This window comes from Rhinolophus sinicus, linkage group LG05 (assembly GCF_036562045.2).
Source record: "Rhinolophus sinicus isolate RSC01 linkage group LG05, ASM3656204v1, whole genome shotgun sequence".
Classification (NCBI taxonomy): domain Eukaryota; kingdom Metazoa; phylum Chordata; class Mammalia; order Chiroptera; family Rhinolophidae; genus Rhinolophus; species Rhinolophus sinicus.
In genome coordinates, this window is record NC_133755.1 from 31,021,400 (window position 1) to 31,265,192 (window position 243,793).

Genomic DNA, 243,793 nt, shown 5'->3' on the forward strand with positions numbered 1-243,793 from the left:
ACAAAGATGGCTCAGAGTATACTCTTTTTTTTGTTTTGTTTTCTTATCATCTACTGTTTTCCTTTCCTGTTTGGTAAACTGAGCATTTGTTTGAAATTGGGATTTTGTCTTGTGAGGCAGGAAATAAGATGATCCGGAGTCCAGGCCCCTACAGGAAGCACCAGGACGGGCGTAGAAACTACTGAAGTGCAGTTTTCTCTCAACATCAAGGTTCCTGCTCTGCCCTGTGGCCAGGACTAGACACGGCGCTGCCCTCCATTCTGCACTGTGGACAGCTGTGTCTGTTGCGTGGTGGCAGCAGCAGCAGCCTGCTAGGCACAGGGACCAAGGTCTACAGGACAGCACTTGATGCCATCCAGTCTCGCGGGACAGGAATACCGGCCCCAGTCCACCAAGCAGCTCATGTGCCTGCTACCATGGAAACCTTAGAAACCCATCAATTGATCCCCCTTCCTTCAGTTTCCGTTTGGGTCCCAGTCCTGGAGATTGTCACACCTCCCTCCCTCATTGTTGTGTCTTCCACCCTGAAAATCTAACGAAAGCAGGGATCACTGGTGTTGCTGCTTGGCTGCCCCAATCACCCAGGTGGACGCTTCGGTGCCCTGGGGCACACACTGCGGTGGCCCCATGAACTAGTGGTCCCAGGGGGCACTCTGAAAACTGTCCGTCTCCTTCTGCCAGGCGGGAAGGCAAACATGGCAAAGTTGTGAGAATTAAGAGCTAGAATGTGACTGGAGGCACTTTTTAAATGGTAGTCTGGAAGCTTCTGGAAGCCAAAGTAAGGGGATATTTTGCTATTAATAATACTAGCGAACCTTTTAATGACTGTTCGTAACAGTGGTATGGAGGCAGCTACCTTGGCTGTTTGCTTTGCTCTGGAGAAGCTGCGACCTTAAGGCCACAGGGACACGGGGCTTAGCTCACATCAGCGAGCTTCCAGCGACTGGATGCAGCCCCAGGCGGGCAGAGTGTCTTCCCACCTCTGTTTCTCTTTTCCAGTCTGCAGCCCCTTCCAGGACCATAGGACATTGAACCCCTTCTTACTCCAACTTGAAGGAAATCACAATTTCTTTTCCTTATGGATTGTAATCCTCAGTAGAGCAAAGCAGAGGCAGGTCAAGTCCTCCCCTCCAGGCCCTGAATTGGCTTTAAGGACCACCGTAGCGTGTAGCCACTACTCCCCAAATGTACCTACCCTTCCTCGCAGGCTGGTCCATCACCTCCAGAGTAGGGCTCAATCTCCCACTCGTTCACCTTCTTCCCTCGCCTGTAATACTTCCCTTCTGTCCTCCGCTGGCCCAAACCTGCCCTTCTTGAAAGCCCCACCCTCGCCTCATGGCTTCCAAGTTCATCTCCTTCCATTCTCACCAACCACACCAGCCCTGGCTCATCTCCTCCTGGGGGCATTTGCAGCTGGTAGGTGGCATTGGACAATGCTGACCCCTGTGGGCCTGTTCCTTCACATTTGTTGAGAATCTTCCATGTTCTGAGCACTGTGTCAGAGCAGGGCCGCAGCAGAATATACATTCTGGGCCATTCCTCAAATTCTGCCTGCGGGTTTCAACTGCTTGGCTTGATTTGAAGCTGCTGGAGGGCAGGAGCCATATCTTCTTTTGTATTTTGCAAATATTCATAGTTATCTGTCAATAAATATAAGGTGAGTGAGTGAGTGAGTGAATGAGTCAGGGACAACCAACCATTGGACAGATTCAAAGGGTGAGACGGAGCCATAGAGGAAACAAGTTCTTGAAATTCAAAATGTTGGTGCCTCGGTTAGCAGGGCAGTGTCTCTTGCCTCCTAGATGGCCTGCCCCGTATTCCCAAAATGCGTAGCATGACACATAAAATTAAAAAGTCACAACATAATCATATCCTGTCTCTAAAACAAGGTAATCACCTCTGGTTTAGATGCACCATGGAAAGACAGCACTACACGTGGGGTTGAAGCCATCGGCTTGTTGGTTCTAGGTGCAGTGGCAGGCGCGCTGCTTGAGAAGGAGGTTGAGACGGCAATCTTGGACTTGCCTAGGGGAGGTGGAGGCCATCAGAACCTGGACCAGGACTAGATCCATGAGATCCCTAAGGTCACTGCAGGATAGACGCCTTAGCTACCTACGTATAAGACTTGGTTCTGGATTGAGAGGCCCAGAACAGCAGGTGGGCCAGACCCACGAAACTGCCAGACCAGGAGAGGTGTGCTCAGGGGTAGCTCTTCCTCCCCTGCCACATTTATCAGTGTCGCGTGCCCCGCAGCTCAGCCCTTGGACCTCTTCTCTTCTGCATCTCCACTCACTCCCTGAGTAACTCCGAGCAGTCCCAAGGCCCTAATATTTTCAGTGCGCCGAGGATGCCTGTATGTCCACCTGCAGATGTGACCTCTTCCTGAGCTCCAGTTACTTGGATATCTGATAAGTGTCCTAAAGCTCCTATGTCCGAAATACACCTCTTGATTCCTACCCAAATCAGCTCTGCCTCCATCTCTAAAATAAGACCCCAAGCCCCTACCATGGTCTACAGCACCCTACCTGCAGTGGCCCCGTTTCCTATCACACCCTCCTTGGGCTCTAGCCACATGGGGCTGCTTGATCTTCCTGGAATCCATCACGCTGTTTCCATTTCACCTCCTTGGTGTTCTTCTCCTGGATCTTTGTATAGTCCCTGTCTTGCTTCACTCTAGCCTCCACCTAAATGTCACCTTCCAAAGAACATCTCTCCTGTCCACAACCCGTTGCCCTCACACCTTTCTCTGTCACTCTTTATCCCCTTCCCTGCTTCACGAGTCTTCACATGAACAGCCTGAAATGATACATTTTGTTGTTGTTGACACCATGGATCTAAGATCCCCATGGGGAGGGACTGTTCTGTCATGCACGGTTATGTCCCCAGTTCCTGAATTGTGTTGGGCACATTAAAGGCACTCAATGACTATTTATCAAGTAACTTAGTGAATGGATACATAAACTATAAACCAATGCAATTAGTATCATCCTCACTATCATGTACACAGTAACTCTCATGGAATAAGTTTTTAAAAACTGAGTTTCTTTGTGGGGAAAAATATGGTCCCCAAAAGAAACACACTGGGGTTTATGACAGGACAGCAGAGATCATAAGAGAGCCTCCAGCTCCCTTAACAAAGCAAAACCCAGATTGTGAAAGGTTGGAAAAGGATGTCATGGGGAGGGTGGTGGACCCTCCTCCCCTCTTCAGGGCCCTGAACCATTACTACTTTCATCCCAGCTCAAATTTCTCGAAGCAGAGCTGAGACCAGACTGGATCATTTAAACAAGATTGCACCAAAGGTCTGGGGAAACTGAAGGAAATGCTTGGTATATAGTGAGAGGGCCACAGAAAAGAAGGAAGAAAGCACTCCAGATACGACATGTGACCGCGGGCCAGTCTCGCTTATGTGACAGGATGGGCCACTTTGGAAAGACAATGTAACATTTGAGGTCAGAGAAAGGGAGATGGGAACATGCGTGTACTTTTACTCCCTCATTTCAGTGTCCCTCATCACTCACGCAAGAGAGAAAGCACACTTCCCATTTTTTACAAGCAACACTGCACTCAGAGGCAGGAGTGGAAACCAAGTCTGCACAACCGGAAAGCTGGTGCTTTTGAAACACCTTGACCTCCTTCCACCAGTACCCGCCGAACCAAGGTGCCCTTCTCCAGCTGGGCCTAAGAACAGCCCGTGTGTGCGTAGGCTTGCTTTAAAACCAATGGTATCACCTTGATTCCCCGAGGATGCTCACACTAAAATGGGGGTGGGGACACACAGTGGAAGGAAAGCTCTGAAGCGAAGCTATTCCCTAACAATAAGGCCCAAACCTTGCTGGGAACATGACTGATGATGTGATAAGAGGGTGCCCACACAATACTGAATGCAAAACAGGAATTCCAAGGTAACTGACTGCATAGAAAGGACTAGGGAACTGCCTGCATATTAAGAACAGTTTCCATTTCCTCACTTGGAACAGAACAATCTGTAGCATAAAAGGAGAGTCCAATTTGGCAGGGCTCATGAGCCGGTGAGGAGGCCTGAGTGGAGAGAATTCCTAAAAGAGATCCTAACTTAATCAATCACTGGATGTAGGAGGTAAAAAGCCTCCTTCAGAAATAGATCAAAAGAGTGGTATCAGCCCAGGCGTGCACACACCGTATCAATCTCTGGCCCATGCATACGATGCTCCGGCATCACCTCAGAAGTGTGCCCAGAGCAGCCTGGTTTTATTTGTAAATGCACAGGAATGGCCTGAAACACAATCCCCAAGCAAGGCTGCTGGGGCAGGGGCCATGTGGAGTAGGAGTCAGGACCAAATGGAAATTCCCTTAGATTTATTTTCCTACGGATTCCATTCCTGTGGAACATACACTAAATCCATCCTCAAACTGACAGACTAGAGGGGCCCCCTCTAAAGAGATGGAAAAGGGCCTGAGACAAGAAAGAAGGCCAGAGCTGGCTTGCGCTAAGGACAGGGGACCGGCCCCTTTGACCTCCATCTGCACCAGCTGGACACCCAGGAACTGAGGCCATTCCTGGTGTCCATCTTAGCACTCCACGCTGGGCCCGAGCCCGGCCTTTGCTCACTTAACTCTCTGCACATATAAGCAACCAGAGCGCTATTGTTTATATTTACACAAAAGGGATTCACTACACACTTTGTTGTCCATCTTGCTTTTCTCACCTCATATCTTTTTCCACTTAAGCCTACATCTTGCAGATATTTCCATGTGAATTTTGTTCCCATGAAAGAATTAAGCCCTGATGCCCTAAAGCCACAATGTGTGTCATGAATTAACGTCTCTCCTATGCATCCAGGATGGGACTAGTTGTGTGCAATCCTTAGGAGAATTGAGGAAACAGTCACTTAAATCACTTGCTGTTTTCTGAGCTTCGGATGGGGACTGTGGTTAGGAAAGGCTGACAGAGTGTTACACAGTACGGTGAACTATCATTTAACCAGTCCTGTATCGAGGGACATTTAGGTCCCCTCATACCCCCCCCCTTCTTTTCCTCTATTACAAGCAATGCTGCAATGAATGTCATAACTTGTGACATAACTTGGTGAACCTTTGTGAGTAGATCTGTAGGGTAAATTCCTAGCACTGGACATGCTCTGTAACTAGATTTTAAGCTTCTTCAGAATAGGAAAATGGGTTGATCACCTTTCTTGCTCCTTAGTCTAGCTTACTCACAAATATAGTACGAAGTCAATAAATATTTGTTGACATGAATTAATGAAAAAGATACAATCCACACCCTGAAATTAGAGCCATAAGCATGAAAGAAAACACAAGATGGTTTATAATAAAGAGGTAAATGAAACAGTACAGACCTAATAAAACTGCTGCAGGAATTCCAAATGGAAGGTATAGAATCTTTGATTTTTTTTACCCCTTTTCATACACTTGCATTATATATATCATCGCTAATAAACATCTTGTTCTAAGAAGCCAGCTGTGGATAGATTGGCTCCACCTTCTTACTCCTAGAGATAACAAAGAGGAGGAGGAAAGAAATAATGCTCAGAACTTGTTCTTTTCACTGTGATTTCTGGGAGATATCTAGAACATCATTTCCTAGATGGGCCTGATTTTGGAACACAATTTTCTAGTACTCTGAATGGCTCAGTATGTTTGTCAAAGATGGAAAAAAAAAATTGTCGTAATTTGGAATTTTGTATTTTCCTCTCTAAAATAATTTAGATCCAAACTACTAAGGACATATGCCATCAATAACCAGAGGTTTCCAAATTCATACTGCACCACAGATATGAGGATCTTAGGGTCTCTGCGGGATTTGGGACAACTACTGGCATCGCTGCATAGCTTCCCAAGGAGAGCACTTTGAAGGTGACCATAGTGATATTCAGCAATGAGGGATGTGGCACTTTTTCTAGGATGAATTTGCAAACTTAATTGTACGGCCTTGCATGTTCAACAAAAAGACAAGTACAAGTATGTCCATAGCAAAATTATTCATAATAGCCTCCTACTAAAACCTGTCCAAATGACCATCAGCAGTAGAGTGGATAAATTGTGATATGCTTGTGTAACTGAATAGTTTATGTGTATAATAATGAACTATTGTTACATGCAACAGCATGAATGAATCTCAAAAACATAATATTGAACAAAGAAACCATACACATTATATGAATCCAATTACATAGCATATACTAACAGACCAAATTAATCTATTCAGTTAGAAATTATAGTAGAGGCAGGAGGAAGTTTCTGAGTGCTGGTAACGTTCTATTTCTTGGTTTGGTTCCTTTTAATATGGGTTTATTAATATGTTTACTTTGTAAAATGCAACAGTATGTTTGCTTACAATTTTTGTGTTTTTCTACGTGTATGTTTTACTTCCATTAAAAAGTTTACTTTAAAAATATCATTAGAGAACAAATATTTATACCTCTATTATTAAATGATATCTTTTGGTCTCCTAGCTTTTAAAGATTTTGTTATACTTACACTGATATCCGTATCTTTATCCCTTTTCCTCCTAACTTTTTTTACTTATTTTTTTTCGCAATATCTTGGTTTAGAATACTTACAGTCTCTTCTGCAATCCAAAGATCCCACAAAAACCATGGTTGTTTTAGTTTTAGTTCTATTGTTAAATAGATTCAATGATTGCCATCAGATTATTTCACTGTAGTTTTTCCTGTCTTCTCATAGGTAACTAAAGTGCATGTTCTTATTTACCAAAAAGGACAATGAATCAATACCTCCTCCACCATGTTCTTGCATGTTTAAAATAGTTTGTTGGTTGCTGGAATATAGCATTAGGAAGATAGTTTGGCTGGGAAAAAATTCTTGAGTCATACTTCCTTTTCCTAAGAAAAGAAAAGTATGTTCTATTGTCTTTTAGTCATTCTGAGACTTGTTTGATTTCACTCCCATTAGATAATTCATTTTTTTTCTTATTTTAGCTGCTTTCCCAATAAATTCTTCGAGGTTCAGTACTTTTACAACAAGATATCTCTAGGTTGATCATTTTGGATCAATTTTACCTCGCTGTGCCATTTCCATATAAAGAGTCATACTTTTCTTCTAGTTCAGGAAACTTTTTAAAATATTTGTTCTGTCCATTATTTCTGTTACCTTCTTTGAAGACCCTACATTGAACTCCTTGGCTTGTCTACCATAACTATTATTTCCCCTCTAAGTCGCTACTCAATCATTTGTTTTCATTTCATTTTGCTATCTTTTCTCATTTCTAGTCTCTGTGTTAGTCTTAAATAACAATGCATACTCCTAGGCAAAGACTTTCTAAGGGATATTCAAGCATATATAGTTTTAAGACCATCAATCTCCATGTATACTCTTTCTAAAAATTGATCTGCCAGAAAGTGCACCTAAGGTTGAGGTGTTTTATTCCCCATCATCCCTTTTACAATCACTCAACATCACTGATGTAAGTGAAACCTCCTTTAATCAAGGCACTGTAACCCCTCAATAGGACTTCATGTCTTGTCTTCTCTTAAATACATTTATGTTAAGCTTGAAGTAAGGCATTAGAAATGAGTATTTTGCCTGTGTTGGCATGTTCTGAATTCATTGTAGAGTGAGGCAGCAAAAGAGATGACAAATTTTGTTTATTAATTTTATCCCTTCCCATCCATAACTATTGTCAAGAATGCATTGCCCCTAAGGGGGAGTCTTGTGGGAGCATGCAAATGACAAATACATGACAAGCTCTGACTCTTATCTATCTGATCTACATATCCATTAATCTATGAATTCTGGTATTGATACCTGTTTCAAAATGATGTATCAATCTGCCACAAATTCCTCTTTCTGAATTCCCACTATTCTTAGTGACGGAGTTTAGAGAATACTCTCATCGAAGGCATGGGCCATGCCTTGGCCCATCTCAGATGCATATTTACATGATTTTGAGGAGAAGAAAGTGCAAAGTTCCACATTAATTTCCAATAGTTCCAGCAGTTTAGTGTCGCATCTATAAATAGAACATACATCTAAGTCAGGGTTTTATATTTTCTTGAACACTTATTTAGGCTGGTAGGGGAAAGATTTTCATTGTTTTGCCAAAAGACTATGGGATGCTATAAGCTAATATTTATTTTTTATTTGTGTAAATGTCTCCTTCTCACTGTCACTAGTCAACTACTTACTGATCAATTATTTTTTTTCACCATGTAGTTATTAGATTTGCATTATATTTATTTTTATTTATATGTTTATATTCCTGTCATGTTTAAATATGTCATAGAGTCTACTGTAAATAATTCAGAAGAAACAACCATTAATGAACTTCTTTTTTGGTAAATCCCCCACTTACTGATGGGCTAATACTTTCCTTTTTTTTATTTTTATTGTGACTCTAGACCATTTATTTGTAGTTAAATCTCTTTAGCTATTGTGTTGTTTTTTTTTAAATTAGTTTCAGGTGCACAAGACAAAGTAATACTTAGATGTTTATCATTTATGTCCCTCACACTGTGTGAACCCCTCTCCCCCCTTCCACTATCCCTCTGACATCACATACAGCCATTACATTTCCACTGTCTCTATTCCTAATGCTGTACTCTGCTTCTTGTAAGTATATACATACATATACATACATACATACATACATACATACATACATACATACATACATACATATATATATATATATATATATATATATATATATATATATATATATAAAATTGTAGTTGGCATTCATTATTGTTCAGCTTCAGGTGTACAGTGCAGTGATCAGGCATCTACATCATCCCTGAGGTGGTCTCCCAAATGGGACAAGTGTCCATCGGATACCCTACAAAATCTTTACAACATTATTGATTACATTCCCCAAATTAATTTTCAAAACCCCGTGGCCATCTTGTGGTTACCGCCTGTTTTCTAATCCCCCCACCTTCCTCCTTATCCCCAGCCCCCTCCCATCTAGCAACCCTCAGTTTTTCCTCTTTGTCTCCAAAACTGTTTCTGATTAGTTCATTCACTTATTCTTTTCTTTAGATTCCACATATAAGTGAGATCATATGGTATTTGTCTTTCTCTGTCTGACTTATTTCACTTAACATAATGTTCTCTAGGTCCATCCATGTTGTTGCAAATGGTAAGATTTCTTTCTTCTTTATGGCTGCGTAATACTCCATTGTATAAATGTACCACAGTTTCTTAATCCAGTCATCTACCAATGGGCATTTCGGTTGTTTCCATGTCTTGGCTATTGTGTATAGTGCTGCAATAAACATAGGAGTGCATAAAGATTTTTGAATTAGAGTTTTGGATTTCTCCGGATAGATACCTAGGAGTGGAATTGCTGGATCATAAGGTAGTTCCATTTTCAGATTTTTGAGATACCTCCATACTGTTTTCCATAGTGGCTGCACCAATCTGCAATCCCACCAACAGTGCACAAGCGTTCCCTTTTCTCCACATCCACGCCAGCACTTGTTGTTTGTTGATTTATTGATGATAGCCATTTTGACTGGGGTGAGGTGGTATCTCATTGTGGTTTTTATTTGCATTTCTCTGATGGTTAGTGAGGTTGAGCATTTCTTCATATGTCTGTTTGCCATCTGTATGTCCTTTTTAGAAAAATGTCTCTTCATGTCCTCTGCCCATTTTTTAATTGGGTTGTTTGTTTTTGTGGAGTTGAGTGAGTTTTTTATAAATTTGTGACATTAACCCCTTATCAGATATATCATTGGCAAATATCTTTTCCCATTCAGTAAGATCCCTTTTTGTTTTACTGATGGTTTCCTTTGCTGTGAAAAAACTTTTTAGTTTGATGTAATCCCACATGTTTATTTTTTCTCTTACTTCCCTTGCGCAAGAGGATATATCAGTAAAAATCTTACTCCGGGTAATGTCTGTGAAGTTTCTTCCTATATTTTCTTCTAGGAATTTTATGGTTTCAGATCTTACATTTAAGTCTTTAAACCATTTTGAATTTATTTTTGTATATGGTGTAAGGAGGTGGTCCAGCTTCATTTTTTTGCATGTGTCTGTCCAGGTTTCCCAGCACCATTTATTGAATAGACTGTCTTTACCCCACCATAAATTCTGGCTTCCACTGTTGTAGATTAAATGGCCATATAGGCATGCATTTATTTCTGGACTCTCTATTCTGTTCCATTGATATGTGTCGGTTTTTATGCCAGTACCATGTTGTTTTGATTACTGTAGCCTTGTAGTATAATTTGATGTCAGGTATTGTTATACCTCCCACTTTGTTCTTATTTCTCAAGATTGCTGAGGCTATCCGGGGTCTTTTATGGTCACATATAAATTTTAGGATTATATGTTCTATTTTTGTGAAAAATGTCATTGGTAGTTTGATAGGAATTGCATTGAATATGTATATTGCCTTAGGCAGTATGGAAATTTTAACTACATTATTTCTTCCTCTCCATGAACATGGTATGTATTTCCATCTATTTGTACCTTCTTTCATTTCTTTCTTCAGTTTCTTATAATTTTCTGAGTACAGATCTTTTACTTCTTTGGTTAAATTTATTCCCAGGTATTTTATAGTCTTTGGAGCAATTATAAATGGGATTTTTAAAAAATTTCTCCTTCTGATGTTTTATTATGGTATATACAAATGCAACTGATTTCTGAATATTCATTTTGTACCCTGCTACTTTACTAAATTCATCTATCAGCTCTAATAGTTTCTTGGTGGAGTCTTTAGGGTTCTCTATATATAGCATCATGTCATCTGCATATAATGACAATTTTACTTCCTTCTTACCTATTTGGATGCCTTTTATTTCTTTTTCTTGTCTGATTGCTGTGGCTAGAACTTCCAGCACTATGTTGAATAGAAGTGGAGAAAGTGGACAACCTTGCCTTGTTCCTGATCTTAAGGGTAATGGTTTTAGCTTTACCCATTGAGTATGATGTTAGCTGTGGGTTTGTCATATATGGCCTTTAGTATGTTGTTATATGATGTGTCTATTCCAACTTTCTTAAGGGTTTTTATCAAAAATGGCTGCTGGATTTTATCAAATGCTTTTTCTGCATCTGTTGATATGATCATGTGATTTTTATTTTTCATTTTGTTGATGTGGTGTATCACCTTAATTGATTTGCAGATGTTGAACCACTTTGCATACCAGGGATGAATCCCACTTGATCATGGAGTATGATCTTTTTAATGTATTGCTGAATTCTGTTTGCTAATATTTTGTTGAGGATTTTTGCATCTATGTTCATTAGAGATAACGGCCAGTAATTTTCTTTTTTTGTGGTGTCTTTGTCTGATTTTGGGATCAGGGTGATAGTGGCTTCATAAAAAGTGTTTGGGAGTCTTCCCTAATTCAGGATTTTTTGGAAGAGCTTGAGGAGAATAGGTGATAATTCTTTTTTTTGAACGTTTTGTAAAATTCACTTGTAAAGCCATCTGGTCCATGGCTTTTGTTTGTTGGGAGATTGTTGATTACTGATTCAATTTCCCTGGTGGTAATCAGTCTATTCAGGTTTTCTGTTTCTTCTTGGGTTAGCCTTCGAAGGTTGTACGCCTCTAGAAAATTGTCCATTTCTTCCATATTGTCAAATTTGTTGGCATATAGTTGCTCATAGTAATTTCTTAAAATTTTTTGTATTTCTGAGGTGTCTGTTGTCACTTCTCCTCTTTCATTTCTGATTTTATTAATTTGGGTCTCCTCTCTCTTTTTTTTAATGAGTCTGGCTAAAGGTTTGTGAATTTTGTTTATCTTCTCTAAGAACCAACTCTTGGATTCATTGATCTTTTGTATTGTTTTTTGGTGTCTATTTCATTTATTTCCGTTCTGATCTTTATTATCTCCTTCCTTGTACTCCCTTTGGGCTTATTTTGCTGTTCTTTTTCCAGATCCCTTAAGTGTGAAGATAAACTGTTGATTAGTGATGTTTCTTGTTTCTTTAGGTAGGCCTACAATGCTATGAATTTTCCTCTTAGGACTGCTTTCGCGGCATCCCATAGATTTTGGGTCGTCGTGTTTTCATTTTCGTTTGTCTCGAGATATCTTTTGATTTCTTCCTTGATCTCCTAGTTGACCCATTCATTATTTAGTAACATGTTATTCAGCCTCCATGAATTGGTATGTCTTCCAGTTTTTTTCCTGTAGTTCATTTCTAATTTCATAGCACTGTGGTCAGAGAAGACAATTGGTATGATTTCAATTTTCTTAAATTTATCAAGACTTGTTTTGTGGCCTAACATATGGTCTATCTTGGAAAATGTTCCATGTGCGCTTGAGAAGAACATATATTCTGCAGCTTTGGGGTGAAATGCTCTGAAAATATCGATTAAATCCAAGTGGTCCAATGCGTCATTGAAGGCTGTTGTTTCCATATTGATTTTCTGTCTGGAAGACCTGTCCCTTGTTGTCAGAGGTGTGTTGAAGTCCCGTACTATGATAGTGTTACTGTTGATCTCTGTCTTTATGTCAGTCAATATCTGTATTATATATTTAGGTGCTCCTATGCTGGGTGCATAGATGTTTACTAGGGTTATGTCCTCTTGTCGGATCGATCCCTTTATTATTATATAGTGCCCATCTTTGTCTTTTAATATGTTCTTCATTTTAAAGTCTATTTTGTCAGATATAAGTATTGCAACTCCAGCTTTTTCTCATTTCCATTTGCATGAAATATCTTACTCCAACCCTTCACTTTCAGCCTGTGTGTGTCTTTTGATCTGAGGTGAGTCTCTTGTATACAGCATATACAAGGGTCTTGCTTTCTTATCCACTCAGCCACCCTATGTCTCTTGATTGGAGCATTTAATCCATTTACATTTAAAGTGATTATTGATAGGTACATAGTTATTGCCATTTCTAAATTTGTAGTTAGATTGTTTTCATCTTTCTTCTATTTACAGAAGTCCTTTTAGTATTTCTTGCAATGCTGGCTTGGTGGTAATAAATTCCTTTAGCTTATTCTTTTCTGGGAAGCTCTTTATCTCTCCATCAACTTTAAATGATAGCCTTCCTGGATAAAGCAATCTAGGTTGTAGGCCTTTGTTTTCCATCACTTTGAGTATCTCCTGCCACTCCCTCCTGGCCTTCAATGTTTCTGTAGAAAAGTCATTTGATAGTCTTATGGGAGTTCCCTTGTATGTAACCCTCTGTCTTTCTCTTGCTGCTTTTAGGATTCTCTCTTTGTCTTTAACCTTTGCCATTTTAACTATAATGTGTCTTGGTGTGGACCTGTTTGGGTTTATCCTGGTTGGAACTCTCTGCACTTCCTGGGCTTGTATGTTGGTTTCCTTCATCAGGTTAGGGAAGTTTTGGACATTATTACTTCAAATATGTTCTCAATCCCTTGCTTCCTCTCTTCACCTTCTGGTATTCCTATGATGCGCATGTTGTTGCACTTGATGTTATCCCAGAGGTCTCTTAAACCATCTTCATTGTTTTTGATTCTTTTTTCTTTCTGTTGTTCTGTTTGGGTGATCTCTGCTAACTTGTCTTCTAAGTCGCTGATTCGATCCTCTGCTTCATCTAACCTGCTGTTAATTCCTTCAAGTGAGTTCTTTATTTCAGTAATTGTGTTCTTTAGTTCTAACTCGTCATTTGTTATGATTTCTACATCCTTCTTTATGTCGTCTCTAAGCTCCTTAAACATTCTTATCATCAGTGTTCTGAACTCTGTCTCTGATAGGTTGGTTACCTCTGTTTCATTTGGTTCCATTTCTGGAAGTTTTTCTGTTCTTTTATTTGGGACATGTTTCTTTGTTTCCCCATTCTGGCTGACTCTCTGTGTTTGCTTCAATGTATTAGGTAGATCCCCTAGAGTTCTTAGATCTTGCTAGGTTATCTTATGTAGTATGTGTCCTTTATATTTCACTTGCACTACTTTGTTCTTCTCTGCGTGTACTCCAAAGGTGACTCTTGTGTTGTGTATATTGTCCTGTTAAAGAAGATCTTTAATTGCTTTTTACTTGTCAGTAGGTGGGGTTAACTCCTTGGCTGACTAGTTGTGAGACTTGGCTCTGCCCACTGCAGGGTGTTCTGCTGCCTGAGGGTTGACCACTTAAATGTGGTTTGACTTCTATGGGCTCTTGTCCCTGTAGAGAATTCCCTCTGGGTGTGTCACTTGTAGGTCAAACCTGGTAGTACTCTGGTTTGGTCTGGAGTTGGCCTCTGGGTATGTTGAATCTTGTGCCTCTTAACCTGGGCCCTTGTAGGGCAATTTCAGAACAAAGCAAATCACCAAGCACAACAACAACAACAAAGAAAAAATCAAATACATTCACATGTAAAAACAACCAACAACCCCCACTCAACACAGGCAAAGATATCAAAGATATAAAGACAAAACAAAATAAAAAGCAGCGCCAGTCTTGGCTTAAGCCCACCAAGTAATCTCCAGGTTGTCCTCTGCTGTACCAAAGAGTCCCCTGCCTATTTTGCAGGCAGAGCCGGTCACCTGGTGCCCAGAGTGACGTTGGGACTGCAGATTTAGATGCATGGGGCTGAGGGGTCTGGATGGTAGTTTCTACAAAATCAGTGCAGTTTCTGCTCTTGCCTGCACATACGCGCACTGAGAGTAGCACCACCAGCCTTGTGTCCAGTGCTTCTGAGTCTTAGGGCACTTCTTCCGTGTATGTGTGTGTGTGTGTGTGTGTGTGTGTGTGTGTGTGTGGCAGGTGGGAGATTTCTGAGCTGCTGAAAGCCCAGAGCTGTGTCTGTCGCTTCCTGCTGATCCCTGGGAGTGCCTCTGCAGTTGTAATCGCCCTGCCCTAGGCAGGCCAGAAAGGGTGGTGGCTGAGGGTGGAGGAGTCTCTTCTGTCCTAGCCCAGCAAAAGTCACATTCTTCCCAGCCTCTTCCCTGGGTCAGAGCTGCATGCCGGTCTTCCCAGAGCCTGAGCACTAAGGCTCCTCTGTAATCTGACACTACTCCTCAGTTCAGGGGCCAGTTTAAGTCTCTGGAAGGGCGGGGGTAGAATTGGAAGAGCGGGGGTGAGGGGCCCAGGTATGGAGTTTGTGTCCTTTGTCCGGCCTAGGGCCCAACTGGAGGTCTCACTGAGGTTATTGCCTCAAATGCTGGATATGCTGACCCCTCAGCAGGAGAGATCAGCTGTGGGATGCAGGGAAAGAGCCTACCTCCTGGCTTTTGTGTTCTCTGTTCCGTCCTGGGATCCCCTGCGTCTCTGCAGCTGTGGATGCCGGCCGCGTTTCCACCGCCGCAGATGCGGGCCGCGGCTCCACTCCGCTCCCTTCCCTCTTCCCCTGCTCGCCCAATTTGCCCACCTTCAAGTAATCCTTGCACGAGTCTCTTAGCTGTTCTGCATGATGAGCAGAGAGTCCTTTGATGGGTTATAGATGTCCCATTAGTGATAAGATCCGGAGAACTCAAAAAGTGCGCCCGGCTGCCGCCATTCCTATGACGTCACTCTAATACTTTCCTTTTGCTATTACTTTCCACAAACTAGTTTAAATTGCATTCTTAAAAATAGAACACCTCTCAAGAGAATGAAAAGACAAGTCACAGACAGGGAGAAAATACTTGCAAAAGACATATTTGATAAAAACTATTATCCAAAATAAACCAAGAACACTTAAAACTCAACAATAAGAAAGCAAACAACCCAATTAAAAAATGGGCTGAAGACCTTAACAGACACTTCATCAAAGAAGATATACACATGGCAAATAAGCATATGAAAAGATGCCCCACATTATATACCATCAGGAAATGCAAATTAAAACAAGGTACCACTACACGCCTATTAGAATGGCCAAAATCCAGAACACTGAGAACATAAAATGCTGGCCAGAATGTGGAACAAGAGGAACTCTCATTCATTGCTGGTGGGAATGCAAAATGGTACAGAACTTTGCAAGGCAGTTTGGCAGTTTCTTACAAAACTAAACATACTCTTACCATGGGATATAGCAATCCTGCTCCTTAGTATTTACCCAAAGAAATTGAAAACTTATGTCCACACAAAAACCTGCACATGGATATTTATAGCAGATTTATCCATAATTGCCAAAACTTGGAAGCAAGTAAGATGTCTTTCAGTAAGTGAATGATAAACGGATACATCCAGACAATGGAATATCATTCGGCACTAAAAAGAAATGAACTGTCAAGCTGTGAAAATACATGGGGCAAACTTAAATGCATATTACTAAGTGAAAGAAGCCAATCTGAAAAGTTTGCATACTGTATGATCCCGACTGTAACATGCTAGAAAAGGTAAAACTATGGAGACAGTAAAAAGATCAGTGGTTGCCAGGAATTAGAGGGAAGGGAGGGATGAACTGCCATAACACAGAGGATTTTTAGGGCAGTGAAGCTACTCTGTATAATATGGTAATGGTGGATACATGTCATTGTGCATTTGTCCAAACTCAAAGAAGTACAATACCAAGAGTGAGCCCTGATTTTGGATTTTGGGTGAGTATGGTGTGTCAATGTATGTTCCTCAATTGAGACAAATGTACCACTGTGGTGGGGGGTGTTAATGGAAGAGGCTATGCAAGTGTGGGGGCAGAAGGGATATGGGGAATCTCTGTACCTTCTGCTCAGTTGTGCTGGGAACTTAAAACTGCTCTAACAAATAGCCCATTAAAAAAATAAAACATTTACCTCTGTACAGGTGTAGGATAAAATGTTCCCAAAACATACACTGGAACATAATATCCTGAACTTTACAAAACCAACTTTATTTAATTAGGGAAAATTCCTCCCTCTCAGATTTTGATATGCTTTTCTAACAATATCAAACATATAATTATAAACATGCTCCTTTTCAATCATTAAATAAATTACTAACTTATCTCTGTACGAGTATAACAGCTGCCAAGTATCCAACTCTGTCCACCTGTCTTGCTTTTTAGACATTTCAGAATGTCCTAGAAAATTGAAATTCAACATGATCAAATTTTGTTCTCAAAAGATGAAAAATTTACGATTTTATGTTGTTCTTTTTTTCAAATCTCAGTTTAACGAGCTACAAAATGAGATTTCTCTAAAAGTAACAAGAATAATTAATAGTAATTTGTAAGTCTTGGAAAAGCTTTTTGGGCAAAATTGTCAGAAATTTAAAAAGTGAATGGCTTTAAAGATAAGGAAGCAAAAGTTTTTGCAACTTGGACGATTTCTGATTCCTGGGTTTCAACAAAATTAAGGGAAAATCTAATCAAGTTATCAGTGATAGATCATTAAAATAATTTTTGATGATTGCTACATGATTTTGGCATGTAGCTTGCAAGGCTTTCTACATGTTGAGTGACATTTAAAAAAATAAAACTCCTTTAACCTCCACCTGGTCATTTATATGAAGAAGGGTGTCAGCTCTTACATCTATAAAAACTAAAAGGAGGAATTAAATTCATGCTAAGCCTGTCTCATTCTGAAAATAAATCACAAATATTTACCTGTGGTTACACAAACTAATTGAAAACTGCCTCATCCAATATCATTAAGTATTTTCTAATAAATTTTTATTTTTAAATTTAATCACTATTTGTCACAATTTATAACATTTATTTTGTTTAATTCTATACTTCTAATAATTGCAATAACTCCAGCAAAGGAAAAATTAATATTCATAAGACTTATGGACATAGGAAATAAAAACTAATTAAATTTTAATTTTTATGTGATTTTTTTTTTGCAGAGAAATATGATAGGACAATCAATAAAAATATTTAAGCATAATGATATTGCACTGGAAAATGGAAGAAGAAGAAAGGAAATCAAAGTTCAAGGAAAAAAGAAATGATGTACAATATTTGACTATTAAAAAGATCTTATTCATGTCTTTTGGTGCACACCAAAGCATTGTGATATTTAGATCTGAATGGATCATTCAAAAGCCTATGTGAACTAAGTTAACGTGGCTCTTGGGTTGCAGTTTGCTGAACCCTGATCTAGATCTAAAAAACTGATGGAGAAAATGTTACTAATGCAGATGAATCTTAAAAATCTGTCATGTCTGTAGCCATTGCATTGTGAAAAACTAAAAAAAAAGAAAAATTCTTCCAGTATTCAAAACTTATCCAATTCGGCAAAGAAGTCACATATGCCATTGACAATTGGTGAATGAGTGATGTTCCAACACGTCTTCATTGTTTCAGTTTCATCTGACTTGTTAATGTAAACAAAAATGATGTCAATCAGTATTCATGATGGAAATGCACTCGGAGAACCAGCTATTAAACATGTATCAGCAGCACACACTACTGGATTTAAATCTGTTATTCCTTGTTTAGTCCACCTCCTTATTCCTCAAATCCAAATTCGATCTTGGGGAAACTTCCGTCACCAGCCTATGCATTTTCCTCTTGTTACTGTATACAGAGGATTGTGTCTTACACTTCAGAACGAGTCCCCAAATTCAGAAACATACTTGGCAGGCTAGCCTGAAATCTGCCGGCAGCAAATCCTTCCTGTTGCTTTCAGCATGCTTTCCTGCTTGAGCTGCATGGCTTTTGTTTTTCTTTGTGTCATCCAGATGGAATACTCTGCTTTTAATCAAAGTACTCATATTTAGAGTAATTATTGATGTATTAGGGTTTACATCTACCAACCCACTATTTGTTTCCTACTTGTCCCATCTGTTCTATGCTTCTTTCACTCTTCTTTCTTGCATTTTAGAAGAAAATTAATCAAATACTTTGATTCCCTTTCCCTTTTGATTAGTTTGTTAATTACACATTATTCTATTATTCTTTTCATGGTTACCCTAGAGATTACAATGTGCATCTTGCTTTGCATCAATGTGCATCTATCATAAACTTGTATTTTCACCAATGCAAAGACTATAACACACTTTAATTTCCTTTATTGTCATGAATTTTATTTCTAAATATTTTAAACACCTCAAGATAATGGGTTTTATATTGTCAATATTTACTACATTTATCCACATATTTTTATGGTTTCAGTGTCCGGGTAATGCTGGGCTCATAGAATGAGTTGTGAAGTGTTCCCTCTTCAGTATTCTGGAAATGTTTATGTAGAATTGGTATTCTTTCTTTATTAAATGTTTGCTTAAATTTCCCAGTGATGCCATCTAGGCCTCAAATTTTCTTTGTAGGAAGGTTCTAAACTATAAATTCAATCTCTTCAATAGATTCGCATAACACAAGTTATCTATTCCTTCTTGAGAACCATTGGTGGTCTGTGCTTTTCAAGGAATTTGTCTATTTAATCTAAGTTGTTGAATTTATTGGCATAAAGTTGTCCATTTGTTCTTTATAATATGAATAGACTCTGTAGTTAAGTTACCTCTCTCATTGTTGATTATGGTAATATGTATGTGTGCGTTTCCTGATCATTTTGCGTAAAGGTTTACCTTTTTTTTCCCCCCTCAAAGAATCAGTTTTTGGTTTCACTAACATTCTCTATTGTTTTTCTGTTTTCCATTTCATTGATTTTTTTTTTCTCTTGTGTGTTCTCTTCTTTCTTCTGCTTACTTTGGGTTTCATTTACTCTTCTTTTTTTAGTTTCTTAAGGTGGAAGCTGCTATCGTTGACAGGATTGAGGGGCAAGAATCCCAAAGAGAAGGATTGAGAGGCAAAAATCTTCAAACTTTTCTCTTCAATAAATTTGCTGATCCTAAGTGACCCCAGTACAAGAGGTGAAGCACCACAGCAAAGAGCAGCAGCTAAGGACCTGGGAAGCCAATCAGATCTTTTGGCAATCTCTCAGGCAGGGTGACAGAAATCAGAGATTAGTCGGTGCCAATTAGGAGGAGCCCTGGTATGTATCTCTGACTTCCAGTTAAGACTCTGGGTAGTTGGAAATAGAACAGTATGCAAAAAAGACTGAAACCAAACTTCAAATGAGTTCATCCAAGATTGTATTAAAGTCATCTCTCTCTATTCTAACTGCCTCCAAATGGCAGGTACATCTCTGGAAGAAGAAAACATTAGTCAGAGCATCAACTTATATCTACATTTTTCATATATAATGCCTAGCATTCAATCAAAGAATTACCGGATATGGCAAGAGATAGGATCAACTGACCAAACCCAAGGAATAAAACAGACTTTAGAGCAGACTCACAGATAATATAGATATTGGTGTTATTAGGCATGACTTGAAAATAACTGTGATTAATATATTCAAGACAATATAGGGCGAGATGGAGACACACTAGAGAACTAGGATCAATAATAATGAAAAGAGAAGATGAAATCTAAATTCTCAAACTAAAAAACAAATTACTGAAATTAAAAATTCAATAGAAAAACTGAGTAGACACAGAAGAGAAAAGGATTACTTAACTAAATGATGGGTCAGTAGAAGATATTCAGAGTGAAGCAGAGAGGAAAATGGATGGTCTTATGGGTATATACAAATGTTAAAACTCATCAAATTGTCCACAAATACATATAATTTATTTCATGTCAATTATTCCTCAATAAAAGTATATCACCTACAATGGAACAAGAATCAAACTGGCATCCGATTCTTTTTAAGTAAAATCATTTTTCTAGAATACAATAGAGCAATACTTTCAAAGTTCTCAGAAAAAAATTACTTTTATTCTGGAATTCTACATTCAGCTAAACTAGCAACCAAGTAACAGGATAGATTAATGACATTTTCAGACATGGATGTCTCAAAGTATTTATAGCCCATGAACATTTTCTAAAAAATAAAAATAATAATCTTAAGAATGTATTCTAGCTAAACAAAAAGAAGAAGTGTAAGAAAGAAGACTGAAGCTTCAAGAAAGAGACACCTACCTATGAGTGTTTTAAAAAGAAATCCCAGGATGACAGACAAGCAGTAGGCTAAGCAAACAACTAGTCTTACATGGATCCAGAAAGTCTACCTCCAAGAAGACAGCAGGTTTTACCCAAAGGGAGTATGGTGAAGAAGACGGACTTTTTAATGTTATGGTAAAGGTAATATTGTACATCACATAAATAATGTATATAATACATAGATTAAAAAAGAAAGGTAATTGAAAGCCTGAACAGGGCACTACAGAAGAACTGTAAAACAACTAAAATACAGTATACTTCTCCTAGAGTGTAAGAAAGATAATTCATTTGACATGATACTTGGAACATTCTCCTTTAAAAGCTAATGACATAGGATTATGTTTCCTTCTCTGAGGTTTCAATAATACTATTTTACTCCACAGTTAACAATACTTACGTAACCAATGGTTCCCTCCCTGCCCCCCCAGTTTTTAGAGGCAGCTTACAGACAAGAAAAGCACAGACACTTAATTATAGTTACAGAGAACATAATGCCTTAAATCTGAACGTTGTAAAAATAATGGAATACTAGATGTTGCAGAGCAAAAATAAAAGGAAAAAAATGGAGAAAAACTGTCGATATGTTTCTTTTCTTACTGCTCAAAGTGGTGAATCAAACCATATATAGTCCAAAATTGATGGCAAACAAAAGAAGTTATAGTAAATATATTAAAGTTTGAAAAATAACCAACAGAACTAAGTTCATAATAAAATTACCAGTCTTTCATTTTAAGATGGAGGAATAAAGAAATCTCCGACCCTGTTATAGACTGAATATTTGTGTCCCCCCAAAATTCATATGTTGAAACTCTACCCCACAATACGATGGTATTAGCAAGTGGGGACTTTGGGCGTGATTAGGGTTAGCGGAGGTCATGAGGGTGGTGACCTCATGAATGCAATTAGTGCCCTTGTAAGAGTCACGAGAGAGCCTGTTTCCCCTCTCTGCTCTCTGCCGTGTGAGGATACAATGAGAAGCCGGCCGTCTGCAACCCAGAAGAAGGCTCTCGCCAGAACCCAACCGTACTGGCACCCTGATCTCAGACTTCCTGTCTCCAGAACTGTGAGAATAAATTTCTGTTGTTTCTAAGCCAACTAGTCTATGGTATTGTGGTGTAGCAGCTGGAGCCAAGGAAGACCCCATCTGCTCCCGAACATAAACCAGAAACACGAAGAATGAAAGTGGAATAAAAACTGCAGCTAGGAGGAAATCAGGCCACACTTAAGACCCGGACATTAATATTTATAAAGAAGGGCTGCCAAGTGCCAAGTGAAAATTAGACCGGAGGAAGGAAGCCAAAAGAAGATGCCCATGGCTGCAGATCTCAAGTGGAGTCAACAAGGCACAGTTTTCCAAGTTAGTAGTATACCCTGAGGAGAAAAAGCAACAGTTCCTTGTTTGAAAAGGCTGACGTTTGCAAACTGCCTCAAGAATTCTTCACGACTCCCATCTGAAACCACACAGACATGATATCCCTGTAAGAAAAAGTTTTGCGAGAAACTTAATGCTGGCGTTGAAGCAACACCAGTCAACTGAAAATTTGTAAAGTCTGAATCCACACTTACAATATACTCCACTAGACCTTCTATATGTAGGATTTTATTGTGAGTTAGAAGGACTTACTGGCCCAGAGGTTGTTCAAAGCCTCTGACATCTCTCTCACATTTTCTGTCTCAATGTAATTGGTCCAGAAAGGACTTTGTATTCAAAATTGAGAATAACCAAAATAGGAACCAGGAATGGTTTCAAAACCCTATGAATATACTAAAAATGCTGAATTGTATCCTTTAAGTGGGTAAATTACATGTGAATTATAGTTCAATAAAGCTTTAAAAAAATACAAGGAGACAAAACCATTGCATGACAAAAGACACAAGGGATAAGAAAACAAATTCAGCATATGTAAGAAAAAATTTATTATGGAATTGTTGAACATTGTGACCAAATGACTTCTTAGGTATTTAAAAAACTTAGTGAAAAAGTGGCCTCCATGAATCAAGAGTTCAAATCACAGATAAAAGGATTGAAGGCAGAAATGATAACGTAAGATAAAATTGATCTCAGCAAACCCAGGAAAGATGAAAAAGAAAAAAGCAATGACATACAGAAATGGAAATCACAGAAAGCATAGATATTGTTGAAAACAAGCCGAAGAAATGGAAGATGAGCTTAAGAAAATTGAGCAAAATAATATAAAAAGAAACTCAAATAGAAAAGAATTTTAAAGAATCACAGAAAAAAATATATATGGAAGACAGATAAGGAAGAGTTAATGTTTATTTATGCATTCAGAAGACACAGAACAATCAAGCCCGCAAAAACTATCTAAAATATAATTCAGAAAATTCTTCTGAAATAAAATACTTGAATCTACAGATTTGAAAAGGTACACCATCTTCAAGCAGGAAGAACTCACAAAGCTCAATCAGCACTAGAACATACCATAATAAAGTTACTGGACTTCCAAGATATGATCATTCAGAAGGAAAATCAAATCACCTCAAGGGGAAGCGATAGAGATCAGGCTGCTTCCTACTTCTTTAAAGCAACATTGAACATTGTCCATATTCAATGGTTTCAAAATTTTCTGGGATACTATAACCCAAGAATTTTACTTCCAGCCAAAGTATAGTTCAAGCATAAAAGCAATACACAGATGATTTCAAACATACAAATACTCAAAAAACAAAGTTCCTCGGAATCTTTCTTGAAAAAAAAAAAAAAAAACTACTGAAACTAGCTTCTATCAATAGAAAGACAAATGGAGGATGAAAATAATTTATGTGCCCAATTCAGTAAGTTAGAAAAAGAAAATAAATCTTAAGAACAAAAGAAAGGAGATACTAAAGATAAAAGCAACAATTAAAGAATTAGAAAAGAGAAGAATTATAGAACAAATAAGCATATCCTAGAGAATCATCCTAAGGGGGGAAAAAGGCAAAATTTACCAAAGCTAGTCAGGCAATATAAATTAAAAAGGTAGAAGATCACATATATACATGTATTAAAAATTAGTATGGAGAAACAAGTTTAGATACTGAGGAAATTAGACAAATTATAAGAGAAAGCACTGCTCAGTTTTATGCAATAGATAATTAGCTAGGGAAATGTAAATGATCAAAACTTACTCAGAAAAGGAAGAAAATACAAATAAATCAATTTTCAAAAAATTATACAAGTGAATTCTATCAAATCTGTAAGGAACATATAATGCTAAAATTATTTAAATAGTTCCAGAGTATTAAGAGGAAAGTTTCCAAAATCTCTTTATCAATTCAGAATAACATAGACATAGTCCAATTCCTAAACATGGTAAATAAAATATTAGCCAATAAGCTGTAGTAGCACGTTAATCAAATATATATCACGATCAAGAAAGACTCATCCTAAGAATGCAAAGATGGCTCAATATTAAGAAATCTATTATTATAGTATATTATTATAGTATAATGTGTAACTTGAACATATATCAAAAGAGAAATACTACATGAACATTCCTGTAGGTTCTAAAAAGTCACCTAATAACACTTGATATCCCTTTTGATTAAAAAAAATCCCTATAAGATAGCAATAGATGAATAGTTTCTTAACAGGAGAAGTATACATATGTATATAATTTCAAAGTTCAGACACTATACAGTGAAACATTGAGTCCTATTAAAATCAGAAACAAGAATGCACATTATAACCAATATTACTTAACTTTGTTTAGCCAATACTAGCCAATGTCATTAGAGAAGAAAAAGGAAAAACATGTAAGATCAGAAAGGAAAGGGAAGAAAACATTACTATTTTCAGAGGAGATATTATGGTAGAAAATCCAGAAACTTTTAAAATCCTTATTACCAAGAAGAAGATAATTTAGTCAAGTGGCTGGGAACAAAACTAAAACACAACCAATAGTTCTGATATACGAACAATCATGTAGAAAATACAACAGAAAATATCTAATTTACAAAAACAAGAAATCTGATAGAATACTTAGGAATATGTTTCAGAATGTGTACGAGTCACAGGAAGGAGACTTGGAAACACTATGAAAGATCATTAAAAAGAGTTGAGTAAATAGTAAGACATATTCTTAGATAAAGAGATGATGAAATATGAAGAAAATCTTCTCTAATATATAAGTCTAACTTCCTCAAGAAAAATACCAACACCATTAATTTGGGAATAAAGCAAGAAAAGAGTCAGGAGGGGGGACTGAAGAGTGTTGTGAACATTACAGTAATTAAAACTGTTTAGTATCAGCACATGAACAGCAAGATCTATGGAATAGAATAGATACCCCCAAAACAGCCACAAATATGTATTGGGATTAGTTTCTGATAAAGTTGGCATTTCAAATCAGGGTGGTAAACTGATATATTTAATAAACAGTATTAGGATAAAAGGTTAGCCATCTGGAAAAGATGAAATTGGATTCTCTCTTTCACTTACACTAAATTAAATTCTACACAGATTACATATTTAAAAGAAAAAATAAACATAAAGGTAACAGGAATGATGTATTTGACTTGACAAAAAAATTTCATTTTCTTTATGGCAAAAAATTCCAATTATATTTTCTATTTTCAAACACTCAGTTTCTTTTATCAGACTTACTTGATTATTTAAAAAATATTTGTTCCCCTTATTTAAAATGATTCATGTGCCGAATCCCTTCTTTCTTTTAAATATATTAACTATACTTATTTTATAAACTGTGCCTAGTAATTCTAATATGGAAAGGCTTTTTGGGTCTCATTCAGCTCTGTTTTTCGCCTACTGTCTCTTATTCATAGTGGCTTGTTCTTGTTTTGGTTTCGTTTTGCTTGTTTGACTATGATATCATATTCCTTGAACTTTTCTGAGAGAATTCTCCTTCAGAGACGACTTGCATTTCCTTGCAGCTGCCAAGGGGGCACAGTGATTTTAAACAAAATAGTCTTGGCTTGAGGATTTGGGGATCACGCAGGTAGTATGAAATTAGCAGTGCTAAGCAGAATTTTTGTTATTTTTGATAGGTGGTATTTTTCTTTTCTTAGTTCTACGTATTTTCTAAGTTTCACTGATTTCTTCTTTGAGTGATGGATTATTTAGAAGTATTTTTAAACGTCTATACATTTGTTATAACTGTTTTTTGCTACCCCTGATTACATTGACGAGCATTCTGCAAGTGAACCTTTATGACTACTATGTTTCCCCAAAATTAAGACCGGGTCTTATAGTAATTTTTGTTCCAAAAGATGCATTAGGGCTTACGTTCAGGGGATGTCATCCTGAAAAATCATGCTAGGGCTTATTTTCTGGTTAGGTCTTATTTTCAGGAAAGCACAGTATCTTAGTCAGGTCAGTCATGTAATGGAATAACCACTACACATTATCAATAGCACCAGTGTGGTTTCTACACACAGGGGGGCATGCTCTTTGTCCTTTGTTTCTTTTCCTTTTTTTTTTAAACTGTATGTAGAGGCATGTCTAATCCACATCTTACAAAATTATTCCAGAGGAAAATTCACAGACAAAACCTCTTAGCAATGAACTGAATCACCTGGCTTCACCTGAAACAACAGAGCCCATTGAATCAGGGCAGTCAGACATAACTTCCTCTGAGGACACAGAACTGATTTGTTTAATTTCTGAAAGGTCATCTGCCCTGGGAAAGGGAAGAGGAATTCTGCATTCTCTTCCATGGTGTGTAACCTCATCCCTGACAGCTGCAGGGACACGTGCGTAGGGAAGAATCTCTCCTTCTCCTCCTTCCCCCTCCCCCCTTGCATTCACATGTAACAGCACGATTGCCTGGGACAGGCCTTACTTGCCAGGCGTTATGCTCTCCATGGGGCCTTGCCATGGGAAAGTCCTCCCTCCATGCCCCCCAAATCATCAAACCTGGCATTTTCCCCATTTCGGCTTCATTCCTGGATTGACCGCAGTACATCAACAAGTCCTGACAAGTGTACCTATCCATGGCTGACCCTGAGTCAGTGCCTATTCACACTGACTTAGACATTCCCAGCTCCAGAAGGCAAAATACAAGGCAACGGTGCCAAAATCAAGCCAAATCCAGACTCCCACGAACTTGTACCTTGACTGCTGTAACTGTCTCTTATCTCCTTGATTTCTATCTCTCACACAACCCCAATGCATTTCGACGTTTGCTAGAGTAATTATCCTCAAAGACCCCTGTACAGATTTAAATGCCTGATATCCCCTGTCTCCCACTGAAAATCTTCAGTGAATCTTCTCTGCTTAGAACGTAAGGTACAAATGAAGACAACCAGGAACGACAGACAAAAAGGTTAACATAACTAACTCTATAAATACATGCTTGCTTTCCTTCCTTTTATCAGCTTCTTTAGTAGACATAAAATTAAATAAAGTAATAAGTATACCGATGCATTGTTTGGTTTGTAACATATACAGATGTAACAATAATATAATGTAATATAACATGATATATGATATAATTAATATGATATGATATATGATATAACATAACAGTAAGTACAAAAAGGGAAAGGAAATAGAATTATATGGGAACAATGTTTCTATATCTTACCAGGAATAAATTACTATAAATCTTAAATGAGTTCTGATTAGTTAAGATGTATCTGGTAAGCCTAGAGAAACAGTAATAACTCCAAAGTCATCACAAGTAAAGAAAACTACAGACCAACATCTGTTATGAATACAGATGTAAAAACCCTCAACAAAATACTAACACACCAAATCCAATAATATGTAAAAAGAATACACTGTATAAGTTTGCTAGGGGTACTATAACAAAGTATCAGAAACTAGGGGGATTAACAAAAATTTATTGTTTCACAGCTCTGGGTAGAAGTTTGAGATCAATGTGTTGGAAAGGTTGGTTCCTTGTGAGGGTGCTAGGAAAGAATCTGTCCCAGGCCTCTCTCCTACCTTCTCATAGTTCCTTGATTTACGGCACCATAATTCCAATCTTCAGATAACATTCTCTTTGGGTAAACGTATGTCTAAATTTTTCCTTTTTATAAGGACATCACACAAATTGGACTAGGACCCACCTTAATTCAGTATGACCTCATTTTAATTACTTATATCTGCAATGACCCTATTTGCAAATGAGGTCACATTCTAAGGTACTGAGGGGTTAGAACTTCAACATGTTAATTTTTCAGGTACACAGTTCAACCTATAACATACACCATGACCAAGTAGAATGTATCCCAGGAATGCAAGGTTAGTTTAATATCTGAAAATTAATTAATGTAATATACCATATTAATAAAGGGCAAAACCCATATGATCATCTCAATAGATGCAGAAAAATAATTTGACAAAATTCCATACCCATTCATAATAAAAAAAACAAAAACAACAAAAAAACCGAACACAGAAAAACCCAAAACACTAAGAAAACCCCTAGAATAGAAGGGAACTTTCTCAACCTGATACAGGGCATGTACGAAAAAGCCACAGCTGAAACATACTTAACGATGAAACAATGAATACTTTCCCCTTAAGACCACGAACAAGACAAGCATGTCCACTCTCATTACTTCTATTTCACATTGTGCTGGAGGTTCTAGTCACCAGTTAGACAAGAAAATTAGATAAAAAGATTTCAGATTGGAAAGAGAAAGTAAAACTATCTCCATTCACCAATGGCATGATCTTCTATATAGAAAATCCCAAGAAATCCACTAAAAAACTAATAAATGAGTTCAGTAAGGTTGCAGGATACAAGATCAATATAAAAAAAATCAACTGTATTTCTATACAATTGTGGATATTCAGAAAATGAATATAAGAAAACCATTCCGTTTACAATTGTATCCAAAAGAATAAACCATTTAGGAATAAATAAACTTAAACTCTGAAAGAAATATTGTGGGAAAAAACTAAAGAAGACCTAAATAAGTGGAACGAAATCTCATGTTTATGGATTGGAATGCTTCATATTGCTAAGATGGCAATACTCCCCCAACTGATCTACAGATTCAACACAATCCCCATCAAAATCTCAGCTGACTTCTTTGCAGAAATTGACAATCTGATCCTAAAATCCATATGTAAATACAAGGGATCCAGAATAGCCAAAAAAATCTTGAAAAAGAATCCAGTTGGAAGACTCTCACAATTTCAAAACTTACTACAAAGCTGCAGTATTTAAAACTGTATGTTATTGACATAAGACTAGACATAAAGATCAATGGAATAGAATTAATCTATGTCTATAGAATATATTCTATGGTCAACTGATTATTGACAAGGGTGCCAAGATAACTAAATGGGGAAAGAATTGTCTCTTCAACAAATAGTGCTAGGATAACTAGATATCCACATTCGAAAGAATCATTTGGAGTTCTTCCTCACTCCATATACAGATTAAGTCCAAATGGATCAAAGACCTAAATGTAAGAGTTACAATTATTAAACTCTTAGACAAAAACATAGGCATAGATCTTGACCTTGGACTAGGCAATGGTTTCTTAAATATGACACCAAAAGCATAATAAAAGAAAAAGTGGACAAACTGAACAATGAAAAGTTTTGTGTTTCAAAGAATACTGTCAAGAAAGTGAAAAGAAAACGCACAAAATGGGAGAAAGTTTTATAAGTCATATATAAATAACTACTACAATGTAGGAAAATAACCTAATTAAAAAGTGGTCAGAGTCTGAACAGACATTTCTTCAAAGATATGCAAATGGCTAATAAGTACATTAAAAGATGTTCATTATCCGCCATGAAGGCAATGCGAATGAAAACAGTGTGAAAGCACTTTCCAGCCACTAGGTTGGCTATAATAAAAAAATGCAGATAACAAGTTTTGATGAGGATGTGGAAAAATTGTATCCCTCATACACTGCTGGTGAGAACATGAAGTGGTGCAGCCACTTTGGAAAACAGTCTGGCAGTTGATCAAAAGTTTAAACATTGAGTTACCATTTGGCCCAGCAATTCTACTCTTGGAATATACCTAAGAGAAATGAAAACATGCCCATACAAAAACGTGTACATGAATGTTCATGGAAGAATAATTCATAGTAGCCAAAAAAGTAGAAAACAATCCAAATATCCATTAGCTGATAAATGGATAAAGAAAGTATGGTATAGTTTTATAGAATATGATACAGCAATAAGAAGAAATGAAGTACTGATACGTGCTACAAATGGATGAACTTTGAAAACATTATGCTAAGGGAAAGAAGCCAGTCACAAAACACGTGTTATTCCATTTATATGAAAAGTCAGGAAGGGGCAAATCTATGCAGACAGAAAGTAGATCAGTGTTTAGCTAGGGCTGTGTGTGTGGAACAACTGCTAATGGGTACAGTTTCTTGTTGGGGTAATAAAAATGTTCTAAAATTTATTGTGATGGTTGCACAACTCTGTGAATATACTCAAAATCATTGATTGGCTCCCTTTGTTTTCTTCTACTTTTTTTTTTGCCTATTTTAAATTCTTATTTTTGTCTTTTGATTTGTTCCCTTTAAATGGGAATGATATCTCAATAAAGCTATTACCAAAACCCAAATGAGGAACGTAAAAGTCTGGAGGCAAAATTTTTGACTGCAGACTACTTTCTTTGGTCCTGTCTCTGTCCACGGGGGCCAGCAGACTGTATTAGTGAAGAGTTGGCCAGAGCCCAAAGGAGCTTCCTTCATCTGTGCTCTGCCTTGAGCAATTTATTTTTAAATAACCCTTTGTCAAATTAGACATACACTGTCTGGTTTTGCATATCCTCTCCTAGGGTTTTTGATGTTTTTATCTTGGGGATGGGTTGGAGCATGAGGGTATGTTTTCCTCTTTGAAAGATGTGATGGGTTAAGGGCCAATTAATTGTCAGTTTTAGTTTTCTTGGCCCCTGACTCATGTCCATCGTCAACTCCAACAGCTTCCAGTATCAATCACACAGGAGCCAAACTCTCCATGGGGCAGAGAGATCTCCCCACTGCTCTGAATTTCCGATTTTCTTTCTTTAATGGACGTGCAGCCTCGGTTCAGTGTTTTTAGAGGTCTAGGTGGGAGGGAAGTGATCTGAGGGAATCTTGTAAACAATGAAGAAATAGAGGGTTTTAGCACCTGGATTACCTGTGCTGTTATAAATTGTGAGTCCTGGGTGCGTAGGTTCTGGGTCTGGCTTGCCCGAGAGCTGGGTGGGTGGCCCGGTGAGAGTTTAGCGTCACAAGTACAGAACAGGAGTAAGGCACAGCTGGGGGAAAAGGAGGGATGGTGGGCGTTCATCATCATCTAACTTAACTAAGTTGTTAGTTTGGAAGAGCCTCGATACTAATGCTCCAGATGCGGTACTGGGCCTGTCTGTGAGGCTCCCGGATTCACCCTGTGTCACTGTCACCCCCATCCCCACCCTCTGCCAGAAGCTCCACAGGCAGCCTGGCTGCTACTGCAGTCACTGCTGCTTGCTGGGCCAGTGGGGTCAGGTCCAGTACTCAGCGTGGCCTCTCTCACACCTGCTGCAGTGGGTCCAAAGCAGCTCAGGGGTCTGCCCCAACTCCCCCACGTCTGCAGCAGCTGTCCACAGAAGCCACGTAAGAGTAATGAAAGCTGGAAGTATAGGAAATCAGTGCCTGGTTGGCTGAGCTCTGACCAGGAGACAGCGGGTCCTCTTCTCTTCCCTCCCTTCCTCCCATCCTTCCATTTACTGTCTGCGTCACCATCGCTCTGTGGTTTCTTCAAGGACAACGTGGTGACTAAGAAACTGGCGGTGTTTTCTTATGAGGCTGTTCATAGCACTTTGTGTCGCTTTCTCATTTCCTGGATTTCTTTCCCTTTCTCTCTCGCTCTTCCTACCCTGGGATTATAAACCCCAAGAAAGCCTGACTAAATAAATTTTCTCATGGTCTGTTTTCTAGGGAACCTGCGCGAAGGCGACCAAGGCTGCATACTGGGGGGTTGTGGAGAAATCAAGGTAAAATGATGCAAGAGTCGGATCTGGGGAAGAAAAGGGTCAAAATCAGAAGGTGAGGAATTAAGAAAAAGGGGACGATGTTCCAAATTATTACAGATAGCGGTGGATATTCCAGGTTGCCCTCCTCGTGGAATTTCCGATCTGCAGATGAAGACAGTCATGAAATGTCATCATATACAGACATGGATAGTCATCAATTATGTGCTGGAAGCGAAGGAAAAGGTAGATGGTACAAGGAGGGCATATCACCGTGAACTTGATTTAGTCTGGGAGTTCAGTAAGACTTTTCTGAGAAAACGCCATCTGGGGTGAGAGCCAATCACTGGGACCCGAGAAAGGGTGGAGATAAGAGCGAGGGTGGCTGGTCCAGGCAGAAGGAATGACGTGACACCTGCTCAGGCTCTGTCGTGAGAGGGAACAGGCTGGGTTTGGGGAACAGAAAGGATTCCTCCCACAGAGAAAAGTGCCGCCTAGCCTAGGCTTTCACACTTTACAAATCTCAACCCACAATGAACAATATATTATATATCTTAACCCAGTATCAACACACACACAGAAACACACAAATGAAACAAAAATTCCATGACACTATGTGTCCTTACTATACAGGTTTCTTTGGAATAGCTATTAACATTTAAAGGTGTATATGCTTTGACAGAGCAATACCACCAGAACATACCTGGTGTTCACTGCAGCCCTGTTTGCAGTGGTTTACACATGTACAATGAAACGTATTAACGTAGGTGCTGATATGTAAAGAGACACATGCTATACTGTAAAGAGAAAAAGTAGAGCAGTATATATAACCTGATTCCAATGTCAAAAATCTTTATATATGAAGGAGTATATGTATAGAAAAAGGGTTGGGGAGATACATGAACTATAAAAGGTGACTACTTCTCAAATTACAGGGGACTTTTGTTTTCCAACTCTTGTGCTTCATTATTTGTACTTTTTATCATGCAGTAGTATAGCCTCAGATGTTTCTTGTGGGTGCTAGCTAGCTACCACAAGGTAAAATGACAGTATATCTTATCAGAAGTTCAGACGTTTTGGTTACTAAAGTAGCCAATGACACCAAATTTGACTAAAGTGGCATTTTGGAATCATTTTAACCCTGTGAAGCAAAGAATTTGGACAAACATTAGGATTGACTTTTACTGTGCCACCCTGTCCTTCACTGCCAAAGGCTTCAACCTGGGAAGCAGGTGGGCAAACGTCACATGATCAAAGAAGCAATTGTTGGAAACAGAGGTCATTCCAGTTTGCTCCCTTGGGGGAAATTACCCAAGTGACTGCTGGCCCGCCCATGAGGAGGGGGAAAGTTTGTCAGAACTGGGAAGGTTTCAGTAGCAGGACTTTATCCATTTGTTACTTTTGCAAAATACTGCAATGAATTGGGAGACTTGTAGTTGGCTTGGATAAAACAAGATTCTCAAAACGCGGTGCTCCAACAATGCAGGGTCCTTCCATTGCTCGCTCCCTTTCTCTCTCTCACCCCATTTCTCCCTTCACCATTGTGTCTTTAACTTTAGATTTTTCTGCTAGGATTGAGCTACATAACACTTAACTTGTCACATTACATGAGGTATATACCAGGGGTGCCAAAAAATGCATACACATTTTAAGAAAGGAAAAAACTCATAATTAAAATTATGCTGATGGTAACCCCTTTGAGCACCTCTTGTAATTGCAGAACTCAAGCGTGACTTGTATTCATCGTTTGCTATCAGTATACATCGAGTATTACAATTTAACAGTTTTTTTCCTTTCTTAAAATGTGTATACATTTTTTTTTTGGCACCCTCTGTAGTTGTGACAAATTCTCTGGCATCTGAGAGGTTTCCCTGTAGTGTTTAGATTAATAATTTATTTCCTTTTTTCAGGGTTAGAATTTTCTTAAAAATATTTTTTTAGAAGGGGGTGGATATTACAATCCTTAGTTAGATTCTTGATATGAGGTAAGAGAATAGCAAATCTTTTCTGGGAGTGGTTTCAAAATTAATTTCTAAAAAGGTAATTTTTAGTGCTGACAGGACCAGTCTGCTTATCCCACTCTCCCCACAAATAATAAAGCCAGCCTTCATGCACAGAATCATCCTCACCATATAAAATGAGTGAGTGGGAAGAAATCTATATCTTTCTTCCTGTGGAACAGTTTTGGCAATGAGCCCAGTCATTGAGTTCTCCACGATCTGTTATTTAAACACAACTCATTATGACTGATTTTAGGCGGGAAGCCAAAATGAAAAGATTGACTAAATATATTTTTGGTGTTTCCATCCTGTCCCTTCTTTCCGTCTCCAATTTTAACACAAGTGCTAACTCTGAGGCCAGGGTCAGAGGTACAGACACCTCAACGTGAGCTCTCCATTACTCCAAAACCAAGCATTCCAAAGGGTCCTGTGGCATCAAATGCGATGGGATGACACCATATTCCGAAGTAGATAGCAGGCAGGTTTAACTCCAAAATGTCCATGATTTTCAACTTCAAATATACTTTGCTGCAGCTTCAATTCCAATTCCTCTAGGCTACAGACATCCTCAAAAGATGTCACATTCATCTTTTATCCCCAGTGGCTGGCATAGGGTCTCATAGTACGTGTGCAATAAAGGTCTATAGGCCCATGTGTCCTCCATTTTTTCTTGCATTCCACACCATGCCTATTTGATTGCTTCTCAAAGCCTATGTTTGCTTGTAGTTCTTTTAAAATTGTATTTACCACAAGATTGCCACAGGGATATGAAAGACAGTTTGGGGAATAGAATCAATAAAGATTTTGTAGGGTGTCTGATGGGCACTTATCTTATTAGGGAGACCACTTCATGGACGGTGTAAATGCCTGACCACTGCACTGCACACCTGAAGCTGAAGCTGAATAATGAATGTCAACTATAATTACATATATATATTCACAGGAAGTGGAGCATAGCATAAGGAATAGAGACAATGGAAATGTAATGGCTATGTGCGATGTCAAGAGGGGTAGTAGCTGGGGGAGGGGTGTTGCCACTTTATGAGGGGTACAAACGTCTAAATATTACATTGTTTTGTACACCTGGAACTAATAATTACAAAAACACAACAAACAAATAAATACAATTCTGGGGTGGGGGTGGGGGAGTTGTATTTATGTGTAATCCATCTGGAATTTATGTTGTATGTAGTGTGGCATATGATTTTGCCCTAATCTAAAATGTCACTTTTAACATACATTGAATTCTCACTGATTTTCAATTGTTTATTCTACTCTTTTATTTGTCTATTCCTACTAACCATACTGTTTAAATGATAGCAGATTTTGAGTATAATCTAATATCTGGTAGGACAAATTACCCTACACCATCCAACTAAATGATTCTTTTAAGGTACTGATTTGACTTTTTTCATTCTCTTTTAAATAAAGTTTATTTTTAAGTTTAAACAAACAAATGTAAAGCCAATTGGAATGATTAGAATTTTGGCAAAAGTAGATATATATAATAATTTTTAGAGGACTGATCTTTCTACTATAACGTTTTGCAATCCAGGAACATGGTAAACATTAATTTATTCTGCTCTTATTTTACATTCATTAGTAAAGTTTTATAACTTTTTTTCTTATTGATCTTGTACATTGCTTGTTAAACTATTTCTAAATATTTTACGGTATGTTATTATAATAAATAGGAGCCTTTATTCCATCATGTTGTCTAATATGATTATGAAAAATTGCATTTTTTGAACATTTATCTAATATTCAACCATTCCATTGAACTCTTTTATTAGATATTCACCTAATCAATAAACATTTATTGAGTGCTTATCAAATGCTAGGCATTATTCTATGTACAGGGGAAACAGTAGGGTACTACACAAATATATATCAGGAAAGAAACTTTGCTGTAAACACCCCTTTGCTCCCCAATAGCTTTTAAGTGAACGAAGCTTTTGCTCCCCCCCTTTTTAAAATTAGTTTCAGGTGCACAAAACAGTATTAATAGTTAGACTTTTCACTCCTCACAAAGTGATAACCTCCCCCCCAATCTACTACCCCTCTGACATCGTATATAGCTGTTACATTTCCATTGACACTATTCCCTATGCTGTACTCCATATTCCATGACTATATATGTATGAAATTATAGTTGACATTCAACATTATTCAGCTTCAGCGCCTGGTGTATACTGCAGACGTCAGGAATCTACACTGTCCATCAAGTGGTCTCCCTAATAAGACAAGTGCCCCCCTGACAACCTACAAAGTCTTTACAACATTATTGATTATATTCCCCAAACTGTATTGATTATATTCCCCATTGGCAATGTTGCGAATACCAATTTGTGCTTTCTAATCCCCTTACCTCTCCCTTCTTCCCACCCCTCTCCCATCTAGTAACCATGTTTTTCTTCTATGTTTCTGAGACTATTTCTGTTTACTTTGCTCATTTATTCAGATCTTTAGATTCCACATGTAAATGAGATCATATGGTATTTGTCTTTCTCCGTCTGACTTATTTTATTTAGCATAATGTTCTCTAGGTCCATCCATATCATTGCAAATGGAAAGATTTCATTCTTCTTTATGGCCAAGTAATATTCCATTGTATAAATGTACCACAGTTTCTTAATCCAGTCGTCTACCGATGGGCATTTCGGTTGTTTCCATGTTTTGGCTATTATGAATAGCACTGCAATAAACATAGGGGTACATATATTTTTTTTCGAATTAACATTTTGGATTTCTCTGGATAGATACCTAAGAGTGGAATTGCTGGATCATAAGGTAGTTCCATTTCCAGTTTTTTGAGATACCTCCATACTGATTTCCATAGTGGCTGCACCAATCTGCAATCCCACCAACAGTGAACGAGGGTTCCCTTTTCTCCACAACCTCGCCAGCACTTGTCGTTTGTTATTTATTGATGATAGCCATTAGTAATCAAAACAGCCTGGTACTGGCATAAAAACAGACACATAGTTCAATGGAACAGAATAGAAAGCCCAGAAATAAATCCATTCGTATATGGTCATTTAATCTATGACAATGGAAGCAAGAATTTACACTGGGGTAAAGACAGTCTTTTCAATAAATGGTGCTGGGAAAACTGGACTGACACATGCGAAAAAATGAAGCTGGACCACCTCCTTATGCCATATACAAGAACAAATTCAAAATGGATTAAAGATTTAAATGTAATACCTGAAACCATAAAACTCCTACAAGAAAATATAGGAAGTAAATTTGTAGACACTACGCTGAGTAATATTTTTACTGACATATCCCCTCCGGCAAGGGAAGTAAAAGAAAAAAATAAACATATGGGACGATTACACTAAACTAAAAAGTTTTTTCACAGGAAATCATCAACAAGACAGAAAGACATCCTACTGGATGGGAGAAGGTATTTTTCAATGATACAGCTGATAAGCGGTTAATATCCAAAATTTATAAAATATTCAGCTCAACACCAAAAAACCCCAAAAAAACAAAAAACAACCGAACAACCCAATTAAAAAACGGACAGAGGACATGAAAAGACATTTCTCTAAAGAGGATGTACAGATGGCCAACAGACATGAAAAAATGCTCAACCTCACTAATCATTAGAGAAATGCAAATGAAAACCACAAGAGATACCACCTCACTCTGGTCAGAATGGCTATCATCAATGAAACTTTTGCTTTTTACACATAATGTGAAGTCCAGAGTAGGCAGTTCAGGGCTGTTTTAGCAACTCCACAGTGCCAAGATGGATTCAGGAATTCTCCATTTTTCTGTTCAGCAGGCACTACTGAGGGCTTGCCACTGTCTGACCTCCAGCCCTCCCAGTGCTCCATCTGCATTCCAAGCAGGAAGGAGGGCAAGCGCAAAGGACAAAAGAAGCACAAGAGCTGAGCCTGACCTCCCCACCCTCTCCTGCTTTCCTAGAATCCCACCCCATGACTTTTGCTTCTACTTACTGGCCAGAACTGTATCACACGGCCACATCCATGTCCACTCGCCACGTTATTGCTCCCCTCAAATCAGAATTCTCTTCGTAAGGAAGGACAGAACTCTGAGTAGGCATCTAGCAGGCCCTGCCATGACACGACAAAATGTCTGCCTTTATGGAGATGTTCAAAGAATTTATAGCTGAGTGTCTTGGATTTTCAACAACTCAGGCCTTGAGTACCTTCTCTACTTTATTCCCTACTTATTCCATTGATGATCTTATCCAGCCTCATGGCTGCAAGTAGTTTTATGCTGGTGACTACCAAATTTACATTTCCAGCCTAGCCTGACCCCTGAACTTCAGACTGAAATAGCTAACTGCCTACTTGGCATGTCCACTTATATATCTAACGTATCTCAAATTTAACCTGTCCACCACAGTGACTGGAAGGGGAGAATGGAGCCCAGAGACTGTGTGTGTGACAGAAGAAATAATGTCCACAAACGGAAATGATCCAGTAATGCAGGAAAATTTGATACAGGAGAGGAGAATTACTGAAATGATACCCTTGAGTGGATGAGATCACATGGAATCTGGTGCACCAGTGACTGGTCTCAGGAATACAGAGCGTTCATCCATATTAACGAGAGAGAAGATTGACTATATGGGCACAGATGTAAGGAGGACGACGTGGTGATGGGAGCTCATAGAAGGTCTCTTTGGATTGCTTCTGTTTTTTTCATTGAAATACAAAGGAAGGTCATCAAATGAGATGGAGGATGGGGGGAAAGGAAGGTGGAGGTTTGAGAAGAAAGGAAAAGGTAAGAAAAGGACAAGAAAGTGCAAAGCCTAGGGAAATAGAGTATGATTTCCAGACAGTGTTAAATGTTCCACTTTAGGTTAGTCATCAGCTGAATGTAGGGTCCGTCAGCTTGGTTATTACTTGTCCTTCATCTACAGCCACTGTGTGGACACAGGTCCAGATTAGATGAAGAGGTGGATCTAATCACGTCTGGGAGTTAGCCAAGTGAGTACAGTAGCGAAGGACAAGAAAGTTGTGGGCACATGGACAAAGAAAGTATTGACCATGGAAATTAAGCTAAGTAAGAAGAGTAACAGTATTAGAGGAATGTGAGGGGCAGTGAAAAAGCATAAGATCAATGGCTTGTCGGTCCTCGTGGAGTTGGCAGAATGTTGGAGTGGGAATCATAGAGGACATAAGGGGTGGGGAAGAGCAGGTGTCAAAAGTAGGATGCTTACCTGTGAACTTACAATTTGGGGTTGGAGTTTTGGTTCATTCCAAAGGGTGAGGAATGGTCACGGGATGATTAGCAGGGGTCAGGGACAAGGGTGAGAGCATTAGAGACGAGGACGTGAAGGAACTGAGTGTCAGGAAGGAGTCTCTGTGTGGATCATGATTTTAGGGGGCTGTCACGGAAATACAGGCACAAACAATGATGGCTTGGACCAGAATCTTAGTGGTAGAAGTGGTGAGAAGTGGGATTCTGGATATGGTTGGAAGGTGAAGGTAGAGCCAATAGGATTTCCTGGTGTCCTGGATATAAGATGTGACACAGGAGTCTCGGATGGTTTTGGCCTAAGGAACCAGGAGGTTAAAGTTGTTATCTACTGAGATGGGGAAGACTGTAGGAGAACAGTTTTGGTGAAAGAGTTCATTGTTGTGCTGTTTCTCTTCTTCCTTTACAGCCAAAACCCCTGAAAAAATTGCCTGTATTCACCATCTCCTATCTAACTCCTCCTATTCGCTCTTAAACCCACTCGGATAAGCCTGTCATCTCCACCATTTATCGGAAACAACTCTTGTTAAGGTCAACAAAACATTTATCCTAGTTAACTTCTGCTCATCTTTCATATCTCAGTCAAAACCCACTGACTAGGTCAATCCATCTATTAAATTCTGTCACCATTATATCATTTATCATGGTTGTAATTTTATACTTTTATGTGATTCTTTGATTAATGATACCTTTTTCCTCACTAGACTCTAAGCTCCAATGGAGCGGGAACAATGTCTATTTTTCTAAACTGGGAAAAGGAGGCCCAGAGAAGAAACCAGCTCAAAGGCACATCGTGGAATACTGGTAGAACAGGATTAAGAATTGTTGAATATACTGATTGACCAAGCACCACGTACATGCTGGGGTTACATGATGAATGAGACATGCCCTTTTCTCCTAGACTAGGCCTTACGGAGCCTTCACCATGTCAGGGCTGGACAGGACAAACCAGACAACCTAGGGTAGTATTAGTCCTCCCTGAGTCTATAGGGACTTAGCCACCAGATCAAGAGAGCTGCTGCATACTGTCAACTACTATGATTCCTATATTTAAATACCTATGATAAGGCCTTTTTCCCAAAAGAATTTTTTTGACTGTGTATGGTGACGGATATTAACTAGACTTATTGTGATGCTCATTTTGCAATATATCAAATCATTTTACAAGTATCAAATCATTATGCTGAACACCTGACATTAATAAGATGTTATATGTTTTATTATAGCTCAATAAGAAAAAGCATTTATTTCAAATTACATTTTCATTGCAGGCTTCAGAATAAGACTTCGGATGTGTATCACTCATCCATCACTGACCTGTGAACCAGGAATGACACTGGGAGGAGTGAGTGGGAAGATCAGTTTAGAGTTTACAACATTAAAATCCATTGTCAACTGATGAGCAGTATTAAGGAGATAAAAAGCATTTTAGAAGTGAAATCGTCAGGCAAAGAGGACTTGACGTATACAACTTTTAAGGAACCGAATGCATTAAAAAGATCTATGTATACCAGTTGGAAGGCTGCATAATTTCCAGAATAGTAAACCATCAGGCAGAACTGTCAGTAAACACACTGATTTACCACTTTGTAAGGGACTTGCTGTTAAGGTGATCATATGATTGAGTATCCAGAATAGGGCACTTCAGAAATAAGACGAGGCACTACTAAAAATGATGCCAGGAGTGGCCGGGTGGCTCAGTTGGTTAGAGCGTGAACTCTTAACAACAGGGTTGCCGGTTCGATTCCCACACAGACCAGTGAGCTGCGCCCTCCACAACTAGATTGAAGACAATGAGCTGCTGCTGAGCTTCCGGAGGGGCGGCCGGATGGCTCAATTGGTTACAGTGCGAGCTTTCAACAAGGTTGCCGGTTCAATTCCCACATGGGATGGTGGGCTGCGCCCCCTGCAACTAAGATTGAAAACGGCGACTGGATTTGGAGCTGAGCTGCGCCCCCCACAACTAGATTGAAGGACAACGACTTGGAGCTGATGGACCCTGGAGAAGCACTGTTCTCCAATATTCCCCAATAAAAAATTAAAAAAAAAAAAATTATGCCAGGACAATGAGCGTTTACCAGGACTGTCCCAGGCCAACCGATCACCCTCTTCAGTACCATCCTGCACTCATTACACGTGGAGAAAACCAGCCGCTCACTGTCATGCAAATGCTCCACTGGGCAAAACAACCAGCCCAGCGTGAATGGACAGGACACCATCCAGCACGAGATATATTTGCATCATTTTTACGATGAATGGTCATGCTAATACTTATCTCTACTGAATAAAAACAGTTAAGAGTCACTTGCTGTATCTACTTGTTTTTCTTGCCTTTTCACACCTGATGTCCATTCAGTCTTTAGATATTTCTATCCCAATTTGAAGTTTAATTCTGATGCTTAAGAAAGAATACACCCTTCTATGCTAAATCAAACAGAAAGTCATTCTTCAAATTTCCAGAGGCTCCCCTCTTTCCCAAAGGCACTGGTTTATATGAAATTTGCATGAATGTGTGCCACATCTTCTTTAATCAAAATGACTCCCAGGTCATTCGCTGAATCAACATAACAAAAACAACGTTATTAGCCACAAAACTTTATTGAAGGGACTGATACATATATCCTTCCGTGAAATGTTTTAAGCCATTCACTTGATGGTTACGAACACATCAGAATCTGGTTTATTGGTATTTTTTGGTTTGCTTGGCAAGGGAAAAATCACGAACCTAATCCAAAAGGCCTGACTTTAAAAGTCTGTAAAAAAGGGGAGCATTAAACACTGCCAGCCCTACTGTGTCAAGAAACATTGTACACTTAAAATCAAGATGATTCCAAACAAGTCCGGCAAGGCAAGCTGGCAAGTGGAGTGAAGTGATCTGTTATACAAAATGCAAAAGGAGTCACAGAAGAATTACCAAAAAAATAAAATTTTGGTCACAAAATAATTACTACATAAAGCCACAGAAGGGTGCCTATTGGTTGTTTTCTTTAGGGGAAAAAAAAAATAAAACCATTAGTTTTCTATTTGTTCAGAAGGAAAATTAGGAAAGTGTTTGGAAAATACTTCTGATAGTAAGTGAATTGTTTCTCCTCAGCTATCTAGAATTCAGAAACATTGGACTTACTCGTGTCAAGCTGCAGACGCGGGGCCACACAATACGTGCGTGGCTTTCGGAGGGACACTTACAACACCCGAATGAGGTCCAGTGTGATCCTGGACCGGGGAACATCAATGTTAAGTACTTGCACTTCCACTTTCTCCCCAGGGCCCAGCTGCAGGCTCCTTCTCTTCTTGGTTTTAGAGAGTTTGGCTTGGGTTACGTTTCGTATGGGAATCAGCCCTGCTTTGCCCACGCCTATATCCACAAAAATTCCAAACAAAGTGGCATTCTCGACTCTGCCTGTGAGAACTGTTCCAACCTGCAGGTCCTCCAAGCAGACTATGCTTCTCTTGAAATCAGGTTTATCAAAATCTACAAGGGGAAAAAAGACAGTTAGTGTAAAGAATAAGGTACTGTACTTCCTAGACACGACCTAAAGGAGGATTTACTACATCTCAATGATGTGCCCAGGCCAGGATTAAGCATTGAGGGGGGGACACAAAAGGAGTCGGCGACACAGGCCTGCCGTCGGAGAACGTGAATCCTAGTTGGAGAAACAGCATTTGCACAGTAGAAACAAGTCAAGACAATTGACTCCTACCTTTGTTCTCCTCAAACTCTGTCTTGCTAACATGTGAACATCAGCACTCTACGTAAGGACTGACCAGAGTAGTCTTAGTTTCTTTTTTATGAGAAGGTAGAAGCTATCTTTGCTCAACGAATACACAAAGCTAACTCACAAGCACTGAAAGAAAGACCCTTGGAGACAGAAGACTGGGAGATTTCCCCCACTGCCTGAATTCTCACACTGTTTCAAGGTGGTAGAAAGTACATTAACGTTTGGTCAAACGTGGACGAAATTCAAGTATTCTCCTCTCTCACTTTCCCCCACACATCTGGAGCTCAGAAATCAATTCCTATCCATTTTGAATACATTGATCCAATCAAAATTTATGCATTCTTGATGATCTGTGACTCAGAAATCCAGATCAGCTAGTACTAAATCTTCCTTCTTCCCTGTTATTCAATTCATCAAACATTTATTAACTCCTATTATCTCCTGGCCAGGTACTGTGCTGGGTGCTGGAGATGCAAAGGTGAAGACGTGTAGATCTCTGTTCTCAAGTTCCCTACAGCCCTCTTTTCTTGCTCACCCTAGTGTACATGTCTCTGTTCATCAACACTGTTCCCCAAAAGGTGGGCATAAAGCATGCCAGGGAATCATTATGGCTCTAGTCAAAACAAAGCAAAGATTTTATGAGGGAGAAGGTCAGAACTAACAGTTTAAATGGGACTTTTGGATTATCTCTGGATTCCATTTATCCACGCTCTTCTTGGCCCCCTTGCCTAGGATTACCGAATGTTGATTCTAGTAACAAAGAACACATTCTACGCTCGCTCGGATGTCCTTTTACTAAGACCTCATTTTCCCCTCCACTCATTCCAGTTCCTTTTCCTCCACAGCTGTTAGCTTTACCCTGATTACTTGTTGAAGCTATGCTTTACATTTGTACCAACAACTGGTCACTTCTTTGTTCCCCGTCCTCAGTCTAACCACACTGAAATCAACATTTTTTTTTAAAAACTCACTTTTTCCCTGTGAGACAAAAAAAAGGTCTTCTTTAAACCTCAAATCTCATTTTCTTCATAAAAAAGGAATAGGCTCATACTGGAACTGACTGTAGAATTTCACCTGATGCCAAAGCAGTGAATTCCAAAAGCAAGATACCTACTGTGATGTACTATTACACTGAGCAATGACTGTGACAAAGCAAAGTGAAAGTTAAGTTGTTGATCAGGGTCAGAGGTAGGCTGGTCTCTGAAGCCCCATAGGCATTGTTTTTATGCTTGAAAACTATTTTTCCCTTTTCTTGCAGAGGCCCAGCTGGTACAGATTCCCCAAGGGTTCCTGATCAGCTGTTTAGTTTAATTTTGCATGGAAAATCAGAGTTAGGATATACTTAATGTGTTCCTGAAGACAGGACGGGCCCCTGAGAAATCAGAAACTCCTCCATGGACCAGGCAAACTTTAACACTTCGATGGCCAAGGCTACATATTCAGTCCCCTGTCACCAGGCCGCTTCTGATGAACCCAATTATGGAAACTAGCTAGCAGAGTGTTAATAAAATAGAACTGATTATGTCACTCAGAAAATGAGACAGGACGAGTATAAGAATGAAGCATCAAGAAAAGATACTTTTGAGAAAATGAATAAAAGAGATGTAACATAAATACCGTGATGCAAAAACATCCAGAACACTGCCTGCCCCTTCAAAAGCTCGACCGTCTGCTTTCTCCCTGGGGATGTTTTAAGTATTAAAACGGAAAGTTCTCAAGTATCTTGAAAATTGTGACTTACACTGGGGCAAAGAGTGTTTAAAGAGACTGATTTGACTTTTCACGATGGTAAACACTGCATGAGTGGTGAGCTCAGTCCAGAACCAGGCGCACCTGTGTTTCTGCTCAACTAGAAACATCACCAGGTGAGGACCTCTACTTAAGAGGTTGGTTGTTTAACTGAACCATAGATTTGAATGTTGATCTTTGCCCTGAGTCTACGGTGGAACTGTAATATGGAACAATCAATGTCAGGACAGAAAAGCAAAGATGGACATAAAAATCCAGTCCAGGTATCAATACCTGCAGCTTGAGTATGTGCCAACCTTCTAACCACCCTCAAATGCCACCCTGATTGAGAACCAAGTCTACTCAGTATTCCTGCTAAACAGCACCCCTGGATTTCACTTACAAGAAGACCAGGCCTTCAAACGGAGATGGATTTGTCCACTGAAACATCCACTTTGGATGGACCCCCCCAAAGGCTTCTACGCCTACATTTTTGGCACAGGTCTTACTGTCTGTTTAATTTTACTTTTCTCCAACTTAAAACATCATTTTGAACTCACAGAAAAGTAGAGGGCAAAGTACAGTGTGCTTGCTGGGTGTATTTTTCAATTCCCTTAAACCTTTACAAAGAAGAACGTCGAATTACCTCAACACAGCCTAAACCAAAATGAAAAAGAGCCAAGCCCTCAAGCTGGTGTTATAAAACTGGTTATGAGCACAATGCGGATTCATGTAACTCAGGCTTCCTAGTCAACTGTTCTTGGCAAGCAGGTCATTTGATACCTTAATTCTTTCTCACCGGGTCACTGCTCTCAACAACTCTGGCTGTTACACTTCCCTCGCCATCTACCTGGGCTGAAAGAAAGCTGAGAGCACTTTTAATTAGAAAGCAAATCAATAGAGAGATAGTATCTTATTTGTTTAATGTGTTCACTGACACAGAATCCAGGAACTTGGAAGGCTGCAAGTTAGGAAGAAGATTCACTTTTTAGTTTGTCAACTGAATGCTTTATCTTGGACTTCTGGCTCCTACGAGATAAAAACAGCTTACAAAAGAAGTAAGAAAAATGTGTGCCTCCATGTACACAGCACATGCATGATACATTTTGTCTACTGGAACAGAGAGCAAGCATGGGACGAGGAGCCTGGAAACGTGGCTTCTAGCTTTGGCTCTGGATACGAACTAACTGCAATGACTATGAAGGAAGGTCACCATGCTTTATAGTTTTCTCACATCTACAATGGGAGAATAATACGTGCTGTGCCTATGGCATAGGATTGCTGTGAGAGCCATAGGCTATAATGGGAGCTACGCAATTGAAAGGTGCTGTTACTCACGTTCAACTGTTTACCTGTTCGAAAGTCAAAGCTTTCGGGCTGGCTGAGACCATCTATGATGATCTGTAAGGTGGGTACTGCTGTTTGCAATCTTTCTGCAATTTTCTTTATTCCTTCCTTCTGAAGGAATAAATTTATTTTTTGTTGCATTTCAGGCTTTCCAATCTCACACAGTGTTTCTCCAATGAATGATAAAAACCTGCAGGGGGAAAAAAAAGCCCAACACTTAATAGTATTAGTTACTTTTCAATTTCCTTACACAGGTCACCCTAAAACTACTTCATGTCAGATCCATATGTCAATCAATCTATCAGCCTTTACTGAAAATCTACTATGTGTCCCATGCTGTAATAGATGATACGTCTTGGGAAAAAAAGGGAGGCGATGGATTTAGGTTCTTGCACTATTTTCCAATGAAGCTCCTACTCAAAATCAGTACCAGAAACCTTTTACAGTATAACATTTATTAGAGTTCAGTGTCATATGTATTTTCTAAATAAGCATACCTATATGTACCAAATGTCTCCTAAAATTTCAGTTAGGAAAACATGTTTGAATTTAAATGAGCTAACAGGCAAAATATCCAACAAGCATCTCCAGCTTTTGAGACATGAATTACTCTATTCATGTGCCATATCATTGCTTTTTACTTTTGTGTACCTGTGATGACAGTGTTTTCTATGTAAGCATACTATCACCCTAATGATTCTCAAATTCCATTAACAGTCAAGCCTCACATGGACTTTGTATCAAGTACATTAAGTATATTCAGCATCAACAAAGAAAATATGGGAGGGAACATCAAAAACTTTCTTTCAAAATGGATGTGATGGAAGCAAGTAAGACTGCAATTACATAATCTTAAAATGTATACTACCTTAATATATTTTATATATTATATAGCTGTAATATTTACAAAATAAAAAATATATGCCTGTCTCCATCTCCCTTTGCTATGTTTATCATTTCCCTGGCTTGCACAGCTGACTCTCAATGACTTAGCTTTGCAGTTCAATAATAAGTTAATTTGGAAAAAACACAAAGGGTTAAGATGCATTTCCCTTCAAATTCATCTGAATATTGATTGGGCTGGAGCTCACTTTCTTGATATTTCTTGGCTGGGTATTTTTCTACATCATTAAGCTTCATTTCCTATGATTAATGGCACTTTAAAAATGTCAACACAGTAAACAGACAGTGATACTAATGTCCTTAAATCCTTTCCTCTAAGGATGTCTCCAGAATACAAGGAGGGACGAAGGAAACTGTCTGTGATCAGAATTGGGATGTATCCCATTTGGCAGGTTGCTGCATCATCACAAAAGGAATGTGTGTGATTTTCGGTCTTTTCTGCAATGTTGTGTTCAACCCGAAAAGGCCTCTTCAATGATAAGCTGATATCTGGTGGAGAAAGCTCTCTCATCTCTCATTGAATGGGGGCATCTATGTGGGTTCAAATGTGCAATCCTCCTACATTTCCATAGCCATATTTTTGGTCAAAAACAGATTTTCCAAAATCCAAATAATTCTCTTGAGAATATATTTTGGTTAACGGTCTAATCAAAGACCACCGAGTTGGTGCTTGGTCTCCCTTCCACCCAAACTGGTGGCCAGTGAGACACACATTGTAAGTCTGTACGGCCATGGCTTTCCCAGCACTCCAGAGAGGCAGCCAGTATCTCTTCGTGCTGATGGATGGGCAGTAGCACGTACTGGTGCCCTGGTGACAGGCAACAGCTGCTGAAGCTCTGACTGACAGGGCAGATGACACATGACAACCTCTGCCCACAGCCAACTTCCTTGCACAACTTTCTAAATAATATACACCATGCTGAGCAGGCTCCCCTAGTATTTAGCCTGTTGGCTTGATTGGTCTGCAACTGGCTGTTTAGCAGCACATCTTTCAAATCCCCAAGGCTTTGGCTTACAATCAGCTGTTATCATGCCAAAAAAGTGTATTCATGAGCTGTAAATAGCATTTATAATTAATAAAAGCAACTAAATGGCAGAAATTTCCCAAAGCACTGTATAAGTCTTGGCCTCAATAACAAAAACACTGGCTCAGGAGGCCACTTGGAGTCTTAAGGTTGTGTGTGTGTGTGTGTGTGTGTGTGTGTGTGTGTAACTGCTACCAAAGTCATTTCCATATAAAGAATTCTGTTTATAGTGGTTGCAGATGTAAAAAGGAGACTGGTCTGTCTAACCTGGATGCATATTTCGTATATCATTTTCATTCTCACACACTTAAGCCTGAGGGCACTGGTAACTGAAATCAATAAAAAAAAAAAAAAGGCACCAAATTCTGCTCCTGGCTAATACTTCATATTGATCAAGCCTATTTTTAAATGACTATGGAACAAAGTCAAATGTGTTTTAATTGTGCAAATTGTTTAAAAGTTACAACAGGGTTGTAGAAAAAAAAGAAAATAGCAAACAAAAGGGGAGAAGGAGTATAAAATGAACTTGGAATGGCATTCAGATTGACCTTTCCCTTACTGGAACTCAAAGATACTCAACTGTCAATGATAGGAAACAATGTTTTACGCTCAGTAGCCACTCAAACGTGTGCTCTTTAAATATCCTAAAAAAAAAAAAAAAAATTATTCAACATATTCTGAATTTTCATCCTAGAAATGAATGTGATAAGCAATATCCAAAACAACGTTTCATTTTAGTCAATGCAAAGTACTTTCTGGCTTAAAAGCACCGCAGGAAATGGATTGTGCTTTCTGGAGCTTGGAACACAGATGGGAAGTGAACACGTGTTGGTAAGTCTATGCCAGACGTGACGCTAGTGCTTGATACATGTTCTTATTTAATCCTGATAATAATCCCAAAAGGTAGATATCATTTCATACAGAAAAGGAAGACAGGTTCAGAGAGGTTGAATAATTTGCCAAGGCCACACAGCTATTTTCACTGAGTGGAGTTTCATGCCACACACATCAGTGTGTGTCTGTTTATAACCGCAGATCAAAAATTAAAGTGCTATATAAAACAACAGTTTTGGTAACATTGAACCAACATGATTTGATGGCAGATTAGTTTTAAACATTAGACAGTTAACACTGATAAATCCCACAAAGAAATTATTGTGTAAATGCAGTTAAGTAGACAATTCTCTTAAAAGTCAGTGAGTTATTAAAGTCAGTCTCATTTTCTCCACTGTCTATGAATGGCCTTTTCAGGTTGCTGACTGCTGTCTGGGCTGCTGTTTTTATTAAATATGTGATTTCACCCATCTTGCTTAAATGAAGAAAGTAGCATGAATGAAACAAACAAGCACATCATGGGCTGGTAGCGCACAACTGCACAAGTTAAAATACAGAACTCGCAGAGATAATGCTTGTTTTTCAAACAAAATTGCTGATGTTTTCAACAGAAACTTGCTATACAAATGCACCATTTTTCCCTTTAAGAATAAGAAAAGTCTGTAAGATATTTTTCCTGCAGAATAAAATATTCTCAAAATTCATTAAGACTTCAGATATAGCCATTCAGTTTTATGTAATTATTTCCAGCATGGAGAAAAAAACACAAAACCTTAGGAGCGCAGGACTCAGTTCATAACATTAAAGCAACATAATACCCCACAGAGCACAGAAGAACCACGGTGATGCAACAGTATCACTTTAAAACCGACTTAGTATTAGCCTGGATGCCCATTTGCGTGGGCCAAACACACAGGATTTATAACTCCAAAAAGAACCATGCTACAAGGGCAAAGAACTACTCGTTGTCTATCCACTCTCAATCCTTTTAAGAGAGACTTCTGTACTTGTTTATTTTTATCTATTAGTTTTACTCTGCTTTAAAGTAATTACATCAATAAACGAAACATTAAATTACAAGAGCACAGTCATTTTAGAAATAAGAAGATACAGATAAAGCAGGTCATCATTTGTAATATAGGTAGACATTCAATGATTTTAAAAGAGAGCTTGTACTCTTAAGAAACCTGCCCTTAACTGTGATTGTAGATTAAGCAGTGGGACACAAGTGAAATTTCAGTAATAGTTTGTTACACTAAAAGCCACACATATTACAGATATTTTTAAATCTGCTGCACTTAATATTAAAGACTGATTATAAATCCCAACGTGGCAAAGGAGAAAATCCTGCTACTTCTTTTACACTACCTACGGGGAGCTGAATTTATACAGGTGAGCTGGTAGTTAAAGAAAGAACACTGGCTTTACACATCTGCTGTTTCAGCAGTCAAATCAAAGGGACAGCAATGTGAATTGCACTTTAATCACCATCAAAGAATCTTTTCAAACTTACAATCTCTTGGTTAAATTGAAGACACTGAACTGGGCCAGATCATTAAAAACCTTTGTTGGTACAAAATCCACGAGTAATGGTAAATTCAAGTAGAGTGCATTCATGGAGAGGTTCACAGAACCACCTACTGGACTGGAGAAGCTAGTAGGTAAGTGAAGATATTATTTAAATGGCTTTTCTTAGCATATAATCAACCACGGAAAGTTACAGCAAGTAATTTTTCATGAGAACTTATAGCTGACTGGCTATTGAAAACTTACAGACCACAGATAAACTTTTCAAACAGGTAACCCTTTCAGAAAGGGCAGCAGGGTTGTTTTGAAAGCCCTTACAGATTTTGATCTGAGAGTATAGTTTTAAATGGTATGCAGCTATCTGGGCGGCAGCGCTAGTATTTTTATTATCATTGGCTTGGGACCATTTGGAGTCTTGGGAGGCATCTCCTGGTTTAAGCACACTCCCGCATCTATGAGTAGCAGAAAATAACAAGAACTGAAAAGGGTAAGCTGCCACAGAATAAGGGATGCAGTTTGTCTTCCAAAAGACTTAGCATATACATATCAGACTGTCACCTGTTTCTAACTTCTGAAGAACTTACTGTTTCCTTCTTTTTGAAAGGTCTGTTACATGTGCATAGAAACTGGATATGTGATGCATGTCATATTAATTGTATGTAGGAGAACACATCCTTAGAAAGCTGTTTTACTTTGGCAATTTAGTACAGGGAATTAACTTTATAAAAAACGGCCAGTTAAAATGTGCTTACACAGACACCTTCTAAAAGATTTAGGATGACTTTCTCTTTAGAAAATAGTTGAAGACATTGGTTATATAGTTACATCAAACAAAATATCTAAGACCGATGAAATAATAAGCAATGTCACAAAGAAGAAATAGCATTGGTTTTTATGTACCTTATCCTATTTCAGAACCACTTGCTAGGTATGATATACTGAGTGATTATAATTACAAAAACACAAATGTATGTGTGTGTGTATATATATATCCAAATGAGTATGAGTATATAAAAATGGGAAGGCATTATGTACCGAAACACTGTGATTGCTCTAAAGATTTCTAAAACTCTGTTTTAGGAACTGCTCAGAAATAAATGTATGAGCAGCAAAAGAAAATCAGTTGTCTTACATTTTAAAAATCAAACCCCATAAAAAGAACCTCCCTCCCCAATAACCCAATATTACTCAGCTTGATCGTCCTCTTCCCATTGAGTCTGACTGTTTAAACTCTCTCTCACACACACACACACACACACACACACACTCTCTCTCTCTCTCACACCCTCAAATGATAAAGATTTGCTAAAATCAAGGTTCTTCAAAGTAATGAGACAAAATGTGAAGCCAACTGAAAGGTCTGATAACAGCTTGTGCCCTGAATGAGCTTACAGTCTAATTTTAAGTAATGACAGTATATTGGAATAAATAATCTGCCACTTAACATTTGGTTTTTAGAGGTAGGATTTTACATGCAGGTAAATAGTTACCTTAAAAGTGCTCAATAAAGATGATTTCATTTCATTCTCTCAAAAATTTATTGTGGCTATAGATTTGCAGATAAGGGAATCAAAACTTAGATTAAGTGACCTGCCCAAAATTACACAGCAGAGACCACAAGGTTGTAGCTAAGGTAAGAACTGTCACGTATCACATCTTCATTAGCACTCTTTACCCCTTTACTTTGGGGGATTTTCAATGCAGACAAAAGATTTAGATCCCAGATAAAATTTGGCACTCGGGACCACTGCCTGGGAGCAATTTATTATTTTTAAAACCAAATTCAAAAGGAAAAAGTTTGGCTCTGTTTGAGTTACTGAATAAGAGTTGCACAAAATTAAGTTAGTGGTTTCAAAGGCTGCAGACTCTACAGCTCAAAAACACTGTTTAGAATTTATATAATTTAATTTACTGGTTGTAAAGCCATAACGTGGGTTAGTGCCTGTGAATGTTTGAAAGAGAAGGACAAGTAAAAAAAGCAGTATTCAAAAACATACAGGCTAGTGACAGCGGAGCTGAAGTGAAACTGCTCCAGCACTACTGGGGATAAAACCCCTGGATTAGGGTAAAGGACTTTCTTCCTTGGGAAACAGCCTTTTCACTATGGGTTCCATCCTGTCAAGAAATCCTCCTTTCTGGAAATTGCAAAATACTTAACATCTGCATTTCTATAAATCCCCTGGTTGTTCTCTGAACGGGCAGAGCCATTTTTATTACGTTTAAAGAGTGGGCAGCTGGGGTCACAGTAATTTGCTTATAGTCACACAGATAGTCAGAAGACAGGCTAAGATTAAAATCCATAGCTAGACTGGGGACAGGAAGGAGGGAGGGAGGCAGGAGGGAGATAACAGGAGACTAAATCGATACCCTATGGAGTTTCCGGCTCCAGACTGTGTGATCTAAGCCTGAAGCAGAGAAGGGCAAACACCTGGGAGATGGAAAAGACGGGAGCCAGCACAACTCTGCGCTGGCTTACCATCCCCGCTCACTCCTCCTCCATACGCTGCTCCAGATAAATAGAAAAGAAACCGTTTGCTCCAGGCCCAAGATGTTAATGTTAATTAACAATGTTAAATGGCCCAAATTATATCCAGATCTCATGGTAAAAATACTTCTTCCTGGGAGACTAACAGTTGTAAGCCACCCATCCCCCTTTATGTACGGTTCAGCTTGACAGCCCCATTCTCAATCAATTGATCACAACAAAAATAACAGCAATAATAATTATAGCAATAACAACAGCTTATTGTCCCAGGTGCTCAGAATTCTCTCTATATATTAATTCATGTAATCCCATGAGACATGTGCTATCGCTATCATATCACCATCATCATCCAGACAAGGAAACTGAGGTACAGGGAGGTTATTTAACTTTCCCAGGATCAAACAGGCATTATGTAAATGAACCCAGGCAAGTTTCCCACAAAGGGCACTAAACTCCCCCCAGAGTGAGTTAGGGGAAAGTTAGGTACTGCCTCAGATTCTTCAAGTTCCTAGTTTCTTCCACCAGCCTTGCCTGAAACTTCAGGTGGGGTGTGTGTTGGAATGGTGTGTGAGACATTCAATACGACAATCAATTCCTAAGAACCCCACAGACTCTCAAGTGGGTAGATTCTCTTTCATCATTTTTCTCTTTTGTGAAGGCACTTTTGAAAATATGATGAATGTTACTTCCCGGGAATTACAGTAAGATGTTTGGGTTTTAACTACTAACAAGAAAAAAAATCCCTTTTAGTAATCTCCCCATTTATCATCTTTATACATTTCAGGTTTGGCGTCCTTTATGATGCTATGTCTCTTCATGAAAAGGCAATTTAATATTGTCTAATCGTAGCTTCCATAGCAGTTAACGTGGGTAACAACTGATACACATCCTATGACATCACTTATCAAAAGCCAGCAACGATTCTACCTTAATTTTCATGTCCAAATGCTGCCAACTCTTGCAAGGCAAGTCCAGAAAAACTTAAGATCTTTCGAATTTGCAAATAATTTCTTAGGTCTGTTTACCTAATCTTCACTTACTTTACAGCATTTGTAGATGGATTTCTTTTCAGGCAAGTTTCCCACAAAGAAGCCTGTTTTTATCATTGAAGAGTTAGTTGGCATGCAAATGCGGAATAAAGCTGCAGTGAATTTTAGATGCGGAGAGGTGTGCTCAGCATACTCAGTCGGCTAAGTGCCATAGCTCTCCGAGAAATTACAGATCACCACACGCCATGGGCCTTCTGGGTTGCTCTCAGTCGAAACTGTGATTATTATATCTGCCATTGTTCTACTACTGCTGTTTTGTTTCGAAACAAAAACAACTTAAACTCCGTGCAATACAGCTGCTTTTTAGGTACAAGATTTCTTTCCTTGCTGGGCAGAAAGCTAACGCTGGGAACAATGTGATAAAACCTCTGAAAGCAATTCTAAAAGAAGAGTTCAGAGATGCTAAATCCTGGAAGAGGAATGGGAAAATCAGACAGAGATGTGCTCGCTCATTAAAGGTCTTCAGTAGGGTCACCAGTCAGTGTCTGGCTTGACTTATTTCAGCTCCGTGGCAGAGAACAGGAAGATCTCTAAAGAGCCTCCCCAATCCACACAGCCCACCCCCCCCCCCCCAACTGCTTTTGGCCCAGGAGCACTGGCTGGGATCCATTTATGTCATCACAGAATCCTTGTGTATCTGTTGGGTTAATTCTGGTTTTTGTGGGGTTTCCCTCCAGCCTTATTGAGCTATAATTGACATATGTAATTTTAAGCTGTACAAATATGTTGATTTGATACACTTATATAATTGCAAAACGATTATCACCACAGCATTAGCTAACACTTCCACCAGGTCACATACTACTATTTCTTTTTCTGTGGTGAGGACATTTAAGATCCACTCACTTATTAACTTTCAAGTATGTAACAGAGTATTATTAGCTATAATCACCGCACTGGACATTATATCCTCAGAATTTATTCATCTTACAACTGGAAGTTGTACCCTTTGACCAACTTTTGGTCTTAAAAACCTTACACAAGTTTTTTGTGAATTAAGAAGAAACGTTGTTTGGCTTTTGTACAGGAGATTCCCCCCTCCCCAAGTAAGTCTTTTGTCAGGTTATGTGATTACTACTGTCCCAGACCTGTATTTTATGTTGATCGTTGTTTACTCTCTGAAAATATACTCAAGATTGTTTGTAAGGGTCAGAAATAGGTACATCATCAGTAATAAATACTAATATTATAGTGCAGATATTGATACAAATCATTCCTTGATACACGTTTACCAAAGTCCCTTAGAATAGAGCTGCAACTCATATTCCTGCTACCAAGGCTGCTAACCACTTCTGGAAACTAGTCTTTTAAAATTTCTCCCTAATGGCCAACATGGAAATAACAATTAAATACTAGCTAATGCTTTATCAAAATGAGTGCTGAGTGACAGTCTTGACATTAAATTTCCTGGCATTTTTCAAGTTGAATCAAGAACATAACCACTTTCAAGCTTAACTATCTGGAGTGAATCAAATTCTTAATGCAGCAGATTCTTTGGGAGAGCGCCAGGTCTCACTGTGACATGTACAAATCGCCATAATCTGCAGCACAAAGCACTACCTCCTGAACCTTATTCAAGGAAAAGGGGAAATCGGATACTTGCCTTTGGCTCTCTGGATCAACCAAAACGGTAGGACAAAAACAGGAGGCACGGGGGAGTGGTAAGCTCTAAATAGGCTGTTTCTGGGCTTCATTCTACTCATAACATAGCAGCAATTTTACTCGTGGCTCATAATACCCAGCACGATTAAATCACTCAAACATAGGAAGATCATTTCTATTAATAGATGATGACAGCAAATGGTTAAATAATCCTCTTTCATAATCTGTCTGATTCCTGGTCTATAAAACCGAGGAAGGCCTGGGCTCCGGACACAGCGCTCTGTGGAGGCAGGGGATTCAACGTGGGGAGGTGCCGAAATCCCTCCAACTGTAAAGGATTCTGAAAGAAGTCCTCACTCAGTATGTGGGACAGACAATGGCAGAAAGGACGACCTAGAAGGTCTAGCAATCGTTTTGCTTACACAACTGCAATGACCTCTGCCAGTTCAGACGACAGAAAAATGTCTGGGTTCAAGGAAAGCTGGATATTTTATTTTACTCAATGACAATTAAAATTGTCAATTCCTGAGCAGTTCCTTTTCCTCAGTGTTCTTCTATGTAGTCATCTTTTCATTTTCTATTTCTATCACGTATTCTTTTGTTAAACAAATATTGCCGTATCAGTCTGTGTTCGGTGCTGGGGATAGAGTTTACCACCAGATTTGTAAGACCCCTGCCCTCCTGGAGCTGATGGCCTACAATGATAAGTAACCTTAAATTTAGTTGACACTAACCTAATAAATCTGGTATAAAATCTTCAGATGCATTATTTATTTTGCAGGGACAAGGATAATTGGAGAGGCTCACAGCTTTACCTTAACCCTAGTATTCTACTGTGTCATACTTTTTTTGACCATCCAAGTCTATTATGAATAAGTAGAGGTAAAGTGGAGTACTGAGGCCCACAGCAAAACAAGCTTTTTAATTAAAAAATTTTAAAACCTATGATTCTTCTCTTGCTTTTGTGTAAGATTGGTTGTCTCTTAAAATCACGATCTCTAAGATCAATTCAATGATCCCCATGTTTTTTTCCATATTGTTTATGGTTTCATTTTTTACTTAACGTATTTTGTTGATAACTTTATTCATCACTTAGAATGTGAAAAACACTGTGGTAGGGCCTAAAGAATCTAAAAATGAATGGAAGTGATTTATGTCCTGAAGGAGCCTTGTAAATAGGGAGGATAAGACTTGTAAATAACCATAACAGAGGTTAGTGCCCTTTGTGAAGCACAGAGGTTCTTTATAGGAGAAAGAGGTCATTTCCAGACAAGGGGTATCTTATCAGGTCAAGGATGACCTCAAGGCTGAGAAACGGCAAGAATGAATTGCATCATCTGAGATGAGGAAAGCCATAGCTGGAGAAAGATTTGGGGGAAAGCCCTGGAGGGCAGTTTAAGGCATGTTAAGTTTGAGGTGTCATATAGGCAGTTGATGCATGAGTCTGGAGTTTGGATTGGGATGAGGGTATAAATTTAGAGTCCTGTGATTATGCAAGTTCTTAAAGCCATGAGAGCTACAAGAGATCACCAGGGGAGTGATCAAAGTCTAATTCTTTAACTTTTCTCTTCACCATGCTCCTCCATTACAATGAGTTTCCACTTTATCCTCCAGTGTCTCTGGTATTTGTACTATTTTTTGCCATTCATATCCAGTTAGTCTTTCATACCTTTCATCCAATCTGTCAGCAAATCCCATTGGCTCTACTTTTACAATGCACCCAGAATCTGACCACTTCTCCCTAATTCTTCTGCTATCATCTGAGTCTGTTATCGTCACCTTTCAGCCGATTACTAACTGGTACCCCTGCTTCTACTATTGCTGCTTAGCATCTATTCTTAACACATCAGACAACAGAATCCTTTTAACATGTAAATCGGAGCATGTCACTCTTCAGCATAAAATCCTGCTCCGGCTCCCGATTTCACTCAGCATTAAGGCCACGTCCCTATAGTAGCCTCCCAGTGCCCTTTTGACCTAATCTCCTATTTTTCTCTCCCTTGCTCACTCTGCTCTTGCCACACTGGCATGCTTCCCTTGCTATTCCTTGAGTACCAGGCCTGCTCTCACGTTAGGGCCTTTATACTGTCTGAACCTCTTCCTGGGATACTCTTGCCCCAGACATCTGCACAGCCAACTCCTTTACCTCCATCAAAACTGATTAAATGTCACCTTGTCAATGAGGCCTATCTTGACCTTGCAAGCCCTTACTCATAACCCTGGAAAATCCTGATCCCCATTACTCTGCTCTTTCCTGTCCCACAGCACTTGTCTTTATTATACTATGCAATTGATTTGTTATGCTGGTTGTATATTCTGTCTCTCCTTGAGAGCAGGAATCTTTGCACGTATTCCACGACTGCAGACAATACCTGGGATACAGCAGACACTCAGAAGGTATATGTTTAATGAATAAATGAATGATTCTGTTAATTCTAGCCCTAGTTAATGAAAAGACAGTAGTGCCATTGACCATCCATTATGGGACAAGAGAAGAAGACCAAGTCTTTTTTGTTTATTTGTCTGTCTTGTGTTTGCGTGGGGCTGGCAGAAGGGCTGATGGGAGGAGAAGAGGGAGTTATAAAGGAAGAGAGGAAAGGAGAATTCAAGTTTCAGTTTTAGATATACTGAGTTTGACTTGCTAAGATACTCATGAGAAAATCTCTCACAGGCAAGTTGAAAGAGAGAGCTAGAACGTAGAAGAAAGGCCTGGACTAGAGATGTTGAAATGTACGGTTGGAATTATCGGTGGAAAGGTGAGAAATAAAGACAGTCCTGTGATTGGAAATAATCATCCAAAGGAGTATATAGAACAAGAGGAGAAGGACATTAAGGTAAAAAAAAACACCTTGAAGAACATCTACATTTAGAGGGTCAGGGAAGAAGAGAAGGTAGAGAAGATAGAATATAAAAACAAAAGTCAGTAAACTGATGGTGTCAAATGTGGCTGAATGGGTAAGTAGTTTAAGGATGAAAAGAGGCCACTGGTTTTGACAATCAGGAGGTCATTAGTTGAAAGAGTAATTTCAGAAGAGGGTTAAGGACAGAAGCCCATCTGTAAGGGACTGGGAGAAAGCAAGTAGTAAGAATTAGAAGTAGGCAATTTGGAAAAGTTTGGCAATGAAAAGAAGGAGCAATGAGATAGAAGTTCTAGGGGGAAGATAAAAAAAAGGTGGTTGCTGCTTTTAGCTTTGAGGGAGTGGAAGAAAGGGAGACCACCACCATAATCTGTGAACAAAATGGAAGGAAAAGTGCTGGAGTCATTAAAGGTACAAAGACAGTCATAAGATCTTACTCATTTAGTTCCCTCCCCCGCCTCCCCGAGGACAGGCAATTATGTGACACAGAGAGACCAAGGGAATGCCAAAGCCAAGAGTCCTAGCAGCAACCTGAGAAGTGAGGGTGGGGAGAGAAACAGAAGTCTGAGATGGGAGGGGAGCTGACCTATGGGACACAATGAGAAAGATATGGAGACAATCTAAGGAAGGAGGATTGTAAGGTAGCTTTGAATTTTTTTCAGTGAAGTCGGAAGTAATCAGGTAAATGTGAGAAGACCTGAAACAAGTAAGAGATTTAGAACAGAACGGTTTCAAAGGACTATTGAAGGAAAATCTATCATTAGCAATAGATTTCTTAATTCTATGTTCCCCATATCTCTTCTATACTATGGGTTCTCTTATGTTTTTAAAATTTACATTTCCTAAAGGAACGTACACTGTTCCTTTCTCTCTCTTAGTTAAGAACATCTTCTAGCAGAGTGTGTTCAGAGTATATTCATCTTCTAGGATGAATATACTATTCCTGGTCTGCACCCTACTTCTCTCCTAAAATGAGAAGATATCAAATATGGTCGCTATCAGGCTGCTTATGTTGAAATGCACACACCTCATTCTAAAAAAAACATAAAGGAATTAAATTCTTCTTAGTGCAAAATTCAGGAAACATCACATCTGTAGCAAAGCAGCATAAAATTCTACACACTCTAAGTGAAGGATCCATTTCCTACAGATCCCTTAATAAAATAAATAGGCAAAGTTTCCTTTATTGGAGGAGGTAATGTTTTCTCCAGAGGAAAGGCAGAGTCTAATTTCAGCCATGTGATGACAGAGAATCACACTCAAAGCTAGCATATTCCAGATACTCATTTCTTTCTTTCCCTCTCTCTTTTTTTTTTTAAAGAAGCAACAGAACGTAAGTCACAATCCCGTCACTTTTTGTGAACACACTGTCTTTAAGGGTATGATACCCTCAGTCTGAAAGGCCATTATGATTACATTCAAATCTGCTCCAAAATAGCTGTTTAATTTTTACTTAGTTAAGAGCTCAGGCTTTCGAGTATCATAGATGTTGAAATCTTGGTTCCGTCAGCTGAGTTATCTTAGACAATTTACTTTACCCATCTGAGATTCTGTACCTAAAGAAGTAGAAATAATTATAGTACGAACCTCAGAAGCCTGCTGTGAGGTTACAAGATGATGATTCTAAAGCACCTGGTAAAGACGAAGTACTCAATGAATGTTTATTGTTTTCATTTGACTATTAACTACTTCCCAAACCTGACCAGATTACCTCTTCCTCTCTAACCCTCTCAGCATCTCTTTCCCAATTTCTACTGGCTAAAATCCTTAAAGACCTACCCCAAATGTCACCTCCTACATGAAACCTTATGAGATACCCCTGTCTGGAAATGACCTCTTTCTCCTGTGAACAACCCCTGTTTCACAAAGGGCACTTACTAATTATTGACCGCTATGATGGTGATTTGCAAGTTTTATCCTTCCTATTTTGGTAGGTTCCTTTAGGACATAAATCACCTCTACTCATTTTTACAATATTCAGGCCTTACCACAGTGCTTTGTACATTCTAAGTGATGAACAAAATCATAAACAATAAAATTCATTAAATAAAAAATGAAACCATAAACAATATGAAAAAATATGGGGAACGCTGAATTTATTTTAGAGGTCATGGATCTTAAGAGAAGACCAATTTGCATAAAAGCAAGAAAAAGAATAACAGGTTTACTTCATAAAAATGAAAACATTTGTATTTCAAAATCATGATAGCATTATAAACAGATATAAAAAGTAAATAAACTATAAAAAATTTTAGCCCACACACCAAACCACTTTAATATTTAAGAGAGAATCCCTACATGTAAATAAGACTTTCAAAAGTAATATAAATAACAAAAATAGTAAAAAAAAAAAAAAAAAAAAGAAAGGCTTTTTTTAAACCACTAAACAACCAACGTAGGTTACAAAATATCATGATCTCAATTTTCTAAAATACGAATATGAGAGAAAACACCATAAATACAAAAGTGAAAAGACGTGATGGCTTCAGGTTTTGGTGTATTTCTGGGAGTGATATGGGTAGAACTGCATTCAAGCCATTATGTTCCTACTGGTTTTCTGATATAATTCAAAATGAAATTGACTGAACTGGAACTTACTTTTACAGAACTGAAGTCAACCCAGGGATGACCTAATCATATCCTTAATGGCCTTGTCTTCCCTGGGAACTTATGCAACACTATATGGAAGTACGACCTACAGTGCTGAGTGATGCCCACACGCAGTGTACCTGAAAGCCAGAAATGACTATCAGAGCTCCAAAGTGGGAAATGGGGATGGTAAGATCAATCAGAGGAATTACTAGTTGTGTCTCCAGATTTTAAAGGTCAGGAGTTGAACTTCATGTAGAAGAAATTTCTCATGAAACAGTACAGTCCACAAATACCCTTCTCCTGAGAGACACGGCTACTCCCAAAAGAAGCGTAGAGAGGGGTGAAGTCATTGGTAGGGATCCTCCACATGCAGAAACTGACTCATTTGAAAATTGGCAGGAAAGTCCTGTCTGATGGGAGGAATTCATGATTTTTCAGGCTTGAACATTGCTGGTGGGATTATAAATCAGTATGTTACTTGACAGTGTATACCAAGAGTCACATAAACTTTCACATCCTTTGGCAGAGTAATTTCACTTCTAGGAATCCATCATAAGGATCTCTATTAGTACTGCTCTTACTAAATTACAGTTCAACCACGTGATGGAATACTATTTAGCCTTTTAAAAAGACGGATATGCAGATACAAAAAACTGTGCCATATTAGAAAGCAAATTGAAAGACAAACTGTATTCAAGTTACATTATAGAAACAAAAATGTACATTAAAAAAAGATACTGGTTTGCATATAACAAAATGCTAATTTAGCACCCAGGGAGCCATCAGTAGTTGCAAGGATTGTATAAATCCATGTGCATATAAGCATCTTCTCAAACAACAAATAGTAAAAATACAATTACAATAACCTGAGACTACATTTTTTATATATACATTGATTATATATATAATTTTAAATATATATTTATATATATTTTATACAAATTTTTAATGTATGTATTAAAAAAATGAGAACCATGTACTAAAAGACTGAGAACATGACAAGGTTGCCCGCTCTCACCACTCCTGTTCAGCACAGCACTGAAGGTCCCAGCCATTGCAAAAGGCATGGAAAAGAAATAAGAAGTATTTAAATTTTTTAAAAAAGGGAGTAAAGCTTTTTATCTCATCGTTAATAATTGTTTATATAGGAAAACTTAAAGAATCTCTACACACTCTAGGGCTAACTACCGTGTTTCCCCGAAAATAAGACCTAGCCGGACCATTAGCTCTAATGCATCTTTTGAAGCAAAAATTAATATAAGACCTGGTCTTATTTTAATGTAATATAAGACCGGGTCTAATATATGATATAATAAATACAATAAATATAATAAATATAATATAATATAATACTGGGTCTTATATTAATTTTTTTCTCCAAAAGACGCATTAGAGCTGATGGTCCGGCTAGGTCTTATTTTTGAGGAAACACAGCAGTAAGTCAATTTAGCAAGAATACAAAGTTACTATAATGATCAATTATATTTTTACAACAGATTTTAAAAATTCCATTTACATTACTGTTTAAAAACACAAACTACATTTAACAAAATACACGCAAGACCTGCACACTGGAAACTAAAAATCATTGTGGAGAGAAAAGAAGACCTATATAAATGTTAAGACATAATAAACTCATGATCGAGACTCAATAAATTTAGCTATGAGGACATCAACTGTCCTAAATTCACTGACAGACTCAATGTAATGCCACCAGGTTTTTCTTTCTCTTTTTTTTAATGGAAATTGACAAGCTCATTCTAAAACATATAGGAAAATGCAAATCATCTATAATATTCAGAGCAATATTTAAAAAGAACAAAGCTGGAGGACTTACACTGCCTGACCTCATAAAGCCACAGTAATTAGGACAGTGTGGTACTGACAAACAGATCAATGAAACAGAATACATAAATTTATAAGATGGACTGATAGATTGATCGGCAAGTGGATAAACAGGCATGAGACAATATTAATAATAAAATCTAGGTGTGGAGATATAGAAATTCACTGTAAGCATTTTTAACTTTTCTGTATGTTTAAAATTAGTAATAAAATGTTAGAAGAAAAACAGGTGTCACTTTCTTAATGTTGACAGAATATATTTTACTTCTTTCTTTTTATTTTCTAAGTTCTCTATAATGTGAGTCTATAGTCTATAATTTTAAGCATTTTTAGAAGGAAACCAATTACATTTATCAAAATAATGAAATATCAATGATCTCAAAACATATTTAAAATCTCATTGTAGAGTAAATGAAAGTTAAAATATTCACTATTTTTAAATCCAGTAACTCACTAAACGCCTTAAGCTATTTAATTATGTAGCAAGTCACTGTTTTTAAACTAATTAAAAATTCTGAACTAATCAAATATGGTATTAAAAAAGTTTTTTCTTTTAATGCCTTACATTAAACCTTTCCTTGTACTAAAAAGCCTCCTCCCATATCATTCTATGTTAATGTATGCTCAGTAAAAGTACATCAATTCTTAGATTGTAATAATCAAGCAAAATACTTCCTAAGAAATCTGACAGTTGGCTGTTTACTTTCAAAAGGGCTTTATCTTTAGATAAGCAGGAGCTTTAAGCCAGGTGCTAGTCATTTGTGTCTTGTTCATTTCCAAAACAAACAGAGGCGAGTGCCCTGCAATTTCCATTACACACACTTCACCATTAGTACCAGGGTTTATTGGCTTGAGACTGCTCTAGGAATAATGGTTTCATTCCTCAGTGAAATCAAATAATGTGCCACATAACTCAGCAATGCGGAACTTCTGAAAAATGTTGTCATGTTAAACATGGTCATATTTTTAAAGTCTCCATTATGCCAAAACAAAGGCATTTGCTCTGAGCATGGAGATTTCTTACCTGGGCCTCAGACTTACCTCTTCGCTATGTCATATGATTCCGGATGAATACATGTTTGGTCCAAAGGATTTGGCTTCAGTACAGCAGTCACTGCGGTTTTGCTCTTCTTCTTGCCTTGCTTCTCATTTGTTACCTCAACACCTGCTGGAGCTGTCACAGCAACTCCGTGAATGGGGCCTGCAGATTCATTGTGCTGACTACAGTAACCATTTAAAATAAGGTGAAGTGATGTGGAGTGGAGGGGGATGGGAAGTTGGGTAGGAAAGAAAAGAATCTTTAATTAAAAATGTGCTTATTTGTCTGCCATATGCAAATAGCAACCCAGTAACCCATTTCTGGCCATTCACTTCAAAGAAATTACGACTTATTTGTTTAAACATTGTTAATATGTTTTTTTTGTCACTTAAAGCCTAAAACATTCTTAACTGATTCAGCCTGTATAACTGGCATTCTAGAAGATGATAGAGAAAAATAGAGGGAAATAATTAAACAAGGAGAAAGAAGGAGAAGGGGGAGATGATTTCCCAGAGCTGAAGAAAACCAAGAGTTCTCAAAATAACCTACTGAGTGCAAAATAGGATGAATGGAAAAAGACTCATATCTGAAATATTGTGGGGAAACTTTAGAATATGATTTTACAATTAAGACAGAAAAATAAAACAGATTTATTCAGAAGGAACAAGAATCAGACTGGCATCATATTTCTCTTTGAGAAACAGATGTCAAAACACAGTGGAACAATATCTTAAAAGTTCTGAGACAAAATGATTTTGGACCTAGGATCTATACCTAGCATCCAGGATCTATACCTAGGACCCAGGATCTATACCTAACCAAACTAGCATTCAAATAGGAGGACAAATTAATACCATGTTCAGACATGTAAGGAATAAAGTATAACCCATATAGTATCCCCTCTCTGAAAAGAATTTCTTAAGTATATACTCCAGTAAAAACAATGAATTCAAGACAAATGATAACGTGGGCTACAAGAAACAGTGATAAGTACAGAAACCATAAAAACTTAAGTTAAATAATTTTGCATGAATAATGGAAAAATATATATATAAAAAGGACAGTCTAAAATTAAAGTCCCAGGTCATCTCATCATGGGACATAGAGTTGAAGGGAGCAAGTTAGGAAGAGACCTGCAGTTCTAGTCTTCTCCAGGAGGAGGACAGAGACACCAGAGGTCAGTCTAAATCAATTTTAAAGATAATCATCAGAAGAATAAAAGTAAGATATACAGCATGAAATCACTAAGGGGAGATGAGGATGAGGTGGGAAAACAAGAAGAAAATTTGTTAACTGATAACAACAAACTGAATGAAAGGAAAAGAATTAGCATGATGAAGAGAAAATATATGATAAGATGAAAGATTAATTCCAAACACATCAATAAATACAACACATGTAAATGTACTAATGTAAGATTGAGCAAAACCATGAAACCTGTTTGTTTACAAGTCATATAAAAATTTAAATGCCATTGAAAGTTTGAAAATAAAAAAATGCCAAGCATATTATGAAAAGGCACATATAAAAACATTGCTAGCAAACAAAATAGATTTCAAAGCAAACAACATTCAGTGAGATAGTAATAGTCCATTCTGAATAAAGGTATGATCTATCAAAAAGATGTAACAGTCATGAATCTTCAAGTACTTCATTATCAGTTGAACAAATATAAGGCTTTAAAACAGGGGCGTCCAAACTGCGGCCCATGAGCCATTGTTAATTGGCCCTCAGCAAATTCCAAAAATATGTTTAGTTTACTTAAATAAACCAGGTGAGGCAATACGTACTTCACCTCGAGTGAGTGGCCCGGCTGTTTGTGTATTTTACTGCATATGGCCCTTGGTGAAAAACACTGAAAAAAGTTTGGACACCCCTGCTTTAAAACAACCCAAAGTTCATCAATAGGCACTTATTAAATTATGATCCATCCATAAATTAAAAACTATGCAGACATTATAAAGAATGATGTAAATCTACATGTAATATTTGGAAAAAGATCCAAGATATATTACTGAAACAAATAAAGCAAATTTCAAATAGTTGTATAGCATGAGCCTTTCGGTATGCATTTAAAAATAATAAACACATACATACAGGCTGATATAAATTTATTTTTAGGAAGCAATATATAAGCAACTATTTTGAAGTGAGAAGTTGAGGTGCCCTTTACTTTTCATTTTATTCTTTTTTTATACTGTTTGAATTTTCTGACCAACTGTTCAAAAAACATAAACCAAAAAACATGGGATTATTTTGTCCTCAATTTTTTTTTTTTCATTCTGGCTTCTGGGTTTTGTGGTCTATTTAGGAAGAACTTCCATCACTTCAATGTTCTGCAAACTTTATCCATGTTTTCTTCCGGTACTTTTACAGTTTCACTTTTCCCATTTAAGTCTATGATCCACGTGGAATTTATTTGGGTATAGGGTATGAGGTAGAACTATAGCTTCCTCCACACACACTAAATTCCTTTCTGCTGTCATAATACCACTTAATAGATGATTAATCAATTTCCCCCACTATATGAAACATCACCTTTATCACAAACTAAGTTCCTTCTATGCGTTGGTGGATTTCAGACTCTATTCTATTTCATTTCTACATCAAAAGCAAACTGTTTAATTATTATAGCTTTATAATATAGTCTACTATCCAGTGGGGTGGTTTCCTTTTAATTAGTCTTTTCCAGAATCAAGATTATTTGTCCATGATACCTTTATTATAATTGTATCAAAACAAAAAAATACATATGAAAGACCCAAGTAGTTCTGAAGTAGTAAATACTTAAAAGCTATTCTTTCATGATTATCAAATGCTAAGAAGTTTACCTAATTTCTTTATTTTTGTGCTACCAGGATTACAAAGCAAAAATTTAGCTCTTAATCTATGCAACTCATAATAATGCTTTGGTCAGTTTTCAGTGAGGAGGGAGTGGGGAAGCCCAACTACGCACAGGAAAATCTGTCACTATGAAGTGGTCCTCTTTGTCACCTCACTGTGTACCCGTCCTTCCCACTTGTGATGCTCCAATCACACTCGCCTCAGTTTCGTTTATTGAATACACCAAAGTTGGTCCTACCTTAGGACCTTGAGCACGTACTGTTTGCCTGGAATGCTTTCCTTCCAATCCTTGTGTGGCTGGCTCCTTAACTTCATTCAAAATTCAGCTCGAATAACTTTTCAATGAGTAACTCATGTAAAGCAGTTATACTGCTCCCCTAGACAGTGTCACATCTCTGTTTTAATTTTTGTAACACTTATTACATCCGAAACTATTTATTTTACAAATTTATTGTCTGTCTCACACATTAACATTTAACTCCATGAGAACAGGAAATTTGTTGATTTATTCACTGCTGTATTCTCAGTGCTGAGCAAAGATTAGGCAGTCAACACATATTGAATGAAGGAATGAATAAATAGACACCTAGGATTTATGCCAGTGAGAAGGATGGGTAACAGTAAGAGAAGAGGTTGATAACAGAACCAAAAATGTACTTTAATAGTCACCTGCAAAATGTTCGAATATAGTCCTGATTGATTCTGATGAAGCCAGCACACTGCTGGAAAGACTTTGGACCCAGTCCTTTTACTTTTTTCAGCTGTTCTCGGTTGATGAAGGGCCCATTCTCCTCTCTCCATTCAATAATATTTTTGGCTCGGTTGGCATTGAGTCCGGCAATGTGCCTAAAAAAATAAACAAAATGAGAAATGTGGCAGATATAATAGTTCTGAGTACCGAAAGATCTCATCGGAAAAGACAATGATATAAAACATTTGCATTATAAAAAATTACAATTACATATTGTCATATGTCTCTAAGTTAACTTAAAAAGGGGAATTAAATTAAAAAGACAAAGGGAAAAGAGTTGTCCAAGAGGAGAGAAAGACAACGGAATACAAAATAAGACAAAACCAGTAAAACCATAAAGATCATGGTAAATTGGTTAACATTGGTGCAAGAAAAAGAACTATTCCCCGCAGTATTTCTACACTATTCATATTTCTTATTTCTGAGTCAAGTAATAATTCTGCCTATTCCTGTTTAGCTCACAAGGTGAGTTAGCAGCAGAAGGTACAATAGCTACACTTGAATTGTACTACCCTGTTGTTTTTTTATCGGCCTATTTTCATTCACGTAAAGACTTGAACTATAGAAAAGTACTTATCCATGAATGTCATGGTTAGTATAAAAATAGGAAAATATGTTATCACCAGGTAGTTTGCTTGGTGTTAATTAAAAGATTACTATTTAATAGAACCTTAATTCTATTATAAAATTCCACATAAGGAATTATGAAATGTTTGTAGTTAAGGTAGAAAAACATCACCTTAAAATGTAAGGGACATTTTTTGCTATACCAGTTTCAAAGGAAAAAGGTCCAGATCTTTTCCAAAAGTCCAGAATTTCATGCTGCATTAACAAACTTGTGAAATAAATGCAAGACTATGAACAAAACAGCAGCTCTTCCATAACCCCAGGAAAAAAAGACAGAGTACATAAGATGTGATTACAGTACGATGGAGATTTTGATCTGTGACTTGCAGAATCAAGGTAAAAGTATGGTAACCATACCTGGAACCCTCAGATTTTATCTTTTGGTTACTGCCAACTTTGACAGATATATGCAAGAAACTAAACTGGTGAAAAATATCTACTCTCATGTGGTGGGAAACAGCTCTTTTCCACGTTAACCTTATTTAAATTCTATTAGCGACACTAATGCACTCAATGGTAACCATATGCTCTTCACTTTAGATTTGCAGTGTTAAACGTGATCATGTGAATTGCTACAATTCTTTTCTTAAATGATGTCTTCCCTTCTGACTGATTACCTTTAAGCAATGTATGAACTCATAGATTTTCTCTACTTGACATCTTTATACACGTGTCCCCTTGTTCTAACTGAATTTGCACAGGATGGACAGTCAAACTCCAGATTCTGAGCTTCTCAAGCGCAGACTTCTTGTCTCACCTTAGCAAAACTTCTGAACAGATGTTAATATCCACTCCCACGAAGCTGACACATTCTTCTACAACACTGTCCAGTGTTGCCTTGAGTAAAGTCTGGGACACATCGTGCTGAAAAGACAAAGATCAAATATCACTCAGAAGTGAAGGACGTGAAGTTCTGGACTATTCCATTACTGTGCCTGTATTACTGGCTGAGACACCGCAGAGTAAATTTCATTTCTCTTAAACACACTGTTAGCAGACGTAATTAAGCTGAACTTAAGGAATCTGTGTTTTCTTACTCTCTAAATTACTCATGCCCTTCCCTTATATATAACAGCACCAGTGTTTTTCCTTTTTCCAAAATTCTGCTTAGAGCAGTGGTTCTCAAACTTTAGCTTGCCAGCAAAATCTCCTGCAGAGCTTGTTAAAACACAGGTTGCTGGGCCCCACATCCAGAGTTTTTGATTCAGTAGGTCTGGGGTGTGGCCTGAGAATGTGCATTCTGACAAGTTCCCCGGTAATGCTGCTGCTGCTGGTTCTGGGAGCACACCTGGAGACACACTGGTCTCCATCATTCACTCACTGCCTTGTAGTGTTACCTTCACGTGCATATGTGTTCCCTTAGTTCTTAAGAGAAGAAAGTTTTAATAGGAAGCAGTACACTCAAGTGTGACAGTAAACCAAACTCATGTTTCATCAAATTGAAGACAGTATTGCCTATAAGAAGCACCAGCCCTGTGTGACCACTAAAAAGTACATTGCTAATTCACAATGATACAATGCTTTCTTACTAGATTTTTATTTTTTAAATATAAAAAGAGCTCTTTTAGTCTTATTTAGAAAGCTTCAAAACCATGTATTATGCATACATAAAAAAAGAAAGCATAAGCAATATAAGCTCGTTAAGATATTCCTAAAATTTCCTCAGTATTCAACTCTTGTGACTCACTTCTGTACTCAGTCATTGATGTCCAAGTTTCTCCATGCAATGTTGTCTTTTATATTATTAAGAGCTTTGGTAATGTAGCATTTCTGAAAAGGGAAACATTCTATAGTCTCTGGGATTTTCTTTTAAGCTTTAGATGCTCATTCTGTAAGCTCTGACCACAGTCCTATCTTAAAAGAAAGTATCTACAGAAGAGATTTTGGACAGCAATAAAACTCCTATTCTTACCTCAAAGTTCCTTAAATGTTTTAACGTTCAGTGGTTTATTGACTAAAACAGTGAAGGGTTTGCAGATCAGTCATGTCTCCAGGATTAACAATCAAGTTTACACAGAAAACTACACCATGATTTGCCATCGGGCCAACCGCAACTGTAGGACGCCATTAATTGTGAGACACATCCTGATTCCAGAGATGTTAAAATGCAAGAAAATGTGCACCTTAGAAATGATGAAAGGCAGCATTCGAAAGTAAACCTTTGTTGCTTAATTGAAGCCAGATTACCAAAATGAGTAGTTTATAACATACTTGATACTATTCACAATCCTGAAATTAAAGATTCTCTAGTTGTTTTTCCCAGATATGAAACTGTGGGTCAGCATCCTCCTCTTTTCCAGAAATCCAAGGGAACAAGGATAAGGTTTGATAACTTCAAACCCGTAGGAAGACAATATAGTAAACAGGGTCCCCAGATATTGTGATTACGTTCTTATCACTTAGTAACAGCAGTTTTTGTTCTGAAGACTGAAGGGCACAGGAGTACCTGTGTATTTCAGAGATAACTTAGTTGGTAACTAGCTAGGCAACAGCTTAAATATATAGATGTGACTTTAGAAATCTAATAAGCAAACATAATCATGGAAAAGATTATAAAGAAAAACCTAAAACCTTGCTGAGAATCTGATAACCCTTGAGTCACAGCTTTTAAGAAGGTGGAGTCTTTCCTTTGTCTAAATAGATGAGAAGCAGCAAAATGAAAAGGGGTTTTAAAAAAAAAAGGTGAGGGGAGGAGATGGATGACAATGTAGAGGGAAGGACAATTACAGCAACAAGAAAAACCATCTGAGGAAAGAGATAAAACTTTAATAAAAAGGAAAAACTAAGAGCAATGGTTGAGAGCCATTAGGATCAAGATGAACAACGCCACACACCTCAAAGCACGCGAGACGCCTGGGATCTGAATGAGTAGCAAGCAGTCCCTGTAGCAGACAAGCTTGGTTGCCTATCCTACCTCTAGCCTCCCACCCCCACTTTCCCCTTCCAAACAGAAGCCCAACTGTGTCTGATGCATCCATACATCTCTGTGAGGCCGTGTGCTTTGGGAAAGCTGGCCCCGTATCCAGAAAATGATAATGACTGGTTAAAACCAGTGGTTTGCAAATTGAGGGTTGTGACCAATTAGTGGGTCATAAAGTTAATTTGGTGGCTTGCCACCAGCATAAAAAAATGAAGAAAGAAATAGAATATAGACCACATCAAGCATGGTGTATATATCCTTAACATGGAATGAACAGTGCAATAAATAATGCAGGCAAATGAGACTACCATCTGAAAGGAATACATAAATCAGTCAGAACATGTCTTTTATTCACTGATAACTTCATTTGATTTTCTGATAAATGATGGCCATTCTAACCAATGATTGGTGGAGAGCTTAAAGAGTAACTTTACAGAGCTATGAAGCAAAATATCAAAAAACGTATAAATTTATCATCTATAGGCAAAGTGCTGATTCTTTCAACCAAGTTTAGTTACAAACTTTCAGTATTTTTCAGAATGTTATTGAGTATAACAGTTTTCAAATTATCAGCAACTGAAATATCTTAACTGAGTTAGTATAAGTTGTCCTTGAAGTGAATCAATTTAAACTCTGAAGAAAAAAAATAACGAAGCAAGTCCAACTACTGGATTTGGACCTGTAGACATCGTGTCACGTGATTGGGACTAGCTTGAGGACAAAGCTGACTCCCTGAGCATGGCAGGTGCATACACAGGAAAACTCTAGTTCTTCAGGATACTCTTGAGATCCTGTATTAATCAGTTAGGGACTCAGCCCCCTGCGACCTTCTTGTAATATTTCCTTACTGTTTAATAAAGAATAATAAATCTCCTTATTGTTCAAGCCACTTGGAGTTGGAATCTCTGATGTTTTTCTAACTGAAGCAATCACTTTATACCGGGGCTCAAAGTCTAGCAAAAAGATGACAATAAAAACAACTAACAATAACTACACTACCAAACCCCTTGAGATTTTCCTATTTGTCATAAGGCTTTATGATATTATCTAGTTTAATCTTTACAACAATTGCTCGAAATGTGTATATGATTTCATGTACCATCTTCACATATAAGAGTTTATTCTAAGGAAATATTAAGACATGTGCAAAGGGGTGTGTGTGTACAGTCTAAAAATTTACCGGGGACTGTTACAAATAAATTATGAAACAGCCACAATATGAACTATTATGAAGTCATTAAAAAAAAGCATAAGGTAAAGCAGAACAGATATTTTACCAAAACACTCTGCAAGAAAAAAGGTTGAAGATAACATACTGAGTTGAAAAAGTCTTTAATTCCTTTAGCAGCAGCTCAACTCATGTGAGAAAATTTCTGCAAGGACTGCTGTCATCTATAATCGTGGATTCTGCCTACAATTCTTCCCCAACTTTTTGCTTAGGAAAGTACTAAAGAGTTAACACTGAAGAGTTAACACATTTTTCACGTATGTTTAGGGGAGGGAATACTGAACAAAGTTCTATATTGTCTCCATAATAACGTGTTTGACATTAAAGTAGAGGCATTGATTTTGTCATTCTAAAAACATTTTCTAAGCAACTATTATGTACCAGACACTGTGCTAGTTGTGCTAGGTGTTGAAAGTACAGGAAAAAGCATATGCACTACCTGTCTTCAAGCAGCTCAGTTTACATCTGCTGAAAGCTGAGACGTGATACCTCACCCTACTGACAGTCATAGTGTAAGAGGCATGAGGACCCCAAGACCGACTGTGCTAATTGGCAAGGACTTGAGGCCAGGACAAATGAATTGCGCCATGTTTTAAAAGCTACCTAACTCTGAGTTTTTGGGCAAGTCATTTGGATTGTATAAACAGTCTGTTTTGAATTCAAGGGAATATTGTTTGGGTCATTATATTTTTACGTAAAATTTATGAGATTTTAAAAAAGGAATATAAACAGTCATTTATGCTAGTCAGCTTTTTTGAGGTCAATCCACATTTTTATTGTTACTCTACCACAAACTTCTGAAGAATTGCTGATCCAAACTGCTCTTTTTTTATTTTGTCCCAAAGCACTAAAATTATCTTACAATTATTTTTAAAAAGTCCTTCCAGATGAAACATTGTCTGTGGACTGCAGCAACAAAATTTCACGTTGCATATTCCATTTTAAACTTAAGTTCATTCCCAAGTGGTTTTCTGATGTAATATTCGTGAGTATTTTCTTGAGCAATTATCACTTACTGGTGTCCCTCCCTGTCTCTTACTATCGCCAAGATACAACATGCGGTTAGAAACTCAAGATGCAAAAAAGCTTTACAGGGAAAGCCAATTTCAAATAAAGCAAGTTTATGTCCTCATCTTGCATCTACTTTTCCTTGACTGACATGGGACAGTTTAAGAGTCATCCAGGAGAGTGTGTGTGCAATGACTCATGACAGACAGAATGACAGAAGAACGGAAACCATTTGGGAAAACAGAACATGTGTGCTTACGGGTAGCTCTTCCTCCAATTCTCCAAATCCAGTGTACGAGAAGTCTTTATCTGTTCCCTTTAAAGACTAAGACAACGTTCAACACCATAGAAGCATCATACTTCACTTTTTAAAAACTTTTGTGTTCTAGCTCTACTGGATCATAGATATTTACATGTAATGGGACAAATACTCTTGAAAAAAATTCTAAATATTTCTTCATAAGCACATTCTTTTAAAAACAAATATTTTTAACACTAGCAGATTATTTTTATTTTTTAAATGAATAAACTACACAATGAACAACTCATTGTACCTGTGGGGCTCTGGGATTAACATGGCAAAAGGCATTAGACCTTCAGCATTGGAGGGATTTTTCCAGATCTGGAGACATAAAGTATGGCCAGTGGTTATAAGAGGGAAAAAAACAACACACGAAGAGATTCCCCTGTAAATTCTCCTCCTCGAATAAAGCATATGGAAGGGATGCTGAAGACTTCTTTATTGCTAATTCAGTATTTAAGCACGTAGTTTGCATTAACTTATGCTATTTAACTGAAATCATATTTATTTAAGCCAACACGATGGAAAGATCCCCGGGACAATGACTGTCCTTGATTCTGCACCAGCCAAATGCAAACTAATTTTATTTGAATTCAAGGAAATATTGAACCTTTCACCCTGATTCCAGGGTTAGAGCAGCCCTACTCCTCAGGCATGGATGTTCGGGGCGGGGGGGTGTCTTCTGAATGCCTACAGCTGTTCACTGAGGTCTCCCCTCTGGGTGGCCAGAACTCTTCTGCTCACGGGACACTGTATAACCTCTGGGATCTCCATCAGATCACCAGCTCCAGCAGCTTTTCTGTGCTAGGCTTCATGAAGTCTTGGCCTGCATATGTGCACCTTAACATGTGATCAAAGACAGTTTTGAAAGAAATAAATAAGAATTCTCCTTTTAGCTATGATGGAGTAATTGGCACCAGAGTACTTTTCTCACCACAAACAACTATAAAACTAGGCAAAATATCTTTGGCAACTAATTTTAGATGTTAGACAACAGGCAGTGCAGGGCTATGACTCCAGAGAGGGGAACTACATAAGGTGAACCCCGTAATTGCCCACAATCTCTGTCTGAGGACACTTTATAGACTGAGGCACAGGGAGGTGGCACAAGCAGAGCACGGCAGTCTTACTGAGCTGGGGAAGTCGAAGCTGGAGTTCAGGACTGCTGAAATGACTGGAATTTTAAGAGTAGGATACCAGAGAGAAGGGAGCTTTGAAGAGAACTCTAGAAATTTGTATGAAACCGTTTAAGGATTTAGCTAAATACTAAGCTGCATATATTCATGGCACTAGAACAAGACTCCACATGACCAGGCAGACAACAGCTGCCTGGAAGTTTTGGACTACACAGAGACTCCTGAAATTGCACCGAGCTGGAAGACATGGGGTGGTCTACCACAGTGGGGAGACCTCAATGAACACCCAGATACCCCGTCAGTACTCCAGAAAGGCCAGACCTTAGAAGTGGGGCTATTCTAGTCCTAGAATAAGGGCTACTTTATACCCATCCTAACACAGTTTATAAAACAATCCTTATTCAGATGGATTCACTGGTGTAGTCTATCAAACACTTAAGTAAGAAATTATGCCAATTCTATACAATCTCTTCCAGAAGACAGAAGCAGCTTCATTCGTAATAGACAAAATTTAGAAGCAACCAAGATATTATTCAGTAGGTGAGTGGTACATCCATGAAAGAAATTATTATTCTGGCTAAAAAGAAATGTGCTATCAAGCCATGAAAAGATATGGAGAAACCTTAAATGTATATTATAACACCACGTGAAAGTAGTCAACCTAAATAGGCTGCATACTGTAGGATTCCAACTCTATCATGTTCTGGAAAAGGCAAAACTATGTAGACAATAAAAAGATCAGTGTTTGCCAGGGGTTAGAGAAGAAGGAAAGAGAAATCACAGTACAGGGAGTTTTTAGGTAGTAAAACTGTTCTGCTGATACTCTAATGGTAGACACATGCCATCATGCATTTGTCAAAACCCACAGCATGCACAACACCGAGGGTGAACCTTAATATAAACTATGGACTTTGGATAATGATGTGTCAGTGTAGGTTCACTGACTGGAATAAATGACCACTCTGAGGTGGGAGCTAACAGTAAGGAAGATTGTACATACGTGGGGGGAGAGGGATACGGAGCTCTCTTTCTACTCGATATTATTATGAACCTAAAACTGTTCTAGAAACAAAGTTAAAAAAAAGTTTAAAGTGTATTTAAAAAACAATAACAATCATAACAAGATTCAGTCTGACAGTAAATTAAATGATAGTCAGAACAGAATCCAACACTCTTTAAAAGAAGACAACAGGGGTGGCTGGTTAGCTCAGTTGGTTAGAGCGTGGTGCTAATAATACCAAGGTTGCTGGTTCGATCCCCATGGGCCACTGTGAGCTGTGCCCTTCTTGAGAAAAAAAAGTATATATATAAATAAATAAAATAAAAGAAGACAACAAAAGTTGCGCTCTCAATAACCTAACACCCACAGTGTACACCACACAATAAAAAATAACCAGAAACATAAAAAAGCATGCAAATCTGACCCAAAACAGAGTGGTGGCTGAGAATAGTCAATAGAAACCAACTATAGATAACCCAGACATTGAAAATAGCTGATAAGAAATTTAAAGCAGCTCCAACACTGAAAGGAAAATATGGTCATAAATAAATAGATGGGAAATAGCAGAGAAATGGAAAATACAATGTTTTTTTAAAGGGGAATTCCATACCTCAGAATTTAGTATCTAACATGAAAATTTTACTGGACAGGTTTAATAGCAGATGGGAAATGAGCAGAAGAAAGGGTGGGTGAACATGAAGAGAGATCGACAGGAATTATCCTATCTAACAAATAGAGATAAAACAGAGGGGAAAAAAATCAGAGCCTTAGTGACCTGCGGGATAATACTGAAATATCTAAATATGTGTAACTGGAGAAGGGAGAACAAGGTAGATAAATATTCAAAGAAGTAATGAACAAAATTTTCCAAATATTTAAAAAAATATAATGTGCAGGCACAAGAAGCTCAATGAAGTCCAAGGACAAATACAAAGAAAACCACACTTAGGAATATTATTACAGTCAAACTGTTGTAATAAAAAGACAAAGAGAAAATTGTGAAAGTAGCAGAAAGGACACATTACGTATGGGAGAACAATGCTATGGAAAAATGGCTAATTCTTATCAGAAACAACACAGACAAGGAGGCAATGAAATGACATCTTTAAAGTGCTGCATTGGGCCGGCCAGGTGGCTCAGGCGGTTAGAGCTCCGTGCTCCTAACTCCGAAGGCTGCCTGTTCGATTCCCACATGGGCCAGTGGGCTCTCAACCACAAGGTTGCCAGTTCAATTCCTCGACTCCCACAAGGGATGGTGGGCAGTGCCCCCTGCAACTGAGATTGAACACGGCACCTTGAGCTGAGCTGCCTCCCGGATGGCTCAGTTGGTTGGAGCGCGGGCTCTCAACCACAAGGTTGCCGGTTCGACTCCCGCAAGGGATAGCGGGCTGCAACTAGCAACAGCAACTGGACCTGGAGTTGAGCTGCGCCCTCCACAACTAAGACTGAAAGGACAACAACTTGAAGCTGAACGGCACCCTCCACAACTAAGATTGAAAGGACAACAACTTGACTTGGAAAAAAAGTCCTGGAAGTACACACTGTTCCCCCAATAAAGTCCTGTTCCCCTTCCCCCAATAAAATCTTAAAAAAAAAAAAAAGAAACAGTGCTGCATTAAAAAGCAAAAATAAAATAGAAACTTAAAAATATCTGTCAATCTAAAATTTTGTATCTTTCAAAGGTGAAGAAAAATAAAGGTATTTTCAGGTAAATGAGAACTCACCACCAGCAGACCTATACTACAAAAAAATTTAGGTAAAGGGAATTCTTCAGGCTAAAGAAAATTGACACCAGATGGTAAGTATGTAGATAAATATAAAATCGTGTAAGTGTATGTGTATATGTGTGTGTTCTAATTTTACTTAAAAGACACAACCATTTAAAGCAAAAATTATAGCACTGTACTTTGGGATTTATATCTACAAAAACAATCACACAAAGAATGGAAGGTTGTGAGATGGTATAATATTAATTCTAAGTAGACTGAAAGATAAAATATAAATTGCAATTTCTAGAGTGATCACTTAAAAAAATGCAAAGAAGTACAGGTAAAAAATCAATAGAAAAAATAAAATGGAAAGAGCAAAACTGTGGACCTTAATTCAACCATATTAATACACTAAATGTTAATGAAATAAATGCTTTCATTAAAAGGCAAAGATTGGGGTGTGGCCAGTCAGCTTGGCTGGTTAGAGCATGGTGCGAATAACACCAAGGTTGCCTGTTCAATCCCTGCAAGGGCCACTGTGAGCTACGCTCTCCAAAAAAAAAGAAAAAAAAAGGAAAAAGGCAAAGATTATCAATCTAGATATTACTATATGCTATCCACAAGAGACACATAGTAAATATAAAAAAAACAAACAGATTGGAAGTAACAGGATGGAAAAAGATATACCATGCAAACATTAAGACTAAAAGACTAGAGGGGCTATATTAATATCACACAAGACTTCAACACAAGGAGTAATACCAAAGAAAATGTGTGATACCTAATTACAGAGCTTCAAACACTTGTGTAATTCAACTACTAAGTGTTTACCTATGGGAAAAGTTTATAATATGCCCTCCCAAACTGTGTGTAAGCATATTTATAGCAGTTTTATTCATTAAAAGTAAAAAACTAGAAACACACCAGGTATATCAACAGGAGAATGGATTAAAAAAAAAAGTGCTTTGTTCATATAATGGAATGCTCCTCTGCAACAAAAAAGGACTGATATATGCAAAAACATGCATGAAGCTCACAGACATTCAGCTGAAGAACATGGGCGCAATATACACTGGGGGGAAGAATATACATTGTATTGTTTCATTATGTACATTTCCAGAACAGACAAAACTCATGTGTGACGAAAAAATTGGAATGGTGCTCTCTGTGTGGGAAGGGGCAGGAGTGAACCTCCTGAGATGATTGAACTGTTCCACATCTTCACAGATGTGGGTTATGCATTTGTCAAAACTCACTGCACTGCATCACTACCGTTTTCTGTCTGCAGATTACACCTAAAAACCTGTAAATAAACAAAAGTCCAATGTAAGTTACTGAACTGTTAAGCCAGATAATCGTTTTAGGAGGGAAGAGTGATGCTCCGAACTACAGATCTCTCTTTGCAGTCACAGCTCACAAGCAGGTGGCGGGGGTACAGGATATAGACCACTCCTGGTGTTTGTTCTTTGGAACCTGACTGGAGATGTCCTCCTCACATTTCTCACCTCCCGAACCTAAAAGGTCATTCTTTTCTAAATGCAGTGATTTTTCAAGGCCAGAATCGTTTTCAGCATAGCTTCAGTAGGTCACGCGGGAACTTAGTAAATGAAAGAGAGTATGCAGTTAAGACGGCACAAACTTGCTAGTTGGCTGCTTATTTGGTTCTCATTCCATAATTATTAATATAAGATACTGATCCTCCCTTTAAAAAGTTTCCCATGATCATTAAAACTTAAACAAAACGTATAACTTCTTTATGAATCATGAGGCTAAAAAATGAGTCTTTTCATATGCTATCACAAGAGCCCAGTGTTTAAATTTTAATCTAGTCTGGCCTCATTCTGTCTTCTAGTAGGTGCTCTTATGTCCCCTAGTGGATACAGGTCGATATGGTGGAAGAAAGATAGGGGCAATGCTGGTTTAGTAAAAGGTCCATAAAATCGTAAATGCCTGCCTTGCTCATATACTTTTCTAAACTAATGTTTCACACCATCTAATTTACCACAAATAGAGACAAACATTAAGGCATCTGAACTGGACCACACCTCTCTGCCCCATGTGTGGTCACATATAGGGCCTAGGCTAAAACATAATCCCGACTAACGACATACATGAATAAATGCATACCAATTAGCTAGATATTTTGACCTGACATAATACAAAAGAGTCAACATTTCCACTGTAAATCTCTATTTTTAGAGATTTATAGCTTAGTCATAAAAGTGGACTTTAGAAAAATTTAGTGTGTAAAGATTTAGCCACAAGACAGACATTTCACTTCTAATAAATTAAAACTGTGTAGAAAATCTGATCTGAAACTATTCTGTGTATGTACGTGTGTGTGTGTGTGTGTGTGTGTGTGTGTGTGAGAGAGAGAGAGAGAGAGAGAGAGAGAGAGAGAGAGAGAGAGAGTTCCCTGTGTACAGAAATTCTGACAGTCTAGTGTTTAAATTGTTTGAGGGGCAGGGGCAGGGACAAAAGGGGGTGCTAATGCACAGTAATAAATTTTTTTCTCCCCAGACTGTAGAAAATAGGTTCCTTGTTAATATTTCCAGTAGCAAGTTATAAAGATCCATCTTTTCTCCTCAAACTCACATACATATACTCATATGTGGTCACACATGCAGCCACATATGCATTGGCTTCTAGTCCATTAATATTATACAGTAAATTTTCCCCAATTAGAACTGAGGCACAGGATCCACATTACTGTGTTTCTGCAGATCTGGAGCTTTAATATGGAAAGCAAGGTTCCCTTTTGTTTGCATGTTGCATGTCTCCACATGACTATGGCAACAGAGAGTCCAGGAGCTCCACAGGATATGAAATAATCACTCCACACCTAGCCTCCTACACCGGTGGGAGTGAAGACGGGGCTCGGAAACTCTCACCCCCACACTCTCATCCCCATTTCCTATTTTGTTTTTATCCATAGTACTTGCTATCATCTGCTGCACACAGGTATGTGTGTATGTAAGAAGAAGGTCAGGCTGGCAAGAATGAATAAAGAAGTAAAACATCCAAAATGGACTTTGGAGTTCAGGGAAGAGATCGCCGTGAAGCATTCTAAGTATGAACCATCCAGTGTGCAAATAGGAGAAACAAAATAAACATTTAAAACCTTCAGAGAGCATCCAGCAGCGTCAAGGTACAGAAGTGGAAATGTGTATCTTATAAGCAGCTACATAAATGAAAAACTGAACATAATTCTTTTGCAGATGTTATATGCAAATAATTCTGAAATTGGTCTAAAACAGGGAGATGATAACTGCCTACTTGTTTTATAAGGAGTGTTGCCTTCAGAATCCTTTTAATGTACGTCTAGTAATATTCACTGAATGAGGTGCTTAATCTTTATTGACAGGTACTCCATAAGTAAATGTCTGTGACAGGGCTGAATTTTCAAGTGATAATTTATAATTTAGTGCAGTTGTTATTACCACAAAGGGGAAAAATACAGTGTCACAGAGTAGCTATACTCAGCTGTCAAATTTCTCAAAATCCCAGTACAAGAAAATCCACTTTACAGTAATAGCAACAGAAAATAATTATATTGGGTGCCAATAGGTGTCTGGAATTTTATAATGCTAACTTAATTCATCCTCACAACCCTGTGGTTGCTGTTATTGTTATATTATCTCCATTTACAGAAGAGGAAACTGAGGCACACAGAGGTTAAGGAGGTTGTCCAAGGTCATACTGCCAGGGTATAGCTGAATGCAGAAGTTCTATCTCTGAAGCCCAAGCTTTTAAACACTATGCCCCCCTGTTTCTCATAAGTAAAGTAGTATCACTTGATCTAGCAATGCAAATTCCAGCTCTCTTGCTTGGACTGCAAAGAAAAACCATTGACTTTACCTATTTTTTTTTTTTAAGGGAAAGTTTTATAAAATCAGGAACACATTTTTTGTTTAAAAGATAATATTTCTATTCATTCATAAGGCTTACCATGACTAAAAATGTTCTGACAAAATAGATATGATTTTTAAATTTTGTATCATATTGTTCTTATTACAAATATTATATAAATGGTAACAGTGACTCTGCAATAACCAAAAGCAAACAAACAAAAAACCAAAACAAATGAACAAGGTAAGAGATTTCTGAAAAAACTACACAGCAACTTGCTTTGACAAGGCACTAGTCTTTTCTATTATGAAACTATAATTTACTTTCTCCTGTTCCTTTCCTCTCTAATTTTTATATCCTTCTGTCACTAAGAAAGATCAATTGCAGCATTTTATTCGACACACTGAAAATAATTATGATTTACCACCTAATCAGCTCAGCTACAAATGACAGATGCATTTCTTTCTTAAAGGAAACATGACTGCTTTGGAACTCTTCCATTTCTGGTGGTTTCTTCCCAGTGGTAGAACAAGTATGGAGGATGGGACATAGTACCCACATGTCAGAATCAGAGGAAAGGGACTACGTCCTTCCATTGGCAGTTCTCCCGCTTCCTCCTTCTGGGTAACAATATCAGTGCTGATGAATATCTAATTTTGATTTTAAATAACTGCATTTTTAAACATGTAAAAAGAAAAGATTTTATGATTACCTCTTCCCTTTTGTTGGTAAACAGTACAGGAGAAAAAAATGATGTCCAAAGGTCTTCTATTGAAATATCAAAATTTTAGGACCGAAAAGGCCTTCAAGAGACCATATATATACATATATATATACATATATATATGTATATGTATATACATACATATATATATATGTATATATACGTATGTATATATTATAACCCTTCAATTCACAGATGAGAAAATCTAAATACAGAGAAACTGGATAGAGTGATTAAAGTTAGGATAGTCTTTGTGTTGTTGTATCTTCCACCATGAATAAAAAATACAACTTAAGTTTCCACAGTTTGGTCTTTCTATAGCCACATTTCAAAAGAAAACAAATTTCCCTTATCCAGCAAATACCTGAGGACACAAAAGAAGGTCAAGTTGAAATTTACTAACTGAAATACATCATGATGAATTACAAGGGTTTCCAAACATCAGTTCATGGCAAAGTTTTCAGCGGTCAAGACCAAAATGAGAAAAAGCACAATGTGAAAGTTTTTCAATAAGATAAATATAATCAATTTAATCAAATGTCCTTTACTATATAATTATGACATTCTTACTATTTTGACGCTAAAATAGTTCTTTCCCTTTTCCTTGTGTGAGAAGGAAAAAATTCGGAACTATGTCAGTTCTCCATAACCCTACTACACCAGTTATCTACTGTAGTGAAACAAATTACTCCCAAACCTAGCAGCATCAAACATTTACTATCTCACAGGACTACTGAGGGTCAGGAATCCAGGAGCAGCTTAGCTGGGTGACTCTGGTTGTCAGGAGTGGCTCTCATGAGTTTGCAGTCAAGATGTTGGCGGGGGCTGAAATCACCCGAAGACCTGAGTGGATTGAAGGATCCGTTTCCAGGATGGTTCTCATGTCATTGTTGGCAGAAGGCCTGAGTTCCTCATATGCTGTTGGCCAGAGGCCTCAGCTCTCTCCATATGGGTCTTTCCTAGGGCTGCTCATGCCATGAAAGTTGGCTTACACCATAGGGAGTGACCCAGCATCCAAGACAGAATCACAACGTATTTTATAACTTAATCTCACGAGTGATACACCATGACTTCTTCCATATTCTACTGGTTACAAAGGCCTGTACAGTGTGGGAAGGGACTATACCAGAGTGTTAATACTCAGAGGCAGGGATAATTGAGGACCATCTTGGATACTAGCTACCAGGACCACACATTTTCTTTTAAAATTATTTTACTAGTCCACGAAATCAAGTCTGAAAACTGTTGTAGCAGAAAAGACATAGAAGTTAGAATAACACTGCTCTAGTTATAACTAAAACACTAACCACTGGTAGAGGGTCACTTAATTTTCTAGGCGTTTCTTTAGAAAATAAGGGGCTGGGTTTAATAGTCTCTCAAATACCTTTCACTGCTAACATACTACAATCTACACTAGGAACGATAATGATGATGATATTGACAAGTGCATCAAAAAGAATAATACACCTGGAAAAAATTTAACCAAGGTGAAAGACCTATACTTTGAAAGCTGTAAGATACTGATGAAAGAAATTGAAGACAATACAAATAAATGGAAGTGCAGACCGTGCTCATGGATTAGAAGAATTAATATTGTTAAAATATCCAAACTACAGATTTCAATGTAATTTGTATCAAAATACCAATGGCATTTTTCGCAGAACTAGATAAAATAATCCTAAAATTTATATGGAACCACAAAAGACCCCAAAAGCCAAAGTAACCTTGAGGAAGAAGAACAAAGTTGGAGGTATCATATTCCCTGATTTCAAACTATACTAGCACAAAAACAGACTCATAGATGAATGGAACAGAATAGAGAGCCCACAAATAAACCCACAGTTATAATGGTCAATTAATATACAACAAAGGAGATGAGAATATACAATGGGGAAAAGACAGTCTCTTCAATACATGGTATTGGGATAACTAGGCAGATAAATGCAAAAACAAAACAGACAAACAAACAAACAAAAACCACCCCACAAAAAAAAACAAAAAACAAAAAACCTGGACCACTTTCTTTTACCATATACAAAAATGAATTCAAAATGGGTTTAAGACTTAAATATATGACCTGAAACCATACAACTCCTGGAAGAAAACATTGGCAGCAAACTCTTCAACCTCAGTCTCTGATTTTTTTGGGGGGTATGTTTCCTTGAGCAAGAACAATCAAAACAAAAAATAAACAAATGGGACTACATCAAACTAAAAAGCTTTTGCCTAGCGAAGGAAACCATAGACAAAATGAAAAGATAATCTGAATGGGAAAAGATATTTGCAAATGATGTATCCGATAAGGGGTTAATATTCAAAATATATAAAGAACTCGACAACTGAACACCAAAGAAAAACAATCTGATTAAGAAATGGGCAGAGGACTTGAATAAACATTTCTACAAAGACATACAGATGGCCAACAGACACATGAAAAGATGCTCAACATCACTAATCATCAGGGAAATGCAAATCAAAACCACAATGAAGTATTGCTTCACACCTGTTAGAATGGCTATTACAAAAAAATTAACAAATAAGCATTGGTGAGGATGTAGAGAAAAGGGAACCCTCATACACTGTTGGCGGAATTTTAAATTGGTGCAGCCAACAAGAAAAACAATATGGAGGTTCCTCAAAATTAAAAATAGAACTACCTTATGACCCAGCAATTCCACACCTGGGTATTTATCTGAAGTAAACAAAAAACCAGTTGAAAAGATATAAGCACCCTTATGCTAATTATAGCATTGTTTGCAATAGCCAGGATATGAAAGCAACCTAGATGCTCATTATAATTGAATGAATAAAGAAAATGTGGTACACACACACACACTCACACAGTGGAATATTACTCAGCCATAAAAAGGGATGAAATCTTGCTATTTGTGACAACATGAATGGACCTAGAAGGTATTATGCTAAGTGAAATGAGTCAGACAGAGAAAGACAAATACTGTATGATTTGACTCACACATGGACAAAACAGAAACAGACTTATTTGTACAGAGAACAAACTGATGGTTACCAGAGGGAGGTGTGTGGGGGGAAGGGTGAAAAAGGTGAAGGCAATTAAGACATACATACTTCCAGTTATACAGTAAGTCACAGGGATGGAAGGTACAGCATAGAGAATACAGTCAGTATCATAATAACTTCGTATGGCGACAGATATCACAGCAATCACTTTGTAAGGTATATAAATGCAGAATCACTATGTTGTACACCTGAAACTAATACAATATTGTATGTCAACGATACTTTAATAAAAATAATATTAAATAAACTTAAATTTAAAAAGGAAAGAATGATGCAAAATTTCTCAAAAACCTTGCAAAATAACACTGTCAATTTTGCTCTCCATTTTAGGAACTCAAGGCAAGACAAAAGTCATCTTGGGAATAGTAGACAAAGTTTCCATTGCTTTTTACTGATAATAGTAGAAAAAGCATTTAAGGTTTCAGGCATTCAAGAGTGACAATCGTCTTTCAGACAGCTGGAAAGGACTTCAGAAAAACATTTGTTGGAATAAATGGAATGTGCCTTGGCTTCTGTGGTCAAAATTTCTGGGACTCAGCTGAAACAAGATTCTGGCTTAAGACTTATATGGTTTTCATCACCCTATAAACATTAACATTATTGATGCAGATCTGTCGCTTGAAATATTTTACCCATATCCTCTACTGCAAGGAATTTTCTTTTTACCCATTCATCTCTAGTGACAAATTTGTGGCACTTACAAATTTAAAAGGCTGTCAAAATCTAATAATGAAATCTTGGGGGGAGTCGTGTGGGGGCACAGATCAGAAAGAACCAAAATTAATTTCAGAGGATTTACTACATAGGTTAGGGGTCACAATGAGGTGAGTTTCTCTCCACATTGTGAAATCTACAGAAGCCGTACCTTCCCAGAAGTCAAGAAAAAGTAGAAAAGGCATTAGTGCTGGTCAAGCAATGGAATGAAGTTAGAAACACATTACAGAAACCAATGCATACACAGCATAGAAAACCACATGTTGTCCGTAACTTAAACCCATGCCAGGGCCCATACTTCTTTTATTAATGGGTATTACTAAAAGTCAGACATACTTTTTAACTCTTGATAACTCACCTAGGAAACTTTTCCATCTTAACAGGGACTGAATTTAAACTTTTGAGTTCTACAATGGTTTTGCCAGAAAAGCGTAACAAAATGGAAAGATAGTTTAAAAAGCAAAAAAGGCCAGAGTCTTTTCCCTTGCCCAAGCCTCCATGATGTACCTGCTACTAGAATGTTCAATGGCTGGGAGCACATTTTTCTCCAGGTCTTAGTATTAGGTGTCCTGAGGAAGGAAAGTCAGAAGAAAGAAGTCGCAAGTTGGCACATTCATGTGGGAGACACAGCTGAGGAGGGAGCTCACGAATCACGCAGAACCTCTAGGGAGGCTCCAGCCTGGGGTATGTCAGAGACCACACTGGACAAGACGCGAGTCGGCCCTCAGCACAGCGTGCCATGAAAATAGCCTAGTGCTTAGGACCGTCCTGAGTGGAAGCGGAGGTGGTGAATCAGGTCACTCCCTCCTAACGTTCCCCAAAGCTGGAGCTGCAAGTCCTGAGACTGCAGTCCTCTTTGTCACGGCAGGCATGGGTTGGTGGTCCCCCAACCACACATGCTGAGACAGCACAACAGGAGGGGAGACAAAAAGGTGCGCCACACCCCCCGAGAGTGAATCTTTCCAGTTCCTACTTACTCCAGGGAAGGGGCTGATCCTTCCTTCATCTTTAAGCCTAAACTCTCATGGCCTAAGGATTGGAAATTTTTTCCTCAAGTGAGATCTGGCCCTTTGAAATTCTTGTGTACAGTGCCTGAGTGCAAAAGGCTAGGAGGCAACAGATGCTGTTCAAAGGGCCTGGTGAGCTTGGGGGTTAGGTCATTGAGGCTTGTCTGTTACACACCCCTATTTTTGTTTCCTAGGGCTGCTGTAATAAATTACCACAAATTGGGTAGCTTAAAACAACAGAAATTTATTCTCTCACAGTGGTGGATGGAGCCTTTTGGACTTCTGGTCCAAAATTAAGATGCCTGGAGGCACTGAGGGAGGATCTGTTCCACGTCTGGTGCTGCCGGCTGTCCTTGGCTTGCAGCTACACCACTCCAATCTCTAGTCTTCACATGGTGCTCTTTCTGTTAGTTTTCTCTTCTTAAAGGACACGCGTCATTGGATTAGGGCCCACCCTCATCCAGGATGACCTCATCTTAACTAATTATATCTACAAAGACCTTTTTTCCAAATAAGACCACATTCTGAGGTTCTGTGTAGACATGAATTTTTTTGGGGGGGCGGGGGGACACTCCTCAACCCAGTAAACCTCCAAACTCACCATGAGCAGCATCTAAAATATTTATTCCACCTTCCCTCACCAAAGGAGAAAAGCACTGCAGGGTTCTTCACTAAGGAAACTGCAAAGGCCCAGGGAAGAAGTCTTCTGAAATGTGGCATGTACATATTCCTGTTTAAGAACAGCCAGCTTTCCTCAACAGAACACAATAAGCCAAAGCCTGCTAATGAAACAAACTCTGCCTGCTTATAGCAAACCTCCATTCAACTCTGCTATGGCCAATTCTTAAATAGGAAGCGATCACCAAGGCTTTTGTAAGAAACTGAGAAAGTCTTCATCCTAAGAAATAATCAAGATAACAAATAGAAAAACAAAACAAAACAAACAAAGGAGAAGCAGAGATAGAGGGAAAATCCCCCTGGTTTCTACTCTTAGGAAAATTAAAGAAAATGTAGCTAAAAATATGAAAGGAAAAAAAAAAAAAAAGAACATTAATACCATTAAAAAGGAATCAGAGATCAAGAGAGCATTTTTTTAGAAATTAAAAATGATTACAAAATGAAATATCAAAATAAAATGATAAGAAGATCAAGTTGAGGGCTTCCCCAGAGCAACAATGGAGACAAAAAATCAAGATCTGAAAATTTCAGAAAGAGTCCCATATCTACCCCAGGGGAGTTAGAGGCAACACAGGACAGGAAATCAAATACACAGTACAAGATATTTTTCCAGAGCCGAAGGACATCTTCAGATTATAAAGGTACAAGAACCATTCAGCCCTACGAATGGAAAAAGACAAACACCTAAAATTTCCAGAGATGTGAAAAACAGGTCACTCTCAAAGGAATGAGAATCAGATCAGTGCCAATACCACTGGATGGCACAAGACAATAGAATAGATGCAATAAAATCTTTGAAGAAAAATGATTTTCAACCTAAAATTTTACACCCAGTGAAACTATTATTCGAGTGTGAGAGTAAAATACCTCTTCAACACACATCATGAATTCAGGACATTTACCCCTTATACACCTCCAAACAATTATCCATCAGTAGTGGGATTTTACTCATTGCTTTTTCTCCTTTTCAAACTTTCCATGCACTACTAGTGTAAATAAAGGTTTTGTATTTGTTTAAGGAACACCCTTTTCCGTGAAGAGTTTAAAGCAGTCATTACTTCTGTGATTTTTTTTTTCCTTTTCCCATCACTTGTAAATTATTTTTAAATGGCACATCACATTTCCCAAATGGGATTCAGATATAAGAGTTAAGTGGCTTATGTCTTGTGAGACTATTACATGTTTGAGATAACAAGCATTAAGTTTACACAGCTATGAAGGTTATATATCAAAGTATTTACCACCTAGCCTTGTTTTTATACTTAGATAATTATTAGAGGGGTTGTGTTGTGTTCTTGAATATGGTATGTAACAAACTGAGTATATCAGAATACATACTGAAATCAACATAATTCTATATAGGAAATAGATATACTATTCCTTAGTACAGAGAATAACATTTATACCAAGTTTCCATGGTAAACATGGTCATCACATGACATGCATAAACAAGAATGGCCAGTTGTCACCAAGTCCTCTTTCTTCAGTAACATAAGCCCTGTGGTTAACGACTTCTAGTGATGCTCAAGTACAGTCATTATGCAGATACCTCAACTAGTAAGAGCTCAGATTTGGAAGCCAAGTAGACTCAGCTTCAAATCTTGGCTCTACTATTAACAGATTGTTAACCTCTTTGAGCTCCAGTTGTTTCACTGATAAAATGGGGGAACAAATAGCACCTAACCTTATAGAATGGTGAAAATGAAATTATATGACTAATTTGTTTTATTATAAGCCTGGCACATAAGGGCTCAACAAATGCAAACTGTTATGATCAACACCACCACCACAACCACCATTATCATCTCCCGGTGACAAAACAAAATCCAAAAAACAAACACTGGAGTGTACTCTTCTTCTATTAACAGAAGTATTCAGCATTAGGAACAGAGCGGAACAAATAAAACATCTGCATCTCAGAGGCCTGGAAGATTATACAAATATATGAATCACACCAGGAATAAGAGAGATGGTGGTACACAGGAGAGGCTTGTACCCTCTTTTAAGGACATTCAAACTTAAATTATTTTAAAATTCCAGTGCTGGCCAAGCAAAAATCCTCTGCTGGTGGAATATGGCCTGTAGGCAACCGTTTTTTACCTCCTGAACTAGGACCATTATTTAAGCCCTCAAGCTGCCCTGAAAGAAATTAGGAAACAAGATTCCTAGATTCCAGTGTGTCACAACTATTTTTTCCCCTTGATTTCTCATTTAATAAATCTGTTTTTTTTCTCCCAAAGAATAAAAGTTACATGTTTTAATTACAGCAAATTAGAAAAGTGCACAGGTGCATAAGGGAGAAGAAAATAACATACGCAATCTTATCACTTTGGGCAACTCATCTTATCTTTCAGGAAGTTTTCCTTCAACTCTTCCCAGGCATGTTTTTCTTCTGTAATACAAATATGAATCCAGGTTTTTGGCTGAATATTTGAACATTTTATTTAAGATTCTTTGTAAACAGTATTACATGATTGTAGATTATTCAAGTATATTCAAAGTAACATTTTAGTTAATCCAGTCTTTACTGAACATTTTCCTTTGCTTTCTCAGTTTTTAATTATTATAGGTAACATTGTAAGAATATGCTTATGCATACAATTTAAAAATTAACCTGCTTACTTAGGACACAATCCCCCCCTCCAATTAATTGGTCAAAACAAAAAGGACATTTTAATGTTCTTGATGCATATTGTCAAGCTACACATTGAAATAGTTCTATCAGTTGCCGTTCTCCCAGAAGGACAGAGGGATGCCTTTCGGGCTACCTGTTCGGCAGCTATGGGTCTATGTGTATTCTTAACACATATGTCAAATTAAGATTCCAAAATTGCTCTTTGCACATCTGTTAAAATCAGGAAACGAATTTAAACTCTCACTTAAGAAATGGTTTTGATTCTGAAATTAATGCCATTATGACTTCAAAGTTAAAGTTATTTTTACTAATAATGGGTTAAAATGTATCGATCCCCTGAAATCTTCTATATTAATACACATGGACATGTGTAATTTAATTTCTATTATCTAAGTCATTGGGGAGCAAAACAAAAGTGAGATACTAAAATTCTGGGAGATTAAAATTATCATTCCAGATAATATTTAAATCAACATCAACCCTGAATTCCTCTGTTTCGGAGTTATGAGAATAAAAATTAAAACAGTGTATCTTACAGCAACATTCTCAGAGGGCACACTGTGCAGCACTAGCTCACACTCTTGTGGATATGTTACAGAATGGAAAGTCTATCTACTTTACAGTAAAGCAACAGCAACACGTCAGCTACTTATAATCACTTATAATCACCCCAACTCAGCTATTTCAATTAAACTCACAGGGGTGTGAGCTAAGAAAATAAAGATGATCAGGATTTGGGGTGATAATCTGTCCTAGCCCTCTGTCTTAAGACAAGTGAAACCAGGTATGACATATAGATGTTCAGGGTTAATAATCAGAGTTTTACATTTCCCAATAGATAGCATGGGACGAAAAACAACAACAAAAACTGGCCTAGGATATTAAATTTTCTTATTCATCTTATGAGACTGCTATATAGAAATTAAATACAAGAACAGCTAGGCATTTGAAAAATTAAACATCGTTATCACTAGACAATGCTATAAGTTGGTGCATTTATGAAGCAATAATTATCACTTAAGTATAAAAGGAAGATATGACAGTCAAAGTTCTTCAAGGGCAGGATCATGTATTTTGTGAGTCCCATGGTTTAGAGCACATTGCCCTTGAAATTGAAGACATACTATAATTATTTGTTGAGTAAATAAATATTAACAAACTATATTTGTATTGTATCATATGTAAAATGTTTTCCAAAAAATTTTCATCTAATGACTGAATCTATAAGTTTTGGTAGAACGCTTCCAAACATTTTAAAGCCTCTATACTGGAAGAAAACCATTACAATATTCCTAATTTTTCTGTGATCTGTAATATACACTGCAAAGTAAATTCTCAATCTGCATCACATCTTAAAGTGAAGCACTGTCCTAGTCCATTAGATATTCAAGGGAGGGAACAAGAGAATGACTATATATGTCAATTAAAGCAATTATAGAACAGAAAGATGTTGGGATGAATATCCATCAAGTTAGTTTTAGAACACATAAGAAGCATCAGAGTTTGAGAGTAGAAAAAAAAAGAAAAAGAAAAAAAAAAAGGCAAAAGTGCCCTATCTTGGCTGAGTAGCACTATTAAATTCAGATGCAGGGTTCTATTTAGTTTGGACAGGTCCCAGGCACAGAACAAAGTCAGTCTGTCTTAGTACTATAACTGAATTCTACAAGTTAACAGCTTTTCATGAAAAGCTGCCATTTCAAAATGTCAATCAAATCTGAGCATAAGTGGGAACTCCTGCAGAAATAACCAGCTGCAGGTTTGAAAAACATTTTTCACTGAAAGTGGAAACACAAAAGATGTTTGAACGGGATCTCTTTTCATTCCTGTAACAGCAGACGGCCATTTTCACAACATCAAGGACAGAAAACAGAGGACAAAATTGCAAATAATGTCTTGAAAGGGCTATTTGCAGGGGTGATGACTGATTCAAGTTACAAATGACAGAATTATTGGCAAATGGGAACTCATTAATATGAAATTGTTTGTTTCTCATTAACTGATCACAGTCTCAGACTATTCTTTTAATTACACTTGAATGATTATGCCATACAGAATGAAACGCAGCCTCAAGTTATGACATTGATTTTCAACCCCTTTAAAGAAATTGATGATGATATCACCTGACTTTATGGGGGGTATCCACCAACTACAGTTTATGAACAAATAAAAAAGAAACATTATTTCACTTTTCAGAATGTCAAAGATAATAAAAATACTATGCATTAATATTGCATCTTTCTTCCAAGAAAAAGTCCCTTGTAAGTAATGATATACTAAAGTGAAATTAAATAACATATGTAGTAGTAAATATGATTTACTATAAGAGGTTATGTGGAAAGAAGATAGGACTTAGGGAGACGCACATGGGAAAATAAGACTGCAGACAATCTGACACAATGCTAGATCTCCAGACACATAAAAAAGCATAAAGATCAATCAGAAAATAGCTTGTTAAAATTGTTCACAACCTGAAGAAAGTGATATAACACAAATATCCTCCAAATATTTTTTTTATATCACACACTTCGACAAATCTTTTTCCATTTGTTGGCAGACAGAAGAATTTAAGTTCATAGAAACGATGACTCCTCTTAACACCAATGCAATTGTCTGTGCACTAGGGATGACATCCACACTGGTTTTCTTTTGTAGAAAGGTAAAATCAAAACTGTAGCTCAAAAGGTACTACTTATAACATAAGGTTCTACTAGAATTTTTTTGGTTCCCACAGTTAACCAATTTTTATTTATTTGGAAGATTTAGAGAGCCTGTTTGACCGCTGTTTATATATTTATTATACTCCACATTGTTGTCACTCAAATATGGAAACAAAAAGGTGGTATTTAGAAATTAGACTCCGACCCATCAAATAAATGCTACAAACAAACTGTTCAAACCAAAAAAGTGCTGTCATATGGATGGGATAATTCAAGGACACTACAGTCTGTCTTCTTTCATTTTTTAAAAAAAGTTCAATTTCATTTTCAGAATTTGGATTTTCATTGTTTTGTTGCCACAAAAATCAACACATATCTGTTCGAAATGCAGATTTATTTAATTTTAGTAGTTATGATCTAATTAATACACTTATCTCTAGCCCAAATTGTGATTATCTCATTTCATACACCTTTATCTACCTGGGAATTTTTCTTGGGCTCATAATCAACAACAGCAAAGCCTCCAAATAAGCATCTAATAATATTTGTATATAAAATTAAGCAGAGATATAATAAACCTCATTTATCTCCCTAATCTTTCCAAAAGAGCTACAACTCATGTTCAGCTATATATACCAATCACATTCCCTATCACAAAGAAAAATACTCTTCATCCTAATTTGAATAAATAAATTCAGTTTTAACGTATGTGTTTCCGTATATGAAATACTTAAGACTTGGCACAATGGTATCTTTTGCTTTACTTTAAGAACTTTTCACTTAGTACTGTAGTATTCATACAACTTCCTAAGAGAATATCCAATATTTAGTTCCGAATGCTTTTAATTCTTGCGTTGAAACAGCTGTTATGAGGTTGTAGAGCTTGTTAAAAAAAATTGGTGGTGGGAGGGTTGGGCACAAGTTGGTTACCAGTTGTCACCCAAAGATAACAGTTACTTTTATTGAGGTATTACAAATGCAAATGGTTAATGTGGTATAAACTGTATACTAGATTTTAGTTAGAATGTCTAAAGCTATCACACAAAGCATTCATCTGCGTTCCCTGTTTATGGGAATGAAATATGTAGTCATTTGAAGTCCACAATATGTATACTGTGTTTGTAATAACTGCAGATTTTACAAGCACATTATTCTTTCCATTAGGATTAAAACCTCACCGAATAGCAATTTGTGAAAGAATTCTAGCAGGGCCCGGAGCCCAGAACTCTGACCTCTGATGAGATGCTTGGCAGTAACAAACTCTGGGTCTAGGCAAAACATCTGGTTTGAGTTAGACTTCCTGAAAAAATAGCCTCTGTACTGGGGAAACTGGTATTCACTCAGCTTTGTATATATACTTTGACTGACTTCAACACTGCTATAGAAAAAAAAAAAAGAAAAAGAAAAGAAAGACTCCACTAGAATGCTTGTCAATCATGATAGACTCCTTGGTGGCCTCTCTAGAATTAAGCTCTCTTATTAGCTAGAACATTCTTTCCATATTCCTTGAGCATTTTTTTTCACGTCATAGCATATAGAATGTACAATAACTTCAATGTAAGTCCAAGTTTGTTATTAGCAAATACATTATTTTTCTTTCACTCATTCCAGGGAAAGAATCACCAGTTAATTTTAACTTCATTCTGTTTATATATATGGAGGGAAAAAAGATAAAACAATGATGTTTTGAGAATTCTTATAAATTCGGTAAATATTAAAACTTAAAAAAATTAAGTAGCTTCTAACTGTTCCTTTTTTCTAAAAAATGATAAACTTATATGTTGTAGCAATGTTTGTTGGGAAGAGGTTGAGTTTTGGCAAATTTGACAAAAATCACAATTCAAAAATTATTTCTCTAATATATATATACTAGAGGAAAATGCTCTGGATTAATATGCAAACATGAAACAACAATTTGAAGACAGGACATTATTTAAAGTTTCTCCTGCCCACTTTCATCTTCTGATTAGCAGGTTTAGTAGGACAAATGTGGAAATCCATTCACTGCAATTAACATAAATCTCAAGTTCACTTAAACCCATCAAAAGGGAACCATTAAATTACTTCACATTCTTATACATGCACACAGTCTTGAAGCAAGGTTCTTTTATCAGACTGAAGACAGCCTGAATGGTGTTGCAAAACAAAAAGGCAACATCTAGTGAGTTGTTTACTACAGCCAAAGATTAATGTACAGACAGAAGCATAAAAGCAGGATATGTCAATGCAGTAGTATTCCCTACCTTGACTGTGATTTGATTTGAGTTTCCAGTAAAAGCAAAAATATAACCTAATTTATCCCATTGTCAATGTGTAAGATTAAAGTCGTATGAGATAATGATTAAGGGCATGATTCACTTTGAAAGACCTGGGAGAGTTTTATCAATCTCAGGTGGTGGTAAATTGCCATCTTACCTTTCTATATATCACCTTAATTTAATTATTACCTTTGTGAATAGAAGTGAAAACTCATTTAAATTTAGTCTTTTGAAAGAACAGTGTGGAACAGAATGCAAATTAATAGTTGTACATTTCTTTAGGCCCAAATTTACTTTTCTACCCAGTGGTATCACCAAGGACTTGATTGAATAGTAACATGTTATAAAACATCAATAGCATTCACCAACAGGTATCAGGAGTTGGCAAACCCTACCTTTACTGTACTTTTGGGAGCATTTCAGGAATAACTGTGATTACTTATATTCTGCTTATAGATTAAAGATAAAATCTTATTGATCAAGTCAAGCCCATCTGCCTGAAGTTCCTTAGAATCCTCATGACACATAGGCACGTGTTTGTCTATTTGTCACGTACAGCACAAATAGCTTTTAATGTATGTCACAACTATTCAGCAAATTATAAACTTTGTACTATCTCCACATTATACAATTTTTAAAAAGAACATATCATACATATTTCTACCACAGTCTTGTCATTTCTCTTCTAACTAGAGTCAACAAAATAATTATGGAAAAGAAAAAAAATCTGCTTCTCCAAAATCTGTTTCTTGAATCTATAATTTTTATATACTTTAATATGAAATGTACATTTGCCAGCGTTGAGTAAAACACCATTTAACTTAAATTCAGCACTTCTTTTCTACAGTTTTGCAACCTTCTTTTGTAAACACACCTTGCACACAACCCCTCTATAATGCTTAGCTTACTATAAAATTAAGTGTTTCCCTAAAAGATACTCATTTTGACACAAAATATAAGTTAATAAAAGTTTGCCACAATGTGACAAACTTCTCATTTAAATGTAATTTTTGAAAGAACATATTGTGAAATAAAATGCAGATTCATACTAACAAATCTCTATAAGCACACATTTCCTTTTCCACCACAAAACAGAACAAACCAAACCTGTTGTGTTCATTTCAGGAACAAGGCAAAAACCTTCTAAACACTGTAAGAAAACATGCAAAATTATCAGCCTGGTACAAAAGTAAGTGCGGTTAAAAAAAAAAAAAAATTGCAAAAACTGCAATTACTTTTGCACCAACCTAATATACATATTTATATGTAATCATATCGTAAGAAGTTTTTATAAATATCATTGGCTGGGATGACTACATAAATTATTTTTGAAAGACTCTGTTCCCTTAAACCTGATTGTGTAACAATCTATATTTAAGTCAGCATAAATAGACATGTACATGACTTGATACCTGTAGTTTTTTTCATTTTGTCTAATGATGATAAAAAAGAAAGTCATTATCATAATTCTGAAGGCCACGCAGACAGAGAAACCCTCCAAAGCACAGGGAAGGGGAATCATCTGTCATCCTCCTTATGAAAGAAGTAGCAAATAAAACATTTTCTTCTTGATGCAACTTTGGAATGTATGTAGTGCAATCCTATGAGTACAGATAAAAAAAACTGAGTGTAACAATGAATACTAACAAAAAATAACAACAGTGATTTTGTATTCTAGTAGTACTTTTACACTGAATTAAACAGCACACTTTCTTTCCAAAAGGCATAAAGAGCATTTCACTGCTAACCCCCTGCATTTCTGAAAGCTACGGCCACAAAGGCACATTTATAAAATAAGCCCCCACTTGTAAAAACTGTAACATTGCCACCATCACTAGAGTTTCACCTTGGTGACTTAAATAAATATAAATAAAGTAATAAACACTATATGTTTTATAGAGTTCTATGAGCCAGGAAAAAAAAATCACCTTACAAAATAACCTCCTGGCAAATGCAAAAGAAAAGCTAAATTCGGTTTGCCCGTATTTTCTGATTCCCAGAATATAAGAAGCAGCTAGTGGAAACCTAGCTTATTTAACTGAAAGACTTTTGCTTATTTCATTTTCCACATTAGCCGTTCTGTAAAGCGAGGGAAAACGTATTAAACAAGAAAGAAAGAATGAGAGACGGGCAATCAATATAATATTTGGGGGTTTAAAACAAAATATGAAAGATACAGACAGAAATCTTCCTACTGACCAAGATTAGATATTGAAAACGAGCTCTTTCAGAATCAGACACGATGGCCTGCTATCCTAGGTGGTCAAAATGTCTGGCAAGTAAGTTCCTCGCTTTGCTTTCCTACCAATTAAGTGTTAGTAAAACTCTCCATGCTACTGCTGTCAGATGGTTGCCATATAAACTGTTTTATTCAGAATTGAGGAATTAAAATTTTAATGGTTACTATCATATGAACAACTTTTAAAAACATGTTGTTTCAAACTTAATATACTAATGGAGATTTTGTGAAGTTTGAATATAATTTTCGAGTCATCACCTGGATAATAGCAGTAACAACACTTATTTTAAATAACTCCAAATTATGTACAGTTGAGTAAATTTAATTTGTTTTCATTTAAGGTCTTCTAAAGTTGAGGCCAGCATGTTGAAGAAAAATATTAAACTATCTATAACCCTGTGTCAACATATGATGCTACTGGGAATGGTAAGTGAATTAATTTTCCAAGGAAAATTAATTACTTATGACTTACAGTTGTAAAAGCAAACAACGTAACTCTGGATTAGGGCACATTTAATTTCTGTTTGTAGTAGCGATTAAATTAATTTTATATAATTCATGGTATGTAATGGAAAGCAGAACAAAAATGAAATTCTAGACAATGACTGACATAGAAAAATGTACATATTTATGAAGCTGATCCAAAAATAAAGGTCATGGATATTAATCACTGGATCATAAAACAGTATTTTTAATGGTTCTATAATAATAGATTTTTAGCATAGTTTTTGAGAAAGCTTCAAAAAAAACACATAAAAAACTAATAGAGTCTAACACAGAAACAAAGCAGAAATGGTATCTTGTAACATCTCCTAAGTCTTTCCCCTACCCCCCAAAAAAGGTAGTTGGATTAAGGATTTGCACATCTTTTTTTTGTAACAATAATTTTTGCCCACAAAGATTTGGGGAAGCTAAAATTAAATAACCCATTAAATGACTTGGGGATGAAGTTCTTAAAATTGTAACTAAATTCTCTTCCCCGACACCTAAATAGTTAAATGCTCCTAAAAGGGATCATCTGTGACTCATTTGACTGAATTATGTACCTGAACACTCCTAAGACAACAGATTTTGGCTAATAGAGCCCTACAAATATATGCACAGCTGTATATATGAAAATATTCATCTTTATAGTAAATCACGTCCTACATGTTCCAATTAAGCCAGACATAATCTTTTAGCTTTGGATTCCAATTTCATGGTATAGTTTATGTGTTAAGAAAGAGAATTAAATCTTGGCCTAATACCAATTATCATTAAATAATTTAAAGTACAGAACATTTCATATTCTGGTAATAGTCCTAAGTACTTACTGTCACTAGCCACCTGGTGAAATCATTGTTAGTCAAATTCCCACTGACATTTGGCTATGAGGGGGCAAGCATTTTAACATGTTCTTTTAAAGTAAAATATTTCTGACTTATGCTTTTAGAAATAAGTAGATGTGGACTTCTGAAGGAAGATATAATATGAACACATGCAAATAATAGAAATAAAAGCTATATGCATACAAAATACACTTTTCTCCTCAAAATTTTAGTTTTACAAATTTTAAACTACTGTGTTCCCTTTCCTACTCATACTCGTCTATCACAAAAGCACTTACTATTTACATATTACTGTCTCTTTTAAAATATATATTTGTATGGAGAAAAATTAATTTATATAGTGCATTTGAGATCAAATAGAAAAAATTACTAAAAATCTTCTAAATTCCATTATAATTTCAAACCTATTAAAGGAAGAAGAAATTGTGACATTACTCTGGAGTTTATGAAAATAAAAATTCGTGGAACTGTAATCTTCAAAGGGAGATTTTTGAAGTAACTCTGCACTGTGAAAAGATTTACTAAGGAGAGAAACTTTTCCATTCCTAGAGAAGCTGTGACTTAAGCATAATTAGAAAATGTTTTTTCTCTGTTTTAAAGAGTAAAACTAAATGAAGCAATAGAAACCTCCCCGTTCTGTCTTATTTTTCAAAACACAGGGTTACCCTTATTTCAAAATGGACCTCTCAGCATAATCCAGATTGAAAAGGGGTCGTTTATAAATGTCCTACCTTGATAGGCACAGCTTTTTTTTCAGCTGGTAAAGCTATCCAGGAGGCTGAAACATCACCTTGGACTCTCAGAGAACTTAGATTCAACTTTATTTCCTTTCCTTCTTGGCTTTGACCTCAGAATAGGGTTTTAAGAAGACAGTGAGGAAAAAGAAACAAGAAAGAACAAAAGAATGAAAAAGAACGAAATCATGTCCTTCTGGATCAGATGAATCCTGCTGCCCACATCAGTGCTGTCTAAACTACATTCGTGAAAAGAGAACACAGGAAGAGAAGAAAGAAAGCAAAGAGAACACAGAATGCTTTTCTGATTGGCAAGAGTCTACAAGACAGGGAAGAGTTACACTAATACTCCCTCCTTAGAAAACACACACAAAACAGCATCTATATTCTCTTTCGAATTTCAGAATTTCAAATTTCAGAAGTCTCTCCAGGCATCTTTGTTTTATTACAACCCACATTCACATTTCAGTAGAATGACTACAGGGGAATCACTAATTTTTTATCTAAACTATGACGTTTTGGCAAACGGTATGTAACCAACTATAAATCCACAACAAGCCTCAAATTCTAAAGAGCTGGTAATTATATGATGAGAAACAGCTTGATTATGGGAGAAGCAAGGCAGGCTGTCAACAAACAAACAGCTGTTTCATATTGACAACCCATAATTCGATCATGCATCCCAACAAATGGAGAAGTTTCTGTTGTTGCTGTTGTGTTTGTTTTTAACTATCTACCTTCTTCCCCTCCCATTTCCAAAATACTGAGTCAATTTTAAACATCAGATGTGAACCACAACAGAAGAATCAGGTATATAAGGATAACAAGTAGAGCACTATAGACTTACAAAAAATTCTGTAGGTAATAAGTAACAGAAGTTGAAAGTGTACTTTCCAATTCAACTTCAAATGCCTATCTATCCTGGTACAACACGTCCTGTCATTTCTATCGTACATGAGACAGCTCAGGCAATGGGCCTCTTTCCTCATTCCTGGATTATGATCACAGCAATGCTGCCACTCTGATCCTTTGTTCCCCACAGCTTCTTTCATCCTCCCTTTTAGAAGGCAATGAACATGCTTATACCTGCTGGTCTGAACTAAATGACCTCTAAGGTTCCTTGCAATTTGAAATTAAATGATTTGAGGAATATTTAATAAGCTTAGCATATGAATAAATAAAGACTAGGAATAAAGAGTCCCACCAATGTAAACGGAATCTGTTTATTTGATGATCCCATCATATGAAATAAAATTACATTTGCATCATAAGGTATTTTCACAACTTAAAATATATATATACATACATATATATTTGTATGTATATATATATAAAATTTCCTTTTAACACTCAGAAAACATATAGGTAACATATTGTTTTCCAACAAGGCATGAAGAAGTAAGATTACTTTCCCAAGGTCACACAGCAAATGTAGCTAAACCAAGGTTAATAACATAGCCCTTTGGTGCCCTGGGGTTGTGTTCTTTTTCACTGAACCGCACTGAGATGAGGAAGGGGACAGTGAAAATGTTCATGTCATTTCAGTTTAAGGCAGTCTCTATCTTTATAGGAGCTTTACCTCTCAGGAAAATTTTCATTAAACACACCCTTAATTATAACCACTGAACTGCACGGAGGGGCATCTGTCAATGAGCATAGTTATGTGCCCCTGGTATGACTAACCAAGTATTTTAATCTAGAATCCAAATTTCCTTTGCAAACATAACGGTAAGCACAGGGTTTCTCTACAGGAAGACATGTCTGGTCTCACTCTCAACTACAGTGCTCCATTTTATTTAAAACCACGCCCTTCCCATCTAGCAGATTAGGCTGGATGTCTTCTGTATTCTGCTACCATCACTGGGTCTGTGTTCAGTTAATGCTACTCCGGTAGCATGACCATAAATTTGTTTTTTGAAAAACTCATAAAGTTGCTTAAATTTGTCAACACATGTCTGAGTAGGTTTCAAATCGTAAACGAGGGTAGAATCACTTTTTTAAAAGCCTGGTTGTATTTCACACCCTATGAAGGAGGTGGCGGGCACTGAGTAAGGGACGAGGGAACAAACTACCTCTTCAAAAAGCAGCTCACAGAAGGTTGGAAGGGAGATGAGGAAGGAGGCCGCAGCAGAGAACGCAGAGGGAGGCCGAGGAGCACGGCGGGCATACCTGCACATAAGGCTTCTCCATCATCCGGGCTTCTGAAATGACTGCTATGCTCTGTGTTGGTTTGAGATGTACGTTTAGGAGGGGAAGGAAGTGGAACAGGCTTTTTACAGCCAAGAATAATTTTAAAATGTCATTCTTTTAAAAAGTAACCAAATCATTAGGAAGACAAATACACTTTCAACAAATTCAATGCACGCTTACATTGGGTCAAACATGTCTCATGGAAATGTCCAAAACAGTTTCATTCTACTAGTGAGGCTACCTGCAAGTTTGAGACACTTAACCAATGTCACTAGAATGAAGTTTTGCCTCCAGTCCAGTTCCTTTTACAATTACATTTTTGCCGCAATCTGGGGCTGTGGGTGATCACCACTGCTCACCGTGGCTGAAGCAGTCTCACAGTGGACACGTTCTCACCAGGACTGACTGCCCGCAATGACCGAGTGACAGCTGAAGCAGGGGTGCCACTGCCCCCTCCCAGCCGCCCTGTTTACATAAACCACAGGCCTGGACCTCCCTCCTCTACACTCCGTCTTTCAACTATACAAATAATGTTTCTCCTGGCCTTTGCCAACTCTCTGGGGAAGAGCTATGAGGGCATGACATCATTTTTAGAGCAAATTCAGGGCTCTGAAGAGGAATGTGCTGTGTTACTCCAAAGCAGCGTAGATAAATATAAAACTGTCATCCTTACTTTCATGGAGCCTTGTAATATTCCAGATATAACATGCTTTAGAGAATTCTTATCAACTAAATGCCTGACTGGCTTCTGAGTCTTTCTGTTTGTAAATGCTTGGTTTTGGCACATCTGGAAAATAAAGAGGCCTTTCAAAAATATTGCCAAGAAGATGACCTATTTTCCACTCTCTCTAGGCAGGTTCACATCACCACATGATGCTGGATATGGCGCAGCTGTAGAGGAAACCACCTTTTTGGGGTCTTTCAATGGCTGTTTATGAGTATACAAGCTCTTTATATCCTGCGAGCTCATTGGATGGATGGGTCTTCTTTTGATTCCATTCTATAGTGTGTGGACTTCTGAGTGGCATTACATCCTCACCTCCTCTCATAGTTTGGAACTCCTGCTTCCAAACAAACGTTTATCAGAGGCTATTTTGCATGAGGTTGATTTTCTTTTCCACTATAGCATCTGTTTATAAATGCATCCTATAAAAAACAACAACAGGTGCCTCACTTTTCCTAAACTCCTATCTGATACCAGGCAGTTATCTTCATGGGCTCAGGGTATTGATTTATTTTATGGAGTCCTCTTCTGAGGTATGTGTGGGCTGCTTGGAAACCATAAAGCCACTCCCCTAATACCCTAATACATGAATCCACTTCTTTTTTTTTTGTTCTTCCTTAACTTGCTGGCAAGTATTGTTTATATCATTCATATTTAGTAAATGTCCAAAACAAAATGAAGAAAAACATTTCAAGTTTAAAATTGGACAAAAACATTAGTAAAGGAAAAAAAAAAAAAAAGAACCATTTTGTAGATAAACTTCATGCTCTGGTGTTGAAAGTTAAGGTCCACAAATCAAAAAGCAGTCATTTCTACAGAGCGAGGCTTTTCCACCGCTCTCTCAGTGAATCACGCTGTGGTTAGTTGAAAGTGCTGTTCACATAATAAATTAACCACCTCATTTCCTTCATCACCAAAATATACATAGCACCCCTATACAGATTTGTTTTAATAAAAGTAATAAAGCAAGCCCAGGGGTTATAGCTGTTATGACATAATCACACCTCTGAGAGTTAAAAACACTCACTTGCACATCATGCCTCAAAGCCCCCCTCCAACAAAACCTAACTACACTCATACCCTCTGGCCCCATTTATTCCAAATAAATAATGAAACAAAAGCCTTGTATATGTCCGGAGAAAATTCTCCCGTTCAATTAGATATTTGAAAAGAAAATACATCTTTTTTAATAATACTGTACAATACACAGCTTGGGTAGCCTGATCTGAATTATTAAAGGAAATATATCACCAGTTAATGGTGCACAAAGAAGGCAGCCAACTAGGCTAGTATCTCACCCCAAACCAAAGATACCTCCTAAAGTTAGTGGTTCAAAAAGACAACAGATGTATTTCTTTCTGTGGAACTGAGACACAAACTTCATTCTATACAAATCTAGGCGAATTAACTTTTCTTACCTGTACTGATATTTACAATTATTAAGGACCCAGAAAAAAAATCCCTCATCAATATAATTTTTCCTCAACACAGATTTTTCCCCTTAGAATTTCCTTCCATGAGCACCAGAAAGACAGGCATTGTAACACACCCATACATGGCACAAGATAGATTTGGTGGAGGAATGTGCCATGAGTGAACTCACGTCATAATTTAATGAAGCCAGTTTTCCTGTCTCTGCACCAACTGTAATCACTTTGCAGGCAGGGTTCATTTCTTACCTAAATTGTCAATCTCACACTCCTTTCTACAGTATCATACATTTAATGCATACTGTCATTATGACAATGATGACACACTCCCCTTGAATTTAAAATGTAATATAGTCTAACAAGTAATTAAATTTACCTGTGCTATTTTTAAACACCACAATCAACACCCACCCCCAACACACATATGTAAAGAAATGAGTTAATCAGTGTTTCTGAATAATATCAGATATTTAGAATACAGCCTTTAAATTCTCAGAAGTGGCCCTCCTAATATTAGGTGGGTGCAAAAGTAATTGCGGTTTAAAAGGTCTAAAAAAAAAAAAAAATTGCAGAAACCGCAATTACTTTTGCACCAACCTAATATTTACACATTCTATTTCTCTTCCCTATTACCACAGTTATCAAGCACTACCTTTTTTTGCAGAGTGAAAGTAGTTTATTGAGTAAAGATCTACTCCATAGGCTGGAGTAGAGGTTGCCTCAGGGTGAGACAAACTAGCACAATCCTATATTTGAGTTTTCAACCATCCCAATATGAACATTATTATATTACTATAGTAGTTTTTTGCACTGAGTAAAGAATTACATCTAAGATTTTCTCTAGCAATCCTTCTTCACATTCTGCAGTCATTTTCATTCCAACTACATGGCTATTCTCATGCTCTCTGCTCCTAAAATCCTCCAACACTTTTCCCAAAAAGAGATTCATTCATTGAAAGCCAAAGTTCCTGAGATAAAACACCTTTATCATTTGACCAAGCTTTCCTGCACCTTTTTATAAAATTACGACTTATTTAACAAAAAGTTACAGAATATAATGGACACCAATGTATCCTCCAAACAACTTAATAAAATATTATATAGTTCAAACTCCTAATGTACCCATCCCAGTTCCCACTCTCCTCCCATTCCATGCTCCACCCAAGGTAACTACTATCTTAAATTCCAGTGCTTATTTCTATATTCTCACCACATATATTGGCATTCCTAAATAGTATGTAGTATTATTTTTCATATTTTTAAATTTTATACCAATAATACATTACCGTACCATACAACATGCTTTCTCTCTTAATAGTATATCTTATGAGATTTAGCCATATTAATACAGGTAGCTTTAAATGGATCATCTTTGTTTCTACGTAATATTTCACCATCTGAGTATACTACAGTATAATTTTCTATTTTCCATGTAATGGACACACCATTTCAAATTTTTACTACTATATAGTGCTTCAATAAATTTCTTCTACACGTCTTCTTGTGCACATGTGAGAGAATTTTTCAAGGCTATGTATATCTAACAACAGAATTATTGAGTTGAAGAGAATCCCGACCCCCAACCTTACTAATTTCCAATTATTCTCCAAAGAGGCTGTGCCAGTTTATACTCTTATACATAATGTACAAGATTCCCAATGCTGCACACGGTGACTAACATCCAAATTGTCACTAATTTTTGACAACCTGAAAGGTTTCCCATATGGCTTTACTTTGCATTTCTCCAGTTATTAGTGAAAGTGATAATTTTTCTCATACCTATACTTTTTTGTGTCTCCTGTCAATTGCTTGTTCATATCCCTTGCCTATTTTTCTGAATTGTCTTTTTTTCTCTTTATTTGTAGGATATATTCTGTATCCTTTATAGGTTATATGTGTTGCAAATACCTTCTCTCTGTGGATTTTTTATATATTATTCTCTGATTCAGGAATGTTTTAGATTCTAATGCAGTAGAATTTATTAATCATTTCTTTTATGGTAGTACTTTTCATGCCCCCCTCCCTCAATTATCCATAATAAATACTAGTTTTAAACACTATGAAAATACCTTAAAGTTTTAGAAATCCTAACCATGATTTTTGTGCTGATATATGAAAACTAGACAGCGAACTTAATTAGAAACTGAAATTGATCTAGTCTCATTGTCCAAGGTCAGTGACATACAAAGAGTAACAAACAGAAGATAAAGGAAATTAGTTATTTCACTGTTAGTAATTTAAGGTATTATATTATTATTGGTAAAAGTTTCTTCGACTCATACTAACATTTCGTATTTCTTTTAAAGACAAATAATGGTGCTATACTAAAGTGTGTATATATATACACAGCTTACACTGTCAGTGATTTCTAAGAACCTGAGAAAACTAAAGTTAATACTACAATGTAGGAAGCATAATTCATGTGGAAGTGAAAAAAAATACCCAGACTAGAAATGTAAAAACTTCAAGGAATAATTAGTAAATTCTAATACATGATTTTAGTTCATATTCTCAGTCAAGGTCAATTACTTGGTTTTGTTCAGTTATGGAAACAGTTCAGTTATGGTCACGAATGAAATACGTGAATTGCGAGACTAAGATTGAGTTTCACTCATAATACTCGGTAAAGCAGAAATTCAAAGTACAGCCTGTAGTTAAGGGACAAGATTGTAAAAATATTTTAGGAAGGAACTCATCTATGTGAACAATGCTTGATTTTTAGAATACGGTCTATGTTTCACTTTTGTGTTTTATCTATTTCAAAATATTGTTTTAGTGTAGGGGCAAAAATCCAGGCAAAAGTCATTTAAGTGAATATCCATGGGGCAAACTCATTTCTATATCCCACTTTACAATAACAAATAATTAAGGAATTACAATGTTTGACAGAATTTGGGCAAATAATATATAGCAGATGAGGAACCTTATGTTTTACAGACCTAAAACTACATTTCATAACTCCTATACATATGTTAACTAAATAGTTTTTACCAGAGTAATGTCACCACTGAAGAGTTGCTTTTATTTTTACCTAGAACTGATCCCACACAGGGGGTGGAAAAATGAACTACAATTTCCCACCTTTAAGGTTTTACCATGAAAAATTTCAGTTGGGAAGATGATTTTCCTTTTACAGAGTGACTCCTCATTATGCAAAATAATGAGGAATAAAGATGGCCTGGATATATAAAACCCACTAAGGGTTCCAAAACCTCATTTTGGAAAACCATTTCATTCTCTAACATCATCAAATGATCTAACAGAGAGGCACAAAAGGAAGAAAGAGGACTGACTGTTCTATCTTTCTTTACTGTGCATGCTCATTAACAAACAGGGGTGTTAATAAGCACGAAAGTAGCTAAAAACGGTCCAAAGAAGAAATATGCAGCAAGTAAATCCAATTTACTTCAGTTGTGCTTTCAGGATATGACAAAGCCAAGCTAAACCACCATTCCCCACGTCCCAGAGAACTCAACGGAGCCAGCCCTGCATCATCCTGCTCTCACCCTGGAGTGTTTTCTTGGGAGTAACACCAAGCCACTTTCCAGCAAAGTCTTTAGGGGTCAGTTAGGGATATGTTGTCATTTGACCACACTGGCTGCCTCTCTCTCCAGAAATAATGACAGGCATGTGTTTTTAAAATCAGTTCTCCCCATTTCTAAGACAAGAATTGGAGCGCTGTCTTTAGCATTTTAGCTGTTATTAAACCAAAAGTATTTTAGTTTCTATTGAAATAATAACATTATAGCTTCTATTATTTCATCTCACTATTTAACATTCTTTCTTTGAACAGCTTTCATTTTTAAAATCAGCAACGTTTGTCCAGCTTCAGAATACATATAAGTACCCTGTTTCCCTGAAAATAAGACCTAGCAGGACCATCAGCTCTAATGCGTCTTTTGGAGCAGAAATTAATATAAGACCCGGTATAATATACTATACTATAATATAATATAATACCGGGTTTTATATTAATTTTTGCTCCAAAAGACGCATTAGAGCTGATGATCCGGTTAGGTCTTATTTTCGGGGAAACATGGTAGTTACTTCCAATATTTTGCTAAAATGGCAAACTCGTATATAAATCCAATCAACAGTTCTTAGCATTACTGCCTTGGAAGAGATCCCTAAAGGAAGCACTACCAGGTCAAAGGGATGCATTTTTTAAAAGTGCATCTTGACAGGTATTGACTATTTGCTAAAAATGACAATTTGCACGTCTGCCAGCAGCATATGTGAATGTTCATTTCACTGTATCCTCACTTGCACAGATGTTTATCATTTTATTACAGTGTTACTCAATTGTTAGGTTGATATAACATCTCCTTGTTTAATCTGGGTTTCTTTGATAAATAAAAAAATTTATATTTCATCTGTGGTAAATGGTATATAGAGGCTCTTTGTATATTTTATGCAAATGTTTTATATAAACTCATATATAAATGTGTACAAATCAACATGACCAAAATCTTAATAAAATATGTAGGTATCATCATATGTACATATACATTTGTGGCAGCTAATTTCCCTAGTTTTTCATCTGACTTTAAATTTATGTGTTAAATGACCTAGCAAATCCACTCCTAGGTATATATCCAAGAGAAATGAAAACATACATCATAAAAACTTGTATACAAATGTTCATAGTAGCATTATTCTTAACAGCCAAAGGTGGAAACAACCCAAATTTCCATCACGTGATGAATGCATAAACAAAATGTGGTATGTACATACAGTGGAATACTATTTGCCCATAAAAAGGAATGAAGTTTTAATACATACTACAGTATGGGTGAACCTTGAAAACGTGATGCTAAATGAAAGAAGCCAGTCACAAAAGGCCACATACTATCTGATTCCATTTATATGAAATGTCCAGAACAGTCTAACCTATAGAGATAGAAGATAGGTTAGTGGTTACCTAGGGCTGGGGAAGGAAGGGGATGACTGCTAATGGTTTCTTTTTGGGTGATGAAAATGTTCAAAAATTAGACAGTGGTAATACAGTTTCACAACCCTATGAATATACTAAAAATCATTGACTGTACACTTTAAGTGGGTGAAATTTATGAATGCATGTATATGTGGGTATGGTATGTGATTATATTTCAATAAAGCTATTTCTAAAATATATGTGTTAATATAGTGGTCTATTAAGACTCCTACAAAAAGAGTAAATTTGTCTCTTGCTCTAATTTTTAAAAGTTTTAAAATACTGCATGTTTTTTTGAAGCTATGTTATTAAGTAACACAGAACGCTCAGAGCAATTATAACTTCTTGGAAGACTGTATCTGTTATTAACCTGAAATATCTCTCTTTAACCTATTTGATGCACTCGGCCTTAAATTCTATTTAGTCTGACAGTAACATTGCTAGGACTTCCTTTTTCATTCATGTGGAATATTTTTCTTCAAATTTCTAATACAAAAGTTGCTTTTTTTTTTTAGAAGTATCTCTTGCATAGCTTAGTGCTATATTTTATTTTTAAAAGTCTGAGATTGTATTAATAGGGGAATTTAATCCATTCACCTTTACCTATTACCTATATTTATTCCTGTCATCACATATTTCATTTATTTACTTTGTTTTTTGTTTTCTTTTTTTCTGCCTTTGGTTCGAATGATAAACTTTATTTTTTACTCATGATTTATATTAAATAGCCTCTTTGTGGTTAATCTATATCTTAATATTTTTCCAGAAAAAAAGAAAGTATCAATACTTTATCACTTGTTTTTCTTCTGCCCTCCCATGTTGAGCTGAACTGATCCAGACTGATATATTTAAAGATTAACATTTTAGATAAAAACTGTGAGACTCAATTCTATACATATTTTACTGTGGGTGTGTACTGTAAACCTCTCCACTGTTCTTACCTCAATACTGTTTCTTCACAACATGTTTTCCCTTCTTTGGACCACCCCTGCCCCCTCTTTTTGGTCAAGAGTATTTCCATAAATAATATTTTCAAAAAAGGTCTGTAACAATCAGAGAAGGTAAATCATTACAGGTCCAAAAATGCTTTTATTTTCCTCTCACATGATTTGCTGTTTTGCCTGAATATAGAATTATGGGTTCAAAATAATTTTTCCCCACAACTTCAAGACTACTACATTTCTATTTTCTATTACTTGTTTTTACCAATAATAGGACTGATGTCAATCTAATTTTCCTTTGTAGATAAATTATACTCTCTGGAAGCTTTCAGTCAGTTCCTCTTTATCACTAGCATTCTGAAATTTCATTAGACAGCATGTGAGTGTAGGTCTTTTGTTATTCTTTTATTCAGTACTTTCAAAAGACTTGTCTACCTTCAGTTTGGAGAAATTTTCTGTGATCATAATCCCCTCCATTCTCTTTATTTATTTGAATCTTCTACTAGACGAATGCAGAAGCTTTAGAATGTCTTCTACATCATATGACATTTTGTTCATGCTTCCTGCCTTTTTCAGTCTAAGACTATTCTAAAGAAATCTCTTACCTCAGTCTTGCAATTCATTAACTTGCTTTTAGCTAAGTCCACTCTATCCTGCTTATATTAATATTTTTTATCTTGACAATCATATTTTTAAATTCTAAGGTTAGTTTAATTTCATTATATCCCATGTTTGTTTTATAAATGCAATATCTTCTTTGTCTCTCTGTGAATATTTTGCTTAAAGTCTGTTCATTGTTTCATTGGGTGTTATTTTTTGCTTATTAAGTTGTTGCCTCATTTTTCTATCACAGGTTTTCCTCAAACATTTTAATGATTCTTGGTAGCAAGCTCATTTCAGTGTTCCTGTTTGGCTGTCTGTGTATGCCGTCTACCATTGTCTGCTTCAAGTGATAATGTGGGAAATGTGGGGTATGATGCCTATGTCACATATAGGTCAGGAGTCTGGCTTGCCAGGATGAGGCTTCCTGAGCTTCCTGACAACTAAAGGCTACTTAAGGATCTCCTAGCCTCTCTGGCCTCTGAGTTATACTCAGTACTTTAGCTTGGATTCACAGTACACTGAGAGAGCGGTCACAATAGGCCTCGCCACTCTATAGACACCTCCTTACCTAATCCTAAAGGTCCCCTTCCCACTACTTGAGTACGATCCTGGTTTGAGAACATGACTGATCCAAATGTTTTGAGGTATAACCCACCAGGTTTTATTTTTCCACGGGTGTGACTCTTCACGCTTAGTATCTTTCAGAAATTTCTGAAATTTCCATCCATTGATGGACCATTTCTTGTTTTCCCATGTTGTTATCAGTTTATTCATATAAATGTGGGTTTATATAGGTACAGGTATATATGTACACCTTTTCTTATGGAATTTGGAGTTACAGATATGCCAGTGGTGGTGGCGTATCATCAGCTTAGCCTACCATCTTGATACCTTTCTTGATGTCATTATTTGCTAAATAGTTTGTACTCCAATGTTAATATGGCTATTTCTCCAGATCTCACACTTGTTGTGCATTCAACGCCTATTTGACATCTTTTCTAGCATTTCTTATAGGCATCTTAAATTTAACATGTCCAAATGGAATTACTGACCTTATCCTTACCAAATCTGCTCTACTCAGGCATCTTCCACACACCAGGACCTTTGGAGCAAATTCTTAACAATTCCTTTCCCTCACTTATCACCAAGTAGTCCCTACAAAATAGAGTTAACTTCTTTCCAATTCTAATGCCATTAAGTTTGTCCAAGCCACCATCCTCTCTCATTTGGGCTACGTAATAGCCTCCAAACTGGTCCTACTGCTTCTCTTCTAAATCATTCTCCCCACAGTAGCCAGAGGAAATGTTTAAAAGTACAAATCAGATCAGATCATTCCCTGGGCTCTTGGATGCTTTTAGTTCAACTTGCTACACAACAGAAATACTCCCAGTTAAGTCCCAATATGACCGATTACTCCAGGCTTTGCCAGTGTGATCCTGGGTAAAAATCCTAACTACTTTAGGACACAGCTTTTTTTTCTGTTCAATGAGAGGGTAGGGCTGTATAATTTCTAAGGTCTCTTCCATTTCTAGTGGTCATAGATTCCATGACCTAATGTAATATTTCTTTAGAGAAAGTGTGTAGTGCCTATAACTCAAATCCCATGAAAATTATACAGAGAGTAATATTCTATTTCAGGTTGAAGACAGACTTTCATCAAAGAAGAAAACAATTCAACTCGAGGTTTCTGGAGACACATGGATTCACTTTGCCAAGATTTAGTGCTGTCCTCAATTGCCCAACAAACACAACTTCAAAAACTGAAAATACAGCAACAACAAGCATTATTACTATTAATACGACACAGTAACAACAATCGAAAGCCTTTAGCTCATACTGGGTAATGGCCAAAAATTAACTATAATAACCAAATGGAAATGGAAAACAGGGAAAAAAAGTCACGGTAGGTACCAAAGGCTTCTTCCTGAATGATCAATAAAGATCAATAGTTCATAATGGTTTACACAAAGAGCCAACGTTTCTCCCTTGTTCTACAACAGGGGTGTCCAAACTGTGGCCCGCGGGCCAACTGCGGCCCGCAATCCATTTTTAATTGGCCCGCAGCAAATTCCAAAAATATATTTAGTTTACTTAAATAAACCAGGTGAGGCAATACGTACTTCACCTCGAGTGAGTGGCCCGGCTGTTTGTGTATTTTACCGCATATGGCCCTTGGTGAAAAACGTTGAAAAAAGTTTGGACACCCCTGTTCTATAACCTCTATATTTTTATAATAATGCTAAAATAAGAGGCCTCTCCAGATTAAGTTACTAGTCAGAGCTAATGTTTTAATAGTCTTTACATCTGACTACAGTTAATTCTAAGTCTGGATCAAAACCATAAACACAGAAAAATAAAATCCCCCTTCCCTAATTACTTATAACTCCTTACTACCGTCCCATAAACTGTATAATCTTTGAAAATTGGAATCTATTCCCACTGACATTTACTAGGTCAAGTTTGAGTGTTGTTCTTTGTATTGAAAAATTTCATAAATTAAATGATCCACATTGCTTTACCTGATACATTCCAACTCCAATGTGCTTTGGCTCGATTTTCACCAGCTCAGCTAATGGATCTTGTACACGCCTTGCTATGGAAACTGAAAAAAAACAGAATCAGAAAATAAGTAAGTCTTAATGTAAAAAGCAGTATCTAGATAACTACTTATGTTAGTTCCTCATAATACAAGTACTTAATTCCATCCTTCTTTATCTCCTCCCGAAAAGACCAATAATTTCACACAAAAAGTAAATGTAAAATTTCAGGATTAATTATGCTACCAGAACCCGTAGGCATTCCTGAGCACAAATAGATTGAAAGGGTTATACATTTGAAAAAATACTTAACACAATTACCTGTTTCTTCTTTAAATACAAATATAGCATAGTAGGGTACCTCATACTTGAAAGAACAAGTAGGTATTTGTTTTATTTTTAAATTATTCTGTATTATTATGAACATGACATACACTTATATGTCAAATATGCTTATTAGGACTAGATGAGTAAACGATGAAATCATACCATTTCCCCAAAACTAAGACCTAGCTGGACAATCAGCTCTGATGCATCTTTTGGAGCAAAAATTAATATAAGGCCCAGTATTATACCATATCATATATCCTATCCTATCCTATCCTATCCTATCCTATCCTATCCTATCCTATCCTATCATATTATATAAGACCCGGTCTTATTTTACTATAAGTAAAATAAGGGTCTTACAATAATTTTTGCTCCAAAAGACGCATTAGAGCTGATTGTCCGGCTAGGTCTTATTTTCACGGAAACACGGTATATTATTGTAACCAGAGACCAAGTCAGTTAGCTAGTGAATACATTTGTATTGCCTTGAATATGATTGCAAGATTAGCTTGTGAAGCGACCCACATTACAACTGCATGTCTTCTAACACACACACAATCCTAATCACGTATTTCTTGACCATCACAATTCATGTTCAAGAGACTTGAGGGTAAACTCCAAACATTCCTTTACTTGTGTCATTTTACTTGCTCATCCTTTATTAGTATTTTTTTTCTACCAAATGTTAACAAAATTTCATGTCTAATTTAGCTTGTAAGATAGATTTTGTTAGAGAAAAGAAATTTAATTGGAATCGTAAGAATACTTCTAAAGGCAGCTCTTTTTTTTTTTTCAAGTAGCATAGTTACATTGAGTACTTATGTAGGAACAGCTTTTATTTTCTAAACTCATGAAAACTAGTCCATCTACTTATATAGAAAGTTGGATGAAATATAAATTCATTAACTGAAGCCATTAAGGCCAACAAAGAAAATTCTATGCCTGTTGTCATGTTAACTGTTCAAGGCCTGGCAACAGAAGCCACCTCTCACCAGTGACTACCAGACCTTCCCTCACTGATTTGTACCACCTCTGTACTGGAAACGTCAAGCTTACTGCATGATCATTCAAGTCTTTTTCATACCTTTTATTATTACTCCTAACATACTGGGCAATGGTAGCTTACAGAGCAAGCTTAGAGAGCAATAAACTGATGTCATACAATCTGTCTATTTCTCCCACAGAGGAGATGGGGATTCCAAGGCCTGTACATACACCTTACTTATCAAACCTCACAAAAGGTTAACCAGTGTAAACATCACAGGCCTCAGGAGAAATGGTTTCCTCTAATAACCACATTTATAATTGCACATTGAAAATATATGCCACCACCTGATATTCTCTAAAAGCAAATATTATTCCTTCTTTTCTAGTCTTTATATATAATGCAATAAGAATAATTTTCAAACACATACATACATTGCCAAAATACACTGCTGATTAAAAAACAACAACAACCCACAACAGTAAAACAAGTTAAGGATACAGGCATCAAACCATTCACTTTGCAGGAAGCCAGTGTTAGAAATTCAATAAAATCATATCAATAATAGGTAAGTCTCTCAAATCAACTCCTTCAGGAAAACCCGCCTTATGAAAACCTAAACTTAGAAATTGGGTAGAGCAATTGCATAATTTGATAAATGTGGGTAGAGTCCCATATTTTAAAATTTCTGAAATATACAAAAGGGTTTTAAACTATTTTCTACCTGGTTCCCTTCTAACCGTTTCACTGTTAGTGTCTCCTTTGTTCAACCTAATATTGCCAAATCAGGAACAACGGATAGAAATGATGGTTTCTAGGTGACATACTAATTCTACAAAAAGTCCTAAGAGCCTCCGCAGTTACACTGTTCCCAATAAGCAATGCTGATATAGATGCTGATATTCCTGGGATGGGTATTTCCCTTTCAGATGCTGTTCATCACTCTATATAGCATAAAAACTCAAGCATGCAAGAGATGGGAAGCAGGAAGAGGGAGGAAGATGAACTGTTTAAGTAGAGTTTGGAAAGTAATATGCCCAGGCTTTCAAGAGGAGATCATACTGTTTTCCTGCTGGCAGGTTAACCAAGAAAAGTTATACAAGGTCGGACAATTAAGTTTGCGAACTCATCCTAGAAAAAGTGCCACATACCTCATTGCTGAATATCACTATGGTCACCTTCGAAGTACTCCCCTTAGGAAGCTATGCACTGATGCCAGTGCCTAGTCCACCCTTCAAAGCAATCTTGGAACTCTTTTACTGGAATGGCCATCAGAGCTGTGATCATATTATCCTTGATGTCCTGAATGTCATCAACATGTCTTTCTTTCAATATTTCCTTTGTCTTTGGGTAAAGAAAGAAGTCATTGGGGGCCAGATCAGGTGAGTAGGGAGAGTGTTACAATACAGCTATTTGTTTACTGGCTAAAATCTCCCTCACAGACAGTGCTGTGTGAGCTGGTGTGTTGTCGTGATGCAAGACCCATGAATTGTTGGAGAAAAGTTCAGGTCATCTAACTTTTTCATGCAGTGTTTTCAGCACTTCCAAATAGTAAACTTGGTTAACTGTCTAGTTGGTACAAATTTATAATGAATAATCCCTCTGATATAAAAAAAGGTTAGCAATATCTTTGCAACAAGTTCACGAACTTAATTGTCAGACCTCATTCGTATAGTAGACAGTAATAATGCATGCCTGTAGGTTGAGAATTACCAGTCTGATAAATAAGAGATAGATTGGTAGTGCAGGCAAAGGGAGTTAATAGATTGCTGATAAAGAGAATAAAAAGAGAGGAAGAGTCATGACCCAAAACTAGGGAAACATTCACCTGTTGAGATAGAAAAGAGAAGAAGAAAACAGTGAAAGAGGCAGAGAATTAATGGTGAGGAAAGCATAGTTAACAAAAGTCAAAAAGACTTCTGGAAAACGTTAAACATATAGTTACTATATGTCCTCAAATTTTTACTCCTAGGTATATACTCAAGAGAAATGAAAACCTATGTCCACATAAATTCTTGTACATAAATGTTCATACTGGCATTATTCATAATAGCCAAAAAGGTGAAAACAACCCAAATATCCATTAACTGATAAATGTATGAACAAAATGTAGTATACCCTTACAGTGGAAAATTGTTTGGTAATAAAAAGGAATGAAGTGCTGATACATGCTACAGAATGGATGGACCTTGAAAACATTATCCTAAGTGAAAGAAGCCAATCAGTCACAAAAGACCACACACTGCAATGATTTCATTTATATGAAAGTTCTGGAATAAGCAAATTCATATAGACAGAAAGGTAGATTAGTGTTTGCCAGGGATTGGGGAGAAGAGGGAAAGGAGGGCTGACTACTAATGAGCATGAGGTTTCTCTTTGGGGTGGTGAAAATGATCTAAAATGAATAGTGGTGATAGCTGCACAACTCTGATTATACCAAAAAATACTGACATGCACTTTAAAAGGGTAAATTGTATGCTATGTAAATTATATCTCAATGAAGCTATTATGTATTTTTGAAATGCAGTATATCCAAATATATGGCAAATACTATTTTGTCCACATGAGATATCAATATTTCTCTGTACTACTGATACTATTCATCGTTGTTCAGGAAATTCTGGTTATTGCAATTGGATGAGGAAAAAAAGAAGGTATAATCACCTGAAAAGACATAAACGAGGTTATTATTTGCAGCTGATGATTGTCTAGAAAACCCAAGAGAGTCAACTAAAAAAATATCAGAACTAATAAAATTTCAAACAGTTGGCTGGTTTCAGGACATCCAGACAAAAACTGATGCTCTATCATGTCACCAACAACCAATAAGAAAATATCATGGAGGAGAATCCATTCACTCTGTGTGTGTGTATGTGTGCGTGTGTGTGTTCTGCCTGTAAGAAAAATAAAATATGCAGAAGGTATAACTTTAACAGAATTTCACCATATTTCTATAGAGTTTTTAAAATATTAATGGCTCTAAGGTTTATATGGAAAAAAAGAGATACTAAGAAAAGTGCAATTAAAAAATTTAAGCAGCCATATTATAAGCCATGGTAACTGAGAGAGTCTTGCGTTGTGGCTGACTAGATAGACCCATGAAAACAGGAGAAAAAGCACATGCAGGAAATCAGTGTTTAACAATTGGTGATTTGTTAAATAGTAATGAAATTCAATGCGTAAAGGAAGACAATAAGTGATACTGAGACGAAAGTTAAGCATTAGAGGAAAAATTTATGTTAAATTCATCAAAAGTGGGAATGGGGAGGGGGGGATAAGGAGCCGATACTGAGTGAAGATAATCACCCAAAAGGTAGTAAAGAACCAGAGCTAGAAGGTTGTTCAGTGCACAACCTATTCAGCCATACGCAGCAGCCCTGAAGGCAACACCTCCCTCATTCATAGTGTCTTACAAGGTCTGACAATTAAGTTCATGAAATTGTTGCAGCGATGTTCGTAACGTTTTTTTGATACAGAGGAATTCTGAATTATGAATTTGTACCAGCTGGACAGTTAACCAAGTTTACTATTTGGAAGTGCTGAAAAGGCTGCATGAAAAAGTTAGACGACCTGAACTTTTCTCCAACAATTCATGGCTCTTGCATCACGACAATGCACCAGCTCACAGACACTGTCTGTGGGGGAATTTTTAGCCAGTAAACAAATAACTGTATTGAACACCCTCCCTACTCACCTGATCTGGCCCCCAGTGACTTCTTTCTTTACCCGAAAATAAAGGAAATATTGAAAGGAAGACATTTGATGACATCCAGGACATTAAGGGTAATAAGATGACAGCTCTGATGGCCATTGCAGAAAAAGAGTTCCAAAATTGCTTTGAAGGGTGGACTAGGCGCTGGCATCAGTGCATAGCTTCCCAAGGGGAGCACTTTGAAGGTGACCATAGTGATATTCAGCAATGAGGTATGTGGCACTTTCTAGGATGAGTTCGCGAACTTAACTGTACAACCTCGTACACCCAAAGGATAAACGGGGTTCTATGGGTTTTGATCTTCAGCTCTATGAAATATCTAGGATCGTAGAGCTTCCAGAGCAAATACATTTATTGCTTAAAAGACTGTACTGTACTGTGTTCTCTATAAAATTTGCCGTATTCTATTACTTAATAATATCTAAGTGGAAATTTTTATTTTTAAAGTCTAACACTCACCTCATTTTATCCTTCCCCTTGTCATCAGACAGCATCAAAGGAAGGTAAGTGGAACCTCTGTGTGGTCTTATTTCATTCAACACTCCAAATTACAATTTTTTCACTACAAAGCTTATTAAAATGTAGTTTTAATAGTCTTGATGCAAATCTACTATAATCTTGATCCCCTAATAATTACATTTTTGAATAAAAAGCTGACAAATCTGTTGACCTGATATAAATATTCAAATATCTTGACTGTGGTGGTTTATGGTTACTCATCTAGTATAAGCTTTTCAAAATTCATAGATGGTGTACCTAGAAGAGGGTGAATTTAACTTTATATAGATATACTTTTAAATGAAAGATATATCTTTTTTCCCTCTGAGAATATCCAACTTTTTCTTTTTCTTCTTCTTTCTATAATCTCTATTTCCTTCAAGCAGCAACCACCCCCTTCACCCCCAACCCCTGGTATATTTTGGCATCTGTCTTTAATATAGGTTTTCCTTACATGTTAGATGACCCTTGACTGTCCTCCAGGGGCAGGGTACTAAAAAAGCTGACTGTAAGTGCTTTGCTCAAAGGTGAGGTTTGTCACTGTGGGTTTCATTCACTGTAGGGTGATTTGGCCATTTCTTTGTGGAATCTCTGATCTCAGTTTCTTTAGGTATTTTTTCTTGTGTTGGTTAGAATCCTCTAATCTTCTGCAGGGAAGATTTAGTCCTCTTTAAGGTCTCTAAAACAGCACGTAAATAATTATTTAATCCCTCTTTTTTCAGTAGGTATCCCCACTTTCATGTATAACCTATGTCCTCTAGTGTAGAGACCTTCTGTGTAACCCTCTCCAGAGAATAAATTTCCAGTCTTCTGTAAAGATGGAAGAAAGACAGTTATTCAAAATGTGTGCAATGGGAGCTATAACGGTTTTTTTTATTGATGTGGAATTCACATAAAATTAACCATTTTATGATGTATAATTCAGTAGTATTTGGTATACTTAAACGCTGTGCAAACCACCACCTCTATCAAGTTCCAAAACATTTTATCACCCTAAAAGAAAACCATGTACCTATTAAGCAATATTCTTCATTTTCCCCTCTCCCCAGTCCCTGGCAACCACCAATCAGCTTTCTGTCTCTACAGATTCACCTACTCTGGACATTTCATATAAATGTAATCATATAGTATGTGACCTTCCGTTTTCAAGGTTCCTCCATATTGTAGCATGTATCAGTACTTCATTCTTTTCTATGACTGAAAATAATATTCTATCATATAAACATACCACATTTTGTTTATCCATTCATCTGCTATGGACATTTGGGTTGTTCCCAGCTCTTGGCTATTGTGAAAAGTGCTGCTAAGAGTCTCTGTGTACAAGTATTTGTTGAGTACCTGTATTCAATTCTTTTGAGTATATACCTAGGAATGGAATTGCTGGGTTATATGGTATTCCATATTCAACTTGGCTTAATTGCTTTTCAAAACAGACTTTTAATTAATTCTCTTACTTTAGACCCATGCTCAGCCCTTCCAAAATACTTCTAAAGGTGCTTGGTACATTTCCTGACCCTATAGGGTTTCCATGACCTATTTCAGGTTAGTTCTCTGTTTTCTATAATGCTGTTTGAGTATTCAACTTTCTCAAGTTGGCTAGATAACCTATTACTTAGCCACCTGCTTTCCAGCTTCAAAAATAATGTTGCTGTTATCTCCTCTCTTACTCCCTTTGTCCTAGTGAGTTTATGTCTTCATTCTACCAAGTTGCTGTGACTTTAATGAGATCTCAGAAACGAATGAGAGAATAACAGGTACATTCAATCTTCCATTTTTAATCACAAATCCATAATAAACATTTTAGTGCTGTCTATATACTATTCTATCCATCCAAATTAAATGTCTCTCGTGTACAATGTATATATTATGGGGGAAAATAAGTATATATAAGGATAATCGCTGTTTTCGATAAAGCTGATAAACTGGTCAACAAGATGGAGTAATTTGAAGGTCATTTTCTTACATATGTTTAACACTTATATGAAGGTTGAGGTTCTGTTATATCCTGATTCAGTAAACTTATGGAAGGTTGAAAGGTAAAACCCACACCCACAGGTAGGTCAGGTCTCAAATGAAGTATAAAGTCATCCCTGGAATCAATTACTAGGAAAGAGAAAGACTTCCAGTCAGAAAACAGGAACTGAAAAGGAAGAGAGCCCTAGAAAAGCAAGAGTGGAGACGCTTAGCATCTTTCAATATTTGCCTTCAGGACCAGACTTTGAAGACTCAAAATGTCTAGGTAGATATTTTGAGTTAATATGGATCAAACATAGTCATTGTCACGTGGAAGGAAGCTGAGACAAAGAAGGAAGGCGCACCTGCAGTGCATCACAAACTGAAGACACAACGAGATTTTGAAATCAAAGTAATTAGGACCAGATACCAATTCCCCTTTTTATTATTTCCTGTTCTCATAGGATCTTGTTGGAATGTAGTAATCATGTCTCACCTACAATGCTATGACAGTTATGCACCCACACAGGCCAGTGGTGAAGAAGAAACAGCTGCCCTTTTAACAATGGGAGGTCGGAGGGACTGCTACCTTCCAGATAATATGTTTTCCAATGCCCTGTGGAAGATTACTGAAACTTTCAGTGTCAACTTGGGAGGTTCTGAATTTTATTTTTTATAAAGAAAAGTAGTCTTTTATTATAGAAGTTAAGTACACAAATATTATGTACACACTTACTGGCTATGTGGCCTCTTTAGGCCCTGTAAACTTTGGTTTCCTCATTTATAAAACGGGACTAATCAATGTCTCATAGGGAAATTTTGATAATAAAATAATCCTGGTAATGCATTTACCACAATGTTTTACATATGTGTGTATTTTAAGTGCTTAAGAAAGATGAGTATTAGCATTTCCCACTATGATTACTATATCTAATTATTGTTATTATTATTACAAGGAAAGTAACCAAGAAGTATATGGTTAGGAGGCAGACACCATGCTGAGCTGGTGGGATAGGGAAAAGCTTCACAAAAGAAGCAAGATTTTCAGCAGAGATCTGAGTTTGAGATCATAATTTTAGATAGGGGCTATGTCATGAAATGAACAACTGAAGGGAAACTACAAGCTCTTCTGGATTTAAGAAAGAAGTTTTAGCTTTAAATTAACGCAAAAAAATTCAAGTATATAACTCCAGGTATAGATTTCAAGAACAGCCAATGAAATATGATGAGAATATTTGAGGAAAAAAAATTCAATAAAAAGTCCATTTCTAACAAAGTAGTCTAAATATCCACCTGTTACATAGAAAAATGCTCTGAACAGATATAATGTTTTGCTTGTGATACCAATTACATTCACTAGATGTATCAAAATATCTTAATTTCTTCACACACAAGAATTGAACTATTCTACCTCATAGAAATCAAAGCAACTTAATACAACTAAAATCAAAATAAGCTGATTTAAACAATACACTAGTGACAATCCCTATTAGCAAAACAAAAGAAAATGGTCATTGACAAAGACTGAGCAATAAACTGAAAGCCTGTGCAGACTCATACATTTCATTATAAATATTTTTATGTTAATGTATTACTTATTGCCAACAAAAAGCTGTCATAAATAATAATAGGAGAGTGTAGAGTATTTTATTATTTTTATTAACTCTTTAGCCTTTAATTTTACTAAAGACGGTTTGGGCTAAGTTTTCACTATACTCTAGAATACTATGCAGTGTCCTTTAAAAATAGTATTCTTCTTCTTCTTTTCCAGTCACTATCCAACCAAACACTTCTTTCTAACATGCCTATTCATATGCATATCTTCTAAATTTTCTTGGGTATTTAAATATTTTGATTGCTACAAAAACATGTCCAAACTGTCAAAATCACATGCTTTCGGATGGTGCAGAGCTTCTTACCTGCACTTCTCAAGTTAGGGTCCAGTCCTGGCATCTCTTTGTTGGCTTCAGGGCTTACACTGTAGATGGATGCTCCTGCTTCACTGACGATACTGAGAAGAAAGAACATGGAAACATCGTTTCCCAAACTTTTTCTCTGGTCAAAGAAAGTAAATGAATGAGATTACGTAAGAAAAAAAGGTGCAGGGCAAAGTGCTCTTTACGTCTCAGTGATACCTATCGCATTTAATTTTTCATTAACAGAACGTGATTAAGCAATGTGTGTTTTCTTCACAGAGGAAATACACAGATTTAAATCCATAATAAATTCATTCAGTTGCTTTCTATGAGTTGTAATGGGATAGTTTATAGAAGAACACAACAAATCCTCCCCATGATGCCAACTTCAAATTTACAGAATATACTTAGATTGTCTTGTGTTTCTAATCCCCTATGGACTGACATGTATGACTCCCATCTGAAGTAGTCAATGTGAAGCATTTTGGAAAGCACACAGACATGGTATTCACAGATTATATTTGAACAGACACAAAACCACTGCCATAAGCATCGCCATTATTATTACCTGTGTGCAAATGTTTGTCTTCATGCATTTATGTCTTGGACAAGGGGTTTTAGTTTTCATGATTACTTAAAGAAATCCATCAAAAGGTTAAGAAACACCACCACAGGATAAGAATATTCTATCACCAGCCATGGAAAATTAGGTTTCAAACACAAATCAACAGTCTAACAAAGATTTTTTGTTTTTTCGTTTTCTCTGAAAAAAACAGAGTACCCACTAATTGTAACCTGGACCTATTATTAAGAAAAAAGAATATTAAAAAAAAAAAAAAATCTCTCTACAAATTTATTTTTTATTATTGCCAGAAGCCTCCAAAATTACCACTATTTAAGCAAAGGGAACTTAAATGGTAAATAAAAATTCCAATTAACTGTGGCCTTCAGCAGTTGGGTACCTGAGAATTTGCTGGGTGATTCACTGTCTCTTGGAAGTTATAATTCTCAATAGACTAAGGGAAACTGTTGCAAAGAAAAATACTCAGATAATAAATATTCCTCCAAATACCATACTGCCACTTCTCTTAAACAGAGGAATACAAAACAGATGTGACACACTGCACCCAAAGATTTTAGATTAACATTATTAAATCAATACAAAATGCAGTAAATTTCATATGCTTTAGTTATTAGATAGAACGGATCCAATAAAGAGTTCAGTACTAAGCACAGATCAGAATGTTTAAATAATCTAAATGAACAGAAAAACCTCAACACTGATTACTTCAATATAAAACATATAAGGATCTAAGAAGTATATGTGGCAAGAATTAAATGAAACAAATCAAGCTGGGAGTGGTGATGATTTTTTCCAGGAGAAGTTGCTAAGAACAAAAGTTATAATGTCTCCTCCCCCCTTTTTTCATTCCTTTTTTGGAGTTCAAGGATAGACATTCAGTAGAAAGTATGCTAGTTTTTATAAGCCACTTTCTGTTTATTGGGAAACTGTTTAAAAATTATTCAAATCATCTCTAATGTATTTTGAGGAAAGCAAAAATAAACTTAGAAAAAATTCAGATATCTAATGATTTAATAAGTTTTATATTTCACAAAACAAATTTCTCTCAGGTGTAAACAAATTAGGTTCATAATCTTAGCAATCTGATTATTTTATTTATTTTACCATAAAGCAGACAAGACTCTGAGCAGAGTTTACAATTTAGGGGGAATTTAACTGACACATTTGTAACTGACTTAAGGTTTTGAGATTATTACATACTCTGAGGCCCCTTTCAAATTGCTATTTTAGACAAACACCTAAATAGATAAATATGGTATCTCAAACTTTAAATATATGAAAGTATATTTCAGAAGCTACCATTGGACTTACATTTTACCAGATCTGTGTTAATGTGCTAATTCTCTAGAATTACACTGGTACTTTTTAAAATATTTAATCTATTTCAGCACTATTCTAGGGTCTTTCTAGGTCTTTTTATTAACAACCAACAAAAAATACAAGCGAAACACTCATAACCTAAAAATCAAGTGAAACGCCCACAATATAGTTGCATTTACATTTAAATTCATTAAATTTTTTTTACAAAAACTCTTAAGTAAATAATGCCAATTTTTGTTATTTCAAGTAAAATTCAATGATGTTGCATAAATCTGATCATTTATCAATTTATTTTTAAAAACCGTATGTTTACACTACAGAATTAGTATTTCCACTCAGTTTATAAGCCTATTCTACCAAGACGGATTGTATGTGGATGAATCTTTTAAAACTAGGTTTGCAAGTAGTTTTCTTATGGTAACTATCTATTCTGACAGTCAGAGAATAGCAATTTCTTTTCCTAAATTGAGATGGGGCGGATTCTTTTCATGAGACAGGAAAACTAGCTGTTTGTTTTTTTAAGTTATTGGGCTAATAGTTTTTACATTCACTTACGAAGTTACATGACGCCTCTGTATGAGTCTCCTTGAGACCCTCTCCCCATTTCCCAAATATGAAAATAGTTTTTTCTTATTTTAAAATAAATTACATTCTGCCTTATTTTAACAGAATTTAATTCAAAGGTAATCCCCTTAAATAAAAACACAGTAAATATCAAAATTCAGCAGGATATATTGCTTAAACTAATAAAAACCTGATGTATTTTTAATTCTTCACCAAAGTATACTAGAATTCCTTAAGCTTTATCAAGATCTAGCAGCTTTCTTTTCTTCATTCCTTCTTCCCATCAAAAAATATGTACTAAGTAACTACTATGCTAAATGCATAGCTCATTTCACTAAAGTTTTAAAAATAATTTATCTAAAAACCATTCTTCCAAGTTTTCAGACTGAGAAACACTCAAGAAGAGATGGTAAATGACCTCCGTTTCTCATCAAGTAATAGAAAGTGCTAAAAAAGTTAACCAACACAGATTTAAATTCTTTGCCTATGAGATAAGTGATTCTAAAGTACGAAAGGAAAGGATAGGTGTTTGTATTTTAGGGATAGGAAACAAAACCAAAAGCCAAACCACCATAAGTAAAAGGTATTCTAGAATTTAATGTTTAAAGGATAAGGCTTATTTCTAAGAAACTATCAAAACAAATTTAAATTCCTTTACTTAGGGACAAATTATCATTTCAAGGAATCTCAAATGAGCAATATTTAGTCTTTTTAAACACTAAAGTAACACTAGTGATGAAAAGGATGTAGGGAAACAAGCAAAATCATATACTGTTAAAGATGTTTAAAATGTAGAACTCGTATGGATCGTAGTTTGAAAATACAGATCAAAAGTCATGAAATATACATTCTTTAAAACATACATTTTTAAGAATTCATATGAGAGAAATTTAAAAATAGACAAAAAAATTAAAAAGTGCTATTCATCATAGCACAAATCTGACTGAAAGAAACTGAAAACCAAAATGCCTGCCCTTAAAGCGTCCATTAAATGGAAAACTATACAGTCATTAGAGTTATTATTGTAAAATATTAAGTGAAAAAACTAGTTACAAAACTATGATATGAGACCAACTTTGATACTTTTAAAATATCGGTAAATACAAAAGAAAAAATAGGTAGGTTATGCAATATAATGTTAATAGTACTTAAATGAGTTATTCCCTTAATTGCATTCTTGCTTACTTAAGTTTTTCTTCAATAACCATGTAGTATTTATTTGTAAACAGAAAAAGTTTAAAATGACAATTGTTAATTGGCTAGGAAATCTGATATCATATAATGGCCAACATGTTTTTTTGAACTAAACTTTCTTTTAAAGTTATTTTGAACTTAAATGTGGGTAAATGTATCATTTGGTAGTCATAACTTCCAAACATGGCTTCTAGATCTCAAACAATAACATTTTATGGTATTGTTATACATAAAAGAAAGGTAGCAGCAGAAAAGTCAAGAGTAAGTTCTCAATTTGTACACACAGGTCAGGTAAGAAGCAAATGCATGATGAAACATTTTACAAGAAAGTACATATTATATATCCTCATATTCCAAATCGTCGCCCTTGGCCTTTGAATCTATCCCCCAAGTTATTCTTCATGATCACCAAGGCACAATCAGTTCACTATTCGTAACATAAAAGATGTGAAACAGTAGTATACCAGGAAAGTAGTGTATGTGAAAAAAACACTAAAGGCAAAATGTGGTGACACAGAAAAAGAGAGAAAATACACCACCGGAAGATTTCAATGGCAACAAAGCATTTCACCTTCAGGTACGTAACGCTAGCACCATCTGGTGGAAGACCAATTAGAAGCAATTCTTCAATTACCAGTTTTCTGTTTCTTGCTTTTTAAAAATTCTAAGCTATCTTTCAAAAGATAAGCATTTCCAAAGAGAAAAAGTCTAGCATGATTCAGTAATCACACAGATGACCCACGACAAGCCTGCAAGAATTTAAAATGTCAACCAACAGAGGGTGAGTGTACACCCAGGTGGACAACCTAACACATCCACAGAGCACTATTCCAACAGTACAGAATTCCCTTGGCTACCTTTCGCTTCAGTTCCTCATACTCTATCAGAGGAAAATAAGTCTTTCTAGTCACAAAAGGAAAAAAAAAGGGCAGACGCGAATTAGCAACCAATTAAAAAAAACCTTAATTTGGAGTTAGGGGTTCCTCAAAGCACTGGCTGCCAATGCCTCTCCTTCTGTGCCACATGCATAAACATGACAATAGTATTCAACCTGAGAATCTGATTCTGCAATTTAGCATTCATAGGTCTATGCGCAGTGATGCTAAGCAGCTACAATGTACCACAGTGTGTCAAAACACTACACTTATATCACTTTTACTGCTCTCAGTGGGTCATTCAATGATAGAGATGACAACATCATTGGTACCTTCAAATGCCGTCATAGGGGAAAGCAAATCAACTAACTGAAGGACAAAGATGGATAGCTTGTCTTCTATTTGCAGGTTGAATCCCTCCACTGAGGTAGAAGCAATTTCTGACAAAGACTGGAACCAGCAGAAATTGTTAGTCTACACTACCCTTCACAGTAAGCATCCCTTTTATTCTTTCTCCTTTACCTTCACCTTCCTGCTTTCCTTTAGGGAAAAAAAAAAAAAATCCCTCCTTTATTTCTTTTTCTCCCCATCTACATTTGAGACCAACATGAAGTCGTCACAAGTACTGCACGATACCAGGAAGGGAGGGCAAGGGAAAAACAGCCATAGGAGCAAGTGCAGGCTCAGTGCGTAAGTGGTGTTAGCCTATAGGCAAAAGGACGCGGGCCCCACTGACTCCAGGGGAGGAAAAACAGCCTTGAACAGAGGGACACTAACCGTGGGAGGTGTTGTTTGCAGCAGTACTGTAAACATTCCACGTTCACTACTAAGAAGACACAAAAACGAAGAGGTCAGGGAGCAAATACTGACCTGATTTTATCATTAAAATGTCTTTTGGTCGACATCTTGAAATGTATGGATTTAAAGAACATGATGTCAAGCCTCCTGCCATCCCCCCACACACTGAAAAGCATGTTTCTCCTGATTCTTCCAGTTAACTCCAACTTGTCAATTTTTCACACATTCAATTTGTATTTACATACAAGAGATTACCTGTGTCCATTTATTCTTTTTTAAATGCAATTCTATTCAGATATAAACCTGAGTTACAGAGAAATGCATAGTTTTCTTACAACAGAAAAGGTTTGCTTCATTTAGTTTTTTCTACCCCTCTGATGTTATTATATTTTCTAGCTTAAATACATCTATGGGAGCTTATCTAGTAATAAATATGAGGAATTCAGATTGCTGTCACAGACTTTTCAGAATGAAACTTATTGCAAAAATGTTTTATTCCTGTATTATTCATCTAATAATAGAAGGATCAGAATTACCAATTTAGAGGTTACAATCTTCTAACATTTTACTAATACGTGCTCAATACAATACTAATTATTAATAGCCTTAAGAAAAAGCAACAATAAAGAAAAGCAAAGGGAGGGAAATAATGATTAGTAAAATAATAATTAAAAAGAGACAGAAGCTGAGATACACTTTTCCAGCAGCTAATATCCCAGTATTTTCTACCCACAGTATAATAGTTTTGGAAATAACAATGGTTTGTGGTACATTCACTAATATTCTTCTAAATATTGCTGTTGACAACCTCTGTGAACTCCACCAATAAATGACGTACATTTATCAGCTTTCATACAGTTACCTACTCCTCCTCTTCTCCCTTCTCTCACATTTGTTTTTTTCCCCGACCTCCACCCAAGCTCTAATTTTCTCTGAACTCATACCTCTGCAGAAGGCATTATCCCACAGTGAAGGGAGACCCTATCTGCAAACTTCATCTAATACATTCACCAACAAGCAGCCTCTAGCTTGGATGGCCAAGCCCTTTTCTGGAGCAGCCTTACCCTTTAGAATTTCTTTTGACTATTCAGATCATGCTGGGGTGGGGTGGGGGGAGAACAACCTTGAAAGTACCCGTATTTCACAACTACTCTAAATCTGCCGCTTTCTAATCATGGTTTTATAAGTACACTGAACAGATGGGGGAGAGACTGAGTTGCTCAGTTCAGCCGGCTGCTCCATTTACTTTGTTATCTATAGTCAGATCTTTACTTTTTTGGGATCACTACACATTTCTGGCTCTGCTATATTACACTATGTAAATATTTAGGATAAATAAATCCTTTCAAGGATCTAAACTTCCACTGTCGTTATGGCAAATGAAGCTGTTTATGCTGTGTTTGTTAAGTAACAGCAAGCCTAAAAGAACCCAGGAATTTACTAACATATGTGGTACACAAACATCACAATCAGAAAGCTTCTCATGGGGACATATCAAAAACATGAAAGGCCAGTTTATTTTTACTCCCACTGCCCTATAATTTTCTTTAACGCTACAACAACAGTCCTTAATTCAAACCTTTCCTACAGTTACAGAAACAAGGTCGTGTACATAAACTCTACCAAAACCTACCCACATCATCACTTAACTTTCCTCGATTCTAGAGCAGTGGTTCTCAAACTTGATCCTGGAGGTTGTTAAAACACAGACTGAGGGGCCCACCCCTTGGTTCTGTTTCACTGCGGCTGAGATTAGAATTTGCATTTCCAGTAAGTTCCCTGGTGACGCTGAGGCTGCTGGTCCAGGACAGTACACTTTACGGTTTTGTTGAGGTGTAATTTACATTTCACAAAATTCACCAATCTTAAGTGTAATTCAACGACTTAGTCAATGATGGTTAACCATCACCAAAATCCAATTTCAGGACATTTTCATCCTAAAAGGATTCTTTGTGCCCATTTGCAGTCATCATTCCCACCTTTAGCCCCGGGAGGTCACTAATTTACTTTGTCTGTACATTGCATATGAATGGAATCATAAAATATGTGGTCTTTTCTGTCCAGCTTCTTCGCTTAGCATGCTTTTGAGATTTGTCCACGTTAGTAACTTCCTATTTCCGTTGAATAGTATTCCATTGTTCTAGATACACCACATGTTGTTTATTCATTTACCAGGTGACAGACTTTTGGGATGGTCCCAGTTTTCTGGTATTATGAATAATGCTGTAATAAACATTCATTATAATTCTTTGTGTGGACATAACATTTCATTTCTCTTGGAGAGATTCTCAGGAGGGGAAATGCCCGGTTGTAAATGATTTTTTAAGCAACTGTAGGTGCAATGAATGAGGGCTCCAGTTTGTTCCTTTTCTTGACAATACTTCTTACTGTTTTTTCACTATTCTAGTGGTTATGAAACGGTATCTACTTGTAGCTTAATTTACATTTTTTTAATCACTGATGATGCTGAGCATTTACTCAATGTATTTGTTGGCCTTCCCTAATCTTCTTTAGTGAAATATTTACTCAAATCTTTTGCCCATTTTTAACTGGCTTTTTCGTCTCCTTGTTATTGAGTAATAAGTGTTTGTCATGTATTCTAAATACAAGTCCTTTATCAGATACATGATTTGCAAATATTTTCTCCCAATTTTTGGCTCGTATTTTCATTTTCTGAATGGTTTTTTGAAATACAGAATTTAAAATTTTGATGAAGTCTGGGACTATACCTTGAGAACCACTGTTCTAAGGCCTCAAAAAAAAATTTACACATACAGATATGTGTGTGTGTATCCTTGAAAAATGTGACAGCTTCCTGGTTTCCATCTGCATAAGCCATATGTTAATATGTAAGTATCACTCATAGCATCTGCTTTTTCTTTTGTTTTGTTTTAGCAAAGCCTATCATAATTATCATCTTAAATATAGCTACCCATTTTAGGAGGAAAAGAGAACTTGCGACTGGCTTTAATATATTATAGGATGAATACATTAGCTTCAGATGGGCCTGAACTATCACGTGGGTACCCTGAATGGCATGCTGGCAGTAAAGAGCATGGACTGCTGAGACAGCATTTTCAGAAGCACTGGTCAGTCTTATGGCTTTGACACCACACTTAGAGCTAAGAAATATGTTCACCTTAAAAACTAAGGGAATAAAAATAAATGGTCCAACATGGTAGAGATTACAGAAAAAAGCATAGCACCTGAAAGATACAACTGATTTATTTTGATATTTTTGTTAGTCCTCTTCACCTCATGGCCTTTTAAAATGACTCATATACCAGTATAGCCCCTTCTTTGTTGAAAAGTTATTGCACCTTGAATTAAGAGGAGCCAAAGATGGCAGCTAAAATTCACATCTTGTCTAGGACTATAACTTACAAATGCATGAAACATACTTCAAGAATACATAAAATATGCTTGATTCAGGTAGAAGGAGCAGTATGAAGATTATTCATTCCCAAGGTGAAATCCAAAATACTACATACATGTTTACTCCTTGAAGATTATCAATGTCAGAAAAGCTAATCATAAGATAAGGCAACTTACATGAACACTATATCTATAATCCTGACCAGAAACACATATTCTGTGATTCTACGGAAAAACTATAACAATAGGAAGGATCTAGTTAAAACATGAAGAAAATCCACCTAAATTTGCAACAAGAATCCTTCTTGACAAGCCAAGTCGACCTAGGACACACAGCAAGAAGGTTTATTTACTAAAGAGCTTCCAGGCTTCCACTGCCAAATGTTTTCAAATATTTATGTTCCAATTCATGGATCCTGTTGATTACATAAAAGCCATTAGTCCTCATTGCCTTCCAATTTCTTGAGATGCATTTTATATTTCTACTTGTCTTCCTAAGCTACACTACAAAGAAGAAGCCAATACTCATCTTCCCTTTTCCACTGACCCACTTAAAGCCACTTAAGGAAGCAGCAGCTAGCCAAAGAGGTGTCAGAGGACACGTGATTCAGTCTCTCAACAGTCTGGCTCCCAGTAAAGAAACTTACAGTGCATCTCATCCATCCTCCACATTTTCTGCAATTCAAAATAACATTTTTGCAATTCAAAACATCTTTCCCAAATGGTGATACCAAATGAGGCTATCACCATTTTTGTGGTATTACTGAACTTGAGATCCAAGATAAAAATGAAAAACAGAAGAGTTTACTCAATAGTATACAACCAATTGTAATTTAGTAGTAAGACTGAAAGTGAATAAGGAAAATAATAATAGTTTTTTTAAACCTTCTTTTACACCAGAGTGCAAGTCCCTTCCTCTATCAGTTAGATACAGTTACTGGGAAGAACAAACTCACCAGGTTACCACTTCTCCTGTCCTTTATTTACTAATCAGTCCTCTGGTCCTAGAACAGTAAGATGACTCAATGGAAAAAAGGGAGGAAGCAGCAAGGACCGCAGACAGAAGGTCTTACTCCTGACCATGTACGGTTTGACAGTCATCAGTTTGTGCATCTGCAAGGCAATATGATCATAACAGAAGCCCATCTTCAAAACGCTGCAGTTTCCCAGTGAGGTTCTTAATAACAACGAGGAGTAAGAGTAACTCCTCCCTACAACCCTCACCATTTATCCAGTGAAATGCAAAACACAACACAACAAAACAAAAAAATCACTAAAAGGTTTGCTTATACAAACAGCAAATTAATACCACACTAAATACCAAGGAGAATAAGAACACATTAAACAAACATGTCCGAATCTTCTGTACGAAACCTGTGTGGCTCTCTCAAAACTAACAGAACTGGACCACGCCGGCAATTCATCCATGTATGAACAAACGCCCTCAGCCTACTCCAGAGAAAGTGAAGACTGATCAGTTATACCTGTCTTCATCTTGTCTGAAAATCTTGACATTTTTCATCAAGTAAAGGTTCCGAATGGCAGGAGTCAGAAGGCCTTAGCCTCACACGTGGTGCTAGAAGGCAGGAAAGGCAGCAGCCGCATGTGGTCATGTCAGAGGCACAGAGGAACTGCCTAGAGAGCACATACTGAAAAGAGCAAAACTCACCCTCACTTAAATCAATCTAGTGCCAGATGCCAACATAAGAACAAAGCTGTGGTGCCAAGGATTTGCCACCCAGGAAAACATTCAGCTCAAGGCTCTCACAAAAGGGAAAATAGCTGAGTGCAACGGCACCTGTCCATGTCCTATCTATCTGAGATTTGGTCAAGCTAGCTCCTATGCAGAAAGATGGCCATAGAATGCTCTGCTTAATCTGTAAGTGGAAAGTAAATCATACGAATCTCCTGCATTTGCATAATCCTTACAGCTTTCTGAAAGTGCTCTAAGATCTACCAAATTAAACTAACTTTCTCTAAGGAAGTTAAGATCGTAAGTACCTTCTTCATTTTATCTGTGGGGTAAAAGAGAACCAGAGTGAAATAAAATTAGACCGAGAGCATCTGAAACCAAGACTTAAAAAGAAAACACTGGCCTCTGGACTGTTAAGCCAAACTTCTTTCTATTTGGATACATACCCTCTGCCCACTCTTCTCCTTGCAATCACCTTTTCACAGGTTTTCCCCTTTAATAAGAAAGACTTACAGCCTTTCGAAAGTTGTGAAGGTCAATCAATAAGCATTTTTGTCCTTGAGGTTAATAACATGATGGTCTACTTTGTTTTTCCTCAGATCTGAGTCTAAGAAACAATACAGATTTCTGAGAAATACTAAAAGCAGGAGATGCTGGAGAGGCATAAAAGTAAGTCATTTGGTAAGGGAGAAGCATTCACTATATCAAGTCATCTGGTTAGATACACCAGAAACTAAAACTAGGATTCACTCAGATGAAGAATACATAGTTGATGATATAACTCATACAAGGAAAAGAAAATTCAGTGTGATTTAGGTTTTTATACTTTATTGGAAGGTGATCACTGGGCCAAAAATGGATACTTCAAAACACCGAATTTCCTCCCATATCTCAAAAGATCAAACACAAACAAGAGCCAGGATTTCACCTGGATTCAAATTAGCAATATTTTAAAATAATATACTGTCAATGCAAGGATCTTTGGAAGTATCTAGAACAAGTATAATGTTCTAATTCTCTCACAAATAAATTTTTTCTCTACAACATTTTTATTCCCTGTGGCTACCCCACTGAAATTCATTTATTTGCCATACAGTTGTGTCCATTTTCATACTAAGACAATTCACTGCAGTCTGTATTATCTTGTCTTGCCTTCTAAGCAACCAGCAAGTACTAAATTTAAACTTTGTGCAAATGCTCAAATAACTTCTCAGCTTCGTATTTTCAGATCTTATTTTAAGACTGATTAACATATACAGCATAGAAATGATAAAAGTAAATACCAATTAACACAGACCCACCACATTCATATAAGGACTAAGTAATCTCACACATATACTCTAGTTTGAAAATCAAATGTACTCAATAAAATTAAAATAAATATTAAATGAAAGTCAAATTTGCTAAATTAATTTCTTCTTTACCATTTAGTCTGCAGGCTTCCATTTCTGTAAAACAAGTTATCCTGATATTATTTTCCACCTCTATTAGCTTTTTACCTACATACTTTGCTAACTTGATTCCACACTTCCCAGCATCTCATGGTTTTCTGCCTTACCCTTGAAAAAACAGAGGGATTTATTTATTTTTTTAAAACATGGATAAAAACCAATCTGTGTTCAGGTTTGGAGTACAGCAAGGATGAGTGTTAGTTAGTAAAAACAAAGTGTGATGTTGTTGTCAAAGAACGTTTGTTGCTCAAAATCATGCAAGTGGTAAATAGACACATGAAATGGACAAGCTTTGTTTGCACTGGGACTGGATTTGGTACATATTTCAACTGCAATACAAGCAGAACTAGTACAAGTCAGATAGGGTTATCACATAATTTTCAATGTCACTGTAAAGAGCCATCCGTTTTTTCACTTCACAACAAAGAAAGAATAAACTAGGGTACTTAAATGTTTTTATTTTATTTTATTATTTTTTGATTAGTTTCAGAAGGGTACTTAAATGTTATTTGGCCAATGAAACTCACTGAAACTTCTCTGATTAAGCCAAAACACAAAAGACTGTGTTTATTAAAGTCACTGTACATTGTCTAAAACTTAAAAATAAATCCGTATGTAGTCAATTCTCCCTTCAGAGCTCTAAAATCTTTTAATATCTCTTGGTATCCCCAGCAATTTTAAATCTTAACTGTTGGGCCTTATTTTTTGCCAAATGTATTTTATCTCAACAATCTTAATGCTAAAACAAAATCATAAGCAGGAGGGAAAAGGACCTTAAAACTAACAAGTGAGTAAACACAACCTCCTTGTCTAATCTTACCTACAAATAATGACATCTCCCCCATCCCTTCATAAGAAAGTTTCCTGCCCCAAATTGTTAAATTCCTGGTCAGTAGACATTTACATAATTTTAAAAACACAATATAGTATACAGAAAGTTAGAGGGTTGTTCAGATATTTAGTCTCACTGTAATTTAAAGGTATATACTCTTGAAAATTAAAAACAAATATAAAAATAACACAAATTAAAAGAATGCTAAAGTTGTGTTCTTGAGATTCCCAAAGGTAGAAAGGAAAAGAAAGTTATAGCTGTCACTTAATATGTATTTACCACCATGTGTAAAGAAAATCTGCGATATAATCTGATCCTGAAGAATTTAAACTACAGACTTCCTGATTCCCCAGTGCTGGCAATCACCTCCAACAGTAACTCTGCACAATGGCTGAAAGAACTTTTAAAATTATTTTATTTCCCCTAAGTTGGTTTTAAGTATGAAGTCTCCATTCCAAAGTAAATTGTTTTTAAAAAAACTTTAATTTACTTAAGTGTGTTTTTCCAGGACCCATCAGCTCCAAGGCATGTAGTTGTTTCAATCTAGTTGTAGAGGGCGCAGCTCACAGTGGCCCATGTGGGGATCAAATTGGCAACCTTGCTGTTAACAGCACCACGCTCTAACCAACTGAGCTAACTGGCCACCCCCCACCCCCAAAAGTAAATTTTAAATGACTTGATGTTCTGAAAATATATTTTATATCAAAGGACTCCAATGAATTTTTCTTGTTAATTTCAAGCTCTCTAACTCAAATTTAGGACAATTATCAATAAAATTACTATCTCTGAAGTAATATTAATGGAGCACATCACACACTTGGAATAATAGTCTAACATTATTTTCATTTGAAATTCCAACATTATTTTCATTTGAAACTAAAACAACAAAAACCAAAAGATGTTAGAATTCATACCCAACTGTACATACTTTTATGTAATTTTAATTTTTTTATTCTTAGAAGAAAATTGAGTAGTGGTGTTTCTTCTTTATGAGCAATTATAAACAGTGAATTGCTAAGTGTAATAAACAAATGATTTTACTAAAAATTTATATAAAATGATTCAAATCATAAGTATTCATGAAATGAATTATTTATAATTACAGGGTTTTATACACAGTAATATGAGAGATATTAACCTTTTCCCCATATTTAAATGGGAGAGAAAAAGAAAGATGAGAGAAAGGAAGGAAGGGAAGGCAAGGGAAGCAGATGGGTAAATGTTTTCAGGAGAGAGAGCAAGAGTGAACACACAAGCACACACATACATACATACATGACTGGCACATCCATTAAAATCTTTTTTTCACTAAAATATTTTTCACCAAAATATGTAGGATACAAACTAACAACAGTTGTAAAGAAGTAACAGAATGTAACCAATCGACCGTAAGTAGTCTACTTCTCCAAACCTTCTACCCACCCTAATCTCAGGTGGACATTCTGCTAGTAAAATGAATGTCTTTTCTTCACCTGGAATAAATCACTAGCATCATGAGCAAATTTGAGAGTATCCATTTCTAATCTTATCTAGTGGTTAAAAAACAAAACCTCATTTATTAGAAACACACGCGCACACACAAAGAAGATACTAAAAATCACTTTTCTTTCAACCTAGAAATCAGGCTTCTGTCAGCCGATATTTTTCAAACACCCATTTCAGCTTTAATTTGGTCCTTTAAATATTCTCCAATATACCTGGTGAAACGCAGATTTCTAAGACAGCTTTTTTCAGAAATAACTTAGCATGCATGGTGTGTGTGTGTGTGTGTGTACACTCTGTATTTGTTTCAAGCTTTAACTTCATTTAAAAATGTAAATTTTCCATTATCAGAGGTACATAACAGCACAAAAAATAACCTGTGTCTGAAATTAGTCTATCCTACCATTTTCAAATGCCAGGGGTACTTTTAAAGCAAATAATACTTCTGAGTTAGATGATGTAGACTGCAATATAATTAAAGAACAGAGAGACATAAAATTTACACATTTTATCTAAATCTATTGTCCTTATAGAAAGCTATGTTTTACTGCATTAGCCCCCACATCTTAATATCTATAGAAAAAAGTCTTTCAACTGTGTAAGAGCATTTTAGGTGAAGCTCCTATGAAAACACCTGCCAAGAAGCTTGAACTATCACATTAAATGGATCACAGGGTTTACAAAGTGCTGCAGACGTTCAAAGGCATTCCCTGCACTGAGTATCACAATCATAGCAAGAGAAGACTTCACTTCAGGCACATGTCTAAGTCATTTCCCTGAATTGTTTCTTGTCAAATTAAAATGTCAAAAATTATTCTATCAAATTCTGTCCCTAAGGAATCTAGCTCAACCCAAAGAGCAGCTACCAATTAGCAAAGTCGGGCCTTTTAATGGGGGAAATTTTTTCTTTTCCTATTGATATCTGAAATTAGCAGGATCCAAAAAGAAAAGTTTCATCTCAGGTTAGTTTAAGTGCTATTGATAGCTATAATCACATGCAGGCTGCGATTCCTTTTGAAAGGCTTTTCAAATGAACAAATACAAAGAAAAAAGAGAAACACAAGTGTTTTCATAGTGAATGACTGCCTAGGATTACAGAGTTATAAAAAGCCAAGGTTAGAGATCCAGATATCCATGAGTATTGTGAACTAACAAACCACAGTCAAATGAAATCCTTGCTCACTCTTTTGACAAGGTCAGGGCACCCATCCCTTAGCACAATAACCGACTGAATTTCAGGTTGTAGAAGATACTTCAGAAAAATCCACCACAAATTATTTAATGTTTCTTATTGCCTTGGATGAGCAAATAAAATCCTCTAAAAAAAAACCACACAATAATTTCCTGTTCACTCTGTTGTTTTCCAAAGGCTGCATAGCACTCAGACGGTCTTGTAGAAGTGTTCCCTCATTAGCAAGCAGCATAAGTGCAGAGATGTAACAAATGTTCTTTGGCAGCCAATCATGATACATCTTTTCCAACTGAAAGTCCAGGTGAATTTATATAGTACAACATTTGTAATTTACCCACAGGAGTGAGCGTCATGCTCATCTACTGGAAAGAGCTAGTGATCGTCCAGGACCTTCCCCCAAAAAGATCTAAAACTTGTATTCAAAGGACAGAAATACTGGCAACAGGACAAACAAGCTCACAGACTAAGACTGATTACATGAGGCATATACTTAAGTTACCTAGGCTTACAGTTTGGCAAAAATCATTATATTATTAATACCTGTGGCTACTAAAGTAATCAAAAGGGTCGATTTCAACTGTGGCAAGGGACAACGTTCAAAACCAAAATTCCATGGTATAGATACTCCCATGTGTATTTTCCTTCTGCGCTTTTTACAAAAAGCCTCTTTGATATGAATTATCAAACATTTCCCAATGTTGCTTCTTTTTAAAGTCTCCATTCCCAGACACTAAGTTTCTTGGCTTTGTGGCTCAAACGATGACAAACAGATCATTTCCTTTTCTCTCCACTTACCTCATCATCAGTAAGACTGCTAGGATCCAGTTATGTTAAGAATTATTTTCAACCGCCACCTTCAATTACAAATGTTTGACATGATCACAGACTTCCAATGTTAATCCCCTTTCAAGTTGAAATACCCACACAAGGGTCCTTTGAGACACACAGCATGGCTATTTGCTTTGCCTTCCCCTACAAAGAGGCTAAATACTACATTTGAATCCCTTCTCTCCTCCCCCATTACTATCATCTATCTCTTACGCAAAGCAGCATGCGGGCCCACATACTTTTGTCAAGACTTGAGTCTTGACAAAGGGGTTTTCATAGTTAAAACATTGTTTTTTTAAGTATGCTTCTAAACCTGAAGACTGTTTAAAGGAAGGAAAGAATATTTTCATGTAATTGATTCTCATTTCTACCTACAGACTACACTGCCTTAGTTTACATACATTTGCATGACCTGAGCATATTTAATTTCCAGAATCCTATTGCTAACCACAATTCTGAAATCTGGCTTTCAGCCTGGTTTATTCATAGAAAATACCCATCACTTAACCCAATGTAAAGAAACCCTGAATTTATATAGGATAATTCTACCAACATACTAAATTATGCTTATCTGTTAAAGGGATATTTTTAAATTTCAAAGCATAACACAATCTTCTGGCACACCAAATTCAGGCATTTATACCAAGAGTATAGATCAAAGTCTCTACTATTTCCAAGTGACAACCAGCTTCTGCTTTGAACAAAAAGATGAAGATTCTGCTTTATGTGTAGCTGAATTCGTGAGAATCTGCTCTTAACCAGAATTTTCATGAGTCAAATTCCACTCTAAATGCATTTTGAATGCAACAAGAGAGCTCACTAGCTATAGGAGCTATAAAATTTTTACAGTGCAAAGAATTTATTGGTAAAGCAACTGACCACCCCTTCCGTTGAGCTTTTAACTTATGATTTTGTGTTTAGAATTTGCATAAGTGAGTAATACTTTTCTTTAATCCTACACCACACCTATGTTAATGATGGAAACGGACTTCCATGTTCTACTGTTCGAGAAAAGAAAGGTATGTCCCCCTTAAACTACATCTAGTTTATGCTCCCCAGGGAAATGGAAAGAGGTAAAAACCCCATGCTTAGAAGGACCAAGCTAACCACTCACAAATTATCCTTGGAGCACACACCCTCAGCTAACAAAAGGCAAAATCTGAAAGTGAAGGGAATCAGGATATGTCACCCCAAAATCTGACACTTTGACAGAATGATTATTCTAAGCTGGACTAATCTGAGAAGTGACAGGTAACAGAAAGAACTCTCTGACCTCCCCCTGGCTCCCTGAAGCAAACCGTAGTCATTCATGTGAGGTGCCTCCCCGTAGCTGGAAGAAAAAAAACGCCTTATCTTTGAAGGTGGATGGATGGCCAAGAGGAATCCAAATGCACAGGCCTTGCTACGTTTGCCCTGTTTACTACCTTTAGCTCATACCCTTTCAGTTCCCTATTGTGGTTTTCCACAACTTTACACTCTTCATCAAACCTAGTACAAAAACTCTCAGGCTTAACTGTTTCTTTGTGTCCTCATTTCTATATGCATGCTCTCATGTCACATAAAACTTGTATTAAATAAATTTGTACGCTTTTCTGTTTAATTTTCTGGCCCAGCCATGGACCTTAAAAGCATCAAGGATAAGTTTTTCCTCCCCTACAAAACCAAGAAATCAAGCTCTACCTTCAAACTCTTTCCTTCTTCGTCATACCACTATTTTTTCTGCAACATTTAACCCACTGCTCCAGTGAGGTCATATCCACAGGACAGCACCAGAAGCGGTGGAAAGATCTTCTCTTTTTTCCTCCATACTCTTCATCATATAAAACTATGTTAGGCCAAAGGGAGCCCCTCAGTTATTATTTCCTGTCATCTGTTGAGATTTCAGGCTCAGAAACTATCTGGATACTGATGAGAATATATCACTACACTCATATGCAGTCTAGTTTCATAGTAAGGGCTACTTTACTGCCTGCAAGCTTTACTCCTCCAGAATGCTCCCTTAAAAAAATAACTGAGCAGTTCATGAAATAATTAGTTTCAACTTAGCATTGAGACAAATTTAGTTTATGGTGAATTGAAGATGGAAAAATTTTTAAAAAGGTGTTGCATTCCACTACCTCAATAACTATTTGAAAGAGTTTTAGGGCCCACAAAGAACAAAATCTGGCTGGCCTGATCACTGAAACTCAGGTCCTTTTTGGAACATGAGGAGTTGGACTAGATCTTTGAGGGTACTCTGCCTCCAATACTGTATTATATATAATTTAGGGGAATTCCTCAATGCTAAAAAAACAGATGAACATGAATTAACATGAATATAAAAAGTCTTGTTCAGAAGATTTTTGCTATTGTCTCCACAATCTTCTAGTGAACAATCAAAGGTAAAAGGTAAATTCAAGAGTATTGAAGATAGGCATTTATTCCCTTAAGTTAAACTTTCTGGAAAAACCTGCCACATTTAAACAACACAGAGGTGAAAAAGCATGTCTGCTGGATCAAATACCCTGGATTTGAGTCCCCATTCCACTAAGTCTTTAATCCGTATCAGATCAGCCTGCAGTTCAGTCTCCTCACCTGTAAATGCAACCAAGGGGTTACTGTGACACATAAATAAGAAAAAGTGTAAAGGTACTTGAGAAGCAGTAGTAAATCCGTGGGATATTATTACAAAAAAGTCTGAATTAAGTAATTCACTAAAGTCTACTTTTATTAAATTATGAGATGTGCACTATGATTTAAGTTAGAAATATTACATACTATAATACAAAGTAATTCACTATAAAATAAAAATACTTCCTAAATAAAACTCCTAAAGTCAATATGTGAAGGCACGGTTCCTGATTTTTGACTGAAGTAACCACTTTCTGTCTTTTTTTTTTTTTTATAAAGGAGCAAACTATTTGAAATTCTTACTAAGAGTCATTACCCGGTTTCTGAAATCACCTTCTACAAAGCAGTGACCTACTGACAGTGCAAATAAGCAGGGATAATTTGGTGTGGTGAGGTAGCATCTTGGATAACCAGCAGTACTAAATAACACAAATATAATTTCACAAGTAATGGGTATGAACCTCAACAAAAAAACAAAATGTGAGAAATAAAATGTATCTAGCCAACTCACCTATGAAAGAAAAGGAAAAAAGATTACTATCACACAGCATTTCTAACAGTGCAAAAATATCATTCAGAAACACATCCCAACACAGATAACGACAACATAGTTTATCTAGCTTTCAAGCTAAAATTAGGCAGAAAAACAGTTTCCTTACATAATCTATGACTGAATGAAAACAAATACATATAACACTTTGGGACCCTTCTCAGCAAGAAATAAATGGAATGGAGGGTTGTTGGAATTGTCTGAGACCTCTGGCTCCATCGTTGTAGAAATCAATGAACAGTCTGAATCAAGGTTTCCAGAAGAAATATCTACTTTCTTCACAGTCTCTCTGGAATCAATGCTTTTCAAAGTGTTCCAATTCTCATTTAAACCACTTTTAAAATTATTAACAACTTCCTTATACCTTCAAATTCTATAGTACAAATAATTGTCAAAGCATTTCCAACCAAAAACTCCAAGTCTGTCTTAGATTATGAATAGCTATGAGAGACTATATTGTTTATCAAATATCCTCATTCAGTCCTTTTATCACTGGATGTGACTCTTACTTTTAAATGGAATTTCTCTATCTCATGAGAAATCATACCACTGAGCAATATGACTTAGCTATCTGGAGTCTGACAGTGCTTTAAGCTCAATGACAGCAAATTCAGTGAGAACCTGGGAACGAGAGAGTAGATGAAATTATATCCTGCTGGACATAAGTGTGAAACCACTTCAGAATGAAAGGAGACCTGTTAGTTACTGGGTGTTAGCTCTCATAGGATCAGATACTGTCGTAGCAACGTATGTATTAATTTCTTTAACTTTCAAAATAACCTTGTTATCCCATGTAACAGCTGAGGAAACTGAGGTACGGAAATTAGGTCATCTGCTGAAGTTTATACAACTAGTAAGTGGCAGAATTTCAATATGAACACAGATAGTCTGACTTAAGAGTCCATATTCGTAACCACTACTTTGAGCTATGTACTATATTTACCACAGTACAGACCGGTATTATTACTCTCCTTTTACTAATTAGAAAACTGGAGCTCACAGAGATTAAGAAACTTGCCCAAAGACAGATAGCTGGCAAGGAGCCAAGCTGATGTTCAAACTCAGGACTGTATGACTCTAAAGTCCACGCTCTTACACTTAGCACTACATGTACCGCCTAGGAAAGAGGCAGTGACTCCATCACCACCACACCTCACCAATCATTGTAATACTTATTTCTCTACCTCTGGCTCTTATATGCAGTACTGACTCTTCAAAGAATCTATTGCATGAATATTTAAGTAAATACTCACACCTCCCAACTTACATGAGATTATTTTGAGCAGAATGAATGACAGAACAATATTGTACAGTAATTTCCAAACTAGGCTAGCAGTACTTGTGAACTCTGTTGTTTGTGAGTGGAGTGGGAAAGGGAAGAACTGAGGGACTGGCTGAGGCCTCTAGGCCCCAGGTCAACCCTCTCATTACCTTAATCCATAGCACCTTGTTTAGAAACCACAGCTAAGGCTGAGGGAGGCAGTTATCTTCCACTTTACATTTTTTACAACATGCCTGGGGCATTCTTAAGAACCAACCGAGGAAACATCTTTTTTATGTTTTCAACAGACTATAAAGGAATAGTTTAGAAAAGGACAGATCACAGAATAATGACCTGAAATTTCTCTATATAAAGGACACAGCTGTATTCAAGCAACTAAATCTCTTTAAACACAAAATATCTGATCTGATTATTTTGTTTACATTAATGAGCCAATTTACAAACTGCCAAAGCATGCATTTTAGTTTGAACTACAAAAATTATTTAAATCACATTTTGCTCAGAACGAAATGGGAGATTTGGGCTTTCTCTATGCTTTCTCAATGTGAGATCCTGAAAATGAACAAGGCTAAAAAAGTGAGGTAAGAACTAGATAGATCCTAGTTAAAGAAGGCCATTGGAAAAGGACACAAAATGTTTAGTTTCCTAAAATATAAGTAAATCAAAATATCAGTTATTCCTGGAAAGATAAAGGCAACAACTTTATAGTATAGTACTTACTGTTCTCTCCTACTCAGGGTCCTCAACTCTACAACGTGGGTATCCCTTTTCCTTACCACCACCTCACCTCCACCCCGCTCCTTTCAAATTAAACCTTGGCCTCCACTGGCCCAGAGAAAGAAGGGCCACTACCAAAGCAAAAAATAACCAAAAAGTTCGTCTGGCCTGTTTTACTTCCAGTGGCCCAGGTAGCTATTTAAGGAGATTACAAGGAGATCTCTGGTTAAGCCCGATTTTCATTGTGCCCCCCTTTCCGTGTCATACTCTATTTCCTTGAATACACTCAACACAGGTACACTATATTCTTTATGTGATAATTCCAACAACTGCATATCTGCTGATTCAAAAGCAAATTTTGTTACTTCTGCTGACTCAGGCACATACAGTACGTGATTTTTTTTTTTTTTTAAATTGTGTATTCATTTTCCCCAGAATTTTAACTCTAGAAAATCTTTGCTACCTAGCTTTAATGTGTTTCTTTTCTTCAGAGAGGATGGAATTTTCCTTGGTATGTACAGCAGTGGAACCATTCTATGTTAACTGTTTAATCCTTGTAACAATGTTATAAAGTTGCCTTTCATCTTTAAAAAAAGATGTATCTAAACACAACATGCAGAAAGGACAAAAGTGAAAGAATGGAAAATTATATCCCAGTCAAATGAAAGTGTTTGCAGATGTCAGTCAAGGAGGGCCCAATAAGGGGTGAGCGGTGGGCACACTGGGAAAGCAGCAGTGGGCTCTGTGGCCCCAGTGGTTCTTCTGTGCTGTTCCGGGTGGAGTAAAGCCTGCAGACATATACTATTTGCTGAAGCTATGAATCTGGTTTAATTGAAGAGTGTCTGGAAGAGATACCCCTCCAACCCAGGAAAACCTTCTGAGAAAGGAGACTCACCTGTTCACAATGCCAAAGAGCAGTTTTTGCCTCTGGTATCTTTGATGGCAGCTACAAGATCTCCATATTCACCACCAAAACACAGCCAAAAAGCTGCGGAGCGTTACAGAAGCACCAGAGGCAAGCGCCTGTTCCAGAATATAAAGAACTTCCACAATTCAATACCAAAAAAAAAAGAGATAATCCAATTCAAAAATGAGTAAAAGGCTTGAATAGATGTTTCTCCAAAGAAGTGATATAAATAGCCAATAAGCACATGAAAACATGCTCCATATCATTTGTCATTATAGAAATGCAAATCAAACCACAATGAGATACCACTTCACACCTATTAGGATGGCAATAATAAAAAAAAGAGAAAATAATAAATGTTAACGAGGATGTGGAGAAATTGGAACTCTAGTGCACTGCTGATAGGAATGTAAAATGGTACAGCTGTTATGGAAACCATTTTAGCAATTTCTCAAAAGTGTAAACATAAAACTACCATATGATCCAAATGGAAAAGCAGGGACTCAAACAGAGATTTGCACACCAATGTTCATAGCAACATTATACACAATAGCCAAAAGATTGAAAGAACCCTAGTGTCCATCAACAGATAGGTAGATAGATAAATAAGCAAACAAACTAATCAATAAATAAAATATGGTATATACATATAAAATTATTCAGCCATGAAAAGGAATGAAATTTTAATGTATGATACAACATGGATGAACCATGAAAATATTATGCTAAGTGAAAGAAACCAGACAGAGAAGGGCAGCTACTGTATGATTCCACATATATAAGGTCCCTAGAACAGGCAAAATCATAGAGACAAAAGGAGACTAAAGGTTATCGGGGCTCAGGGGAAAGGTGGTAGGGCAAACTACTTAGTGGGTACGTCTTTGTTGGGTATGATGAAAAGGTTTTGGATATAGGCAGTAGTGATTGTTATGCAATATTGTGAATGTATTTAACATTACTGAATTGTACACTTATGAGTGGTTAAAATGATAAATGTTATATATACTTTATCACAGTAAGAAAAATTTTAAGCAGCGTTGGTGATAAACAGACAAATAAATAAAAACTAAAAGGATAGAAACAATACAAAGTATGTTCTATAACCACAATGAAGTAAAATTAGAAATCAGAAAGAAATCTGGGAAATTTACAAACATATGGAAATTGAGTAATACACTCCTAAATAACTAATGGTCAAAGAATACATCAAAAAGGAAAATGGAAAATAATTTGAGATGAATGAAAATGAAAACATGGCATACAACTAAACAAGTGCTTAAAGGAAAAATTATAGTTGTAAATTCCTATATCAAAAAACGAAGATCTCAAATCAAAAACTTAACCTTCCACCTAAGACACCACACTGAAAATGAGGAACAAACTAAACCTAAAGCAAGCAGAAGGGAGGAAATAATAAAGATTAGAACGTAAACTGATTAAACAGAGAAAAACAATAGAGCATTTCAATGAAATCAAAAGTTGGCTCTTAGAAAATATGAACAAAATTGACAAATCATTAGTCAGATTGACCAAGAAAAAAAAGAGAAGACTTAAATTACTAAAATCAGAAATGGAAGGAGGACATTACTACCAACCTTTCAAAAATAAAAATGATTTTAAAGGAATAATAAGAAAAAATTGTATGGCAATAAATTAGGTAACTTAGATGAAATGGACAAATTCCTGAAAAGATACAACCTACTGAAAATGACTCAAGAAATAGACGATCTGAATAGACCTATCACAAGGATATTGAATTAGTAATAAAAAAAAACTACCCACGAAGAAAAACCAAGCCCAGATAGCTTTACCACTGAATTCTGCCAAACATTACAAAAAAAGAAACCAACAAAAAACTAATACCAATTTCTTACAAAACTTAGGAGGAACACTTCCCAACTCATTCTATAAGGCCAGTATTACTGATATCAAAAGCAGGCAAAGACGACACAAGAAAACTACAAATATACACTGCTTATGAATATGGATGTAAAAATTGTCAACAAAATATTAGCAAAGTAAATCTAGCAACATATAAAAAGAATTATACACCATGACCAAGTAAAACATAGCCCAAGAATGCAAGGTTGGTTCAGCATCTGAAAATCAATAAATGTAATACATCATGGCAACAAAATTAAAACAAAAAACAAAAAACACCTCATACGATCACCTCCAGAGACACAGAAAAAGCATTTGACAAAACCCAACATCCTTTCATGATAAAAGCACTAAAAAAATGAGGGTTAGAAGGGAACTTCCTCAATCATATAAAGGGAATATAAAAAGAAACCTCACAGCTAACATCACAGTTAATGATCAAAAACTGGATGCTTTTCTCTATGACCAGGAACAAGATAAGGATTCTATTCTGGTTACCTCTATTCAACATTGCATTGAAGGTTCTAGCCAAGGTAGTCAGGAAAAGGAAAAAAAAAAAAAAAGATACCCAGATTAGTAAAATTATTCACAGATGACATGGCACGATCTTATATATAGCAAATCCTAAGGAATACGCTAAAAAACTGTTAAACCAATTAACATGTTCAGTAAGGATGTAAGATAAAAGAAAAATCACAAAAATCAGTTACATTTCTATACACTTTCAATGAAAACTCCAAAAATGAAATAAGAAAATTTTACTTACAACAGTATCAAGAAGAATAAAATAACTAAAAATATATTTAACAAAAGTGTAAAACGTTTACTCTGAAAACTACAAGACATTGTTGAAAGAAATTAAAGATCTAAATAAATGGAAAGGCATCACATATTCATGGATTAGAAGACTTAACATTGCTAAAATGGCATTAATCCCCAAACTGATCTACTCTATCAATATAACACTTATCAGAATCTCAGCCGACTTCTGTGTAGAAATTAACATGCTGTTTCTAAAGGTAATATGGGATTGCAAGGAATTCTGAATAGCCGAACAACCTTGACAAAGAACAAAGTGGAAGACTCATACTTCCTGATCTTAATACTTTCTACAAAACAGTGACAACCAAGATAATGTGGTAGTGGCACAAGGACAGACATAGATCAATGAAATAGAACTTAAAATCCAGAGATAAATTTATACATCTTTGGTCAACTGATCTTGACAAGGGTGCCAAGATCATCCAATGGGGCAAGGATAGTCTTTTTAACAAATGTTACTGGGATAAGTGAAGAGCCACATACAAAAGAATGATATTGGATTCTTAACCTTACACCATATACAAAAAGTAACTCAAATGGATCAAAGACCTGAACACAAAAGCTAAAACTACAGAACTCTTTTTTAGAAGAAAACATAGTAGATTTTCATGACCTTGGATTTGGCAAAGGATTCTTACATGACCCCAAAAGCATGAGCAACAAAAGAAAAACAGAAAAATTGGACTTCACCAAAATGTAAAACTTTGTGCTTCAAAAGTGATCATCAAGAAAGTAACCTAAAGAATAGGAAAAAATATTTGCAAATCATCCATCTGGTAAGGGATTTGTATCCAGAATTTATAAAAAAACTCTTACAACTCAATAATGGATAGACAAATGGTTTGGTGGTTGCCAGAGGGTAAAGGGGGTGGGGGGTGGGGGGTGGGAGATGAGGGTAAGGGCGATCGAATATATGGTGATGGAAGGAGAACTGACTCTGGGTGATGAACACACAATGGGATTTATAGATGATGTAATACAGAATTGTACACCTGAAATCTATGCAATTTTACTAACAATTGTCACCTCAATAAATTTAATAATAAAAAAAAAGAAAATAAAAAATGGATAGACAAATAATCAAATAAAGAATAAGCAAGAGAGCTGAATAAACATTTACCCAAGGAACATACACAAATGGCCAATAAGAATATGAAATATGCTCAACATTATTAGTCCTCAAAGAAATACCAATTCATACCAACTGGGGTAGCTACAATTAAGAAGTCAAATAATAAGTGTGGTGAGAACATGGAGAAGTTGAGAACCTTCATACAATACTGGGCTGGAGGAAATGTAAAACGGTGCCGATATTTTGGAAAACAGAATGCTGTTCTTCAACCAATTCATTATAGAGTTACAATGATAATTTCACTCCTAAGTATATACCCAAGAGAAATGTATACATATGTCCACACAAAAACTTGTCCATGAATATTCATAGCATTATTCATAATAGCCAAAGAGTGGAAATAACCTAAATGTCCATCAACTGATGACTGGATAAACAAAATGTGGTATGTCCATACAATGGAATATCATTCAGTCATAAAAGGAATAAAGTTCTAATAAATGCTACAACATAAATGAACCTTGAAACCATTATGCTAAGTGAAAGAACACAGTTACAAAAGACCACATATGGTATGAGTCCATTCACATGAAATCTTCAGAACACAGAAATCTATAGAGACAGTAAGTGGATTAGTGGTTGCTTAAGGTTGGGGGAGTGAGGAAGGAGAGAGGGAATAGGGAGTGAGAGTGAAAGGGTATGGGGCTTCTTTTACGATGATAAAATGTTTTAAAATTGACAGCGGTGATTATTGCACATATCTGGGAATATACTAACATTCATTGAGCTGTACATTTCAAATGGGTGTATTGTACGGTATGTGAATTATAACTCGATAAAGCTATTATTTAAACAAATGAATTAAGACTTTTGAAAACAACAAAACTGATTAACAACCCAAAAGCCCATCAACTATAAAATAGAAAAATATTGTATAATTATCTAACACTGAAAATTAATGAAACAGCTATATACATATCAAAATGAATGAATCTATAAAATAATCTTGAGTTAAAAAGCTCACAGAATACATGTTATATATGATTCTAGTTACATAAAGGAGCCATCAAAATAGCAAGGGAATAATTAACAAGAGTTAAGGAGAGTGAATATCTCTGGAAGGGGAGGTGGGAGTTGTGAAGGAGGAGAAACAGATGGGGTTGCAGAAATACTGACAAGGTTACATGTCTTAAGCTGAATGGTGAGAACACAGGTCATTTAATCATTGTTACTATTGTTGATCATAGGTCACTATTGTTTAAGTTATATATTTTCTTTGGTATTTTTAAAAACCTTTTTAAATGTACAGATAACATTTGGTCTTAATCTGGAAAGCATTACCTTTTTTTTTTTTTTGTATCCTCCATAGACCTTACAGGAGTGCCTTATACACAGAAGGGTTATATATGTATATAAATATATATACATACTCTCCACATACATATGTGCAGGCGGGGGTGCGATTAATTAGTTTCAAATCAATTCAAAGTATTCCTCTTCTAAAGGAACAAACAGCGATGCCTCCCTAGTGATAAACAACTACCCAAAGAACAGCTACACAGACGGGTACAGTACAAAGAAGGCTATATTTTAACTGTCGTGGTAGAAGTACATGGAAAGTTTTACGAGCACACAGAGGAAAAAGGCAAGATTAATTCCAACCGAAGAGAATTTCATGGAGAATGTGACACCTGAGACAGGCCCTGAAGTCTAGGTGGGATTGTGAAAGGCAGGGGATGAGGAAAGGGTATTCCAAGGAAAGAAGACAGTATGAACAATAACGATAATCATACATTTAGTAATTCTCATAAAAATAGTAGGTGCTCACACTTATTGATTACATGCTATGTGCCAAGCACTATTCTAAGTGTTTTTAAATCTATTACCCCATTTAATCTTCACCAAAATCCTGTGGTAGATACTATTATTATTCCCACTTTAAAGATGAAGGCACAGAGGTAACTTGACTGTAGTCATTGTAAGGGCAGGAAGGGATGCAACTGCAATTTGAACCTGGCTCCACAGCCTGTTTTCTTAACTACAAAAGAGGCAGAAAAAAGAAATTCAACAAATTTCAAAGAAGAAATATTCCAATTTACTCGGCATAAGGAATTATTGATATCAGAGGATACTTCATATGAAGGGAAAGTGTATTTAAATACACTAAAAACAGGAACCAAAATTTCATTGGAAGTAATAGAAGCAGACCAGGGGAAGATTTAAAGAGGCTATCTTGAAAAACAAAACAACATATTGAAAGTGAATTTATATTAGCTTATTTTTAATACAGATATATAAATTATAGCTGTGCTAATTCTTATAATGAATAAACTGTTGGTATATGTATAATTTTTTACATTGTATGATTCCTTAATGAATGGCACCAGTGGCATACGTAAAGATAACTGCACAGACGCAGATTACAAAAGCTTGAATGATGAACATCACATCTTGGGTTGAGAAGGGAGTATCAAGAGATTACATTGGAAGAGTAGCTTGAAGCCAGTTCATAAAAGGCTTAAAATCTAAGAGGAAGAAGACTGGCAAACAGGAGACACTGAAGGAAAGAAAGAAATAAGAGAAACATTCCAGAGGGAGAATCAACAGGATTTCATGGCAGTTTGAATGGAGTATGCAGCACAATATGAAATCAAAGATTACCAAGTTTGTGCCCAAGGGAATTGCTAGTCCATCCACGAAGGAGGGTTTACAAAAGAACAAAAAAACACATGAAGCAAAACAGGTTTAGGAGCCAAGGCAAAAAGTTAAGTTTGAGGCACCAGAGGGATATTCAAGAGACTGACAGCAAGCCACTGAAACTTGAGTCCAGATCTCTGGAGAGAACTTGAAACTACAGATGTAGGTTTGGAATCCACAGATGAAGTACCAGAAGTGAATGGAGAAATTATCAAGGAAAAGAATATAAACAGAAAAGATAAAGAGAATGAGAAAATATTTGGAACATTGTCTAAATTTAAGAGCAAAGAATAGGTCAAGGATGCATAGAAAGAATGGTTACCAGAAGCAGAAGTAAGATTATTCCATTTCAGTATATAAAACTGGAAAGGAATTCAGATGAGGTATAAGTTAGAGGAGGCTGCTGGATGGAACACAAGATAGCCAATGGATAAGGTTTTATGAATCTTTGACGTCACAGTGCTTAGCACAGACCAAGGTACTCAATAAGCATTTGCTGAATATGAATGAGTAAATGAATTTTGACAAAAGGGGAAGACAATTACCCAATATAACCAAAAGATTCTTGAATATCTTAGTAAGAATGAAAGTAAATGTGACATTACAGTAAGGTCTCAGGCGTCTAACAGTAGAGAGGAATTTAAATAAAATATTTCACTTCTATATAAAAACAACATAAAAAGACTGCTGTACATACACTAGATTTTGGAGACAAACTTTCCCCCAAGATATTAAATTCAGATACATTTTCAATTTTCCACTTAACACAAACCTGTCACTTCTAACTAGGGAAAGGTAACCAGAAGGGAGACAAACAAATAACAGTAAGAAAATGAAGACTAGGAGGCAATTCCAACCTGAAAGATCTAAGATACTTCAAAAGCCTAACGTGTTCCTGGCTTGCTTTATCCGTTTCTCATATGTCCCGGCCAAAAACCATGAATAAGAAAAACGTCAAAACCAAATCTGAAACACTGAGCAGAGGTCCCTAGCATCCTTGTAGTCTTTATGCATCTCACAAAAATTTACTGAAATAGAAAAAAAACTGATTTCTTGGTAGATGTTTTAATGATTACTTCTCCCACTAAAGTCTAAATCATCTACAAGTAGCAGTCCATGTTGAGAATCAAATACAGAATCTCCCTAAGGGCTTGAGAGGTAGGGCCCCCTGCCCCAATAAAGGAGCGAAGAGAAGAACACAGGTTATCTGGGCTCTTCTTATATAACCTATGAATTTTAATTAAAAATAAGCCTGTCTGTCTCAAAAATCTGCATTCCTTGAAAAGAAAAGGCCATTACCAAACTCCTCTGTACCCGTCGTAGTGTTGATTTTTTAAACTTTGCAGGCCAAATACTTTATTTCAATAAATCACCAATACCACATCTGGGTTGAAATTTATTTTCCTGCCATATATGAATAAAAGTTAGTTAAGCAGGTATGTGTGAACAAAATTACAGAATATCAAGAGGATATGCTATTTTAAAAGCATTTTAACACTATAAAGACATTTTAACAAATACTGATTACAAAAAAGTTTTTATTACAATAGATTTTAAAAGACTTCTTACAAGTCAAAGTTACATTAGTAAATTAAAAATAAAATATAAATTTGAAAGCAAGTTAATTTCATTTTCTAAAACATTCTGTGATTTCTCTTTTAACTATTAAGATCGTTCTATAGCAAAGACAACAGGAATAGATCCACAATCCTTGTGATTATCTAAAAAGCAAAATGCTTTAAACTATTTTTTATTATACAGGGAGAAATTTCCAACAAATATTTATGAAACAAATAAGGGATCAGAGTTTTAAACCTGAGCTACAAGTTCTACCCCTATACATTCAGCCTAGAACAGAGACAATAGCCTCTAAAACGTGTTTACAGAAAAATAAATATTCCACGGTACAAATGGCAAGCCTTTTGAGTCCTCTTTCCTTTGTTCTTAAGACTCAGTTTCCCATATTACTGTGTTTAAAAGCTTTTTCTCAGATGATTCAGTAAAGAACAAACAAATTGTAAAGTTAAAATAGCTAAACAACCTCTGAATAAGATAGTGACATTGCCTTTTATTCTTTCTTTTGCAGAGGTCTGATGAATTTTCTTTGGCCACCCTCTTCAATCTTCTTATAACCAAGATGAGTGCCTCCTCACTCTAATCATAAGCATTGCACTGAACTAAAAACACCCGACCCAAAGAAAAACACAGAAACAAACCATCTTGGGAAGAGCACAGTTGAAAAAGAATATGTTCTTAACTTCTCATTTACTCTCTTCCCCGGCTAATGCCACCCACCCACTACCACCACCACCACCACCATAACCACGTTCCCCATCAGCCCTGCCTTGAAACAACCGCTTTAAATTTCTTTTAGTGCAGCAAGCTAGAGCTTGTAAAAGGATGCAAACCAGCTGAAACATTTGACAGACAGTGCTAAATACCAGAGAATTCCTATCAACCATTTTACTTTAAAAGGTTTTTTGATGTTGGCTATCTTTCATGTACCTCTTTCATGGCACATTAATAAAGAAAACGAAGCTGAAGTAAATCAAGTCCAAGGTCACATCTAGAATTACAGCACTGTAGGTACCTGATGAAATACGGATTAATGCTGCATGAGTAGTGAATAAATAAAAGCACCTCTACCCACCAATCAGGCAAGTTTTACAAGTGCTTCTGAACTTTATTCTGCAACTAGACCTAAGACATCTTTAATCCCCCATGGCCCTGAAACCTAATTATCATAATGTGAACCCAAATGTTAGGGTCCCTTCAAAATGCAAGTGCTGTGAAGCGGAAAAGTAATGGGAATTAAGCTGGGTGTAACTTTAGAAATGTACGGATGTGGGGAACTTGAAAGTGGTATTTCAGTAAGTTAGGAGAGCATAATACAACGATTTAGCCACACAAAATACATCAAATTCAAAAGATCCCCCTCCTCAAAAAAAATAAAAACATATGAAACACAAATAAGGTGGATTCAACAACTCCTAGTAGCAAATATCAATTTCTGGCCCCAGACTCTTCAAGTCCTGTGTAATCAAATGAAAAAGGATCTCAACAACAAAGGATTCTAGCCATTTTGCATTCTTCTAATGCAATCAAAATGAGAAAACCATAGTGATTCTGTACAACCCAAAGAGTTCTAATAAAAACAAAAAAACTTAACTGTTCCCCAATAAGCAATTGATTTTAAAAGTGTTGGCCAAAGGTGACAAAAAACAGCAAGTTGTTTAATGCCAAGGAGGAGAATATAAATGAGAACAGGCCAAGGACTTAACAATCTCAAGGTAATACTCATTCCGATAGTAACCTATTGATAATGCAGTTTTATCCTTTATGCATTTAATTTATTCTAGGAACTATGACCAAAAAAGAGCTACAATTACACCGTGTAAGTGCATTCATCTTGTATTTACTACATGCCTGTGTTCTCTACAACACAGAATTCAGCATAAATCAATACTGCACTGGGTCCTAGTCACAGAGTCGGTTACTTCAAGTCTCAAGAGAGCTACACTACAACCCTTTATTATGGTTCCTAACTTCACCAGGTACACCATTTATGGAAAGGTCTATGTGTAATTATTTCACCTATCTGTTTATAAGCATTAGGATATTAAAAAACTATTCTTTTCTACTCAACTGATGTCTCTATGACAAGAAATACTGGTTATTTGATGTATGTACTTTAAGAAATAAGAGACCTCCACTCCACTTTCAAGATCACAAAAAAATGTTAGTTTTGAGGAGGATCTATGATGTAAATACTATACATACACAAGCTGAGGTAGAGAAAATCTAAAACAATTACTCAAGATAAGGCATTGTTTCTTCCATTTCTAAAGGTTAAGAAACACACTCATGAAATCCCAAAGTTCATCAATTGTTACAAAATGCTGAACATACTATTTAATTTATATTTTAGGTTATTTTATAGTTTAGGTTCTTTTATAGCAAATACACTTGTCTAAAAAGAACATCTGTTTTGGTTATAATACATTGTTTCTTTGGCAAGAACTTGTAATAAAACTAACAAAAACAATCAAGAATCTTTATTGGATCTGGCAACAAAAGCAGATTTGTAACCAAAAACCTTAAGAGGAGAAATGACCATCACTGGGCTCTAGGCCAGTTCTAATCTAAGTCAATAAACAAAGATCTATCTGCAAGAGGGGCTACAGTTAAAGGGACGGGGGAGTGTGTGCGTTGGGGTAACTCCTGCAGATACTTAAATTGGACTTAGGGATACAGAAACACATGGGTTACAAAATTGGTAAAACATATTTTATTTTGATCAAAAACTGTCAAACTGAATCCGAATCCAACAGTACTTTAAAACCACACACACACACACACACACACACACACACACACACACAATTATTCATTCATTATACCTTCTTTCCAACATAGCTCATTATGGTTTATTTAAATATATATTTTCAAAAATATTTTGGCTGTTTCAACAAAAGGAACATAAATTATATTGGTTATAAAACAATTTTATATTTAAATTCACTTAATGTCCTTTATAAGAAAGGACACCTTATAAACAAGAAACTAGTGTTTATAGTAGTCATAAAAATGGACAGAGGAATATCAATAGGTGAAAGAGAACAAAATCCGAGACTATCACGGCACATTTTCTCAAGCTGTCACTGTAGAGAACAGTGAGACAACTACTATATCACCTAGTTATTAAGCATAATAATCAAATTGACATGGAAAAAATAATTTAGGGTGTCCCAGGTTCCAAGGCTAATTCATGGCCTTCATTATTTCCAGAAACTGCAGGTGGAAGAGACAGTATGTTTAAATACACAGAAACTGATTTTACATTCTCCATGTAAAACAGAAATTACTGCACTAGTCAGAAATAAAGAGCAGCAAACAATTCTTCCTCCATATAAAGTAATTTCAACTTCACAAAATTATGAGCTTTATATAGCTAAATACATCTGAAATTGTACAGTTAAGCTTAGTGATTTGCTGTGAAGCAAATTTCTTTTAAAAAATTACATCCACATGGTTCAGGACATGGGAGACCTGCTACACATTATTCTGGTAGAATCATCGGTCAGATTTCAAGAACACCTTAGAAATCATCCCATCGAAATCTCTACTGAAAATTCCTGCTGGCATCAGAACAGTCTTTATCTCTATTTCAGTTCATCTTGTTAGATGAGGTCCAACAACTCAAGTATTTCAAAAACTGTTGATTCTGATTCTAATACACCTCAATGTCCATAAACTTGAAAAGCATGCTTCCAAACCTTAACTAAATTATTAAAACGTTAATTAACACAGTGTCTGTGGCATGCCCCTGAAGACCTGACACCAGACTCATTGGGAATCAACATCCTTTTGGGAGCGACATAGCTAAGTCTCTAATTTTCTAGTTTCTCCATAAAGTTATAATATCAAAAGACTATCAAAAGGTGTGCTAAGATCTAGATGTGTCTACCAGTCTAGCTTTCCTAACAGAAAATGAAATGGGATAAGACCAAAATGTTTTAAAGAAATGCATGCTGATTTCCAGGGGTTATTGTTCTATTGTTCCTTCCTAACTGCTCATAAACAATCCTTTTATAATTTAATAATAATGTTGCCTGATCAAGATCACATTTGCATAACCTATCTTACTTCCCCTTTGGAACATCAAAATAATATCTATCTTCCAGTTTCTCAATTTTACCAATAGTGGTACCAAAATTTCATTCACAAGTCCACCTAGAACTCCAGAAAATGTTTCATCTGGACCAGAAGTTAAAATTCGAAACAAAACCTCTCTTACTATCACCCTATTTTAGGTACATTACATTTTTTGTTGTTGTTGTAGTTTGTTTTTTTTTGATTCTTACAAGGTCAGACAATTAAGTTCGCGAACTTGTTGCAATGATGTTGCTAAACTTTTTGATATCAGAGGTATTATTCCTTATGAATTTGTACCAACTGGACTAACAGTTAACCAAGTTTACTATTTGGAAGTGCTGAAAAGGCTGCATGAGAAAGTTAGACGACCTGAACTTCCTGCCAACAATTCATGGCTCTTGCATCATGACAATGCACCAGCTCACACCGCACCGTCTGTGAGGGAGTTTTTAGCCAGTAAACAAATCACTGTATTGGAACACCCTCCCTACTCGCCTGATCTGGCCCCCAGTGACTTCTTTCTTTACCCAAAGATAAAGGAAATAGTGAAAGGAAGACATTTTGATGACATTCAGGATATCAAGGGTAATACTATGACAGCTCTGATGGCCATCCCAGAAAAAGAGTTCCAAAATTGCTTTGAAGGATGGACTAGGCACTGGCATCAGTACATAGCTTCCCAAGGGGAGCACTTCAAAAATGACCATAGTGATATTTAGTAATGAGGTGTGTAGCACTTTTTCTAGGATGAGTTCACGAACTTACTTGTCAGACCTCGGCTATCTTTTCAGCCCCCAAATCATTCTATCTCACAAATCAAAAGAGGAGTTGGGCAATTCCACTTTCTCTTAGCCACTGATTGGGATGATGACATTATGTATAAGCAGTGGGATCTCTTTTCAAACTCTCTTTTTCCTAAGATAAGCATTGTAGGCCTTTGATGCTATACTTAGCACCTGGAGGCAGGCAGCTAAGGGAGGGATCAGTCCTTACACTTTGGCCCTCCAATACTGTTTCTGGTGGATCAGTGACTCTTCTCTTACATACACCCTTGATTTACATGCACTTTTTTTGGCTTTGTGTATGTCCTTATAAAATCCACACTTGACCAAAAGTTTATACCCAGTACACACAAACTGATTTACTGTTAGCTCCCAAACTTTTTCTGGTGGCAAAGCCCCTGGAAGTCAATGTGCTCCATTCAGAACATTTTAAATAACATGATTAAATATATAAGGGATACATCAAATACTAGGCACTAGCAAAATTAAAAATTTAAGAAAAATGAGTGTAAAATAAAAATTGATCCAAACTTGGTTTGGCAAAGACTCTCTTTCTTGTGTAATGTAATTAATAGCCTTCTTCCAGAAAAAAAATTAAGTTTTTTGGATAGAATGCTTAAACAATTTTTTGATATACTTTGATGGTGTAAGACTTAGCAAACCAGTCACTCAAACTTTTCTTTCCTAATTATCTTATATTACACTTTCTTTTGCTATAAGATTTGTTACCAAGCATGCATCTCTGAATTGGCCCACGAGAAGCCTTTTACCTTGCAACAAGATTACAATGAAACTTTGACATGTGCTTAATAAACTGTTCAGAACATTTTCTTTGACCTGAGGAAATGAGAAAATTCTAGTCATTAATTTAACTTTTCCCAGAAAATTTGGAAAGGATTGTAGTTCCTAATTTTACTGGTAGAGTACATTAGTTCAGCTCACATATCCCAGTGTGTTCTGAGAATTCTTGCCCTATTCTCTTTCCTTAGAGGATCTTTTGCAGCTAGTGAGTTGGGGAGGGCATGAGAGAGACGAAACCAGGCTGCCTGCAAACCTCTGGAGTAAAGTAGTGTTTCCCTGAGTGAAACAGACCTGATGTGGAATTTAATTTACATCACGTTTGGAGCTTTGATTATTGCCCTAGAGCAGATATTTCAATTGCTGAAATGGGACTGTTCTGACAACTAAGAGGGACTTGCAAGATGAAACCTGTCTATCATTTCAGCCAGGGAAGAAAAGAACTATTCCAAACATGAGTTGAATATGCAGTGGGATAGTAAATACAAAGTTATTTTCTCCTTGAACCTTATTGAGTCTATCTCATTCAATCAAGCATTTATGTGAGAAATACTTGCTGAATGAATACATAAGTAAAAAATCTAGAATATAAAAATTTAATACCATTCTTGAGTGGTGAGACTACAAACTATTTTTATTTTCCTCTTTGTCCAAAATCTCCTTTGAATATGCTTTAAAAAGATATTAAATTGCCAGAGAATAATGTCATGTGCATGTTTGAAAGGCATTCATACCTAGAGGAAAAGAGAAAGAAACAAGTAATTCTAAATTCAAAAGTACAAAGTAAAATGATTAAAAATGATCATCTTCTAATTTTCCCTTATGGTTTATGTCTTTGATGTCTGAAAACACCGAATTTTAAATTTAAAGGAGATTAAGATTAGAAAATCAAGTAGTGACCTTGTCTGTTTGTAATAAGGAAGATTAGCTACCTGGATAAACATTTCATTGAAAACAACTAAAAATCCTAGATATAATACATCTTAAATGCATCAGTGAATTAACAAGGAAAAAATACTCAAGCCAAAAAGAAAAAAAAAAGAAGTAAATATGAGAACCTTGATTTCTGAAACTTTCATCTGAGGACATTTGCTGGACTGGGTAAATTTTATTTTTTATCTTCAGGCCCCACAGTGATTCACAGAAGTAGAGGACAAGAAGACAAAACCCAGAGTCTACTTAAGATGGGTGTTAATAAAATATTCCCCTAACTACTCTCACACATATAAAGCTGATATCCTAAAGGGTTAACCCCCTAGTCTAAGAGTCAAAGAGAAATAAACTCACTATACGCTACCCCCAGGACATTGCAGTGAAAATGGACTATTTCAAATCTTGTCACAGGGGGGATCTCTGATGAGAATATGGAACCATAAGCCATTTCTCTAGTTTGCAGCCTAAATTCACACTACCTGGGTAGCCGGAAAAAAACTCAAGCTGAGAATTTAATTTAAGTGATTCCCAAACTGGTAGTGTCTACAGGAACCTGGCAGAAGCAAATGAAAATCCTTTTTGAAGCAACTCACAATCAATCGAGGCCTCAGTGAATTCCCACAGATAAAGTTCTAGGAAAACAGGTTTTCAATAAAAATTAATCGAACAGAAAAGAAAGCCAAACACTGCAGAGGAGAACCAGAAATAACAGCAGAAATAGACTTGCAAGGATTTTTAGATACTAGAATTATCACACAGACTGTAGAATAAAAATGTTTAGTATGGTTAAGGAAATAAATGATATGTTTGAAAATATACTCGGGAACAACAAAAACCTGTAAGAATGATCAAGATCAAGCAGATTTGAAAACATATAATTTCTAGAAATGAAAAATATAACTGAAATTAAAAATTAAATGGATGGATGTCAATTCTTCACAAATTAAACTGTAGAATCAGCTTAATCCCAATCAAAATTCCAGCTAGTCCATCCGTAGAAATTTATGTATGAGGACATTGAATAGCAAAGACAATTTTGAAAAAGAAGAACAAAATTGAAAGTCTTATACTATCTCAGTTCACAACTTTTAAGCTGTACGAATCAGGACTGGTGGTATTGAACATACATAGATTAATGTAAAGACACATAGATCCATTAAACAGAATAGACTCCAGAAATAGATCCCCATGTATGTGGACAGTTGATTTTCAACAAAGATGCCAAAACAATTTAATGGGAAAAGGAAAATCATTCAACAAACGGTGCTGGACTAATCCTTAGCAATATGCAAAAAAAACCAACTTCATATGATACATAAAAAAATTAAATGGATTATAGGACTAAATGAAAGAGTTAAAACTACAAAATTTCTAAAAACCATACAGGAAAATCATAATGACCTTAGTTTTTCCTCTGGTTTTAAAACGACCTTAGTTTGACCTTTAATTTTAAATAAGACACAAAAAGCAAGAACTATACAAAAAAATTCATAAATTGAACTTCATCAAAATTGAAAATGTTTGCTTTTCAAAAGACCATGTTAAAAAAATGAAAAGGCAAGTTACAGACTGGGAGAAATGTTTACAGAACAGGTATCTGACAAAGGATTTGTATTCAGAATGAATACAAACTCTTACTTAGTAACAGGAGGAAAATTAAACCATTTTTTTAAATGGGAAGAATCTCCAGAAAGATATTTTACCAAAGAAGATATATGGATGGCAAAAAAGCAAATGAAGATGCTCAACATTATTAATTGCTAGGGAATGTAGATTAAAACCACAATGAGATACCACTGTACATTCACTAGGATAGCTAGATTTAAAACCATACCAAGCAGACTGAAGAGCGTATGAAGAAACTGGAACTCTGACACAGTGCTAGCGGGAAGGTAATATGGTACACTCTACCTTAGAAAACAAACATATCTACCATACAACATAGCTATTCCACTCCTACTTATTTACCCAAGAGAAATGAAAGCATATGTCCAGGCAAAGACTTATACAACATTGCTCATGCAGCTCTACTTGTAATAGCCAAAGCTGGCAACAATCCAAATGATCATCAACAGGTAAATGAATAAACTAATTGTGATTTAGCCATACAATGGAATTCTACTCAGTAATAAAAAGAACAAACTATGACATATGCAACATCATGGATGAAATCTCAAAATAATGATGCAGTGAAAGAAGTGAGCGAACGAATGCATAGTGTATGATTCCAATTACATACAAGTCTAGAAAATGTAAACTAATCTACAACTACAGAAAGTAAATCAACGGTTGCCTGGGGGAAAAAAGGGGCAGGGAATGAAGAGAGGATTAAAAAAGAACACAAGGAAATTTAGGGGGGTAATGGGTATGTTCATTATTTTGATTGTGATAGTTTCATGAAAGTATATATACGTTAAAATTTATAAAATTGAAAACTTTAAGTATGTGTAGTTTATTATATGTCAACTATCTGTCAGTAAAAGCTGAAAAACTAACATATAGGACTTCTAGAAGGGACAAATATAACTAAAATTAAAATTCAATGAATGGGTCTGACAGCTAAAGAAAAAGCTAGTGAATTAGAGAAAAGACCTGAAGAAATCAACGGCAAAGCAGCCCAGAGAGACAGATAAAAAGAGGTTGAAAGGCATAGATAGAGTGAGAAGGCTAAATATATATAATGAGAATTTTGGAGGGAGAACAGAGAGAAAGAACGGGACAGAGGTAGTATTTGAAGAGTAATGGCTGAGATTATTGAAGAACTAGAAGATATCACCCTATAGTTTCAAGGATCCCAATTATAAGTAGAATAAAGAAAGCAGTATAAAATACTACCTAATGGCCCAAAGAAATAATAAACAGATTGACATTTTATTTTCTTATCAACATATCAATACTCTTCAGATTGAATTGTCAATGACAACATTGAAAATAGAAATGCCCTTTCTCTTCGGTCCATTATAAATATCATACTAATCATGCCTGCAAATAAATACTGAAATTAAGGTCAATAAGTCTGTACTAACTACCATGTTTCCCCGAAAATAAGACCTAGCCAGATAATCAGCTCTAATGCGCCTTTTGAAGCAAAAATTAATATAAGACCCGGTCTTATTTTACGATAAGACTGAGTCTTAATATAATTAACATAATATAATTAATAATATAATATAATGTAATACTGGGTCTTATATTAATTTTTGCTCCAAAAGACGCATTAGAATCGATTGTCCTGCTAGGTCTTATTTTCCGGGGAACAGGGTAACAGGTTTAAAATTAAAAATACATCAAAGATTGAAAATAGCCCAGTTGTCAACTAACAAATGATTAAAATACGGTACAACCAAACAGGAGAATTAAGGAACAGAAGTAAGAAGTGAGAGAGGGAGGAGAAAAATGGGGAAGGAAAAAGAAAGAAAAGGGAGAGGAGGGGAGGAAAAGGAAGGGAAAAACGAAGGTTTCTCTGCTGCTTACAAAATATGAATAAAGGCCTTGGGAAAAACCAGCGTCCACTGTTTTTTTCAAAATTACTCTCAAATTATTTAATAGCCTTGTACTCTCTGTTTCTGTTGTCTAAGCTGGTTAAGGTTCTCTGGTTAATTTTTGGTTTCTTAGGGAATAAAGCTTCAAAGTAACCATATATGTAATTGAGAGGGTAATGAGGTTTTGTAGCTTCACAAAGAAAAGTCAGGAAACTTAAAGATAGGGAAATAAAAAGTTGAGAGGTGCTTGCATTTTAAAAAAATACCTGATATTCTGGGATACCAGAGGTTCATGTTTTCTACAAAAACTAATACAATACTTTTTAATAGTCTAGACTCAAATAAGCATAATACAAAACTCAAAAGCCATAGAAAAAAGGGCAGATAAATCTGAGAAAACTTTTAAATTTTCTACAAAAATAAAGTTTGAATTATAAACACAAATTGGATACTATATGCGTAATTGGCAAAAATTATGACCAACAGATCAATCATAACTCCAAACTAGTAACTCCAACCTTCCACTACAGCTCCCCTTCCCTTGTCTCATTCTTTCATTACACACCATTTACCTTCTCAGTTCATTCTATTTCCTAATTCTTTCACTAGCCTAATGAATGAGATCATTAGGAAGCAAAACTAATTTTTCTTTTGCATATTTGCCTGCTCAAAGTCATTTATATGTCATAGCTTTCAGAATATGCATAAAAACATTAAGCACAGGATCTGACTTAAGAGCCCAAAAATTTCTTTTTCATTCTCTGCTCCCAGGTTTTAAGTGGTCTCGCGTATCTGTGATTTTCCAGAATGCACCCAATGCTGTGATTTCTAGCAATGTTTCCACTATCAACATGAATAGTGCCAACCATAGTTTGAAATATAAGACAGCAAATATTAAAGATAACTTTTAATTCTTTTGCAGTTCATTAAACTATTAACTTTAACCATGCACTATTTTTATTTCAGAAATCATCATTTATCTTTGGCAAAATATGTCTATAATCTGCCAATTATAAACTTCTGTATCAATAAAAAAACAGAGTAAACAGTCATAGATTTACTAACGCATTTAGCAGAGGAGAAATTTTCCATAATTGTCCCATACAGTAATTTCAGTCAATAGTCTTGAAAAGAATTATCTCATTGACGGGGAAGTATTCATGATAATGTGAAGTGAAAATAAACGTACATCAGCTTTTTAAACACTAGAATCTTAATTCTGTTAAAAAGAAAAACTCCAAATCTTTAAGATATTTGATCCAGGTTATAATATGTGTACATGTATAAATGAGTATATAGATATACGTACATGCATATAATTTATAAATTAGGTAAAATGAGTCATGTATTATTTTTATAAGCAGAAAAAAGTGGCATGAAAAAGATAAATAAAACTAAAAGGCAAAATGCAAAAAAAAAATTACCTCATTAAAAATATAGTTGACCCTTGAACAACATGGGTTTGAATTTCATGGGTTCACTTATACATATATTTTTTTCAATAAATATCTGTACTGTTTTTGATCCGTGGCTGGGAGTCTGGGGATACAGAGGGCTGACTATATTCATTGATTTACACCATTTTACAAAGGAGACTTGAGCATCCACAGATTTTGGTATCCACAGTGTTCCCTGAACCAATCCCCCCCAGATACCTGGGGACAACTTAAGTTTTGGGGGAGTCAAATGTTATACACAGATTTTCAACCACGTTGGGGAGGGGGGTCCTAAGTCTCACACTATTCAAGAGTCAACTATAGTTTTACCCTCAATATTTAGGAATTCAAATTAATAAATATTTACTGAGATGGACCTATAATTACAGAAATATGCTTAATGTGTAAGAGGTAGAGATAAATAAAACATGTTTCCCTGATTTAAGCTTTCAATATAAGAGAAACCAGATACACTGCATATAAACAAATGTCTCAGAAGGAGCTAGCCTTTTTTACATTTCAATAAATTTTACTATTGCTACACAAAAGAAACCACTATTTTTTACAAAAGGGGAAACAGGTAAAGCAGAGAACGAGTGTAAAAATTTAACATAAATGGTAAGAAATATTCAGGTATTCAAAAAACCAAACGAGTGCCTACTATGTGCCACAGGACTTAAAACAGCAAATCACTCTAGCACATACTTAAAACAAATGACACATAATATTGTACAATTTCTTTTCACAAACACTTCCAACTTTAAACACGTGTGACTAAGCATAATTACATTCTACAATTTAATTCCAGTTCTTTTTTTTTCCCCCTTTGGTAATTAAGATTTGAAGTTTTGGATGACTTCCCCCATAATATATGTGTCAGTACCACAGTTTGTAAGCAATTTTAGGATAGGAAGAGAAGTGGGTGAGACGGAAGGTGTGTAAATGGGTCAGGGTGCATGGGGTTTATAACTTAGGAGATATGTCATGACGTATGAGTACGTTAACATATGGCAGGTATTTCAAGGCAAAAAGTGTTGGAAGGAATACAGAAGGGGGAATGTACTGGTGGATATGTCAGAAAAAAGTTGTTCAGGATGACTAGCTGACAGGATTATAGGAATGTGTATCAGGTTATCTGTTCAGGAGGTGCTATAAATTTCTGCGGGAGAAAGCATGGAAATTTCAACTTAAATGTAGTTTGTAATGTAACTTCAAAGCGTTAGATGAGAAAATATGGTTTCCTCCTAAAGACACCATGAACTGGCAAAATGATGAGATGAAATCAAATAGCTGATTTTTCTAACATTCACTATAAATTCTCATTAGATATTTGAACTATTTAAGAACTTAAAGCACATAAAAATATTAGCAAATTGTTCCCAACAGTACATTAAAGGAATAACACACTATGACAAAATGGAGTTCAAATCAAAATTGCAAAGACGGTTCAACTGTTGAAAATATACTACTACTATTCAGTATATGGACAGATCAAAATAGGAAAAAAAAACCCAGTGATTACAGGAAAGTTCTAAAAAAACATAAATAGTATCTTTCATTCTTGAATTTAAAACTTAACAAAATAGTAATCAATATTTTTAAAACACTCATAAATAAATATTTTGCTTTAAATGATCTTTTAAAAGTATTAAAAGGAAGTATCGAACTTGACATTAAAAGCAATCTAGTCAAGGTAGAAGAGGAAAAAAAGGTCCACTATCATTATTATTTAATAGCTTTTCAAAGACATTACATGATACCATTAAATAAGGCAAGAAACTCAAGAGGTATAAAATTTGAAAAGGAAGTGATAAATTCATCATCTTGTGCAGATGATATGACCCTATACCTAGAAATCCAAGACAATCAACTGAAAAACTAATTATAAACAATGAAAGAAGTCTGTACTGTGGCTGGGGAACAAAATTAACATAAAAAGTGTTCCTTTACACAGATATAAAGTAATGTAATAAAGTAATTTTTAGTAGAAATACAAAGAGACAAATACAAAAGTGTTACTATTTAATATATAAGATAATTACGAAAACTTCAAAATGTTACTGAAAGCAAAAGCACTACCCATTTTAATGACTAAGGAAAGTGAAGCTCAGAGAGGCTGGGTAACCTCTCAACTTGCACGAGTAAATAGTGACAACAAAGATGAATCCATATTTGTCTGACTCCAAAGCTCTCATCCTCTTTCTAATACAATACACTGCTGAAAGCTCAATAAAGGGATGTTGTATAAGCAAGATGAAAGCCAAGAAGTCGCCACTATTTAATATTTTTAATGAGTTGCAAGTTCTATTTACAATCACTATAAATGTCCCAAAATATTTATATCAAGTCAATTCGAACAAGTTAAAAAGACATCAGAGAAGTTGCCTGAAATAAATGGAATCAGCTACCGTGTTTCCCCGAAAATAAGACCTAGCCAGACCATCAGCTCTAATATGTCTTTTGGAGCAAAAATTAATATAAGACCCGGTCTTATTTCAGCATAAAATAAGACCGGGTCTTATACAATATAATGTAAGACCAGGTCTTATATTAATTTTTGCTCCAAAACACGCATTTGAGCTGATTGTCCAGCTAGCTAGGTCTTATTTTTGGGGAAACGGTATGTCAGGTCCTTGTGTTTGGTTCTCAAGAGGATCGGGTACATGTGTCCAGTTCTCAGAACTGGGAAGGTCCACAGCTGTCCCCAAACTAACTTGAACAAGAAGAAAGACAAGGGAGGCGGAAAAGAGCTGAGGTGGACTTTTCAATCTGGTCCCTTCCTGAACGATGATCTCCCTCGACACCTACAGTTTGTCCCTGAACTTCAATCCCTTTGGTTTCCCTGAGTTGTTTTCCTGACATCTTGATTAAACTCCTGGCACATGGCATACTACACTCAACACAGGCCCCTCTCTCTTGCCCTATCTGTCTTGGAACTCTTCTTCCTGTGTTAGGTTTTTATTTTGTTCTGCTGATCCCATCAGGCACGTACTCACCAGTTGACTATACTTTGTTATTAGATTTCTCAAAAAGCAGTGGAGGATGGATCTTGTGTGATCTCCCCTGGATATCAGCCATTATAACTATATTCTCTCCTAAAATTAAACCCTTTAATACTTAATATTGTACTGTAGTTTGGAAAAGGTAAGCATAGCTATTTGAGGTCCAAAGGAAAAGAGAGGAAACAATGGTGAATGAAAGCAGAACCACTACAGATCCAGTGCCAGCACTAGAGAAATGGGACATATTAATCCAAAGCTGTATACCTAAATAAAATGAAAGGTTGTGATAAAGAGACAAATAAGAATTTCAGAAGTGGTTTTAATTTGTCTTGCCTTGGTTCTTAGTTCTGAAGGCCAATGATTCATAGGCATCAAAACTTTGGAAGAAGAAGGCTGTTATCCACAGTGCTACATTTTAGTCAATAGTTAACTAGAGACTTCACACAATGCACAGGCTGGAAAATGCCACAAAACCAAGTAAGCCCTAATCTGCTGCTTTTGTGAGAGGTTTCAGGATACTGAAATGCAAATTTCTCCAAGACACAGACACTTTATGTTGTCCTGCAAAGCTCTTGTGAACATTGAAGTGGTTTGGGGGGCAAACAATATATATACTTGTATCTTTAAAAAAAGGGGAGAAAACAATCACAGGAGGAACTTTGGAAGTTCCTTTGCCTCTCAAAGAAACCAAACATTCCTAATATTCTTACCAGTAAACAACATCCAATGGTGCAAAGTAATTTTTCATTATCAGGTCAGCAAAGTAAGCTTCTGTTTCCCGGCAGGCCGTTCCATTTCCAATCACCACTGTGCTGCAGCTTCAAGGGAGAAACAGGATGAGAAACTGGATGAGCTCAAGGCATGCTTCTAAATCAATTAGGAGAAAATGTACAGAATGCACAAATACTATTATACGATGCTCATATTCTCTCATATCCAAGCAACCTCTGCACTGTTTCATAAGGGAGATAGACTTATGTAGGATAAAAGACACTCCCTTAGCATTTGGTATAACAGGCAGTGGAGAAATATTTTACTGTCACACAATCTCAAGAACAGTCAGCTTTCTTCCACATAGAAGGAATCACATTAAGACACGGGTGAATAAACTCTGGAGCATTCTAAGCCATAATAAAGATATTATGACTGAATTATGTGATATGTTGTCAAATAATTTCTGAAGCTTCTAACTACTACCACAGCCATTCATTCCTCAGATCCATGAGGAAGGAAGGAGGGAGGAAGGGAGGAAGTGCAGGCCCAAACAGAAGAATTATAATGCTCATGTTTGCTCATATTACCACCTTTGGCTAGTGAAGGTGGCAGAGGAAGGGAGGAGCATTCCTCTGGAGTCTCCAAATGTAGGGGTCTCCAGCAATTTGACCCAGCATTGTTTTACATAGCTCCTTCCCTCTCACCAAGGCACTTCCTTTAAACCATCCCTCCAAATTAAGGGCTTCAAAGGTATCTCTGATTGGCTGAGCCACTGAAGTACTGAAAAGATTACTTATCCTCATACTTGAATTTCAGCAAAAGCCTCTTGATTTTCTCTGCCTCTCGGAAGCCTTGTCCACAGTGCAAGTAAACCACATCAGTATGAAGTATCTGACCTTAGGAAAAAATGAAAATAAGCCAATCTGTAAGAAATTACAAAACATAACCCAACAATGATTTGATTAAGCCAGATAAAACAGAAGAGGGAACTGGTTCCTCTTTAAAATGCAGTCTGAATCATTCATATTCACTAAATCATATTCTTCCTAAGCGTTCTGAAATTCTGGTTCTTCCAAAGTTACAAGGACTCTATTTTGATACACAAAACCATTATTAACTAGATAATATGCTATGATACCTAAAAGATAAATGACTTTTAGTAACATTTAACATCAGTAACAGTAAAAGCTAACATTCACTGAATATTTACTATATATCAGACACTTTGTGATACTATTCAATTTCTCTTTGGGTTGTAGATGTCTTTACTATGTGTAATTATTTACGAATTGTGAGCTTTTCTGTATTATATTTCAGCTAAAATACATTTAAATATTTGAGGATAACTACCAAAGAATGGGAATGATGAGCTAAGTGACCAACTTAGGAAGTTAGGAAACGAACAACAGAATGATCTCAAAGAAAATGAAAAGAAGGAAATGACAAAGTTATAAGCAGAAATTAACGAAATAGAAAAAAATATAACAGAAAGGACCAATCAAGTTTAAAATGAAAAATCACTTAAGGAAAAAGCAATACCAGTTTTAGCAATACCAATCATGACAAAGAAAAAAGACACAAATAAATTATATTAGAAATGAAAAAAAGAATAATTTTTTAGCAATACAAACACAGGATAAGATAAAAAAAAAAGCCATATGATAGCTCAATAGATGCAGGAAAAAACACTGATATATTTCCTACTTACTATGAAAATGCATACCATAAAGAGAGAGCAACTAGAACAGCAAATCCAAAAACCCATGATTGTATGTATAAGAAAGTATCCCCACAACACCCAAAAGATGACAGGTGGGAACAATGCACTGATGACTACCTAGACCTACATGAATCAGCATTTCTGTGGGAGGAAACAGAGAGAAACAATAGAGTAGCTCATAAACCTGAGATCGGAAGAATCCCCAAAATGTCAAAAGGTACTCTGTGGGAACTACAATAAGACCTAGGTCTGTTTGAGAACAGGAGCTGAATTTGCTAACTCTAATTTACAGGTCAATATAAAGGTTGTCCAATAATTGCAGAAAGGATTGGAAAACTCTGATCTCCTTTTCAATACAAAACCCCACACTGAGGAGAAACTGTTGCCAATCATCTCCACATTGAGCAGGTAAGAATAATAGGGCAAAGGAAAAAACTCAAGGTGAACTGGAGGAAAGCAACAGGGAAGCAGATTCCAGAAAGTAAAAGATTATCTGTCTCTATCCACATAGATACAGAAGTTTCTTTCCCAATAATTTGGAAAAAATTGAAGTGCTAGTTCTAGAGATATATGATGAGTCAGAAAAAGAGCAATGTTTTAATCCTCAGGCGCCCAGACACCAGAATCCAATTTGCAACTCCCTTGCAGTTTTTACTGGTGATGCATAAAGCCCCAGGTTGAGTCCGAATCCAGAATCTGCAGCTAATATTATCTTCAAACAGACTAGACCCCAGGAAATGTCGTCAGGATGTCAGTCCTCAAACCTGCCTGACCGACTCCCCCTTTCCTACGTAAGAAAAAGCTAACCTAACGTGAGGTGCAGTTGTCCACTGGAGATTCTGTCCCCCAGCAGCCTCTCTGCCGGCACCTTTCTTCTTAAATAAACTTACTAACTTCTATTTCTTTTGAGTCTGTGATTGCTTTCACCTTCTGCGAACAACCAGGGGTTAATTCTACACCAGAACAATATACAGCTAGAAAACCTTTCATGACCAGCCTTCCACCCTAAAAGTTGACGAACACTAATTTTATGTAACACTAAGCAACAGAAAAGACTCATAGTCAAATTTCATATAGAATGATTATTTTTGAAAACAGGAAAAATGACTAGTATGATGTCCTTGCCCACAGAGAAAAGCTATAACCCAATATATGAGAACTACAAAAAACTTATGGAAAATGAAAATAATTTTCTAGAAAACCTCAGAAATGAGATGAGAGAACTCAAAAATGAATTAGATATGAAATGGAAATTCCAAAACTTAAAAACATAACTTAAATAAAAAACTCAATGGATGGATTTAATAGCAGATAAGATACAGCAAAACAGAGGATTAATTAACTTAAAGCCGATCAATAGAAAATAAAACAAAAAGAACTCAAAATAGATGAGGAAATTGAAAGGTATAATATACATGCAATTGGAATTCCAGAAAGAGATGCAAGAACCTCTACAAACTCCAAATAGAATTCACACCAAAAATAAAAATAAATAATACACACAGAGCTAAGCACATCATAAGAAAACTTCTGAAAACCACGAAGAGAAAATCTTAACAGCCAGAGGAAATAAGATTTTTAGCTGACTTCTCAACAGAAACTGTAGCCAAAAGGCAAAACAAACAACCCCCTAACCACCCCCAAAACCCACCAAAAAAATGGAATGACATCTTTAAAGTACTGCCAATCTTGAATTCTACATCCAGCAAAAATATTCTTCAAAATTAAAGGCAAATCAGAAACTTTTTCAGACAAACAAAAACTGAGACTATTTGTCACCAGCTGATCCACATTAAAAGTAATTGCCTAGAGTTTCACATAGAAAGAAAATGATCTCAAATGAAAACAGAAATGCAGAAAAAAGTGAAGAGTAATAGAAAGAGTAAATACATGAGTAGTAGAAAAAAATTTACTGGACAAAACAATAAAAATGTCTTGTGGTATTTAAGATATATACAGAATTAAAATGTATCGCACATAAACGCATTACAATAAATAGAAGTTGATGGGGTGATAGAATTATTCAAGTCTGAGCCCAATTCATCTTCAGTATCTCCACTGTGACATAGGGAAGAGTATAAATCATCATAATATGTTGAGAGATTTGATCAATAAATTAGAGAAATATAAAGTCTGATTCCCTGGTTCCCATATTTGTGTATGTGAGAAAACCATTTTCTAAGCCTTGAAAATTAACATTATTTCCAAATCCTCATGAAATATATGAAGTGAAACGTATGACCAATCAAACAAATTTATATGAAAAGCTGAAAGATATGCTTACTGGTAGGAGAAATTATAGCTAACTTGCAACCATGTTTGTAACCAGGATCCACTCCCATCAAAATGCGCCCTGGAACAGGGCTTGTTAAAAGAAGCTGACGAAGGTTCCGTCCAAACATCATTACAGATTCCTTCTCTGCATCTGATGTTAGTTTGGCTCTTGAGAAACAGAAAAAGAAAGACGAGAACATATTTAGTTTTTCCTTCACCCAAACTTTCTTCCAGAAAAAGAACAGAATTCATTTTATACAGTTAATCTTCACAGGAGTATTTATTATAACAAAATGACTTATGAGAAAAAATATCATATACAAAATTATATTGAGTCTATTTGCTAAATGCAGTAACACATAATACCACAAATAATTTTCTGGTATGAAACCTACCGAATTTGTTTTACCTACACTCCTTTTCTACCTGCTCTCCCTTACATACAAAAATCTATCTATCTATCTATCTATCTATCTATCTATCTATCTATCTATCTATCTGAAAACATATATGAGAGAGTCAGAGTATAAAAAGATTTTGACAACACATGGATGTCAAATTGAAGTTTATCAGCTGATTAAAAATATAAACACAAAATTAGAGTAGTGGTAAGTTATCAAATCACAAGTAGCCTCCTCCATCAATACTTAGTTTTACACCTTTACCTATGCATATGGCAATCTTATCTTCTCACGCTATTGCATTCCCCACATCTACCGTCTCAGTCACGTGCTATGACCACAGATACTAATACCAGTCTAGAACCATGACTCATATAAATAACTTCCCAATTTCAGTTATTAAAGTTATTAAAAGTTTAATTTTAAAACTTTTTTAGGATAAAAACATATGCCTATAATGGACTTAAAAGCATTTGTAAACTAAGTTTTATACCATTCATCTACTTAACAAAACTTCTTAACATATTATCTCTTGAAATTCGTACGAATTAATAAAAAGTATGTCTTCTCTATTAGCCTGAGTTAAAAACAATGCATGCCATTGGCCATAGGAAAATTCAGAGTAAAAGGCAATCCAAAGCACATTTCATATCAGTATTGAGGTAGAATTATTTACATACCTGAAGGCACACACAACTAACTGTTTGCTTTTCTGGCTTAATTCAGTTTCTTAAGGCTTTTCTCTCCTCTTCTCTAACATTTCAGGGTCAGTCTCCCTGCCTCCAGCCAAGCAACATGAAAAGTATCATTATAGGCATTTCTAGATCTTCATTTTTAACTATTTACCGAGCAAGCATTTGTTGTCAGTCTTATATAAGGCACTGTAATTGGTGTGAAAGATACAAAGCTGAAAAGATGAGACCCCTGGCTTAAAGACCATTGTGTAGTGGAAGAAACAGAAAAATAAACAGACAAGTATAAAGCAATAAGTGCTATGCTAATGGGAACACATAAGAGGGATAGCAAATTAGGAAAACTTTCTAAGAGATGTTTTCTCAGATGAATCAAGAAGGATAATTAATAGAGTTAGGCAAACAAAGGTAGGGAGAGTAGATAGAGGCATGGAGAAGATACTCCAGGCAATGCAAAGAGCACATGTAAAGGCTAATGATTCATTATAGAAAAAGCCAGTAATTTCATACACTGAAGTAAAAAGAAATACCAACACATAAGGCTGTAGAGGCAAAAAGAAATGAGATCACAAAAGGTCATGTGCGTTCTTCTAAAGAGATTGGATTTTATCCTAGAGACAAAGAAGATCCATTGAAGGATTTTAAGTAGAAGAGTATAAAATAATCAAATGGAAATTTTCGAATGGCAATGTGAAATATGTATTGGAAAATACAAAACAGAGATCATCTATGACTCTAGGATAGTAATTCAGACAAGAAATGATGATGTCTTGAACTAACCATGGATAGATACCAGCTATGCCTGAGTAACCATGGAGGTAAAGAGGAGGCAAAATTCAAAATATAATAAAAGATGGTAAAATAGATAGCACTGGGTAACTGATGGCTTGAAGAAAGAGGTAGATGTGAAAAATGACACATGGATGAATGATCATGACAGTCACAGAAGTATGAAACGCAGAAGTAGACTATGAATCATATATATATAGTCAACTGAATAAAAGGGCGACAAAATAATAGTCTATAATTTCTTTTAATACACACACATGAATGGTGAAAAGTCTGGTTAACAATGATTATCTCTAGGTAGTAAAATCATGTGTTTTTTTCTTTGTGCTTTACTCATTCTTTCAATTTTTATACATTATGACTAATTTCTTTTTAATTAGAAAATTACAGTAATTTTCTCAAAAAAAATATCCATCGGGAATTTCCCCCCTCAACTGCTGTTCAGGTAATTATTTCTATCAAGAGACACATCAGTAGACAATGTCTGCAAACCAACTTATGAAATAAGACATTTTTTCAACCACAGGCATTTTTTAAAAAGAGAAGGAAAAGTGCTCTTGCTGGTCACCAATAATGGCAGTCAGAGAAGGATTATATATTAAACAATCCCATACTAAACTGCTTTTATTAAATTTCAATGAAATTATTCCACAAGCAGTGAAGCTATGCAAATCGAATATGTACAAAAGTATCAAAACCATCACCAGACATTATATGTAACATGAGAAAACAAGATAAAGGAAAAGCATTCAAAAGGAAATGCAATTTTAAATGAGATCATTTTCTTTTTTGTTCAGTAAGAACAGAATCCCTTATTTTTTAATTTGATGCCCCAGCACTCAAAAGTAAGAGATGTTACTTCATATAGACTTGAAGTGAAAGAGGATTCCAAAAGAAACAATATTTTTAAGGGATGTCTGGGCTAAAAAGGATGCATCAAGAGAATGAATTACTTTAATAAAAAGAAGTTGAACAAAAGAACTATGTGTCCTTTTTAATACTACGTCCTCACTGCCTGCTCTAAACACCTCCAAAGTCAATGGCCAGGTCCAGTAAAAGAAAAACAAACATTATAAAGGATGTTATAAATTCTAGTGAGGCTGAAGAGATGACTAGGAATATACAGTTCCCAGGTAACACTTGCCGAGAACTATAAACAAGTGAGAATGAAGGAAATCTATAGCACATAGGAAGGTATGTATGAAGAAATGGCTGGTTTCTAAAGTAGCCTATCAAGACAAAGGCTAGAGGAAGGAAGGAGGGTTTTGCCTCCTGGCATTAATTTTCTTTCCATCTCCTCCCATAAAAACAATTCTGCACCTCACCTCTTTTGCAGTTCTTCGTTGTAACTCTCAGTCCTGCCAGTCCATCCACATGGTCACATTAATAACCTCCTAATATTTGCTCATCATTGCTGATAATTACTCATCCAAACAACTCCCATTTGGAGTGAAAAACATATTAGCTTTCTCTCTTCATAGTAATAAATTCATCATGCGTTCCACTGATTTCTTGATGCTTTTTTTGGCTCTCTTACCTCTAAAAACTGCTTCCAACTAACTTCTCCATTAACTTTTTAATTTGCTTCTCCCAAGCCAACTCTGTCATCAATAAAACCATTTATTTAGCTTGGTTGTCAAATTGCTAGGCTAGTATTGCAGAACTGGAAGGGGTACACAGTAAGTGATCAAGATTTGAAAAGCATATCATAATTAAGAGCTATGTTTGTGATCTATGCATATGAATGCCTCTACATATCGAAATCTAGGCTTACATTTAAGACTTTGTGATTGTGACTCAGTTCTTTAGTTGGTTAACAGATCAACAAATATTTACTATGTTTTAATGGGCTTATTACCATACATCATAACAATAAACAGCATACAAAATTAATTAGACAAGATGCATACCTGAGCTCTCTACAAAGGAGAGGATAAATGAGGCGTTTAAAGGAATCATTTAGTGAATTCTGTAAAATCTCCATTAACTCCGGCCTTGCAAAGCTACGTGGTCTCCACCTGCAAAAAAGAAAAGCCTATACTAAAACTGAGGTACCAATAATGAGACCAGGAAAGGACTCCTGGAAGAGGAGAGAGGAAGTGGAACAGAAAAGGGGGAAAAACTTTATTAAAGCCAAAGTAACATAATCTGAGAGGAGATTGTGATGTCTGGAAATTATTAACTCTGACATCTGGAGTTCTTATTTTTAAAAACCTAGTAACCATGGTCACACATAAAACTTAAGGGAGGAAAAACTTTCCCATTCTGGGAAGAGTCTCCCAAGCATTATTAATAAAAGTCAAAATCTTAAGATATAAGAAAGTTATCAAAAAAGTACTAAAGTGGGGCCGGCCCGGTGGCTCAGGCAGTTGGAACTCCATGCTCCTAACTCCGAAGGCTGCCGGTTCGATTTCCACATGGGCCAGTGGGCTCTCAACTACAAGGTTGCCAGTTCAACTCCTCGAGTCCCACAAGGGATGGTGGGCAGTGCCCCCTGCAGCTAAGATTGAACACGGCACCTTGAGCTGAGCTGCCTCCCGGATGGCTCAGTTGGTTGGAGCGCGTCCTCTCAACCACAAGGTTGCCGGTTCGACTCCCGCAAGGGATGGTTAGCTGCGCCCCCTGCAACTAGCAATGGCAACTGGACCTGGAGCTGAGCTGCGCCCTCCACAACTAAGACCGAAAGGACAACTTGAATCTGAATGGCACCCTCCACAACTAAGACTGAAAGGACAACAACTTGACTTGGAAAAAAGTCCTGGAAATACACACTGTTCCCAATAAAGTCCTGTTCCCCTTCCCCAATAAAATCAAGAAGGAAAAAAAATTACTAAAGCATTGCTATAGGCTGAACTGTGTCCCCCGAAATTCTCATGTTGAAACTCTAACCCTCAATAGGATGGTATTTGGCGATGGGGCTTTGGGTAACAATTTGGTTTAGAAGAGGTCATGAGAGTAGGGTCCTTGTGGGAGGATTAGTATGAAAAACATCTGAGAGCTCTTTCTCTCTTCCTACCAAGTGAAGACATACAACAAGGCAGCTGTCTGCACGCCGAGAAAAGGGCCCTCACCAAGAACCCAATCAGCCTGCACCTTGACTTTGGATTTCACAGCCTCCAGAACTGAGAAAATAAATGTTTGTTCTTTAAGCCACCTGGTCTACGGTATTCTGTTATGGCAGCCGGAGCTAAGACCAACAGTACATCCTTCTTTTCCCATCTATGCATCTCTGAGAGCTCCTGAGAGCTAAAGTATTATAGAAACTCTATTTTGTCACTCTTGAGTAGAACTTACTCCACTGCTCAGACTGTACAGCTTTACCAAGCAGTAGTGTATATGCATAAATGTGGATGAATGTAAACGGCAGAGAACTTACTGTTAGTGGACACTGGAGAAAGAACTGTAAGAGAAAATGCAAGCTAAAAAGAACAAACAAATTCAGCCCTACCCTTTCTGTGTTTTCATCCATTTACAGCTTCTCTGCCCTTGTCCTTTAGTGGCTCTTGAATAATAAGGTATTAATGGCTTCTAATAAACCATTAACAGACCTAGGGATATTCTCATCTCCCTTACTTATCTCAGCAAGGAAATTAACTAAATATCAATGAAAAAACACTTAAGCATTTATAATGTGATATACCAAAAGTTACATAATTACAACTAATTGAATCTCTTCCATAAAAGGTATTATTTGAGGAGAATATAGTTTTGTTCATCTTTTAATTTGAATGATAGTGCTTTTATGCAAGATATATATCCTTCGTTCCATCCAAATCCCTGTTACTCCCTACTGTCACCTTTACCTGAGGACATGAGAAGTAGGGAGGAGTAGGATATGAATTAGACACATTATCATCATCATCATCATTATTAATTTAAGGAACCCAATGTCAAGAAAGACTTCTCAGAAGAAACACCTGTAATGGACTTTAAAATATGAATTGTGGTTCACCAAGCAAGGCAAAGGAATAAAAGCATTCCGGGAAGAAACCATAGCATATGTAAAAGTTTAGTGGTGTGAAAGAGAATGATAAATTCAAGTAACTACAAGTAGATTAGTACCTAGAGCATAAAAGGGCAGAATTTGGGGGAGAAGGGGTGGTTTGGGTAGATGAACTAGAAAATATGGCAGTGACCATGCTATGGAGCTTGGTCAGTTAGGAAAGAGAACATAGTCCCGGATAATGGGACAATATGCTAGGAAGATAGTCTTGTGACGCAAGAAGACCCTAATGGAATGATTTTTTTTTTTTAATGTATGTATTTGATATCTCCTGGGGTCATTCCCTTTAAGATCAAACAAAGCGTTCCCCATTACTTGTAGGAAAAAAACAGAAATCCTAAATACTACCTATCCAGTCTCTCTGGAAGTCTCAATAGTCTTCCCTTAACCTCAAGATGCTTTGGTGTGACTGCTCTGCGCCTTCTCCCTGCTCCCCTCCCTGGAACAGAGTGCTGGGAATCTATTTAATACTTGAGGATGCCTCAATTATACCCATTCCCAGTTGACCTCTTTCCTATTGCTACCACCTAGTCCAAGCCACCATCACCTCTTGCCCCCACATCTACTCTTGGTTCCTCCCAAATAGTTCCCTATACTGCAGTCACAGTGATCTTCTTAAAATACAAACTGATCACGACACTCCTCTGTTCCAACCCTTTACTGGCTTTCCATCAATCTTAAGATAACGAACAAAATCCTTAGCATGCCTCAGAAAGCTAGGTGTAACCTGGCCCAAGCCTACATTTCAATCGTCATTTCTTGTTGCGTCCTCTTCCTTTCCTCCTGTCTCTGACCTACACAGGCACCCAGCTCAGACTGCGTTAAGGTTCCCCATTACAAACGCTTAGGACACACTGCCCTTCTCCTTTAACCTCAGCAACTCCCAACCATTTGCTCAGTGTCTTCTTCGTTAAACTCCATTGTCACCAAGGACAGCCAGTACATTTATCTGGTTTACAGGTGGGTCCCCAACATCAAGCACATAACCTGAATGGATTATTACATGGGAGGGATGGAAGGTGAGAAAAGCAGGGACAAAGTGAGTTAAAAACGAATAATAAGATTCGAACAAGCATCTTCAGTTGTCCAAATGTGTTTAAAGAAAAAAAAATTTCTTGAGAACGGTCCTTTAGTTTACAAAGAAGTATTTTAACTACCTTTTGTTTCAGTTATTTTGTTCCCATAGAAGCATTTCTTCAATTATCTACATGAACAGAAACTTCTGGAACATGACTGAAAATTATATCACTATACCCATAATGATATAAAGTATTATAGTATAGAATAAACATTACCAATTATCCAACTGAGTAAAACTGAATAAAATAAAATAGAGAGGAGCCAAGGAAAACCAACTAAATCACTGCAAGGAAAACCATTCCTTCACATTTACTTAGTATAAAGACAATAGATTAAGAGCATAACTAATGCTTATCTACCTATTAAGACAGACTCTGATACTGAGTATTATATTCATAGGAAAATAAGCTAGAAGTTGTCCCCAATTTAGTGTGATCTATTCATAAAAAATATTACTAAAAAGGAAATTAGCACAATAATCTCACCACTTGGTAATTATAGGTATCATTGAAGGCTATACAATTACATGGAATATAATTTGATGCTCTCGAATCCGTCAGAAAAGTATTATTCACCATTTTATGGATAATTATATTGAGAAAGAAATTAAATAACATGCTCATAATCACAAGGGTAGAATATAATATAACGAATTCAAACTCAGACACATCCACTTTTTAGGATTTTATTCTTTCTATGAAACTATGTTAAGTTTCATATCTAATTTTTTAAGTCTAGGATTTCTTTTAGGTACTTATTTCCTTTTTATTTTTAATGGAATTTATTCATTTATAAAGGAAATAAGCATTCACTTAAAAGATGACAACTACATAAAAGAGCGTATGATAGAAAATTAAAATCTCACACCAGAGCTAAGGAATAGACCTTTTATATCTTCTCAAATACTTTCCTATACATACATAGATGTATTTTTGCCATTAATGAAATCTATTATAAATTGTCTTTTTAACCTAATATGACATGTTTGTATCTCAACTTTAACTCTATCTCAACTTTTTCAAAGTGGCTATGCAGAATTCCATTGTATTGATATAACATAATTGGCTTAAGCAATTTACCTACTGATGAACATTTAGATGGTGGCTTTACTTGATGGGTCCTTGGTTTATTATTTCATCATTCAGCAAGTTGACCCTTTATGAAACTGGCTTTTGGCAAACTAGCTTCCAATAAATTGACACAAGAACTATTTTGGATGAGAGAGCTAATTTCCAAAATATACAGAACTTGTTCTTCTCAAAGATCAATTCACCCAACTCTTCAAGAAGCATTCCCAGCAATCTCTCTAACCTAAGATCACACAAAATTGGCCAGTGATGAGCATAACAAAATCTACATCTCCTAAATGCTAGGCAAGGCACTTGACCTCTTCGCATCAATTTTCTCGCTTGTCAAATGGCAGCTATAAATGTGCTCTTACCAACCAAGAGGGGTATTGTGAGGATCAGAAATATTCTGAAAAGTTATAACTAAATGTTAAAAGTGCCATACAAACATGTGGTGCTATTTTAAAAGGTTCCCTTACTAAATGATAAAGGATAATAAAACGTTACATAAGTTTGGAAAATTCTCTGAAATATCTAATAAATTTAATGTTTGTTTCAATCATCTTTAATGTACAAAAAGTTTTAGGTGAAATACACAGAATACGTTTAGAGATTTCAATTGTAATATACAATAAATTAAATTTTTGTTTCAATTATCCTTAATAAAACATTTCAGATATGCTATATACAGTATGCATTTGTTAATTCATTTTTTCACAAGAGAAAATCTGCTCTTTATACGAGATACAAATTGTATGTAAAAGTATTAAAGTGAAAGTCCCTTTCCCCAGAGATAACCACAATTAATCCTTCTTATGTATCCTCCGAGTTATTTCCTATTGAAACATATACAACATATATACTTATTTTTTAAAAATGTAAAGAAGATACTATATCCATGGTCTGTCACTGTTAATTTTTTTTACATAATGGACATCTTTCCATATTAGTACAAGTAGATCTAAGTATGATATTTTAGAAAGAAAAAAAAGGAAATTCTATGAAAATCTATAAACAGACCTGTTTTGGATGCACCATCTACAGAACTGATCTTTAACTCTATCAGGAATGTTGACCTTGACTGTGAGTATCTTCAAATTTTCTCCGCGGTTAATTGCCAGAACCTGAGTGCAAACATATATGGCAAAGATTGATAATCAACAATATATACAAATGATCAATTTAACCAGTCAACATTTCTAAAACAATACCGTGGTTATCCGACCTAGAGCTGTATCAGTTTTTTATTCATTTATTTACCAAGAGTGTATTTAAAAATAATCATTTCTTTATACTTTTTTCAGGTTTTAAAAAAAATAAAATACAAGGACAAAGCCTATGTCATTCACCAGAAGAGACTCTGGTGATTTAAAATCTCATTTCAGTCTCTATTAATTGAAAATTTATGATCATCTGGAAATAGAAGAATATAATTTTTATTTGTGAAAATAAGTTGCTAAGATAAATACAAATATACAAAAATCCCTAAGTGAAATACTTAATAACTACTAATTTTTACCATTTTTTGTCAGGACCATCTAAGTACTTTAAATATGTTATCTCATTTAATCTTCAAAGCCACTAATGATATATGTATTGTCATTTTTATTTTATATAATTTTCTAAGACTAACTTGTCTCAAATCACAAAGCTAACAAGTAGTTAAGGAGGAATTTAAACTAAGATCAGCCTGCCCAAGCTCTTAATATATTAAGAGAGTAACTGTTACGAAATATATTAAAAACACTCCTTAAAGAAGAGCAAACCTAAATTAAGCAGAAAGAAGGAAATAATAAAAATAGAGGAGAAATGAACAATATACAGAATAGAAAAACAATAGAAAATATTAACAAAACCAAAAGTTGATTCTTTGAAAATATCAACAAAATTGACAAACTTTTCACTAAACTGACCAAGAGAAAAAGAAGAAACATTACAGTTAACAAAATCAGAAATGAAAGAAGGGCCACTACTGCGGATGCTACAAAATAAAAAGGATCATAAAAGAATACTATGAACTATGCCAAATTAGATCATTTAGATAAAATGGACAAATTTTTAAAAAGACGCAAACTGCCAAAACAGAATCAAACAGAAGTGGAATATCTGAAACAATCTATAACAAGAGATTGAATTTGTAATTCAAAAATTTCCCACAAGGAAATGTCCAAGACAAGATGGCTTCACTGCTGAATTCTACAAAACATTTAAAAAATTAGTACCAATTCTTCACAAACTCTTCCAAAAACTACAACAGAAGAAAAAACTTCCCAACTCTTTCTACCTACCCTGATACCAAAACCAGACAAGAACATCACAAGAAAAAAACACAGACCACTATGTCTTATGAATACAGAAATAAAGGTCCTCAATAAAATATGAGTAAACCAAATCCAGAAACATATAAAAAGGATTATATACCAGGATCAAGAGGGATTACTCCAGGATTGCAAGGTTGGTTTAACATTGTTAAAAAAATCAATTAATGTAATACATCGTACCAGTGGAATAAAATCAAAATTACATGATCATCTCAATAGATGCAGGAAGAGTGTTTGACAAAATTTGGAAGTCATTCATAATAAAAACACTCGACAAACTAGGAACAGAAGGCAACTTTGTCAACATGATAAAAGGCACATACAAAAATCCCACAGACAACATATTTAATAGTGAAAGACTGGATACTTTCCATCTAAGATCACAAGGGCGTCTCCTCTTGCCACTTCTATTTAACACTGTACTAGAGGTTCTAGCCAGGGAAATTAGGCAAAAATTTAAAAAGAAAAGAAATAGTAGGCATCCAGATTGAAAGAAAAAAGCAAAACTCTACTTTCAGAAAGTATGATTTTCATATATAAAAAATCCTAAGAAAACCACTAAAAACTGTTAGAATTAATAAAGAGTTCAGGAGGATTTCAGGATAATCCATTTCTACCCACTAGCAATAAACATTTTGAAAATAAAAATTCTTTAAAAATTCTACTTCCCATACACCACAAGGAATAAAATACTCATGAGTAATTTTAACAAAATAAGTGCAAAACTTATACTCTGAAAACTACAAAACATTGTTTAAAGAAATTAAAGAAGACCTAAATAAATGGAAAAATATCCCATGTACATGGGTCAGAAGGTTTAATATTGATACCGTGTTTCCCCGAAGATAAGACCTAGCTGGACAATCAGCTCTAATGTGTCTTTTGGAGCAAAAATTAAGTAAGACCTTATATGGAATTATATTATCTTATATCATATTATATCCAGTCTTACAGTAAAATAAGACTGGGTCTTATATTAATTTTTGCTCCAAAAGACTCATTAGAGCTGACTGTCCGGCTAGGTCTTATTTTCGGGGAAACACAGTACCAAGGGGAGCAATATGGACCTTATTCTCAAAAATTTGTAAACTGGTACAGCCACTATGGAAAACAGTACGGAGGTTCCTCAAAAAGTTAAGAACAGAATTACCATACGACCCAGCAATCCCTATTCTGGGTATCTACCAAAAAAATTTGAAAACATTTATCCATAAAGATATATGTACCCTTATGTTCACTGCAGCATTATTCATGATGGCCAAGACATGGAAACAATGGAAGTGTCTTTCAATAGATGACTGGATCAAGAAGATGTGGTACATAAATATAATGGAATATTACTCAGCCATAAAAGATAAAATACTGCCATTTGCGACACCATGGATGGATCTTGAGATTATGCTAAGTGAAATTAAGTCAGATAGAAAAAGGTGAGAACCATATGACTTCACTCATATGTGGGATATAAAACTGAAAGCAACAAACAAACAAGAAAAACAAACAAGCAAAACATCATAGATACAGACAAGTTTAGTGATTACCAGAGGGTAAGGGGGGAGGATAAGGTGGAAGAGGGTAAAAGGGGTCAAATATATGGTGATGAAAAGAGAACTGACTGTGGGTGGTGAACACACAATGCAAGACATGGATGATGAAGTACAGAATAATACACTTGAAATATATAATTTTAGTAACCAATGTCACCCCAATAAATTTAATTGAAAAAATCTGGGGAAAAAAAAGAGGAAGAGGAAAAATAAAAATTGTGATTGTGTGTTTCAATCTGTATGTTGGGTCCCTGAGGAATTGGCTCAAAGGTTTGCCTTTGTTTTGCCTGTGGTGGAGCTTCCTGGGTGGAATTTGTTAAAAGTGTTTAAAGGCAAATGTATAAGCTGCAGTCTCAAGGGGTAAGGAATAACAGGTGGTGACAAGGAATTATAGTGAGGGCAACTAACAGACCAAAATATCCTGGGAAGGAAGAGGCTGGGAAATGAGGTGCTTGAGGCCAAAGGGGCTTTTAAAAGTTCCTACATATATGAGGGAATCTAAGAGGCCACATGCCTGCTTAAGACTACACACATGCTCTGAAAACACCTGAGAAGAACTTAAACTTTCACCTCTAACTGACCTTTGGGCTCCATGCAAAGAGGAAGTGATGGCTAAGGCAGAGTTGTGAACAGCCTTGCTAAGCACTGAAGTGCCCCAACAGAGCCAATCTGGGAGAGCTGTTTTTTGTTTTAGTTCCAGGCATTTAAGGAAACATCTGACAAATAATTAGGTGTCCACTAAGCTAAAGAAACAAAGACTTCAGTGGCCACACACAACAAAGAACGATACAAAAATAGTTTAGAACTCACTGAACAGCAAAAACTCACAACAGGAATGACAACAAACACTGGGGAGGGAAACAAATCTGATTTTCAGTGCTGTCAACTTTTAACATTCAAAATGTCTACTTTTCAACAAAAAATTGTAGGGTAATCAAAGAAACAAAAAAAGTATGACCCATTTGCAGGAAAAATAAATGAATAGGAACTGTCACTGGGGAAACAAATATCGGCCTTATGAGACAGATTTTAAATTTAAAGGAAATCATAAACAGAGACCTAAAAGAAACCAAGAGAACAGTATCTCAACAAACACAGATATCAAAAAAAAAGTTGGAAATTATAAAAAGGAACCAAACAGAAATTTGGAGCTGAAAAGTAGAATGACGTGTATATACATATATGTAATTCCTTAGTAACATAGCAGGCCAATCCAAAGACGTATCATATTACTACCATCAGCATGCACAAGCAGTTTCCTTATTTACCTGATGATGTTGAATGCTACTTATGTTGCATGAAAAATTCTGGTAGAGTATAAACTTATCAACATCTTTCTCATTTGCTTTTTTAAAGGACGTTTTTGTCAGAGATGATTGGATACAAATATGTGCATTTTGGCACCTGTTCAAATACACAAATATTTAAAAAAACAAGTAATTAATACGTGTAGAAAGAAACACGGTATACGAAATAAAGTTAGCAAAAAAGTGAAGTCATTACCAAATGAGCTATTTTTATATGATGCCCAACTATAAAAATGTTATTGACCCATTAAAAGAGGACTGCCTATTTATACTAGCATAGGTCCTACAGATCTATTTATGTGTCAACCCAATCCTCCCATAAAATACCTAAATGAATTCAAATACCATCAACAGTTATACAAGAGACCAAAACTATCTACGAGGAATCTGACCAAAAGCTATGGTCTAAATATCATCCTTTTCTAACCACTGACTCAGTCAGAACCAATTAAAAACTAAAAAGAAGAGAAAAAAGAAAATGTCAGGAAAGCTTCCAATGACAATGCATAAAACTGGACCAAATTTCAGCAGTATAATTACTTATAAAAAACACATTTTTAAAACCTAGGCACTTCTCCTACTTCAACTCTTTCTTGCTAGGGCCACTGAGAAAACAGAAAAGTTCTCTCCCTTTTATTAACAAAAAAACCCTGACAAGCTTTAGCAGTCAACTGATTCATATCCACCTTTCCTCTTGTCTGCACAGGTCACACAGCTAGAATGTAGAGAGAGAGGAAGAGCAGAGTTCTGGCAAAATCCTGTCTTCCCTTCTGATATACAGCCAAAAAAGAAGGACAGAGACTATAATAATGAAGATTTAAATTAATACCTTATTTTAATGAGGCATAAAATCCATATACCCAAGTAGAGTCTAGATCAAACAGTTTTAATCTCTGATAAACTGGGATGTGATACCATGGATAAACTGTTCTCCACCAGTTAAAATTCATTCTCAGGTCAGTACTTTTATCCATACCTGATATTAAACATTCTCAAGTTAGCCTAATCACTGGTAAACATCAGAAATGAGATATGATAAAATTAAGTACACATATCATGTTTAAAGAGCAATGCCACCCACTCTAATCTCCCTGTAGCATATGCTGTGTAATGCAGTGGTTTTTAAACTGTGTCCTCAGAACCCTCCACGGAGGTGCTTCAGTATAAGGAAGATGAGCAGGTAGAGGTCCAGGCTCCTGCCCAGAATTAAAGCAACTTTGCTTTTATGTTTTATATATTAGGGTTCTGTTGTTTGAACAGAGTTCTGCTACTTTAAAAAAAAGTCTGAAAATAAAGTCTTTAATAAACACCGATCTTAGCACTAACCATCTGGCCCTTTACAGCATGAGTCCACAATGCAGAAAACTTTAAGAAGAGTTACTCACGATTTCCGAACGAAGTCAAGTGTGTCTCTGTCTTTAGCAATCATGTCTGCTAAAATATGCTGCACTCCTGTTTCAACGTCCTTGAGTGTTGAAAGCCCTTTAGGTAAAAGGGGAAACAAAAGTAAGAACTACAGAGCGGTTTTTAAGTTTATAATTAAATCACAATAAGTTTATTCTAGTCAAAATAAAACCTTAAATTGACAAACTTAAGACAGCAAAGTATCACAGCAGTGACTAGCTTCCCTCACCAACAAAAACAAGTCTTCGAAAGCAATCATCCGGGACCTTCACATGCCATGGAGCCTACATGGTGAAAACAATGCAGCTCTGGAGCCAGCTGCCTGGTCTCGTCCTGGTTCCACCACTTACTCCATGTGTGACTCTAGGCAAGTTACTTGACCTCTCGGTGCCTCAGTCTCCTATAAAAGAAGACTAATAGTACCTACTTCACGAAGTATTTACAAAGATGAAGCATGCTATGGGAGATAGACATTCATTGAATCAGATCCCAAGGTATACTATTTCAGTCCAGTTACAAAAATTCTTTATAAGTAATTTCATTAATATTCCTATTTTAGTTTATGAGGCATGTATTCACATTTTCAATGACCTACTTGAATTTAACAAATCTCATAAGCACAAAAGAAGAGCCATTATGTGGCTGTTCATCCTCATAGTTGAATTGTCTATTAATGGTATATTAAGTTCTTCCAAGTGCTTTTGATTTGCTAATTTACAGCAGTGAGTCTGGTATATTATGGCCCCTATGATATCAACTTATATAATTCAGAGAGATCATTTGCATTGCTTTCTTTCATTTCTTTTGTTTTTATTGTTCTATTTCCATTAAAGCTTTTTTTTCTTCAGTGCATTAAAGCTTGAATTACACAAGGGTAGCACTGAGTATCATAATATGCTTTTCTGAGAGTATAGTTTTAATGAGTAATGGTACAAAAGACAAAGAGAACTAAAAGACAGAATTATGGAGTAATTAATACAGAGAAAATGCCTTGCTGGGTTTTGTTATGATAACTAATCTTAACTACTGAAGTAATTACATTTATTTTAAAGAAATTTAAAGAAAGAAATTTGGCCACTGAGATTAATAGGAATTCTGTTTACATTTTAAGAGAATTTCCCTATGAGGGAATTTTCAATTTACCTTTGAGAGGTGAAAGACTGTACATGTACAGGACTTAGAAAAGCTACGGCACATAGTAAGCAGTCAATCAATATCTACTTTCATGTTAGCTATCTCCCTAGGTCAGTCTTCATTTAAGAAAAAACTTTCACTATCCTGGAGTTCCAAAGCATCTCACAGCATTATTACACAAGTTTAATGAGAACACCATGGTGGTAAATCAGTAGTAAAGATGGAACCTACATTGACAACCATTAATAAGACAGAACAGAAAAAGAAAATTATAGATTTTACTATTATAACAAAGGCCTTTGAAAAGCCCCCATCATTTGGGGGGAATGCAGTTCGTAAACCCTATGTAATTAAAATTATTCTAGATCTCTAGAGCAATGTTTTGTAAAGTACAGTCTAAGGACCCGAAAATAAATTCACACTAGGTACTTGTTAAAATATAAACTCCTAGACTGTGGGATTTTATTGTTTTAGAGTATTGCAGATAATTGTGATACTTATTCATTAAAGTTTAAAAACTATTGCTACAGAGGTACCCTGAACCACCTCTAGAGCAGTGGTTCTCACTGGGAGATAGAAATTATCAGTCATTCAGGAAGCTTGCTCAAATAATATACCCCTTCTCAATCCAACTAAGGAGAGAAAGGACTGGAAAAGAGTCTTGTGTGTTTTGATGGGAGAAGGGAGCACCTTCTCCCATCAAAGAGAACTGATCTTTGGGGTTTACTACAGCCAAGGATAATAAGCGTTCCAAAAGCTGAACAACTCAGTGAAATCAGGAGAAAATAAGGTCCACAGAACCAGAAAATCATATTCCTTCCCTTTTAGTGAAAGCTTTCCAGCTGTAGATTCTCCAAACCTCCACAACTGTAACAAAAAACGAAGAGCCAACATTTCTTTTCACTTTATCTGCACTAAGGCCACATCTTCTTATATTCAACAGTGCTGAACAATCAGCTACTCTCTTTGTATACAATATAGGGGAATTCTGGATCTTCTATGATGTAATCCATTTGTGGCATAATATAATTTTTTTATTAAGACCAAATTCTTGTTGGCCAGGGGCAAGTTAGAAAGAAAGATGTGTCTTCTATTGAGGAAAATAAAACACTGAAATATCTGGATTCATAAATATTTCTTTGAGGAATGATGGGAATGATGAAAATACTTCTTTAGGAAAACAGTAATACAGAGGTGTCCAAACTTTTTTCAACGTTTTTCACCAAGGGCCATATGTGGTAAAATATACAAACAGCTGGCCACTCACTCGAGGTGAAGTACGTATTGCCTCACCTGGTTTATTTAAGTAACTAAATATATTTTTGGAATTTGCTGCGGGCCAATAAAAAATGGATTGCAGGCCACAGTTGGCCCGTGGGCCACAGTTTGGACACCCCTGCAGTAATAGAATTGAGGGTAATCATGATTATATGTGCAGCATAAAGAATGAGGGGGTAGAAAAAGGGAAACACATTCCAAGCAAACTTTAAAAAGCAGTATTTAGCTTGTTTGGAATTAATTACAATTCTTCTACATTTGTGATCAGAGTGAAAGAGAGGAAATAAAGCAAACAGAAAGTCCTGATGTGGTGTTAGTACTCCTGTAACCGCTGGGTCCTGACCTATCCCTGACCTATCCCCATAACCAGAAGTCTCACCAAGTATCCATTATTACGTAGTCCAGAAGTATCACCGTATATGACAATCAAAACCTACCCTGTAGGAACTCCATATGAGTGAGAACTAAGGAAAACTTTGTATGAAAGGAGTAAGAAGTGGAAGGAAAGGAAATCAACCTTAAGAGAAAAATTAAAATAAACGATAAACCTTTATGCATCCAACATTCTGAAAGCTCCAAAATTTAATTTTAACAAAACATACCATGACTGAGCACTGATAGTTCCCCCTGTGGCCAACCTTAATGCATGGCTATAGTCTTAGCTATCATTAAAACACTAAATGGTGCAACCATTTGAAAATCTAACTAAAAATAAACATTAAAAAAATTAAACAAACTTGAATTTTACTCATTTCAATCCATCTCCATATTCAAATAATACTAATCTGCCTTTTCATTATTGCTCTTTTCAAAACATGTATTAAGATGTATTTGTATATGAACAGATAGATGTATGTATTTTTACAGACACACACACTCAACGTTTTTAGTTGCAAATTCACATTTGCTGAATTATTTAAGACAAAAACAGGTTACGGTATGCACAGTTTAGCACAGACTGTGGGTTTTGTTATCAGATACTGCCCCCTACAGACACTTATGTCTCCCAGCATGAGAATCAAAAGGCCAAAACAACTAGAATGAGTAGGAATGAGCATCAGTCTCCCCATTGAATCATATCAGAGCACTCCTGAAAAAAGCCAATCTATTCCAAAGCTCTCACTCTAAGGCCCTCATTTTGATAATAAAACCAATGCATCTTGACATGTATCAGATATCACTTTGCTTGGGTTTTTGTTAGAAACAGCTCTGTCTTCCTTCCTTCCTCTCTTTGTCGTATACATGCACACTCACAAAAGTTAGGAAGATACACTTCAGAAAAAGACAAACACTTGATTCCTGCAGAGAAGACGTGTGAGACTAGAGCTTCATTTTGTACTTCCTGTATGTCAGAACTGTTGAAATTCTTTCTAAAGATGGATATGACTTTTATAATTAAATAAAATTTTAGAAATAGGATAAAAGTTTTGAAAGACAATACAGTAGAAACTTTATAATCTTAAGATGTGAAGGGATTTCTTTAAAAAGAAAAAAAAGCAATTATCTTAAAAATGAAGATTAATAAATTGAAAATATTAATAAATTAACTATAATAAAACTAAGCCCTTCTATTTACCTAGAGACAGCATAAAGAAAGTGAAAATAGAAGTTACAAACTGAAAGAGAAGATTTGCAACCCATATAACTGAAAAAGAATATCTTAATATGTTTATAAATTAATACGAAAAAGAGAAACAACATAATAGGAAAATGGGCAAAAGTCTAGAACAGGTACTTCATCAAGAGGAAACTGAATGGCTAAGCAGGAGGTCTATCAGGATTTATTTTATAAAAATTATTCATTCTTTATACGCTGTATTTTTTATAGTCATTACTTACTGAAACAAAATTTTTAACATAAGCTTTCAAATTAAAAAAAAAAAAAAGAAGAAGAAGACACAAGGCTAATTTCTTTAAGTAAAACCGTTACCTTTGGCATTGGGTTGAATGTAGGACAGCAGATTGAGCGCCCCTGGATTCTCGAGCAGTGTCCTGGCTGCTCCTTCTAATCCCAACTGCCTTGCTCTCTGGGCTTTGGTGCCTTTGCTCCCAGTTTTATAAGGAGTTGACTAGAAAAAAGTCAGAAAACATACCACATCATTCAGCTTTAAAAAGCAAAAGTTAAATTAGGATACAAAATTGGAGGACACAGTGAGAATGCTAAAGACTTCCTTATGTCAACCCTTTCATCTTCCTTCAGAGATGAATTAATGGACTAGATTGGACTAGATAATATTAATACTAGGTGTATGAAGATGTTTGATCCTTGCATGATTCTTTACATTTTTAATATACGCTTAAAATTAGTTTTTGTTTGGATTCACCCATCTTAAAAACTCAGTGCCTGGAATGCAAGAACTATAAGGTCCTGTCCTCAACTCCAGCAAGTTCCTCTAACAGCTGTCAACACACAACGCTTCGACTTCTTAGTCCATTCACTCCTCAACCTGCCCCCATCTGTCTTCTCTCCACACACCTTACTGAAAGTAGTATCACAGAGATCCACAATGATCCCGATTACCAAAATACAATTTTCAATCCATATCTAGCCAAATCTTTCTGCAACATTTAATTATTTAACTGTTGATCATTACCTCCTAAAAGTCTTTTCCCTAGTCTTCCATGCTATCATCATCGCCTGAGTCTTCTCATACTTCTCTATTCTTTCCACTTCGCATTCTTAGGCTCTCCCTTCCTCCACTCATGCTTCAAAAGTCGGTATCCCTCAATGGTCTACCTTGACCTGCTACCCCCACCAACTCTCCTTGCGTGAAACCTTCCATTCTCATGATTTCAAATACCAATTACATGGTGACGACACTCACATGTAGGTCTATGGCTCAGGATCCTCCCTCAGGCTTCCCACTTCTATAACCTACTCTCCTTTTCCCGTATTTGACTGGAGTTCCTTGAAGACAAGGACTATGAATTATCCATCTTTGTAAACCCAAGAGCCTAGCACAGATGAGCATCTAACAGATACTGACTAAATAAAGAATATTTTGTTGAATTAAATAACGATGACTAATGACTTTAGCTTTTTATTTCCAGGTCTTGTTTAACTATAAATAGACCCAAATCATAATATACTCAAGTTTACATTAATAGATAAAAGGGCTCCTTACCACATGTTCTAGTTCTTCAAAAGTTTTACAGTTCAGCAATGCTTTTAACAAGCATTCAGTCATCTTCCCCTCCTTCTTAATTTTCTGGATTGTACTATGAACCTTCTTTGCCACAGTCCTGAAAATAAAAGCTTTTGTAATATACAGGACCTATATGTCAAAACTTTCTCTTTGAAGATATCTCAAACTTACAGAAAAGTTGCAGGTAAAGGAAAGAGAACTTCTTTTCCCCTCTGAACCATTTGACAATAAGTTCCATAACCTAATATGCATTGTCTAGAAACAAGAATCTTCTACATAACAATATAACCATCAAAACCAGGTAGTTAATGCTGACATGCTACTATCATGTAATCCTCAGACCTCAGTATTTATGTTCCATCAATTTTTTCCAATAATGTCCTTCATAATGAGTTAGTTCAGTTAAGAATCATGGGTTATATGTAATTGCCATGTTTCAGTCTCTCCTTCATTTCAAAGCCTTGATTTAGAATGCTCCATGCCAGTTATTTTGTAGAATGTCCTAGTTTGGATTTCTCTAATGTTCCCTCCCAATTTGACTCAGATAATGTATCTTCGGCAAAAATATCATAGAAATGATGCTGTGTTCTTCTCACCGCATCTTATGTGACAAATAGGTGTTACAGTAATATACATTTGCCCCAGTACTTATTAACTTTGATCATTTGATTAAGGTCATATTTGTTGGTTTCTCCATAATCTAGGTATTCTTTATTCCCTTTGTAATTAAGTATTTTGTGGCAAGTACTTTGATTATTCCATTCCTCATTAAATTTTCAATTTATTCACTGATTTATTTATATCACTATGGGCTCACAGTTTCTGTTTTGTTTTGTTTTTAGTCATTATGATTCATTACTATCATTTAACACTTAAATTGTTCTGTTTGGCCAGAAGTAACCCCTTTAAGCTAGTTCTGTGTCCTTTTGACATGTCTCCATTATCTCTAAGCACTTACTTATTCTCTGGCACAAAATATTCCAAACTCATCTTTTACTTTCACTACCCCAGCCCTGGAATCAGGAGAATGGTACTTAGACACCAACTTATGGGTGCTCACTGCTATTGGGCATCACTGCTCAGGATAAGCACACCTAGCACCCATAATTTATTTCTAAATACCGTTCTCCACTAAACAGAACCAGGATTTCATAGAGAAAAGCTGATTCTAGGAATCAATATACAGGGATAAATGCACAGGTAGGGGCAGGGGCAAGGCACAGTTGCTCTACCATTTTATAATGATTTTTTACTGTGAATATGCAATCCTATTGTTTATTTAATGCCCCTTGTCTTATTTCATTACCTGTTCCTGTTTATAGGATCTGCCTAAAAACAGTATTGCTAAAATGATGGGCAAAAGTAAGAGAGATGTTAATATAAATTATTAAAAATGATTGATGAAAAGAAAACTAAATCTACTTATTAAAAAAAAACAACTAAACTAAAAGCAGAAAACTGTAAATTAAAGAGGAAGAACACTCAGTCCTTAGATTACAACCGTATGTCTGTCACAGTCCTGGTAGCCCAAGACTGTTCTCAAGGGTTGAAGCCTACCAGGGTCATTTTGACAAAAGACCAATGTCTCACTGGCCTGAATATAAGAGAAGAGGTATCTAGAGAAAATACAAGAAACTTTTATTACTACCCATAAATATACTCTTTAATTCACTTTTTGAACAGTGACTCTCAGTAAGAAATGTATTTTACTTTGCAACCCTGTATGCATATATATGTGTATATACATATTATATATGTGTATATATATATAATTGAAGTAATTTCATGAAACAACATTTACCTTTAGCACATAAACTGCACTTATACTTTCTATTCTGTTTCATATTTCCTAAATGGTAATGACCTACTAAACTGGTTTTACTACTCATTTATGGGTAGCGATGAACAGGTCGAAAGCCAATGCTTTAAACATAAAAAATGCCAAGCTCAAAAAAAATAGAGATCTTATCTCATTGCCAAAAAAAATCTGCATGATATAAAAGTCTTCTAAGCCCCGGTCAATGGCCCCAGTTACTTCAAGGAACCTTCCTCTACTAATATAAGAATGGGACTCTCTTGCAGTAAAAGTGTTTTTTATAGAAAAAGAAAATAATAATAATCATGACATAAAGTTTCTTTATATCCCCTATACATACAACCAAATGTTGTTAGGATACCTTAAATTTTTAAAATAAGCTATTCTTGTTTGTTTGTGACACTTCTCCAATTTCAGATCCTAAAAGCCTCAGATTTTGTTCATTACCTTGCCTTCAACCAAACAGAATGCTTACTTAAGAAAATGTAAATTGCTGACCTTCCAGTTATAGCCTGTAGGTGGTTTTGTTTGGCTCAGAAGTTTTTTACATTAAAAACCCAGATTACCAAGATTCTTTTCAGAAACAGGAAGATCTGGCAAACCGGGCAGACAACACTGTATGTCAGTAATCTGGGGTGATGGTAGAGGCTGCCCCTCTTAGACTTGTGATCTCCGGTTTGTATCCCTTGCTGCTTGATTTTATTAGCCTGGTCCTGAAGATGTGAGTCTGAGACCACTTAATTAGCTAGTCATTTACATTTCTGGGTTGGCTAACTGATTTGGCCTCTCAATGAAGTATAACTCTCCATATATTACCATTTTAATCCTCCTGGCATTAAAAGTACTTCAACAAAAGAGGTGGAAAAGTTAGTGAGCTGCAAGTTCCCCCAAAATCACAGGAAGCTTGTAAAACTAACCCTTAGTACTTTTAGAATGGCTTGATGGTAGTATTATATCCAATTTTAATCAGATCCTTTTTGTAGACTTGAGAATACACAGCATGGTACCTGGCATGTAGGAGCCATGCAATAAATGCACGAACGTACAGTGTTTTTATAAACTTTACTGAGTAATATAGTCTTACAGTCTTTATAGTTTCTATGTGTATTTCTGAGTTATTACATTAAGTCCAGAGGCGTAATTTTTTAAAAAAGTACTTTCCATTCTATTACCACACAAAACTTACAATCCACTATATAAAATTAACAACCCTTTTAAAAGAACAGAAAAAAGAAATATACGTATTTCCTGCCAAGTCTATACTGTTAAAGTACTCTCCATTCAGGGACTTTACAGTTTTATACAAGTTGTTGAAGATTTAGACTAAAATGTTATTTTTCTGAGTTTCCTGCTGGCAGTCCTAATTTTGCCATTATACAATTATTTCTATGAGAAGATGACAGTCACTCTTAGGCACACACTTTCTCTGTAAGCCACTTTTTCACTGATACATGCCCAATCTATGCATAAACACACCAGCAGAGGGGCTCTGTACACTTCTAAATAAGCGAAACAGAGCTGACTTCCTCTGTCAGAATGGGACCAAATCCAGATAACAATTCAAAAATAACTCAACATTGAAACTGCAGAAATATATTGCCATTCATTTCCTCACTATTCCTCCTCGTTGGCTCACATACCCTCTTTCTCCTTACACTAGGCTCATCCCATTCCAGATTTCTTACCGTAGCTCCTCCAGGGTTTGTTGAACTTCTCTCAAGGAATCAGCATCAAGGTTATTAATGAGTTCTTTTCGATAACGTATAATGAAGGGAATTGTGTTATCATCATTAAAGAGACGAATGATGTTGGCACAAACCCAAGGTTCAATATTAGTTCTCTCAGATAAAACCTGTAAATTAAGTACATTTAGTGATTTAAATCTTGAAAATGAAATATCTATATTATAATGCATAGTTTAAAATACAGCATCAAATTTTCTCCAGTCACTTAAAAACTAGTTGCTGTGGTTAAAAAAAACCTACCTAAAATACACAAATTGACAATCATAAAATAGTAATTTCACTAATTCAACAAAATCCCGTTGAAACCACTCTGTATGGTATCATTCATATCTCAATGAGATACTCACTTTTTATCTCTCAGATTGGACACAAATATCAAGGAGTTGATAACGCACTGTGTTGGCATGAGTGATGGGAAAAGATACTTTCCGTAACAGCTAGTGAGAAAGTACAATGGTATAACCTCTGCAGGAAGAGCAATTCGACAACATCTATCAATATTTACAGTACATAAACTCTTTGACCCAGCAATTCCACTCCTAGGTATCTATCCTGATATATTTATTCCTCTGGGAAAAGATATTATTTATAGTGATTTTTTGGAAGAACTGGTTCCAGCATAGTAAAAGTCTGCAAAAACTTAAGTCTGCAATGGGGAATTGATAAATAAATTATGATATGCCCACAGAGTAGAATACCATGCAATTACTCTTATATGAACTGATACAAAATGATTCACAAGAACTGGGAACATGGCTTACTTTTGGGAAAGGTAACTGATTTGGTGAGAATTAGGATAAAAAGATCCTTCTGTATCTTTTAAATTTTCTATCATATACATGTAGTACTATATATTCAAAATAATTCTTAAAAAATACAAGTCTACAGGTTTCAGCAAAAGGTACGTACATGTAAGTGGAAAAGTAAGAGAAGTCAGCCTGGAGAAGAGAAAGAATGAAATACAGTTTCAATAACTTCACAAAACTGAAGCAGATTTTCACAGTAAAGCACAGAAGGCATACATTTCATTATTATTTCCATCTTGATATGCAAGATCTGCCAAAAATGGAAGAAAACCTACGAAAATTACTAAAGAATTATTATAATCAACTGGTTACCAAAATCAAGTCGCTATATAAAACAGGCTGAATTTCAAAACTACAGATGAAATAAATGGCTCAACTTCAGAGACTATTGAGAATACTCTCATTCCTCTGGGAATCTTAAATCCTGAGGCCTTCATCTTATCACCCACTCTGATGATTAGTATCAACGTTCTAGTGAGGATGCCAACTTCACATCTCCAGCCCTGGCTCTCTTCCACCCGAGTTCCAGAATCATTTAGCCAACTACTTGACCTACTGTCTTAAAAACCTAATGGGCATCTCAAATCTTTCATTTGCAACGTGATTTTCCTCTCAAACGTATTCCGCCTCCAGTTTAACCCTTATTATGTCCATTCAAACAGCAGTTCAAGCCAGAAAACTAAGAGTCTTTAACTCTTTCATCTCCTTCAACTCTTAAATCCACTCCATCATAAGACCCAGTCTCTTAATTGCAAAATATTTAGTCTATTACTGTCCTTCATTTCTTTCCCCATCCCCCAGTCTAGTTCAAGTCTATTACTACAATAGTCTTTAACTGTTCTTCCTGCATCCACTCCAATCCCATCTATTCCAATCTCTACCGTGTTTTCCCAAAAATAAGACCTAGCCGGACAATCAGCTCTAATGCATCTTTTGGAGCAAAAATTAACATAAGACCTGGTCTTACATTAATTATATTACATATTTGAACCGGTCTTATAGTAAAATAAGACTGGGTTTAAATTTTTGTTCCAAAAGAGGCATTAGAGCTGATTGTCCGGCTAGGTCTTATTTTCAGGGAAACACGGTATAAAGCAACAATAGCGATCTCCAAAATGTATACTGGATCATGTCACTTGACTGGTCAAAACCTTTCAATGATTTCGCATTGCATTCAGCATTCTAACTCCTTTTCATGACCTCCCCCCCCAAAAAAAATGACCTCCCTCTCCAACCTCATCTTCGCCAGTCTTAGAAGCCTGCCGCAATAGCCTTTTCTCAATTCCTAGAACAAGCCCAGTGCTTTCTTCTTTAGGACCTTCATGAGGATGCTCCCTTATTCAGAAATGCTCCTCTTGCCCGGTATCTTCCCTGACCCCAAGAAAATCAAACTCCTTAGTATTGTCTCCCTCAAACTTGGACCTTTTCCTATTTCCTATTCCAGTCAACATCACCACCTTCTACCACAGAAACTTTCAGGGATATTGTGCTTATCTCCTCCTCACATGAACAATAGCTCCTCACATGAAGCGGCTACATGGCTTGAGAGCACTTGACCTCAACTGTCAGTGTGGCCAGAAGTTAGTCCAGTCATCAAGAATCTCAAGATCTGTGCTGGAATTCTGGACAAAGGTACAATTTCTTCCTCTGGAGAAATAGGGTGTATACATGTAGAATCTCGAAGCTGAGGATGGTAGTGCTAAGACAATCATGGAGGAACCATTTTAGTATAATGACTAAACTTTCCTGTTACATAGGTCAATAAATCCTTTTCTTCTTAAGCTCGTTTGATTTGGGTTTTCTTATTGTAACCAAAAGCACTCTAATCAACGTCCTCAATATCAATGTGAGTAGGGTTTCCAAATTCCCGACATTTTGGAACCTTCGGGAATCAAGAATGGTAAGTCGTATTTCCCGAGAATTCCCGAAATCATCTTTTTAATTTAATTTCTGTTGATCATCTGTAATAATGGCTGTAAATGTCAATAAACAGAAAAACCATAGAGAAGGTGGGACAACTGGGGATCGTGGCCCCGGCGCAGTCTTTCAGAGGTTTTGAGACATTCTTGTATGTAAAAGGTTGACACAAAATTTGAGTAAATAAAATTTCCTAAATGGAGGTCGACCGGAATTTCATGACTAGTACATCCCTTGCCCTGAGCACTAAACAGGTCACTACAGTATCATTTTGGCTAGGTTTCTGTTATATTTCAGGTTTTCTCAAAATATAAACAATGTAATTAATACAAACTTTATTTAACCAAACCTTATAGTATACAGTGAGATTTTACATACATGACACAATGTAGTAACATTCTCAATCTCATTTAAATATTTTATTTATTAAACATTAATAGAAAACAAATGAAAATATTATTCATTTGAAAATTTAAAAAATACTTCAAATAGTTTTTATTTGTCATTTTTAAAATGAAACTTTAAGAAACATAGAGCATTAATTGCCCGATCAGACAATCGTGATCTTTGCTTTGTAACAAATATACTTGATGTGGAAAAATTTCTTTCATTGTCTGTAGATGTTGGTCGAATTGTTATGAGTGCGTCTAAAAGCATTTTCAAGTTGGGAGTGAGAGAATGCGTTGCTTCATATAAGCTCATTTCCTTCCTTAGAGAAGCAAATATTTTGTCTGCATGCATAGGGCTAGACTTTGATGTTGAAATTGATATTGCTTTAGTCAATTCACACTTCAGATCAGATTCTGATTTAATGTCAGAACTCTCTGTATGGACATCCTTTATTTCTTCTCTTGGAACTTCTGCTGTACATGTTCCTTTAAAAAGTCTTTCCATTAATGACTTCGCCAATCGTGCAATTTCATTCTTACTTGACAAGGCAAAAAATTCATCCTCTTCCATCTCACACAGACAACTAACATTGCTCAAGTACTTTGTGAGAGACACGAGATCTCTATTTCTACGTTTAACCAATTCAAATTTTATTTCCTTTAAAAGCATTTGGCTCATTGAAGAATTCTGTTTTTCTAAATTACTGAACAGGAACTTAAAAATCCCTTCACTTGTGAGAATATTAGCTTCTCTATTGCTTAAGGCTTCAACTGCTAATCTTACAGGTTGTAAGCAATTCAACATACCTCTCAATATTTCATAATACTCTTCTTTCCATAAGTGATCGAGTTTCAGCTCTCGTAAAACAGTCTTAATCGGATTTACAATCTTTAAAAATCTGTCTATCATTCTCTCCAGGGTGTTCCAGCGTGTTTTACAGTCCAAAATGACTTCTAATTCCCTCTTTTCACACCTGGCTATTTCTTGCTGCAAAAGAGAATTTTTTACTGGAGAATATTTAAATATTTTCACAATTCTTCGTACACTGCTAATTGCCGAAGAAAGATCATCTCGCAAATCATACTGATCAGCTCGGGCCACACCAACTAACTCAGAATCACTGTTACCATCTTGCTCGTATTCAGAATCTGTATTGAATTCACTATCACTGCTACAAGTCACTGATGCTTCACCTTTCAATTTTTTAACATAAAATACTTTTGTTACAGCTAGATGTAGTGCATAGTTGTAGCAGAACTGTTGAATAGTTGGTGATAATTTTCCAAAATTTTCCATAAAAGCTGCACCATCACTTGTAATTGCAACCGCATCACTTTCAAGTTTTAACTGAAAGTTTTCTAATCTTTCCTGAAGCAAGGATAACACTTTTTCCGCAGGACAATTCCCTTGTATTCTTATTAAACCAAGGTTCATAGAGGTCTCATTGCAGTATATGTGAACATTCATGTATCTGCGATTCTTGCAACTGGTCCACTCGTTTACTGAAATACTCAGTTTTTTATTATCACATTTGAATACAGCCAATTTCTGGATGTACAGTTGTTTCACTTTACTATAATAATTATGTATTAGTGTCATAACTGAAGATGGACTTCTTGGCAACTGTATTCCTTTGCTTGTGAAACTTTCCCTAATAAACTCACTTCTTGTGATGGTATTGACTGATATCCCATCCAAGGCTGCTAATTTGCTTACGGTTTCTTCTAAATCCAGTCCCTTGACATAATGTAAAATTGTCGTTCGTCTCTTAGAAGATGAAGGCACTGGCTCATCATTATTCAATTCAGACTTTTTTTTCCTTTTCATTCCATGGATGTATTCTAGGTGCCTATGTAGACCGCTGGTTGATGATGCTTTGCACTGCAAAGTTTTGGAGCATATCTGGCAACGAGCTGATTCTTTATCTTTATCTTTTCTAAAATATTCCCAACATTCTTTATACTCTTTACTCATTGTGACGGCAAACTATAAAAAAATATTAAAATATGTATTTATTAAAAGTAATAATTTATAAAATTAAGAAAGACCTATATTGTGCAGCGAATATTTATAGCTAAAATGTGCCACAAAACATTATGAGATTGGAAATTATTGTAATATTGGAATAAAATATTAGCAGTGCGAGTTGTTTTTAAATAGACTGACTTACCCACAGCAGCTGAGAGAGCCAAGAACACTCACATACATCACAGTCATCAGCCACAAACCAACTGATCGAATGTGATTGGTAGTATCGGCCGTCACTTTGTGGAAACGATTCATCGTGGAGTACAGAAAATAGTTTGTATTTACAGAGAAATATTTATTTTCACAACTGAGGATTTGATTACAATGTCGTATTAAGGTAAACTACCTTTGATTTCCTTAGTTAGCTCACATGCAGATGATTTTGTAGTCAAATCTGGGGTTGTAGAAATAAATATTTCTGTGTAAATACAAACTGTTTTCTGTTCTCCACGATCAAATGTGCTCGATTTAGAAGAGCTAAAATTAGTTGGTCATGTGATATCTGATTCTGGTGTTTCATGTGCATGTCTGGTGGCATGTAACATTGTAACACAATGCAACTTTAGATAGCGATAAACAGGAAAAATGTCTGCGAGATACATTGTGAGTAGTATGTTTATTTCCCATTGTGGTTATTACTGGGTTCAAGGAGCCGATTTTCCTGATTTCCTGACCAACTTTTCTCGGGATTCGGAAACGGGGAAAGTGAAAAAATTCCTGAGAACTGGCAGGAAGGAATTCACACCCGGAAACCCTAACTGTGTTCTCTATCATGCCCATCTAATCTGTCACCAAAGAAACAAACTGAACTTGGAAAATGTCTGCTGCTTCCCCTGGAACTCCCTTTCTACTAATACCATCTTTTATCGAAACTACAGAGTGGTTTTTGATTGTCTTTTTGTGGTTGTTCTCTATGCCTTTCACCTAACCTACTGACTATATTTCTAAAACACAGATATAAGTCCTTATTTCTTCTCTTTTTTTTCTTTGGAACATAAATCCCAATGACTCGTATCTGCCTACTGGTAAAAGTCCAACCACTGTAACATAGTTTTAAAGTTTCTTCCCAAGCTTGGTTCCAAACTTCACTGTCCTCAAGGAGTTAGCAATCCCGAAAGGAAGATAAAATGTTCATGCAAATAAGTACAAATAAAACAGCATGTGCCAGGGAATACGTGGCATGGTTTCAGAGAAGAGAACGATCTCCCTGGGGTAATCAAGAAAGTCTTGTTGCAAGGGTAGCATTTCAGCTGGTTCTTGAAAAATAGGCCAGGTTCCGAAAGACAGACATGAGAGGTGAAAATGACCAAAAGGATCGTCATGTGGGAACTGGGCGATTGTTAAAGCAACCCATGGGCCCGTACTACCCTAAACTAGCTCAGCCATTAGTAACTGAAATGTTATTAACTAAAAAAGACCCAAGACAGCTGAGTCCAGACCTACATCTGGATAGTACTAGGTCCGCACAGATCCAGAAACACCCTATGTGTTAAGGGCGTATATACTGGTAAGGCTGCTTATGCAAATTTGCTCCTTGAAATTAAGTGTAACTAAACTACATAGAAGCAGTCACCACTTTTGGGCCTCCAAATCATCCACTTTCTTCTGTTTTAATTTAGTTAAACATTTATTTTAACTTACAGTAGCTACTAATAACCATACCTAGCCAGTGATAATCAAAATGTAAAAAACTTATGTCCCTCTTCCCAAGGAGCTTACAAGCTAACAGAAGAAAGACAGACAAGGAGATAGTTAAAATATAGTGTGATTTGTACTCTGACTGCAAAAGGAAAAACTAGTCTATGCTGTTGGAAGTCAGAAGAGTGGTTACAGGAAAGCGGACTGAGGATTAGAAAAGGGTATGAAGCGGGGGGGGGGGGGATTCTAGAGTGCTGGTAATGTTCTGTTTCTTGATCTGGAAGCTGGTTACATGATGACATTTTTGAACATTCATAAACTGTACACTTCAAGTTTCTGTATATATACTTCAAAACAGTTTAAAAAACATAACAAGTACTACCAGATAAATTCCAGAAACAAAGAATGCCGATATAATTTCTTTTACTTAATTCCTCCTGGAACCTAACAGGTGAGATTGACCTGACGGGTGAGGCTGTGCTTATATGCAGAACTGCAATGAGAAAGCCAACTCAGAGACACTCACCTCCTTTCTATCCCACTTCTTTCCCCAATTTTGTCATCCCACAGTCTTCCTTCACCCATGTAATCCAGCATTATCTCTTGCAAGAATGGGGAAAAGAGCTAAGAAAGAGGTTTTGCTTGCTCTTCCTCCCTAATTTAGGAAACTTTACTACGATATTACATGTGGCTGCTCTACTCCCTTACTCCCACCCCCCTCAAAATAAAGAGAGTATATAACAGCAATCACCACTTTGGAGCATTAGATTTTGTTAGAAATGTCTCATAGCTAGTCACCTCTTCAAATTCTTATAAAGGTCATGGTATTCACAACATATTTGCCTAAAAATATAATGTATTTTAACAAAAACTAGTTTCTGATGGTAGCCACACATTTGCAATTTGCGGGATAGAGCAGGTTGCTTCGGCTCAGTGATCTCCTCTCCTTGATTCATAAATAAACATGAGTAGATGTTTATATGTAAAGTCTACAAACAAATCAAGTATTGCCAATGTAGTTTTCCTTCCCCAAACAAGACAGCGATGTTCCTGAAAAAGCAGTGAACTTTTCAGAGTTGAGAAACACACTCTGAAGGGCAAGTAGTTACAGAGGATCAGGTGTCATGGCAGGCAGGGTTCATGGGCATTATCACACAAAACGAAGGAAATAAAAACCAAGTTTCCCAAACCTTCAATTAGAATTAATAATTTCTATACAATTAATTTCCATTGACCATTCCTTACTAACTAGGTATTTTTCAGGATTTCCCCAAAGACCTTGCACATGCATTTGGTTTTGTGGCAGATAATACGCATATTACAGGCATTTCACTGAGTCTGGTTCTCAACCAAATGTTTAAGGCCGAACCAACTGTCTGATGTGGCATTGCTGATTTCGCTCTTCTCAGTTCCCTTTCCCCCCACAACTGCCATTGTTCTCAGCCATGTTTGGAAGCAGGAATGCAGTGCTATGATGAAATTACTTTCTCACAAAGTTTCTTCTGTTAATGAGGGAATAAAAAAGCATAGGCAAGGAAATCCACACATAACACAAGAATTGTCTGTAAAAGTTAACTCAAGGTTAGACTAGGAAAAACTTTTAAAAATTCAAATATGTAAATAACACCTACAGTTTCCTGGGCAATTTCCCTAAACCCATCTTGAAAGTACAGGCATACCTCGGAGATATTACAGGTTCCGTTCCTAAAGCAAGCACCACAATAAAACAAGTGGAAGTCTTTGAGGCATGCCTGAGCTGAGCTTACTACTTGTCATCAAAGTGCGCAGAGAAGGCGGCAGCTGTAGCAACCACTTCTCCCAACTCATAAGAGACAAATGCCAGATTCTGAGAACAGGCTTGATACAACTGTCAAAAATCACCTCCCATAAATGGGAGGAAGAGGAAAAAACTACTTGGAACTGAAAGACAAGTATACCCATATTACCCAAATAATACGGCCAAAATCCATAAACTAGTTCCAGAACCTCAAAATGAGGTAACTTGCTTCCATTTGACAACCAACAACCCAACAATGGACAATGCTGCTCCCGGTTTATAAATGAAGCTTTTACTTGCCTCTGCTGTTGTGCCACTCACCCTCTGGCAGTTGGGTACCTGTTCTGACCATATACTATTCCCTCCTCACAAGCTAAAATTAGTAACAAATGAATTGGGGAGCTGTCACCTTCCACCCTCCGTAAATAAGCAGAGAATTTGGTCTGCGGAGAAAAAATAACTCAGAGAAGCAGCAGAAATGGGTGATCATCAGACCCCTGAAAAAGTGAAAACAGAGAGTGTCTTCCTCAAGTCCCCAATATTTTCCAATTTTTGCTTTAAGGCCTTTGGGAGACTTGATCACATTTTGTCCTTAGCATTTTTTGAAAATCCCGTATATTCAGTAATAAACTCTTTTCTGCTTAAGCTCATTAGAAGTAGATTTCTATTACTTGTAACCAAGAGAAAAATGGCTAAGGCAGGGCCATTTTCATCTCTCTCTGTAACAAAGATAAGGAGATAGGGGTCTGAAGCAAAGTATCATAGAATAGGTAGCCCTTGACTTAACTATAAATAATTTACTACCACAGGTTAAGAGACTTCATTCAGGGTCTTTGAAACCTTCATCCCTCTCTCCTGCTCACTGTCAACTACTAGAGTTAGACCTACGTCAATATAGACCCTATGTCAATACAGACATAAGCTTAAAAGTGTTAGTAAATAAAGGGGAAGTGGGACATGTCCACTGGCCCTTGTAAGTCTGGACTAAAACCAGAATTCTGCATTTTAAGAAAGCCTTCAGGGTGAATCTGATGAAGGTAGTCCATGAATCACCCTTTTAAAAAATTTCCTTATAGGCCTAAATGAATAAAGAAAAAGAAGACATACAGTGTTTCCTCCAAAAATAAGACCGAGCCAGACCATCAGCTCTAATGTGTCTTCTGGAGCAAAAATTAATATAAGACCTGGTATTATATTATATTGTTATATCCAGTATTATATTATAGTATATATTTTATAGAAGACTGGATCTTATAATAAGAGTGGTTCTTATATTAATTTTTGCTCCGAAAGACGCATTAGGAATGATTATCTGGCTAGGTCTTATTTTTGGGGAAACATGGTGGAAAGTAGCCTAATTATCCTCTGTTTCTCCGAGAAACTTTGGACTGTTTAGCTCAGGAACAAGAGTGAGAAGAAGATATGAGGCAATAGTCTATTTCTTAGGGGGCTAGAGAGCAGAAAAGTCATAATTAAAAATTACTGGCGGGTTGGCCCAGTGGCTCAGGTGGTTGGAGCGCCGTGCTACTAATGCCGAGGTCACCAGTTCGATTTCCACATGGGCCAGTGAGCTGCACCCTCTACAGCTAAGATTGTGAACAACAGCTCTCCCTGGAACTGGGCTGCGTGACCAGCTGGAGGTTGGCGAGAGCTGCCGTGTGCTGCCCTGCCGTGGGCTACCCTGTGCTGCCCTGAGCGGCTGGTGGCCAGCATGTGCGACTGGCAGTCGGCGAGAGGGGCTGTGAGCAGCCGACCAACGACAGGCGACCGACTGCCTCAGCCGGGGGGAGCGCAAGGCTCATAATACCAGCATCGGCCAGGGAGCTGTGTCCTGCACAACTAGACAGAGAAGCAACAGCTTGAACCAGTGTGGGGGGAGGGAGGTGAAAGAAGGGGGGGGGAACAAAAATTACTGCCAATGTTCTACTAATAAGTAATAGAAAGAAAACGTAGCATAGGTTAAAAAGAAAACGGTTCCTCTAAAGAAAAAGGTAGCACACAGACAGTGTCAGACTGAGAAATAGTGTTAGGATCCAGCAGAGGCCCTGGGCTCTACAGCAGCAATTCACAGCAGGGGAGAGGCCACATCAGAATCCCACTGGACGGATACCAGGGAAGGAGTCTCCCCCATGTCCCTTGCGGGGCACTGCTATAGTAAAGTCTGAAATGTTCTCAGTGTTGGGGCAGACAAAAGGTTGAGAATCACTACTTAAGAGTCACTCTTCAGGTCTTCTCTACCAGCCCCAAAGCCGGCAAAAGAAACTAGGAGAAATTGATTTCCCTGTAGTAAGAGATATAATTATGGCACCTCAAGGTGGAATTCGGACAGAATTTCCCTTAAGAAACTGCTAGGTTTTGTTCATAGTATATTATTGCATCATTATACTACATGTTAAATAGATATACTAATGGCCAAAGATCTAATCACTTGTACTGCTTTTATGGAGAAATAACAGTCCAAGTTCAAAGCAACAACTTAACAATGTGTCTTTGAGGGCCTGACCTATTGATGCAATCTTTCTATACAAGCATATGTGCACTAACTCTATGGGAGAGACATACTTTGCCTGAGGTCACAGCTCTTAGCTGAAGAAATGATGACAATAACCTATGATACAGAACAGCATACCTAGGAAAGGAACCAGTGGCCTCCAGAAATCACTGACAAAACTGAAAAGAGAATAGAAAACTCTCAACCCTTCCCTTAGCCAGTGACACTCTTAACCTTGTCAAAAAGAAAGGAATCAACTGAACTAAAGTGACTATACATACCTGTACTATATCCCAGTTCATTTCAACATCCTCTACAATATTCTTGGAATTTGGCAGCAACCTGACAGGCTGCCCCTGGGGACATGTTTCAGTCTTTATTTTCTTTAAAGGGAATTGACCATAGGTATAGTCATCTTCATCCCCTTCCTTTTTGCACGCCACTTCCCACATGGTGCTTGTGGATGGTATCTCTGTACTGTCATTCTCACTCTTGAAGTTGCTGGCTTTGTTGGTTTCTTCATCTACTTTGAGCTTTTTGGTCCTCTGAGCTGAAGGTGACTGAGTTGGATTTTTCTGTTTTCTCTTTGCTGTTTTCAGAGTCTGCACAGTATCTAATTTATTTTTTCTGTCTTCCAAAACAACATCATCAATAGCCACAGAATCATCCTATCAAACCACAAAGAGAACACATGAGAATTAGAAGATAAAAATCAATTACCCTGGAATATTACTCAGCAATAAAAAGGAACAAATTATTCACACAATAACTTGGAAGAATCTCAAGAAGATTATGTTGGGTGTGGAAAAAAAGCCAATCTCAAAAAGTTACACACTATCCAATTATATTTATGTAACATTCTTGAACAAAGTAGTGGTTGCCAGCAGTCAGACTGGGAGTGGGGAAGGGCGCAGGGGGTGGAAGTAGGAAGGATGTGGGTGTGGCTGTAAAAGGGCAACACTAGGTCTTTGTGGTGGATACACACACCTACACATGATAAAACTGCATTGAATATACACATACACACACGTAAATGAATACAAATAAAGGTAGAGGGATCTAAGTAAGATCACTGGATTTTATCAAGGTCAATCTCCTCGTGGTGCTTTACTATAGTTTCAAAAAATGTTACCACTGGGGGAAACTGGATAAAGGGCACATGATATCGCTCTGTATGTTCTTCTACAACTGCATGTGAATCTGTAATTATCTAGAAATAAAAACTTTAATTTTTTTAAATGACCAAAGGATAGGTCAACACATGCCAGAAAAACCAAGATTCAAAACTTGCAATCAAAAATTAATCATTTAGGGCAAAAAGACTAACACACACTGATAAAACTAAATGGGCTCCATGTGCCACCAATTTATACAGAAGAGAGTATGACAGAATGGTAGTGTCATGAATTTCTCTTTAGGAGGAGTTCGCAAAGCAGGCCACCTGTCCAGAGGCTACTCACTGTACCACCCCACCCCACCCCACACCCACTTCCAAGTGATAGCTCAGGTGTGAAGGAATGAGAGACCTGGCACTCATATTGGCACTGGACTGGTGCCAATATAAGACACACACCCTGTCCACATGGAGTTTATAATTTCATAAGCTAGCCTGTTTTCATTTACCTAAGTGATGCAGATAGCACAAACTTGAACAAAAGAACAATTCCCAAACTAAATTTTAGTCAAAATTCATTTTCCTCTCCTATCAAATAATTTTTCCAGAATTACTGACTACTGAAATTTCTGGAAACTACTACAATAAAGAGCACACGCCATCCTGATACCCACCCACCACCACCTGAACCTGGAAATGACGTACATTAAACAACTCTCTGAGTATTACACTTTTAGCTGAAATATAATAGATAAGAACTGAAATATAAAAATAGAATAACTCCCAGGTCCATTATGAATTGATAATAACCTGATCAAGTGAACTGACATAGCTAAAGAAAGAATGTGTCAATCATACAAAGGCTTGTCATCCATAGAGGAGCAGGGAAAGGAAAACAGTAAAAAGCAAATATGATCAGCATTCTTCTAAGTAATGTACAAGAAAGAGGAAAGCTGAACAGATTCTGGGTATTCTGGCCCCAATGGTAAGACGGCTCTCCTGGGAGATGGCTGTATTGGGCTACCTTAGATTCATGCAACTGAAACATTCATTTGTCACTATGACAAGCAGAGTGCCTAGACGCAGTAGGCATTCAATAAACACAAATGAATGGATTTATCTAAGTCTCCTATTCTGAGTCCATGTTTATCAAGTAAATTTCTGGTTACTATTTAATTCCCTACTTAGTTCAGCCTCCAAAGAGATGCTGTTGGTCATAAGAATTTCAAGTCCGTGTGATAATTAGATTAAACTATTATTAAACCAGCACTGGTTTTATACATCACTCTTATGTCCATGGCTGATGTAAAAACACCCATGAGAGATATATCAGTTCCTGAAATGCTGACAAAATCATGTTCCTGACTTAGAAACCCAACTCCATACTCACTATCTACGGACCATGTACAGGTCACTTAATGTCTCCTACCTTGGCTTTCTCATCTATAAACTCACGTTAAGAAGAGCACACTTGCCTCAACGGGTTGTTGTGAAGATTAAGGGCACACAGGTGCAAAGCTGGGCACGTTGCCTGGCTAATGGTAAACAAACACGTGTTAATACCACTATCATTACCGCCACTACCACACCTAGACCACCTCCCAAGACAGGGAAAGGAAGTGGATGAAAAAAATTAAGATAAAGTAAAATGACTAAAGGGGGGAACTTTAAAGTAAGAGGAATAAAAGAAAAGCCAATAATCATAAATTAGACTCTTAAAGATATCTTCTCTGGATTATTCAGGGAAGATTTTCCTACTGTTTCTCAGTGTTGCTCACAGACCGGTGGGGGACCCTGAGACCCTTTCAGGGGTCTGGAAGATGAAAGCTATATTCATAATAATGCCAAGACATTATTTAGCTTTTTCACAAATGTTGACATTTGCACTGATGGTGCAAGAGCAATGGTAGCAAAAACCATGGCAGTGGCACCAAGCTGTATTAGCAATCACTGTTCCCTTCACCACACACTTGCAATAAGACAATGTCAGTTTCACTTCAGAACGAAGCAATAAAACTTATTAATTTAAAAAATTTTGACCCTTGAAAACACACCTTTTTAATACTCTGTGCTAAAATGATTAATACACGTGAAGTACTTCTGCTGTATACCAGTGCTTACTAATGTGCAGTGCCTTGAGGAAAAGTACTCGTGCAACCGTTTTGAGCTGTGAGCTGACCTACCTTCTTTTTCTACAAAACACCATTTTCACTTGCAAGAACGACAAACTATGGTTATTCAGACTTGGGTAGCTGGCAGACATTTTTTTCATAAATGAACTAAGTGAGACTGTCACTTCATGGAAATACCTGACATTTGGACCAATAATAAAATTCAGGCTCTAAAGTGAAAATTAGAAAATTTATATGTTTCTGTGAGCTTGAGGCTTCCCAACATTGTGATGAGATCAGTTGTAACGTTAACAAACGTGACTTTTTTAACATTATATGATGAAAGGTACTAATGTTTAGAAGATATGCATAAATCAGTGAACCAGTATTTCCCAAATGATCAATAAGTAACGTTACAAAATCACGCATGGGTAAAAGATCCATTCAAATTATAATACAGAACAATGGATTTTAATGTAACAAAGTATAAAAAGTTCATTAATGTGGTTCCAGATTCCACAATGGAAATAACCTTTAAGAAACTACCACTTACTGAGCATAGTATAGTATCAAATAAGAATATCCACAATTATTTAAAAAGGCTATTTTCAAACAGCGATACTCCATTTTTCAAATACCAGGGAAATGTCTGTGTGGAGGCAGGGTTTTCTTTGTATAGTTCAGTTATCTTGTCAGACATTAAAGACATTTGCAAAAATGTAAAACAATGTCATTCTTCTCACTAATTTTTTGTTGAAAAATATATACTTATTTTTCATTAAAGTGTTATTTGCATTAACATGCAAAAAGTTTATCTGTTAATTATTCAATAGTTTAAAGATTTCTCATTAATTTCTAATGTAATAAATACTGATAGATATAACCCACAAATGTAAAAGTTCCTTGGGGTCCTCAATAAATTTTAAGAGTATAAAGGGGTCCAAAGACCAAAAATTTTAAGAAACACAGATCTAAAGTATTAAAAACATATGGAAATATTTCTCCAGTTTTTGAAGCTTCTAAGATTCGATAACCTCCTTCAGTGTTTAGTAAGCTTAATAAGCCTCTATGACAATATTTTCCCTCCAGTTTAACCTGAATCTTTGACAAACTAATCAAAGTTCATTTTCTTTCACCGTCATGGGTTTTTAAAATCACTTTTAACAGTCCAAATGGTTATATAGCCTACAACTAACACCAAGAATCCAAGAATTTGGCCATTTTTCTTTCTGCTCTCTCTGTAAGTAGGAAACTACTTACTAAATCAAAAAATGGCTCATTGTATCTTTACCAGTTGAATCAGTGAGCAGGCCTCGGCCTTACCCTTACCTTGTGCTGTGTTGCGTGAGCTGGACAGGTAATTGGAGATGGGTATGGAATCAAGGGGAGATGCTTAAAAATTAGATATGAAAGAACATTTTTATACTCTGTAGTGATTAAGCCAATGGAAGAAAAGCTGACAAGAGACAAGGAAAGGGGTAACTGAGGGAGTAGAGACCTTGAGAAAGCAAGAGAGGATGGGATCTCAAGCCCAAGAGGTGGGAGTAATCCTTGATAGGAGGAATGATATTTCCTCCATTATAATATAGGACAAAAGATGGATGCAAAATAGCTAGCTTGGTCGTGAGAAGATGAGAAACTTCATATATTCTCAAATACACAAAAAGCAATGTCACCAGCTGACAGTGAGAGAACAGAAAGGAATTTAGGAAGAAAAGAGAAAAAAGTGGAAAAACAAAAGTGCTAGAAAAAAATAATGAAGTCTACCAGGGATTTTTGATACAATTTTGAGGTCTGAGATTATGAATCTAAATGAAAACAAATTAGGTCATTGGTAAGACTTCCCAGCCATAGCCAGCTGCTCAGTGCAGGCAGACTATGCCTCAACCCAGAATCAGGGTTTGATCAGCCATATATCACTGAAGGAAAGAAAGGCAACTATGGTGAACCTACTTAAAGAAAAGTGATTTAAATGATGGAATCAAGGCTAGATAAGGTAGGAAAAGAAAAGGGCTGACTGACAGTGGTAGAGTGCCGGAATCAAAGGCTTAGGTAGTGGTTTTCAACCCTGGCTGTAAAAGTCACCTGAGGAGCTTTCAAGGAAATAAAACCACTGACATCTAGGCTAACCCCAGAATTCTTTCTAGATTTAACTGGTCTGGAAAAAGGGCCTAGGAACTGGCATTTTTTAAGTTCCTCAGGTGATTCAGTGCACCTGCAGGTGAGAACTGATGAGAAGTTACGAAAAGGTTGCAAAATTGTGGCAGTGAGGGCACTTGAACAAGTGAGCGGGAAGAATAGAAGATGGAAAAGAAATGTCAGCAGTAGTACCGGTTTTAGTGATGACGAGATTCAGGTTGAGACCATGAGATGAGTGGTGAAGGCAGAGACGAAGAGGTCACTGGAGAACCAAGAACACAGGGTAATAGATGGCTCACCCAAGTGGTGGAGAAAACACTAAGAATGATGACAAAACATGGCAGAGAGAAAGACATGAAACAGGAGCTAAAGTCTTCAATGACTGAAAAGTGGCTAGTGGGTCCGTAAATGCCAGCAACATGCAGGGAAACAGACAGAATAATAATGAATTTTGTCTGTGGTGTTTGCTAAAAACAGATTTCAAAATTATTAGAAGGCTACTAATTCTAGCTCTACTCAAAACAGGGTTTTCAAGTACTTTATTCAGTGATTACAACAAAGTAAAATGTCAAACCTAATGAAATACTATAATATGATCCATGTACTTTCACTGAGCTAAACAATGTTATGAATTCTGGCAGTTTTGAAAGAAATTCTACCCCCACCCCCACCATCCCAAGAATGTCTCTTAGGCGAGACTTTCTATTTGAATTCTTTTCCCTTTAAAAAATATACAGATACCAAACAAACATCACTGACAGGATCAAGAAACCACCATGACAAATGTTGTTTAGCTGTATTCCCTTGAACTAGACTTAAAAAATTAGAGGATAGACATATGTACATTGTACTCATTTTACTGAAGAGAGGGTTCATAACTTCTATCAAACTCTTAAAGGGTTTTTGAACTCTCAGAGAACCACAGAACTCTACCCGAAGACTCACTAGTGCCACTAGATAAGAGCTATTTTCTGATTTAGGAAATCAATCTTACTATTAAGACAGCTACGCCGTGCTTAATGAAAAACCTCTAAATTCTGCCAGCAAGATGATGGAAGTCAGTACTTTCTCAGCTAGAGGTAAAGCCCAGCCACCCACTAAAAATGTGTTCAGTGAAAAGCTGGCATGCAAAGATGAGGGAACACAGGAATTGGATAATAGGAGAAAAGACTGGCACAGCAAGGTATAACAATGTCACCTGCTATATACACAATAAATGTGTTCCTGGACTTAAGTCAGGTATCCACTATGTATTAAAATAGTATTATTTTAAACATACTAGGGAAGCTGTTCTTTTAAAGGAATACCACAGTGAATGATTTTGGAAATGCGTAATTCTATTTGTAATGCAAAATACCCTATAATATATTGTTTTTTTAACCCACGTTGGTGTAGCTACAGTGTGCTTATGACAAGATACACATATACGCTAGCTGACATATATTCCTTCCCCTCCAACGCAGTGGATCGGATGGTAAATACTATTAAAACCCATGGCAGAGGACACCAATGCTCTGCAGTCATTGCCATTCACCTGTGTTGTGCTACTATGAATAAGGAGAAAGTAACCTCCCCAATCAGAAAGGCACAGTGTCCCTGAATCTGACTAAAACACCTACCAGCTCTTCCTTAACAGTCACGCCTTCCAAGCCATCACTCATCTGCGGGTTGTTCTTCTTCACCCGCGGTGCCTTCCTCGGTTTGGATTCCTTGGGGACAGGCCGCTTAAGACTTCTAGGGACTTTCTTCTGGGGTTCCCAGGCACTATCTTCCTTGTCGTCTTCTTCAGAGGCCGATGATCTAGGAGTAAAATTAACAGAAAAATTTCCAGGAAAAATGAACCCAAATGTTAAAGGCAAAAAAGAGACATATGCTTCTTGAAAAAAGGATAAAGTAGGAGGTGCTTAATGTAAAATGAAGTAATGTGAGCACAGGCTATGAACGGATACTGCTAAAAATGGAAACAGAAGAGTTAATCAGGGACCAAGGTAAAAATAACCCGATATGTTGTAAATCACAAATCTCTCCATTTTCTTACCTAACACACACACACACACACACACACACACACACACACACACACACTCATACACCCAAGACATAGCAAATCATTTAAGCAATTGTTTGGGCCTTGTCAACCATAGTCATTTTAAGGTTTTCTATTTTAACAGTGAAAAGCACTCCGATAACTTCTTAAGTGCTAATCCAACTCATTTAAATTGTAATAAGTTATTCAAACCAATGTAAGGAGTGGGGAATAAATCTAGGAAACACCCTTGATTACATAAAAAGCCAGCACCAAGACCCTTCCAACTGTTTTAATTACCTTTTCCCCCCCTTTCACAGAACGGATTTGTTTCCTGATTTGACTGGACCAGGTACAGCTACAGTACTTTTCTAACAACCCAAGAATCAAGCTCACAGCAACAGCAGAAAAAAAGCAGCCATGTGAACTCTGGTAAAGAAACATCATGCTCCTGTCAAACCAGTTAATTTTATTTCTACCCCTCATGTAAAAGGTCAATTGGTGGAAAGAACTACTTCCTTCACTGAGAGTAGTGAATAGAAATGCCTGGCTTTCTGCGTGGTTTAAATTCTGCCTAGAGGCAAAAAGCAGATTGGATGACTGTCTAGCTAAATTATGCTCTAGGAGAGCACACTGTGTTTCCCTGAAAATAAGACCTACCTGGGCAACCGGCTCTAATGTGTCTTTTGGAGCAAACGTTAATATAAGACCCAGTCTTATTTTACTGTAATATAAGACGGGGTCTTATACAAGACCAGGTATAATAACATAACACAACACAACACAACACAACACAACACAACACCAGGTATAATATAATATAGTACCAGGTCTTATACTAATTTTTGCTCCAAAAAACACATTAGACTGTCCGGCTGGGTCTTCTTTTCGGGGAAACACGGTAGTTACGATAGGTCAAGCCACTGATAGTCTCTCAGAGAGGTGGATGCTAACTAAAGCCTAAGAGTAGGCCCAAAAAAAAACCCCAAACCCCAACAATCATTAAACTAACATAACACAATAGCTGTGGAATTGCAAGGAATGAGAATTAGAAAACCAGCGTCCCACTCCTCATGCTATCACCAAACTTAGCAGAATGACTTCCTTCCACCTCAGTCTCATCTGTCCAGTGGGAATACTAACCCTATTTCACAGAGGAGTATTACAAAGATTACATCCTAGGCACAAAAGTGCTTTCAGTCATAATGAAGAAATCCTTAGTACAGGGATTATTTTATCATACATGAGGCAGTTCTAAGACCGCTGGTCAACTCCCCTTCCTAATCATACTAACGTCTCAGCAGCATCTGGTCCTCACTCCTTAGAACATGTCTTTCACACCTTCCTGGAACACCACTTCTCTGGTTTTCCTCCCGCTTTCCTGGCAGATTCTCTTTAGACCCTTTGCCTTCTCATCCTCCCCCCCCAAACTTTCAGTGTAGGGATCTAAGACTTAGTCTTCAGGTCTCTGCTCTCTACACTCTTTTGCTAGATGACCTTATCCTACAGCTAAACAGAGAAGAATCTCAATCTCGTATCTCCAACTCGACCTGAGCTCAAGATTTGTATGTCCACTTTCACTGGAGTCTAGCAATCATCTTAAACTTACCAAGTCCAAAACAAAACTCCTGATTTCACCATCCTCACACCTGATCCTCTTCCAGTCTTCCCTAAATTCCTGTCTTTCCTTCACACACAAATCTAATGCATCAGCATAGCCTGTCTATCTTCCAAATATATGCCAAATTAGGCCACTTCTCACCACTTTCACTTCTAGGACCGTAGGCTTCTATAATAATCTCCTTAACTGATCCCCCATTTCCATTCTTGCTCTCGTATAGTGTGTTCCCCATCAAGAAAACAGAATGATCTTTTACAAAAGTAAACCAGATCATGTCACATCCCTGCCCAAAACTTCCCGTGGCTTCCCAACCCACTTAAAATAAATCTGATCATCCTGTCGTAGTCTTAGATCCCACCCATTCCAATCTCTTTCAGCCCTTCTCTGCCTTGATGACTCTGGTCTGGCCACACTGGTCTTGCTGTTCCCTGAAAACTCCAGGCTCATTCCTGCCTCAGGGTCTTTGCACATGCTGTTCCCTCAATTTGGGACACCCATTCCTCAGATCTTTGCAAGCTGCACTCCCAAATCTCATTTACATCTCTTGCCACATCCTCCAAAAGAACTTTCCTGACGACTGCATCCAAAATGTCCCCACACTACACTCACTCACTATGCTCTCTGTCCTTTGCCCTGCTTTATGTTTCTTCATAGTATTACTACTGCCTAACATTAACCAGTCATTTATTTAACAAATATCATTTATTTAACAAATTGTCCTCGGTTGAGAACTTTTGCTTTAGAGCACCATAGTAGGTACTTAGAGTGCCCTAAAGCAAAAGTTCTCAACTGAGGACGATTTTGCCCCCAAAGGGAATATCTGGCAATGTCTGGAGAAATTTTTGTAAAAACTAGGGTAGGGGGATACTACTGACATCTAGTGGGTAGAGACCACAGATGTTGCTAAACATCCTACAATGCAAAGGACAGTCGCCCCACAGCAAAGAATCACGTGGTCAATAGCGTCAAGGTTGAGAAATCTTGCTCTAAAGCAGTATAAAAAATTCCCTGCTGTCATGGAGCTTACATTCTAGTGTAAATATTATGTTATATTTTTAGGTGGTTACTTTCTCTTCTCTCCTTTTTCAAGTTTATCACCAATACCTAAATAGAACCTGGGACATAGCATGAATTCAATAAAAATGTCTTCATAAAGGATTGAAAAAGACAGCCTTCTTCAACCCAAATGACTTTAGAAGTTAGTGAAAGAATGCTTTTAATTCCTTAAAACAGACATCATTCTCCCACCCCCACTAAAATTTTTTTAAAAACCCCAATATGCTTACAACTCAGAGAAGAAAGAAAATTCATCTTTGGAGACTGCTGTCTGGACCTTTGCTTTTGCTCTTCTTGGCAACGATGCCATCTGGAAGAAACAGAAGATGAAATCAGCATGATTTGAATCACCTGAATGACTGATCACTTATTTTGTCTACAAAATGATGTGCCATGCAAAACTAACACTCCAACAGCTCTGCTGCTAGAAAATGCCATAGGGGGAATACAATGAGGATCATTCATAAGCCAAAACACTGGTTTCCCCTCCTATGAAGCTGCCAATCATAAGAGCAGTTAACACCCTTCCAATGGTTTCAAACGCCTGATGAGTGTGTACCATGTTTGAAAAAATTTAAGCTCCTACATTTTGGGTGACAATTCAGTTTTTAAATTATATGCTTGAGTATACAGCAAGTGTTTTTGATGGTTTATCACACAACAAATTATAAAGTCCTTTATTAAACTATATCTATAAACTATATTAAACTATACTAGTATAAGAAATATTTTCCCTCTTCTATATCCTCTTACATTATAAAGAAGTCTATCTACAAAGTTGATAATCAAGTAAATGATGTTGACTGACTGCATAAGCAACCGTTATTCCTAAAACAAGAATCCATTCCGTTATAATAAAATATCACAATATTTAAATAAAACAATTAATCATGAGTGCCACTAAATTATACTTACCAAATTCAAAGTCCCAGCTCGAAAAAAACAAAGACAAATAACCAGAGACACCATATAACATAGGAAGCAAACTAATTTACTTTAGCTGATAAATTATCTAAACAGTGTATGTCAGATCCCAAAAACTAGACTCTGACATACTTAGACCTCTTGAAACAAGTTTCTAAACCAGTCATGTTATAATGCTTCTGGTTCTAACTTCAACTTGGAGGAGAAAGAAATGCCTCAGACAAATACTAAAGGGCTGTCACAACAGGGAGCATGTTCTCCTGGTTGCTACAGCTCAGCTCAGTCCAGACGGTGCAGAGCTGGCTGTTGGGCAGAAGACCGCCCAGTAGAAACCAGGAGAGCAAGAAGAAAAGTCTGCAGGAAGCAGACAGGATAATCTTCCGTTTTTCCCTTCACCCACTTTTTGGAACTTTATGTTTATGCAGGTCATTCTTCCTCAAATGAGTGCTTTTAGATACTGATCAGAAAGGATGGGGTTAATTGGGATTTCTGTGCTATATGTATTTTACTACAAAAAAACAAAAACAGAGGAAGTTAGTATATGATGGGGTGGCATTTCAAACCAGGGCAAACATGAATTATTTAATAAATGGTATTAAGACAACCAGCTATCCCTCTGGAGTAAAACAAATGTTTCTTACTGCCACACCATGAACAAAAGTACATTCCACATTGACTAATTATTTTAAGTGTACAAAATAAAACTACAAAAAAATAGAGAAGGGTATTTTCATAATTTTGAGTAGAGGTGGGGGAATAAAGGTTTTCCTAGGCATGACTCAAAATTCCAAAAGCCAAAAAGATTAATAGATTTCACTACATAAAAATTAAAACACCAAGTGAGCAGCGGGAGCATTTAAAAACCAAACCAATTTACTCTGCAACATCCTCAAAAAACCCCCAAAAAATAATCACAGGAAACAATACCTGGTATCTTGGAACTATTAAGAGTGAAGGGAGTAAGGGCTGGGTGTAAGACATCTGCGGCAAAGGAGTATCTTCAGATGCCCTACTCCACCTCATGCTAGAAAGAGCCTCAGAAATCATTAATGCTGTTTTCTTAATGAGAAAATAGCAGTTGAGGTTAAATGATCTACTCAAAGGGGAGAGCTATGTGGCAGAGTAAGACCTAGACTCCAGCGCCCCAAACACCAAGACTAGGCATGTTTCCCATTCCATATACATTAGATTAATGACAGGCTGCCGTGTGGGAGGTTCGAGGAAAGTTGCCTAGAGTTCCCAGTAATCCTTTTCCGTAATAGTTATTTAGTGCCTCCTATATGCCAGGCACAATGCTGAAAATGCAGCTGATTCAGCCATGATCTGATAGTGAAAAGTGCTTCCTTCCCCATCTCCGAAAACTTGAGGTATAAAAGCAATCTAGGCTTACCCGGGCTTTCCTTTGTCTGCCCTATACCCTAAGAACTGCAATTTGACTAAGACGCGCCAGCTGACACGCGGCAGCTAGGAGGGGTTTTCCGGGTGTAGGTTGCACCATACAGACCGCAGACAGTAGAATGTAATGGAACTTCTCACTTTAAAAAGGGATGTTACTTCCCAACTGAGCACTCAGAACTGTTTCGATGGCCCCAAACATGCCGGAGCCCGGACGCCAGGCTCACCGGAGCCCGCAAGAACACCGCCAAAGCGGACACTTAGCTCACCTTCCCGCCCGGCGAGTCCGAGGGCCGGAGAGCCGGAGATTCTGCGTGTGGGTCTTCCGGTTCCCGCCGGAAGTTTTTCAAACGCCGGAAGTCCCTCCTCTCTTCTATGTGACTGGCAGCAAAGCCGCTGAGTTCCCGGAGCCGGGTGGAGCCAAGCCAGACAGAGGCGAGGCTAGAGCGACGGTCCCGTGGGAACCCTGAGGTGGGGCCCGAACTCGATCTCAGCGGATCCGGGTGGAGGTGGGGCCAGAGGTGCTGCAAATGTGGGCCCGCCTCCCTGTTTTTCTTTCTCTTGTTTCTCAACCTTCTTTACTCTCTTCATCTAGTCTCTTTTAAAGTCAAATAAGGATGTTTCTTTACATTATTTGTAATTTGCGGTAGAAAAATGAAAAACGGTCAAGCATTATTCTTTCTAAAGTCAGTTTTTAAATGTCGTTATTGAACTTCACAAGGGTGTTTTTAGCATATTGCATTATTTCCTAAGCCTCGAGATGAGGGTGTTATTCAGCCTTATTAAAATATCCAAATTTTCTGAATAAGGACTTCTGGGAAGACCTCACACACTCATCACTGTCTTACTCTCGTCTCAGGCAGCTTGTTGCACTGCCAAGTACACCAATTTGGAAACCTGGTTCTTTCAGGAACTTCCTAGTACACTTGGGCAAATCCTGTTTGTCTTTGAACCTGTTTCCACTGCCTTCCACTCCATTTTATCCCTTACCTGCCAAGGTATCCCATACAAGTCAGGGGTAGATAGATACTGAATTGGGACAAACACAGGTCCCAGTTACTTAACCCTGGGCAAGAATGGAAGAAACCTGCCCCATTTCACTTTCAGATTCTTGGAAAATGCTAATAACCTACTATCCTAGGTGAGCCCTTCTCCAGTTGCAGCATTTCTGTTTCTCTTCCCACAAAACACAAAAGTAGCTCCTGCTTTTTATTTCAATGACTTTCAAGTATCTTAATCTCACTGCCATGTCAGAAGACCTGTTTTTTAAATTAATCCAATTTAAAAGCCAAAAAGGCCTCCCCAACAATTCTTTCCCTTTGCCTTAAATACATTTTCTCAAAATCAGTTCTCAGTAGAAATGAAAAATGACTTGGTTTTGGGTGATGTGTTTTTTTTACAAGCATACTAAACTCTAAATTCACGAAAACAGCCAAAAAAATTAGATTGTAAGATTAGGGAAATAAGGCTGTTGTTAGTCTAGATTAGAATTCAGCAGATCAAAACCCCATGGATTTGTCTTAGAAGATTCTAAAAAGCAGCTTTCTGTGCTAATGACTCATGTCCAAAGACTGAGTACAGAATAACCGAGCAAGTTACTGAAATGACCCATGAGTGGGACGTGCTACATACAGATTCACCCAACATGAACATGAATTTCACTGGATCATTTTGTGATGTACAGGAAAATAAGGCTTTTTCAATTTAATAAGCCTGTTCTTCTATATCTAAGATCCTTGATAAGTAAGAATCGTTTTGTGACTTTTTTTTTCCTTCTTCTTCTTAATTTGCAGTCTTATGTCGCTGTTTGCAGTGGTTTCAGAAGTTCTGGAAGTGTCTGCCACAATCACAGTCTCCTCCACAATTTCCAGTTTTGGAAGAATACTAGAGAACACATTACAGTCCGGGATGATGGAAAGGTAAACCAGGTCATAAAGAACAATAGTAATTTACTATTCATCTACTTTTGATGTCAAATTGTGCTATACAGGTTTAAGGTAGGGGGTAAAATGGGTCAAGGTGAACCAATATTCTACAAAATCTTTTGACATAATTCCTGCCCCCAGAGGAATTACAAACAAGACTGGGGACTAGATACAGTCACAGGAGACAGAGACACATACAAGACAGTCTAGATTCAAGAGTTAGGTTACCCAGGGTGGTAGCTACACTACACAGAGAGGATGAGAGTAGGGATTGACCAGCATAGTTTTGGATTCCCCTCTCTTCCACCAGGGATATTTGCCTTTCAACTGGAGAAGAAAAAACTTTACTAAACTAAATAACCTAGTAAGATTTTAACATCAGACATCTGGGGAAAACAAAAGCTGGGGCAGAGTCCTCTAAAATTAATGTAGGTGGCGACCTCCTTCAAAAGCAAGTAAGACTGTCCAGAAAACATTTCCCTTGGAATTTTGCAAGAGAGCCATTCCCACTAAAAGCTGTCAAAGGACATTTGTAATCACTAAGTATAAAGCAAGCCGCACCACAAAAACTGCCTTTTCTCTCTAGGACCTTGCTCAATCTGTTGTTTACCTTTGGATTTTAAGTGCTGAATTCCAAGAAATTCATGAGGTTAGCCTGGAATAATCTGGACACACACCTTAGACTATATAATAGGGTTTGGGAGTAATGAAAACATATTTTGCACTTGCTTGGAGGTTATTTATTTTATTGCTTCAAAGCATACAACTCCTCATATGATATTCATTGGTATGTTACTATTTGTACGTTATTGTCTATGTTTTCAGGTCCTTTCCCTATGGGTTCTATCTCCCTAGGGAGACTAATAATAATAACTTACATTCATCAATCGCCTACCATGTGCCAGGCACTAAGTTAATGCTTTTACATGTATTTGTGTATTTAACTCACATATCAGCTCAATGAGATGTTGCTATTATCCTCTTTTTATAAAAGAGAAGACCAAGATATAGAAAAGTTAAATAACTCATCCAAAGTCACATCAGCTATAAAGCTTCAGATCCGGCATTGAACCCAGTACTCTTAAAGACATCCATATACCACTAAGTCAAAGCAAAGATCTTTCCTTTCTCCTCTTTGGTGGTTAGTGCAAAATTCTGAATCACTGAGATGCTAAGGAACTGTTAAGTCTCTAAATATACTACAGAAAATACTATCTACCCACTTAAAACATAATAAGGCTATTTTCTTTCCCTACAGACTTCAAACTAATCAAACTTTCACAGGAACAAAAATTCTTAATATGGATGCAACTGTTTGCACTATATTTTGCACCCACTAAATTGTGAGATACTTAGATCTAAGTCTTGGAAGTAAGTATTAGTCATTTTGGTCTCCCCTTCTCCAAATTCTCCCTCTGCCCACATACTGCCTAGCAACGCTTCACATATAATAAGTACTCGATAAAATAGTAGACTAACTCCTGGACTGAAGAATGTGCCTGGGGTAAAGAAAAATATTTCTTTGTACTGGAAAAGTAATCTAAAGCTCCTGCCACATAGAAGGTGGGTTATCATTTTAAAAATCAAGTGCACTTTTGGAAATTCAAACGAATTTTGTCTCTTAGAGCCAACCACCTAGCAAAGGCAAAAGAGTCTGTTTCAGATTAGAAAATGCGTATTAGCCCTGCCCATCCACTTTCCCACTGTCAGAAATTCTCATTCCTAAACACTAAAACTCATTGGTTTCAATGAGCTTCTCTCAATAATTCAGCTAGGAACTTAGAGATTTCCTGCTAAATATAAGAGATTGATAAACGGAGAGGGAATTGCCTCTGTTTCCCAGATGAGAAAGGGGCTTCTTGTTAAGTGAGGTTGAAACAGTGGGTAGATGGGTGCCCATACTTGGCCTGTCCTGTTACTTTTTCAGTCTTGCTGGGAGTAGCAGCATAATTCCAAAGTGCTAGTCTCGTGCTGAGCACATTGTTGTGGCCCAGAGTAAGTTTGTCAGTCTTATGTGTGAAAGAAAAAAGATTCAAGGAATTCAAATCTTGAGTTTTGAATCAATGTTGAATGGTTCTTGAAGAGGCATCCGTTAAGCCTGAGGAAGTTAATTGTACAGACTTTCAAAGAAATGGATATTAAGGCATCATTGAAAGGGATTACATACATTTAAATTTATTTTACGTGAAGGAAAAGCATGGGACCTGCATATTAAACTAGAATATAATTTCTATCTTCAGTTGAAAACTGAAACTTACAGTGTTTTTCCCAATTATTTTTTTCTTTTACAAATCCTCGAAGTACTTTGTAATGAATGCAATCAAAAGCAAGATTAAGAAAAAAATTCTAAAATACTGTATCTATTACATGGCTCACTGTTGCACTCATCACCTGCTTGGCAAATTCACTGGCGAAAAGACACTCAGTTGCATTCATGTGCAGATATACTGCAAAATTTTCTCCTGGTGAGTGTCTCATCTTCAAGTAGTGTCCCGGGACCACCTCAAAGGCCTAAAATATTTGTTTGAAAGCCTGAGCTCCAAGCATAGAACCTCCAGAGGGCTCATTAGGATCCTAACAATGGCATGGCTGCTTGGGTTGCAGCGTGAGGGTGGGGGGGGTGGGGGGGCAGATATATTTTGTTCATCACCACAGGGAGTGGTGTCTGAGATTGTACCTCAGAACTAGTACTTTCTAGTAACTTTGGTCCATCTTCCTGTTTAATGAGCTGGAACCATCCTGCGAATGGCTGGCTTGAAACAGTCATCCAGACTGCTTAGTCAGAATTGTAATACTAGAAGCTTCACACTAACTGGAATTCAAATTTGGACAAGCATTGTGTGTCAGGCCAGTCTACGTCTGTGTGTGTGTGTGTGTGTGTGTGTGTGTGTATTAAGTCTGGTTTACAGAGTATAATTTACATAACAGTAAAACTCAACTTTTTTATTGTGACAGACACATACAGTCATATAACCACCAGCACAATCAAGATATAAAACATTTCCATCACCTAGAAAAAATGCTCCTTTGTAGTCAATCTTCCCCCAACGCCCAGCCCCTGGCAACCACCCATTTTTTTTCTGTCCCAATAATTATACCTTTTCCAGATTGTCATACAAACATAATCACACCGTATGTAGCCATTTAAGTCTGGTTTATTGTACTTAATAGAATGTATTTGAGATCAACCCATGTTGTTGCATGTACCATTAGTTTGTTTCTTTTTATAGACGGTTAGTATTCCATTGTGTGGATGTACCAGTTTATCTCTTCAGCCGTTGATGGACATTTAGGTTTTCCCCCCACTCTTTGGCTATCATTAATAATGCTGCTATAAACATTCATGTACAAATTTTGTGTGGACATATGTTTTCATTTCTCTTGGGTAAATAAGTACCTAGGAATAGGGTTGCTGAGTTACATGGTGAGTGTTTACTTTTATAAGAAACTACTAAATTGTTTTCTAAAGTGGCTGTACCATTTTGCTTTCCTACCAGCAATGCATGAGACTTCTGGTTGTTCCACATCCTTGCCAGAACTTGATATTGTTGTGTTTGTTTGTTTTTTCTTTTTACCATTTAATTGGTGTTTAGGAGTATCTCATTAGGGTTTTAATTTGCATTTCCTTAATGACTAATGTAATGTGTTTATTTGTCACCTATATGTCCTCTTAGGTGAAATGTCTGTTCAAATATTTTGACAATTTTTAAATAGATTTTTTGAAGGTTGAATTATGAGAGTTCTTCATATATTGTGGATACGGGTCCTTTATCAACTATGACACTTAGCTTTAAGAGTTGTAAGTTATCACAGGCAGCTGCCAGCATACTAGCACACAGAAAAATGATTCCTTCTCTAGAATCTTTATCACAGCCAAGTGTCCCTCAAGAGGCTAGCTAACAGATGGTAGCAAAACTACCAACATTTTTACATACATGAATTTTCCTGAAACCAACATCACTGCAAACAGAAAACATGCTTTGAAGAAAAAAAAATGACCTGTTTCACAGGGAAAGATGATAAAAGTATAAGCTTAAAATACATGAATGTATCACCTTAAAGGAATGGTTTAAAATGGAAAAAGCTATAGCAAATGTTGTGGACAGTTAACTAAGCCATAGTGGTCACACAGCATAAGTAGGTATTTTGTTTAGACTGGACCATGATCTCAATATAAGAAAATCCAAATCACTTACCAAGAAACTCCAGTTAGATCCTGCAATTTAGGGAGTTTAGCAGAAGTAGGTATTGCATATATGACAGCCTCTCATAGCTTTCTGCCATGAGCTTTTGTCAGTTAGGATTCCCAGGTCTATAATTCCTATATATTTCAGGCCTCTTTCTAGATATCATTACCTAGTTCTGAAATTTTAATGCACATAAGAATCACCATCAGAGCTGTTTTAAAGTTTTGTTTCCTAGCCCCTAGTCTCCAAGATCCCGATGCGGTGAGTTTAAGGTGTTGTCTACCTGTGTGTGAGGGTTTCAGGTGATTCTGATGGGGTGTTCCTCACCTTGCAGAGAGACTGGCCTAATTCTTCCTGTGCATTGGATTTAGAAAACTTAGAGGGCTGAGCTGAGCTGGAGAACTGTGGTAGCTAAAGGTAGTGTTTTATGGTGCTTAACCTTAAACTTGCCCTTCTAAAAGGTAGACCAGATATTCATAGTTCCTGCTAGCCACACCAACTATTATGGTATACTTTATTAATTGAAAATAGCTTATACTTACAAATCGCTTACCATTTTTAAGATACTGTGCTAAGCTCTCTCTCTCTCTCTCTCTCTCTCTCTCTCTACACACACATATATAAAATAACCCTTTGAGACAGATAGGTGATACATTTATCCCCATTTTAAGATGATGAAATGAAAGCTTAGAGTTTAAGTAACTGACCCAAAAGTACAGAACACAATTAAATAAACGTATTACAAACACCAAGAAGAAAACAAGTTCTATGCAAAATAGTTATATCTCTACTTCAACTAAACCTTTATGTATTAGTTATCTATTGCTGCATAACAAATTACCCCAAAAAATATTATTTAATGTTGTAAATATTTTACATAATCTCCTGGTAAATAAGCTGGATGAACTGGAGTCAGAGAGACAGAGTCTGGATAAGTAACAGTGCATATTCAAAGATATATTAAAAATAATGTCTTCAAACATTATTTCATAGTAATCTTCCAATTATAAGATAAATAAGTTCTAGGGATGTAATATACAACATAATGAGTATAGTTAACAATATTATATTGTATATTTGAAAGTTACTAAGAGAGTAGATCTGAAAAGTTCTCATCACAAGGAAATATTTTGATAGTTGCACGTCAAATAATAAATCTTACTAAAAAGTAAACATATAAAATTAGGTCTTTCCTTATTCTGGGAAGTATTGTATTTTGTATCCCAACACACAAACCACCAAATATTGTTCATTTTATTGCTGGGTCCTGAAGCTTGCTTCACCTTGCACCAGCCTGCCGATAAGAGGTAACCATATAAGAGATGCCAACAGGAACTAATGGTAATCACCTTGGTACCTGCTCCTATTCACACCCAACCAGCACTGGCCTGAATCCCATTTCTGTCAACTTGAACAGCTTTGGTCCTGAAAATTCTACCTCTGTTCTGTATTAAACTTTATGAGTTCTTTTTGGAATAGGCCCAATAGCTCAGACTGGTTATCAATTATTTTTTGCCACCCAGGATTGTTAGGATTGATTTTGCTTACTTAAGATTTAATATTTTTTTGTGTATAAAACATTCAGAGTTTGACTACTGGAAACTAGGAGGGGTAAGGGCTGGGTAGAATCAAAGAAAAAGCAACTATGACACCAGCGCTTGAAGCTTAAAAAGGGAGACAAGCTGAAAGAGGTATAGTTTTCTTATGGAAGAATATCCAGTTATTTCATGATGGCATTTTCACCTCCAAAAAGCACTGATGGCCCCAAAATGCAGACAACAATGAGTACCAGCGCACCCCTAAACCATAAGCTTTTGAATGAAGAGCTCTGCTTGGAAAATAGTTTGACAAATGGGCTGACTCTCGAAGGAGAAGAATCCTGACAGGCCTGTTCGAACGCAGCTCCCTGTCACAGCAAAAGTTCTGCTATTGAAAGCATCAAGAAAAAATTCTAGCAGAAACTCTGGATTTTACTACCATGCTTCTAGGGGTGTTATCCTTATACACCTTTTCTTTCCTGGACCCCTGAAGCGTTGGTCTTTGTACACTGGTGAGCTGGCATTGGAAAACTTAACTGAGCTGGATCAGCTCCGGATGCTCAAATGTTTACAGTTTAATTGGTACATTATTTTTCTCCAACTCCCTTTGAGCAGAGAATATGGAAGAAGCACTACGTCCAAATGGTGAGAGAACTTCGTGTTACCAAGCCTAAGTCACGTCCACAAAGATAGGTTTGTGATCGCTGATGTTCAACCAGTCACAGGCAATTCTCCAGAGGGAAAGCAGTCTCCTTCACCAGTTTTCCTATCCCCTTCCTCTCTAAGAAAGAAGAATCAGACAAGGGAGGAAGAACTCCCACCCTGGCAATCCCCTGACAAGCATCTGACTGATATCATCCACTTCAATTACCTGGACAGCTGTGACCCCATCAAGGCCATCTGGCACGGAAGAAGGAGAAGACATGAAATGACCCCAGATTCCAGCCGACAGTTACATGATAAAAAAGTAAGTTGCAGGACAGATGTAAGCTAAGAAAAGCACAGGCACTGATATCCCTAAGAGCGGAACTCAGCTTTGCTCTGCAGTTTCCAGCTCATCTCAGCTGGCCTCCTTGGTTTTTGGGGCTCCCCACCACCAAGGCAACAACGCAAGTTCTCCTGCAGCACCTTCAGAGATACTCTTGGCCTTGGTCGTTCCCCATCCAGGCTCCAGAACTGAAGCTGATTTAAAAATGTGAAAAGATTTTCTAGAAATTACAAGATGCTCTGCATGTTGGAGAATTGGATGTTACTTGGCTCCTGTATTAGAAACTGTTAGTTTAGGTACCTTATTGTGAAGGTGAATTCTACAGTATTTCATGAATAAATGCCATGAACATTTATTCATGGCATAAATGTTGATTTATTTACAAACTTAAATGAAAATGTGGCGATAGATAGCATGGAGTTGATAAAGGGACATGTGGTAGCACCACTGGTAATATTGGGCATGTGGGCTAGGGTCCCACAAGGGTGTAGGCAGAACACTCCCAAGGCTGCTTGACCAGTTTAATGATGGGCTGTTTACCATGGTGTCTTAATTTGTTAGGCCTTCCGTAACAAAGTACCACTGTCTTAGTCCATTTGAGCTGCTATAACAAAAATACCATAGATGGGTGGCTTATAAACAACAGCGTTTTCCTCACAGTTCTGGAGATTATACATTTGAAATGAGGAATTGTGCCTGATATTCAAGCAATGGATGGGCTTTAAAGAGTTATTCAAAAACAGAAAATTTACTTGGCTGCAAAAATGTTAGTCATACATTCTAAACTAAACCACCTACTCATGTAACTATTTCAAGGTCCCAGAAGTTACCATTCTAGGATATTTATATACCTAAGTAAGGCAGAAAGATAGAGGAAAAAAAATACTCAGAGTGGTCTGGGAAGTGTCTATTTTCATTTTTAAATATCATCATCAACAGGAATGCATTAGCAACACTGTTTTAATGACATGTGTAACTTGCCAGCAATTTACAGTCACTCATTGCAGTTGCCGCCTGGTTCATTTAGCAAACACCATGTATGAACTATCATAGTAACATACAGAAATCAGTTGCATTTCTATATGCTAACGATGAAATATTTAAAACAGAAATAAATAAAGGAAGGCTCTTACAACCTATGAAGTAATGGATAGACCTTTATGTGAGTCCAGCAGGCAAAAAAAAAAATAGAGTTAGGTTTAAATTCTCATTTATGAAGCATTTTCGAACAGTAATAAGTGTCCTATATGAGGAGGGGACCCTTAAGAAGAGTAACAGAAGGATCCCAGCATACATGTGATGGCACTGTCAGAAATTTTGTTGCGTAGGTTCCTACATAGGAACAAAGGATGTCTCCTTAGGGACATCCAAAGGCATTCTCTCCCCATCCCGGTCCTCACTCTGTTACATAGAGTCCTGTTTTAGGATATGCAATTGCAACTCAGTGGACCACAGCTGAGCTAATAGTGTTAGAGAGTTGTTCTCGCTACATCAAACTACAAGCTATTGGAGTTCGGAATCTCTGACCATGCTGAAGCTGAACAATGAGATGACAGCTAACATCCTGGTGGGACAAGGATTTTCGCCATGATATCATTTACCTCTGCACTAGCTTCTAGAGTTTTCAGTGTACTTTCATATACCTTCATTTGTTTTAAGATCAACTGAATAGGTGGCAGGAATGACTTCTCTTTTCTGTACATATGAGGACACTCAAGCTTGTTGTCATTAAGTGATTCACTCCAGGTCACACAGCTGGTAACTGGTCAAGCAGGGACTTAGAACTGGATTTGGTCCATGTTGTAGGAGAAATGTCACAAGGACAGTTGAACTGCTGGTATATAGATCCTGCTGGGAAGTGATCAGAGGAGGTTTTGGTAAATTCCAAAGCTAACTAGAGCAAACAAACCAGTGAGGGAGAGACTAGTCTTAATGCCTATTCCCAGAACAGCGTTCCGGAGATAGCTTTCCAACTGCGCCTTCTGAACCAAGCTTACTAGCTGAAGAAACAAGTGTGTGGTTGCTCGATCTCCTAAGAGAGATAGGAGGCAGTGAGGAGGAAGCAAGATTTTCCCAAAATATGGGTGCAAGAGAGAAATTGGTGATAATAACCAAGAAATTGGGGGTTTAAAAATGTATACTCCTTATGGCAAGCTTAATTCTTTTCTCTTAAAAGTTTAGCTGGTGCTCCTGGGAAAAGTCTTATAAGGATTGGGGGAAAAGGAGACTCTGGCTCTGTTCCTAGTCATGTTACCCCAAAAGCTACTGGCCCGGTTCAAACAGGGTGAGCATATCTTTTCCAGGGTAGTGTGTCCTGCAGGCTGAGGGCCGGTGGACCAGAAGCACGGGGAAGTGGAATAGAAAAAGTCCACAGCATGGCCGCCTTTTTCAAATAGACTTTTGGCTCCCACCTGTACTGGTTGCCAGACCTGGTTTGGAACAGACCCCGAAGCCCAAGATAGACAACTACTCTTTTCATTTCCAAGTGACCTGTGGTCCCAGAGTAACTGAGCAGCTCAGGTGTCCAGTGAGCCATGTTAAAGCTCTGTGTCATTTCATATTCACACTGGCATTTCTCCTTAACATTGAGCCCAGACCCATTTCATCAGAGGGTTGATTGCTCCTTTCCAGGGATTCTAGAGACATTCTGCTGCCTGTGGGGAAAGAGCAACAGAAAAGCATGAATCCAGTGCTTCCTTCATTCATCCTTCACCTTCAAGCTTGAGCCTTTTCTAACTTCCACAGGGAGGGAGCGATTTCTTGTGTAGAAAACATGGGCTTTGGAGCCAAATAGACCACCTTGAATCCTGTTTCTATCACTTATAAACTGTGTGATCATGGGCACATGACACCCCCTCTGAACCTCAGTTTCCCCATATCTAAAATGGGAACAATACTACTCTTATCTCTTGCAATTTCTGTGAGAATTGAATGAGATTGTGTATGTAAATACCTAACACAAGGCCAGCTCACAGTACTTGCACAACACTCATTAGTTCCTTTGCCCCAAACTTGTATTCCTAGCTCTTTGCTAGTCTCCAGCTGTATCAGTTTCTTGGGCAGAGTCATAGTCACTGGGGGAGAGAATCTATCAAGTGTGTCCTTCCTCTTATGGAAACTTGTAGGCTCATAGAGAGACAGGGCCCTCTGAGTGGTACCCCCCAGGAATGAGAAAACGTGGACTGAACAATCCATCATACTGTTTCCTCTGACTTCATTGTGTCCCAGGGTAGACATCAAAGACAAATGGCCAAGGTGAGGAGCAACATCTGTAGCCAGCGTTGGCATGCAGTATGTGGCTAGGAGGAGTTACAAGTTCGTCTCTGAATATAGAGCAAGGCACAAGCTAACTGGCCCCCGCAGGGTCAAGGCTGGGGCTCTGAAGAAAGGTGAACCCTTGCAGAGTTAGGGAACTCCTTGTCATGACGCAAAGACTTCCTTTTCTGGGTCTTAGTTTCATTTAAACACTCAGGAAGCCCATGCCATGTGTCTTAGTTTCCTGTGGCTGCTACGACAAATTACCATAAGCTGAGGGTTTTAAAGCACCAGAAACTTTATTGTCCTAGTTCTGGAGGCCAGCAGTCTGAACTCAAGGTGTCACTAGGGCCTTAACTCCCTCTAGAGTCCATTGGGGAGAATCCTTCCTGCCTCTTTCAGCTTCTAAGTGTTGCCAGCATTCTTTGTCCTCCTTGGCTTGTAGCCTCATCACTCCAATCTCTGCCTCTGTCTTCACATCACCTTCTCCTCTGTGCCTGTTTCAGTCTCCCTCTGCTTCACTTATAAAATACTTGTCATTGAATTGAGGACTCACCTAGATAATCCACGATGATCTCTTATCTCAGATCTTTAACCTAATTATATCTGCAAAGACCCTTTTTCCAAATAAGGTAACAGTCATAAATTCCAAGGATTAGGTCCCAGAGATTAGGACAGGACATATCCTTGGTGGTGGTGGTGGGGGCTCCCTGCAGCCCCCTCCACCACTTCAGCCCTTTTCCAGAGCTGATCAACTGACTCACGACAGTGGGAGTCCAGGTATTACTCCTTCCAGGGGCATCTACATTATAAATGTCACACAGACCAAAAAGAAGAGGGCAGTGATTAATTCAAAAGGAAAAATAATCCTAAGAGTAGCACTTCAGGCATTACCAAAGAACTGTTTCACATTTTCTTCCCGGAAAGGTCTCCCACTCCCCGACTCCCACCTCTTACTGTATAGTTTCATGTCATATACTCATTCCTCAACTAATCACAGAAAAAGGGAATGCATGATACATCCCATAATTGGCTTAGAGCCTCAATCTGATCAGAAATTCACTCTTGGGGCTGGGGAAGCAGGGAGGACCCAGCCACTGAGAAACAGATAACGTCCCATCAATAGCAGAACAATACAATCCTAACCATGCATACTCCTCTGCCACATGCAACCTAACTAGTTGGGGGCATTTGGCTTCGAAGATGCAAAAAACCGTTTGTCACTTCTGCATGTGCTGTCCTGACACTTCTGAAATGCGACAGGATATGGGAGAAGGCATTTGAATGAAGTGCAACTGGATCACTTTTTTTCGACATTCTTTCAAAAGACACCTACCTTGTCAGAAGGCAAATACCTGAATAGCTAAATATATCCACTCACTATTTCAAAAATACGAAGGATTCACAGCACCAGGAAAAACGTTCTTTTCTGTTCAGAACTCAGAATGTCTCCTTAAAAGAATGATTGGCTATTCAGATATGGCTGAAAATGGGTTGGCAAGAAGTTAGAGGAAGAAAGACCAAGGCCTCTGCATTTAAATCAGCCTGGAGATTTCAGGGAAATTAGCCATTTTTGACTCAGCCTGACTTTGAATCTACGACCTGCAGGTAAAGAGTAATCTTTTTCCCTCCAGAGGAAATGTCAAAATGCACTTTTCACAGAGCAGTCCTTGCCAGATTTAGAAAAAGACATTACAGATGCCAAGCTATATTTGAATTTCAGAGCGACAATGAATATTTTTTAATAAATTATATCCCATGTAATATTTGGGGTGTTATTGTGCTAAATATTAATTCATTTTTTTTACCTTAAATTCCAATTTAACTGGATATCTTATATGTTATCTGGCAAGCCTAGTGGGCCCAACTAGATTTTATGTATTTAGTACAATAACAATCACAGTCCCAGCAGGATTTTTTTGTATATACAGGCAAGCTGCTGAGTCTAAACTATAATGGAAAGGCAAAGGACCTAGAATAGCCAAAATAATTTTGAAAAAGAAAAGGAGAGTTAGAGGACTAACATTTCTCGATTTTAAAACTTAATTTAATGCTAAGTAACCAAGACAATGTGACATTGTGAAAATTTAGACACAAAGATTAATGTAACAAAATAAGAGAGTCCAGAAATAGGTCCTCACAAATATGATCAATTGATTTTTTTTTTAAAGATTTTATTGGGGAAGGGGAACAGGACTTTATTGGGGAACAGTGTGTACTTCCGGGACTTTTTTCTAAGTCAAGTTGTTGTCCTTTCAGTCTTAGTTGTGGAGGGTGCTGTTCAGCTTCAAGTTGTCTTTTCAATCTTAGTTGTGGAGGGCGCAGCTCAGCTCCAGGTCCCGTTGCCATTGCTAGTTGCAGGGGGTGCAGCCCACCATCCCTTGCAAGAGTTGAACCGACAACCTTGTGGTTGAGAGCCCACTGGCCCATGTGGGAATCAAACCGGCAGCCTTCGGAGTTAGGAGCACAGAGCTCTAACTGCCTGAGCCACCGGGCCGGCCTCCAGTCAATTGATATTTTAAGATAGATTGTTTTATTAATATAAAGTTCACATAACATAAAATTCACCATTGTAATAATTTTAAAGTGTATAATTCATGATCAACTGATTATTGACAAAGGTATGAAGGCAGTTCAGTAGATGAAGGGTAGTCCTTTTAACAAATGAAACAGCTACACATCCATATGCAAAAAATGAACCTGCACATAAAGGTATAATTTATAGGAAAAATTACCTAAAATGGATCATAGGTCTAAATATAAAACCAAAAAGTATTAATATAACATTTTTATTTAAAAAATCATAGGAGAAAAAGATTGTAACCTTGAGTTAGACAAAAAGTTCTTAGATGTGACAAAAAAGATACATAAGAGGAAAGAAAAATGACAAATTGGACTTCATCAAAACTAAAACTTTCTGCAAAAGGCATTGTTAAGAGAATTAAAAGACAAGCTAAAAACTGGGAGCAAATATTAATAAATCACATATCTAACAAAGGACTTGTATCCAGAATATGTAATAAACTTTAAAATTTAACAATAGGAGAACAACCACCTCATTTTTTAAAAAATAGGCAAAATATTTGAATAAACATGTCACCAAAGAAGATATAGGGATGGCTGCTAAGTACATGAAAAGATGCTCAACATCATTAGTCTTTATGAAAATGTAAATTAAAATCACAATGAAATACCACTATACACCGATTAGAATGACTAAAGTTAAAACAACAGCAAATCTAACTAAAAACACCAAGAGCTGGTGCGGATGTAGAACAACCAGAACTCCCATACATTGACGGGAATTCAAAATGGTACAGATACTCTGAAAACAACTTGGAAGTTTCTTATAAAGTTAAGTATATATTTACTGTTTAATCCAGCAGTCCCACTCTTAGATATTTACCCTTAACAAATGAAAATTCATGCTCACGCCACCAACTGAATGGGAGAAGATTTTTGCAAACTGTGCCTCTGATAAGGGGCTAATATCCAGAATATACAAGGAACTCATGCAACTCAACAACAAAAAAAACAAACAACCCAATTGAAAAATGGGCAGAGGACCTGAAGAGACATTTCTCCAAAGAGGACATACAAATGGCAAATAGACATATGAAAAAATGCTCAACATCACTAATCATCAGAGAAATGTAAATAAAAACCACAATGAGATATCACCTCACCCCAGTCAGAATGGCTATCATCAACAAGACAAATAGTAACAAGTGTTGGAGAGGCTGTGGAGAAAAAGGAACCCTCATACACTGTTGGTGGGAATGCAGACTGGTACAGCCATTATAGAAGGCAGTGTGGAGGTTCCTCAAAAAATTACGAATAGAATTACCATATGACCCAGCAATCCCTCTCCTGGGTATCTATCCAAAGAATCTGAAAACATTTATACATAAAAACACGTGTGCTCCGGTGTTCACTGCAGCTTTGTTTACGGTGGCCAAGACATGGAAACAAACAAAATGTCTCCTTCGATAGATGAATGGATAAAGAAGTTGTGGTATATATACACAATGGAATACTATTTGGCGGTAAGAAAAGATGATATAGGAACATTTGTGACAACATGGATGGATCTTGAGAGTGTAATGCTGAGCGAAATAAGTCAGACAGAAAAAGCAGAGAACCATGTGATTTCACTGATATGTGGTATATAAACCAAAAACAACAAAAGAACAACACAAACAAATGAGAAACAGAAACTCATAGACATAGACAATAGTTTAGTGGTTACCAGAGGGTAAGGGGATTGGGGGGTGGGAGATGAGGGTAAGGGGGATCAAATATATGGTGATGGAAGGAGAACTGACTCTGGGTGGTGAACACACAATGGGATTTATAGATGACGTAATACAGAATTGTACACCTGAAATCTATGTAATTTTACTAACAATTGTCACCCCAATAAATTTAAAAAAATAAATTAAAAAAAGAAAAGAAAAAAGAAAATTCATGCTCACACAAAAACCCAGACATGAATGTTTACAGCAGCTTTATTCCTAATCACCACAAACCAGAAACACCCCAAATACCCTTCGAGAGTGAATGGCTAAGTAAAACAGTACGTTTATTCAATGATTCACTACTCAGCGATATGAAGGAACAAACTATTGATAACACTCAACATGATGAAGCTCAAAAACATTTTGCTGAGGGAAAGTGACAACAGATGACATACAGCATGCTTCCGTGTAGACGACATTCTGGAAAAGGCATCACCATGGGGATGAAGAACTGCTCAGCGGTTGCCAAAGGTCAGGCGCTGTCAGATTTTCACTGTCAACGGTAAAACAAGGGGATTTGGGGAGTAATGGGACCGCTCTGTATTCTGATTGGGCTAGTGGTTGCAGAAATCTATACAAGTGTTAAATCTCATAGAAATGTACACATACACGTACATTTCACTCTTTGTAAATGAAATTAAAAGAGGATACATATGTCAAATATGAGTGCTCAGAGCTTCAAAATGTTAAGGATGCACCATCGAAAAAGTTTGGAACTGGCACACAGGCCCCTCATTTTACAGTTGCAGAAACTGAGGCCAGAAAGTACAAATATCTTAATCAAGGCCAAAAGAAGTATGAAGCAACCACACCAGTGGATTTTCTCTTGGGAAATATCTCTGATGCCAGTCTCACCCCAGGCCCACGCAGCCAGGTTTAATTTGGCCTGTTTTTCTTTAGACAGTTTCTAAGTTCAGAGTTTTCTGTGAGAGACAGAATAGAAACATTGTTACATAAGCAAGTTAAAACAAAATCAGTATGAATGAAAAGATATGTATCCTATTGCATAGTGTGTGCGCTCAGCATGAGCCCAGCTTCTGATGGATGGACCTATGGCTCTTAGGAGATCTCTCCTAATTATTGCCGGATGCCTGAGATTGCAAAACAAACAAATGGTGGGCTCTGGACCTAGAAAGACCACTTGTGTCTGAGTCCAGGCTCTGCCACCTACAAGCAGTGAGACCCTGGGTATATTGCTTAGCTTTTCTTTATCTCAGTTGCTTCATCTATAGACAGCACCCTAATTGTTTGTGCTACCAAGAGATTAAAAAAAAAAAATCTCACCTGCAATTGTTGTAGGACATAGTACTTTTTTTTTCATCATGCATTATAAAATGTTGAAATGTGACTGTAAAAATGTGTCTTAGAACTGGGGAAATATGGTCATGCCTACTTCATTGGGTTGTTTTGGTGATTAAAAGAATTGTGAAATATTACTGCCTGGCACATAGTTCTCAACCAATAGTTGTTAGCTTTTATTATTGTTATTGTTACTACTACTACTATTACTATTTTTAAGAAATGAATATTGGAACTTGCATTGCAGTACATTGTAAAACGCCCCTCTCGCTGCACCCTGCCTTCTGCATACCTTACCCACTTCACTGTTGAATTTTCGTGCTCCGGTGCCCGTGAATGCAGAATGTGTGGATGTCACCAGGGGAAAATGTGGGAAACATTTACCACTTCTCTGTTTCTCTTGCTAGAGAAAAACCACAATGACGCGCTACATGTTGTGTTGGCTAGGTCAATTCTCGCACTGGCACTGTTCTTGCAAGGTCAGTTCTTGAACTGTTCACAACTCGTAGGAACACTGGTTCCCATGAGATGAGGGAGTCAGGGTGGGATCTTGAACTAATAGAGCAGTGTGTGTGTATGTCAAGCCTGTGCTGAAGGACGGGGGACAGGAGGCCTTGTCTGGGGTGGCAAGAACATACACCTGACCTACAGTTACGGGTATGTCACTTGCCAACCATGGAATGTTAGGCAAGTGGTTCAATGGCATTTCTGTCTCAGTTTCTTCTGAGACAGAGATAGTTACTACTCTACAGTCATTGAGTGGGTACACATAAATTAGGGCTCCAGTTGGGTTAACTGGCTGGAAAACTCAACCATGGTTTCAAGAGGAAGCTGGTTAACCACATGATTTGTTTCCTTATTATTTCTATTTTATTCATGTTCCTTGAATTTTTTTCCTGCAGTCCTCTGTCTTATTGTAGGAAGGAGTAGTGTATAGGGGGACACCCCAGACCTGGTCTCAGGGCCATTCTTAGTAGGGTGCTGGTCCCAGAGCAAATCTCTTTGTGCGCCCGCACCCTTCACACCAAAATCCCATTATCCAGGAGCCACCTGGTTAAAAGGCTACTTTGGGGGAGCTATCTCTGCTAGAGATAGAAAGGAGCAAAAAATGAAATGTTCCTTAGGGATTGAGTACAGTATAGAAAGGAATTTCCTGAGAACTACTCAGTGACAGGTACTATACCTCTCCCGTAATACAAAATACATTGTTATTCTACAAGGTAGTTGTTACAAACTGCTCTCGTTGTTACATTTGAATACACCAGGGTCCATTGAGAGGCAGATAATTTGCCCAAGATCCTAGAACTAAGTCCCTGAGTTTCCAAGCTGCATTCCACGCCACTGTGCTGTGCTCAAGTGACAGGCACTGCACCCTAGCCCGATGGGATTGCACAGGCGATGGAGGAATGATGCTTGTCCTGTCTTCCTTCCTCAGTGGTTGTGGGTTTGGTGGCAAAAAAGTTGAGTGAACCCTTGGCTGATGGCCTCTGTGTTTTGTTTTGTTTTTCAGAAAAGGAAGCCCATTTATCTGCTGGAATGAGAGGAGCAACCTCTGAGGGGGCCCCTATCCCCTCCCACTCCCAATACTTCCCATTCTGGGGTGAAGTCTCCGGTGGGGTTCCTAGGCCATTTCTCACAACCCTCATCTCAGCTTCAGGAACTGACGCACAGTCTAAATGAAGTCTTCCTCAAGGCCTCCAATATTCCTTTACCTTCAACTTCTAGCTTCTCTAACACCTGGACTGCGTCTCCTTCATCTCTTTTTTTCTGATCCCAGCATGGATCTAACTGATAAATGGATGGCCTGTTGCTCTACTGCAGCGATAGGAACAGAATTCTTTCTTCACTTTGAGAAACCTAGTTGTTGTTTTTTTTTTAAAAAAAAGGACAGCACAGTTTTTTCATGCAGCAGGTATGCATTTGTCTGACTGCATTTGCCCCCTGCTCATGGTGGGCATGTAGGTAAAGCCAATGGTCGCCTGCCATGCAGTCTGCTCCTTGACCTAAGTAATCCTACCGTTTCCAGCCAGAGCCCAGGAAGCCCAGGCGGTTTAGAACCGCGGTAGGAACCGGGCTGGGCGGGTCAGGCCCGCCAGAGGGCGCTGTCGGCTCGCGGAGCCAGGCGTGGTGGCCATGGGCCGCGAGGTGCCGTCGCGACGCCACTCAGCTGCCTGGTGACTGCCGAACTACAGTACCCGGTTGCGGTGGAGTGCGGCAAGCCAACCATCGCTAAGGCGCTCATCTGAGCAAGGAAGGAACTACCAAGATTTGTGACGTTGTTTCAACGTGCCATCCTTGTGACAAATATTTATAGAGCACAAAGTTGTACCTTTTATGTCCAAGATACTGGAGCGTAAAGTATCGAGATGAGTCATACTACATCTCCAAACTTAAAGACTTTTCAGAGAAGTGGCAGAATTAAGACGGGTACCAAATAAGTCCATTGCAGTGCAGGCAGAGGTCAGGGCTGTAAGCAGAAGGGAGGAGGTCGGGCCAGCACAGTTCAGGGAGGAGGCCCCATAGCTTCAGCTACGGGAATAAGGAACGGGCCCACGGAGGATTAGTGTCTTCAAGGAGAGAAGGGTGTGCCACCCTGCATCACATATTGGTTGCAACAGATGTTCTGGTTTTGCAGTTATTATACCTACATGACAGTTATCTGTGACAAAAGGCACCATTCCCTGCCCTGGAGCGTCATCTCCTGGATCCAGAAAGGTAAATTAGAAGTAGAAATGGATTAATCCACTGTCCAGAATGTCTTAGAGATATATAACCTAATCTGAACAGTCAGATCAGTCATTTTGCTAATTGATAAGGTCCACAGGGAGCCTGCAGAAACAGCTGTTAAACACTTGGTGCAGGTATTATAAAACCATATGCCGAAAATATATCTAATTGGTGTTAGCAGAGAAGATGCAAAAAAAAAAAAAGAGAAATTGAGAAAAACATCCTTTGGTTTTAAAGACATATACCACCAAAACTCTTGTCAATGACATAGTCCCCTGAGAATTATTATACGTCTATAATATTGTACTGCACTGAGGCTGGAACCAACAAATTAAAACAAACCTGGACCTTGGACTTACAAGGAATTAAAATGTAATTGGAGTTATTACTGTTAGATTGCATTGCATTGGTTTCAGCATGGCAATGTATAAAAATTAGTAAAACTAGGAAGTGAGAGAGTTAGTTTTAGACCTGTAATTAGTGTTTTGGTTATTTAAAAATTTTTTTTTTCTTGTGTAGCAAATCAGTTAACTTCTCTAGGGTTCAGTTTCTTCATTTAATGGAGGAATTTAACAATAATAAAGAATATAGACCAGGTGATTGCTCAAATCCTGCAGAGTGTAACAAATAGGTCTTACTTAGTTCAGTTGTGTCTGCATGGCTCCTTAATGCTAACTTGGTTCTGAAGTTGCTTGAAGGACCTGTGTATCCTGTGAGGTTGGACAAATTGAGGGAAGGGGAGAAGGAGCTAGTTCTGATAGCAGGCTGGATTCTCCATGTCATCTGAAGTCTTCTGCATGCAGTGGCCCAAACCACTGATTGTGACCTCTGCAACCTGTCACTTACTACAGCACTTTCTGACAGTGACATTTATCTGTCATTTACTCAGTGCTACCTTGAGTTATTTTTCTGCACCACATATTTGAGGATAGGGTTTACTGCAGTCTGGAGTGCTACTCACCAAATAGTCCAGGCTCCTTGCCCCGGTGGATGGGAGAATTTCCCAGCCCCCTTGTGGCTGGGGGAGGGGGGGCCACATGACTGGTTCTAGCCAACAACTAGTAAGCAGAAGTGATGGTTAGCACTTCCTGTGGACTATTTAATTACCTGAGTAAGACCCTTCAGAGGTTCCTTTGTTCTCTGCCTGTGACCAGCTGTGTTCCAGAGAGTGACTTTTCTGTTGGCCTGGATGCAGGAGTGGGAATGCTGCCCATGTGGAGCAGAGCTGCCAGCCGACCCACCATGGACTTACAGCACACTTGAGAATAGTCTGTTATTTTAAGACCTTGGGATTTGGGCACTGTTACTACAGAAGCACGTTCTGGCCCATCCCGACTAATAAAGGGTCAGTGTGTGTCATCATCTTTGTTTCCCCAGTGCTCCAAATGACATGACACTTAATATCAACAGCTAAATAAATGACTGACTGAATTGCTCTACTTGTCTCCCTCACTGGAGTAGGAATCATCCCTAGATCTACCTGTCCTCACCAGTGTCCTGGACATAGCAGGTGTTAGTAAAGACCCATGGATTGATTTATGTACTTAAATGTCCCAAGACGAAGCCCAACATCCAACATCAGAACCAGAGATAATGTGTTATGTGATGTTGTTTTCGATATGGTGCCTGAGAGAGTGGGGCTCAGGGTCGAGGGAGCTGAGGAAGGAGGGGTCTTAGGCCATCTCCTGCCTGCATGCCTCTTGGAGCTCTATGGTGTTGCATCTGATCTCTCCACCTCCTTGCAGGTGTAAGGGAAGCTTGGTCTCTGGGTCATTGCAACAGAGTTCAGAGAAGAGATGGGGCCAAAATAAGACCAGGCAGACATACGTGAGCCAACAACAAGAGGGTGGACCTGGGGACCTGGGTTGGGGTTAGAAGTGGGGCTGGGATTCAGGTGGGGGCTAGGCTGAGGCAGGGCTACACTGACAAAACTCTGAAAGGTCTTCATGCCCTTGTGGAGCTGTGCATTCCATCCATGGCCCAGGCAGTTGAATTCTGTTCCACCGAGCACGTGTGGAATGTATGACGGGTCCTGACCAGGCAGACCTTTGCAGAAGCCATGAACATTCTACAAATGGCAACAATCAGCACAGCAACAGGACATGAATATTAACATGCTCGTCTAATGTTCTGACACCCCCTCCCTACTTCTTTTAGCCCATCTAACAATATCCACAGACTTTCATTTTTGATCAGACTTGGGTCTTCTATCTAACATCCTGTTTTGGGGCGAGTCTTCTGGGAGAAAATTGCAGAACAGAAATATATCCATCCCCACAAATTTGCCTTTTTACAGTATTCAAGTTATGCTGCTCCCCCACTTTAGAACGATCCGTGTCTCTCAAGAAAAGAGTTCAAACCCATTTTCAGGTTCTGTGAGACCTTAATTACCCAGTCCAACCTACGTCACTTGCTTTTACTGCTGCCACACACCAGGTACACCTGGACACTTACTCATCCCAACAGTCGTGCTCTTATCTACCTGTGCTCTGCACACTGTTCCCATTGCCTCAAATGCCTTTCCCTCTCCTCTTGGAAAGCCTAGACCTTCTGGGTGGTGCTTTCCCAGGCAACCCCAGGCAAAGGGCTGATCCTTCCTCTCTGCTCTCCTAGAGGTGCACCCCTACATCTACAGCAGCGCTTATCACACTGCCCTAGGGACTGTTACTCCTTCGGTCCTTTTCCCCCATAAGCCTTAATTTTAAAAGGAGAGGAGCACCATCTTGATCATCTTTATAAAATGCTTATATCATTTTTCTTCCTTTCCTCTTCCCTCTCCCAAAGATTACAAATGATTAAGCCATAGTTGGGACCCAAAGGGCATTTTACTCAATGTCTACACCAATGGCAGTCCTGTCTTTAGGGACTATATACAGGGGCCCAAAGAAGGATAAAATAGACAATAATTATTGATTTGAATTTTACATTTTAAACCTTCCTCCCTGCAAAGGCTTCTTTTTCTTTTCACATGAAATCTGGAGCAGAGTTATTTTAGACCAGTCCCCTCCCGGGGAAATATACAGGTTCTACCCTAAACAAGCTCACATCTGGTAATTCCATGGTACTCCTGGAGAATACATACATATTTTCATTCAGCCAAGTTTGAGAGTAGGGAAGCGACAGATTTATTTAGAAATTAGGATGTAATAAGGCAGGAAATCAGCAATGTTTGCATGTAGAGTACCAGCATTCTCTCTTTTTATTTAAATGTTCATCCAATACAAAATAGGCAGTTTGGCCAAGTTTTTCGGTTCCCCTACCTCCCCTCCGCCCCAGACAGAAAGACTTGTTATTGAAAGAGAGGTCATACTGGTATTGGTTGCACCTGAGAACTGCAGTCTGATTTTGCACGTGTAACAGTTTGCTAAGAGGCAGATGCTGCCTGCCTGTGACCTTACTCAGGTTGCAAGGAAATGGCATTGGAAGTTTGTAGGTTATGGGTTTTAAGAATGCCCACTCATGGAGATGGCAACAGATTCTATTTAATATACTTGGGGTGGGGAGGGAGTCTTGCCTGGGAAGGGGGCATATGATATGCAAAAAGTAAGTTCAGCGTGTCCATAGATGTAAACTTATTTCCTGTTTAACAAACTAAAGGGGAAGGATTTTGGCCAATATTTTTCAATCCTGCATGGTAAGGTAAGTCGCAGATTTATGTTACAGATTACTGCAAAGATCCCTAACTTCCTGAAATACTTGCTTTTCCAGACTTCCCAACAGGGCCAGGGTTAGGGAGAGTCAAATGAACCACTCCTTTTGGGTACAAAATTTCAGGGGTGTCAATAAACTCAGTAACATAAATAATATTTTAATGCAGTATTTAAAATTATTTAAAATTTGGGTATGTTCATGCTGGATTTTTACATTTTGTTTTTTTCAAAATACTGCATTAAAATATTATTTGTCTTGATTACTGAGTTTATTGGTACCCTTTAAATTTTGCCTCTTTGTCAGGTATCTCACTCATCTCACTATAGTGCTGGCTCACTTTCCAAAGGCATTTTCAGAAGATCAAGCCCTATGTGCCATTGCCTTCCATCACTTGCCGGGTGAAGGGGGGGAAAGTTTAAGGACAGAAGGGTGGAAGTAAAAAGCAAGGAGGAAAAAGTTCTGATAATCAAATAAATAAAAATTAAACAGCAGTGAGATATCCCACTCGTGCTTTGTCAAACTGACAGATTCTCAAATATAAGCCCCAGCTGGTGGGAGTGGCCTAGTAAGGACATAACTTTTATATCCTGACTTTTTATGTGAACCATCTCATTTTATGTGAACCACCTACATTTTAGCACTCTCTTTGCCCACCTGCCCCATTCAACAGGTTGAGAGTAGGCTGCCGGAAATTGTTTGGAAGCTCCGGAGAGCAGCGACTACCTTAGGAGACAGACGACCTGCCACAATCACCTTGGAACTACTCTGGTGATTTTTGCGACCTGTGTGCTGCACTCGGTATCCTACAGGGAACTGCTTTCTTCCTCGCCTTTAAGCCTTTAAACTACAGGCAGTGATGAACTTTTTCCGCTGAGCAAAAGGGATCGAGTGGTGGGTTTTAAATTTTCGTCTACACTAACCAGTCCCGCCAGATAAACATTCAGCTTACCGATTCCTACAAACTCTGACTTGACTTGGCACACGCGCGAGAACCCAGGTTTTCTTTTTCCATTTGTTCCCCCCCAACCGCCTCACCGCGTGGGGCTCACAGGTTGCGGAGATGACCTCTTCCCAGGGCAGTCCTCCGGGTTTTCCAACCAAGGCCGCGCCGTGGGCCTCCGCGCTCTCCGCCCCGCCCTCCCCAGGTTCGCGTCCCACGGCGCGGGGCAGTCCCTCGCCCTGCCGCCTTCCCGGTCCCCGGCTCCTGGCGAAGGAAATTCTTCCCCAGCAGCCTAGGGCTCGCCTCACGTGACCAGCCGCCGCGCGGCTTCCAGAGAGAGTTTAAAGGTTACGGAGGAAATTAGCACTGACACAGGCACTCCCCACCCCCCGCAATCGAGAGCGCGCCCCGTTTTCCCGCCCCTAAGACAGCCGCTGTCAGCGCACTGATCAGAGTCATGTCCCCCAAAAGAGTACAGACAAGGTCCAGAGTAAATATGAAGTTACTTTGTAAAAAATAAACAAACCAAGACGGGGTTCTACTAAGCTTTCACTTGTCAACAAGTTCTCGCAGCCAGAGAAGTCCGGGACAGATCCCAAAGGGGAGAATGCCCCAAAGAATGGGAAGAGAGAATAAACGTAAAAACTCACACCGAGCCTTGCACGCCCTCCCTGGCCCCCTCCCCCACCACCGTGGAGCCCAGAGTATCCAGCCAGATTGACCGACAGACAGGCCAGTACTCGGCCGGCTGCCCTGGCCTGCTAAGCCGGAGTGAGAGTGGGGT

At 37.0% G+C, this 243,793-nt stretch overlaps 1 protein-coding gene, 1 long non-coding RNA gene and 1 pseudogene across 4 annotated transcripts; 2 read left to right on the forward strand and 1 right to left on the reverse strand.

The window, feature by feature from the left end:
* Positions 1–41,405: 41,405 nt before the first annotated feature.
* Positions 41,406–218,593, reverse strand: SRBD1 (S1 RNA binding domain 1). Of its 3 annotated transcripts, none has more exons than XM_019748647.2 (21): positions 218,471–218,593; positions 216,113–216,192; positions 212,799–212,979; positions 206,097–206,483; positions 194,709–194,875; positions 191,187–191,304; positions 189,992–190,130; positions 185,631–185,727; positions 184,207–184,342; positions 180,091–180,194; positions 174,831–174,938; positions 171,049–171,206; positions 167,850–167,940; positions 167,041–167,148; positions 121,521–121,612; positions 112,106–112,188; positions 68,359–68,465; positions 66,893–67,069; positions 63,382–63,561; positions 45,626–45,810; positions 41,406–42,298 (listed from the first exon to the last, which is right to left on the reverse strand). In XM_019748647.2, the coding sequence occupies exons 2-21, from the start codon at positions 216,190–216,192 to the stop codon at positions 42,009–42,011; spliced, it is 2,988 nt and encodes a 995-aa protein (XP_019604206.2). In that variant the 5' UTR covers positions 218,471–218,593; the 3' UTR covers positions 41,406–42,008. The 3 variants fall into 3 exon arrangements, with proteins under 3 accessions (XP_019604206.2, XP_019604207.2, XP_074188043.1); XM_019748648.2 differs by lacking the exon at positions 218,471–218,593 and adding an exon at positions 218,197–218,464; XM_074331942.1 differs by lacking the exons at positions 41,406–42,298; positions 45,626–45,810; positions 63,382–63,561; ... (12 more) ...; positions 191,187–191,304; positions 194,709–194,875 and adding an exon at positions 197,884–199,867.
* Positions 218,565–237,598, forward strand: LOC109456395 (uncharacterized). The gene is made up of 3 exons (XR_012496338.1): positions 218,565–218,672; positions 219,995–220,120; positions 237,202–237,598. It is a non-coding gene; the product is annotated as an uncharacterized LOC109456395 (long non-coding RNA).
* On the forward strand, positions 226,041–227,042 carry LOC109456394 (F-box only protein 16; annotated as a pseudogene).
* Positions 237,599–243,793: the final 6,195 nt, after the last annotated feature.

Excerpts from the sequence above, each read along its gene's own strand:
- SRBD1 (XM_019748647.2), bottom strand. The coding sequence starts at position 216,192 with ATGGCATCGTTGCCAAGAAGAGCAAAAGCAAAGGTCCAGACAGCAGTC. Across the intron at positions 190,131-191,186 it reads TTGAAGAACTAGAACATGTG|TCAACTCCTTATAAAACTGG; the intron begins GTAAGGAGCCCT and ends ACTTTTTTCTAG. Across the intron at positions 174,939-180,090 it reads AGATGGTGCATCCAAAACAG|GTGGAGACCACGTAGCTTTG; the intron begins GTCTGTTTATAG and ends TCTTTTTTGCAG.